This window comes from Haliotis rufescens, unplaced genomic scaffold (genome assembly GCF_023055435.1).
Source record: "Haliotis rufescens isolate VD_foot unplaced genomic scaffold, xgHalRufe1.0.p SCAF_19, whole genome shotgun sequence".
Lineage (NCBI taxonomy): Eukaryota > Metazoa > Mollusca > Gastropoda > Lepetellida > Haliotidae > Haliotis > Haliotis rufescens.
The window spans coordinates 18,107,558-18,395,915 of record NW_025963879.1 but is presented as its reverse complement, the minus strand read 5'-3'; the positions used below and the strand labels follow the sequence as shown (position 1 = coordinate 18,395,915).

The following is a 288,358-nucleotide window of genomic DNA, read 5'->3' as shown; positions in this document are numbered from 1 at the left end:
GAATAGAGAGTGAGCGTTTTGTTTGTTTGTTGTTTAAGGCCGCATACAGCAATATTCCAGAGAGAGAGAGAGGGAGAGAGAGAGGGAGGGAGAGAGAGAGAGAGAGAGAGAGAGAAACTATGCTGAATTTTTGTTCTTGATTTCCATACTGTGGGCCATCATGCAAATGGATTTAAATTATTTCGAAGCCAAATTAATTACTAAAATTGATTGTATCAATCTGGCAGATGATGTTTACATCAATTACACAAACATTATGTCGAAGTGGGACACTGGTCACTAATTTCAGACCCGTGAAGAAGGGTTAGAATTGGTCCTCAGCAACCCACATCGTAAGCGGTGACTAACGAGATCGGGTGGTCAGGCTCGCTGACATGACTGATGCATGTCTTCGCATCCTAATTGCACAACCAACCATTGGATTGTCTGGCCCATACTCGATTATTTCAAACCGTCATATATGTAGCTAGAATATTGCTGAGTGAGGCGTTAAACCACAAATAATCCAACCACTAAATCCAAAGCCAAGACGTTGAAGATGGGCGTCAGGCAATAGAGCATAGCAACCATCTTGAATGGCGAAAGAGATGGAAGAAGTGACGTCAATTCTGAAAGCTGTTTGGCGGTAAAAGGGCCAAGGGTATTTATTGTAATTGGATATATGACATATATTGAGACACAATACACTGTAAAATCGAGGACGGTGTAAACCATGTTATATTTCGGCAGGGATCTGATATAAACTTGGAATGCTCCCCGTTCTGCAGTAACTTCCGGTTGCCAGTCTTTGATGCATGGATATTCTGAAAAATGTTGCTTTACTTGCATATTCCGCAGCCCTGCTTATTCTGTAAAAGCAATGACGTGGTAAGTATAATTTGGTTCACATTTAAAGCAATTAGCATGTAAATAACAGCGACAAAACCCCTTCAATAATCATTAGGGCGGTCGGGTAGCCTAGTGGTTAAAGCGTTCGCTCGTCACGCCGCAGACCCGGGTTCGATTCCCAACATGGGTACAATGTGTGAAGCACATTCCTGGTGTCCCCCGCCTTGATGTTGCTGGAATATTGCCAAAAGCGGCGTAAAACCATACTCACTCACTCAATTATCATGACAAATCTCTGCTAAATTCAGAGTCCATTGTGAGATTCCAACAATATTATGAGTATCTGTTCATGAATCACTTGGGGCGGCCGGGTAGCCTAGTGGTTAAAGCGTTCGCTCGTCACGCCGAAGGCCCGGGTTTGATTCCCCACATGGGTACAATGTGTAAAGCCCATTTCTTGTGTCCCCCGTCGTGATATTCCTTGAGTATTGCTGAAAGTGGCGAAAACAGGCAACTCACCCACTTCTACTCACTGTAACTTCATCGGATGTACCTCCCGGCAAGATCCTAGACTGACAGGACAACCAAGTGGTGTCCCTCGTCGTGATGTTGCTGTAAGATTGCTAATAGCGGAGTAAACCTTTACTCACTCACTCAAGTATGAATCACTATGAAATAATGATGATACCACTACACCGTTACACAAGTTCAACACATGTCAAAATGTTTGATTTGGAGAGGATCTTTCTGAACCTTAACTGGCACTGTGGTAACGAAGAGACAGTCGCCGCCACGAGGCAAACCTGTGACTGAACGCATGAGCAACGACTGACTCAATCGGCCGAGTAACAGAAGGGGCCCGTGAAGATCCGGTGTAGAATAGGTCTACAGCAACCCATGCTTGCCGCAAAAGGCGACTGTGTTTGTCGTTAGAGGCGACTAACGGGATCGGGTGGTCAGGCTCGCTGACTTGGTTGATGCATGTTCATCGATCCAAATTGCGTGGATCGATGCTCATGATCTCAATCACTGGATTGTCTGGTCCAGACTCGATTACTTACAGACAGCCGTCATATAGCTGGAACATTGCTGAGTGCGGCGTTAAACAACAAAGGAATAAACAAAGTAACGGGCCAACTCAGACGCCTTTTACGATCAGCCCTGGTGTGACGAGGACATATTCTAGCCCGAGTACTCACGCCAAAGGGACAGCCCTGTAGTTAGATCGTACACTTGTCGCGTCCAAAACCCAGGTTTGATTCCCTCGATGGACACAATATATAGTGATGCAGTATCACTAAAAGCGATATTGACGTCATCAAGCACCACAACCGTTTTGGACGTGTTTTTTTTAACCGGACTTAAATGATGAAAAATGTATTGATCACTGGATGTGTTGAAAAAAGGATGAGGCTTGTAGAACAACACACACCCCCCCCCCCCCCCCCCCCTTAGATAATATTAGATGGCTAGTCTGTAAGAACCCAGGATGATGAAATACAATACAATTCAGCAATCAGATATGTGAAGTTTCTGAGGTTAAATACTCGGTTCATTCAAGTGTGTCGGTAACTCCACCAATTCAGACTTCGGCACCATTTCGTATCGGTACATGTTCCAACGTATCCAACATCACCAACTATCCATCAATCTTATATCCGCAAATCCTTTTTCAATTACAGCCTCGGCTATTCGATACGCTGAGATCAGCATGGTGTTGTATATCTTTTATAATTACCATCCCTATCGATGCGCAATCTCTATTTTTGATACATCTAAATCAGCATATTCAAGATCATGTTTCGCTAAACCATAACATGGAATTGAGATGCACATGATAGCGGGCGACCACAGCTATATGCAGTCACGTGACCGATCGGAAGGTGTCCCATGATTCCCGTCATTGTCGTCTGCTCCGCTCGAGCGACTCGTTTCATTACTGTACGAGGACAAGATGGCGATATGGGGGAAGATGATCTCGCCAGGAGATTAACACTAGGATAAGGGACAATAATACCCCACAATAAGCTAAATAATGGATTCAATCTGACTTTAGTATCTAGGACGGAGATTATTCTAGCGATAACATTCTATTCATTATAAAGCCTCGGCGAGGATGGTCCACGGATTTTATTTCATGGAAAATATGATATGAGGCGTCAAAGACAAGAGATGATATCAGTTTATCGGGAAGGTGAATAATGTTTTTTCCTGCCCCCATCGTAAAGTAATAAGTATTGCTACAATCTATGTAGTGTTCTCACGTCATCGGTGAATAAAATGAAAGTAGACATGCACGCCTCAAATTAAACTAATTTTGCGGAAACTTTTTCACTTTTTCGTCTGCAACGGATGCTGCGACCAGTTATAAACTGTTTTCTTTAAAAAATCCAGGGGTGGGGGTGGGGATGGGGATGGGAATGGGGATGGGGTGGGGGCTACGGCGCTGGTGTCACGTTTTTACTTTTCATAGGTTTATTCTAAGACAAAAAGCAGCTGTCAGAAAAAAAACTTCCTAGTGATAGTGCTTACACGATGTCTCACCGCCATATTGTGATAGTGCTTATACGATGTCTCACCGCCATATTGTGATAGTGCTTATACGATGTCTCACCGCCATATAGTGATGGTGCTTACACGATGTCTCACCGCCATATTGTTATGGTGCTTTCACGATGTCTCACCGCCATATTGTTATAGTGCTTAAACGATGTCTCATCGCCATATTGTGATAGTGCTTATACGATGTCTCACCGCCACATTGTGATAGTGCTTACACGATGTCTCATCGCCATATTGTGATAGTGCTTATACGATGTCTCACCGCCACATTGTGATAGTGCTTACACGATGTCTCATCGCCATATTGTGATAGTGCTTATACGATGTCTCACCGCCATATTGTGATAGTGCTTACACGATGTCTCATCGCCATATTGTGATAGTGCTTATACGATGTCTCACCGCCACATTGTGATAGTGCTTACACGATGTCTCATCGCCATATTGTGATAGTGCTTATACGATGTCTCATCGCCATATTGTGATAGTGCTTACACGATGTCTCACCGCCACATTGTGATACAGCTTACACGATGTCTCACCGCCATATTGTGATACAGCTTACACGATGTCTCATCGCCATATTGTGATAGTGCTTTCACGATGTCTCACCGCCACATTGTGATAGTGCTTATACGATGTCTCACCGCCACATTGTGATAGTGCTTTCACGATGTCTCATCGCCATATTGTGATGGTGCTTTCACGATGTCTCACCGCCATATTGTGATAGTGCTTACACGATGTCTCATCGCCATATTGTGACAGTGCTTATACGATGTCTCACCGCCATATTGTGATAGTGCTTACACGATGTCTCACCGCCACATTGTGATACAGCTTACACGATGTCTCATCGCCATATTGGGATGGTGCTTACACGATGTCTCACCGCCACATTGTGATAGTGCTTACACGATGTCTCATCGCCATATTGTGATGGTGCTTTCACGATGTCTCACCGCCATATTGTGATGGTGCTTTCACGATGTCTCACTGTCATATTGTTATGGTGCTTTCAATGATGTCTCACCGCCATATTGTGATGTTGCTTTCACGATGTCTCACTGTCATATTGTTATGGTGCTTTCAATGATGTCTCACCGCCATATTGTGATAGTGCTTATACGATGTCTCAACGCCATATTGTGATAGTGCTTATACGATGTCTCACCGCCATATTGTGATGGTGCTCAACCGATGTCCCGCCGCCATATTGTGATGGTGGTTACACGATACCCTACCGCCAAATTGTGATGATGCTTACATGATGTCCTATCGCGTTATTGTGATGGTGCTTACACGATGTCCTACCGACATTTTGTGATATACTGATAAGGTGATCTAGTGAGGATGTTTGTGGTGATTGTGTTTGTCAACACGACTCCACACCTAGATACTGCTGTGATTGTGTTTGTCAACACGAGGCCACACCTAGATACTGCTGTGATTGTGTTTGTCAACACGAGGCCACACCTAGATACTGCTGTGATTGTGTTTGTCAACACGACTCCACACCTAGATACTGCTGTGATTGTGTTTGTCAACACGACTCCACACCTAGATGCTGCTCTGATTGTGCTCGTCAACACGACGCTGCACCTAGATACTGCTGTGATTGTGCTCGTCAACACGACTCCACACCTAGATACTGCTGTGATTGTGTTTGTCAACACGAGGCCACACCTAGATACTGTTTTGATTGTGTTTGTCAACACGACGCTGCACCCAGATACTGCTGTGATTGTGTTTGTCAACACGAGGCCACACCTAGATACTGCTGTGATTGTCCTCGTCAACACGACGCTGCACCCAGATACTGCTGTGATTGTGCTCGTCAACACGAGGCCACACCTAGAAACTGCTGTGATTGTGCTCGTCAACACGAGGCCACACCTAGATACTGCTGTGATTGTGTTTGTCAACACGAGGCCACACCTAGATACTGTTGTGATTGTGTTTGTCAACACGACTCCACACCTTGATACTGCTGTGATTGTGTTTGTCAACACGAGGCCACACCTAGATACTGTTTTGATTGTGTTTGTCAACACGACGCTGCACCCAGATACTGCTGTGATTGTGTTTGTCAACACGAGGCCACACCTAGATACTGCTGTGATTGTGCTCGTCAACACGACTCCACACCTAGATACTGCTGTGATTGTGTTTGTCAACACGAGGCCACACCTAGATACTGTTTTGATTGTGTTTGTCAACACGACGCTGCACCCAGATACTGCTGTGATTGTGTTTGTCAACACGAGGCCACACCTAGATACTGCTGTGATTGTCCTCGTCAACACGACGCTGCACTCAGATACTGTTGTGATTGTGTTTGTCAACACGAGGCCACACCTAGATATTGCTGTGATTGTGCTTTTTGAGTCACACACCTCATTTATATACCATAGGCGTTTTTGAACGAAAACATGTGTATGTCTGTATACTTCATGGTATCTGATTTACACACAGAGTGTGCGTGAATACCACAATTAAGCTATTTAAAATGTTATGAACGTATTTTAGCAAGGATACAAGTATATACAATTGACCAAAGCTGGCACCAACTCTTCTATTGTGGAAGTGTGCTCTGCTAATATAAGTTATTTCTCGAGGTTAGACGATATACATAAAGGAACAATCTTAGAAATTGATCTTCTTTTAAATATCTGCAAATTCTTAGCCTATCACCTACATGAATTTTTATGAGCTGACTTTTGTTAATCTCTTTGTTAATGAAAGTATTTCTAAGTTTGACGAAAGGTCACCAAGAAGTAAAGAACTGAAGCAATTAGGAAAAGACGAATTGCCAAAGCAAGGAATATGCTACTGGTCCACGGAATTTGAAACATGCCCATGTGGGCAAATCTGAGGTGTTATTGCCATCACCAGCATCAGCAACACCACAATTAGAAACAAAATGATCATCGTCACTAACATAAGGGGAGGCTGGGTAGCCTAATGGTTAAAGCCCCGTCGTCTCCCCGAAAACCATCCTTTCCAACGCTGTCATGGTGTCCCGACGCCTTGACACAAGTGAACAATTGAAATTACGTTCCTCAGGGCAATCAAATGTCAATACGCCAAAAATCAATTTGGAAAAAAATAAAAATAAAATAAAAGACAACAAAAGAGAAAATTCTACATCACATTCTTGATAATCTGAAGGCAAAGTTAAAGGTTTGGACAGAAAGAAAAAGAAAGTGGGACAAGAATATTGTTTTCATAAAAAAACAACTAAAATCTAAAGAAATAATTTTAAAGGCAATTAAATGCAACCAATGGTAGTGATGAGAAAAGATCCACCATCGATTCCAGTGATATGTTTTGTAAACAGTTGTGCTCTATAGCCGGCAACTGTAACCTCGAGGAACCATGGGTAAAGGATTACCACGACAGCGTATATATAAAACAGGTCACCATCGATTTGTTTCATTACACTTGATTGTCTGACCAATGTAATAAAAAAGTCCAAATCTAATACGGCGCTAGGGCGTAATGGTTCGCTTGTGTCCAAACATCATTACTTCACTTTTAAATTCTCTTGTCGATACAGGGGATGTTCCGCCTTGGTTGTGCGAAGGTCGAACAATACATCTCCCAAAGGTGACTTGACTGATCCCCAATACTTCCACCCTATTACTTGTCTGAATAATACAAATTAAATACAATGCATCTTACAGATCTTGTGCCATCATGCTGCGATTCCAATGACATTATTTACATGGCGTAGAAAGTAGCCAGAAATGGATGTTGGTGTGATAAGAATCAATTGATAGTTCAAAAAATGATCCTTGAAGTTGAAGGGGTTAAAACTTACCACCGTAACCTTTCGGTGTGCTGGATAGACTACAGAAAAGCTTATGATTCTGTACCTCACAAATGGATTTTGAGGTCACTGGAATGTATTGACCTCCCCGAGCGACTACTTTTTAACTCAAGTCTTAAATGAATTGCTGGTCACCTCAACGTGAGATGTATTCGCAGGGGCAGGTGGTGACTTCGGAACCCATTTCAAAAGAGGAATATTTCAGGGCGATTCCTTTAGTCCTTTGCTTTTCTGTTTGTCACTTAATCCTTCAAGCTTTTTGTTTAGCAAAGAGGCAGACACCCCTTGCTTACCTCCTTTACATGGATGACCTTGAACTTATTGCCAACGGGAACTCCACTCTAAAAATATAGATTCTCCTTGTCGAGTCCTTTTCTAATGATATTGGCATGTCTTTTGGACTCGACAAATGCAACATTCATCATCTGAAACGTGGCAACGTAGAAGAAGGAGAATCAGTCAGTTTACTTGGGGGAGGAGTTATTGATCATCTTGTGGAAGGTCAGGCCTACACGTACTAAGGGATGCAGGTCGGGGACAAACGTCAGAATGCCCATATCAAAGACAAACTTAGGGCAGAATACAAATGTAGACTTAGGAAAATCAGGGAGTTCAGATCTCAACGCTCTCAATAAAGTCAAAGCCACAACTACTTATGCTGTACCCGTCCTTTCCTATGTTTTGGTGTTGTTGATTGGACGAAACAAGAAATTCAGTGTATTGACACCCTCACACCAAGAATCAATAAATCCCACCACCCTCGCTCTTCCCTCAATCGTTTATATTTACCAATTATAATAGGAGGGCGTGGTTTGATTAACGTGGAGGCTCTTTATGATAGTGTGTGAAGCCCATTTCTGGTGTCCCCCCGCCGTGATATTGCTGGAATATTGCTAAAAGCGTCGTAAAACCATACTCACTCACTCACTCACTCTTTATGATAGAATTGTATTGTGCACTTTTGCACACATTTATTTGTCTGATGTCCAGCCTCACGATGAAAACAAGGCATTCCACAGCTTCCTTAAACGAGCCAAGTATGTAGGACATACATGTAATATCAAAATTATGTAAATGTTGATTTTGTTAATGGTTCTGTACTGCTGGACGGCCAAGAGAAGTGCAATATTAAACCAGCCCTTTTCCAAGGAGAGGGACCCGTGAAGATTCCGGGGTAGAATAGGTCTTCAGCAACCCATGCTTTCCGTAAAAGGTGACTGTGCTTGTCGTAAAAGGCGACTAACGGGATTGGGTGTTCAGGCTCGCTGACTTGGTTGATGCATGTCATCGATCCCAATTGTGTGGATCGATGCTCATGATATCAATCCCTGGATTGTCTGGTCCAGATTCGATTATTTACAGACCGCTGTCATATTGCTGGAATATTGCTGAGTGCGGCGTTAAACAACAAACCAACCAACCAACCAACCAAGGAGAGGAAATCTGAACGACCACTGCATCGAGTTTATGTGCAGTGTCTTGAGAAGATCAGCAACCCTGCAGAGTCCTTCGTTTGGATGAAGTCGGCTGGCCTGAAAAGTGAAACAGAAGGTCCAACACATTATCAGTGGATGCCCAGCTTTGGCACAAACAGTATCTTAAGCGACATTATGGAGTGGCTCGATCATTTTATTACCGTCTTCGCAATGCTTGTGGTTTTGACTCAATGGTCCATCCATGGTACGACCCAGAATATGTAGAAAGGCTGCAGTATTTGGGAGTCTTCACATTCTCTGACATGTCCTGCGTGGGTTCGACTAGGCAGCGCTTGCCGGAAGAAGTCCCATTCGTTGTCTGGGCTGCGTGTAGAAGGGGCAAGGGCCCTGACTGCTCACCAAAGCCCTCTTTGGTGCATTTATAATTTTAAAAAATGTTATTAGGATGCCCTGACCAACCCCTTATCTTACTACTACTACTACTACTACTACTACTACTACTACTACTACTACTTATTATTATTAGTAGTATTAGTAGTAGTAGTAGTAGAAGTTTGTTTGTTGTTTTACGCCACACTCAACAATATTCCAGCTATATGACGGCGGTCTGTGAAATCATCGAGTCTTGACCAGACAATCCTGTGATTGACATCATGAGCATCGATCCACGCAATTGGGATACGATGACATGCATCAACCAATTCAGCGAGCCTGACCACCCGATCCTGTTATTCGCCTCTTTCGACAAGCATAGAGGCTTGGGTTACTGAAGACCTATTCTACCCGGATCGTCAAGGGTCAGTAGTAGTAGTAGTAGTAGTAGTAGTAGTAGTAGTAGTAGTAGTAGTGGTAGTAGTAGTAGTGGTGGTTGTGGTAGTGGCGGCGGCAGCAGCAGGAGCAGCAGTAGTAGTAGTAGTAGTTTTAGCGATGGTGGTAGTGGTAGCAGCAGTGGTAGTAGTAGAAGTGGTGGTTGTTGTCGTGGCGGCGGCAGCAGCAGAAGCAGCAGTAGTAGTAATAGTAGTAGAGGTAGTGAGTGAGTGAGTATGGTTTTACGCCGCTTTTAGCAATAATCCAGGAATATCACGGCGGGGGACACCAGAAAGTAGTAGTAGTAGTAGTAGTAGTAGTAGTAGTAGTAGTAGTAGTAGTAGTAGTAGTAGTAGTAGTAGTTGTTGTTGTTGTTGTTGTTGTTGTTGTTGTAGAAGTAGTTGTGTACTAAAGACATTATTTATGAAGAACATGACCACAGATTCCATGCAGACAGATGAAAGGCGTCCACCCAATAGCGCAGGTATTGTTATGAGAACAGAGAACACGCTTTACGCGCTTCCCTATTCCGATCCCAAAGACGGCAAGTGAGTTTCAACCCAGTGATCTATGGCCACAGGCATATCCGAACAGGACCACAACACGATATTTCATTCGTATCTTAAATGCCCCAAACGAACGATATTGAATAAGGACATATTTTCCACGCATCTAGAAAGCTGATTTTATTCCAGATCTATCTATAATTGACGAATTCCTCTTCTCAAGATATATGATAAAATGAGATATCACTTAAAATTTAAAAGCCAAAATAAGTTGAAATGTCAAGTTTCTGATCCAAGATTAAAGACACCACATAAAAACCGACGGTATGATATATTCACCCTGGTAACACATGCCATGGATCAGTTTGAGTTATATAGTGAAGTCAGATAAAACTCTGTGATAAGATTGTGACGTGAAAGCGCACGACGACAAACCATGACGAGGAAAATGCCGGTGTAAAATATTTATAAGATAGATAATACACACATAGCTTTACTAGATGAAAAGTTAAGATAAAGAAATTCAAGATTGTGAGATAGGGAAAGCATAAGTTAGACCTGTAATATGATAGCTGTCATTGAGCTGTAATATATTGAAAGAAGGGTTTGAAACTGTATGGGTTATGACCCTTATATAGAGAAATAGTTGGCGAATGACTTAGCATATATTATTTCCCAAGAGTGCATTCCATTATCAGAGAAACTTTGGCGATGGTGGAAATATCAGCTTGTTTGGCTCAAAGTCCTCTGACATCTAAATGCACCAGGTACAATTGGTCCCGTGATCATGTTTGAAGTGATACAGAAAGGTTCTTTGCTCAATTTCATGAACATCAGATCTTAGTTCTCACCACCGCTGAACAAATACCTGAGGACATCTCATTACTGTTCACGTCAGAACGACCTTTCATCCGAGAAATCAGAGTTTCCCTGAACTGATCGAGAAAGTGACATTCGGAATGTGTTTTCTAATCTTGCAACCTCGGAAAGGTTAACACGTGGTATTCCGAACGACAGTTACGGGCTGTACGACCGATTCCGAATGCTAGACACTTTCTATATTTCGCTTCAATGGGATATGTATTTGAGAAGAAAGATTTTTTCAGTGATATGGAACATGGGACTCAGTGTATCTTAATAAAACCGCTTGAACTTGGAGTTTATTTGCATTCTTATCAACTGATATACATTTTAGAAAGAATAATATAAAAAGCGACAAACCCCTTTCCATATTCATAAGAAATCTCCGCCAAAAGCAGAGTCGATTGTACGATTCCGACCATATCATGAGCATGTGTTTATGAATCACTAATAAATAGTGATGACACCAGGTGTTCGCAAAAAGGTGATGCCAACAGGAGGTACACGTCACAAAAACATGCAAAAGCAAAGTCAAATGTTCATCTGAAAAACACGGAAACATAATGGTATAAGTCAAAATAGGAAACAGCATCGCATGAGAAGCCGACCGCTTAAAAACTTAAAGCAACAATAACAACCACAGGTAAGGTATCACCATGGCTGGGATACGTAGAGTCTGAGTAGCTGAGGGGAACTCCAGACCTTGGTCTAGCTGTGCAATGCAAGGAAGATCCCAAGAGCTGGATACGACTTGTTATGAGCTGTAATTCAATAAAGTGATACCATGTTGATAATGATATGCCCTGATAATATCACAATTCTGTCACAATAATGACAAATATTTTATATTATGCATCAATGTGTTATTAATTTAAATATATAATAAACATATCCTCCAAATACCTCATATTTTGGTTCTCTGTCATGTGTGTAGGGATGTTCGACTGTCGACACAAGTGAACAGGTAACAATTACTAGTGCAATCAACCTTACCTAATCCTGGTAGAAGCTGTGTGACAATTGGACTATCTACCAATACAACAAGGACAGGCCATGGTTTTCTCAACGTCAACCATGAGACACCAACTTGAACACCGATCAGTCACACAATCTAACATTCTTTGTAAACGGTTTTCATCAGGAGCAACCAGAGCAATACCATCTGCATTTACTTACTTAGCGTCCACTAGTCAGTATGAATACCACATCTTAAATCATCCTTTATAGGAACAATAATATAAATTGCAAACAGCGACGGTGTCAAAACATATCCTTGACGAACACCTTGACGAATACCATTTCAGCCGGCATCAGAACTATATCTTTATAGCTATCATGGATACGAACACAAGGCCATACATACTCGTACATACCTTATTGAACGCTTTCATTAAGCCAAATACACAAATTAAAGTCTGAAAACTTTTCTATTATTTATGACAGAAAACAAATTAATAAATATATTAATGTAATATATATAGCATATACCATATATTGTGTACTACATCCTTTGTGTGTGTGTGTATTTGTGTGTGTGTGTGTGTATTTGTGTGTGTGTGAATTTGTGTGTGTGTGAATTTGTGTGTGTGTGTGTGTGTGTGTGTGTGTGTGTGTGTGTGTGTGTGTGTGTGTGTGTGTGTGTGTGTGTGTGTGTGTCTGTTTGTGAGTGAGATATTTGACTAAGACTATAGACTCTAAATTGTTCTTAGTTACTCCCACACGTACACATCCCCATGTGTGTCTGTGTCTGTGTGTGTGTGTTTGCGTGTTTTTGTTTCATACAATCATTCATATAACTGCGTTTAAAAGTCGTTGAAAACACCCATTGCATATGCAATGAACATTTAAGTGAAACATAATTTAAGCTGTGAATTTCATTTGCTTCCGGCACGGTTCTGCGCGAAGCTTTGAAAAAAGGTGCCACGCATGTAAGGCCGGAGACACGTGCTCCTTCAACGATGGAGGAATTCATTTAAAACTCTGAGAAAAGGTTGGGAATATTGATTTCTGACTCTATAACTGAGCGAGAGGGGAAGAGAGAGAGAGAGAGAGAGAGAGAGAGAGACAGAGAGAGAGAGAAAGAGAGAGAGGGGGAGAGAGAGAGAGCGAGTGAGAGAGAGACGGAGAGAGATTGGAGGGTGAAAGTAGAGTTAGAGGGAGGGGTGAGGGGGTGAGAGAATGTTCGGGAGAGAGGGAGAGAGAGAAAGAGAGAGGGGAGATATATTAAGAGATGTGAGAGACAGAGGGAGAGAGAGCGATAGATAAAGGGAGGGGGCAGAGAGGGATAGATATATTTAGAGATAGGGGAGGGAGAGGGGAAGAGAGCGAGAGGGGGAGGGAAAAGAGAGAGGGTGTGTGTTTTACAGCAATATAACATAACAGGTTGGTTACATATAAAAGTAACACCATCTATAAGGCTTATGAAACCCGGCAATATATTAATAGACATGGACTGTACCAGGTAGTTGAAAAACAGAACAAAAAGTGTAGATAGAGTGTAGGTTTTCACATATATAGCAGAATAACAATTAGTGTTTGAACCCATATTGAAATGTAGTCGCGGGGTGTAGTCTTCCTGTTCCTGAGTTTAGCAACATAACTGGATCTAGACTTGATATAGTCCTCATTTGCTTGGTCATAAGTTCAGTCCTGCTTGAGAAGGTGACCAGCAGTATCCAATACTTGAAGCGGATGTTTCCTTCCAAAATGGAGGTGTTCCTTGAGTCTCACGATGAACTGATCCTATTGATGTCCTCTTGGTCTGAGCCGAGATGTGGCGCAGTGATGCAGCTGCAGCCTCTTGGTCTGAGCCGAGATGTGGCGCAGTGATCCAGCTGCAGCCTCTTGGTCTGAGCCGAGATGTGGCGCAGTGATCCAGCTGCAGCCTCTTGGTCTGAGCCGAGTTGTGGCGCAGTGATCCAACTGCAGCCTCTTGGTCTGAGCCGAGATGTGGCGCAGTGATCCAACTGCAGCCTCTTGGTCTGAGCCGAGATGTGGCGCAGTGATCCAACTGCAGCCTCTTGGTCTGAGCCGAGATGTGGCGCAGTGATCCAACTGCAGCCTCTTGGTCTGAGCCGAGATGTGGCGCAGTGATCCAGCTGCAGCCTCTTGGTCTGAGCCGAGATGTGGCGCAGTGATCCAACTGCAGCCTCTTGGTCTGAGCCGAGTTGTGGCGCAGTGATCCAACTGCAGCCTCTTGGCTCTCTTCACTCTCAACACTCTTGATTTGCGCCAGGAACTCGTAAATGTATGGGTGTGCTTCAGCTATTAGATTTTCCGGAAGTGCATGAAAGCATTCAAGATGGTTGGTTTCTGGTTCAAGGTTGTAGGCAACTGTTGCCAAATCGCTTGTGTGTAGTGGGGGAATCACTCTGGTACAGTCAATGTTCGCCTGTGTGTGGTGGAGGAATCACTCTAGTACAGTCAATGTTCACCTGTGTGTAGTGGAGGAATCACTCTAGTACAGTCAATGTTCGCCTGTGTGTAGTGGAGGAATCACTCTAGTACAGTCAATGTTCACCTGTGTGTAGTGGAGGAATCACTCTAGTACAGTCAATGTTCACCTGTGTGTAGTGGAGGAATCACTCTAGTACAGTCAATGTTCACCTGTGTGTAGTGGAGGAATCACTCTAGTACAGTCAATGTTCGCCTGTGTGTAGTGGAGGAATCACTCTAGTACAGTCAATGTTCACCTGTGTGTAGTGGAGGAATCACTCTAGTACAGTCAATGTTCACCTGTGTGTAGTGGAGGAATCACTCTAGTACAGTCAATGTTCGCCTGTGTGTAGTGGAGGAATCACTCTAGTACAGTCAATGTTCGCCTGTGTGTAGTGGAGGAATCACTCTAGTACAGTCAATGTTCGCCTGTGTGTAGTGGAGGAATCACTCTGGTACAGTCAATGTTCGCCTGTGTGTGTACTGGAGGATTCACTCTGGTACAGTCAATGTTCGCCTGTGTGTGTACTGGAGGATTCACTCGGGTACCGTCAATGTTCGCCTGTGTGTAGTGGAAGAATCACTCTGGTACAGTCAATGTTTGCTATAGTGGAGGAATCACTTCGTTACCATTTACAGTCAATGTTCTAAATGGGGTTGTGACGCCATGTACCATTTCGCCTTTAGTTTCAGTGATGGAGAATTGGGATGTAGGTACCAAAACCGCCTGGCGTGTTGTTTGTCTTAGCGATAACGGTTGTTTGAACTGTGGATGCTACAAAAGTGAACAGTGTTTTACGCCATCTGAATAGTATTTCAGATACACTTCAGCGTGTGGTTTTAATTTAAGTGTATTAAATTTAATATATTGTTATTTGAATATTTACGAGAGCTTTAAATGACGATTACCAGTGATGATACCGAGGTCAATCTTGGATTCGAACCTATCATCAGCGGATCCTGACGAGTAAGGAACGCAACTTTTAACAGCTTAACTTTCCAGTGCACTACTGACTTGAATAATTCATATGATAAAAATGAACGTTAATGTTTTAAACTCGACGTACGTACTTTGCATATTAATCATTAGCCGTAATTGGTTTTAAACATACTTTTCACTCCACTCGTACAACCTGTACTGAGAAGAGTAGAGATAAATTAAGCTTTTAAAATATTAAATCGATTTCGCTTCAGCACCAGAAGTCTGGTAGCTTATTTTAAATCTGGAAGATATCATTTTATCAAATATAATTCGACAAATGTCGATAACTATACCAAATTCTTGTTTCACCATTTCAAGTGATAACTTATAGATAATTAAAACTGCATAATGTATCACTTTAAAAACAAACAGAACTCTTTAGATAAGATAATTTAAGGCTATTTCCACAACGCATTTAATGGTGTGAAGATCTGATCTTTATACACTGTACTTGTATATAATTACAAAGGTAGATGAGCCACTATAAGAGTGAGTGAGTGAGTGAGTTTGGTTTTACGCCGCTTTTAGCAATATCACGGCGGGGGACACCAGAAATGGGCTTCACATATTGTACCCATGTCGGGATTCGAACCCGGGTCTTCGGCGTGACGAGCGAACGCTTTAACCACTAGGCTACCCGACCGCCCCGCCACTATAAGAAGTATACACGATAAGATAACACAACGATAGCAATCGCTGCTCGGCTCCAGACCAATGAAATGAATCCATTTTTATATGTGTATGAATTACGAAACCGATATGATCAGCTCCAGAAACAGGATAACACTTTAATGAGTAGAAAGCGTGAAGCTTTGCATTATTATCTTTCCTGCCTAAACAATTATATTTTGGGAACAAACACAAACGTGAATAAAAAATATGTGCGCTGTCGTGAAACGAATATAGACGATTAAATCATAGGATATACCAGCAAAAGTGATATTAGCAAGTGTTAGAAATATTTGCAAAAAGTTAGGGCGTGTTTACATGTTTGTTTTACATGACTTTTCACTGATATCAAAAGCTTTTAATTCAGCAACGTAAAAGGCGACTATGCTTGTCGTAAGAGGCGACTAACTGGATCGGGTGGTCAGGCTCGCTGACTTGGTTGATGCATGTAATTGTATCCCAATTGAATGGGTCGATGCTCATGATGTCAATCACTGGATTGTCTAGTCCTGACTCGATTATTTACAGTCCGCCGTCATATAGCTGGAATATTTCTAAGTGCGGCGTTAAACAACAAAGAAAGAAACAAACAATCAATCAAACAAACAAAAGCTTTTAATGGAGTCATGGGATTATGTCAGTCCAACTAACATGTCCCCTTTGCGTATTGTTTTGGTAAAAAAACCAACGACATATTGTTGAGTGTGGCGTTAAACAACAAACAAACAAACTTCTACTAGTACTACTAATGATAGTAGTAGTAGTAGTAGTAGTAGTAGTAGTAGTAGTAGTAGTGGTAAATTATTGTTATTCACAGATTAAAATAGATAAATGCACCAAAGAGGACTTGGGTGAGCAGTCAGGGCCCTTGCCCCTTCTACAGGCAGCCCAGACAGCGAACGGGACTTCTTCCGGCAAGCGCTGCCCAGTCGAACCACCCAGAACATTTCAGAGAATGTGAAGACTCCCCAACACTGCAGTCTTCTGCATTACCCAGGGTGTCACAAGGGCTGTATTCCTGGCAGCAAACCCGGGTACTCTCCAAATGTCAGTCACCAGTTTGGGAGGTAACGACGTAACGACATATCATCAGATACATTCACACTATGTGTGAATTCCATTTGTTGTCATCCGGCAACAAATGTTTAATTTTCAAGATTGTCAGATTGATGTTAATCCTCATAATTGTTGACATAATCCCCTTCCTGACGGGGTAAGATATAACATTGCTTACATATACCTCTCAAAAGAAGTTAAAGAACAAGCGACCTTTTTCATATAACTATATATAATCTATCGAGTAGTATATATGATCGACGTCATATTCGTGTTCATCGCTTTCACGAGTGGTAAACCTCTAAGACCTGCATCACTTCTGGCTTTCCTCCAACAACATGTTGACAAGCTGATATTGATTGTTCAACCAAAAGCCGAGATAAACTCAACTCACTCACTTAGTAATATTTGATTGGCTGTAAATCTGCACTTTAATATACGACAGGGCTATAAGTGGATTTCGGTGTAAATGCATTAATAATTTGAAATTGTTGCACGGACAACATTCTCACGTTTTCATTTGACATCGGACCTTTTATATCGATCAATTTCACTAGTTTTCAAATTTAACTTCACTTTCATTTGGGCTATCGACCAACCAAATTTGGAAAAATCCTTCTTATTGCCCGGTGTCTTAATTATGTCTCCATACTAAGACGTTGAGTCCGCTGGACCTATTTGCCACAAAGCGTCATTCTTAGTCCGATTCGAATGAAATCGAAACAAATTACAGAAATAACAACAACAACAACAACGACGACGACGACGACGACGATAATAATAATAATAATAATAATAATAATAATAATAATAAGAAGAAGAAGAAGAAGAAGAAGCATGGTATGATTCCGACTATTTCATAAGCAAATGTTTATGAATCACTATAATGTATTAGGTATTCGCAAAAAGGTGAACGTATCCAGCCCTACCGTCACAAACACATGCAAAGGCATGTCAAGTGTTCATTTGAACAAACACAGGAACATAAACAAGTCAAAACAGGGAATTACATCGGACGTATGTTTTTGGTCACTGATGGGTCAAATTTGGAAGTGTCCTCCGCGTCTACCGTAAACTGATTTACCTTTCAAAACGGCTTTTGACAAAGTCACGAAAACTATACCACCACATAATTACAACTGCAAATAGATTATGAAATATATACATGCTGGAAGACATAAAAACAAACAGATCGCTGGAGATACGATCCAGTATATAGGAATCAATAGACACACAAGATAAAGGACAACTAGATTGTGCAGTGGAGATAATAGCAAGAGATAAGTTTGGCCGATAAGATTCGCTAAAGAGATATATGACAAGGGCCGGGGTTCTGGAGTTTAGATAAGACAGAAAGATAACCAAGATAACCCAGATAGATAACACGGCAGATGTAACAGCCAGGGCCGGGCGACACTTGTTTACACAAAGTAAAATCAAATATTCAAGGAAAAGTCACAAAATAGCACAATGTATCGCGTTCCCTTCCCAGCTTCCCGTGGGCGTTGCTATTGAGCGAGAGAGTTGTTGAATTGGCTTTGGTTGGTTGGTTGGTTTGTTGTTTAACGCCGCACTCAGCAATATTCCGGCTATATGACGGCAGTCTGTAAATAATCGAGTCTGGACCAGACAATCCAGTGATTAATATCATGAGCATCGATCCACGCAATTGGGATCGATGACATGCATCAACTAAGTCAGCGAGCCTGACCACCCGATCCCGTTAGTCGCCTTATACGACAAGCATAGTCGCCTTTTACGGCAAGCATGGGTTGCTGAAGACCTATTCTACCCCGGAATCTTCACGGGTCTGTTGAATTGGCTTCAATGCCTCTTTGAACAGTGTAAATCATGAAATTAATGCGTCACCAAATTAATGCGACTGTCGACCCCCTGGCCTAAACTGCATCATGGAATGTATGTGAGTAGCCCTGCCTTCAAAAACTAATCCCCCAAATATTTATAAAACGATAGGACTGTAGATTTAAGAATTCCATGATATAGATTTCAGGTATATCAGGGCGCGACGGCTTCATGTGGGAGGAAAGCCCAAAGTGATGCATGTTGTGGATGTTTTTGTTTAGCACTTTGTCGAAATCCAAGATCAAAATAATAATCATGATCTGGAATTCGAGTCCACAAGCATAGGATTATGGCATGCCTAAGGGAGGCAACTCTGCATAGCGAATTGCGGTGCCTTAGCCGAATGTCCCCTTGGTACCGAATACTACGTGCTGGGTGAAATAAATAAACAAACGGAAGATCAGCGGTGTATTCCATAAACCAGCGCCGCAACTCCCACAATAGTGTGTCTGGAAGGTGTTGCGGAAGTCATATGGAGCTAACAGAACAAATAATGTCTTTAACAGACAGTCTCCCAGTTGCGACGTGGCGGTGTCAAGGTGGCATACCTCGACCGCTGATTTGTGTACTCCTCAAGCTTTTTAAAAATATATATAATTTTGCCCGAGGTTAACAAAAAAAATAATTATTCGCTGGCCATGATGGATGTCCTGATGCTCCAGTTTCTGTAGATGGTTGACATGGCTCCAGTGTGTGTAGATGGTTGACATGGCTCCAGTGTGTGTAGCTGGTTGCAATGGCTCCAGTGTGTGTAGATGGTTGACATGGCTCCAGTGTGTGTAGATGGTTGACATGGCTCCAGTGTGTGTAGATGGTTGACATGGCTCCAGTGTGTGTAGATGGTTGACATGGCTCCAGTGTGTGTAGATGGTTGACATGGCTCCAGTGTGTGTAGCTGGCTGACATGGCTCCAGTGTGTGTAGATGGTTGACATGGCTCCAGTGTGTGTAGCTGGTTGCAATGGCTCCAGTGTGTGTAGATGGTTGACATGGCTCCAGTGTGTGTAGATGGCTGTCATGGCTCCAGTGTGTGTAGATGGTTGACATGGCTCCAGTGTGTGTAGATGGTTGACATGGCTCCAGTGTGTGTAGATGGTTGACATGGCTCCAGTGTGTGTAGATGGTTGACATGGCTCCAGTGTGTGTAGCTGGCTGTCATGGCTCCAGTGTGTGTAGCTGGCTGTCATGGCTCCAGTGTGTGTAGATGGCTGTCATGGCTCCAGTGTGTGTAGATGGTTGACATGGCTCCAGTGTGTGTAGATGGTTGACATGGCTCCAGTGTGTGTAGATGGTTGACATGGCTCCAGTGTGTGTAGATGGTTGACATGGCTCCAGTGTGTGTAGCTGGCTGTCATGGCTCCAGTGTGTGTAGCTGGCTGTCATGGCTCCAGTGTGTGTAGATGGTTGACATGGCTCCAGTGTGTGTAGATGGTTGACATGGCTCCAGTGTGTGTAGATTGTTGACATGGCTCCAGCGTGTGTAGATGGTTGACATGGCTCCAGTGTGTGTAGCTGGCTGTCATGGCTCCAGTGTGTGTAGATGGTTGACATGGCTCCAGTGTGTGTAGCTGGTTGACATGGCTCCAGTGTGTGTAGATTGTTGACATGGCTCCAGTGTGTGTAGCTGGCTGACATGGCTCCAGTGTGTGTAGATGGCTGTCATGGCTCCAGTGTGTGTAGATGGTTGACATGGCTCCAGTGTGTGTAGATGGTTGACATGGCTCCAGTGTGTGTAGCTGGCTGACATGGCTCCAGTGTGTGTAGCTGGTTGACATGGCTCCAGTGTGTGTAGCTGGCTGACATGGCTCCAGTGTGTGTAGCTGGTTGACATGGCTCCAGTGTGTGTAGATAGCTGTCATGGCTCCATTGTGTGTAGATGGTTGACATAGCTCCAGTGTGTGTAGATGGTTGACATGGCTCCAGTGTGTGTAGATGGTTGACATGGCTCCAGTGTGTGTAGCTGGCTGTAGCTACTTTGCATCAAAGTGTACACCACCTTTTGTGTATACCGTCGCCATGTTATGTAACTATATATTAAATGTTGGCACAACATATGCTTACAAAGAAACAAAACTTCTGTATACACATTGAAGTATACACATTTCTTTGTAAACAAAACACATCATGTGAGCCTTTACAATTATTTGCATAAATAAACATATAGAATTATGTCAGTATGAACTCTTCTTTGTAGACACGATCAGGTCTGTGAAAGCGTAAACACTTATGTGGGAAAATAAACATCCTCATGTAACTTTAGACTTTTCTCTGCGAGTGAGTGAGTGAGTGAGTGATATTTTACGCCGCTTTTAGCATTATTCCAGCAATATCACAGCGGGGGACACCAGAAATGGGCTTCACACATTGTACCCATGTCGGGAATCGAATCCGGGTCTTCGGCGTGACGAGCGAACGCTTTAACCACTTGGCTACCCGACCGCCCCTTTTCTCTGTGAACTAAAACCACCTGTGAAATTGAGGAAGGATAAAACACCTTTGTGCAAGCTTTAACGCGTCTCAATAAACAAAATGAATTGTTAGCATGAACTCTTTTGCATAAGCATAAACACTTCTGTTTAAGTATGAACATACAGTTATGTTAGTTAAGCACGTCTCTGAACGCATACAAGCCTCTCTATAGACGTTAACACATGCGAATAAACGCGATACATTCGGAAGTGTTCTCCTCTACCACAACTTCCTGAAAGCTCAACTAAGGCAATGAATGTTGTGACTTCTGGAAAGCAGCCCTCTTGTCATACCAACTTGTGGAGTGTTTCCTTTCACTTAAACGTCAAGTCTCGTTAATCCGACAATCGGCTTTATCCGACACTGTTGATTGGAACCGATTACATCAGTGCTGTTTAGACGCGTTAATCCGATAGCCTCGCACTCCGACTCCGACACACCTCATTTGCAACGATTTCCTGAAATCACTCATTAATCAGTCTCGTTAATCCGACACAGTGATCAGCGTACTCCATGGTCATCTGCCCGCGAGTACACAGCCCGTGTTTTGATGCGAAAAATGTCGGCGAGTAGCTACAGATTTCGACGGCTGCAGAGATAAACTTGCTTAACAATATACAATTACTGCTTTAAATAAACAAAACAGGATTAATCACATGTCAAGATTACCTCAAGTTCTCGCCATCGCTGAGGTCATCCCATTTCACGTCACGTCAGAACGACCTTTCGCGAACTTTGACCGACCAATGAAATTATTAAATGGAAGTCGACATTAGCCACTAAGAAAGCAGCTTTCTTAAGCATTGCGGCACTTGTTTCAAATTGGCGACTTCCATTCCAGACTATAAGTATTTTGAATCAGTCATACAGTCCGTAACAGCAGTTTTGTGTTAAACTTTAGAGGTTGCATGATTAGAAAAAATATTCCGCTAACAATGTAACATAACAATATGAATATTTCCTTTTTTATTAGTACGTGTTTGAATCGTTATCTACCGTGTAGTTGTCCCGACTTTCGACAACGTTGATGCTACCTAGTTTCGTTTATCCGACATACTCCTTAACCCGGCATAATCATATGCAACCAACATATACTCAACAACAAAAGTTCCTGTGACACCAATATTTTTGTGTATTTTTCAAACAAGTAAAGTTTAGTTTTCAATATTGTAGTACATGTATGGAATCAAGTCACAAAACGTAACTGCTACAGAAAAGCATTCATTCCATGCAAAAGTTGACTTTTAAGCAAGCCCCATGCATTTCACTACCCAAGAATGGGTATAGAAACTGCGTTAACGGGATTCCATATGCATTGTTTAACACCGTGCTGACAACAACCACTCAGAAAAACAACAAAATTACGCAATTATTCAACATTACGCAATGCCACGCCTGTCCGAAAATGAGCGTCTGCGAGCCATTGGTATGCTTGAAGCAGGATCGAGTCAACGTGATGTTGCAAGACAATTGAACGTCCACAGAAACATTATTTGGTGTTTATGGCAACGTTTACAACAGACGAATACAGTCCATTCTCGGAGTGGCAGGGAACGCGTAACCAATAATCGACAAGACAACTGGATTCGAACAACACAGTTACGAAATCGATTCCAGCCAGTAACAGTGGCTGCAAGAAGCTTCCCCGACCTTCGACGAATATCTTCACAAACCGTACGTCATATTGCTCGACTTGTTCAGGATTCTCTTCAACAAAACAACATGAATGTCATCCCCTGGCCGGCTCGCTCCCCTGATCTCTCACCAATCGAGCACATGTGGGATGAGATGGATCGACGCCTTCGACGTCAACCACGTGTTCCACAGACACTCCAGGAACTTCGAAACATGCTCCAGCAGATATGGACAGATATCCCACAGGACTTTGTGCGACGCCTGGTCCATTCCACGAGACGAGGATGTGTTGCTTGCATCGCAACCAGAGGTGGATACCACACACCACACGCTATTGATTTGTAAACTGACATTTGGCATGTTTATGTGTTGTTGTTTTTTTTAATTATTTTTTTTATGAAATCACGCATTTTCTGAAGTCAGAATGGCAAATTAAACCATTTGAACACTTACAGGAGTCTTTTATCTCTTGCAAACCGAAATGGTTTCAGATTTGGTAAAAAACTTAACTTTGCATTAAATCTTATTCAATGTCACAGGAACTTTTGTTGTTCAGTATATATACTTGTTTGAAAGCATAAACACCTTTGTGTGTCACTGTTAGTATAACCAGTTCACTGCAAGTATATATTCTTCTTTGTAAGCGTAAACACTTCTCTGTAAATATAAACATCTCACTGTAAGTATAAACACTTCATTGTCAGTATAAACACTTCTCTGTAAGTATAAACACTTTCCTGTAAGTATAAACACTTCTCTGTAAGTATAAACACTTTCCTGTAAGTGTAAACACTTCATTGTCAGTATAAACACTTCTCTGTAAGTATAAACACTTTCCTGTAAGTATAAACACTTCTCTGAAAGTATAAAAACTTATCTGTTAGTGTAAACACTTGTCTGTAAGTACAAACACTTCCCTGTAAGTGTAAACACTTCCCTGTAAGTATTAACACTTCCACGTAAGTGTAAACACTTCTCTGTAAGTCTAAACACGTCTCTGTAAGTATAAACACTTCCATGTAAGTGTAAACACTTCTCTGTAAGTCTGAACACGTCCCTGTAAGTATTAACACTTCCATGAAAGTGTAAACATTTCTCTGTAAGTGTAAACATTTAAAAAGAATTACCTGTACGTATACACATTTCACTGTAATCTGTTAGCATCAACATTCATCTGCAAGCTCTGTAAACATACACATTTCTCTGTAAACATACACATTTCTCTGTGAACAAAAACATTTCTCTGAAAACATATACATTAATCTGTAAACATACACATTTCTCTGAAAACATACACATTTCTCTGTAAGCATACACATTTCTCTGTGAACAAAAACATTTCTATATAAACATACACATTTCTCTGTGAACAAAAACATTTCTCTGAAAACATATACATTAATCTGTAAACAAACACATTTCTCTGAAAACATACACATTTCTCTGTAAAAATACACATTTCTCTGTAAACATACACATTTCTTTGTAAGCATACACATTTCTCTGTGAACAAAAACATTTCTCTGAAAACATTTTCATTAATCTGTAAACATACACATTAATCTGTAAACATACACATTAATCTGTAAACATACACATTTCTCTGAAAACATACACATTTCTCTGTAAACATAAACATTTCTCTGTAAACCTACACATTTCTCTGTAAGCATACACATTCTCTGCAAACATACACATTTCTCTGTGAACAAAAACATTTCTCTGTAAACCTACACATTTCTCTGTAAACATATACATTAATGTGTAAACATACACATTTCTCTGAAAACATAAACATTTCTCTGTAAGCACACACATTCTCTGCAAACATACAAATTTCTCTGTAAGCATACACATTCTCTGCAAACATACACATTTCTCTGTAAGCATACACATTCTCTGTAAACAAACACATTTCTCTGTAAGCATACACATTCTCTGTAAACCTACACATTTCTCTGCAAAAATACACATTTCTCTGCAAAAATACACATTTCTCTGTAAACCTACACATTTCTCTGTAAACATACACATTTCTCTGTAAGCATACACATTCTCTGCAAACATACACATTTCTCTGTAAGCATACTCATTCTCTGTAAACATACACATTTCTCTGTGAACATAAAAAATTCTCTGAAAAAATAAATATTTCTCTGTAAACATAAACATTTCTCTGAAAGCATACACATTCTCTGCAAACATACACATTTCTCTGTAAACATAAACATTTCTCTGTAAGCATACACAGTTTCTGCAAACATACACACTTCTCTGAAAAACATACACATTTCTCTGTAAACATATACATGTATCTGTTAACCTATACATGTATCTGTTAACGTACCCATTTCTTTGTACACACCAACGTTCATATCAGCATTACACTTCACTGTAAGCAGAAACATTTCTCTGTAAGCATGAACTCGTCTTTATTAGTATTACGTACACTGAAACGAACATCTGTAAGCCTGAACTTTCTTTTTGAAGAATTACACTTCAATGTAAGCACAATATTGTCTTTGTAAACACGAACTCTTCTTTTTAAGCATTACACTTCTGTATTCTGTATAAGCATATCACTCTTTTGTAAACATAAACACTTTGAAAGCATTACCACTTGTATAGACAGATAAACACTGCACTGTAAGTATTAACACTTCTCAAAGTGTCAAAGAATGCATAAACACTTCTGTACATCCGGGTACCTCTCAGAAACGCACAGGTCAAAGCTGCACGGCGAACAATGGCTCCATCACTTGGCATGCTGGCATGTGGCGACGCTGCGACTGGTATAAACCACAGATGGCCTATGACATGTCCTTCCCTGCAATCCAGAACCTTCACTACATCCGGGTCACATCGGGCTGCACGGGCGCATGTCTTGAGCTGTTAATGCTAGTCTTTACAACATGTCTGTCGCATCAACTGCCGTAAAATGTCAGACAATGTCGCGTTGGTATTGACTGAGATAATAGTTAAATCATTAAGTACTCGTTTCAACATTTCCACATAGACTTCACATTTATTGAATCACCATTGACGTTTGTTTGTTGTTTAGCGCCACACTCAGCAATATTCCAGCTATATGACGGCGTTCTGTAAATAATGGAGTCTGGACCAGATAATCCAGTGGTTGACATGAGCATCGATCCACGCAATTGGGATACGATGACATGTAAGTCGCCTCTTACGACAAGCATTGTTGCCTTTACGGTAAGTATATGTTGCTGAAGACCTGTTCTACCCTTTTACGTCACGGGTCACCACTGACGTTACCAAACCATTTCTGGTTTTGCATTATATCTCCAGTTGGGCAAGTGGGTAGCATAGTGGCCTAACACTTTGGTTCGTTTCCCCACATGGGTACAATGTTTAGTGTGTATTTATAATGTCTTCCGACGTGATATGGCTGGAATAAACCATACTTACAAACTTGGAAAATATTTAAATTAGATAGAATTTTAATATCAGTAGTACAGCGGAATCATTCATCATACTGCATAAGGGGGCACGGGTGGCCCAGTCGTCTAAGGCGCCGCGATTCGCTGTGCAGAGTTGCGTCCCTTGGGCACACCAGAAACCTATGATTGTGGGTTCGAGTCCCGGTTCACCCCGATTATGTTTCTAGGTTTGTCAGCACCATACCCGTGCTCGTGGGTTTCACCGAAGTGGTAAACGTCTGAAAACTGCACCACTTCGGGCTTTCCTTCCACATTAAGCTGACACGCCGCGATATAACTGGAATACTGTTAAAAGCGGCGTTAAACCCAACTCACTCACTCATTCTGCATTAAAACGGAAACGGTTAGCCCAGAGATCTCAGGATCCGGAATTCGTCGTATGTCCCGTAGACGCGCCAGGATCCGCCGATCGCGAGCTGGCAGTTTTCATCGAAATGGTAATCTACGACCTGTATCCCTTTGGCCTTTCATCTCAAGTAGACCGCCTCCGTGGTCTTGTGGTAGAGCGTCCGCCCGGAGAGCGGAAGGACCAGGGTTCGATCCCGGGCCGCGTCATACAAAAAGACGTCAAAAGATTGTACTTGTTGTTACCCTGTCTGGCGCTCGGCATTAAGGGGCTAAAACAAGGACTGGTCGGCTCGGAGTCAGTATACTGTGTCTGAGTGGGGTATTCATGTTAAACTGCGGCATGGTATCTCAGTGAGCTAGCACTATAAATCGGCATCAGTCCGGACTAGTACAAGCAGCCACACACACACATACACGTGCATGCACGTCGCTATATAAGTGCAATAATTTTGTACGCGACGTTAAACCCAATTTCACCTCACCTCACCTCATCTCAAGTATAACTGACACTCAATCACTCATTTCAGCGAGTTTTGATAGTTATATGGGTTGAGTGAGTGAGTTGGGTTTAACGCCGCTTTTAACAGTATTCCAGTTATATCGCGGCGTGTCAGCTTGATGTGGGAGGAAAGCCCGAAGGGATGCAGGTCTCAGACATTTACCACTTCGGTGAAACCCACGAGCACGGGTATTACATGGGTTGTCATCGAGCATTGAACCAGTGGTCGATAGTATGACCATCGATGTATGGCCTGTTTGATAACGTATAATCCTATATAGATGACGCCCCGTGAAGATCCCGGTTAGACTTGGTCTTCAGCTACCCACGCTTGTCGTAAGAGGCGACTAACGGGATCGGGTGGTCAAGCTCGTGACTTGAGTGGTACATGTCATTTAATCTCAGTTGCGTAAGTCGATGCTCATGATGTCAATCACTGGATTGTCTGGTCTAGATTAATATATTTACAGGCCGCCGTCATACAGCAGGAATATTGCTGATCATGGGACCCGTGAAGATTCCGGGGTAGAATAGGTCTTCAGCAACCCATGCTTGCCGTAAAAGGTGACTATGCTTGTCGTAAAAGGCCACTAACGGGATCGGGTGGTCAGGCTCGCTGACTTGGTTAATGCATGCCATCGTATCTCAATTGCGTGGGTCGATGCTCATGATATTAATCACTGGATTGTCTGGTCCAGACTCGATTATTTACAGACCGCCGCCATAAAGCTGGAATATTGCTGTGTGCGGCGTTAAACAACAAACAAACCAACCAATTGCTGATCATGGTGTCTCCAAGATATTTCTGGAACATTGCCATCATCTAACCTCAATCTCACTGGCCACGACAACACAGCATAATAAGTTGAATGTATGCCGTATCCATGTATCCATACCAATCAGCCATTGTGCTCATCCGATCCACATTTAGTCGTCTTGAGCACTTCCGAATGCGGCGGACACTCTCTACACGGGCACATCCAACGGAACGGACAAAAATATACACTTCGTCCCAACAAACTTCATCAACTGGAGTCCCTATGTCCACGGGCTTTTCGACTGTTTACGGTATCCCTTGCTATCGCTTGCATATCTGTTTCCCATTCAGTGCGGCTTTATTTCCCGATGGTGGGTGAAGGTCGTCTGGAGGACGCCGTCTGCTCCCACACAACACAATTTGGGAGGGATGCAGACTCCCATCTTATCAGACACACCTTATCCATAAATCTATCTCGGGCTTATCGCATACGCCGAGCCGATATCCTACGGATACCACGTGATTACCCGCGTGCGTCATATCTGATAAAGGTCTCCTATTTTCGTGGGGCTATCTGAATCGGCGCGCTTCGCAATACATCTCTGAATCTTATCGCTCTGTTATCAAGGCGAGGCCCAGGCGACTGCTTATCTTCGCCGCCCGAACTCTTGGCAAGGGAACTATTTAAACATTTGCTCATGCCATGTAACAATAACAGCTAGTCGCCAACATTCATACCAGCGGGTGTGGGATACACCTCTGTTAATTACCGTCCTGTAAAAGTGTTTATTGTCAAATCGGGCGGATTTATCTGGGTTTATTATTACTGATATAAAGAGGTTATACATTTTCGGATCATAGCGTGTGAGTGAGTGAGTGACTGGGTAAGTTGGGATTAACGCCTCTTTGAAATGTATATCAGGTTTCAGAGTGTCAGGTTAAACGTTGATACGGATGGAAGCCCGTGGTGATGCGGGTCTTTGACATTTCAACTTTCGTGAAACCTACTAGCACGGGTATGGTGCCAACAAATTCGAAAATATTATCAGGGCGGACCGGGATTCGAACCCACGACCATGGGCTCTTGCAACACCCAAGGGGCGCAACTCTGCACATCGGATTGCGGCTCCTCAGACGAATAGGCCACACGAGTCCAGCTTCGGATCACAAGAGATTCTTAAACAACGCGACGGCCTGAAATGTTAACCAATTAAGACTTTCCCTTCTATATGACTTTCAATTATCGATTGGTATATCTACTCTTTAACACGGGATGGAAGTGACTTGTCATTTGAGATATGAGTATAAAAGATGACAACGACTTGTGAAGACGCATTCATGATCAGAACAGGCAACGTACTGTCACGTGGTTGGCGGAGAAGCCCGAAGATAACCTTTCTGTAGTCATTGGGCACTGTTGAGCCGTCAAAAGTATAGTTGACTGAATGAGATAAGCATCACTACGCCCTCGTCCGGAACTTCTTGCCTTATCTCTACACCTTGTAGACGCGCTTCCGCGGATCGATATAGGTCTGTTAAGAATGTCAGAAAACTGTAGATATAATACAATCTTTTCACATTCCCGTGTTGGGATAATATTTAAATTTATTTATTGAATTAATAAACTCATATTGAATTAAATACCTGAAATGGGTTCTTAAAAGGAATTCATCTTATTCTGGAATGTGTTCCTGCGTACACAGGATAGACATCTACAGTCTTGTGTGTTGCTGTCATTATGTATTATGATAATCGGAATAACATATAATCATTTCTGTATGAAATGGGTCTGGCACATCCTTGCTTAATGCCCAAGACATACAGCGGAGTCTACTTCAATCATAAACGACTTACGATAACATCTTTACCCACGGAACATAACACCGAATAAGACACACACCTGTTTCGAAGATGCATACGGGCAATGCTTTACATGAATGAGACTGAAATATTTTATTTTATGCTACCCTTATCGATCGGCAAAACTGTTGGATCTAGGTTATCAGGCTTTTAATCGCTAAGGCCTCTACACTGTCAGTTCATGCTGATTGTATTTTTGTTGGACCATATCAGTTTCCATCTGTCTGCTTTTTATTAAAAAAGTCTTATCTCCGTTCGGCGAATGGCGGGCTCATATTTTTGATTGAAGATAGAAGCACGTCTCTTGTCGCGAACTTGCCTATCTCTCATCACAGCTGCACAAATAACATAGGCGATTGTCGGCCCTCATCGTAGGATCAGATACGGTGTAACTCCCTTGGCCGACCTTTTGTTTTGCGAAAACAGGGTAACTCCGGCAGTGCAGTCCGCCATTTCTATGACACGGCCGTTGATAACACAAGATGAATGGCGCGATCGGCACACGATAAGATAACATCAGTAGATAAGCCTGATAAGGCCCGCATACATAATTTGAGTCATCCCGCTACCGAGTCGACCCAGCATACAGATTATATCTCGGATAAATCCGCCTCGATTTGGAGTCCACTTCGCTGTAGCGAACAATGCGAGTGATTTCAGCTAGTGTTTTACATTGCTTGAAACTCGACGGAACTTCGCATCAACACTGACCTCTGAGAGGTCACGGCGCAGTCGAATAGACCGCAAATACGGGGTCACAGCGCATTGACCTGCCGTGCATGGAACTTTCATATACAACTCGGGAACGGTTACATTGTGTACGATGTCCCGGCGAAAACAATCAAATCCAAAGCCTTTGAAATGTAAGTATTTGGTTTATCAGTCATTTGGATTAGCGTGATGTGTGTTTACCGGATTTCAAACAACTACAGTAAAGCAGTGGACTGCTGTGACGGTTGTTGTATTGCTGTGTTGTGGACTTGCCTGAATTGAGCTAGCAGACGACACATCTGTAACGGTAAAGCTATCACACCACTGAGAACGTGTAGCCCTATTGACATATATACATAGGGTTATTCAAACATTTGTGATTCAAACAAGTTGATACAACTATATATTTTTTTCAAACGATTTTGACGGTTGCTGAAATTAATATTCAACGTTTGTGCCTTGCCAAAATGTGTTTCGTTGTCAGGCAATGAATGATGTCTCTTGTTCCTGAAATTGAACAGTTTATTTTTTATTGGTTATGTTTACATTTGTTTGGTTTCCCTCGTGCCTTCATCGTTGTAAGATAACGAAACTATCGGAAACCAAATTGGTTGGATTTGTTGTCATTCAGTCATTTACTATTGTTTGACGTATGTACACAACATCCAGGATTTATCTTCGTGTGGGTGTACCAAATATATGTATGGTTTTGATGTCACATTTTCAATATGGTTCAGTTGTACTAGCAAGTGGTTGAAAACATTTACAAATTAAGAGTAAGGTTACAAATTAACTGGTAAAATATCAACAACAAATTAAGTCACACACGGTCAAAGCTTCATCATGCTTGCAGATTTACTTTTGACGTCTGCCGCTTCCTCTCCCACGCCGAAAAGGGTGTCAAGCTTGTGACATTCTGAATGTAAGATCACGACTCGCATGAGTCGTAAATATCACACAGCTTACAGGCTTGTTCATTTAACTCAAGCTGTCGACATTTTTGCACAATATCCAAGCGATCGAGCGATTACGCAATGACTACCACATAATCCCACCAATCCCTTTTTAGATGTTAGAACTATCATGCTTTATCTTTTAATGGCTGGTCTTTGTGTATCGTTGAAGCGATAATGCTAAACGGAGCATGATATTCGTAAACAAATTAATACCTCAATTACGACGGGTTAACTTATGCCACTTTATATGCATCACACAGTTCATCTAGACTATATACAGTTTAGACGAACCACGACTGATTTTATTCAAAACGTTTTCTGTGAATAGCCACACGGAAAGTACGAAATATCCCCCACCCATCCTACATCGTCGCTTGATAGCTACTTAGCTGTCGTTAAACATAGCTATGGACGTATAACACATAGACGGGGACGAGTCCTTTGTATCACACAACCCAGTGGTGACATGGGACGATTGTCCCTTATCTCCCACCATCGTGGGGGCTCACTTATACACATCGTCTCACATGTTGGCCTATCAGCCCGTGATTGAGGAATCCTTCGTGATTTCCCTGTATCTATGACCAAGGGGTTTGATGACAGAATTCGCAGTCACACGCTTTATCACAAAACAAACAACCCTAACCCAGGCCGACATTGATATTCCCATACACCACTTAGTAAAAGTGACCGGCAGTAACCCTCGTCTGTGTATGGCCCCTCAAAACACGCATGTATCTCCAGCTAGCTCCAGCTAGCACTCGGTGTGAAGCAGACAAGACATCGAGCGTTGTGTGAGTGTTGTAAATCAATTTAACCTGATACTCTAACTAACGACACATCGAAAAACACGTACCCGGAAAAGAATAGCATTTTTTGACCATACACCTGGTTTCGACAAACACTCAAAACAAATGTGATTTCATAGTAATGCGATTTTAAGCTAAACTACATACACTAATAGCCTTGTACAGTTTCATATATGTAGTCATTTCTAAAATCACTTGTGCCTACATCACAAAATATATTCGGTCGTGATTGGTCGTTTAGTTGATATTTTTTACTTCCGTTTAATATGTCGGGTAGTTCGTTGTGTTTCAGTGAGAGACGCCCCAAAGTATTCTCGAAGTTGAATGTGTTGTCGAGTAAATATAACTTCCTAAAAAGAGTGACATATCACATTGCTGTAGACAATGAGTGGCAGACTGGATATGTTTTATGTTTCATAAACAGATAAGATAATGTTCTGGCATTGCAATTGAAAATTGTTCTACTTTTTGACCAATTAATTTGTAAATGTTTTATACATATATTGATATCGACGTCTTAAGTTGTTCAGTGGGGTTTCTGTAATAACTACACAGGTTTGTTTTTCCACAAACATTTAAAAATGAATTGAATTGAAAAATGGGAATAAGAAAGTATTAGCAAGGACACATTCACATGATAAATGTGCCTGCATTTTGATTTTTTTACATACATATGTAGCAGGCAACTCAATATAACCCTGTGGATATGAGTACTTTATATACAATGGCATACATTCGCTGAGGAATCCTGTAGTCGATGTCCATGGGGTACTTAAGTACTTATACAATGGTAGATATTCGATGAGGAATCAAATAGTCGGTGTTCATGGGATGCAGTATAACTGTGCGGATATAAGTACTTATATAGTGGTAGATATTCGATGAGGAATCCTTTGTCTTTGTTCATATGATGCAGTATAACTGTATGGATATTAGTACTTATGCAATGGTAGATATTCAATGAGGAATAATGTAGTCAGTGTTCATGGGATGCAGTATAACTGTGCGGATATAAGTACTTATATAATGGTAGATATTCGATGAGGAATCCTTTGTCTTTGTTCATATGATGCAGTATAACTATATGGATATTAGTACTTATGCAATGGTAGATATTCAATGAGGAATCCATGTAGTCAGTGTTCATGGGATGCAGTATAACTGTGTTGATATAAGTACTTATACAATGGAAGATATTCGATGAGGAATGAAATAGTCGGTGTCAATGGGATGCAGTATAACAGTGTAGATATAAGTACTTATATAATGGTAGATATTCAATGAGGAATCCATGTAGTCGGTGTCAATGGGATGCAGTATAACTGTGTGGATATAAATACCCTTACAATCCTAGACAGACATCCGTGGGATGCACTGATGTCGATTCTTATAGTTTATCATTTACAGTTTTTCACCATGATTATATTTGAAACATCTGGCAATAATTGTATATTGGTACTTGGCTATTGAGGGGGTGTCGATGGTATTCAGGACAACGTTTGTCTGAACATTTAAATCTAAAAGCCTCATTACCATGTAGCCATGACATGACAAGTATAAAACAACACAATTGCCATTACTTATTATATGCTAATGCCCACTGTTAATCCTCATTACGATTGTATTGTATATTTATTTGTATTGTCTCTTCTCATTAATTACTGTTGTTTGTATTTATGACTCAATTAACTGACCATGGCTATATACGCTTTGGTCCAGAGACGAAAAAGAGGCGTCACCCTTAGCCTTGCTAGGGTTAAGCTGTGTGCCCCTGGGCACCAACACCACTGTCACTGCTGACCTGGCATACGGTGCTTATTGTGTATATCACCTTGCATAAGGTAAACGTGTAAACATATGTCGCAAACCATCTAGTCGATGCTGTCACTTCATACCGATTGAGTGAGTTATTAACTATTGCTCAACGACACATCAGCAGTCTTGTAACTATTCGCGGCGAGAAAATGTCTTATCTGACCATATGTTTGTTTGTTGTTTAACGCCACACTCAGCAATATTCCAGCTATATGACGGCGGTCTGTAAATAATCGAGTCTGGACCAGACAATCCGGTGATAGACATCAGGAGCATCGATCTACGCGATTGGGATACGATGACGTGCATCAACCAAATCAGCGAGCCTGACCACCGGGTCCTATTGGTCGCCTCTTACGACAATGATACATGATAAAAGTGATGTCGACTGAGAACCGTACATGTCTCTTCCCCCCCCCCCCCCCCCCTGCATATAGGAATATGCGACTAATCATAATCACGGCCACAAGCGTTTCTAACGCACACGCCAACGCGTTGATGCTTGGATGCACAGGTGTCATATTGACGTCATCGTTGACGGTGATATGATGATGCAGGGCGGACGTACTGGTGTCCAAAATACGTCAAGGATGTGTTATTGTGTCACATCAAGTAACAGGATCTCTGGTTTGGAACAGATGCGCGGATATGCGATTTGCTTTTTTGATGAGCGCGCTAACGTGCTATACACTGCTGTCGGAAGGACATCACGAGGTGGCGCAGCGTTTCCACGTAATTCGCAGGTAGATGAAATATCGAGGTGTCGAGGTATATGCAGATGACGCTAGCGTCGACAAGAGAGTCGGGTTTCGATAGGAACACAAGTGTCGAAGATTGGTTTGCTGTATCTGCTCTGGTATCGATGATACAACATGGATGTCGAGGCAAATACCAATATCGATCAGAATGGCGCTTGACAATTAGTCTAAGAGTCCCGCCTTAATAGTTTTTGTTTATATGTGTAGTTGGTATCTCAAAATATACCAAAGTGACAGTCGCCAATGTTTTCCCAAAGTGAATAACAAGTAGATGTGAATGACAGTCGTATTAAATTTATTAAGTATCCATTTAAACTTACAAGTCGAAGGCGGATGTGTTACATCTAGTTGACTATACATTTCTCTACGCCCGATAGCGCCAAGAGGCATCCAAGTTGACAGAATGGCCACGAGGGAGACACGAGTCGCCATTCGACTTGTGCCGGAATGACACGAGTGGTCACGAATGTGGTGCCGAGTCTGTCATAATGACATATGTTTCTGTGTTGAAGGATGCATAGGTGCATTTTGCAAGGGGTTTCCAGTTCATACTGTACGAATGAGACTTGTATATCTTCCAATTCGTGTACACTTCAATCGATATAGCTGTTCGTCAAAAGAAAACAAAATATCGTTTTTGATATAGTTCATGTAGAATTACTACTTAGGCGTCAAGTAGTTATATGGAAACTATTTTAGGGACCCTATGTAACCCCTCTTTGCATTAATTGCATCTTAGGTGATTTATCTTTGTTAACTCTGAGACACGTCCTGCTGCGTGGAACACCCCGCTAGCATAATAAATAGCCCTAAGAGTGTTTGTTTAAAAAAATAATTAATGTTAATTATATATTAGATAGTTACAAGTGATGCTAATGATAAATACTTGTGCATACCAGTGGAGCTATAAGGGTGTGATAAGATCTATGGTATGTAGATCCCACGATAGCAATTTGAAGACACGACTCGTGATGGATGTTGGTAGTGGTAGGGCACAGGCATTGAATTCTACATGTAGATTTCGCTGATAAGACAACGGACAAATTTATACCTCATTATCTCTATACTTTGGCAGTATTTAATCACCTACGAGGAACATCTATTCAAATATGCATTTTCATATAAGGATGGGGATGCTTAGGTTTGCGAAGCACGTGCATGTTTCAGTATTTCAGTTACATTCTAACACTCGGACGGAAACTGAAATGATTGTTACTATTTTGAAGATGCTATGCGACTACGTCTATTGCTCTGACAGACCAGTTGGTCCCCAGTATCGCCTAGGGGCGAAAGAGTTACAATGGGTTGCAAGGGGAGGAAGAAAGAGTTACAATGTGTTGCAAGGAGAGAGAGCGAGAGAGAGAGAGAGAGAGAGAGAGAGAGAGAGAGAGAGAGAGAGAGTTATATTGTGTTGCAAAAGTAAACAGAAACAGTTAAAAGTTAAGAATTCCATTACGTTTTAAGGGTAGGCAGATAGAGTTATATTGTGTTAAGGAAGGGAGAACGGGTTACGTTGTGTTTTAAGGATAGGCAGAAAAGGTTACAATGTGTTGCAAGAGTAGGAAGGAAGAGTTACATTGTGTTGCAAAGGTAGGAAGAAAGAGTTACATTGTGTTGCAAAGGTAGGAATAAAGAGTTACATTGTGTTTTAAGGATAGGCTGAAAGAGTTACATTGTGTTTTAAGGGTAGGCAGAAAGAGGTACAATGTGTTGCAAGAGTAGGAAGAAAAAGTTATATTGCGTTGCAAAGGTAGGAAGAAAGAGTTACATTGTGTTTGCAAAGGTAGGAAGAAAGAGTTACATTGTGTTTTAAGGATAGGCAGAAAGAGTTACATTGCGTTGCAAAGGTAGGAATAAAGAGTGACATTGTGTTTTAAGGATAGGCAGAAAGAGTTACATTGCGTTGCAAAGTTAGGAAGAAAGAGTTACAATGTGTTGCAAGAGTTGGAAGAAAGAGTTACATTGTGTGTTAAGGGTCGGCTGAAAGAGTCGCAAGGGACAGGATAACAATACGATCCACAATCTTGTGTTACATATTGTTGAGCTACCTTACCCTCGATCTGACATTGTGGCGGTATCAGTTAACAGTGGAACAACGAGAGTTGTCCTAGTCGATGATACTGGTAAAATTAGTAACTATAAACAGTATCAACTTAGGCCAAATATGACATCTATTGTTAGGTGTACATTCATATCAAGTCTGAATTTTCATACATATTTCATCACACGTAAGAGATAACGATAAAATCTTTAGACTACACACATCACTCGTCAGATAAAACAATCTTGAAAGGTCTGAATATTACATCATTGTGATGATGGGATCGTGGCGTCTTGCCGCACAGCGTTTAAGTCTTTTGTAGAGTGACTTCCCTTGAACGCCTTTTTAAACATAAAGTATAACAGTAAGGACAAGTCCCGTTAGAATCGGTTTTCCGCAACCCGTGCTTGTCGTAAGAGACGACCAACCGCCCGGATCGGCTGGTCATGGTCGCTGATTTGGTTGATGCATGTCATCGTATCCCAAATGCGAAGGTCGATGCTCATGATGTCAATCACTGGATTTTCTGGTCCAGACTCGGTTATTTACAGACCGCCGTCATACAGCTGGAATATTGCTGGGTGCGGCGTTAAACAAAAAAGAAAACGTTAGGACAGCTTATTGTGGGAGAAAAGCCAAAAGTCTTGCAGATCCTAGACGTTTACCTCTTTGGCGTGTAAAATGCACCTAATCCTCCCCCAGCTATCTTAAATGATCAATCATGTTGTATCTCGAAAATCTGGTTTTCTCTTATGCATGTTGTTTCATTCCCCCACACAGTTACCACCTATTTAATGTAATATAGTTTCAAACTCATTTTCATTTTTAAAGAACGCATCCAGGTATGGAATTATTAATGAAAACCAATTTTGTAGGTAGTAATGTCCGGTAAGTAACAGGTGTACGTAGGATGCATAGCAGTAGTGCATCAGCTGGCGTGGTTAGTAACGGTATATATCATAGGCAGTAACTTTAGCCTTGTCATACTGAAAAACATATGCTAAGTATCTCCTATGCAATTCTACAATACTTTGGCAAGCCTAGATTTCTTCAGTTTCTAAAAATGAAGAGGGTGCTCCTTTCTAACATATACTAATCGAGGTGTCACACATCACCAGTATACTCGACAATTTGTCAAGAAACATTTCATGATACTTGGTTTACGACAAAAAGCCGCAAGACACGGCATCTTGGGATAAAATTTCCGCTTTTTGACAGATTCGGATCACTCCCCGGAAATGTTCTTAATTATGGTTAAGACAAGTCCGATCACCGGATTTCAATAGGAATAAAACGGTACAGTGAACACTGGGCTTAGCACTGCTTTGGGACTTTTTAATAAAAGCTCAGCCTAATATTACATTCATATGTAGATTTTAAATTTTTTATTGATCTGTAGATCACGTGACAGTTGCATCGGATATGTGAAAGGCAGGAAGAAAGTATTCCACTATCATTCGTGAAGAAAACGACAGTATTACATATATATGCATGACTAGTGAAACTGTGCGTGAACGCTGAAGATGCTATCTATCTCTATCATTAGGAAGAACAAAATACTCTATTTCAAACAAAGAAAATGGCGATCAGTTAGTTGTGAAGCCAAACTGTCGCTAATTGTGAATCAGTTCGGAAATCGATAAGATCAGCGTCGGTCGCCATGTTGTGTGTCTGCATCACAACTCTTTCAAACAAGTTTAGTACATAGGTTAGTCGTTGAAGACGACGATTTACCGACGCCCAAATACATTTAACTTAACGAGCCAATTGATAAAATTATTCATAAAGAGACAAATAAAATGTCTAAACAAACTTAACTTACTTCAGTACGGCAAGTGATGAAAGATATTGATTAAATAAAACGAATTTAATCGACTTATGTTTTATTTCCCTGTTTCTTATGGTAGTTTCGACTTATCGTTATCACAGGACAATGACACAATACATACAACGTTGATAATATATATATATATATATATATATATACAAAAATGAGGTAAATGTCCACTCGGTGTACATGTTATATATAATAAAATAATAGTTAGTCCATTATCTTCTTTATATCCGTTTCATACATAGTACTTTCGCTGTCTCATGACAGCTCTTCAGTGTAACTGACAATGACATATAATGACGTCATACTTATGATGACGTCATAAATTACAACTGTGACGTCATAATGTATTTACACACTCCAGCGACGACACCAAGTAATTTAACAATTGTAAATACATTATGACGTCACAGTTGTAATTTATGACGTCATCATAAGTATGACGTCATTATATGTCATTGTCAGTTACACTGAAGAGCTGTCATGAGACAGCGAAATAGTACTATGTATGAAACTGATATAAACAGGATAATGGACTAACGTGGACTTTATTATTTTATTATATATATATATATATATATATATATATATATATATATATATATATACAGTGATTGATATTATCAATGATTCTTCGGGGTACGACAAGCAATCAAACCAAGTCACCGATGCTGACCATCGATTCGCGATCGTTTTGTCGCCTCTTACGAGAGAAGGAAGGGGGTGGGGGTGAGGGTGGTGGTATATACTTTGTATAGGTTTTGGCATAACGATCGCTGGCGTGATAGCCGGTTCAGTTTCCTATGAAAAAGTTTAAAGCACATGCATTCTTATACTGTTACTCCTCTCTCAACCTAACATAATATGTGCTGTGCATGTCTTTGAAAATAGTTCAACGTCGGAGGCCAAGGTGATAAATGAAAGCAAATTTGGGCAAACAAATTTAAGTAATCGGCAAGTTCAAAATCGTTATTAAAACACATTCACTGCGTCCAGTAATCTTGTGTCCCCCGCCTCAATTGTGCTGGAATACTAGTATATATTTGTAAAAAGCGGCGTAAAAGCTTTCTCACTACGCTTGACGTTTTGGAAATGTCTCAACTCCAGTGGGCTTGAATGTTGGCAAGCTCAACATCGTTGGTTCTCAATTTGATGATCATCTCCATAACGGGTGACGTCTACCACTGATGTGCATTATTTCAAATCACTCGGGATTGTTCACTCTGGTTTTGTAGTATCACCCTTTCATGTGGCATTGGTATTTCCGCTCTGATCGTTGTCATCCGACTACCATCGTCAATGATATTCAGTAAAGCCTCGAGTCCACTTGGCTATAAAGTTTGGTTTTTGTAACAATTACAAATCACCCTATTGCGCACGATTCCAGATACTGATATAGCTTGAACGACCTCCTGGAATATCACTTTACCTGTATCAAGTTGGGTTAGTTTATATCGCTTGGAAATAGCTTGCGTTGGTAAGAAATACTCTTTTACAATCACTATTCGGCGATAACCAGTTCTCCGATCGTGCATTATTTTAGGTGTACCTAGGGGCACATCTACATACTTGAAAGGTTATCCGACCCCAAGGCATTGGCGATATCGGCTGAATCAAATGCAGATAAGCAACGCAGAGAGGGGCGAATTTGACACCCCGAATATGAAAGTTGAATCGATCTCTGATCTTTACATCTGAAATTTAATGTGCCTGTGGCATTCTTTGACTGTATTGATATGCTTGATAGTGCAACAGTCTGTTCCATAACTTTGTACGTGCGTTTGTAGATGGGGCCATTGAAACCCGCGTAGTCTTTTTAGAAATTGATTCTAATGAGAAAAGCGAACGCATAGAAATATTGAGGAATAATTTTGAATGGTGAGTTCAGTGAAAATACAGCATATGAATAGCCCACTGAGTTTGTTTAGAGTGTATGATGTGCTAATTAAACATTCACATTTAATTGAGGTGCATAATCCTTTTATAACCGTTCCGTTATTTATTTCCATTCGCATATGTTAGAGTGACGTATGTACCGGTAGTCATAACCCCGATATGCCACCCAGGCGTATATATCATAGCACAATCACTTACGTACAAGTGAACTTTACTTGACAGTAGATATTGGGGTAGAACCTTACCTTTATCAATGTAAAGTTTTTATGCTATATATCTCCTTGACTGACCGATTGCGTGGGGGGTGAGTCATTTATATAGAAGAGTAGGCGGGATGGTTGTTGTTCTTTGGGTACTGGACCAACAATGGTGAACACACGCGCATGAGGTTCGATTTAGTTGATATTTGGCAACAGTAATGATACGGGCCTTTTGCGAAGGTTGCAAATGTTTAATTGATTTAATTGAACATGTTGAACATAAATGCATGAGGTTCGAATAGATTCACAGTTGACAGCAATAAAGATATGGGTCTGTTTCAAATGGTTTAATTGAGCATGTTGAACATACATGTTCGAATAGATTCACCGTTGACAACAATAAAGATATAGGTCTGTTTCATATGGTTTAATTGAACATGTTGAGACATGAGGTTTGATTTGGTTCATATTTGGCAACAATAATTTGGGTCTTTAGAGAAGCTTTTTATGGTTTATTTGAACATGTTTAACATACATGTATGAAGTTCGATTTGGTTCATATTTGGCAACAATATTACAATAGATATGGAACATTCCATTTTGTTTAATCAAGTTCGTTTTTTTTCCTTTAGTTGTTGCGAGACAGCTGTTGTAGATAGATTGAATCGCGCGTGTTCTATTGAAGATAAGTGATTTACCTGTTAATATATTTGTATGCCTGTAGATTGGGCTTTCTATTCACTCTCATATTACCAAGTTATCACATAGAAACTTATCAGGAGGAAACTGATAAAAGCATATTTACTGGTAATATGTATAATTGTTTTCCAACATGTTGCTACACCGTTGTGGCGTTCCACACGTCGTAACGCCGCAGTAACACGCTGTATCTCTCCGTTCAGACAAGATCCGTTTTGTGAAACCCAAATAGAACAACACGCATCACCAGGTACTTTTGCTACCTATCCCCCAGGCGTGGCTATGAATATGTGTATCACATCACATAGTGTAGTAAAACTCTAATTTTCCTTGCTCGTATCTTATCGGTGATGAAACAGCATTCAACTAGGAAACAACATATATCTATACATTTAGGGGGCACTTCATGTGTAATGATAAGAGTATCAAAGATACTTTGTTTCAATATCGACACCTTCTGATTGAGTCTATATGAAGGGTTGTTGAAAGGCTGTGTTGGTATATAAAATATTTCGCGTACATTAATGCCTATTTTTAGAATAATTCGTGTAGTAGTATAGCTGAATTGTTGTGAATAATTATAAATACTGATATTAAATGGAAAAAGTAATTTTTTTGAGTATTATTGTTCAATATATGCTGTGTCGTCGATGCAGTTACTCACCAAATAACACCTTGATAATATTGAAATGTGTATTTCGAGTATATTGTCCGGATTTTGTATTCAGGTGGAAACAAAAAAGACATAATGAAAAAAATAGCAAAAAAAAAAATTTATAATTATTTCCCCCTCTGAAATACTTCCCCGTTTCTGTTTATACGTCGAGAACAATCAAATTTGGTGCTCGATTAGGACAATCAATAAACAGACCCCTGGTCAGAGGCGCATGCGCCCAGTCTTGAGGTAAATATAGTCTGATAACTCCCGCACGTGCAAACCACGTCAAAGTTAAGGGGGTGTCCTGTAGATGAAAGATAGCCTTGCGATAAATATCAGATGTATCCTGATCAAGGGAGCGACAATTCCCATTGACATACTCTGTATTACACCTGTAATCGGCCGTCACAGAGTAAGACAGGTGATACACCTGGTGACGTGGTACATCAGCGTCCGATCTGCATCCCCTGCCAGGATGGTGCCACAATGTATCATTGCCAACACGTGGCTCAGCCTAGTCATATTGTATATTTATTGTATTCCGTGTCCCCCCAGGGGACCAAACTCGGTGTTGTATAGCACGAGTCAAGCCACATATCACTGTTTATTTTAACAGAATCAACATATACATTGTAGTAGGGGGTGTAGAGGGTCGGGGTTGGTTTCGGCCGTGGGTGTGTAGGAGTAGGAATAGGTGTAGGTGTAGGTGTAGGTGTAGGTGTAGATGTAGGTGTTAGTGTAAGGTTGGGATGGGGTAAACTATATATTTATTGACGACTTCATATTGATAGATGCTTACTACACAATACTCAAACTACATTTACTTCGAGTTTTCACGTGGTTTTGTTGGAATACTTCCTTTCACACCCATACATTATGCATGGACACGCTGACACTACCGTCTCATTACAACCCGTGAACATCCAATTTAGAATAGGTCTTTATCAACCCCCGATTGCCATAACATCGACTATACTTTTCGTAAGAGGCGACTAACCTCAATTGCATGGATCGATGCTCATAATGTCAATCACTGGATTGTATGGTCCAGACTCGATTATTTCCAGACCGCCGTAATATTGCTGAGTGCGGCGTTAGACAACAAACAAACAAACAAACAAACAAACAAGCTGTCTCATTACTACAAAGGCTCCTGTGCCCAGGAAACGGATGAATGATTTTCAAACTATGTTGCGATATTGTTTGCTCGAGTGTGTAGAATCTCTGGTTATTTCTGCGTCAGTTATGCAGGTAATGTAAGGTGGGCAGTCAAAACAGACTATTGTTGTTGTGTTTGCTCTGTTTGTTATACCATGCCAATTACAAGTCAGTTTGGTGCAAGCTTCAAAGTCATCAAGCTTGATTAAAGTACACACACGATTCGCGTTAGAATCGATAGTTGTATTTGCTGTTGACCAGACAACACTGCAAGGTATGCCATGCATTGTGCTACTCTGTTGACAATATAGTGGGAATAACTACAATATGACATGCATTATGCTACAATATTGACAATAGAATGTATACGTTAGTAAAGGTATAGCATGCATATACTACACTTCGGGGAATATTCAAGATATGTCATTTATTATTGGGGAAAACATGTTCCCCTTTTACCCTCAACCTTTATTCTGCACGATACTCCAATAGGCAGTTCACTTTACCAGGTCACCCGTGTAGATTAGGGTTAAAAGTGGTCTTCAGCAACCCATGCTTGCCATAAATGGCGACATTGCTTGTCGTAAGAGGCGCCTAACGGGATCGGATGGTCAGGCTTGCTGACTTGGTTGATGCATGTCATCGTATCCCAATTGCGTGGATAGATACTCATGATATTAATCACTGGCTTGTCTGGACCAGACTCGATTATTTCCAGACCGCCGTCATACTATATTAACATATTATTATATGTCTGTATGGATTACAGTATAGGCACATATGGTACTAGGGCTATCGTAAGATAGATGTATAATATCACATTATATACCCACGGCCACAGATGATACAGTCAACAGGCACACAGCCAGCAGCCAGCCTGCCGTGAAATGTTTCAAGAAAATTTGAACCTTGTCATAAAAACACTAATCGGTCTGTAATCAAGGCAAATCAGGCCCATATTTGGATACCTCTCAAGGGAAGATGGGTCGATCGGGAGATTGGTGTATAGTGCATGTATAGAATAACGTGAACAGGATTACATTAAAGTTAAAAGTGACGTCAAGGCCAATTCTGTCATTTATCAAAATGACAGGGAGATTGTCTGTTGAGATAAATGTGGACTTGTTCCCCGTTCGCCCAGCTGCGACCAAGATCCGTGTTAGGTAGCCTCCAGTCCGCAGTGCCCAACACGTAGTCTCGCCTCGGGCATATAGGTATAACATGCAGACCCACATGCATAGGGGGGTGGGAGGAGGAGGTTGGGGGGTGGGGGTGCTGCGGGTTGCGCAATAGTTTGGATAGACACTGCTAACATCTTCAGATGTGATTGTCGACAGCAAATGTTTCAAACAGACAATCGGTAACTCTACCAACAGGTGTTACGGGGAGATTACGAAATGTATATTTATAGATTTAATTTGTAATTCGGAAATTTCTCTATCTGCGATTACGACTGTGAAATTCCAGCGTTTCTCGTTATCAGAGCTGTATCGGCAAAGACAGGCGTTTCCCTGCTGAACAGAGTCGGCAAATATAGTCACTCGGGTTTTTATCAGGGAAGTCAGATAGCATCGTGTTCTCAAGGCGCTTATCACCCACATCTCAGTTTAAATTCCTTCGTTTGCCAGGGAGGGGTGTATACCAGATCATTGAGTAATATATTTACATTCTGCCTAAAAAACACTTTTCTCCATATGGGCTGGGCATTTTAAGTTTAAATTTTACAGTGGCATTTCGAGATAAGTTAAACATAGAAAATATCAATTTTATTTTTGTAAGTTATATTTTGGTGAAAATCTGTGCATTTGTCCTACGTTGGCGGACAGCACTGAGCGATAAGGGCGATATCATGTATGTCCAAGGCAAGCCCTCCATGTCTTATCACCGTGGTACACGTTCCTCTACCTCGCCGGCTTCGATAGCATCATCTCGTATTTTCCATTTCTTTATGAAGGGGGACGATAAGCAAGCTAGGGGCTCCCACAATGATAGGTTTTGTTTGAATTAATCCATTAGAAACGATGGGGACAACGATAGCCGCGATAAAAGCGACGATAGGGCGAGGTTTTATCATTTTGTCGACACTGGGTGTAATTAGAGCAGCGAGACTGCAATCTGTGGAGCGCGATAATAATGGTTGATTGGGAGCGAAATATGATCAATACCAGGGGATGCTCAGACTATCCCCTGCACAACGCAGATAACTCAAGATAAATGATGAATTTCGTCAAAGTGTTTGGGCCGCGATTTCCTAGTTGGTCGCGATAACGCTATGACGAGATGCGAATTACGGCGAGCATTGTGAACCGCCTATCGCCCCATCGCTCTCTGTGCTGCCTGCCTCCTTCGCCTTATCATCGCACACCAAATGGGTTTCAAATGTAAATTTTGACAACATTCAATTATTGCGATAGCCGTTTTAATATTCTCTTCTCTCCGTAAGTCAGACAAAGTCGCTAAATTCCAAGTAATTTCCAGATTTTCTTCCGATACTCTGATCTGGAGAATCTATTATCACCCGTCTCGATTGGATCCGACTTCATCATGCGAGGTGTGACTTGGCGTGATTTAGGAGACTTAACGCTCCCATGCTCACGTAGCTTGTCGCCATATTAATTGCCAAACCATACTCCTTGAACACATTGACTAAACCAGGCATCCTTCATTCTTGATGTTAGCTCTAGATGGTTATAATTCGTTTTCTTTTCCATAAGAAGAATACTGCAGCATAGTCTGAATGAACGCTCGAATGGGAAGGTGGGTAAATTGAACACTGAGCTTCTATAGTTGTGTGCATCCATAGAGAGGAGAAACAAACAGTTTACCGTTTCATCAACCTTGTGACATCGCGTTACCGTTAACTAAATAACCACCATGACAGTTTATGCCTTGTGGTTTACTCATCCCTTAGAAACAGTATTTACATATGTTTGATTTAGAAACTGTTCTGTTATGTCTGAAATGAATAAATCGCAGCGATAACGCAAAGATAAGAAGTAAAAGGTTTATTCTGCTTCAAGTACGTGTTTATTTTACTTCCCAACTATATCATGTTTCTAAATCCATTGCATGCTACGCACAAAATGCCTCGAGATATGCAGTAAATGTTCTTGTACTATAAACGGTCCCGCCTATTCTTAATGCCTGCTCTACGGTATATTTATTCGGGAATACTGACCAGATATTCACCAGTTATGTCGACATGAGTATATATGTACCTTGTAGTGGGATATGTCGATGCATCTGTCAATCTCTGTCAGCTAGAAATAAATTGTAAGGTCAAAACAATGAACATTTGAAATATAGGGATCGTTTTTGTTTTGAACGAGAAGATGAGCGATTTATTTCATTCTTACAGATGCAATACCATGTGAAAATATGACAGTATAAAAAAACTATATTCGTTATTGAAGATCGAAGATACATTCTTAATTACTATACTGCCGGGTAAAAGAAAGTATAAAATGAAAATTGGATTTGACCAAAATATTACAAACGTTATCAAAACGTTACTAGGCTGAAATCAGTCGCCGAAACACGTTTCCAATGCATCATCATCGAATAACCATTTCTTGTTTGTTTCATTTTTAGCCACCATCAAACATGGGTGTATACTTTCTTTTTCCCGGCAGTTGTGATCAATAATGTTTTTATGCTACCTGTCACCTTTTGGTGAGATTTTCTATAAAGTTAGTCCGGAAATAAATTTCCACATTGGTATAAAAACAGAATATTTCCAGAATTCCAGGTATTGATTCTGACTGAAGCTGAATGCAACAGCCCAAATATTTTGTCACGGTCAATAATGACAAAGAGTACACCTAATGCATGCAAAGCACCGGTACTGAATGATGAACCGTTTCGTGAGACCTGAGCAGGCTTGGACGTGATTGGGAATAAAAGGGAAACTGTTCCATATCATGCGCTACCACAGTGTTATTGATAAGTGGCGTATGCGGATCCTTCCTCGGGTGACGGTGGGGTGCTTGTGGCGGAAACGTGATACTGATATATGCTGGTGTCACATCACGCTAGATCGTATATAATACATCGCAATTATGCAAATGGACGTTGGGGGTTGGGAAAGAGGATGTAAAGGCTGATATAACAAGTGACAGGTGACAGAAATCCAGCTCATTCATGAGTTGGATCAACTGATCAACTGTTTCTTTTATTGTATAATGTTACAATTTGTTAATTTCGATTGTGTTGTGTAGTATACAGTCTAACATTGGTGAATCCTCTGGATGCGTTTTATGTTGCACATCTCAACATGAGAACTCGAACAAAGGTCTCAGGTGATTTAACTTATTGAGTCAAGAATCGTTACCTGTGAAAACGATTTGGTCTGGTCCATAGTACTCTGAATCGACAATGATTGAGGATCATATGTTTATTTTTATTTAGGGGCAATGACCCCCGTCCCTTGGCAGTCTGGAGCATTGCTTTCAGTGAATGTTTATGATTTTATTTCCAGGTGTGATAGATGAGCAATGGAATGTAACAGTGGAAACGGGTGGTTCAGTGGGGAAAGGAAGAAAGAGTTGTGTCCCAATTATCCGAGGGTGTTTGTCTTGTTTGTTTGTTTGTTTGTTGTTTAACGCCGCACTCAGCAATATTCCAGCTATATGACTACGGTCTGTAAATAATGGAGTCTGGACCAGACAATCCAGTGATTGACATCATGAGCATCGATCCACGCGGATGCGATTACATGCATCAACCAAGACAGCGAGCCTGACCACCCGGTCCCGTTAGTCGCCTCTTGCGACAAGCATAGTCGCCTTTTACGGCAAGCATGGGTTGCTGAAGACCTATTCTACCCCTCCCAGGATGTAGGTTGTAGGTTCAAATGTGAGATAGTGATAGTTATCATATATGTCTACCCGTGTTCTTGAGATTATGAACCTTGGTTAATCAGCTGTGTACCCGTGTTCCGCAGATTGTGAACCTTAGTTAATCAGCTGCCTACCCGTGTTCTGGGGATTATGACCCTTGGTTAATCAGCTGTGTACCCGTGTTCCGCAGATTGTGAACCTTGGTTAATCAGCTGTGTACCCGTGTTCCGCAGATTATGACCCTTAGTTAATCAGCTGCCTGCCCGTGTTCTTGAGATTATGACCCTTAGTTAATCAGCTGTCTACCCGTGTTCTTGAGATGATGACCCTTAGTTAATCAGCTGTCTACCCGTGTTCTGGAGATTATGACCCTTAGTTAATCAGCTCCCTACCCGTGTTTTTGAGATTATGACCCTTAGTTAATCAGCTGTCTACCCGTGTTCTTGAGATAATGACTCTTAGTTAATCAGCTGTGTACCCGTGTTCCGCTGATTGTGAACCTTAGTTAATCAGCTGCCTATCCGTGTTCTGGAGATTATGACCCTTAGTTAATCAGCTGTCTACCCGTTTTCCGGAGATTATGACCCTTAGTTAATCAGCTGTCTACCCGTGTTCTTGAGATTATGACCCTTATTTAATCAGCTGCCTACCCGTGTTCTTGAGATTATGAACCTGAGGTAATCAGCTGCCTAGCAGTTTTCTTGATATTATGAACCTTGGTTAATCAACTGCCTAGCCGTGTTCTGGAGATTATGAACCTTGTGTCTATCAGTCATCTATCAAAGCACCCGGTACGCCTTGCATACCTCTGGCTACCGTCGTATAGTTGCAATGATGTTACAATTTCGTAACGCCATTATAACGTATATACCACTGGTACTTTACTAACATTGAGATCACTACAGATATTATGTTTACCGTAAACAAACGAAATATAGACAAAAGAGATATGACTGAGTAACCGATCGGAAAACCGTGTTCTATCAAATAAATTAGCATTACAAAGCCGTTTGTTATATGTATAGAGTTTTCGGGCAACACGGCAAGGACGATAACCATACAGAAAACAATTTTAAGATATTGTTGCGTGAAAATGCTATATAAATGCCGACAAACAAGGCTAATGTAGCGGTGAAAGTGGTTTCATATTTGTAGATGATATCAGGCTGGGACAGGTTTTCCAGAGCACCTGTTATTGCGGGAATGATCAGCTTCGCATTAGATTTCCTCCCTGAAGTGTTGCAACCACATTAACTGATGAAAGTTGATACTATGTGGAAATATTGCATTCAGATATCAACACAACGTCGATTGCTGAATTCAAACCCTGGATATATTCTTATTCATCAATGCACTCTGAAAGGACCGATCATTTGATATTCTGGATTCGGGGGGGATCTGGGATTTTATCGAAAAAAATGAAAATGAATTGTCCCAGAAAAAATCTTGAAATACATATTACGCTTCAGGCGTTGAAATTAAGAGACATTGTCTCCCACAATATTGTCAAAGGCTTTTAAATAAATATTTAGACTCATAGTTTTAATTTAAAAATATATTCATCAGTGCACTTTTTAGCATGTCCCTGTGCAGTTGAAGGGATTGTTGGACTTACATACAAAACACAGGTTCCTTGGAGGATATATATTTAGGGCAAATACCATTACGTGTGATGCTGTTTTATGAATGATTTTACATTAGCTGTACAATTTACAGTGGTATCATCAAGTATGACAAGAGACTGGATAACCACGCTATCACTTACAGTCATTTACATAAGGACGAATATTCAACACTGGATTAATACAAAGATGGACCAGGACTTGATGGGTCTAGCGGCACCCAGAATAATGTAAACATTGCAATTCCCCGACCCGACTATTTTTAGTTGGCGTCGCGCGACAAGGTAGCGGTGTGATAAGTCTCTTGATCGTATTCGGTCAATCCCATCCGACCAGTGTGGGAACGCTTGCTTTCCCTGACCCGCAATAATACAGGGCATGATAAAAATCTGGTTTATAGAGGGCTGTGTCCACTAAGTGGTCTCCAGGTTGACCTGACTTAACAGTGAGTGTGTACATGCAGATAAAGATAAGATAGCAGATGACCCACCACAGTGTATTGTATAATCATATATCCCCCAATCTTTACAACATGGAACAGTGATTGGTCCATTCAATGAGGCCAACTACTTTAATCTTCCTTATGACGTTAGACGTGAATTATTCTTTGATTTTTACATACATATGACTCTTCACAGCCTGATGACGAATCACAAAGTATTACAACCAATTATACTTCAAGAATAGCCTACCATTTATATATTCACAAAAACCACAAAGAGCAACGGAAAGTCTGGATCTGGTAGAAAACGACAATGCGTTCCATATAATGATGCATTAATGATACAAAAAATATATAAAAATGGTACGAAAATGCGAAATATGTTTTAGAGAAATATGTCCCTAGCACCCAGTGCGTGTCTCCCGAAGGATTCTTGGGCAAAGTATGTCCCTAGCATCCAGTGCGTGTCTCCCGAAGATATATTTGGGCAAAGTATGTCCCAAGCACCCAGTGCGTGTCTCCCGGAGGATTCTTGGGCAGAATATGTCCCTTGCACCCAGTGCGTGTCTCCCGGAGGATTCTTGGGCAAAGTATGTCCCTAGCTCCCAGTGCGTGTCTCTCGAAGGATTCTTGGGCAAAGTATGTCCCTAGCTCCCAGTGCGTGTCTCTCGAAGGATTCTTGGGCAAAGTATGTCCCTAGCACCCAGTGCGTGTCTCCCGGGGGATTCTTGGGCAAAGTATGTCCCTAGCACCCAGTGCGTGTCTCCCGGGGGATTCTTGGGCAAAGTATGTCCCTAGCTCCCAGTGCGTGTCTCTCGAAGGATTCTTGGGCTTGGGCAGAATATGTCCCTAGCACCCAGTGCGTGTCTCCCGGAGGATTCTTGGCCAAAGTATGTCCCTAGCACCCAGTGCGTGTCTCCCGGGGGATTCTTGGGCAAAGTATGTCCCTAGCACCCAGTGCGTGTCTCCCGGGGGATTCTTGGGCAAAGTATGTCCCTAGCTCCCAGTGCGTGTCTCTCGAAGGATTCTTGGGCTTGGGCAGAATATGTCCCTAGCACCCAGTGCGTGTCTCCCGGAGGATTCTTGGCCAAAGTATGTCCCTAGCACCCAGTGCGTGTCTTCCGGAGGATTCTTGGGCAGAATATGTCCCTTGTACCCTTTGCTTGTTTTCTGTGGGGATTCCGAAGGAAAATATGTGCTCTTCCGGAATTCCTGTCCACTCGTCAATATTCTAGATCCCCACTGTTGTCTTCCCGTTGAAATGAATCATTAGAAGAGGTCCCAGCCTAGTGCACGGTCAATATGGGCATACGGTGTGTATAATATGTGAAGAGGTTCGTGGTGTATGCATTTATGACGATGTCTGTTGTTTGTATAATCCAGACTGGCATTGCTAAATGGCCGCCGTTGTACACGTATAGACAAGACTGGTGTAAAACAACATGCGCTCACTCAAATACAATCTCGCTGGAATGATAGTATAAGATAGTATAACTGATTACAGAAGGTCCGGGTTCCTGAAAGGGATCTTAGCGTAGCGACAATCGTAAATCCCGTACTTCGCGTTAAATCACGATATCTTTGTGCAAAGAACTATTGCGTCTGTGTAAAACATGTTATGGGAACGTTTTAAAGATCTACAATTGACTGAAAGTGAAAAATAGTCCGTTCTCTTTAGGACAGATAGACTTCTTAGGATTCCTGCAACTTATACCCCGTTTAGACGGACTGAGTAGCGATAAGGCCTGATTCCCGTGTCTCCGGCAGCTAGTCCGTCAAGTGTTGAAGTTAGCTGCGGATGAACAACTTAACAATATGTGAGATAGTGGCTCGCGCCCGTTGGTTTATGTATTGTCTTTCAGTCGTATGAATAATTAAGTACTTTGGGCAGTATATCTGTCTACCTCTTGGCTGCCATTCGACATTTGAATTTTCCGGTAGGATTGACGACCAAGGGAGGACTATCGAGGATATCCTCACAACTTTCAGATAGCTCTGGATCTATGACTAGCAGATACAGAGTTGAGATCGTTAGCCGACAAGCTAACTTGATCTCGGAATGCCGAGGTGATATCGCGGGCTTATCTTTCAGCCTTTGTTTTAGCGGCAATTAGTACCACATGGAATGTGTCCCGACAATTATCTCCCCTTATCAGAGCTCTCTGTACAGCGTGTTTGGGAGGTACCCCTCTAGTGATAAACTACACGAGTAGGTCTCCAACAATCTTTGATTTCAAAGGTCTGATTACTCCGCCCTTGTTAAGATTTAAAGGTACTCTGCTCTCTATAAAATTACAGGCAGACGTTGGATGATAAGATTATGTACAACGCAGGCCAACACTGGCAGTGACATGGCAATCCATTCTGAACTGGCAGATTGAACCCTGTTATCTCGAGAATTTCCACGTTGTTCAGAGGAAAAACAATACGAGAAACCATTGTCGTCATTAAGGGTGTTTTTTATTTAATGGAGTCACGAGTGTCCCATTGTCTGGTGATGTCAGCAGGCAGGCCGATCAGCGTCACATTGTTCCCTCATATTTACTCAACTCGTGGGGATTGTGGGTTAGAATTGGTCCCTAGCAAACTATGCTGGTCGTAAGAGGCAACTTAATGGATTGGGTGGTCAGGCTCGGTGACATGGTTGATAGAGTGTCAACGTACCGCGACGTAATATCAATCACTGGATTGTCTGCTACAGGTCGCCTTCATATAGATGGAATATCGTTGAGTGCGGCCTCAGACAATAAACACACATATACACATATATATTTTCATTATTGACTTTCACCTGCACATAAAACACATTGTTAGTTTATGTAGGTGGTGCACACTCCAAAAATACGCATTGTTACAAATACCGGATCCTGTACGCAGGTATTTGTCTCCCACTTCCAAATTCGATTCATGAACAGGGCTGTGTTTCTCAAAGCGAACAAATCACTACGGTTGTCGTAACTCCTCAAGTTTAACGCTGAGACTGCTTCGTATATTAAATAAATATGTCTACTTCAATATCGAGATGCATGTGTGAGGTTTTACGCCGTTTTAGCACCATTCCAGCAATATGGGTGGGGGACAGAATTTTGGCTTCACACATTGTACCCATGTGGAGAACCGAATCCTGGTCTTCTCGGCTACCACTAGGCTACCCCACCGCGAATGAACGTTTGTAGACTGGGTTTTTTTGGTAGTGTGATTGTGCAGACGATGTTAGTTGATCATACAAAAGAAATCATTTCTGAACTTTACGTGAATAGTCATATGGATAATGGTTTGGAAATACCTTTAGCGCATCCCAGTCATGGCGAGTGATAAGGTCACACTCAACTGTGTATTACAAATGGCAGGCAATCTGGAAGAGGGGGCACTCACCGAATGACGTCGCATTGTGCCAGTGACCGGGCATGGTGAGGCTTCTGAAACAGAAATTGATTGCATTTATCTTCATTAGTGACGTCATTGCCGTAAGGGTATTCATAATCGGATCGTTGTCACAAGACATTAAAAACGAACAAAATGGAAACCAGCATTTTTTTGTGGAGATCTAGGATAATGGTCTGGTGTAAAGGTACCTCGATGGCACTAACGGGTTGTTGTAACTGATAACACTAATTGGTTTTAGTAAAGGTCCATTGATGACACTAACGTTTGTTTTAGAGGTACATTGATAACATTAACGGATTGTGGTAAAGGTCCATTGATGACACTAACGTTTGTTAAGGGTACATTGATCGCACTAACGGGTTGTTGTAACTGATAACACTAATTGGTTGTAGTAAAGGTCCATTGATGACACTAACGTTTGTTGAGGGTACATTGATCGCACTAACCGGTTGTTGTAAAGGTCCACTGTGGACACTAACGAGTTATTGTAAAGGTACATTGATGGTAACGGATTGTTGTAAAGGTATACTGTTGACACTAATGGTTTTTGTAAAGGCCCATTGATGACACTAACGGATTGTAGTCAAGGCACACTGTTGACACTAACGTTTTTTTAAAGGTACATTGATGACACTAACGGATTGAAGTAAAGGCCCACTAACGACACTAACGTGTTTTAAAGGTACATTGATGACACTAACGGATTGAAGTAAAGGCCCACTAACGTGTTTTAAAGGTACATTGATGGAACTAACGGGTTGTTGTAAAGATCCACTTACGACACTAACGTTTTTTTTAAAGGCACACTGTTGACACTAACGTGTTATTGAAAAGGTACATCCCAAGATCTTTACTTAGACATGTGTTAGCTATAATTACTAGCAGAAGAGCGCCACCTTCGCGTGGGATAATGCATAACCAGTCCATTATGGAAAGTGACGGGAGGGCAGAAATTATGAATTATCTCGAAGGTTAGGTTTATCCTTGCATGCATGATTATTGGTTTTGCAAGAAATATTGCTGAGTTATTAACAGTTCAGTTGGTAACACGAACGTGATTTTTCTAAGAAATCGTGTGTTGCTTTGTAAGCGTTCTGTTGACGTTAAGTTATCCATTCATCATAGTGAATATTTAACACGATTATGTCATGATACCTATCTTCTTTAACACGATATAACATACGAACAAATAAGACAATGTCTTCGCCAGACATACAAACATTCCGTAGTTATTAAATCCCAACATAGCATCACACAACTGTTTCCGACCTTCAACAACGGAAACAGTCGACAATTGCCGAAATATCACTTAATGGGTGACTATAAAGGAGTGTGTTCCGTTCAACGATTTAGCGAAATGCATGTGGGTTCAGAGGAAATGATCTTTGTCATTCTTGTAATATTTCTCCATTACGTTAAGCATTTACAATACGGTTGGATATTATTGCAGATTAGGTCTATCAATTAACGACGTGAACTGTTGATTTTTTAAAAAGCTCAACACTAATAGGCCACTGCTTTCTTAAAGAGCAGCAGTGCCTCGTTGACGTACAGACCCACTGCAGATTGGTCCGCTCTTAATGCATGGATCTTGCATGTAAGCTGATCTGTGTGTGACGAGTAACTGCATAATCCAAGATCGTGATTGACAGTAGAAGTGATCGAAAAGCGCATATTTTACATTCTTAGGAAACGATCAATTTGAAATATGCATGGTTAGTATTTATTGTCATAATTTTTACATTAATTTAACAAAACAGGTGCATATTTAGTTTCTTCCCAGTTTAAAAAAGAACGCTTGCTTTTGGGATCGGTTTAAAGGTACGTTTTCTGGAAAGCCTGGGTCTTATACCTAAATCTCAGATACAGTAAAACGCTTTAATCTCGTGTTAATTAAACACTATATACAAAAGTACACATGCCTAGCATTTCAGGAACATTTGTCATGATGGTAGTCAGTTTTGAAAACAGTGACATGGTAATATGGATATATTACTAAGGAAGCAAAACGTGATGAATTGCAAATACATTGTGTATGGTTTTATACATATACAATCGTGACTTGAGTGTTTTTGTTTCCAAAAATGTCTTAAACACGATTGAATATTAGAACGGGCATATACGTTCTGTTTAAAACATGTTATTGATAAAAACTATATGTGTGTCATGGGAATTAGACAATTGCTCACCATACAAATTTAAATAATATAAGGGCTATAGTCTCAATGACAGGGTAGGTGTATACAGCTGGTGATATACAGTCATAAATACAAGAAGGTATCAAGCTGGTCGCATGGGTATAACCGACATATTTGTACATGTATATCTATACTTGGGATATAAAACAAAAACAAAAACAAAATAAGGTTAACATTTACTTATGTTTAAAAACATATCTAAACTCTATTCAATAAGTTTATCACGTGTATCGATCGTCATTTTGTTCTAACAAATCCACGTGTTCAAATTAGATGTCTACGTCATCTATAATTCGGTTCGCGTAATTTGAAACTTTCCTCGAAGAGTCGAGCCAACAATTATCACGGGATAGATTTCTGTAGGCTGGAAAATTAGAATCCCATAGCAGATAGGAGTCATACTGATGAGTGCGTTGAAAATAAACCATTGCATATATTTAGAATTTACAGCTATACTGAAATAAATAATTTGACACTGTTTGGGAAACATCGTGATTGATACACAGTTACAAGGTAGATCTTATCTCTTGAGTCTAAAAGTGACTACATTTGAAAAGTGCATATATCGGTTTTTATGTACGATGTATGTTTGCATGATCAGAAGTTAAGTTGACTTTCATGACTGAAATAAAGAGAAATATCTGTATATAACTATTTTAGTTTGGAACGATATGGTGATACCTGGTTCTCCTTAAAAACTCTGCGACATTAAGGGGAGTACTGGAGCCAAAAGTTAGGATAGATGGGCAGGTATATGACAAAAAAAATGACAATACGTTACAGACTCTTGGATTCATCGCAGTATTGAATGTGGCGAGTTGGGAAACCGGCGGATGTGGGTGATTGTATCCCAGAAATAATCCCTCCATGTAAACAGAGAAATAATTTTGTTAAATATTCGATCCAAAATATGAATTCGTGTGTGTTTATTTGCACAATGGATACCACAAAAGCGTCCCTCCTTCCTTTTAGGTTGGGACAGTCTGCCTGGGACCAACCTCTCCGCCCCTCCCCGATCAGTTGATTTGGTAACAATGTTGGCCGCCGGCCGTTTCTCGTAATAAGGCAGTTATCTTTACATGTGGATGCTCGCGAAACGTTCCTGCTAATTCTTACTTATATGTTACTGCAAAACGATTCTGATCGTTGTTTTGTTGTAATGTCATGATGATGGATGGTCGACAGTGAGAAATATAATGTAATAGAAATATGTGTTGATGTTTGATTTGATATCCGACTTCAACGTGGCTAATCTACCAGATCTAGAAGCACGTGTTGTCATAGTGTGTCTATTTGCATAAATAGCCTCTAACGGTGTACAATAAGATCGATGTTGATAGCGACACGGTCCCTATTGAATCTAAACGAATCAAAGTTTGAAATATTCAAATGAGACGCTTCACGTGTATAGTGATGTCAATCAGGAGAGCTGTACACATGAGCGAGTTTTACGAGGTATTTCAGCAATCATCGTTCTGAGATGTGGCACAATATGCTGTGCTTCTAGGGGTCTGGTATCAACACCACGCTACATATGGTAGGTTTATTGCAGATAAAATTGTCAAACCTGATACGGTCCATTAATACTAGATGCTATGACAACCAGATCATATGTTGCAACAAAATGTACTGTTTTCATTTATGATGTTTGGAGATTTTTATCAACCGCTGGGGCTGCGTGGATGCCACGAACAGCGATAACTCGGTATTCAAGCTACATGCCAGTGGAGATTGGTTTGTCAGATATAGTACACATATTAATATAGGATGGACATTGTGACAAACTACTCCCTATTTTGACTAAATGTAGTTAAGTGGTTTTTTTGACGAGAGCAGCCGTATGCTAAAAAGCATGTTCCATGATGTGCATCAGTTTAGATTAAAAAATTCAAATATATGTAAAATGGAAAACAATAATGATATTTCAATATACCGAAGCAGTTTAGAATAATATCTGAAATTTACGAGGCTATCTTGACTGAAATAAGTTTCATTTATCGTGTATATGTTATAAATATTAGTTGTAAGTTGAACTTAATATTAGTAGAAAGTTGAACATACATCTTTGATGCTCATTACGCCACTGCATTACGTGAGGTTTGTTCGTGTGGAAATATTTCAGTGGGAGATGATACTTGCCAGTCATATGAACATTATAAAACTGCACAATGTATATTTCATGAAGATAAAATATGGTTTTTAATGTGCAACAGCATCGGTTATAAGTATTAAATATGTTTGGTACCGCCTTGACTTCTTCAAGCGCGAGTCTGTATTGTGAAAAGTCTGGTCCACTACGGTATATATCGTGGTATTGAAAAGGCTTCGACACAAGCGGGCGAGAAGAATGCCGTCACATACACTCCGGATTTGAGTACGTAACAAGCAATTTCCGAGGACTGATAGTTAAACAATATCGGCAATGTCAATATTGCATCCCAGATATAACGAACTAGTCATAAAGGTCTTGGAAACTATGATTGGGGTTAACTCTGGTAGATGTGATACCCGTGTCTTGGCCAGCGCTTGAGATTAATACTTATATTGGTCAAGTGGTCCAGTACTTGTAAACATGATGCACCAGGTATCTGAAACCTAGGACCAGGGTGCCGTTGTACAGAGCGATCTTAGCTCTAAGGTGATCGTAACTCCCATACCTTAACGTAGACGTACGACAGTCGTAGCGCTAGGGTTGTTTTGTACAACGGCACTCAGGGTCTCGTTTCAATAAGGATCTTTGCGCAAAGATGATCGTATTTCTCCTAACATAAGCTTACATCGCTTTGTGGAACGATACCCAGGGCATTTGTATTGTTCTGAAATATTGTGGAAGAAGTAATGTGTACTTATTTCATATCTAGAGCGGAAGGTTCGGGTTCGATGCCGGCCGCGTCATACCAAAAGACGTTAAAAGATTGTACTTGTTATTACCCTGCCTGGAGCTCGATATTAAGGCGTTAAAACAGGACTGATCGGCTCGGAGTCAGTATACTGTGTCTGAGTGGGGTATTCATGTTAAACTGCGGCTTGTATCTCAAGTGGGCTAGCACTATAAAATAGGCATTAGTCTGGACAAGCAAGCACACACACACACACACACACACACACACACACACACACACACACACACACACACACACCTCAGCTTATTTCACATCTATGTCACAGACCCATCCATGTACAATACAAATGCAACAAAATTCAGGTAGTTTAGTACATGACAATATTTACTAAGGTGTCAGGATGTTACATGGCTCATGGGCTTATTTCATAACAGTAGGAGATGGAAACACATAAATGTCTCATAAAAACTCTATATGTGTATGACAGTGGGATATTGGATTTATTCATGTTGGACTAGGGGAACATACAATACAGTCTAAGGTCATTATAACAACCGCATAGACCACTGAGGATCCGGGGTAGAATAAGTCTTCAGCAACCCATGCTTGCAGTAAAAGGCGACTATGCTTGAAGTAAGAGGCGAATAACGGGATCGGGTGGTCAGGGTAGCTGACTTGGTTGATGCATGTCATCGATCCCAATTGCGTGCTCATGATGTCAATCACTGGAATGTCTGGTCCAGACTCGATTATTTACTGACCGCCGTCATATAGCTGGAATATTTGTTGAGTGTGGCGTTAAACAACAAATAAACGTAAAAATAAAAACAAACTTTAGCGTTTAAAGGACAAATAACCCTAAAAACTGGCGTGAACACTTTGCACACCGACAGGGAGTTACACAGTAAGCACAGTATGCCTCCATTAAGGAAGAATATTATTGAAGTCAATTCTTAAATAAATCAAAATAGTTTTATTGAAGTTCGTCTACTTTAGTGTGCACAAAATGAAAGGAGTTGACAGTTTCTGGGTCATGTCGCTGGACATAATGACCTCACCCCAAAGTCTCCATGGTCTGGTGGTTCTGCTCAGTGTTGGCCTAGACGCTGCAATTAGTGTGCTGTGTGAAACTGGGACATTGTCTCCACATAATTATGGTAATCTTTGGTAATTATGGTAATCTTTTAGTGCTTGATTGGTTTAGATAATCAAACTTGGGTGAGCCCACAAGCATAATATGGAATTGGCTGATTCAAACCTGCTAGGATTGCAAAGGATGATCAAGAGCCATGTGCATCTTTATACACCTGTAGTCTCTTATATTTGCAGCTTTATGCTGATGTTGATCATTATGGTATGATTTTAGACATTCATAAATTCGTGGATGACAATGTAGCTTCTTTGAAATTTTGTATTTTGTGTTTAGAGGGCTGCTTTTCAGGGTGGTTACATGTGAAGCCCATTCTTGGTGTCCCTCTGGACATAATGATATTGCTATATTTATTTGTTTGTTTATTTGTTGTTTAACACCACAATATTCCAGCTGTATGACGGCGGTCTGGAAATAATCGAGTCTGAACCAGACAATCCAGTGATTGACATCATGAGCATCGATCCACGCAATTGGGATACGATGATATGCATCAACCAAGTCAGGGATCCCCTTATATTGCTTTAATATAGGTATCATATGATTGTACTCATTTAATCACTGTATGGCGTTTGAGGACCACTATTGACCTTTGTCCTTGTGAAGGAGGCAGGACTGAAAAAACAGCTTTCGGAAATTAAAATAAGGTTTTCTCTCTTAACGTTCTGTTTCCCACTGTTTGTTTGTTTGTTTGTTGCTTAAAGCTGCACTCAGCAATATTCCAGTTACATTGGATATGACGGCGGTCTGTGAATAATTAAGTCTGGACCAGACAATCCAGTGATTGACATCATGAGCATCAATCCACGCAATTGGGGTTAGTTGTGTCTTACGACAAGCATGGGTTGCTAATAATCTATTCTAACCCAGATCTTCTCAGGATCTGTGTCCCGCTGATACCTACCGGTATCAGTACAATATTTCAGTTATATCAGGCCTGGGTGATTTAATATGGGAGGAACCCCTCAGGACACAGGTAGAATGTGTCCCCAGCACCCCCATGCTAGTGTTGGATAGGGGGTCAGGCTGGTGCCTTGGTTGATGGCATGTCATACCTGGAGGGGATGGATCCTTGCTCATGATATCAATCACTGGATTGTCTGATCCATTATTTACAGGCTGACATCATATAGCTGGAATACTGATGAGTGCAGCCTTAACAACAATTATACAAATAATATTGGAGGGAAGGTCAAAGTGATTCAAGATGTAGAGGTTGATCAAAACAACATCATCAGCATGGTATGTAGTGCTGACAGACTGGGGAAGATCTGGAAATGAATCCAGCGGATCCTGGCATTATTAAGGGAGGTAACTCTACACTCAGAGTAACAATGCCTTAGACAACTGGACCACTAAGTCCTTTATCTATATGAAAAGATGTGTATTGTATTAATTCCCATCAGATAATGGTTACAATCATCTTTCAGTGTCAAGTGATGAGCCCTCTATCAAGGTTGAAGATGGAGGACAACCAGAAGGTAGGAGACCCAAAAACACTCTCAAACCTTACTGCTTCCCATCTATCTAGATTGAAATATCCTGGGACCCGTTTCACAAAGTGACCATGGCTCAAAAACATCCATGGTTGGTCTATGTCAGAGTACCGGACGGTCGTAGCACTTCAAATGTTTTGTGAAATGGGGCCATGAAGGGATTCTTGGCAGAATAGAATTCTGGGGCCCGATGGCTGGTTTCCTGTCTATGAATTACTGGCTTGATTATTTACAGGCAGTCATAATAATTGAGATAATATCATAGAATGCAAGAGTGGATCAAGCATTTTTGAAAGGGAGGGGTTCCAAATATGAAAATCCTCTCTCAGATAGTTAACTGCCGACAACATTTGTTTGAAAAAAGACAGGGGGGGGGCCTGAACCTCCCCTTTGGATCCGCCTTAGGCATAGCAAAACATTAACTCACACGTTAAAAGGGCTGATGTTGTATGAGTACTTGGGCTGCTTTTAGCCCAACAATGCATCAACGTCGTGAAAATTGTGTCTTTTGCAAATGCTATATTCATAAGACTCCTGAAGTGATATTGCTGGAATATTGCTAAAAGGGCCGTTGAACCATACCCACTCACTCACCATTAATAAGACTAACCACTCATATAGCATCATGGAAAGATTAACATGTTGATTTTCTTTGACCAATTTTAGCACCAACACCAGATGTGTACTTTTTATACACCCCAGGCAGCTGAGAATGAAAATGGGTAATTTTGTTAGTGTTTTGAGCATGCACAGAGTGTATGGAAGCTAGCACAATACAGTAAACTACGGTTATCATGAACTCAAAGGGACCAGTAATTTTAGTTCGTTATAACCGTATTGTTATAAGCATACATGCAGCATATATACAGCTAATGGCTGTGACAACAACAAAAAGTTTGTTATATCTGCCAGTTCTTTATAAGCGTGTTGGGTATGAATATAGTTTACAGTATATGTACATACATTATTACTATTTATTATTGTGTGTGGATATCCCAACAAAGGCCACGTTTCCACAGCAAATTTCACAAGATAATGAGATACACACAGACAATATTTATAGATAATGACCAAGGAGACAAGATATATTGGACAGTGCCTGAGTGTCACATAGTCACATTTCCTATCGGTTGCTAACAGCCAGTTAGATTCCTATCTACGTAATGTAGATAAGCTGTGGAATCCAAATACCACATCAAGGTTGTCAAAATGTCGTCATTACTATAATCAGAGTCTGCAGCCATTTTGAAAACCACAAGACTCCCTTCCCAACACAATCACACACACTTTTGGATGGGCGTCGTATCAACTTTTGAGACTGCAGGGATGCAGCGTTGCGGGAACCGTGTACTACCTGACTACAGCCTGGTTCTCTAGGTCGCGCCAGCGCAGCATACCCAGGGAACCGGGCTGCCCCGATTAGTGATAATATACAAGGACACCCACTAAAAATTCTAAAAATTCTACTAGCTCTTAGGATACGAGGCTAACATTTAGTCTATGAAATCTTATATTACACAATATCCTTCTTGACTCTAAAAAAAAAATGTTCTCTATGCTGATTTGTGGAATAGAGTTAGCTAGAGCTGGCTAGACTTGTTTTTGTATGCGTTTCTAGATTATTGTTTTTTTTCATAAAATATATATATTCCACAGTCATGGTGCAAGACTATTAGGATACCTTCACCATTAGATAAACTTTCTCAGGCTAGTGGGCTTGAGCCGAATTGCATCCCAGGAAAGTCAATCAACTAAACATGATTTTCCTTGGATATATCATCCAAGGCCCTGCATTGTCCGACCTATGAAATTTTAATTCTCTTAACTTGTTAAAACTAAAGGAATCAAGTACTAAAGGTAGAATGAGGATACTGCATTATATTATTTAACTAAATGTGTTTTTGGTTGCTATTTGTGTGAGTGCCAGATTAGTTTGGTACATCTTTTAACAGACTGCTTGGTGGAAGCAGATGGAACTGTTCCTGGTTGCTTTTGAAAATACAACAAAATTGAAAGTTGTTTACCAAAAAAATCAAATCAGTCCACCATGAGGCAAGATAATTGAAACTGTATGTGAATAATATTGGCTGTTAAAAGTTCAGGTTTGTTTGACATATAATATTCAAAACTCAACTCAATCAAGATCATGTTTATCAGTTTGGGGGCAGTCATTAGTCCTGCACCATGACTGTGGAATTTATATTTTTTAGGTATTTTCTAGTTTTACTAAATGCCTAGGCAAGTCAAGATCAAACTAACCATCTCTAGTTTGCTTGAATCCACATATGAAAACAGCAGAAGAGGACAGGCTCTTTCGAAGACATTTAAAAAATATATATTTTAAAGACACGTTTTCATTGACTAAGTGTTAGTCTAGGCGTTCATATGAACAGATTCTTACATTGAAAAGTAATTCAGAAATGATTCCAGTTGCTTTTTATACAGATTAATAAGTTTTTGTTTAGTTTTAAATGTATTAATAATAATAATAATAATAATAATAATTATAATTAAAAGAACATATTTGACAACAAGACATGATATGTTCCAATCATTGCAATGATAATCGAGCTTTTTATCATATATATTTTTTTTAATTTGAAAAAAATTCTCCAGCTCTTGACCATTAAAAGAAATATAATTAAAATATTTCAGAAATAGACCTTCACTTCATTAAACGGGTGTTTTAAAGTTTTATTTCCAAAAGTTGTGTTTCTTTCATGTTTGTACTGTTATTCAGCTGCCATCCAGTAGGGATGGAAACTTGGTGCCTATCACACATTGAGCAGCCTTTACTTCACTGCAACACTTTTATAAATATATTTCCTAATATGGAGAAGAAATGATTTTTTTAGTTTTTTACAGGTCAGATTTGTTTTATTCATATTCATAGTGGTAGTATTTGCTCTATGGTGTTTCGATTCATTGATTAAGCAAAATCTTTCACAAACTGTGAGAGATCTCAATCTGACTCTCCTTTTGAAAAGGCCCTTTTATGTATAATTCCAATTCAGCATATTGTCAAAGGTACATGGAGATACAAATGTATAAATGGTTTTGGTAGTGGCTGATGATATTTGGAATTGGTAATATCATTTACTCAAATTAAATATTCATTTAGTATGGTCAGTTCCAACACAACGTATGTGACACCATCGCTTACGTGTGAATGTGAGTCTATTACAATCCTTATAACTCTGATGTCTAGATCAGTTTTTTTACAGTGGATTTCAGTAGTGATATATGGATTATTTTTACTGAGCTCACTCCGAAGAAAATGGAGATTTTAATACAAGCATGTATGTCATACAGATTTTATGAAATGAGTGACCAAATACTTGTATTTTGTATTATTTCTTATTCCTTTTGAGCTCCCCTTTAGAAAAATGCACTCCTCATGACCACCCTCTTAGGAAACCACAATCGTCACATGACGTCAACAATCTTCAGCTAACACTTCGTTTCAGTTAACGTCATTCTGACCTTACATCTCAATAAGATTTGAATGATGTCATTCTGACCTTACGCAAAAATAAGTTTCAAATGATGTCAACAATGCTGTAGTAAATAATACACTGGCATGTGTGAAGCGGTAGTGGTTCCAGTGCACACGTACAATTTGTATAAACTTGGTTATTTCTAACCCTATGGGTAACAATTAAGTTTCTTAGAAACTAGAGTAACACCTTCTTGTGGAGCACTCATCAAGCATACGTATACCTGTTGAATTAAATTTTTCTGTCACAAATGCAGTATTTCGAGGCACACAGAAAAGTCCAACATATATTTTTGATCAGTATTTGGGTATTCTATTAACTAGTGAATTATCTAGTGTTGTTCCAATTTATCAATTTATTGATGATTGAGTGTTTTCAGTTTCAGTTTGATCATGAAAACTGTGACTGATTAATTTGTACCAATATTAATTTAGTGAGTGAGTGAGTTTGGTTTTACGCCACTTTTAGCAATATTCCAGCAACACAAAAAATGCAATAAATTTATTATTTTTCTATTTTCATTTATGATCAATCATTAATCAACAACTGATTGTTTTTTTCAAACCAATGATCAATCTTTAAAGTCCATCAGAAGAATTATCTAAGGAATACGGACCTGTCATTAGCATTACTTCAAATAAAATGTCAATGGTTGAGAATAACCAGTCTCAATCATCCACCCAAACTGATTCCCCTGGGCGTACAAGGCAAACTAGTGATGAAAATTATATGAAAGGATCACTACAAAACAGTGATGACACCAGGTGTTCGCACATCACAAAACAGTGATGACACCAGGTGTTTGCGCACTACAAAATCAGTGATGACACCAGCTGTTCGCACACCACAAATCAGTGATGACACCAGGTGTTTGCGCACTACAAAACAGTGATGACACCAGGTGTTCGCACATCACAAAATCAGTGATGACACCAGGTGTTCGCACATCACAAAACAGTGATGACACCAGGTGTTTGCGCACTACAAAATCAGTGATGACACCAGGTGTTCGCGCACTACAAATCAGTGATGACACCAGATGTTCGCGCACTACAAATCAGTGATGACACCAGGTGTTCGCGCACTACAAAATCAGTGATGACACCAGCTGTTCGCGCACTACAAATCAGTGATGACACCAGGTGTTCGTGCACTACAAATCAGTGATGACACCAGGTGTTCGCGCACTACAAATCAGTGATGACACCAGGTGTTTGTGCACTACAAATCAGTGATGACACCAGGTGTTCGCGCACTACAAAATCAGTGATGACACCAGCTGTTTGTGCACTACAAATCAGTGATGACACCAGGTGTTCGCGCACTACAAATCAGTGATGACACCAGGTGTTCGTGCACTACAAATCAGTGATGACACCAGGTGTTCGCACACTCCAAATCAGTGATGACACCAGGTGTTCTCGCACTACAAATCAGTGATGACACCAGGTGTTCTCGCACTACAAATCAGTGATGACACCAGGTGTTCGCTCACTACAAAATCAGTGATGACACCAGGTGTTCGCTCACTACAAATCAGTGGTGACACCAGGTGTTCACACACTACAAAATCAGTGATGACACCAGGTGTTCGCGAAAAAGGTCAGCATGTCCTGCTATACCGGTAGCACTGACAACTCACACAATTTGTTAAAAAAAGGGGCGGTCGGGTAGCCTAGTGGTTAAAGCGTTCGCTCGTCACGCCGAAGACCCGGGTTCGATTCCCGACATGGGCACAATATGTGAAGCCCATTTCTGGTGTCCCCCGCCGTGATATTGCTGGAATAGTGCTAAAAGCGGCGTAAAACCATACTCACTCACTCACTGTTAAAAAAAGGATTCAAATACTTCTCTGGAAGGAACAAAAAAGATGTCACCAATAAACGCCCTCTTCCACAAAGGTATTTATGGGCATCTTGGCAAGGCACCTTGGCTTCAGTTTATGCAATTCTCTTGCATATGTTGATGGCCAGCTTGTCTGATATAAACGACACATCAGATAACACTTTTTTATCGTGCCAGTTTCTTTTACTGTGCCTGTTTATTGTTATATATGCTCATTGCAGGACCCATATTGGAGACATGATTATTTAACTGATAAGTCATATATGTTTGTTCAATGTATTAAAGAATTCCTTTAGGGGATATTTGTGTTGGAGACAGCCCTAGCATCATTACATAGCCTCCAAGCCAACTCAAGTGTATATCTCCAGTAAGATCTGAAAAAGGTTTGAAGTGAATCAAGTGGTTCTCCCCCTTCCTTGGGGAATGCAAGATAGTCTGTAATGGGTGTGTGCTGCAAAAACCTACACAGGGAGCGCGATAAGCATGCTTTATGTCAAGTCCAGTGATTACAATCAGTCTGGCAGAGGGTTTATCTAGGGGAGATAACTCTGCAGCACTCCTCCACCCCTCTGGCCCAAGATAATACAAATGCCACAATCCATATAACTTTATATCGTTTGTTTCCAACGCTATTGTCCATTTCTGGCACTGACCATCTCAAATGTGGTAATTCCTTTACTGTGTGATTTGTCAAAAATACTTAAAGATTTTGCAGTTTGTAAACTGATAAATAGAAGATACATATTTTTATTACATTCTTGGTATAATTTTGAGTTATTTTTACTCCGCTGCACAAAGATTTTCTGATATAACATAAGGAAAGTTATCTCTTTCTCTACTAAGATCTAACCTTTTATTTCAGAATAGCAAGATAAAGGTGGAAAGATTACTCATCATGTTTATTGGTTGTGGTTATGAACTGATTAGCATAGGGTTGTCTGATCTAGTGCTTGACTCTACAGTATGGTTATCTTAAACAAGTTTTGAGGTCATCCTCTCAGATGTGTGGAGTAACGAGAGGTGATAAACATGCGTAATTGCCCTCAGTAATTAGACCAGATTGTTGTGATTAGCATTGTTAGGGAGGCAGGAACAGCTACAAGCACAAATCTTTCCCAGTGCTGTTAAATAATTTTCACATGAGAATTTTTACACCTACTTAGACAAACGTTTGAATTTACAAAACTGTTTCTATTCCCACAATGATTTAATTTGTTTAAAAAGTCATCGAAAGATGACATCAAATGAATCATAAATGTAAACGCTAACTTGTTCTTTTTATATCTGGCCAAATGTACTAATAACTGAAATGTCAGATGTGTATTGTGAGCAATTAAGGAAATTAATGTCTGTATTTCAATGCATACTCTTTGGGAGTTTTACAGCATTAATCTGAGTAGTGCGTGCCTGTGTTATTCCATGCTCTGCAGCTAGCTGACTTTCCCCCAAGCTATGCATGTAGCGTGGAAAATGAAAACCAGTCTGACAATCATATGATAAGGGCTGATAAGTGGAAGGGCTGGGCAGCCATGAACTGATAAGATAGCAGTGGCAGTGTTCTCCTTCCCTGCGCTAACTCCCTGGCGGGCTATACGACATAGGACAATAGGCCGTATACACTGATGAAGGTAAACTTTGTGTAGACATGGGGCAATAGGCTGTATGCACTGATGTAGGTAAACTTTGTGTAGGACATGGGACAGTAGGCCATATACACTGATGAAGGTAAACTTTGTGTAGACATGGGGCAATAGGCTGTATGCACTGATGTAGGTAAACTTTGTGTAGGACATGGGACAGTAGGCCATATACACTGATGAAGGTAAACTTTGTGTAGACATGGGGCAATAGGCTGTATGCACTGATGTAGGTAAACTTTGTGTAGACATGGGACAATAGGCTGTATGCACTGATGAAGGTAAACTTTGTGTTGAACATAGGACAATAGGCCGTATACACTGATGATGGTAAACTTTGTGTACAACTTTGGACAATAGGCCGTATACACTGATGATGGTAAACTTTGTGTACAACTTTGGACAATAGGCCGTATACACTGATGATGGTAAACTTTGTGTACAACTTTGGACAATAGGCCGTATACACTGATGAATGTAAACTTTGTGTAAGACATGGGACAAGAGGCCGTATACACTGATGTAGGTAAACTTTGTGTAAGACATGGGACAAGAGGCCGTAAACACCGATGTAGGTAAACTTTGTGTAAGACATAGGACTAGAGTAACTAAAGTGCGGGAACAAGTATATAGGGGTGGGGGAGAAGTATTAGGGAGTAACTAATATGGGGGATAAGTATGGGGGAGTTATAGAGGGAAAGACAAGTATGGAGGAGTAAGTAACGGTGAGACAAGTATGGGGGAGTAAGTAAGGGGGAGACAGGTTTGGGTGTTAACTAAGGGAGACAAGTATGAGGGAGTAACTGAGGGAAAGACAAGTATGAGGGAGTAAGTAAGGGAGAGACAGGTTGGGGTGTTAACTCCGGGAGACAAGTATGGGGGAGTAAGTATGGGTGAGACAGGTTGGGGTGTTAACTCCGGGAGACAAGTATGAGGGAGTAACTGAGGGAAAGACAAGTATGGGGGAGTAAGTATGGAGGAGTAAGTATGGGAGAGATAGGTTGGGGTGTTAACTCCGGGAGACAAGTATGAGGGAGTAACTGAGGGAAAGACAAGTATGGGGGAGTAAGTATGGAGGAGTAAGTATGGGAGAGATAGGTTGGGGTGTTAACTAAGGGAGACAAGTATGAGGGAGTAACTGAGGGAAAGACAAGTATGGGGGAGTAAGTATGGGGGAGTAAGTAAGGGAGAGACAGGTTGGGGTGTTAACTCCGGGAGACAAGTATGAGGGAGTAACTGAGGGAAAGACAAGTATGGGGGAGTAAGTATGGGGGAGTAAGTAAGGGAGAGACAGGTTGGGGTGTTAACTAAGGGAGACAAGTATGAGGGAGTAACTGAGGGAAAGACAAGTATGGGGGAGTAAGTATGGAGGAGTAAGTATGGGAGAGATAGGTTGGGGTGTTAACTAAGGGAGACAAGTATGAGGGAGTAACTGAGGGAAAGACAAGTATGGGGGAGTAAGTATGGGGGAGTAAGTAAGGGAGAGACAGGTTGGGGTGTTAACTAAGGGAGACAAGTATGAGGGAGTAACTAAAGTGGGAGATAACATGGAAAAGTAACGGGGGGGGGTACAAGTATTGGGGAGTAACTGAGGGGGAGACATGTATCGGGGAGTAAGTAAGGGGAGACAAGTATGGGGGAGTTTGTATTGGGAGACAAGTTTGGGGTGTTAACTAAGGGAGACAAGTATGGGGGACAAACTAAAGTGGGAGATAATTATGGGTGGAGTACCTCCTGTGAGGGGGGACAAGTATTGGGGAGTATATAAATGGCGGGGGACAAGTATAGGGGTGAAACTAAAGGGGGACAAGTAATGACGAGGACCGAAAGAGGGGGACACATGTTGGAGAGAAGGAAGTGGGAAGGGGGCAACACTAAACAATGAGTGTCGGGGAAACCTGATCACACCAGTAGATATAAGTAAACTTTCCATCAGACAGGGGCTGGGAGGCATTCATTAGGCTTTGAAGTTGTGTTAAAATCTCAGTGTTTCTGATAGAGATCTGAGCTTATCCACAAAGAAAAGATTGAGAATGGACTTTGAACCTGATCTGTCAGAGATTACCTTTATCATATTTATCTCGATAAAAATAAACACATCATGTGAATTCCTGGACTGAGTGGTAGGCAGAATGAAAGACGATAGGGAATATTTGAGGCAGAAAAATGCTGGCATTATGTAGAGGCAGGACAATGGACGTTATCACCCAGACATAACCGGATCCCAAATTTTCTTTTGATACCAGATGCGTATGTTTAGCACAGCTTCTCTCATATGGAATGTTATTCTGCACCTTGTTGTAACTGAAGGCATTTTTAAAGCTTTGAAGGAGGTAACATTTTAAAAAAAAGATTTTGTTTGTTCTACTCAAGTGCGTACTTTGATTTTGTGTTTAAAATTTCTAATTTCCTGTAATTACACGATGTTAATCTCAGATTAGAGAGCATGTGCTTACTTGGAGGAAGACAGTAAAATGCTGTAAGGCATTGAGGTGATGGAGTAAACTGTGTTAAATCCAGTACCTCAGAGTCGCTGCTGTTCAAGTTGCACATGTACATGATATTGATAACATGCTGATTTAGGAGGTTTTATTGTGATTTGATAACCCGATGGACCAATCAGAATCAAGTAATTTCCAAGTTTATGGTAGAATAATAATTTCATGTATCGTGAAGGATATGTATTTATCATGACATGTATTTATACTTTATTTTCTCAATATTTTTTTATAAGAGGTTATATAATGGTGTTTCACTATTTGTGTTAACGTGTTGAAATCCGTAGAAGTAACTTGGAAAATATTGGTTGAGTATACAGTAAAGTACGGTTATAACTAAGTTTAGTTTGTAATAACCGTAGTTCATTATACGCATATATACAGCATATATACAAATAACCGGGACTAAATAATAAGTTTGTTATATCAGTCAGTTCGTTATAAGCGTGTTCGTTATATACATAGTTTACTTTACTGGAACTGTTAGTAAAAGGACAGTACAATGTGATCTTTTATTTAATTGTTGCTTCATGCAAGCATTGACTTTCATTGATTAAAGAACCTGATACTGTTTGGCTAATAATGTGTGCTGAGCTTCCAGAGCAATTAAATTGTTCATGGCATCGCGTTAGGTGTAAGTGTTGGCTTAGGCGATGTCTCTTAATCTGACTGTTGTACAGTTGTTTACATATTCTAACATATATATTATAGTATCGTGATAATGCACAAGTAAGTGGACATTCGTAAGGAATAATGTGCGAGCCCGCGAAGAAGGCAAGTTTAATTGTTTGTAATGATGTCCAATATATCTGACTTTAAATACAGCATCAAAGTAACAAAAACTGTGTACTGAGATTTGAAATACAGTCTGAAATTAAAATAAATCAATAAATACATGAAAATAAATACAGCACAAATATACTGCTTTGAAATTTCATGCTGTACATTCATAATACATGAGAATGTTTAACTTTGTGCTCCGATATCTGCGCTGTATTTGAACTAGCCTGTATGTTGGTAGTGCATGTGCATTTGTGAGATTTGATCATTGTAGTAGGTCTGGGATGGGTAACTCGGATACCCAGGTCGGGTGGGTACTGAGTAGGACCCAGGTACCCACAGGACTACCCGGACCTGTGGTTAGTCAGGTGATATCGCATTTCTGACTATGCACCCATTCCTTCTGATTTTTCATATGGTTGAATAAAGATATAACTGAATTCAACTTCAGTGTATGAATGACCACATTGTTTAATATGTGTATCTATATATGTTTTGCCAGGGCTATGCTAAAAATGTTCCCAATCAGACATTTTGAGACATCTCCTGAGACCTACAGTAGGTACCCGGGTTTGGACTCTTAAATTTGGACTCTCCCCAGCCCTACATTGTAGCCAGTACCCTCATAATGCCCATGCTCAGAATTAATGCATGAGATAACAATTTGCATTGCAGAAAGAATGTCAGTAAACTGTCAATTTGTTACAGATATTCTAAAGTAGAAACAAAAGTGTTATCATAGCTGTTTTTGTAACAGAAAAAAATACGAATAATGCAGGATTACTAATTATCTGTCTCTATAGTCGTTTCAATTCATGTTGAGAGTCACTCATCATGGCTTGGAGAGGATAAATCAAGTTCTTATTTTTTGTCAGTTGTTATCTAAATGCCATTAATAAAATTTAACTGATTCGGCTTATTATCCGAAAACATGAACCTGCCACTTCCCGCCTTGTATTGAGATGGCATTCCATAACTTGAACAACTTTATAAAGCAAATATTGTGCAAGTGTGTATCTCAAGCAATCAGAGATTCCCTGAAAGAGATGAAATTCTCTCAGTTAACTTACACATACAACCAAGCCAGTCTCTGAAATCTATAGCTGAGCACACTTGCTTATTTATTTACTTAAAGAATTCTTTAAAAACTTCAAGTAAACAGTATCAAATTTTGTTGATAGCCTCAGATGATATGATCTCGAGTAACAGAGCAGAAATTATTTAACAGAATCTGATACAAGTAACTCCCAACATAATGTAAATAGGCAAGTTTATTATCAGGTTTGGGCAAGGCTTTGTCAAATGATCTGTGAGTATGATAACGGGTTTTCTTGTTGAGTTATGTGTGTAGTTTCACCTCTAGTAGATTAGAATTCCAATCAAAGCAATAAGCTGACTGGTAAAGTAGAGCAATGAATTCAAATATATTTGCTCATATTGAAGTTTTCATGCCAAAATATATTTGGTAAATTCAAAATGATAAGGATTAATTGATGAGTTTTTGTTTGTCACAGGAGAGTAAATGGTTTTAATAGTCCAGTGTAGGGTTATTCCATATGGGATTATTACATGGTATGGTATTAGCGTGTTTGTTTCCTTGTTTGATGATAATTGATGGAAGGCCCTGAACTGTTGAAGGATTTTATAGACTACTCAAAAAAGTTGAAGACCACTTGATTCTTTCATATTACTATAGTTAATCTGTCATGATGAGTAACTACATTAATATGAAGGAATTGGATGGTTCTTAATCTTTTTTATGCCATGGCAGACCTACTATAATAGGAAAGAATCAGATTGTCCTTAATCTTTTTTGAGTAGTATATGAAGTTCATCAAGTTTACAAACCAAATAACTCAAGTAACAAAAGACTTGAAAACAATACATTATTCAACAATAATTAAGTAAGCTTAAGTGTATGAGTTGACAGCTATTTCACTATCTGTAGGATCTACTCTCATACCATTTGAGATCTTTGAATTTCCAGTACTTAATTCTGCATAACTGGTCAGTAAGTCTACAGAACTCCTTTCATGTGTATCTGTATTTGTATGGAGCTGTCTTCATGAGCAGCAATTTCTAAATGAGAGTTCACCAATTAACTAATTAAATTCATCGGCAATTTACAATCACATGAAGAACCAAGTGATTTCTTGTTGAACCTGATGGCAAGCATTGTCGACAGTCTGTTTATGATTCTGAAATGCCTGACTGCACAGCTAATTCAATCATCCTGTATATTCTGAATCTGACCAATGTGAAAAAGGCTCCATTCACACTACATGATACATAAATGCTAAGATGGTTCTTAGAGCTCTAATCATTTTTATCCCCCCAGCATATAAAGCAAGCAGATGTAGTCATCATCTGGTCTATCTGTCGGTCCATCCGGCTGTGTGTCCATATTTCGTTTCCAGACATAACTTGGAGCATACATTTCATCCAGATTTGTTGCATACATTAACCAGGGGCTGAAGTAGTGCCTTTTGCTTTGAGGGAGGGGTAGGGGGAGGAGGGGGGATTTGTCATCTTGTGACTCTTGTAACATTTGCAACCAAAACAATATACATTGATTTCTTTGAAAGTTTACCAACTTAAAGACAACGGATCTATCTTTTTTTAAGATTGATCCATGAACATTGTTAAGAAATAAGTAATGACACCCAATTCAAATTTTGAATGCTGTAATATAATTTTCACTATCTCCCTGAAAATAAGATATCATAAAAGAGACATTTCGAGAAAATTCAATATTCTATTCTATGAATTTAACATAAATTGTTATATTTTAATCATATGTATAAAATATCAAAGCAAGATAAGTCTCCATGTTTCTAGAACATTAACTTGGCAAGCTATAAAAGCTTGATAATGAGGATACTAACTTATTCATGCAATGAAAATTTGTTTCTCCGTTTGTGTAATTGTTGAAACATTAATGAAGTCTATCAAACCCCACGTATCATAAACTTCCAAGCCTACTTTTCTATGGCCTGTAGCTGACGTTTGCCTGCCAGATAGGAGCTTTCTGCGATAGTGACTAACGGGTGAACCAATGCTTGAACCGAAGAATCCGTGCAATCAGCCCTCAGCAGGCGTATCTCTTCATCTTTGGACGACCATCATTTATATTCAATGATACACAAACTGACTTGCCTATTTCTTAACCTAACATATCAGATTATGCCGCAATTTTTTTATTTCTTCAAATGCCAACAGATTGTGATGTTTTTGAAAACTGTTTCAGTGCCCATCGCAACAATGCTTCCCTATTTCAGAAACAGTTTATCTAACTGATAAGTGCTGTCTTAAACTTTAAGAGAGTTTTATCAAATATGGAGGCAATTTAATTACCAGATAAATCTCTAGTATAACTCCTTATGTCTTAATCTCTCAGATTGGAGGGGAAATATCAGAGAGACATTTAAATCGAACTGAATGTATGCTTGGAGGGGATGCTATTTGGTGGCGAAGATAGGCATTCTTGAATATTCTGAGTTCGTTGATGATACCATAACATATAATTTCACAACGTATCTCTTGTCTGATAATATAATCAATTTGGTATTTCAACAAAAAAGAATCTAAGTTTATGATTCATGTTTTGAAGATGAAAGTTCTTTTTGCATCAAACGAAAACACTTTATTTCCCATGAACACTGATTACATTTTTAGATACGTAGAAAACGACAGACTTGCTTCTCATAACAAAAAATTGTTTTTTTCATTTGGATATTCCAGGTGTGTACTGAGCAAGTTTCCTGTTCAACCATGCAATGTACTAGATTATGATATGAGGTGTGTTACAAGTGATATGTGTAATCCTATCCTATAACTAATGACTTGTACAAAGCATTGTGTGTGATACATTATGTTAAAAGTTTGGTTTACAGTTCCACCAAAGTAATATTTCCATGAAAACCCATTATGGCCACAAAATTATTTTAGCTGGAATTTTTCAAGATAGCAATTTGAATTTTCAGCTTTGTCTCTTGTATTTCCGAGATATTATCTTGAATGTTCAACTATTTTGAATTTTCAACTAGGTATCTTGAATTTTGGACGATGCCACAATACCAGTCTGTTTCTTACTTTATGGACCAGCCTACACTAAATTTTTCAATACATGAATAAAAATGCTCTTTTAGATTGAAAATGTGATTATTTTAACATTTAATGTGTAAACCTTTAGTTGAAACATTTGTTTCAAGTGTTTTTTGAAGTAAATTAAAATCAAAACAATATTAATTTTGTGTCTGCCCCTTGACATATTAAACAAGGAAATTGGTAAAACCAGATGTTAAATTTGTCTTGACTACCGGTAATCAAGAAAAGATAAAATGTGCCCTAATAGTGAAATAATAAAACTGTAGGGATAGAGCTACCGTATATATATTTACCGTGTAAAGATAACCTTTTTGTATCTCCATACCAGTGATATGGTAAAGGGCAATTATATCAATATATCAAATTTTATGGAAACTTGAACGTGTCTTGTTCATATCCTCCCTAGGGCTGATAATGCTATAAGAAATCAAATTAAGTTTTTCAATGGTTTCTTCTTCTGTTTAAAGTCAATTTTATGTCATGGTTCACTCAAGCCAGATTTTCAAATGAGAATTTTTTGTCAGTTTCAGGAAATGGGGAAACAGCTGGCGAGGGGAGTCCTACAAGTAGTCACCACCAGGGGGAGAATCAAGGGGAAATCACCCAGCTATCTTCACGCTGCATCCAGTCGCCAACACCATCTGACTTAGACCCGAGTGACCGCCATACAGAGACACCTGGTGGGAAGGAAGATCAAAACAATATGTCAGACATGGAAAATGTGCAAGTAAAACAGGAAGTAAATACAGATTCATCAAGTCCGACAATGTTACAGGGCTTAGCAAATCAACTGCAGCTGCCAAAAGATGTTCTGTATTTGAAACGAGTTGAGATAACAATGCACGGAAACACGGCTGTGTGCTGGGTGGTCTGTTGTGCCATTCCACTCCAAGCTGGAAGCAGTTTGGGACCCTTTCAAGGGGAGGTAACCTCAGCCGATAAAGTCAGAGTTGGCGATTTGATACTACAGGTGAACATCATTCTACTAAATTCTATGCCATTTTCTTGCAGATGATTAAACTCATAATTATATCAAGTCTATGCTACAACAATATATGAACTATGAACCCTCTGAGGGGAATTTTGAATCTGAATTAAACGCTATAATATTTTGATGGAAAATCCATTGCTAGATATGTATAGTATTTTCAAAGGGAGGAGTCAATTTTCTAAGCACATCTTGATCATTCAGTCATAAAACTAGCAATTATTGAGCAATATGTGATGAGATATATTTTATTTCTCAGTTTTCTGGGAAAACGGAGCCGATACTTGTGAATGTGACCGCTCAGTCTGGGGCCTGGCTAGCCTTGCTGAGAACTGCCACCAACAACACTGTCAAAAACACTTGTGTACATCTTGAAGGTGAGGAAGCTGTTGTTTATCCCGGTACTGGGTCAAAGACAAAGGCTCAATGATTGGTACAAGTGACGATTCGAGTTAGAATAGGTCTTCAGTTAACCCATGCTTCTTGTAAGAAGCGACTAACAGTATCGGCTGGTCTGACTTGCATGTCTTCCAGCGCCAATTGCATAGATCTTTGCTCATGACGTCAATCACTGGATTGTCTGGTATAGACTTGATTATTTACAGACCACCGTCATTTAGCTGGAATATTGCTGAGTGAATATTGTGTTTTCTAAGATGCTTATCTAAATGATCCAAGGTGTCGAGAGTAGTTTACCCTGCAAATAAAGTGCACTTTTTTAGTTCAAGGCAAAACTACACTACACAGGGGGTAGAGCAAACTTTATTTCTTAAACAACTTTTCTTTTCTTTGTACAGAGTGAAATTTAACATAGCTGTCACTGTTCTTTCCTCAGGCGACCGAATATGGTGTGAGGTTGTCTCTGACTTGGAGGAAGGCTCAGAGCTGATTGGCTCATTCCTGTACCATGTAGAAAATGAATCTCCCCCTCCACATTCGGAGTCCCCAATACCAGCCCCTCCCCTGCCACCAGTACAGGAGGAAGAACCAGTCAAACCAGAACCGCCTCCAGCACCTGTGTCAAAAAGGTCAAGGTCACCGACAAATCATGGTGAGCACAATGTCAAAATTAGCCCTTGCATTTACCACTTAACTCTCAATACGCTCAATGCAAATGTATTTGCTCAAGACAAATACTGTCTATCTTTCAAGTTTTGTTATGATTATGTTTTTGCTCAGCAATATTTGATGCATAGGTGTAGCTTATGGTTGCTGGTGTGGGTGCAGGTGCAAGAGAGTGGGTGAGTCAGAGAGTAAGAGCCAAGTAGTGTTTGTACTTGTTCTTCATGTGTTTGCATCATATTGCTGCAATTTTGCTAAAATCAGTGTGAGACATCCACTAACATCTAGAACTCTGCTAATCTTGAAGGCATCAAGACCATGCATATTAACACGGTCTCATTGTGCTAACATTTGAGTATGCCTGGTTTATTTTTATTTTCAGCTGCCCTTATTTATGGTTGTCCATTCTGCAGTGTGAGATTCAGTAGTCCAAGGACGCTTCAAGGTCATCTAGCATACTACTGTTCAAAGAAGCCCCCAGACTTGGGTGAGAAAACTGCCAGGGAGGGAGAAGGCAGCAGTCAGAACGCTGACGATAATGACACAGACGAGGGTAAGAGATGGACCTGATCCTGACTTCTCCAAACCATTCCTGAAAAATTCCACTGAAAAATTTCCAAGAAATTTGACAGATTGCAGAAATGTGTTCCATTTCAAACAAATTTTTGTGTGTCTTTAAGGGGCATAACTATTAATAAAATAGCAAACTATCTATTGAACACTGAATATGACAAAATACCATCCAATAAAAACAAGACAAATTTTGAGGAATGCCATGGTAAATGAGGTAATTTTGGTTCATGAAAATTTACATGCTTTGGTCGTATCCTTCCTATTATTTTCTTTGATGTGTGGTAGAAAGAAATACAAAGTAAAAGTACTTACGACAAAACCTGCCAGACCTAAGTTTTATCAAAGATCCTATTTATTTCAGACTCTAAACCAGATGCTTCAGTGGCAATGGATGAAGACGAGAAATCAAAACTAAAAAGGCCTTTGGAGAGTGATGGTTCTTCCTATAAACAGGATCAAGATTCTCCACCAGCTAAAGTTTCCAAAATGGGTCAAACGTTCAAATGTCCCCACTGTTCATACACAGCAGACAAACTGTCAAGCCTTAACCGTCACCGCCGCATCCACAACCGACCTTCAGACGACACTGATGATGTTGGGAGTGTCCCGGTACCCCTAAGTGAGACCTACTGCAAAGACTGCAATATACAATTCTCATCTCTAAGCACTTTCAAAGGTCACAAGGAATTCTACTGCAACAAAAGAAATGGATCTGACCGATCGGAAACCCCAAAGAAAGAGTCGTGGGAAGACAAAATCGGAGCTGAAAGCACGTCATCTCATAGTTCTCCTACTTCACAACCATCGGAGCCACACAGGAATATTTTCCTCCCTTCTGGGCCAATCATGACACAGACTGTTATTTCTGCTGTGTCATCTGCTGCTGTAATGCCAGGGCAGACGGCAGTTATATTTGCTGCTCCTGTTATGGCAACCAGTGATATGGGTATCACCATGCCAACAGTGATTGTCCAACCGGTAATTGCTCCTCCTCCTGTGTGTTCTTCATCTGCTGCCTTGAAAGAACCTCCTCTGTCTCCAACAAAAGTACCAACTGAGGCACACCAGAAGTCAAAATCGGCTGCATTGTGTTCAGAAAAACCTCTGGACTTGAGCACAAAGAAAGACGACAGTCCTGAGAAAGAGAAATCTCCAAAGAAGATCTTAAACATGGCAAAAGACTCTCTCAAACTCATCACGAGTCAGGCTATTCTCAAAGAATTTCCCTCACTCATAGAGTGCAAGTCTCCACCTTTAACCTCCCCGAAATCTGTTACCTCCAACCACTCAAGATCACCTCACGAAAGTTCAAGGTCACCCCAGCTAGCTTCAAGATCTAAGTCACCACAGAACACGTCACCAAGTTTGTCATCTCGGTCAAGGTCACCGGAGCATATACGACACAGAACAAGTCCGTACCTACAGGGCCTAGCCCCCCACTTCCTGCCGATGTCTGTGGCAGGCGTGACAGCCCAGGCAGTTGCAGCACTGCAGCCTCCCACAGCTGTAGCGACCATCAGCAAATGTGGTGACTGTAACATAGTGTTTTACAAACACGAAAACTATCTCATCCACAGAGAACACTACTGTTCAGGGAAAAAGGCAAAATTTTCCTCTCCCCCAAAATCAGAGAGTTTGAGAAGCCCAAAGAGTAGTTCCGAGTCCGGTTCCCCAACACGCACGGAAATGTTGACTTCTAACACTGACCAACAGAAGGAAGCAGAGGCAGACATAGATTCATCTGAGGATATCTATTATCGCTTCTTTTGTGTCCCTTGCAAGATCAAGTTCAGCTCAGCAAGCACTCTGAAGGCTCACAAAGAGTTTTACTGCCCACATGGTAAGGATAGTGGTCACTCCATAGTCATTCAAGCTACTGAATCTAAGGAAGAATCTCCTACACCTAAAACACCAGTTACCCCAGAAATTGTGGACTTCCGATGTGATAGGTGCGAGAGTGTGTTCACGACATCGCGCCTCCTGAAGCTCCATCTGTGTAGTGGCGAGTCCACAACCATGCCGCTCTTTAGATGTCCACATTGTGACTACGTCACTCAGACTGATACCAGACTTTCAGACCATATGAAGGTACATGCGCCAACAAGGGCATTCAGGTGTACTGTATGTGGTTACCGTGGCAACACAGTTCGGGGGATGCGAATGCATGGAAAAAGTCATATTGACAATGGTGAAGAGTTCACCGACGATAGCATGATAGAGTATGAAGAACCAGCGCTGATGCCCATTCAGACAAATGGCCAGACCTCCCATGGCCCTGTGGACATGGAGGCTGAGCTGATTAGATTAAAGAATGAACCATACAAGAGACGCAGATCTCGTAAATCATTTGAAAAGACGGAATACATCCTCTCCCCTGGTTCACTCCAACAAACACAACACTGCCCGGTGTGTCGTGAGGCTTTCCCCAATCTGAAGTTCCTCAATGTCCATATGCGAATCCATGAGATGGCCCTGAAATACCAGCAGGACTTGCTCAAATGCCACAAGTGTTCATACTTGGCCAAGTCAAAAGAAGACCTTATATTTCACATGAAGGACATCCACACACCTCCACAGTCAAGCCCTAGTCCTACAAGCCTCAAGACATCTCCCACCCCCGAGCAAAGACCTCCAAGTCAGGAGAGGATAATACACATAAAACAGGAACCTATTGACCCTGGATTTGATGCTGCTTTTGAGAAAGATAAGGACAGAGAAAGGGATCTTTCCCCTTCCAGTCCAAATAAAGAGAATGTAAAGCGTGAAAACATTCAGGACAGATCCTACACCCCTAAGTCTGATGGTACGCAGAGTGTACGAGCATCTCCATTCTCTCGTGTGTCCCCCAACTCCCATCTCTCCCCGCTCAACCCTCCCGCATCACCCCCTATCAAATCTCAACCCAAATCGCCCATGGATGGAGCCTCCAACGGATCAGGGCACGATAGGCATTCTCCGGATATTTCCCGGAAGGACATGTCAAATGGCTCCGGACCACATTCCATTATGTTCCCTTCCGGGCCTGTGTTTCCATACTTCCTGATTCCACCCTCGAGTGTGGGAACATCAGTTGTCTCCCCTGAACCCACCTCACCAAAGACAGAAAAAGGTCCAAAGTATTGCAAGAATTGTGATATTAGTTTCACGTACCTGGCCACCTTCTTGGCCCACAAGAAGTATTACTGTACTGCAGCCAAGACAAGCGAGGAACTCAGTCCCTCTGCCAGTGCTTAGCTAGTCTACCAGGTTTGGTTACGAAAAGGAATGTGTAACTAATCTCTCAAGTGATTGGTTGAAATATTTGACTGTGTAACTAGTCATGCTGTGTGATTGGTCAAGCTTGAGCATGTCCCTACCTCTTTCACACCTAACAAATCAGAAAAGGAGGCATTGGTCAAGAAGCAAACATGAATTATTATATATATATTATTACTCAAACTTACCGTACATGGTATAATTAGCACTCTCCCCCACCCCATTTATTTATCACTGTTATTTATATCTTATCATTGCATACTTGCATACATTCTGATAAGAGTACCTTATATATTATTGAGTATAGCAATCCTGACCAAACACAATGATTCCAGTGAATCCTACCTTATGAACTGATGAGCTCTCAAGTCACCAGCTATGTCAAGGATGTCAAACTATGAAACATTGTACAATGAAACCCTGTCATTCTGGATCCTGTCAATCACTGTCAATTTGTCTGGATTAACAAATTTCTGGATTTTAGAATTGTGGTTACACTGTAATATTACATATAAGGTTTAATGAGGTTTCAGTGTATTATAAGAATGTCTCCCAATAAGTGCTCCTTTAGTTTCTGACATGGTTAGTCCAGGGTCCAGATTAACAAAGTGTCCCTGTATTGTAACACATTCTCCTTATAAGTGCTCCTTTAGTTTCTGACATGGTTAGTCAAGGGTCCAGATTAACGGGTGTAACTGTATTGTAAGAAATGCTCCCAATAAGTGCTTCTGACTTGCCCAGGGTGCTAATTACATCTGATATGGTTTATATTTGTGCTGTGTTTGCCTGTTATCCAGGGCCTTCTTGTTGTTACCCTGCTGTTGTATAACATGGTCTGATAGTGCTAATATACAGAACTTTTGTCGGTCTTTGATAGGTGTCTTTCTACTTGACCTATGCGCGTGCACACACACACACACACACACACACACACACACACACACACACACACACGCAATTCATATTGAATCTGCAATATGTATGTTACTTTTAGGTACTTACAGTTATGTGTGTATATGTAGTTGTTATTTCTTGATAACCTACTCTGTCAATTCCATGAATATGCATTGTAAATCGGTAATACATCCTAACTGCCATATCGCCTTGCAAATACTGTCAGGAACATTAACCTGGTAGCAATAACAAGACTTCTATTTCATATACATGTACCACATGGTTAATTCAGATCACAGACAGTGATACACTATAAGGTATTTGTTTGTATGTTTGGAAGAAAGATTTTGAAGTAGAACAAATTGAAATTAGTCTGAATGTGTCAGAACATTTGAAATATGACCAATAATTATTTTTCTTCTTCACATGTTGTAGGCCATAAATGCTGTTGGCTTCCTGACTGATATCACAGGAATCTGAAGTTCTGATTAAAATAAGGAAAAAAGGATCTTTTTACTATCAAACATTCCTCTCTCTATATATAAACATATACTGAATAAAAAAGGTTAGGGATCTTGAATATTTTGGGGAATATCTGTTTGTAGTTAAGACTGAGCACACAATTTTATTAAAGATAACCGCAAATATTCATGATCCCTAACTTTTTGGTTTAATATATTTATCTTCAAGTGGCAGTTAAAAAGCTGTAGTATCAATGACGATATCAAGCTGACTTGTGGATTTCAAATTTTGTATTCCTTCAATGGAACATGTCTACACAGATGATAGTACATTTACCAAGTTCATCACTTGATAAAGGTTCTAGCTAGCATTTGTACTGAAACTTCACATTATATAAAGAAGTGGAAATCTATTATATAAGTTAAGATATACCGTATTCGATGTAAGAAGCGCTCAGGGCGCTCTCAAAATAAGAAATAGGGGGCTCTTATTAGAATATTATTTTGGTTGAAAGATAGATTTCGTGGTTTATGCTGACAGAATGAAATGTTTATATATGACATATTTTTCATGAATTTAATTGCCCCTTATTAAGGGTGCATATAACAAACTCGTGTGTATTATACGCGAATAAATAAGTCTTGTGTACATTGATCAATCGGAAGGGGTGCTAATTGGGATTGTTCACTAGCCAATATATTAGCAAATATCGCCTTGGGCGCTTATTAGAGCGGGGCGCTTATTACGTCGAATACAGTATTTATGTAGAAAGAAGGAATGGGTAGTGAAGAGGCTTACAATTCTTTTATTTCAATTAAACTTGAGAATCCTGTTCTGCAATGATCTGTTCAGTACTATAATCTCAGCTTTGGAAATGTATAGATCTGACTACACCTTGAAATGTCCATACACTGCCACATTGAATATACACCTGTGTTTACACTGACAAGGAAACCCTGTAGATGTTATTGTCACCTTTATCAAAATATAGTCAATGGTTTCATTTCATTCAACAATTTTATATTTAATATGTTCAAAACAAAATCAGAAGATAGGTTTAGCTATTTTTTTCAATTCATTTGGTATATCATCTGGAGAAATTATGATTATTGATAAAAAATATTTGAAATTCTCTTTTTAGCCCAGAATGTTGACATGTAGCCATGCAGAATGTTAGGGTCGACATTTGATAGATATTATCATTATTATAGCGATAAACTACATAAAAACTAAATTTGAATATCTGAGATATATAAAAAATATATTGTTTTGTGATAGGGTATCTCGGTGTACAATACCACTACCGTATTTGCTGTATTTAGTGCCCTGCTCCCATATATGAAACCTGACCAATTCCTAGACCAAACTGTAAGTAATCTTTAAAAGTGCCCCTCCGTATTTTTGTGTGTATATTGCAGAAAGCTCGGAAGGGGTATTTTATTGTCTTGGAAGGCCACACATTGCTTTTTTGTTTTTGTTTCACGGGTCCGTCGCACTACTGAAAAGCAGCTGGATAAGAAATGAATTAAACATAAAAAGATTTATCATTATTATTATGTCTCCTGCTTGTAATTTAGACCCTCTTACACAATATAAAGTATTATATATAAATTCCATGTCTACACCATTCTCAGAAGCTAGCTGAAGTTTTAACTCTACTTCAGAATGACTTTCATATTTATAAATTAATAAATGATTGACACAGCTATTTATTTTTATTTCAACTGACCTTGTGTTGAAGAGCTGGAATAAATCCGAGAAACATGAAATTAAATAAGTGTGGCCTAACTATTATCAGAAAGTTTTAGTTTCACTGATGGTTGAACTAAGTTTATTCACTACTGCTCGATCTTTGAAAACTGCTTTAACTTTTTTTCAAGTGAACCCCTTTATCAATTTTCTAAGTGCCTAGGGCACTTAATCCGGTAAAATACGGTTTATGAAGTAATCATAAGAGTGAATCCTCAATTCTCCAATTTGCTGATTATTTACAGGCTGTCTCGGTGACAACATTTGATATGAGGATGTTGAAGGTAAACAGGCATCGCCTATAGCAAAATCAACACAGTGTAACGACACAGGGATGAGAAAACAAAGTTCTGCAAACATATGAAAAAGATAAAAGTCTAGTTACAGTGTTCAATATATTCACATCACTTCCATGATAAGCTACAAAATCATATCATAAAAATAATATTGACATAAAGTTTTTATTCAAATTCGAGATAAATAGTCTAAACAAATATACCATGGCTAAGAATGAGGTTTGAAATATCAGTACATTTGCAATAACCTTTTTGATGTGATACACTTCATGCATTTCAGTTTGTTGTATTGTAGTTGCGTATATTGACAATGTATAGCCTTGTCATAAAACTCCTTTATTTCAATATATTTCAGTGAATTCAAGTGTTGAAGATCTGCAATAGTTTAGGAACAGCAAATATTAGTGTTAATCAGTTGCTCTGACATCAACAATTACCTCCCTTTTAATGTTCAAAATTTGTACTGATTGTCTGACATCTACTCAGTATGGAAGAATTAAATGATTGCATATGTATCATGTATGAGTTTTCTAAAAATCATAATAATCCATCTTTGTAAATTATAACTTTTCAAATTGTAAATGTTTACCTTAAAATAGTATTACAGGTAGTATATGGCTATTTTTTCTAACGATTTGACAAACATATTAGCAGCTCTGTAGTGGTCTGTGTCTGTTGTAATGATCAAACTCATTATAGCTCCTAGTATTGATTACCCTATACCCAATGTTTCGGGTAAGCACACGAACACAAAACGATTGAATCAGTCATAGCCTCCTAAAAAACGCTGTACCGTGAATGTTTGCAATGCTTGTATTTTCAGGTACTTTGTTTACCAAAACCTGACTTCTTTAGGGACTGGGTGCCGTTGAACAAAGTGATCTTAGTGCTAAGGTGATCGTAACTCTTATACCTAAACATTGACTTACGATACTCTTTACTCTTACGGCACCTTGGTAATTTATTATAGAGGGTGGGGGGTCCTGAGATTGGCCTTAGGACTGTATCATATTTTGCTGCCCCCCTCCCCCTCCGAATGTTATACATATAACATTTTTCTTTTTCATCCCTGGTACAGCTGCCTCTGCCCAGGCTGCCCAGAGTGCTAATGTCACTGTCCTATCTTACTGTTGTGCCAAACATTGATGGGTGACTTCTATGTATACATGTTATCCACCAAGCTGCTGAGCTCCACCTTGTAAACCCTACTCTAGCCACATCAGAAGCAACTTCACGAAATCAATAAATGACTGCTGTAAGACTGTAAACATATCCGCATATATACCACAGGTAGATTAAACCAGACAATAGTCCATACTCACTCTGATGCCATCATGACCAGGATGTTTATAGGTTTTCCATGCAAACCATAGCAAAACGGTTACCATATTCGCCATCATAAGCACACTGCTCCAATAAGCACCCTTGACCAACTGCTAGATCAATCTGTAAGTAATATTTATAAGCGCCTAAATCCAAAGATTAAAATGACAGACCATATTTTGATGTGTATATTACAAATTCTTTTCATGAAAAAAATGCAGAAGGGGTTTAGATTGCCATGCAACTTTTATCAAAAATGTTTCAGTTTCATCGTTGTTTGCATTGAATTTGTACACTACCTCTCGATCTCAAAACAATTTTAACTTTAACTTAACTTTAAACAGTTTGGTTTTATGAGCCCCCATCCCTTGTCAGTTTTCTGGGCGATTATTATGGAGAATATGGTATTAAATGTGATTTGAAATCTACGACTGGGTAACTGGCAATTAAGAACATTCAGATTAATTCCACAATTATGTGCTATCAATACTGGTTGAAATACATCAATTTGTTAAGTTTGTATGAGGGCTACATATTTATGACCATGTTACTCATGGCTATATTACTGCTGACTGAACATTTAAGAAATCTGAGATTGTGGTTTCAAATTGGGGAAAAGGCAGAGCTTGATTGGAGTTGAATTTGTGGAGTCCAAGTGTCTATGTGTATGAAAGTGCTTTTGTATGTGTTTATATGTCTGTCTCTGGGTCCCTTAGTTCTTTCTGTGTACATTGTAAGTATAAGCCCAAGGCTGTACAATAGATTCCTAATTACCTCTTACAATAGTTATTATATCTTTGCAAATTATGAATCTGCACAACTTATGAAAATAAAAAAATCATGTTAATGATGTTATTTTGGTTATTCTATTTTACATGATGGCCAGGTGGACAGCGTGTTTGTTCAACATGAGCCAGGTTTGTTACTCTTGTGGCACTTGTCGAGGACATTCTGGTCTGTTTGATATGCAGAGTTGTGTCCCTTAGCCATTCCAGGATCCACTGGTCGCAGGTTTGAATCCCTCATTTGGCTCATTATGATCCTTATTCTTTTAGCACCTTAGGTTTATCATTTAATATCTGTGGAATGTCTTCCTCCCATAGCAGACATGCAGTTATTGATTTAAGTTTCCTTAAGTATCAAGTGATTGACATGAGCAATGGACAAGTGAAGATCTAGGTAGGCAATTGGTCTCCAGCAACCCATGCTTGCCGTAAAAGGCTACAATGCTTGTCGTAAGGGGCGACTAAAGGGATCGTGTGGTCAGACTCGCTGACTTGGTTGATGTATGTCATCGTTTCCTAATTGCGTAAATTGATGCTTATGATGTCAATCACTGGATTATCTGGTCCAGACTCAATTATTAACATATCGCCATCATACAGCTGGAATATTGCGGTACGGTGTTAAACAAAAAAAACAAAAACAAACAAACAAAGACATGAGCAATGATGATGTGCATCAAAGAAGTCAGCGAACCTGATCATCCTTTCCTGTTACTTGCAACAAGCATGGGATGCTGAAGACCAATTGTAACCTGGATCTTCATGGGGACTGAATTAATAGTAGCTGTTTATAGCTTCATGAATCCCATGCCTCTCACTCAATATGCAGGACAGTGTCTGTATGTAGTAGCTGTCCATGCTTCCATTGTGAGTGAGTGAAGAGAGCTAGTTAGGCGGTGCCACTTGTAGCAATACTCCAGCCATTACGCAGCCAAAGATTTTACTGTTGTGTTTAGTGTTCCGTTCTCAAGTGGATAGAGTGCCTGCCGGGAGAGTGGAAGGTTGGTGGATCAATCCCTGGCATTGTCATACCAAACTATGTTAAAAGATGGTACTCCTTACCCTGCCTGGGTTCCGGATTAAGAGGATAAAATAAGGACTGGTTGGCTCAGAGTCAGAACACTGTGTCTGAGTAGGGTATCCATGTTAATCTGCTGCTTGGCATCTCAGTGGACTTGCACTATAAAACGGATACTAGTCTGGGCTAGTATTAGCAGCCACAAACAAACACAACAGTACATGAACGTTGCTATATAAGAGCCTTAATCATTAATGTAGTAAACCCAATTTCACCTTACTTTATTAATCAATCAGTCAATAATCAATCAAGCTTTTAGTACAATGAGAAAATGTAACTTTTTATTACAATCAACTTGTTGACAAACTGCCAAATATATTTCAGAATGCTTGAACATTAACACAAAATTTCTAAAACAAACTTTAATTGCATGTAAAAAGACCCATCATGTCGTGTTCAGTGAAGCTTCCCATGGCGAAACTGCACAAATCGGTTTCATCCTACTGCAAAATGAGCGACATAGGCTAGTTTCATCAGTAAGAAGTGTGGTGAGTAAGACAAATAAAGATAGGCTAAGAAATAAGATAACCTCAAAATTGCCTCCAAAGCTGATAACAGGTAACAGGAAGTGCTCAACCATGTGCGATATCAGCTTCGGCTGATGAGAGATCCCAAAGGGAGACAATCAGCATCTGATAACACTATCTTATCTTCTGCTTGTGATTTGACTATCTTCTGATGTTAACCTTCCGCAGTTTCTTGTGCTTCATCTTGAACTTATCAAACAGATACAACCAGTTTCAAGTGTAACATTTGTCCTAACTTGTCTGACATATATGCCTTCATTAGCACATAAAATGTAAGGTTGAAAACAGCCTTAGCATTCTTAAAAGCTTCTCAAGTTGAGACATGTTCAATAAATGATTTAATGTATGTATCATGCACACAAACCTACTTACGAGTAATGTGTTCATTTTATTATTGCATATTACTGAGGTTATTAAAATGTTTCAATTCAACCCAGTCTTAAGTAAAGTCTAATAAATTGCCAATCCAGTTAAAGATTTGCCAGTCCATATTTTCTAACACTGGACCAGTCTGAAATAATTTATCAGCACTAGCCAGTCTGGCTAGCTAGATGAATTTTTACTGATGAGAACAACATGTACTGTGATCCATAGTATAAACCCCAGTCACTTAGAAAATTAACAAGGAGGGGTGCTTTTTGAAACCATGAGTTAAATTTGTTTTCAGAGATCGAGCAGCAGTGAAATAACTTTGCTCAAATGTCGATGACAATTCTACTCCCCTTGTACTCTGCTGTTTATTGTAGAAGAATTAGGAGATAAACATACTGTGTTACCTGTAGATTTAACCATGGACCCTAAATTTATTAAGTGTCCATGATTTAACCGCACTAAATTGAATTTGGAACCGAACCCGCAGAGGTTTCAAATGTTAAATTTAGCGCAGTTAAATCTACAGGTAACCTAGCTCTACATTGAAAACACAGTACGTTTATCTCCATTTTACCATGACTAAATAAAATGTGAACTCTTTGGTGTTAGCAACTTTACTGAGTGAAGCGGCATGGGTTGAGTCCAGTGTTTTGAGTTGGTCATCGATCTGAATTACGGAATGACCGAACAAAATACGGCGCTGTATATACTAAATCAGTTTGTTTACAACGTAATACTACACTCGAACATATGACAGGCATTGAAAGCATATAAGCACAGCAACTTGGTAAGCTAACATGAGGTGGGCATTCCTAAAGAAAACAAAGCAAGCTTTGCAAGGCTTTCGCTCTACATCGAACGTCACCATTATGACGTTATATCGCTCATTGTGACGCAAAAGATATGGCGTCACAGTCGCATATAGAAAAGCACCAAAATTCCAAGCTCTCTGTTGTTTCTAAAAAGTAAATACATTCCCTTTGTAGATTTCTAACGTGTTTTCTGCACGAAATGTATTGCCACACTTCCTTTGAATATTGCAGTAACTGCATCTGTTCATTTTGTAACCTGTAATTGTAGATATAATCATTTAAATATGCCTACTGACAATGACTAAAAATAGTACTATTCTATGTATATTAGCTTCCGCGGTGATGCGGCCGTCATACCAGCTGTTTCAATCAGAGGGGGTTTATTGTGATTTAATAGCCTCTGATTGACCAATCAGAATCGAATAAATTCCAAATTCATGGTAGAATCTGTAATATTAACAAGCAAATATGGACTGTCGGGCAGTTAATGGAAGACCCTGGGCTTCTGCAAATGATAATGCCCCGAAAAATAGTGTTACTCTTATAATACTCATAAGCAAATATGGACTGTCACCCAAATGTTCAATCTAAGTAGGGGGTGCTAATAAAGACCACTTACAAATTGGTCTAGCGGTTGGTCAGAGGGAGTTTATTGCGCAGGTCACTTTATACAGTGAATTCAGTACTCATTATAAAGTTCTTAACATTTTAAACACTGAGGCGACTATGCTTGTCGTAAGAGGCGACTGACGGGATCGGGTGATCAGGCTCGCTGTTGATGCATGTCATTGTGTCCCAATTGCGTGGATCGATGCTCATGATGTCAATATATATCTGTGTATTGTGTTTGTCTATATCTGTGTGTGTGTGTGTGTGTGTGTGTGTCTATGTCTGTGTGTGTGCTTGTGTGTGTGTGTGTGTGTCTACCGTATATCTGCGTATGTGTTTGTCTATATCTGTGAATGTGTGTGTGTTTGTCTATATCTGTGTGCATGTGTGTGGATCTGTTTGTACTTGTTGAACTGATATACCATGTACATGTATATCCCATTCAGACACAGTATACTGCCTCTGAGCTGACTGGTTTTGGTTTTAGCCCATATTCCCATGCGCCAGGCAAGGAAACAACAAATACCATATTCTCAGAAGGGGTATAAATAAGGAAATCATATCAATACGAAAATAGAAATCTTATCAAAACAAAAACACAAATTTTATCAATACTAAAATTCCCAATAGATATCTGTGCCCTACTCACACATGAGTCCCACAAAGTGACAGGTCAGAAAAAATTGAGATGACAGGAGGCAACCTCTTAAACACTTAAGCATCAACAAAAACATCTGTGGGAGGGACCAGGTAATAGCTGTGAAAAGGCTTGTATAAGCTATTATTTTGTCTTTATTGAAATAAGATGATTAAATATTTACTAGAAGTGAATTTGTATTTTCTTTTCATTTTATTGCATCTGTTAAAATTATCTACATTGTGTAGAGTGAATTAGTGAGTATGGTTTTACGCCGCTTTTAGCAATATTCCAGCAATATCACGGCGGGGGACACAAGAAATGGGCTTCACACATTGTACCCATGTCGGGAATCGAACCCGGGTCTTCGGCGTGACGAGCCAACGCTTTAACCACTAGGCTACCCGACCGCCCCACATTGTGTAGAAATATATCAGTGTCAGCAATTGATATGAAACTTGTAATTAAGTTTGTAAATTGCTAGTTGTATCAATAATTTGTACAATCTTAATAAAAATTATTCCATTATTTTTAGAATAGTATCCCACAATAATGTCCTTACCAAAAAATCACAAAATATCGCGATAATTAATTAATGAAGACAGCTACATGTGTGCTAATACTCATAAAATTAAAACAAGCCATTCTGATGATAAGAAATATTACTTACAGTAAAAAGAAAATTGCAAAGTGTGCTTCTCCATGTCCTGCTATATATTCCCTTGTCAACAGCAGGAAAATCTTGGGCGACATAGTTGGGTACTAAGACTTATTTTGCTCAAATTTAAAATGAACGTGCTCAATCCCACGTTGGGTGCCATTGTAGTGGCTATAAAATATCCGAGTCCTGTGACGGGATTCGAACCACGGACCTTCTGATCCAAGGTCAGACACCTTGTCCACATGACTACAAGGGTTCCATGTCTGAAAGGATGTCATCTGTGGCTGAAGGGATACAGCCCATTATAGTGAAACCATAACCTTAAGTTCTGAATGTATCTTCATCAGATGAGGTAAAACCAACACATTAAATACACAAAAACAATATTAAGGTATCTGTATCGAAATATAATATATTTTATTAGTTTTAAGATGAACAAAAGAATATGGTAAAATAAAGCCATCCCGTTTATACATAGGGAATTGTGGAAATCTACATGTACTGTATTTGACGTAATAAGCGCCCACGGCGATATTTGCTAATATATTGGCTAGTGAAAAATCCAAATTAGCACCCCTTCCGACTGATCAATGTACACAAGACTTATTTATTCGCGTATTATACGCACTCGTGTGTATTATGCACCCTTAATTATGGGCACGAAATTTTTATCTTTCAACTCTGTTTTTTTACCAAAATAATATTCTAATAAGAGCCCCCTATTTCTAATTTTGAGAGCGCCCTGGGCACTTATTACGTCAATTACAGTATATAACAAAGAGGCACTAATATTGTGCAACGTTGCAATACATGTACAGCATATATAACATAAAATAGACAAACTTTGAATAGATGTAACATTTATCTATCTCTGTCAGTCAGTTCTTGTGATGTTCAGGGGCGGTCGGGTAGCCTAGTGGTTAAAGCGTTCGCTCATCACGCCGAAGACCCGGGTTCGATTCCTGACATGGATACAATGTGTGAAGCCCATTTCTGGTGTCCCCCGCCGTGATATTGCTGGAATATTGCTAAAGGCGGCGTAAAACCATACTCACTCACTCACTCTTGTGATGTTCAGCTAATAAAAGTATCTGTTATCATATCATTTCAAAATACAAAAAATGATTTCAAAATCTGGTTGGTATTACACATCTGATTATCTTAGTGTTGCCATTTGACATGGCTACATTGCGAGGTTGGACAGATGAATATTCTATTTCACTATTTTCCTTGGTGAATATGGAGAAATTGAAATAAAAAAACTTGATGTTAAAAATGAATATTTCGAAAAAAACAAATCTGTTGATAATAAATCTACATCTAAAGTTCTGAATGACATTTTCAAACAAATCTTGCCCCTTATCAACCAAGAAGAAATGGCGTTGCAAAATCTCTAATCCATAGGTTTGATTGTCGTGATGCTCTTTCTATCGAATAGTATCGATTCATCTGTCCAAGATATTGCAAGTCTTATCCACCAAAAAACATTATCAACTGAACCTATCTCGTCAAGATTCAAGTACTTTCCCTGTATCAACTTGAAACAAAACCCATAAAAACCCACAGATAACCCACATGACCAACAATCTCCCCACTATCAGTTTACGAAATCATTTAGTGGAATACACTAAAAGAAATGTATGCCTGAAGATTGTGATCATGACAGCAGATTATGAAAAGAAATCTATAGTCCTCTAAAAAAGCACCTGGTCTTTCAACTTTTTATACCAGGGCAATGCCCGCTTATAAATCAGTGCCTGGAGTTTGATGGAAACCACGTGTATATTTCTTTCTGCTCATCTGCAAGAACTCCTGGCTTTTTTTTTACTTGGTTCTAAATGGATATAATAGGAATTTTATCTATATAATATATAATTCATATATTAATCCATGCATATAAAACTGAAATGAATTAATAAAAAATATCAGCTGAGCGAAAAATATATTTTTCAACAATACATTTCAGGATAAATATGGGTCAAAGGGAGATAGCTCAGGGCATGTCAATCTAGTTTGGGCGTTAAAGACTTTCTAGGCACAGGCATTCTCATGTGACTCAAGTTACCATATAACCTGTACTAATGATTTATTTATCAATGATTTATTTAATTAGAGCTTTTAGATTTCTAATAGCTCCTTGCGCTGTTCCCCATAAAATAAGGAATACCGTATTCGACGTAATAAGCGTCCCACTCTAATAAGCGCCCATGGCGATATTTGCTAATATATTGGCAAGTGAACAATCCCAATTAGCACCCCTTCCGATTAATCAGTGTACACAAGACTTGAATATATTCTTTAATAATATGCACCAATGTGTTATATGCACCCTTAATTATGGGCAAGTAAATTCTGGAAAATATATCTGTCGATTATAAACATTTAAGGCTGTCAGCATAAACCACGAAATTTTAAATCTTTCAACTCCGTTTTTTTCACCAAAATAATATTCTAATAAGAGCCCCCCATTTCTAATTTTGAGAGAGCCATGGGCGTTTATTATGTAGAATACGGTAAGTAGAAATGGCAAATTTTCTGTTTAGCGTCTCAAGGTCTTTTTTGTACTGATGCTCTCAATTGTGAAATCGTGTTCTTAGTCTTTACTACTGAAAAATAACCCACAAATGATCATGATCCTTCGCAAAAGCCTTTTATGGCCATTTGTTTTTTGTTTTTTCTTGCAATTTCAGATACTAACTTGAAATTTCAAGATCTTATTTTGAAATTTCAAGATGCTAACTTGAAATCTTAAGATGTATGTTGAAATTTCAAGATACATTAAGTTGAATAGTCAAGATAATGATCTTGAAATTTCAAGATAGTAAGTTGAAATTTCAAGATACTAAGTTGAAATTTCAAGATATTACCGGTTAGTATCTTGAAATTTCAAGTCAGTATCTTGAGATTACAAGAAAAAAATTTAAAAAACAAAATGATCTTAAAAGGCTTCTGTATGATCCCTAACTTTTTATGTTTAATATATAATGTAATCCTAAATTTGAGTCAGTACTCTATATTTACTACCCGGGTACCCATCCTCCTATTACCTGACCCTACCCGGGTACCTGCTGTAGGTCTCAAGAGATAGGTACAAATGTCTGATTGGGAATAGTTTGATTGTAGCCCCGGCAAAATGTATTAAGATACACATGTAAAACGATCTGGTCATGCATTCATGGAAGTTGACTGAAGTTTTATCCCTATCAGAAGGAATGCGTACATTAGTACTTATAGTGTAACCGATGAAGTTCTAGATAACGTTTGCCATTAAACAACATATCATGTAACTACTCATGGATCCAGGTAGTCCTGTGGGTATCCAGGTCCTACTCGGTACCCATCTGACCCAAGTACCCGAGTTACGCGTCCCAGCCGTACAGTACACAACACGAAGATTCCAGTACATGTACTCGCCACTTGTTTCAATCATCAAAGAATAGTGTCATTTGACAGGATGGCTTATTTTAGCAGCATTTTATTCCACCCTGACTTGAAGTGACTGTGGCGAACTGGTCCAGGGTACTGATAACAACACAACTGAGTCGGAATACAGTGGACAGTTGAGGATGACATAATGTTTAATAACCAGCAAACATTGGGAGGATAACATAGAAAAGAAAAAAGAGAAAAGGGAAGAGAAAAGAAGGGAAGGGGAAAGAAGGGAAGAGAAAAGAAGGGAAGAGAAAATAGGAGAAAAGAAGGGAAAAGAAAAGAGAAGAAAAGGGAAGAGAAAAGAAGGGAAGAGAAAATAGGAGAAAAGGGAAGAGAAAAGAGGAGAAAAGAAGGGAAGAGAAAAGAAAGGAAGGGAAAAGAAGGGAAGAGAAAAGAAAGGAAGGGAAAAGAAGGGAAGGGAAAAGAAAGGAAGGGAAAAGAAGGAAAGGGAAAAGAAGGGAAGAGAAAAGAGGAGAAAAGAAGGGAAGAAAAAGAGAAGAAAAGGGAAGAGAAAAGAGGAGAAAAGAAGGGAAGAGAAAAGAAAGGAAGAGAAAAGAAGGGAAGAAAAAGAGAAGAAAAGGGAAGAGAAAAGAGGAGAAAAGAAGGGAAGAGAAAAGAAAGGAAGGGAAAAGAAGGAAAGGGAAAAGAAGGGAAGAGAAAAGACGAGAAAAGAAGGAAAAAGAAAAGATGAGAAAAAAAGATGAGAAGAAAAGTAAATACAAACTGTTTTGAGCTTCGGCTACAGACATAAGCAGTAATTCTGTTTACAGGTGCACTGATCTACAGCAATTCACCGGGACCAGTTATTGCCTTTGCTAGCTCGCGACCTGTGCTGCGACAACCATAAGCAGATTTGTCGCTCTTATTGATAGTAAAAGGGCATATCTTCACATTGATCAACAAAATGAAATACAGTTTTGTCTTGGAAATACACACATGTAATAATGAAATGGAGGTATCTTTGGGGGTAGCATCGGTAAATGTGGCAAAGTTTTCATGAGTACCGGTAATTTGCTTGTAATTGGGCAGTTTTCGTTTACACTATTATGTCTTGTAGCACCTGAGCATTGCTCATTTTATCATATGTAGATGTTATAGTCAATGTGTAAAATGACGAAAATTTTCACTTTGGCAATTTATTCAATGCCTAAATATGAAGTTATCTTAAAATTGACTTAAGAATCTTTCCATTTTTTACATGTATTATGATAACAAATTCCAAACATATTGATGCTGGATTTCATCACCCAGTGACTGAAAATAATAGGATTAAACGAAAACATAAGTCAAAGTACATTTCTATATTTTTACGAAACTAATCCTGGGATAATTTGTCTATTGTGATGTTTTAAGCCTTTTTGAACGTCTTAATAACTTTTAGTCAATCTGTTAAATAATTGGACAGATTTTTCAGTCAATTCATAAACTGACTGAAATATTTAGGCATTTCATGAATTGCCTGTGTGAATCACATTTTACACACCGGCTGCATCACATACACACCCACAAACCAAAGGCTCGTGAAAACAATGACTTAGTGTTGTCCATCTCGTATCGAAGAACTGCCCAGTGAAAACGTAGAGGAACAAGGATGATTCTGTTTAATGCTTCTGCAAATGACTGGAAACAAAATGCAAAGATCGTAATTAAAACCGACCAAAGTTATATGTATAATATCAGGGAGTTACCTTGTTCAAGGAATGTATCCATGAATATCCTTATAGACGCTCAGTTGCGTTAGCAATCAAATCGACTCGTGCTAGTGAGCCCTAGCAGGCAGTGTTAGACAGACTTCATTTCACGCTATTTACAATGCAATAGCTCTTTGGTTTGTTTCAGATTTGCTAAGAGTGCATGCAAACACTCACCTTGCATCTTCTTACAGTTTCTAGAGACTGTTCTTTATCAATTTTATATTTTTAGCTGCAAAGATCATGCTATCACTAAATCATTTAATTTAATCAAGTTATTTCATTTTTCGTTACCATAGTTACAGTACTGAATGTAGCCAGGATTATGCAGTATGTTGCTATAGTTAAAGTGTAACCATGGTTACAAGCAGTAACCACTGGTTACAGCAGTACATTGCCATGGTTACTGCAGTGTTGACCAGGGAGCTGGCAGCATGAGACGGGTGTGCACTTCACCTGACACGCCTGAAACAGACAAATAACTTTGATTTTTACTTAATCCCTCAAATAAGTCAAAACTTATTCAAATATCTAAAAACTGCTGTACCCACTAAAACTACCGATCACAATGTCAGCCAACTTGTAATTACAACAAGCATGGGGAACTACACAACATTTGCTAAGGGCCACCACACCTAGCTTCCATTAAAGATGACTAGTTTGATCCTTAGCAAATATTGTGTAGTATATTAGTCACTGGCCACATAGACATTAGCTGGAAAAGTACCAACCAATACTAATAATTATACTAATATTACATGACGAATATTCCATCAGTTTCAGGTCTTTCATGCTGCAACAAGGAGACATTTCAGTTTCCACTGGCAGTCAGACAAGCAGCATGTTCAATGTATACTGACTGGGCAAAGGGAAACAACTCTCATCTCTGCTCATGCAAACCCAATTGTTAGTTATAGAATTGATTCTTAACCTTTTTCAATGCAATTATTTTCAAGTAAAGCAGGGCCTTTTATCACAGTCTACTACCAGAGTGTGTAAAAACGGACCTCGGTCTCTATTTTGTACTATTAATAATTAATTTAGTTATGTTATTACTTGGACGATTTAGTATATGTAAACTGAGAACCAAAAGAAACTTTACCACTTTAAAAATGAAAAATAAAATAAAAACCCAGGTTCAAATTAAATCAATGGAAAACACATTGTCCAAACACAACAGTGCTCCATGCAGAAAGTCATGGACCATGGCACATAGTTTTTATACAAAATGAGAAAAGGTGAAAAACTTGCTGCTTGGGCAGTTGAAACTACATGTGCAATAAGGGTATATAGTCTAATAGATAAATGATACGGATTAGGGCTGGGACGGGTCCAAATTTACTACCCACCACCCTATCACCCGACCCTACCCGGGTACCCGCTGTAGATATTTAGAGATAGGTACAAGCTGTCTGATTTGGAAGAGTTTGACCGTAGCCCTCGCAAAATGTATTTAGATACACGTGTAAAACAATCGGCTCATGCAAATGCTGTAGTTTAATGTATGAAGTTTTATCTTTATTCAAACATATAAAAGTCAGAAGGAATGGGTGCATTGTCAGAAAGAAATGGGAATATTAGTGACTTATAGTGTAACCATAGAGTTTTAGATAATTTTTGTCATTAAACAATATATATCATGTGACTAACCACGGGTCCGGGTAGTACTGTGGGTACCCAGGTCCTACTCATGACCCACCCGACCCGAGAACCCGAGTTACCCGTCCCAGCCCTAATAGGGATGGCATGTCAGACACTCACACTGATAAAGAGAGACCACAGAAATGCCACAACTGACACCTGAACATTGCGAGCGGGCCCTGGGTGTGATACAGGTAGGAGTCACCTAGCAACAATTGCCTTATGGCAGATGGTTAGATGACAGGAAGTTGCCAAACGACTCAGGGCTCAAGGAATTAGGGCTTCAGACCTTACAGAGGACAGCTATTGACAGCACAACAGCGCGTCAGAGACTGAGATGGGCCCGGACTGTGCATTATTTTGGCAGAGGGTCATCTTCACCGGTTCTGTCTCTTCAGAGCTGATGGAAGACCATGTATTTATCTCCGAAGGGGAGAAATAACGGTGACATGATGCGTTAAGGAGGTCATGCTGTATGTCGGAGGGGGTGTTATTGTATGGAGAGGATATTGTGGGCAGGAGAGAACACCATTGGTCATCGTTAATTAAAATTTGACAGGTCAGCGTTACATGGATGACATTCCTCATCCAATTGATCTACCATTTCTACAACAGCTTCCATGTGGTGTCCTTTATTACCATGACAACGCCAGACCCCATACAGCCCGAATAGGACAGAACTTCCTTGCAGCCAACAACGTCAACGTGTTGCCGTGGCCTGCATGCTCACTAGACATGTCCCCCATAACACACCTCTGGGATGTCATGGATCGTCATGTTCGACAGAGACTACATCCTCCGACCAACTGACAAGAACTGATCCAGGCCCTCAAAAAAAATGGAGACTTTTTCTGTGCACCAGAGATTTTTGCATGTTTTGTAATAGAGGGTGGTCATATATGCTATTAATGTGGCAGGTCATTAAATTTGAGTGATTTTATTGCCCTTTGTTCATTACGCTGAAAGCTTGTTTTTGCTATCCCACCTCAATTCAGTCAACTGCCATGCCAATATTGGAAGATGTATGACTGTCATTTTAAATGCTGATTTCGTTGAGATTTTGATCTTTTCATTACTTTTTACTTTTGCATCAATCTTTATGGTTTTTAAACAAGTGATTTAAAAGTATGGTAGAGGTGTTTTTGGCCATCAGTTTGTTACAAAATAAATGAGCTACATTACTAAATGTATAGGTAATATTTACAAAATAAAATAGTAATATTACTTAAAGGATAAATGATTATATTACTTATTAATTTAGTAATGTTACTTACTCACTTAATAATATGACAAATTAGGCTAAAAAATATAGTCTTGGTTCTCATTTTCATTTTTATTTCATTGTAAAAAATCAAAAAATCTTTACCTTGCCAGGGAAATGCTACAATATTTAAGAACAACATGATTTCGCGAAATTATTGTGACAAAACAATCAAGTTTGAACAATAAAAAAACCCCCAAAAAACACGCCTGCTAGCACAATATTTTCAAAAGCTGTTGCCTGAAAAACAATTCTTGTAATTTTTTAAGTCTTAAGTTTGTAAAATTCCTAAATAGCTACTAATCAGCTTCAGTACCCAGCCATTCTGTACAGTTTTACCTTCAAGACTCAAGTGACTAGCTTGGACTGCATCATCAATGGAAGTGTGATGTAGGAGTCGAAATTCTGAAATAATACAACATTCTAAATTGCAAATACTCCAACATCTGAATCCAATTGTATGATATTGTGTGTTCTTCTGCTTCCGTGGGAATAGAATACATGTATCAAGAAAACAAATATTTACTTTGATCCCAAGAAATGAATTTTTCCATGCCTGACTGTTCTATCCTTGCTATGTATAAGACTGTGGGACAAATAGACCTATACAATCTACTTTCTGAGCATAGACCTAGTATTCTAGAAACAGTTATGTCTGCAGTTGTACACTTGCCTTTATTGACCTGTCCAAACATTGTTTGGAAGGCAGCTAACAGTGTGGTCCCTAGTGACAGAGATCCTACCCTACTGCAATCAGGGACTGTCTGTAGCTCAAACACACCTGCCAAAAAAGTATACAATGTCAAGGTCACATCAAGAAATTTCCAGGTGTGTTCCAAATTGAAATATTGTCATGCATTTTTAGTCTTTAAAATATGATTCAGAATGCAGCTATGGTGGAAAAATGGAATGGAGAAAGATAAGACTAGGTAAATGGGTGTGTAAGCCAATTAATGATTTCTATTAATCAAAAATTGATTTTATGAAAACATTAAAAATGTTTTTGAAATGACTTCATTCAAAATGACTAAGACTGCGAACTACCCTGAGCTCTGTTTCAAATCAGATTTGTGGTCAATTATGAAAGGGAGCAAAATTTATATGCATTATTGACATAATCAGTGTCCCTTCTTATACACAATGAAAGCATCTGATTTCTGATTTGATCTCCACCCAGAGTAGTTTTAATACTGATTGATAACTTTAAGAAATAATGTAGTGACTACACACGCATGCACACAGACACAGACACACGAAAACACACACACATGAACACACACACACACACACACACACACACACACACACACACACAAGCAATTCATATTGAATCTGCAATATGTATGTTACTTTTAGGTACTTACGGTTATGTGTGTATATGTAGTCATGATAACCTTCTGTCAGTTCCATGAATATGCATTGTAAATTGGTAATACATCCTAACTGCCATATCACCTTGCAAATACTGTCAGGAACATTAACCTGGTAGCAATAACAACATTTGGGAATATATGTGTCCCATCATTGCCAACACTGATGTAGTTACCGCCTGGTGTGACGTTGCCGAGGTGGAGGTGTGTCCCCTGCTTGAGGGTGAGCAGGGAGTTCTCCTGCCGCGCCCACATTGGGCTTGCAGCTGCTATATAATTCTTCTGCCAGGATTCATCTCCGCCTAGTTCCTTCCGGACTCGAGCTCTGTCACTCAGACTTTCTGTAAACAAATCACAAAACGTTAGATTTCTCAGAATATCTAGCCCTTGTGGAGATCTTGGTTAGAATAGGTCCTTACCAACCCATGCTTGTCGTAAGAGGTGACTAACAGGTTTAGTTGGTCAGGCTTGATGACTTGGCTGATGCATGTCATCATATCCTAATTGTGTAGACTAAGCCCATGATGTCAACCACTTGATTGTCTGGTCCAGACTAAATTATTTACATACAGTAGAACATGGATATAACGAACTACGAGGGACCAGAGAAATCAGTTCGTTATATACGTTGTTCGTTATATATGTCTTTGCTCGGAAACATCCTGTCATCTTGGCTTAAACAAAACACAATACACATACACGTTTATACACGTTTCCTCCCGCATCTACCGGTGATTCAGTTAAAAAGTACCAAAAAAATCAACTTCAATTTTTTTTAATGCAATGGTCGGAAGAAATTGTATCTGAAGTTATTATTTTATCAAAATAATATATTCCAATATCACCGATATTGATGTAAACATTATTGAATAAAATTTGTTTGTTGTACAGACTAGATTAGTCCAATTACATGGACAGGTAAGATTAATATAAGGCAAGTTTAACAAGGTTGAATCGTCACCGCTGATTGTGTTGATTGGCCGTGATTGTGTTGCTTGCTGATTGTGTATAGTCAATTGTCAGTGACACTTGACACTGAATGTGATTTCTGAGTTTGCTATACACGTCACTAATTAGTGGTAGATGGGTTTGTCGGAAATCAGGTATCAGTTCGCTGTATCTGTTAGTTCGCTGTAGAGAGTTCGTTATGTACATAAATTTTATATGATAATATATAGGAGATAAATTGGGGATTTTTTAACAGTCTGTTGTATCCATTTGTTCGCTCTATCCGTGTGCGTTATATCCGTGTTCTAATGTATAGCGTTAAACAACAAACAAACAAATGTTATAATTATTACCAGAGTTGTGTACCTTTGGCACACCAGAATCCTATGATCATGATTTCGAAATCCAGCTTCGCCCTGATTAGGTTTCTAGGTTTGTCACCTCCATACCCATGCTTATAGGTTTCATCAAAGTGGTAAATGTCTAAGACCGGTATCATTTCGGGCTTTCCTCCCACATCAAGCTAAAACGCTGTAATATATAACAGAAATCCTCTTCAAAGCAGCACCAAAGCAAATGTAGCGGCCATAAAATTTCCAAGTCCCGTGATGGGATTCGAACCACGGACCTTCTGATCACAGGTCGGACGCCTTGTCCACATGACCAAAGAGGTTAACCCCGTCAGCAAGCTGACAAGGTAAGGATGTCATCTGTGGGATGACTCCACGCCCTGCTACATACTCCCCCGTCAACAGAAGGCACGTCCCGGGCCGCATAGTAGGGTACTGAGGCTTATTTTGCTCAAATTTAATATGAACGTGCTCAGCCCCACGTTGGGCGCCAATGTAGCGGCCATAAAATTTCCGAGTCCCGTGATGGGATTCGAACCACGGACCTTCTGATCACAGGTCGGACGCCTTGTCCACATGACCAAAGAGGTTAACCCCGTCAGCAAGCTGACAAGGTAAGGATGTCATCTGTGGGATGACTCCACGCCCTGCTACACAAACACACTCATTATTCCTCGATACTTACCATACTCCCAGATGTGTACTGCATCATTGATGCCTCCAAGTTCACTAAGCCAGAAGCCCAGCAGCGGGGACTTGGCAGTGCGGAGGTGCATCCATTTGGTGGAGAGCTCAATGAAGGACTTGATGTCTTTAGGATAGATGTTGTAGATCCTCAGCTCATACACTGGAGACCTCCGGACTTGTGTGCTGGAGTTCCTGGAAGCCTGTAACCATGTCAACAATGATGCTACGAACACATTCAAAATCTATTGACTTGTGTACTGGAGTTCCTGGCAGCCTGTAACCATGACAACAATGATGATACAAACACATTCAAGATCTATTGACTTGTGTGCTGGAGTTCCTGGCAGCCTGTAACCATGACAACAATGATGATACAAACACATTCAAGATCTATTGACTTGTGTGCTGGAGTTCCTGGCAGCCTGTAACCATGACAACAATAATGCTACAAACACAATCAAGATCTATTGACTTGTGTACTGGAGTTCCTGGCAGCCTGTAACCATGACAACAATAATGCTACGAACACATTCAAGATCTATTGACTTGTGTACTGGAGTACAAGATCTATTGCTTTGCATTTTGTGTTACAGCCTGTAGCCATGACAACAATGACACATAAACACATTCAGAATAATTTAAAGTTTTGTCTACAGATTAAAAGCTGAAAAACTGTCGAAACTGCATAAATGTGTAATTCACTACAAATTCCTGATGACTAGCACCATGGTTCTGCATGTTGAAGCCCATGGAATAAAGATTAGAGATTATACATGAGGCCTATAGTTGTTGTAGAGCACAAACTGGGATATACGTGTCGTCATAGCAACACATCATCAGAGATTACAGATGAGTAATATATAGAATAATCTACTCTCACCTCAGAATTACAGATAATCTGTCCCTCGTGAAATAGTATTCCCTTGCCATAGCTCAGAACGTAAAATGAATTCACTCAGGACAGCTAATCTGTAACTCCTTGCAGCCCTTAGGCCACACATTTTTTATTTTCGTTTCATTTTTCAAATAAAAGATTTATTTTTATTTAATCTCCCGATGTAATATAGTCCCCCTTATACAATATAAAATGTTATATATAAATTCCATGTCTACATCAATATCAGTGATTCAAGAAGCCAGCTGCAGTTTTAATTCCAAGGCAGAATGACTATTAATTATATAAATAAATAAATGATTGACATAGATATTTATTTATATTTCGACCGAGCTTGTGTGGAAAAACTGGAATAAATCTGTGAAACATAAAACCAAAAAAGTGTGGCCTTAGGTTTTTGTCAAATTCCACATCTCCAGTATAGTAGCATTGATGAAGGTATTGCAACCCAGGTGAGGTGAGGTGAGGTGAGGTGAGGTGAGGTGAGGTGAGGTGAGGTGAGGTGAGGGTGAGGGTGAAGGTGGGGTTTAACGTCGCGTCCAAGATTATTGCACTTATATAGCGACGTGCTTGCACGTGTATGTGTGTGTGGCTGCTTGTACTAGTTCGGACTGATGCCAGTTTATAGTGCTAGCACACTGAGATACCATGCCACAGTTTAACATGAATACCCCACTCAGACACAGTATACTGACTCCGAGCCGATCAGTCCTTGTTTAAGCACCTTAATGCCGAGCGCCAGACTGGGTAACAACAAGTACCATCTTTAAACGTCTTTAGGTATGACGCGGCTGGGGATCGAACCCCGGACCTTCCGCTCTCCGGGCGGACGCTCTGTCATTAGACCACGGAGGCGGTCCTAATGCAACCCAGACTGAATGAGTGAGTGAGTAGGTTTTCCATATGATGACCAGAACAAATGTGCCATGGTCAGCCAGCAATGAAACCTTATTTAATACAGACTGGTTCCAGTTGTATTTGCATTGCGTCACCTTCCAGACGTGGCAAGAAGTTTCTTGTTTCAATCCCATCTCATGAATCTATTTTTAGATAATAACCATATTAAGATTTCCCTTTTGTTAAAGTTACTGAAATGACAAATATCTTCCCACAGGAAAGATTATTCACGATATGCGCCATTTGGGGGGATTTTGTTTCCCCATTAAATAGAACTGAAATACATCATTACTGAAACTTCATTAGCCAGAGGGCAATTATGATATTGATAGAACTGAATTAGGCTATCGATTATAACTGAATTAATCATACTAATCATAACATTGAATGTAAATAGGTTTGCTTTTACAAGTGGTATCATGAATAATAAAACTTGTATTTTAAATCACTAAAAAATAAATGTGGAATTACTGCCGCTGTTACATGTGTCATCTTTGACATAATACGTGAAATACATTCCAAATACTTCCTGTTTATTAAATACCAAGGTTAACAATTATCAAAATCATAAATCATAAATTTGTACATGTTTTATGATTGTGGATTAATTATTTGGTTGACAAAATGCAAGCCTTTCATGTTGTTAATCTTGCTTAAAATGTTTCTCTGGCTGGAATAATTTCCTTAAGGTTCCTTGCAAACTGGTCATGAAGTTCTTTTGGAACGCTACCGACTAAGATATTTCTAATTCTGGTCTGGCTAGTACATATTGGGTATCGTTTTCCAATTGCAATTTTAGAACAAACAAATATATTGCTTATTAGGCCTACATACCGATATGATGAATAATCTGCAAACAGCTGGCTTATATGACATTAATTCTGATAATTAGCATGAAGGGTTTGAAATTCCTTGTGTTTCAGTGCCAATGGGATGGTTAAAGTTGCTATGATAGTAAGGCTGGGACGAGTCCAAATTTACTACCCAGGGACCCACCCCTCTATTACCCGACCCTACCCTACCTGCTGTAGGTCTCCATCTTCCCGAGGCAAGAGAGTTAACTGACTTTAAAAGTCCAGTTTCCACCCTTGCCGAACTAGGCTGGAATTACTGGGCTCGATCGTAGCGCCACCAGTGGCTATAACCAGTTATGTCCCTTCTAAGCCTCTCCTATGGACCAATCAGATTCCACCTCTCGTATCACTTGCGTTTGCTTCACACAAAATGGTGGCGCCAAGTCAGGACGATCTGATCGATAATCAAGATCTATATTGTGATAAAACGGGTCTTACATCGCAAAATGCATTAAATCACATGAGCACTTTGATTAAAAACATGAAAAGATTTGGAATAATATCTGTTGACAACAAGTTGACGGTGCACATGCTTTGCAAATACTGCAGTCGATCGAAATCTGCACGACAGTTTACGAACCGGATTTTGATTTTGGTGCGCGATTTTGATTGGACTATGCACAGACTCATTAGTCCAGCCAAAATGTAACTCCATAATACCAGCCTAGTTCGGCAAGGGGGGAAACTGGACTTTTATAGTCAGTTAACTCACTTGCCTCGGGAAGATGTAGGTCTCAAGAGATGGGTACAAGATGTCTGACTGGCAAGTCAGAAGGAATGCAAACATAAGTAGCTTGTAGTGTAACCATGGAGTTCTAGATAATTTTTGTCATTAAATAATATGTCACGTGACTAACCACTGGTCCGGGTATTCCTGTGGGTACCCGGGTCCTACTCAGGACCCATCCGCCCAGAGTACCCGAGTTAGCCGTCCCAGCCGTAAATGACACGGTTAAAATGAGATCCAGTGCTTGAAGGGCGGACTTAGAAATCACAGTTTCAGCAAAAATGTTTATTGCATGAAGCCTGTAATATATATACTTTTGCAAAATTATACTGGACACACTCAGTGAAAATGAACATATACTTAGAACATGCTTTTTGTGATAAACGGAGAGTATGATTCACAAAATAATCTGGGGAATCCGAAACGTAAATGGTATCTTCAGTGTCAGTAAGGGGTGGTGGGGTAGCCTAGTGGTTAAAGCGTTTGCTCGTCACGCCGAAGACCCGGGTTTGATTCCCAACATGGGTACAATGTGTGAAGCCCATTTCTGGTGTCCCCTGCTGTGATATTGCTGGAATATTGCTAAAAGCGGCGTAAAACCATATTCACTCACTCACTCAGTGTCAGTGACAGGGATTTGGCTTACTACTGTTAGCTCAATGAATGGGCATTCACTGAGTTTGAAGATGGAGGAAAAGTATTGTTCTTGTTGACACATGTAAATTCAAAAGAGCAGTTCTAAACATCCTCATATGTGCCCTTTGGCACACCTAAAATGAAAAAAAATCATTTTGTTCCTGAATTTCGTAAAATCATTTATAAGTTTAAATATTAAAGACATAAAGTTTAATTGTCTGATCATAACTAGGCAAAAATATACTCAAAATAGGTAAACTAATATGTTAATACAAGCAGGTTAGAGGTTCACCAGATACATCACAACAAATGTACCGTATATGACCGTAGATAAGCCGATCTCATAGATAAGCCAAGGATAATCCTCAACAGTGATTTGTCAAATTGTTCCATGCAGAAAAAAGTATCCGACAATACACAAAAGTGTGACCAGATAACCCTGGTTTTGGTTATCATTATTTTTAAGATTATACAGTAAAACTTGCAATTAAAATAAAACGATATCAGAATATATTATTCATAGTAAAATAGTAATTTAAGATACTATTTTTTCTGATCATTGCATCAACATCATTTTCTGTTATATTATTGGGTGTGTTTAACGTAATCACCGGTAGATTGGGAGAACACGTGTGTACAGCTGATTGCTATTTATGGCTTACTTTATGAGACAATATACACGGTAATATTGATCCCTGCATATAAAACAATACCTAGCATAACAAGAAATACAATCGAAATAGTAAATCATCATATCTAGTGATGTTTAAATGCAAATTTCTCATTTTTGCAAGGTTTGTTATAGTTTGTTCATTTACCTGAAGTGATACGATGTAATTTTTTTTACCAACAGAAAAAAAAGTTTCAAGAAAGTGTAACCCATACATAAGCCGACCCCTTCTACAGAATCTTTTTTCTGGGCCTCAAAATTCAGCTAATCTACGGTCATATAAGGAAGTTGAATGCACTTCAAACTGCATGAAAAACCCTTTACAAATTACATAAAATCTGCGACACCTGGTTAAAAAAAAAAATCCTTGTGTGCAACAGGTAGACTTGCACAATTATTAGTTTAAATCATAATTTCTAAATTATATAAATAATAAGAACAAGTGGTCCCTATAAGAGACTGGTGTAATGTCCACTTATCTAGACTTGCCTATTATAGTGATAGAATTACTGAGAAGTTTTGATTGATACGTGTTATAAGATATGAAGGTTTTAAAATTGGTAGATTAAATTAGCAACTGAGATTGTTAGTGGCAGTATCCTTGAAGGGGGTTAAGGTACTGTAAAATTATTGTCCCCCTGAGAGGGTACGTAAGTTCCACATCATTCAAGGCAAATTTAGTACTACCACGATTTTAATCGTAGTATATCTGTTAGTTTTAATTGATGGCTCAACTTGCATACAATCACCAGCGGCTGAAGGGATGGTGTAAATCCTGCTAGGGCTCATGCAGGTAGCAAAAGTACTGTAAGTCCCCATGGTCCCTAGTGTGGTGATCTACCTTCAGTGGTTGCGATCAATAGCCCATTTTTATCATGTATTGTGTATTGTTACATCTTTTTATTGTTCCATGCTAGTTTTATATTCACATCTGTGACATCCTAGTTTGTTTTACTGTTCTTCGTTGACAGGTTTATATATGGTAACAATGCAGTTTACCGGGCGCAGCCCGAGCTCTACCATCCGCTCAATTACCGCGCTATAGTGCCACCGCTGTCTCGTTATACCGTTACCGTGCCTCACGCTCTGGTGACTCTCGCTTCACGATCCAACACCCGTTTTCGGTCATAGGGAAACTTACACATCTTTACAATCAAACACCCGTTCTCGGTCTTAGGGAAACTTACACATCTTTAATTACGATCAAACACCCGTTCTAGGTCTTAGGGAAACTTACACAACTTTACGATCCAACACCCGTTTTTCGGTCTTAGGAAAACTTACACGTCTTTATGATCCAACACCCGTTTTCGGTCTTAGGGAAACTTACACGTCTTTTCGATCCAAAACCCCTTTTCGGTCATTAGGGTCAGCTGGCTTTGGGCAAGGGTTAGCCATAAATTCTTACCTTTCAAGCGTTAATCCAGTTAATCCCATTGGTCGGTCATGTTGACATAAACAATTGCGGGTGTGGTTTCAAGAAAAGATGAATGGGAGAGCGGGCAGTGACGTCACACGCATGCGCAATTCATTGTTTACTGAATTAAGCATGCATGTCAATGGGGATTCTAATGACCTGTTAAACGAGCACTGATTACATGTGATAGTGCCTGTGGTCCAGTGGTAGAGCGTAGGCTAATTAACGCATTAATTAGCAGAGCCGGTGAGCCGGCGAAGCGCGTTCGAGCCCCCACAGCGCTAATTGGATCTGAAAAAGTGCGCCCGGTAAAGTGCACTACTCCCTTATATACTGTCAAAATGTCTTTATTTATATATATAAATTGATCTCGTCACTATATGGCTGAAATATTGCCGATGTGACGATAAATCTTAACTCACTCACTCACTATACATATCCATTCAGTACAGCCTTGGAGCAAGGCTACGCCACAGGGTACCCATCAAGTTAAGTGTGCCCACAAGAAGAATGCTTTTGATCTTGACTGGTGCAAGTCATTATATCCCCATTGACTAGATCAATACTCAATGTGTCAGAATCGGGTGGTCGGGCTCGCTGACTTGGTTGATATATGTCATCATATCCCAATTGCGTGGATCGATGCCCATGATGTCAATCACTGGATTGTCTGGTCCAGACTTGATTATTTACAGACTACCGTCATACAGCTGGAATATTGCTGAGTGCGGCGATAAACAACAAACAAACATTTTGGAACCCATTGAATATCATTTCACCATAAGTCAGAAAATAAGCAGTTGTTGCCGGGGGACCGGTCATTTATGACCCGGGTGGAAGGGTCAAAGGGAATCAGAAGAGGGTCACCAAACTATGTCAAGTCTTTAGGGGAGGGTCATACAAAATAATACACATATTTGAGGAAGATCATGAAAAAAAATAGACAAGGACATTGAGAGGGTCATCCAAAAATATGAGCGAGTGAGTGAGTTGGCTTGAATCACTGGCTTCATATCATAAATAATTTTATTAAAAAAATATTATTCCAAATATGCCCTTCAGGCTCTTGGAACTTATAAACCATGCCATTATGATTCTAACCTGTGTCAGTTGCACTCTAATATTAAACCCTGACCACAGGAAGTCAGCTGTCAACATACGGTGAGGGTGTATGGGTTTATGGGTGAGGGAAGGAGTATGCAGGCACAGGTAGCACAATGTTCTGGGGCAGACCCAGGGCGAGGCCAAATAGCAAACTGATAACCTAGTTTAAAGTCCTGTCCCTGGGAGTTCTGTTTATGTCTCTGTTTCAAACTTACAGTTTTAATCAATTAAAAGAGAAGCTAAACAATTGTTTTCACCACAATACATTACTTTTCAAAACTTTCAGCATGATTTATTTTGGGGGTAAACCTGAGGACAATTATTTTTTATGAGGTTTACTTTGTCATATCATGACCTGGATTGGATTCCTGACATGGGTAGATTTGTGAAGCCCATTTTGGCTGGATGATTGTAATAAACCCATTCACATAAGTTTAAAAAATACATAGACTTGATGATAAAATATTACACATTAACACATAGTGTTCATTGTGATACATAATTTACATAAATAGTTTTACATAGTATTATATAGAGAATCTCACCCGAGTGTCTTTTGATATCAAATATATCAACACGAGTTGATAAAAATGGAAAAATTCCAAGGCTTGCCGAGGATTTTTGCCACTTTTATCATCTCGTGTTGATATATTTGATATCAAAAGACACAAGGGTGAGATTTTATTTATCATCCAACATCATTCTTCCAGCTTTTTCAATTTGTTGACAGTAATTAGCAGTGTCTTCAGTGTAAAAAAAGTACTGCTAACAGCTTCAGTAGCAGAGCAATTAGTGATGTCATTTGATTGTGACGTCATGGTAACCAGTGACGTCACAACTGTCTGCAAAGCATTGTGATGTAATTTCATTGCAGCGATATCTACAGTGTAGATATCGCTTGATCTCATCCAAGCCATATCTCCTGTGGGAGCCAGTTTTGGATGATAAATAAATGTAACTAACAAATTAAACACATATTTTATCACATAGGAATGAAAACCCTACATTGTTATCGCCTGGATATTTAGGAAATGTTATGCAAATATGACACTGATATGTCAGAATATTTGGAGAAAAGGAATTTTTGTTTTGTTTGAGAGACAGATGGTTAAAACCCCTGACAATTATAAAAAAAGAGACATCATATTTCACATTGACAATATCAACATGATCTAGGTGAGGTAATTAAATAAATGCAAAACCTTGTGAAAATAATCACATGAATGATTTATCCAGAGATTCTAGATTATTACTGAAATTTAAAATAATGACTTTCAGTTGGGGTTGATGTAATTTTAAAAAATTTCTGCATTGAAAGATGAGCTCCGAAAGAGCTTATTTATTGAACATGTTGAATGATATTAAACCCCAGCATATATTAAAAAAAACTATTTTGAGTGCACTTTCATTTAGCGACCTTTATAATTTTGAAACAGTAATAATTTTTTTTCATCTTTTGAAACACAATATATTTTAACATGAAACATGCAACAGAGCTAAAGTCTAGTTACGAATTAAAAGCTGTCATTTATCACAGGGCCACGGATAGCCATACTATACTTACTGATTACATTAAAATCAGTATAGAGTGGCCCTGTGTCATTTATTGTCAAAGATGCACTTACCAGCATAGGCTTGAAGACATTTCTACAAAACAATCTGCCTGACCATGTCATATTGTGCCACGTTCTGTTGACTTTATAAGTTCGGGTGAGTACATATCGAAATCATTATCTTTAACCTATTTACGAGTACTGACGGAAATTACCGAGCGGCAAGTGCTTGCCAACTCAATAATTCGTTTTTTTTTGTAACACCCCTTACCATTGGTAGATTTTGCCAACGTCTGTGTTTGTCCAATCAATGACACCGTTAGAATGAAGAATGGAATTTGCAATGGCGTTGATGTAAACAGTTACTACGGAGAGCAGTCGATAAACCAGTTTGCTCAGGACACAACCGTAAAAAGAAGCCTGTCCTTGTCATGTGAAAGTAAAACATTTTCCTCATTGTTTAACGACCCTTTATACCTACAACTGATCAAAGGTTCATATGCATTGATTGAATTACCGTGCAGAAATATTACAAATTAATCGTGTATTGCAGTCCCCCGGTTTTCGTGGACACCAACACAAATGTCATCAAAAGACAAAACCACCAAAAAGTGTTATTGTTCGGATGTGTGTGAAGAGAAACTGTTTCTCAAGCCATTCTAAGATTTAAAATAAGAAACACTTCGTTTGGAAGAGACAAATGACGGATTAGCACGTACACACGAATACACAATAGCAGGTCGCATCTTGAATTTCCGAGTGTCACTGTCATTACTAGCAGAGACCATATAATAGATCTAATAATCTATTATATGGCCTCTGGTACTAGGTTGTTTTAGAGCTGCCAGTTATGAAATATATCTTGATTATTATAACTAATGACTATAGTGACTGATCATATGTATCATTTGTTTACACGAGATAATGGTCACCAAATGCCGAGAGTAACGACCTGAGGATACTCAAAAATATTTTAAGATTTCAGAGACTTCCACACAGGTCCTACAATTTAACTTCAGCCTTACATATGGGGAACAACTTACTGGACATTTCTCTCTAAAAAAATTACGTCCAATTTACAAGTTGCGAGCACATCTACGAATCTCCAGAAATGACATGATAGAACAATGTTTTATCGTGAAATAAACCATGCTTTGTTCTTCAGTGTTTTTTAGTGATTTATCGCCTAGCTATCTTATATAACGCAATATGATGTGAATCATAAAAATTGCATGTATCCATAAAAAAATACTCCAGATTCTAAGTAAGTATTTTCCATATTCAATAATGGACATGATCAGGTTGTGTTATTGGTATCATTCAACCTGTCAGTTTTATTATATTTATTGTCATAGGTCATCCTCAAGCATTTAAGCAATAAAATTATTATGGCAAACAGGTACATATATAATTATGAACACATAAACAGTTAAGAAATTAATCTTTTCAGCATGATAAGTAAAAATGATATATATATTATGAATTATGTACTTTAGATAGATTTTCTGCCAATGTTAATAATATAGAATACTAAACGAGCTCCCGTATAATACCAATTTTATGAAACGAGTGAATAGTTGTGGTATCTTACGAGCGAAAGCGAGTTTCATAAAATTGGTTTTACACGGGAGCAAGTTTAGTATTTTATTTTTACTTGCATTTGTAACCTTTTTAGAATTACACTGTCATGTGTGAATAGGCTGACACCTACACGATCCAAAGCATAATATCCAATTGAATTTTACAGAATAATACTTCAAAAACGTCAAACGTTGAAACAAATTAATTTACTACCATACAACGGTCCACCTTTAGAATTCAGGTGTCCGTTCCACAAAGTTATCGTAGTACTAAGGTTATCGCAACTCACATACTTTCATTTAGACTTATGACTGTCGTTGCGCTACAGTACGATCTTCTTGTGGAATGGGGCTCTGAACTACAAAGTTTACAATCACGTCACAAAACCCGATGACGTAATTTGTGAATTTTGTTGCAAGATTCATCGGCGAAACAATGCCATGTGACGTCAGCCTAGCAACAAGGTTGCTGGGGTCATCGAGTGTGCATAAGCTCCTCTCAGTGATTTATCATCTCCACACGCAATGTTGTTGAATAAGCCAAGGGATGTTGAGAGCTTTCACAATTTGTTTGTGAAACTTGTTCTGACAGTATATAAGCACGCGTTTTGGTATTACACAATGTGCAATATAGCTGTATGTTTATTAAACGGGTGATCTCTTCATGGACAAGTAATAAAGCTAGTTATCTTCATCATCTTACATCATGCAACAGAATGATTCAAAACAAGTTAACACATATCAGCAATAATCATAAAATGGTTATAATCAAAATGGCATTAACTACTCCAGGTGCATGCTGCCGCTGTGACACCAGATGGCGCTCAGTGGGGGGCTGGAAGGGCAGGACCTGATTCGCAACCTGCGTCAGCTCATCTACAGCTTTGAGCCGTACATCCGCGAGGCTGTCTCCACGGACCAGATAGAGGAGAACTTGATACACTTGGAGGAGAGCGAGGAGAACTTCCACAAGTAGGATATAGAGAAACTCTTACCTTGTACCTCTCAATATCAAATAATATCAGAATGAGTTGAAAAAAAGTTAAAAATATATAGGCTTGCCGATAGTAATGTAGCGATACATTACATAATAACACCCATAAAGACTCAGCATTTATCACGAAACCATGGTAACCATGTTGCACTTTGTAAAAGGAGATGTATTCCATCATCAAAGAAAAATGAATGGCGCCAAACAAAAATATCTAATGTAAATTCACATTTAATTGGATGGGAGATTGTTTTCTAATGTGAATATTGTGAAGACGTCCAATCATACTGTACTCAGTCATGCAAATCTCAACAATATTCTGACAATCATGAAAGAGTTCAACCCTTAAGCAGCCATGAAAGAATGGGCCACCAGTTCCAAGGGTACATGTAATTTCTTCAATGTTTTCACTTTTTAAATGAACCGTTTCGGGCAGCTAGCAAATTAAAAAAGGGCAAGTGGTTTTGTTTTATTCACTTGTCTGAGGCCAGTGGATTTTCAGAAAGTATTTGAACCCCTGATGAGTTCTTTAATTATGATTACAGATATGAAATCATAAAGTTGCTGAAACGGAAAATTGACGAGCTTCTGGGACCTTTGATTGATGATGAAATTGAGCGGTTCTCTACAGTTGGACATATTGGGGCCAACGGACAGGAGACGGTGGTCAGTCGAATCACTGACCGCATCCTGCAGTCACAACAGTGAGTTGCCGTCGTGGATTACTGTGTCTTTTTCTTAGACTTGTCATCATCAATACTTCACAGGCTTGGTAGACACTATGAACATCTCCATCACCCATGAATACACATGGTGATTTAAGGTGTAGTAGTAACATGTGTCTATTTTTATTATTTGAGTCAACTAACGACTGGACCATTAAAAAATCATGGATGTCAAATATTTTGTGCATGAACTTTGTGAGAACCCTACCATTGCCTTTTATTTTTTTATTATCATTCTTATGATGATGATGATGATGATGATGATGGTAGACACTATGAACATCTCCATCACCCATGAATACACATGGTGATTTAAGGTGTAGTAGTAACATGTGTCTATTTTTATTATTTCAGTCAACTAACGACTAGACCATTAAAAAATCATGGATGTCAAATATTTTGTGCCTGAACTTTGTGAGAACCCTACCATTGCCTTTTATTTTTTTATTATCATTCTTATGATGATGATGATGATGATGATGATGATGATTGTGAGAACCCTACCATTGCCTTTTATTTTTTTATTATCATTCTTATGATGATGATGATGATGATGATGATGATGAAGATGATTGTGAGAACCCTACCATTGCCTTTTATTTTTTTATTATCATTCTTATGATGATGATGATGATGATGATTGTGAGAACCCTACCATTGCCTTTTATTTTTTTATTATCATTCTTATGATGATGATGATGATGATGACAATGTGTTTCTCCTTGTGTTCACAGATACCATGACTTCAACAAGAAACTGAAGCGTAATATGACTGGTGCTATTGACCAGCTGCAGCAGAACTTTGAACAGGAGTTCTCGGGTGGTCGTCATGGAGATGCTGGGTTTCAGACCCGCCGGGACAATGTTGTTACAGATGATGAGGAGGCAAGCAAACTGATGTTCCTTAACTTTTCTTCGTATGTTCAATTACAAATGCATGTGGACTGCTAAGTTGAAATAGGTTTCTGTGAATAATGATACTTCTAGAAGCATTGGTTTATGGAACCACGGACCCTAAGAGAACAGTGAGATAAACACAAATAAGTGAGTGAGTGAGTTGAGTTTAACGCCGCTTTTACCGGTATTCCAGTTATATCGCTGCGTTTCAGTTTAATGATGGAGGAAAGCCCGAAGTGATGCAGGTCTTAGACGTTTACCACTTCAGTGAAACCCACGAGCACGGGTATGGTGCTGACAAACCTAGAAACATAATCGGGGCTAACCAGGTTTCGAACCCACAATCATAGGTTTCTGGCATGCCCAAGGGACGCAACTCTGCACAGCGAATCGCGGCGCCTTAGACGACTGGGCCACCCTTGCCCCCTGAACACAAATGAAGTCTGAAGAGCAGTTGTATTTTGTTCTGCCAAAAGCATACTTACATGTTCATTACAAGAATAGTGTACGTACATTATGTTAACTGCAAATCAAGTCCGGGAAAACGGCACATATGACAACATATTCTGATAACTTGTAAAAAACAAAAATATGTCATTTTTAGTGTATTTTATTTCTTCTCAATATTTTTGGTTACAATAAAACTCAGTAATAAAAAACAAAAACAAGTCAGAACATAATCATTTTGAGCAATGTAAGGAGTGAATGAGGTAGGGTTGACGTCCCTTTGAACAGTATTGCAGTTATATCATGGCATGTCAGCTTAATGTGGCTGGAAAGCCCAAAGTGATGCAGGTGTCAGATGTTTACCTCTTGGCTGAAACCTACATGCATAGGTATGGTGCTCACATACCTAGAAATTAGATTGGGCTGAACCGGGATTCAAACCCACAATCATAGGTTTCTGGCATGTCTAAGGGATGCCACTCTGCACAGCGAATTGAGGTGCCTTAGACGACTGGGCTGTCTGGGCACCAGCAATACAGTGTGTAAAGAAATGATCAACATCTGCTTAAACAATTATTGAAAAACATGCATTTTTTTTTTGAACAATAACATAAAATATTGCGCATATTTTTGAACAACAGAAATTAATTCATTGTGTTTATCATGCAGGAAATATAGCAAGTCCTTTAATCAAGTTTTATGGATTGTTTATGCTTTGTGCCAAGTGATTGAGAATCAGATGTCAGGTTTCTAGCTAATTTTGTGGAAACTGAGTTGAAACTTTGCTTTTTTAATGCATGGTTTGTTTTCAGGGAAGTGTGATGATGTTTGACCATGATTACATGAAGCATGTGGCAGACAGTCTCGGCAAGAGCAAACCCACACAAGTAAGTCGCAGTCTTTTGGGTGAGTTTGTTGTTTTCAGACACAATATTCCAGCTGTATGATTGGGGTCCGTAAATACTCAAGTTTGGAACAGAAAATTCTAGATAAATTTGGTCCAGTACCAGATTGCACATGTTACATGAATTACTCTGAGAATTTGGTGAGGACAGATTCAACTGTACACTAATAGTGCCAAAACAGAAATTTCAATCCTGCTTATTGGGTAGAGGGGACAGAATGTATTATCTGTATTGCTGTGAGCATGCATCTGTGGGTGGATGCACCATAATCATTACAAATCATCATCATCATCATCATCATCATCATCACTCGTCGCTATATGGCTGAGATAATGCTGATGCGACGGTTAAATTTTAACTCACTCACATCATCATCATCATCATCATCATCATCATCATCACTATTATACATGAGCATGATGGTGTGTTGCAGACACGGCGGGATGCTCTTCAGAAGCTGAACCAGATCATGTCTGCCGACTCCGTCAACTCTGACCACTGGCTTCAGTTGAAGCGTAACCTACAGCAAGTCATGTCCGACCCTGATGAACAACTCTCGGTATGTATATACTGCACACGTTAGGGATGGCTTGTTTAGAATGCTGTGATATTGCCATTTTTTTTTACGGACAGGTTTTGAGAATGAAGATGTTGTTTGAAATATTCCAGTTACCGGTATATCTCTCCAGCCTGAAAATGGCGGAGTTTGGACAAGGTCAACCAGTGACTGGAAACATGAGCCACTTGTAGTAGCCATAGGTCAGGGAAATTAATCTGAACAGAGACAGTGTTCCCAGACATGTGAGAAACATTCATGATATGTGTGTTGACCTGTTTTTGCACATTGTTGTCTTGTTGTAGGCCCTGAGTGTGAAGTTCATAGCCAAAGCTTTCACAAGCACCACACATCAGACCAGAGAGATCTACATCTTGCTGAGTAAGTAGCATTTAGTAACCATGGTAACACACCAGTGCAGAGCTGTCAAGTTTGGAATGGGTGAGATCTAACATAGCTGGGGTCCAAGAGCCGACCTCCTCGAGTTTTCAGTGTGTTTAGTCTCCTTTCCATTCTGATAAAAACCAACCTGTGAAGATCCGGGGTAGAATAGGTCTTCAGCAACCTATGCTTGGCGTAAAAGGCAACTATGCTTGTTGTAAGACTCGACTAATGAGATCGGGGAGTCAGGCTCTCTGACTTGGTTGATGCATGTCATCGTATCCCATTTGTCTAGATCAATACTCATGATGTCATATGGCTGGAATATTGCTGAGTGTGGAGATAAACAACAAACAAATCTGATAAATACCCTGGACTCATTTTCACCATCATAGCTTTGTTTTGAGTTCTGTTCAAATGACACAACACTCGTTCATCATTAAAACAAATGATATCATTGAAGTACTGTTAGAAATACAAACAGACTGATATTCTGTCTCTAAATCATAGAGTTGATAGTCTTGAACATCAGTCTAGAAAAAAACTAATGGTATTAGGCGATATTTGCTAATATATTGGCTTGTGAACAATCCCAATTAGCACCCTTTCCGATTGATCTATGTTCACAAGACTTATTTATTTGTGTATAATACGTGTGTTATATGCATCCTTAATAATGGGAAATATAATTCTTGAAAAATATATCTGTCGTATATAAACATTTCAGGCTGTCAGCATAAACCACGAAATTTAGGATCTTTCAACTCCGTTTTTTTCTCACCAAAATAATATTCTTATAAGAGCCCCCTGTTTCTAATTTTGAGAGCGCCCAGGGAGCTTATTATGTCGAATACGGTATAAATGTTGATACTGCCTGTTGTTTGAACAGGAGAAACAGCAATAAGACAAAAAGGACAATCTGCAGGAATGAACTGGCTGAGACAAAATATGTAAATTAGATGATTGAAACAAGAAACCAAAAATTAAAGACATTGATTTGAATTTTTGTTGAACGTATGAGGCATAAATCCAGTTGCAAACATACTTTTATGGTAATAGTAATGCCTTATGTAAATTCATGTAACACATGGGGGCATGGGTGGCCCAGTCGTCTAAAGCGCCGCGATTTGCTGTGCAGAGTTGCGACCCTTGGACACGCCAAAATCTATGATTGTGGGTTCGAATCCTGGTTTGCTTCAATGGGCGATCTTTTTGTTCCAAAGGGCAATAACTCTCCTTTTGAAATGATATAAGCGACGGTCCAAACTGTCGCTTCCGGTCTGGTTCCCGGATCAATGCGCGCTGCGACAACTACTGACATGTAGAGACGGAGCCAAGCTAAAGAGTTATCCTGTTGCCCCTGCGTTCAAAAACGGTCGTTTACAACTGAATATTTTTAACTAGCACATATTTTGTAGTGATTATTAGTTTATAATATGAACATTTGTTGAGTCTTCAACTACAAGACGAATTGTAACTTTGGAATATAGCGGGAAAAACGTCATGACAAATGGTATATTGCCACGGTATTTTCTACGTCAGAAAACAGCGAGGCATTAGTCAGTCTGGGCTAACATATTACATCGATGAAATAATGCAAACTCATTTTATTTATCAGCCTTTGTGTTATTTCCCACAACAATTCAAACATTCAAATCTCAACAAATACTACCATGGACTTCAATGTAATAAAATTAGTGATACGCCAACATTTGCAGCACACAGACATCTTTGACAGGCCTTTACCAATGATCTAAATAGTAAGTATACATCCGTGCCTTTACAAATATTTTAAGAAGAAATAACGTTCACAATAATAAAACAACTGATTTTATATGTATCTTTTTATATCAAAACCAAAGTTGCATCTGAATAAATTTACATTATTTCTTTAGAAATAGGCCAAATGAACATCTACCATGCATCTATTGAGCACTCAGTTACTCATTTGCAATATACATACCAGTCATCATTCTTTGAAATAAGAGATTTACCCATATTATTCTGCCCCTTATAACATGTGTCCCACCATTAAGTGCTCTGAGTCATCACAGGTGTTAATTCATTGATCCATCATTTCTTACAGAATTCTGATACTCATGCTCTTAAAATAGTAGTTAATTACAGAGATGTGTCCCAACAAACAACAAATCATACTGACTACCCCACAAAATGTGTATGATGCATAAATAGATCTAAATCATAGTTTTATCTTCTTGGTTTAGTAACATTATATTTATTTTAATGTTGACAAATTATTTCCCATACAAACCCACACACTATCCTGCTGTATCTAAGTATCCTGATTTTCATTCAACAGTACTTCAAGACACCTGTAGTATAAAGTATATTTATATGAAAATATGAATATGAAAGTTTATCATCAAATCTTCTGATGGTTAAATAAATGCAAATTGAACCCCACAGTCATTCAATGTAGATAAATGGATTTATTTATGTTATTTGTTTTTGCATATAACAGATTATACTTACATATGTTACAGTCAGTGTCTATAATCAGGCCCAATATGTATATTGACTGAAAATTTCAGTCAATATGCATATTTACTGATTCACTCAGGTAAGGCATATTTTTTCTTAAACTTTCATTCATTTATTATTGCCTGAAAAATAGGACTGGATTTTAGACAGACTGGCTGAAATGAATAAGACTGCATTATTTAATCCTCCTCAATTTAATTTGGATCTATTTGGATCTTATCAAGATCAAAGTAACTTATGCAAGAAATTAAAAATGTTTTCACAATGAATTGATTGATTCTCCAAACCTGAAAGAATACCAGAGTCCCTTTTTAATGTTACATATTTATATATTCAGTTCAGAAACAGATGACAGCTAAAAGGTCATGCATGTGTAATCAAATACTAGTACACAAGCACAAATGTGCCATGATATTAAATAAAATAATAAGAGTCATAGTGCAATGCAGATATCTTTTGGTGTGAAGAGAAAAAAACCAAAACATTAATAATTTGTTTATGTTGGAATTTGAAACATCAGTTTAGAACAAGGAAACATAAAAAGCTTTAGAACAAGGAAACATAAAAAGCAAGGCCTAATGAAGTTACGAATCAGCTTTATCTGTGTCACAATCATATGATTATTGTCAATGCAAACTGGATGTAGACACTGCATTGTTAATACAATCAACATTATAGAGATTGGCAATAAGTATGAATATATTGTTTTATTTTATAAAAATTGTAGTTGGTACAAATACTCTTGAATATGTATTTTAACTAATATATAGGGTCCTCTGTGTCTGATTTTTTTTTCTACTTTGTAAAATTAAAAAAAGGCCAAAATAATATATATATTTCATTGATCATATTGAAATATAATCATGGTAGTATTTGGCAACAAACAGCTACCATTCATATACATAAAATCCTTGTATACAACATGCACCAATTAACCCATAATATCAAAACAGATTTCAGTGATTTCCATTTCTTTCATTTTGAACATTGTATCATGAAATCTAGTTGATGACGTAATTTTACAGTGCCTGTTACTCTTACAATATCTTGAGAACATTTCTCATTGCTCTCTGTTATATATCTGACAAATACTTACACTCGTACATGTGTTGCTGTCAATATTCACAACATTGAGGCTATGGGCAACGTCGCACGAGACCTTCATATTTCGCGTACCGCATCGCCTCACCGCTGTACATACTGAAATGCATGCATATGATGTAGCCTGCTCGGCGATGCTACAACATAGATATAGGAACGTATACTAAATCTACTTAATTTTCATATTCATACATCAAGGCCAGCACTTTCAGTACCGATTGCAAAACGTCAACAAAGCGACCTGGGATGAACGATCAGCTGATCTCACTGCATCGCTTTGAACGCATATCTAGTGGATAACTATACAATACAATCAGTCGTGGTCATCCCTGATGTATCATTAAATCAAGGAACATTTATTTCAGGACATGGCAATAGATAAATCATTGTTTAGGCGAAAAGATATGCTGTCCACACATAAGCGTGACTGTTGCCGACAGAGGTGAAGGTTATACTAGTTAACTGTCTATAGGCGTCATAGTAACATGTAGTGCTCGTATCACGCATACCACATGCGCCGTCAGTTTAAGGTTGGACCGTCCGGGTCAGCGCACCTAGCGGGTTAGTGAAGGGAAGATAAATTGAAAAAGATCGCCCATTATGTTTCTAGGTTTGTCAGCACCATACCCATGCTTGTGGGTTTCACCCAAGTAGTAAACGTCTGAGACCTGCATCACTTTGAGCTTTCCTCCCACATCAAGCTGACACGCCGTGATATAACTGGAATACTGTTAAAAGCGGCGTTAAACCCAACTCAGTCACTCACTCATGTAACACATAACTTGCACCAGGTGCATGTTAATTTGACATCAAAGCCAAGTTACACTAGACAAAATCAGGTGGCACTCTGGTCCCTAGACTAACATCAAGTCTCTGAAATGAACTACTTTACAGAAAAAAAAGTTGTTAAATTATAGTTATAAAATATAATAAAAAGGAGCCCAGAGACTCTCTTCATTTCCTGATACTGCAGAAATCTAGACTTGCCAAACATTATAGACTTGCATGGGCTGTATTGGATATATTTGTTTCAGGGTCTGTATGGCAGACTGCCTGGTCCCATAAATTTATATATCTGATCATGCTGATGACTGTCATGATTTTCAATACAGTTCGTACTTACTGACAAGTTACACATAACACAAGGACTAGTGACGTAGTATGGTACATTAAGCCTACTGGCATTTAGTTGTGTTCAAAGATCAATATTTTGGTGACAAGTAAGGGTCAGTCAGACACAAATTTGAAATATTTTGACATGCACTTTGTGTAGACATTAATATAAGGTTGTATTTTTCAGTAATAGGTTGCATTTGTGTCATGTTTTAAGTAGCTTAAAGGAGCTCTGATATCTGTCAAGAGTTTCAGAATGACCTGTACACGATGCACATCGCCTGGTGATGATGTCACAATACACTATAGTCTGTTTCATGTTCTGTGTCACTGTTTCAATGTAACTATCTCTCCTAAATGCTTGATGACAATAGGCCCAATAGTTTGTTTGTTTGTTTGTTTAATGCCACACTCAGCAATATTCCAGCTATATGATGGCAGTCTGTAAATAATCAAGTCTGGACCAGACAATCCAGTGATTGACATCATGAGCATTGATCCACGCAATTGAGATTGATGACATGCATCAACCAAGTCAGCGAGCTTGACCACCCGATCCTGTTAGTTGCCTCTTACAACAAGCATACCGTAGTTGATTTTTACAGCAAGCCTGGGTTGCTGAAGACCTATTCTACCCCAGATCTTGACATATCAATGCTATATGTTACAAGTCAGTGTTTTCTTTAAATAATAAACAAGGGCCACAAATCAATTTATTTCTATTTCTAAATTCAAATGTTAGATTTGTTTGGTTGTGGAATATCAAATACAATTGGGAACATCTGGTTTGAATGTAGATCTATGCAAACTTGGTTGGAGACTGGTTGTTGATTTCAAGGTCATGAGCAAGAAAATATGTGTGTCTCCATTCCAGGGGGCCATGAACTGGAAAGTCTGCACCTCAGGGTGTGGAAAATCAACTAGTTTCTCTTACATGAGATTACAAGACAAATAAAAAATCAGATTCAATTGCCTGTGGACAATCTCAACATTTAGAGCATCTTTTGTAAATTTTGATGAAATATTCAAAACAATTACTGAATATAACTTGAAAAAGTGTAAACATTGGGATTATGACCAATCCAACTGATTACTTCCCTGTTCTGATTTAGGACAGGCTCTCTGATTGGTTTATCAGAGAGCTGAACTTTTACAGTCAGTTAACTCTCTTGCTATTGGATGATACTCCACTACAAACAATGCCTTTAAGCATACCAGTGAGGACATCCTTGAGTACACTGCTACATTGCTATCTCACTCATCAGATAGCCAGATAACCAATCTCTACCCAGTACATTTTGTCCAGGGTAAAATGGGGATCAGGAGTCCAAAATGGCTGCCTGATATTGGTTAGGTTAAATACCATCTTCTACCAGTGCCTTTTCAATCCATGACTTTTCAGTTAACTTAAACATGCTACAAGTCTCACCAATATTCAGTAATCTACTGATATATAGTCACACCACAATTCAATAATTTAGTGATATGTAATCCTCAAATACAAAAACATCAGCAGTGTTCCTTCCAAATTAAGAATCAAAGTTAAAGGGTCCTTGTAAGCTGAACCTTAAAAATGAAAACCAAGAGATGAAACAGTCTCAGGACTGTCACTGTCATGGGATTAGTGGGATACATGTGCTAGCATTCTGGTTTATACCCACCATGTCGTTGGTTATGAGTTTACAGTGCCGTTTACTGTGCCGTTTACTGTGCTGTTTACTGTGCCGTTAACTCTGTCCACCAAGCAGTGGTGTAGCTACTGGCAGCCGACAGATGACTGGGACCGATAGTTTGACCTAGTTATGACTTAGCATATCCTATTGGGCATTAACTACCCATGCATGACCTTGGGGTTTAGTGTAACCTATACCACAGGCTACATGAACTGTGAACTGTGAACTCTTGACCTGATGCCTGTACTTTGATGATGCATTTTATCCTAGCTTGTTGTGAACATGATGAACGATCTTAAGGTAGCCAGCCTCAATTTTGTAATCATATAAGGTAAAGGTATAAAAGCATTGTAATTACATTTTTTTAGATTGCTGTTTGTAACCACAGAGTTAACATGTTCACTTTACATTTTTAGTAGGTTTTGTTTCTAAAAGTATCTCGCTATGCTATGGCTCATCTGTTTTTTTCATTTTAATAGCAAGATTCTAGCATTGCTCTCAACTAACGTCTAGTCGCTAAAATGAACATTTTTTGCAGAAAAAATACCCAGTAAATTATTTTAATAAAATATAATAAAAAGGAGCCAAGAGACTTTCTTCATTTTCCTGAAACTGCAGTATTCTAGACTTGCCAATTATTATAGACTTGCATGGGCTGTATTGGATATATTTGTTTCAGGGTCTGTATGACAGACTACCATTTCTCATGTTGTTAAAGTTATTTCTAATGAACATAGCTCATTATATTTAAGTAATTTCTAACAAGCATTGCTCACAACGTATTTAGGGCTTGAAATATTTATCTTGTCCCACTCTAAAGCCACAATTTGGCTCTAAGTCTCCAGCAAATGTCCCAAAAAAATTTCTCAGTTCATGATAATATTGTTATAAGCATGATAACTTATATCTTGGCTTCGTGAAGATGACTTGTATTTCACTGCAAACAGAACCATTAAAGAGAAAGTACCTTTTATAATTATGTTTACGTTATTGTATTGAATGCATTGTTAAAATACAATAAATTACTTTAAAATAATTGCAATTTTTAACAAAATATCTTTTCTCAGTTTTGCTCAAAGTTTGGAATGCTAGATAAATCCCTGAAAAAATGGTAATTACATTAAGTAATACGTTACCACTGTTATACCGAGGCTGTTGTCTCCCACAACTGCTGCTATAGCGAAATCTACCACAGAGATCTCAATTACCTCATGCAGCACGTGCGTAGCCACCTAGCTGCCATGTGACACCCTTCACTCTTGTCTCTTCGCTTGCTCTAGCAAGACATACAATAAACTGCTCAAGCGTTCCTGTTTCTCCGACCATTCGGTGATATTTATTACTGTTTATTGTCTCTAATAAACTGTGCTTTTAAGGGGCGTTTGCTGTAACTACGCTTGGAAATATTTTTCCCGCCAAAAGGAAATATTTTTCCCGCCCTTTTTTTCTATATACTTGCGGGGTGTCTCGTATGCACGTTGCGTCTTACGTTCCCCTGTTCTAGTATATCTTGGGGTTTTTACATCACTTATTCCTCTATATGTTATATGTGTATGTTCTATATTCTCCACCCCCTCTACCCCCGCAACCAGGAGCTGCGGGGTGTGCTGCAAGCGAGCGCTACCGGCTGTTTGTGCAGTCCGTTTCCACCCCTGTGGTGGCCGGCTCGTCCGGTCGGGGTCCCCTTGCCGGTACCACCACCACGGCTGCGGCGGATCCCTTGGCGGCCCGTGGGCTGTCCGGGGATTCCGTCGCTGCATTACTTGCATAACTTGTGGACTCCAAGCTGGCGGCCTTATCTCAGGATAGGCCGCTGGCTGTTCCGTCCCCGGCCACTTTAGTGGCCGCGGGGTCGGACGCAGGGTCCACCGGTACGGCGGCGGCTCCCGTGGTCACCGGTCCTTCCCCCTGAACCGTTGCTCCCGCTATCGGTTAAGGACCGCGTGGCCATGGTTTATGACCTCTTTGAGGACATGCCTCGGCTGGTACCGCGGGGAATCCACGACTGTGGGTTCCTCCGAGGTATACGATGATACGCATCAACCTTGCTGCGCGGTATCAAGCCTTCCTTGGAGAACGCCTTTGCGGCGGCCTCCGGTCGGGGTCTCCCGTTGCCTCCAACTTCGTGGAGAAAGGGTTTATTCCCGGTACATGACCTTGCCTTTCCCGAGGCTGGTCCTACCGCGGAGGCCCATGTTGAGCAGTTGGGTGTCCGTGCCCCACCGGCTGCTACAGTAACGCAAGCTACCTTGCACCAGCTGGACGCCCTCACTCGGCACTCCATGTCTCACGGAGACACTTACTTGGCTGCATCGGCCAGTCTGGTCGAAGGTTCTCCCACGGACCGTGACCAGCGCATTTACAACTGCCTGCTCAGTTTAAATGCTTCCCTGGAATAAGTTGCCGAGGACTCTCGGCACACACTTGCTCTTGTTGGGTCCCTGCATAGGCGCCTGGGTGCCGCTCCTAACCGGAGCGCGCCCCAGGCTGCTGCGGCCGGTAGGTCTAAGGGGTCGGGTTCTTCTTCCTCTGGGAAGTAGCCCCGCCCTGAGGGCTCTGGTATGGGCAATCAGCTGCCCTTTCGCGGGAAGACGGGGAACTGGGGGAAGCCCAAGTCATCTAAGGACGGCAAGGGCCCCTCCAGGTGACTCTCATTGGAGGGGTTCGTATGCCGACAGCGCCAACTTTGGTTGGCCCTTAGGCGAACCCGAGTCACTTGGCCCTGGACAGTTGCGCCTGCCGCAGCCTGTCAGGGCCCCCTCTCCTTCCCCAGTGGGAGCCAGACTCCAGACTTACTGGGAGAATTGGGAACAAGTGTTCGACGACCCGTGGGTGGTCAACACGATTCGGTACGGCTATCGGCTTGATCTCAAAGCGAATCGGCCGCTCACCGTTGCCCCGTTGGCAGGTTTCGATTCGGAAACCGATCTTCCCATCCTCGCCGATGCCATCGGCAGGTTGGTGGAGAAGGGGCAGTACGGGAGTTAGCTCTACCAGAAATAACACCGGGGTTTTACTCCAGGATATTTCTCGTTCCCAAGTAGGACAGTGCCGAACTCAGAATGATTCACACGTCCGCTCCCTGGCTGTTCACCTGGTTAACCACCCCCATAGTGTGGTTCCTCCACAGGAGGGGTGTCCGGTACTTCGCGTACCTGGACGACTCGCTAGTAGCAAATCGAATGACGGACACCCTGTCACGCCATCTCGTTTTCCCACGTCGGCTCTTGGAGCAATTCGGGTGGATTATCAATCTCCCCAAGAACTTGCTGTTCATCGGAGGTCGGTTCAATAGGTGTCCCATCGCCTCTTTGTCCCCCCAGACCGGTGGCACAAGATTCAGGCGATGATTGCCAAAGTCTTAGCGGTGCAACAGACTGTTCACATTTGGGAACAGCTGTTAGGGCTACTTGTATCAGCCCAGGACTGCACCGAACGGGGTCGTCTCCAACTCCGCCCGCTGCAACGGTTTTTAATCCAGTTGTTAGCAACGGAGGTGAACAGTGCGACCGTCGCCCTCCCGGATCGGCTCCGACCGCATCTGGAGTCGTGGACGGTCCCTTACAATGTCTTATCAGGAGTCTCTATGCGGCCCTATAGGGCCACGTTGAACCTGTATACAGACGCCTCTCTAGTGGGCTGGGGCGCCCATCTAGAGGGGGTGGTTAGCCCGGGGCTGTGGTGCGTAGACGAACTAGGTCTTCACATCAATTGTCTCGAGTTCAAGGCAGTGATCAACGCAGTCAATCACTGGAAGCATCGTCTTGTCGACGCCCGGCTCATGCTGGCGACCGACAACACGGCGGTAGTGTCCTATGTGAACAAACTGGGGGGAACCCACAGTCACTCGCTACTCAATCTCACGTTCGAGTTTTACGCTCTGGTGGACAGTGTCCCGTGCCAGATACGCGCCCGTCACATCCCAGGTGTGCGGAACGAACTGGCCGATGCTCTATCGGGGCCTTAGGATCCGAGCCCCACAGAGTGGATGCTGAGCCCAGTAGTGTTTCAGTGGCTGTGCGAACGTTTGGGTCGTCCGATGGTCGACCTGTTCGCAACGCGGTTCAACAATCAACTCCCGTTGTTTGTATCACCAGTCCTGGACCCGAGGGCCATCGATCACGATGCTCTCGCGTTAGACTGGACGGGCTTGGACGCTTATGCTTACCCGCCGACAGTGTTGATACAACACATTCTAAGCCCGCTCCGAGGAGTTCGCTGTCGAATGTTACTGATCGCGCCCATGTTGCCGAACAGATCGTGGTACCCCGACTTGCTGACCCAGGTCACGCAGTCGCCACTTCCACTGCCTGTGAGACCGGATCTCTTGATCCACCCTCACACCCGTCAGCTTCATCCAAACGCAGGGCAGTTCAATCTGCACGCGTGGATGTTGTCACCGGGCGTCTGAGGAGTATTTTTTTTTCTCGCCGGGCGTCTCGGGCATATGTTAGTATGCATGGTGATTCTACCCAGAAGGTGTATAATGCACGTTGGGTTATTTTCACGAAGTGGTGTTGTAAACATCACATTCATTCGCCAGAGGAGGTATCTGTGCAGGATATTGCTCGTTTCATGTCTCACTTGCGAGAGACCCGGAAACTCTCCGGGGGTTCCATTGCCAACTATATCTCGTCCGTTGCTACAGTACGGGACGTTGCTATCGGTACCAGTCTCTCCAAAGAGCCGGTGATACGGGGTATTATCAAGGGTTTCAAACAGCACGATCTTAAGAAGGGCCGCCTTCGGGCACCGGCCTGGGATCTTTCCCTAGTGTTGCAATCACTTACGGAAGCTCCGTATGAACCCTTGTATAGTGCTTCGTTCCGGCATGTGACTTTGAAAACAGCATTTCTCCTTTCCTTTGCCACGGCGGCACGTGTATCCGAAATTCATGCACTCGATGTCGCCAAGGTACGATTTGATAGGGGTGAAGAAGGAGCGGTCCGCCTGGGCCTGCTCATGGGCTTCGTCGCCAAGAATCAGAGAATCGGGCAAACGGAGAGAGAATTCACTGTAAGATCACTCAAAGAAATCTTACATCCTGCTGATACTGAGGACAGAGCGCTGTGTCCGGTTAGGGCCCTTAAGTATTATCTTAAGGCTTCGAATGAACGTAGACAAGGGCGTGACCGTCTGTTCATATCGTGTAACCCTAATCGCACAGTTGACATAACTCGCAACTCGATTGCGTTGTGGCTTCGTTCTGTCATCAATCTGGCGTACCGGTCTCGGGGGTTACAGGTAGCGGGGTCAAACCCGCACGAGATCAGGGCGCTAGCCGCAACATTTGCCCTACACTCGAATATCTCAGAATATTACGAGGTCGAACTAGGCTGGAAATCCCGAGTTACAGTTTGGCTGGATAAACGAGTCTATGCATAGTCCAATCAAAATCGTGTCACATACAAGACATCTGGTTTGTAAACACCATAGATTTCAATTTGCAAATTTCAGTTGACTACAGGATTTGAAAAGCATGTGTACTGTCAACTTGGCCTCAACAGATGTTTTCCAAATCTTGTCATGTTCTTAATCATGGTGCTCAAGTAAATTGATGCACTATGCTAGGTAAGACCCATTTTAGGACAGTTCAATCTGCACGCGTGGATGTTGTCACCGGGCGTCTGAGGAGTATTTTTTTTTCTCGCCGGGCGTCTCGGGCATATGTTAGTATGCATGGTGATTCTACCCAGAAGGTGTATAATGCACGTTGGGTTATTTTCACGAAGTGGTGTTGTAAACATCACATTCATTCGCCAGATAAGGTATCTGTGCAGGATATTGCTCGTTTCATGTCTCACTTGCGAGAGACCCGGAAACTCTCCGGGGGTTCCATTGCCAACTATATCTCGTCCGTTGCTACGGTACGGGACGTTGCTATCGGTACCAGTCTCTCCAAAGAGCCGGTGATACGGGGTATTATCAAGGGTTTCAAACAGCACGATCTTAAGAAGGGCCGCCTTCGGGCACCGGCCTGGGATCTTTCCCTAGTGTTGCAATCACTTACGGAAGCTCCGTATGAACCCTTGTATAGTGCTTCGTTCCGGCATGTGACTTTGAAAACAGCATTTCTCCTTTCCTTTGCCACGGCGGCACGTGTATCCGAAATTCATGCACTCGATGTCGCCAAGGTACGATTTGATAGGGGTGAAGAAGGAGCGGTCCGCCTGGGCCTGCTCATGGGCTTCGTCGCCAAGAATCAGAGAATCGGGCAAACGGAGAGAGAATTCACTGTAAGATCACTCAAAGAAATCTTACATCCTGCTGATACTGAGGACAGAGCGCTGTGTCCGGTTAGGGCCCTTAAGTATTATCTTAAGGCTTCGAATGAACGTAGACAAGGGCGTGACCGTCTGTTCATATCGTGTAACCCTAATCGCACAGTTGACATAACTCGCAACTCGATTGCGTTGTGGCTTCGTTCTGTCATCAATCTGGCGTACCGGTCTCGGGGGTTACAGGTAGCGGGGTCAAACCCGCACGAGATCAGGGCGCTAGCCGCAACATTTGCCCTACACTCGAATATCTCAGAATATTACGAGGTCGAACTAGGCTGGAAATCCCGAGTTACAGTTTGGCTGGATAAACGAGTCTATGCATAGTCCAATCAAAATCGTGTCACATACAAGACATCTGGTTTGTAAACACCATAGATTTCAATTTGCAAATTTCAGTTGACTACAGGATTTGAAAAGCATGTGTACTGTCAACTTGGCCTCAACAGATGTTTTCCAAATCTTGTCATGTTCTTAATCATGGTGCTCAAGTAAATTGATGCACTATGCTAGGTAAGACCCATTTTAGGACAGTTCAATCTGCACGCGTGGATGTTGTCACCGGGCGTCTGAGGAGTATTTTTTTTTCTCGCCGGGCGTCTCGGGCATATGTTAGTATGCATGGTGATTCTACCCAGAAGGTGTATAATGCACGTTGGGTTATTTTCACGAAGTGGTGTTGTAAACATCACATTCATTCGCCAGATAAGGTATCTGTGCAGGATATTGCTCGTTTCATGTCTCACTTGCGAGAGACCCGGAAACTCTCCGGGGGTTCCATTGCCAACTATATCTCGTCCGTTGCTACGGTACGGGACGTTGCTATCGGTACCAGTCTCTCCAAAGAGCCGGTGATACGGGGTATTATCAAGGGTTTCAAACAGCACGATCTTAAGAAGGGCCGCCTTCGGGCACCGGCCTGGGATCTTTCCCTAGTGTTGCAATCACTTACGGAAGCTCCGTATGAACGCTTGTATAGTGCTTCGTTCCGGCATGTGACTTTGAAAACAGCATTTCTCCTTTCCTTTGCCACGGCGGCACGTGTATCCGAAATTCATGCACTCGATGTCGCCAAGGTACGATTTGATAGGGGTGAAGAAGGAGCGGTCCGCCTGGGCCTGCTCATGGGCTTCGTCGCCAAGAATCAGAGAATCGGGCAAACGGAGAGAGAATTCACTGTAAGATCACTCAAAGAAATCTTACATCCTGCTGATACTGAGGACAGAGCGCTGTGTCCGGTTAGGGCCCTTAAGTATTATCTTAAGGCTTCGAATGAACGTAGACAAGGGCGTGACCGTCTGTTCATATCGTGTAACCCTAATCGCACGGTTGACATAACTCGCAACTCGATTGCATTGTGGCTTCGTTCTGTCATCAATCTGGCGTACCGGTCTCGGGGGTTACCGGTAGCGGGGTCAAACCCGCACGAGATTAGGGCGCTAGCCGCAACATTTGCCCTACACTCGAATATCTCAGAATATTACGAGGTTGTTACTGGCGTTCTGACTCGGTTTTTGCCAATCATTACCTCAAACAGGTCGCTGATGCCGTCGTGGAGAGTGTGCACTGTCTTGGCCCGCGAATCGGAGCGCAAGCGGGCACCTAAGGGGTGTGCCCTGTGCAATTCCGAACTCCTCAGGCGTCAGACCTTGCACGGTGGTCAATCTGGGTTGACTCCAATGTTCCCACTGCCGTGGGTACAGGAGTTGGGCTCCCGCAAACCAGCGCACTCACACCACAGGTGAGGGCGGCTTTTTGTGTGCTTTGTCCTTATTTGTATTTTGACAATTATGTATTTAATTGTCTGTCGTGTATCCCAACCTTGTGATGCATGCTTACAAATACTGGAATTAGGTCACGCGCCTAATGCATACTTTAAGTAGGCTTGCTCTGGGATATACAGTCTGAATGAAATTAATTTCCCTCTTTTCGACTGTTTAACCTGATCTAAGATTAAGCTCACGCGGATACAGTGGGGCCGTTTGGAGTCACCAATCGTTTTGGCAATGACGATTGAGCCTTACGGTATGCGCTTGACAGTGCTTTGGTATTCCTATAGGGTAACGCCTAGCTAGGTCCATGCGCATCGAGTGCTTCCGCCTTGGTGTTTACTTCCGCTGGTCGGAAGGAATGCTAGTAGTCAGGATTCGGGTTGTAGGTGCTCCCCACCACCTACTGTGGTAGTCAGCCTCGGTATAACAGTGGTAACGTATTACTTAATGTAATTTGTAGAATTTTCCTATTCGGAATATTCTATAAGTAATACGTTACCACTGGGCTGCTGCCCGCCCGTCCGTCCCCCGAGCACTTGCTCTCGCAAGAGACAAGAGTGAAGGGTGTCACATGGCAGCTAGGTGGCTACGCACGTGCTGCATGAGGTAATTGAGATCTCTGTGGTAGATTTCGCTATAGCAGCAGTTGTGGGAGACAACAGCCTCGGTATAACATTGGTAACGTATTACTTATAGAATATTCCGAATAGGAAAATTCTACAATTTTGTCGGTATGAAACATCAAATACCAACCCAATAGAATCCTGATTTGTTCACTGTCAGCAAGTCTTTGAACTATCATAACACAGTATTTCCTGGCAAGAATACAAAAATGCTCAACACCAACATCACTCACTGAAAAATAAAGGAAACTTCAAGAAACAATAGAAATCTGACGAAGCGAGCCAGCCATTTACGGACACCCTCAACATACCCAGTGTGTCCTCTACCGTGCCCACAGACAATCTTCACCTCCAAATGTTAGGGATGACCACAGGGGCTATTTTCACAATATCGATTGTATTGCAATAGTAGCCCACACTATTGCAAAAGTATTGTGATAGTTACTTCCTTGTTATGTTGTTGTTGTTGTTTGTTAGTCCTACCCCTTGTAAACATATGAGCATGACAATATAGGAACTCAGTATCCTTCTTGAGTATTCACCTGATGTCAAGGGGGAAGCATCTTCCTGAGCCAAGGGAGTTAACTGACTATCAAAGTCCAGTTTCCACCCATGCCGAACTAGGCTGGAAATCCAGAGTTACAGTTTGGCTGGATTAACGAGTCTATGCATAGTCCAATCAAAATCGTGTCACAAACTAGACATCTGATTTGTAAACACCATAGATTTCAATTTGCAAATTTCAGTTGACTACAGGATTTGAAAAGCATGTGTACTGTCAACTTGGCCTCAACAGATGTTTTCCAAATCTTGTCATGTTCTTAATCATGGTGCTCAAGTAAATTGATGCACTATGCTAGGTAAGACCCATTTTATGACAATATATTTCTTGATTATTGATCAGATCATCTAGACTGGTGGCGCAACATTTGAGCCTCGAAATTTAAGCCTAGTTCGGCAAGGGTGGAAACTTGACTTTTATAGTCAGTTAATGCCCTTGCCTCTAGAAGATGAGGCGCAAGAAGTAGCCATGACAGATGTAGTTTCAAACAATAGAAATGAGTAATGAGAAAAGGGTAGCCTTATAAAACCAACTTCGTTTTTTTTCTTACTCATTACTCATTTCTGTTATTTACAGACCACCATCATATAGCTGGTATATTGCTGAGTGTGGCCTTAAAACAAACAAACAAACAAACTATAAAACCAACTAATTGACTGATGGCATTGTTTTGTTACAGCGGAATACCTCCTGGAGCAATTCCAGTCCCCGAGCAGCTCCATCCCCCATGTCAAGGCGGGACTCGACTCTGTCCGCCCAGAGATCAGCAAACTCCTCAAGGCTGTAAGTCACGTTATTTGTGTGAATAGGTTTCCACCAACCTCTACTTGTATGGATTGGTGGTCAGGCTTTGTGTCCTGCTTGATTGAGTGTCGTCTTATCCTGATGATGTGGGTCATTGCTCATGATATCAGTCACTGGTTACAGACCTCTGTCATGTAGCTGGAATATTGCTGTTTGGGCATAAAACAACAACACAAAACAATGCATTAGTTGTTCATATAACATTGCGAGTGAGTGAGTTGGGATTGTGACAGTTTCAACAGTCAGTCTTTCAGTTATATTATGGCTTATTAGCCTGTGAGTCAATTCTGAAGTGACAAATGAAATGTGTCTATGAAAAACACACAAGCATGGGTTCAACAGCCAGATTATGTTTCTAGATTTGTCAGCATCGTGCTTGTGGGTTTCACCAAAGAGGTAACCATCTAAGACCTGCATCGCTTCACACATTTTACTGCCCCTGCTTAATATAATTGAAATACTAATCAAACCGGTGTTAGACCCAACTCCATACCCATGCTCGTAGGTTTCACCAAAGTGGTAAACGTCTAAGACCTGCATCACTTTAGGCTTTCCTCCTACATGAAGCTGACACGCCGTGATATTACTGGAATACTGTTAAAAGCGGTGTTGGACCAAACTCACTAATCTCTCATCATGATTATCAACAGAACATTTCACAATAATGAGTGGAAATAGAGGAGTCATATTCTTGTTCTTGACTTCTTTGAATACGGTTATTATACCCGTGAAGATCTGGTTTTGTATAAATCAATCACCGGATTGTCTGGTCCAGATTCAATTATTTACAGACCACCGTTGTATAGCTGGAATATTGCTGAGTGCAGCGTTAAACAACAAACAAAAAGCAAACACACAAGCACACAAACAAAACCTCTTTGAAAGATGGCAGCATTAATATTGTGTCAGAGTAGCTTCCCTTAGTTACCTTGACATTACCCCTACTATGTCATTATCTCCCCTAGTTACGCCTGATGAATGAGTTCCAGCAGGAAGCACCAAACTACTGGATACGATATCCTGATAGGTGAGTCTACTTCCTGTTGTGTGACCTAGATGGAATTCTGGGATAGAAAGGACCCATTATTTAAGGTTTCTGACAAGTTTTTCTGACTGACATAAGACACTCAAAAACACTATCGTAAAGGTGAGATTGGTCCAAATGTTGGTGTTAAAGTTTAACATTTAATGCCAGTGAAATATTATTTATTTTGTGACATTAAATAAGTCTGCTTATAATGAAAGTAAACTTATCATAATCGACAGCAGATGGACTCGTTCTGCGTCAAAGTAGTCATTTTATGTTGCTTTCTTAATGATAACTTTGCACCAGTGGTTGGTGCGAGCTGTTTTTGTACTGTTGTATAAGTGGAATAATGAATAAACCCCCACTCTGTCTGTTCAGGTATGTGGAGGAAATTGTCGAGAGCACCCTGAACCTCATATCTGTGCCCCAGTCAGGGCCCACTCAGAGACTCGCACCATTACATTTCATTGCTCTGATTGACCCCAAGGCCCAGTGGTTCATCAAATGGATGGTAAGATCTACTGTTTTTATTAGTTTATAGTGTTATGATCCAAGATTATTGCACTTATATAGCGACACAAATTCTTACGAACTGATTATCAAGCAAACTGAGTGTATCTGAATTCATTTGACTTGTGCTTCCATGTTTCCTGATTATGTAGACGGCATCTTGGCCCAGTGGTCTAAGTGCAACAGTATGTTGTGTAAAACTGAATCTCCTAGCCGTGCCCTACCCACTTTTCATGGGTTTGAATCCCAGATTCGCCTTGATTATGATCCTTGGTTTGTAAACCATGCACAGCCTGCTTTAACATAGACTTTCCTCACACAGCCTGCTGACGTGGCATGATAAATGTATAATTGAATAAGCCTAGCCCACTTTCTCACACCTAATTATGTCATGTTGTTCCAGCACGGCAACTACAGCAGGAAGGTGCTACTGCAGACTCTAGAGAAGTACAGACCAGTTGTAAGTATACCTCTTGGCCACCGTGGTTCGCCTGGTTTGAAATCAGTGAATCTCCCTGTGTAACAAGGATAGTGACTGTCTGTCGTCATATTGACACCTTGGTTGAATAGTTTCGACATCGAGATATATATCTCCTACGGTTGTGAAGTGAGGACAATGTACTGATGTTTGCTGTAACGTGTAATGATGTAAATGTGCCAGTTCTATCTCTGACTGTCTTTGTGTCATGTCATCTCTCTGACTGTCTGTGTGTCATGTCATCTCTCTGACTGTCTTCGTTTCATGTTCCCAGTGAATGTCTTTGTGTCATGGTCTCTCTGTGATAGTCAGTGTATCATGTTCTCTCTGTGACTGTCTTTGTGTCATGGTCTCTCTGGGACTGTCTGTGTGTCATGTCATCTCTCTGACTGTCTGTGTGTCATGTCATCTCTCTGACTGTCTGTGTGTCATGTCATCTCTCTGACTGTCTTCGTTTCATGTTCCCAGTGAATGTCTTTGTGTCATGGTCTCTCTGTGATAGTCAGTGTATCATGTTCTCTCTGTGACTGTCTTTGTGTCATGGTCTCTCTGGGACTGTCTGTGTGTCATGTCATCTCTCTGACTGTCTGTGTGTCATGTCATCTCTCTGACTGTCTTCGTTTCATGTTCCCAGTGACTGTCTTTGTGTCATGGTCTCTGTGACAGTCAGTGTATCATGTTCTCTCTGTGACTGTCTTTGTGTCATGGTCTCTCTGTGACAGTCAGTGTATCATGTTCTCTCTGTGACTGTCTTTGTGTCATGGTCTCTCTGGGACTGTCTGTGTGTCATGTCATCTCTCTGACTGTCTGTGTGTCATGTCATCTCTCTGACTGTCTTTGTTTCATGTTCCCAGTGAATGTCTTTGTTTCATGTTCCCAGTGAATGTCTTTGTTTCATGTTCCCAGTGAATGTCTTTGTTTCATGTTCCCAGTGAATGTCTTTGTGTCATGTTCTCTCTGTGACTGAGGGGCGGTCAGGTAGCCTAGTGGTTAAAGCATTTGCTCGTCAAGCCGAGGACCCGGGTTCGATTCCCGACATGGGTACAGTGTGTGAAGCCCATTTCTGGTGTCCCCCACCGTGATATTGCTGGAATATTGCTAAAAGCGACGTAAAACCATACTCACTCACTCACTCACTCACTCTGTGACTGTCTTTGTGTCATGTTCCAAGTGACTGTCTGTGTGTTATGTCATCTCTCTGACTGTCTTCGTTATATGTTCCCAGTGAATGTCTTTGTGTCATATTCTCTCTCTGACGGTCTGTGTTTCATGTTCTCTCTCTGACTGTCTGTGTGTCATATTCTCTCTCTGACGGTCTGTGTTTCATGTTCTATCTCTGACTGTCTTCGTTTCATGTTCCAAATGACTGTCTTTGTGTCATATTCTCTCTCTGACAGTCTGTGTGTCATGTTCTCTCTCTGACTGTCTTCGTTTCATGTTCTCCCTATCTCTCTCTCTCTCTCTCTCTCCCTCTCTCTCTCTCTCTCTCTCTCTCTCTCTCTCTCGCTCTCTCTCCTTCTCGATGTATTTGGTCAGACTCTCTCATGATGTTGTTATATCTTGCCCCATCCTTTCTCTTAGACTCTTGCCATCACATTCTCTTTTCACCCTCATGGTCCTGAATAGCTGACATACTGCCTGTGACAGCATTCACTCACTCTTGACTCTGTCTTATGTCCATACAGATGCTGTATCTGTTTCTCTTCTAGGTTGAGAACACAGTAAAGCACTGCCTGGAGTTCTCAGCTGCCCGCAAGTTCCCCCAGGACATGATGAGTGAGATGTCCGACTCTGTGTCCAAGTTGTCCCTCAGTACGTTGGTGATACGTTGGCTAGCTTTTGCATAGTGGGTGTGATGTGTTGGCTAGCTGTGGCATAGTGGGAGTGATGTGTTGGCTAGCTGTGGCATAGTGGGTGTGATGTGTTGGCTAGCTGTGGCATAGTGGGAGTGATGTGTTGGCTAGCTGTGGCATAGTGGGTGTGATACGTTGGCTAGCTGTGGCATAGTGGGAGTGATGTGTTGGCTAGCTGTGGCATAGTTGGTGTGATGTGTTGGCTAGCTGTGGCATAGTTGGTGTGATGTGTTGGCTAGCTGTGGCATAGTGGGTGTGATGTGTTGGCTAGCTGTGGCATAGTGGGATGTGATGTGTTGACTAGCTGTGGCAGAGTGGGTGTGATGTGTTGGCTAGCTGTGGCATAGTGGTGTATGATGTGTTGGCTAGCTGTGGCATAGTGGGGTGTGATGTGTTGGCTAGCTGTGGCAGAGTGGGTGTGATGTGTTGGCTAGCTGTGGCATAGTGGGGTGTGATGTGTTGGCTAGCTGTGGCATAGTGGGTGTGATGTGTTGGCTAGCTGGAGGCATAGTGATCACTGATGTGATACATTGGCTTGCCAGGTGTATAGTGGGATTTGATATGTTGGCTAGCTGTGGCATAGTGGGGTGTGATACATTGGCTAGCTAGGTGTATAGTGGGATGTGATATGTTGGCTAGCTGAAGGCATAGTGATGTGATACATTGGCTAGCTAGGTGTATAGTGGGATGTGATATGTTGGCTAGCTGTGGCAGAGTGGGGTGTGATGTGTTGGTCCCAACAAACAATAACAGTTGGGTGAACTGGGGATTTAGCACTACTGTATAAGCTCAACATATACTTTTCCATCACAGATATATCATCAAGTGACCAGCGAATGTTTTACACTGGACCAGAGTTGGATTACGCATACTTCATCCACTGTGTGTGTATCCTAGGGAAACTCCTGTGTTTCCAGAATGGGCGCAAGTTCTTCCCCCTCAAGCTTAAAGACGGTACATTCACTATAGGGATCATTGTCAGTACTATGAGTTGTAATTGTGAGGTAAGGAAATAAGGCATGCATAACTCACAGAGGTCAAGACCCATGAAGATCCGGGGTAGAATAGGTCTTCAGCAACCCATGCATGACGTAAAAGGCGACTATGCTTGTCGTAAGAGGTGACTAATGGGATCGGGTGGTCAGGCTCGCTGACTTGGTTGATGCATGTCATCGTATCGTAATTGCATGGATCGATAGTCATGATGTCAATCACTGGATTGTTTGGTCCAGACTCAAATATTTACAGACAGCCGTCATACAGCTGGAACAACAAACAAACAAACACAGAGGTGAAATGAGCTTGACTCGGTGCATCAACTTTTTGCAAACTCAACTGTTGCCAGATATTGAAGCAATTTGATATTGAGTCGATGGTTGCAAGGCTATGGCACGTTTCACTACAAATATTGCCGACGTAATCTGAGTGATCGTTTGTATGAGCACCTGACAGTTTGTCTCTCACTGAAATAGGTCCGTGTCTTAGTTTGTTGGTTAAAATTAGCAACAACACTGCAAATTGTTCGTATATATTCACGGTTAAAGAGAAATGTAGGTGTGTATTTGAATTCGTGAAGTATTGACGATGTGTTGAGATTTCCAAATAATGAAATGAAATAATGAAATCTCCACACATAGTCAATACTTTGATCACTGATATTTAGAACACTGCTCAAGTTTGGGATTGCTGACATTTAAGACACGGTGCTCCAGCTCTACCCCATATTCTTATTGCCTATCGAGCAAACATGCCCATCCAAGTATGTTACAATCTCACGTCTGTGATGATGATTCTGATTGTGTAATTTTGTCTCTCCATATTTTCAGAAAGTGTCACCATCAACCGACTACTGAAGGCTCTAGTTCTACTGATTGTTGACCCAGGCAGTTCCTCCTCCAACAAGTCCCCCAGTAGTGAGTCAACATGTTGCCTTGTATAGTAGGACTCTATATTATCGCAGTATTGGTAAATCTCGTAATCCACACCCCCTATCGACTGTTTACTAATGCAAATCTAAGCATGATATTTCATCACTTGATCGAATACAGGACTCGTTATGGTCGGTCAAGTGTAAACGTAAATTTTTTTATGATAGTTTTTGGAATGTTTTTGAAGTGGAATTACCCCTACCTCCATTCAAAATAGATTAGAAAAGAACCCATTTGTTTAGACAAAGTCCCTTGACCCAACCTATGTCGTATGCATACTGATTATGCATAATCCTAAACAGGAAGTGATGTAAACCACATTATTCACACCTATCACACCACAAAATGGCCATACCGCGATAATATAGAGTTGCCCGCCTTTTAGTCACTAATGACATATACTTTGTTTACTGAACTCGGTAAAGAAATTCAGTGTCAATAATTCCTAATTGATCTGTCATAAAAGTTGAACAAAAGAAACATTTTGCGTATAAAATATTTAATAGGTCTGTAAGCGTGCATGCACCATTATGATCCATTATAAATTAACTACTGCAATAATATAGCATTAGATCTGTTCTTGGTGCCTGAAGCATGCTGTGTGTTTAAGCAAAATGTTTATGGCAGGCCAGTGACTTGTACTTGCACACAGGTAAACTGAAGGATCACAGGAAAATGAAGATATGAACACGCTTATTGCACAGGATTCTCAAAATAAACACTGAGTTTCAGAAATGAGAAGGGTATTATTAATCGTAATGAAAAGTAACAAACCCTTAATATCTAGCTCGACCCGTGAAGATCCGGGGTAGAATAGGTCTTAAGCCACCCACGCTTGCCATAAAAGGTGACAATGCTTGTTGTAAGAGGCGACTAACGGGATTGGGTGGTCAGGCTCGCTGACTTGGTTGATGCACGTCTTTGTATTCCAGTTGTTTGATGTCAATCACATGATTGTCTGGTCCAGACTCGATTACTGTAAATCTTGAAATTAACATGAGCGTGAATTACATGCGAAAAATGCGAGTGGTCTTCGTTCACAGTAATGAAACTTCGCATTATTTCTCCCAAATGACTATGAACAATAAAACGGCCTCACTGCACACTCGTGTCAAAATAGGCATCACTGACCTCTCCAATCAGTGAACTGTTGTTGGTTCAATTATCTTATTGCCTTTTAACTTACTTCCTTAATGCCAGTCAACAGAATAAACATATAAACTGTGTGTTGTTTTTAGGAAAACACTGTTTATTGTTATTACGGAAGCCCTTTACTCAGTGCTAAATAAACGGTGCTATTTGTGTTAGATTTGATTAAGCTAAGGATCTGTATCATTCCACTGGGGATGGGGTGGGGGGAGTTGCATTGATATTGAGACACATTTTTGGCCAGGGGTCAGCAGTCGTATTAATTTGGAGACGCATTAATTTCAAGATTTACAGTGTTTACAGACCACTGTCATATAGCTTGAATATTGCTGAGTAATAAACAACAAACATAAAATAATATCTAGCTCAAGTTTGAAGATGGATCAAAGTGTTCTTCTTGTGGGTACACTTACATTCCAAAGGGCACGCGCAGACATCTTGGCTTGAAAAAAATCTTTTCTATCCCTGACAACTAAAGGCTTATTTGTGTTTATTCTTGATGTTTGACACATTGAAGGTGAGCTACAGCAGAAAGTGGTAGCAATGGCATTGTGAGTGAGGAGTATGGGAGTAGACTGTATGTTATTTAAGAGAAATAATGAACTGTTAATTTCCCTACGCCCAGATCAGTACGAACCTGCAACGTTTGTCACGATGGTGATGAAGGATCTGTGCAAGTCGGAGCAGGTGTGTCAGATTTGTCTGTGTAACGACGACATCACCGACTCTCTCCTCTCCCCTGTCTTCAAGTTCCTCGACAACAACCTGGTGAGTCAGTCACATGACAGGACAACAGCTTTTGAAGTCATGGTGACTGCAATACATGTCTGGGATTTATCTAGACATGCCCTTAGGCCTCAAGTCTGCAGCAAATATTGGTAATAATTCCCAAACTGGAATAAAAGATGTCCCAATTCAGGATATCATCAGTTTTAACAGAACAGTCTGTGACTGTCACTGGTCGGAAGTCCGTGTCTAGTAAAATTCTGTTCAGTCTAGTAAGCTAAGCTGACATCAGTCCATGTGATACACTAAACTTTACTGAAAATGATGAAGAGTTCGGCCAGGAGACAAATGATTTTGCCACAGACTTATATCATATGTTATGTCTTTGCAAATTTGACAAAAGTGTGACAATATTGCATATAATTCTACATGTAGTAATATATAAACCTTACAAAAAATCCCAATTTTGGACAAATATTATTTCCAAATTTGCATTACATGGGCACTTTGTTAAAAATCCTAGCTACATCCCTGCATGTGTTTTTTATATTGATTCTGATGATAAGGTGCAGTCCTATGTTGATGTATGTTATAATGAGCCTTGATATTGCTAAAAAAATATTGGAAGACTTTCCTGGTGACAAGTTGGCTTCCTCCTAATGATGTGTATGATGTATTACCCCCACTGGCATGGATACAGGTGAAATATTGTTCATCAGTTCTCACTGAACATTGTCATGTTTGCTTTATGCTGATGGGCTAGTTCACACGTTACAGTGATGGGATCTCATATTGTCACATATGATTGAGACCCGTGAAGATCCGGGGTAGAATAGGTCTTCAGCAACCCATGCTTGCCGTAAAGGGCGACTAATGGGATCGGTCCCAATTGCGTGGATCGATGCTCATGATGTCAATCACTGGACAGTCTGGTCCAGACTCGAATATTTACAGATCGACGTCATATAGCTGGAATATTGCTGAGTGCGGCGCAAAACAGCAAACAAACAAACAAACAAACAAACAAACAAACAAACAAACAAACAAACAAACATATGATTGAAGATTACTTCATCTATTGTACATGATGTCACAAACTGTTCTATGTTCGAACAATGGATTGAACTGATGTCTCCACCTGAGAAAAGTGGGGAACCCACATTGTAACATATTTTCATGGTAAAAATTGCAACTCATTATTGAGACCCATGAAGATCCTGGGTAGAATAGGTCTTCAGCAACCCATGCTTGCCATAAAAGGCGACTATGCGTGTTGTTAGAGGCGGTTGACGGGATCGGGTGGTCAGGCTCACTGACTTGGTTGATGCATGTCATGGTATTCCAATTGCATGGATCAATGCCCATGATGTCAATCACGGGATTGTCTGGTCCAGACTTGATCTTTTACAGACCGCCGTCATGGTTCTGGAATATTGCTGAGTGCGGTGTTAAACAACAAACAACAACAAGATTATTGATAATCTGCTCCTCTTGAACTAATGTTGAAAGCCTCTTGCCAAGCCTTGTGATAAATTCACTTGGCATAACTCCTTGTAGCGCATGGATTATTCGTCAATTAATTCCTGACAATTCCCCTTTTACTAACTGCCATGTTCCTCCCCAGGGCAACCATCCTCCCAGTGAGGGTACACTCCTACACGTGGCGGACATCTTGTCTATTCTCGCTTCCAACAGTAGGGGGCGCTGTCACCTCATGTATGGAGAAGGTCGCGATTTACAGAATCGCTCCAAGTAAGTCTTACTTGCCTAATGACACTTTCAGTTCTCAGAACTTTAATCCTGTTCAAGTCTTTGAATGGCATTTAGAAGTGATACACATAAGGAAGAGAATTTATGGATGTCAACTTCTTTATTATGATGAAACATAACGTTTTGGAGTATATGCTTACTCCATCATCAGGTGAATGAATGCTATGAGGCAGAAAGCATGTATATGTACCTGTAAGAATAACAAAAGTAATAAGACAACAAAAGGTGGAAACTAACAAGGAGGCCACCAAATAATTGCCGCTGATTGGTGATTAGTAAAAGACAATAAAAGACTTTTCAGTAATTAGTGCTGATGGTTATGGACAACTGAATTTTAATCCTGTTATGTACTTGCTTCTCGTGATATAACTGTTCAAAGCTGTGTTACTCCAAAGTCACTCACTCTTTGAGAGAAAGTCTTCAAATTCTCATTTGATGGCTCATTTTAAATTTACATAAATTATCCAAGTTGAAGGGACTGATAAAGATTTGTCACATGGTTTGAGTAGTGTTTCAGTCACATCAGGGCAGTCGGCTTAATGTGAGAGGAAAGCCCAAATGATGACAGTGGGCAATATGTATCATTTTGGTGACATTCACAAGCATCAAGCATTATTTGGGGGGATAGGGGACTCAAATATGCCACAACCAACAATCTGCAAGACCTAACTGCAAATAACAACCCACAACCTACAATCTGCAAGACCTAACTACAAATAACAACCCACAACCTACAATCCGCAAGACCTAACTGCGAATAACAACCCACAACCTACAATCTGCAAGACCTAACTACAAATAACAACCCACAACCTACAATCCGCAAGACCTAACTACAAATAACAACCCACAACCTACAATCCGCAAGACCTAACTGCAAATAACAACCCACAACCCACAACCCGCAAGACCTAACTGCAAATAACAACCCACAACCTACAATCCGCAAGACCTAACTACAAATAACAACCCACAACCCACAACCTACAATCCGCCAAACCTAACTACAAATAACAACCCACAACCCACAACCAACAACCAACAACCTACAATCCGCCAAACCTAACTACAAATAACAACCCATAACCCACAACCTACAATCTGCAAGACCTAACTACAAATAACAACCCACAACCTACAATCCGCAAGACCTAACTACAAATAACAACCCACAACCCACAACCTACAATCTGCAAGACCTAACTACAAATAACAACCCACAACCTACAATCCGCAAGACCTAACTACAAATAACAACCCACAACCCACAACCTACAATCCGCAAGACCTAACTACAAATAACAACCCACAACCTACAATCTGCAAGACCTAACTACAAATAACAACCCACAACCTACAATCCGCAAGACCTAACTACAAATAACAACCCACAACCCACAACCTACAATCCGCAAGACCTAACTACAAATAACAACCCACAACCTACAATCTGCAAGACCTAACTACAAATAACAACCCACAACCTACAATCCGCAAGACCTAACTACAAATAACAACTCACAACCTACAATCCGCAAGACCTAACTACAAATAACAACCCACAACCCACAAATTCCTGGCAACTTAGGTCAGTCATTCCCTGCAAGAGTGAGTGAGTGAGTTAGTTGGGTTTAACGCTGCTTTTAACAGTATTCCAGTTATATCGCGGCGTGTCAGCTTAATGTGGGAGGAAAGCCCGAAGTGATGCAGGTCTCAGACATTTACCACTTCGGTGAAACCCACAAGCACGGGTATGGTGCTGACAAACCTAGAAACATAATCAAGGCAAACCAGAATTTCGAACCCACAATCATAGGTTTCTGGCGTACCCAAGGGACGCAACTCTGCACAACAAATCGCGGCGCCTTATATGACTGGGCCATGCATGCCCCCTCCCTGCAAGAGACACTAGGCAACATGACTGTGAATGCATTACAAATATGAAAGGTGCCTACATTAGTCTAATTCATTATTTCATTTCAATCCTTATAATTAAGTTCGACAAAGAAAACATGTGTCACCACAATAGTTTAACCAACAACACTTGTATATATCAAAACAGACAAAAATGACGAGATTGATAAACATTCCAGGTGTATGAATACATACTGTGGCGTGACATGAATCAGGTGATTTTTTCATTTATGTATATAACTTGACACGCCCACAAATCAGTAGCCAATCAACAGAGAGAAGAATCAAAACAAAGTTCACAGGACCTGTCAATCAAGGCGAAAAGGACTGCAACAGTCAGACTGTAGCAAACCGGAACAAATATGTCCGTGAAAAAGTGGCTGTTTCAAATGACATGGTCAGTTACCGCCAGATTCGAACATTGGTTCCCCGAGAACGGGAAGACACAGTTGGAAAAATGTGGGTGAGAAATTAAACCCAAAGACATGAAATTTGTGGAACCAAGGCGAGTGAAAAACAAAGACAGGCGAGCACACGCCTCGTTTCATTCCGTCTCGTCCTTCGGCCTCATACAGTGGTTCAGAACACGAATATACATGAATGTCCATAAAAGGTACTGTGCATCACAATGCAGATAAGCAGAAGGAATATTCCCTCAAATATAATATTGGGATTCCTCGAAATTCCATAGTAATATAAGTAGTCGGTGGCGTGGCTAATATTTTTACATTCATTGGGAAATGAATGCAATAACACATGACTAATTCAGCAAATCAGAATGCAGGAGTCATAATAAACCCAATGAAAATTTGTTTATATCAGGCAGGGTTAGAAACTAACAGTTTTCATCCACTAGCCCTAATAATGATAACATACAGCAAAACCCCTAAAAAGGGTAAATTTCTACTAGTCCTTATGATACCTTTACCATTGGGCACTTTGGCAAGGACTATAGGACTCGTGCCAATTTCTAACGCTGTTATCAGTATTCAAAATGAATGGGATACTGGGGTCTTTCCTGGATCAGCCCCTGTGGAATTGCACTCTTGGAGCTCTAAATCTGTTTACATTACTGTTATGACAAGGACTTTCCTGCTTAGATTTTATCACTGCATAGCATATCTGTGTTTGTGTTTCCATAGGTCATCAGCAGCCCATGTTATTGCCGAGTTCACAAAGAAAGCCCTGATGTCCTCCCTGCCGTGTGGCGCAGGGTCTCAGCCCTCCTCTACTGTAGTGGGAGCCTACCTGTACATATGTAGACAGCTGTATAATACATGTCAGGGCCTGCTGGTGCTACAGCAGTACGACCTGCACAACACAGTGGCTACAGCGTGGAGAGAGGTGAGTGTATCGATACATAGTGTACTACAGCAGTACGACCTGCACAACACAGTGGCTACAGCGTGGAGAGAGGTGAGTGTATCCATAAATAGTGTACTACAGCAGTACGACCTGCACAACACAGTGGCTACAGCCTGGAGAGAGGTGAGTGTATCGATACATAGTGTACTACAGCAGTACGACCTGCACAACACAGTGGCTACAGCGTGGAGAGAGGTGAGTGTATCCATACATAGTGTACTACAGCAGTACGACCTGCACAACACAGTGGCTACAGCGTGGAGAGAGGTGAGTGTATCCATAAATAGTGTACTACAGCAGTACGACCTGCACAACACAGTGGCTACAGCGTGGAGAGAGGTGAGTGTATCCATACATAGTGTACTACAGCAGTACGACCTGCACAACACAGTGGCTACAGCGTGGAGAGAGGTGAGTGTATCCATACATAGTGTACTACAGCAGTACGACCTGCACAACACAGTGGCTACAGCGTGGAGAGAGGTGAGTGTATCCATAAATAGTGTACTACAGCAGTACGACCTGCACAACACAGTGGCTACAGCGTGGAGAGAGGTGAGTGTATCCATACATAGTGTACTACAGCAGTACGACCTGCACAACACAGTGGCTACAGCGTGGAGAGAGGTGAGTGTATCCATACATAGTGTACTACAGCAGTACGACCTGCACAACACAGTGGCTACAGCCTGGAGAGAGGTGAGTGTATCCATACATAGTGTACTACAGCAGTACGACCTGCACAACACAGTGGCTACAGCGTGGAGAGAGGTGAGTGTATCCATACATAGTGTACTACAGCAGTACGACCTGCACAACACAGTGGCTACAGCGTGGAGAGAGGTGAGTGTATCCATACATAGTGTACTACAGCAGTACGACCTGCACAACACAGTGGCTACAGCGTGGAGAGAGGTGAGTGTATCCATACATAGTGTACTACAGCAGTACGACCTGCACAACACAGTGGCTACAGCGTGGAGAGAGGTGAGTGTATCCATAAATAGTGTACTACAGCAGTACGACCTGCACAACACAGTGGCTACAGCGTGGAGAGAGGTGAGTGTACATAGTGTACTACATAAGAGGGAAATTCCATGATGTGAATCGAACCTGCAACTTTACCCACTTTTTCCCACTGAGCCACCGGACTAGGTGATGAAAGGGTGTTCAATCTTACATGTCATGACCTCAGTTATCTGAATGCTCCTTTTGTCTTTTTTCTCATCCGCTGTCTTTGAACATATTTTATACCGTGACAACTGTACACCATTACAACCAATGTTTTTTTTATTATTTCTGGTATTTCTTGCATTTAGACGGTTCATAAATTAGCATGAACACTCCTCGATTTCAGTTGAAAATGTAAAACCTCGAGGTCTGGAAAAGGCATAAGGCTTTCGCCTTACTCAAGGTTTTACATTCTCAAATTGAGGAATCGTGTTTTAGCTATAACTTCATACACATGTATACAGTATATATTACCAGGTAGGCTGAATCTTTAAGACCAAAGTCCAAGGCATACAGAGACATTTTACCCATTTGTGCATTGTCCTGATGCTTGCTACATTGCTTATACGGTGACAGTCCAGTGAGAACCTACCTGATTTAGAGTGGTCAAAGTACACCATAGCTCTTTTGTTAGAGGAGACTAAATAGGATTGGATGGACTGATCGGCTAGTTTTGCTGACAGTGTGTCTTCATACCCTAATGGGGGGCACGGGTGGCCCAGTCGTCTTGGCATGCCAGAAACCTATGATTATGGGTTTGAATCCCGGTTTGCCCCAATTATGTTTCTTGGTTTGTCAGCACCATACCTGTGCTCATGGGTTTCACCAAAGTGGTAAATGTCTGAGACCTGCATCACTTCGGGCTTTCCTCCCACATTAAGCTGACACGCCGTGATATAACTGGAAAACTGTTAAAAGTGGCGTTAAACCCAACTCACTCACTTACTCATACCCTAATGGTTTGGAAATGTTGCTCATGATATCAACCACTAGTTTGTCTGGCCCAGACTTTATTATTTACAGGTTGCTATGATATAGTTGAAATGCAGCATAAGACAACAAACAAACTAATGTCTTTACTGTCTCCCCACCCAGGCCTCCCAGGCATCTGACCGGGCTGCCACGCCCACTCCGTCCGACTCCAGCACTGATATCAACAAGTCTCACAAGGAAGTCAGTGTGTAAGTACATATTCCTGTGTTGGTTATCAGGCAGACCCCTGTGAAAAGCTTCTGGGTGTGCTGGGCTGGATTTGACCTGTGGCTGGTTTTAAACACCACTGTGCTTGAATACACAATGCTATTATGAAAGTGGTCAGATGTAACACGTTATACTTGGGATAACACTTCTTAGGTAAAGTAAAAATTCTAGTACTTTTGGGGGGTTGGGCTTGGTCTGGGACTCGAACCCATACTCTCAGAGAGAGGCACCTAATTGCCAGCACACAAAGTCAGCAATTTAACCCACTCAGCCACTGATGCTTCCACAAAAATGAAAGTCCGACAACTGGTAGTCTGTTGCCAATTTACACTTATCAGAAGGGTACAGTATGTGATCTAGACTACCAGGTGTCAGACTTTCATTTCTGTGGAAGCCTCGGGGGCTGAGTGGATAGATCGCTCACTTTATGTGCTGGTGATTTGGTGCCTCACTCTGGCAGTATGGGGTCGAATCCCAGATTGGACTCCACCCAAGATAAGTACTACAAGACCCGTGAAGGTCCGGGGTAGAATAGGTCTTCAGCAACCCTTGCTTGCCCTAAAAGGCAACTATGCTTGTCGTAAGAGGCGACTAACGGGATCGGGTGGTCAGGCCCGCTGACTTGGTTTATGCATGTCATCGATCCCAATTTCGTGGATAGATGTTCATAATGTCAATCACTGGATTGTCTGGTCCAGACTCGATAATTTACAGACCGCCGTCATATAGCTGGAATATTGCCGAGTGCGGCGTTAAACAACAAACAAAAAAACAAACGAAAGTACTAGAATTTGAACTTTACTAAAGAAGTGTTATCCCAAATATAACATGTGTTACACCACTATGCTTGGTTTTCCCTCTCTTGATATTCCGGTTTAGAATTGGTTCCTACGACCTCTGCATGTCATATGAGGTGAATTAATGGACTGGTTGGTCAGGCCCCATTACTTGATAGTGTGCATCATTGCTCATAATATCAATCACTGGATTTTCTGGTCCAGACTCGATTAATTAAAGGCCCCCATCTGATAGCTGTGATATTGCTGAGTGAGGTGTTAAGCAAACAAACAAATGTTTGATCACCACAACTACAAGCTCACTACTTATGACTACCGATGCACAGGTAAATACAGGCATAGGATTGAGCGTCATGGTCCCTGATTGTGGAAATCAAACAATGTCACAGCTTACTACCATGCTAAGGTGACTTTTTTAAATTTTTGATTTTTATGGAACCAACTTGACACGAAAGTTCAAAAAGACACCTATAAATAATCTAAAAAAACCATTACATTTTGAATGTAATTAACTTATCAATGCATAGCTTCTGGCCACAGCAAAGCAACTAAGAAAACAAACAAAAGTTATTCCATGAACTTGTGAAATTAGAAATAAATATTATGTACTACTCAAAAGAAATTAAAGAACACTGTAGTCTTTCATTCTGCTACAGTTATCTGTCATGGCATTTTGGCACTCAACAGACTGACTCAAACAGCTTTAAGATATAAAACAACAACATATATATGATGTTACACAAAATGTGTTTTTTACCTAGCCAAACTAATTTGTTGGTAAAGAATCTGGATACTGTAAAATCAATTAGATGTGACATGGGTTTTCATATAATTGTTACTAAATGTTTGCAGGCTGTTCTGGGAAGACACGCTGCGCGACAACCTGTTGAACTTCGCAAGCACCGCCAAAGGCATCCTGCTGCTCCAGCTTACCGGTGCCATCAACGAGTGTGTGTCCTACATGTACACCAGATATGAAAAGAAACTACAGGTAACAATATAAGTTGTTATACGTAGCTCCAATGTGTCACATACATGTATGTACTTGTAGCAAGATAACTCGGGGTACATGGGGTTTTATTGTCTCCGGATCGTGGCATAAAACCCCATTTACCCCGAGTGATCCTGCTACAACAAATTTATCTTCAGACATGTTTTAATGTGACATTGTAAAAGAATTAACACAAATTTAGAATTGATAGAAAACAGCTCTTCGATTGAGCTGAGGTTAACTTGTGCTATGTCATGTGACTTCCATTGACTTGGGAAAAGGGTGCGGCCTTTGGCTTTGAAGCGGGGTATGAAGGATTTACTGTCTCTCAGAAATCCATGTGCAGCCTGATTTGCTTGTGATGGGGTATAACAGACTTATTCCCCCACTGAGAAATTTATTACCCTCCCAGACGGGTTACCAATCAGATCTCATCATTCTGACATGGTGGCATGATAATAACCTTTGGCTATTTTACGTTTTAACTAAACACATTTTATTCACATAAGTGAAACAGATTCTTACAATTATGCCCTCTCCATAGACATAAACACTATACAATTACATGGTAAATAGACCTGTGAAGATTCGTGGTAGAATTGGTCTTCAGCAACCCATGCTTGCCGTAAAAGGTGACTGATTGTCGTAAGTAGGCGACCAACGGGATTGGGTGGTCAGGCTTGCTGACTTAGTTGACGCATGTCATCGCATCCCAATTGCGTGGATTGATGCTCATCATATCAATCCTGGATTGTCTGGTCCAGACTCGATTATATACAGACCGCCACCATATAGCTGGAATATTTCTGGGTGCAGCGTTAAACAACAAACAAACATGGTAAATATCTGATTTGCTCAAGAATCCGCACATACTTCATTCTCTCTGGGCAGCCCGAGATTGCTTGGATTCACCTGATGCAACCTTCTATGGAGGTCACCAGATCTACACACAGAGAGTCATCGTATCGGAGTAGATGCCGTGATTGTAATGAGATGGCATTAGTGTGCTTGCCTCGTATTGATGTCCCCTCGGTTGGATTCCAATACAGTCAACTCAATTATATAAACGTGGCTAGGGACACTATAACTATTGTATGATCTATCCTGCAGCAGATATTACTAGCCAAAAATGAAGAAGACGACTGTGCACTAAAACCAGTCATGAGCATCATACTTTGTACATGAACAAACTTTGATAATCGACTATATGGATTGGAGGGTCAGACTCAGTGACTCTATTGAATGTGTGTCACTGTTTCCTGACCTTTTGGGATGCTGCTCATAATATCAATCACTGGTTTGTCTGGTCAGACTCAGTTATTTAGAAGCCATTATCAAGAAATAAATATTGTTAAGTGTGAGAAGAAACAAATGAAACAAACATCACTGATACTCTCTAGTTGAGTATGACGTAATGTGCCAAGATGCTCCAAGTTAGGGGAGACAACTCCATCTGGAACACCCTCTGTATCTGTTGCAGGTCAGCAAGTGTGAGAAATTTGGATATGGAGTGATGGTGACTCAGATGGCTGCCACAGCACCAGGGATAGTGGCTCTACAAAACACTGGTCAGTTAAAAATAATAAAAAATACTAATTATGATGCCCTGATGGGTAAGCAGTCTTGTTTCTCAATCTTAGATGTCGTCAAGGCTCAATATACGAGGTGTGACTGGTCAGTTCCCAACCTCACATGATTATCTGGCCATCACCACATCCTGGATTCTCGGGATCTGGTGTTGCTGGCGTTGCTGACGTGACAGGTCTTCCAGGACGGGTTCGTCTTCAAGGCTCTACCTGCCTCTCTTGAACTCGGCTGCCCGACTGGTTAAGGTGGCATAGGGGCATCCTCTAGAGGAGGACTCCTATTGACATGGATGGCTTTTGGTGTTGCGCCCTTGTTCAGTGCACGTCCATGAAGTTGTTCCATTTTCCAAAGGTCACAGATCCTGCTTCTTTTACTGATTTGTCACGGCGAAACAAGTTGCTCAAGTTTTTGTGGATATACCTCTATGGCATCATGTAATGTCCACAACAACACACTGCATTAATAGCAATTCCTTCTATGTGAGGCCCAGAACGTATCAATCAACTCTCGTAAATGTACATTATTTTGTACAACTTTTGGGGGTTCATTAGTTTGGGAAAGAAATGCTTTGTTTTCCTATTGCTGGAGTGATGGGAGGGAGACAATAGCCAAAATGTTGAGATAAGGGGTTACTTCTTTTGTGTAGTATATATACATATGTTTTTGAAAAAATGACAGACAAGTAATTATGTTTGTCTATGTACAAAAAATACAAATAAAAGAAGATTTGGAAATAGAATCATGTGGTTACATGTCTTACTTGTAGGTTACATTAAGGCCCTGATGACAGAGCTGTGGTCATCCCTGGAGTGTGGACCTTCAGATGAACCAGTCTTCACCCCCAAGAGCTGGCCAGTGGATGCAATAGACCGGCTCTCACACAAGGTCAGTAGATGACATATGCCCATGGAGGTTCCAGGGAAGAATAGAGATCCCAGCAACGTATGCGTGTATTAGAAGAACTGAATGGATTGGGTGGTTGGGCTTGGTGACTAAAATGTTTTAATGGCTAGGGTGTCTCAGTCATGAAACCATTTGTTCTCACATGAGGTCATATCCAACATTATTAAGGCAGGTCGGCTGCCTCCCTCCCTCCCTCCCTCCCTCACTCACTCTTGAAGTGATAGGACAGTTGTAAACAGAACTTAATCTCATTAAAATCAGATCTTAGTTCTTGCTACCGCTAAACAAAGATCTGAGGACATCTCGTTACGGGTCACGTCAGCAGGACCTTTCATCCAACCAATCAGAGCGTTGTTTACCAGATCATGAAACTGACAGACGGAATGTATTTTCTAATCATGCAACTGCGAAATATTTAACAGAGGGTATTCCCAACGAGAGTTACAGGTTTTATGATTATATCCATACAATCCAAGCCATCTATAAGCCATTCCAGAATGTTCTTTTTATCAGTTTTGAAATTTTTAATCAAGAATACGTCAAAATATGTTTCGAAGCATATTCGTAAAGCTCGAGAAAGCTGCCTTCTGATTGGCTAATGTCGATTTCTATCAGTCATTTCATTGATCGGTCAAAGTTCGCGAAAAGGTCATTCTGACATAACCCGTAGTGGGATGTCCTCAGATCTTTGTTTAGCGGTAGTGAAAACTAAGATCTGATTTTATTGAGTTCCAGACACCCCCCTTTGAAAACCAAACCAAATGTAGTATGTTGTAGACAAACACCCTCCTCCACTGAGAAAGGAATTTGTTTTTGGAACCCTCTCTTTTTAAAATGCTGGTTCCGCTCTTGTCATCGTTGAGTCAGTTGCCAATAAACAAAGTCACATCACCCTAGGATATTGTTGTTGGCTTGTAGGCAAGCTAGCCGAGATGTATGATGATGACTGCATGATCAAGTACGTTATGTTTCACGGTCTCTGTATCTTGCAGCATCTGAGCCGACTTCTGAACATACTGTCAGGTTTCCCAGCCGTGTATGAGGTGCTCGCCGAGAAACCTCTGCCTGTGCGAGACAGCTACAGCTTTAGAACCATGCCGGACACAGTCGATGTAAGTTGTTTCAGAACTCCCATTGACCCACAGTAGTTATGTTGCTTAGATTGGTGGACCAACCACACTGGACCATAAACCTGCAGCAGTTGTAGTATCAGAATGATTACATGCCACACAAAGGAGTTCCTATGTGTTGGATCACCTCACTTGTATGCTACTTCACCTGTGGGGTACTTCACCTGTGGGGTACTTCACCTGTGTGTTACTTCACCTGTGGGGTACTTCACCTGTGTGGTACTTCACCTGTATGTTACTTCACCTGTATGGTACTTCACCTGTGGGGTACTTCACCTATGGGGTACTTCACCTGTATGGTACTTCACCTGTATGTTACTTTACCTGTGGGGTACTTCACCTGTGTGGTACTTCACCTGTGTGTTACTTTACCTGTGGGGTACTTCACCTGTGTGGTACTTCACCTGTATGTTACTTTACCTGTGGGGTACTTCACCTGTGGGGTACTTCACCTGTGTGTTACTTCACCTGTGGGGTACTTCACCTGTATGGTACTTCACCTGTGTGGTACTTCACCTGTGGGGTTCTTCACCTGTATGGTACTTCACTTGTGGGGTACTTCACCTGTATGGTACTTCACCTGTATGTTACTTCACCTGTGGGGAACTTCACCTGTGTGGTACTTCACCTGTGTGGTACTTCACCTGTATGGTACTTCACCTGTGGGGTACTTCACCTGTATGGAACTTCACCTGTGGGGTACTTCACCTGTGTGGTACTTCACCTGTGTGGTACTTCACCTGTATGTTACTTTACCTGTGTGGTACTTCAACTGTGGGGTACTTCACCTGTATGGTTCTTCACCTGTGTGGTACTTCACCTGTGGGGTTCTTCACCTGTGCGGTACTTCACCTGTGGGGTTCTTCACCTGTATGGTACTTCACTTGTGGGGTACTTCACCTGTGGGGTACTTCACCTGTGTGGTACTTCACCTGTATGTTACTTCACCTGTGGGGAACTTCACCTGTATGGTACTTCACCTGTGGGGTACTTCACCTGTATGGTACTTCACCTGTGGGGTACTTCACCTGTATGGTACTTCACCTGTATGGTACTTCACCTGTATGGTACTTCACCTGTATGGAACTTCACCTGTGGGGTACCTCACCTGTGTGGTACTTCACCTGTGGGGTACTTCACCTGTATGGTACTTCACCTGTGTGGTACTTCACCTGTGTGGTACTTCACCCATGTGGTACTTCACCTGTGTGTTACTTCACCTGTGTGGTACTTCACCTGTATGTTACTTCACCTGTGGGGTACTTCACCTGTGGGGTACTTCACCTGTGTGGTACTTCACCTGTATGGTACTTCACCTGTGTGGTACTTCACCTGTGCGGTACTTCACCTGTATGTTACTTCACCTGTATGGTACTTCACCTGTATGTTACTTCACCTGTGAGGTACTTCACCCCTGTGGTACTTTACCCCTGTGGTACTTCACCCCTGTGGTACTTCACCCCTGTGGTACTTCACCCGTGTGGTACTTCACCTGTGATACTTCACCCGTGTGGTACTTCACCTGTGTGGTACTTCACCCCTGTGGTACTTCACCCGTGTGGTACTTCACCTGTGTGGTGCTTCACCTGTGTGATACTTCACCTGTGTGGTACTTCACCCGTGTGGTACTTGACCTGTGTGTCGTTCACCTGTGGTACTTCACCTGTGGTACTTCACCTGTATGTTCCAGGCACTGATGGACCGGTTGGTGATGATAGACAGTCCAGCCAAGATCCACTCTCTCTTCAACTACGAGCAGTCTCATTCTTTTGGTCTCAGGTAGATATACAGCTTACCTGTCCAAAACCAGTAATCCCCTAGTCATGGGGATGTTTTCTCCTTGTTGATATTTTCATCCTGTGACAGTTAATTCATGTTGTAAAATGAAAATTAAGTGACTGAGTGTTTGACAAAACCAACCCTGTATGTTGAAACCACGGGGATTCTGTGATAAAATTGGTCGCCAGCAATACTCCCTTCACTCACTTCATTCATCCCTCTCCTCCATCTTGCTGCTGCTGCTGTTCAGGGTGCTGTGCGTGATGACGTCATGCCTGGACACGTATCTCCTGCTGCAGTCCCAGTACAAGTTCCAGGAGGTGTTGCTTCAGGCCCAGGCTGACAACGTCACGGAGGGCAGGTACACACTTCATGTAGCAGGACTGTGTCCGCCACGCACAAACAACAGATGCTGCGGTGTTTGTTAATATAAGGGTAACCCTATTTTTCAGGGCATTATCATTTGCAGAAGCCCAAGGTCTTCCATTAAGTGCCTGACGAAGGAGGGTCGTTGAAAAGACCGAGGGCTTCTGCAAATAATAATGCCCTGAAAAAGAGCGTTACCGTTATTATTGGTAAAATAGATGAAATTTGTTAGCAAATTAAAAGAAACAACAATATCGGTTTAGAAACATTTACTGCAGTCAACACGATTGTCACTGACCCACTTTTACAAATATGGATACGTCATAGAACAAAGCAGATGATGTTACTATTAAATGTGACGTCAATATCCCTACCCTATGATGTCACCTAACAACAGGCGTGATAGTGGCCCGTCGTCAAGCAATATGAGGGCATTGTCAAGTTAGAGTGGACCGCCGATTTCTTATAACATGCATGCAGTTTAATGATAATTCTATCAATTTTAGCTATAATGGCCAATCTTTCATCCCAGATAGTATGAACGTAAAACCACCCTGAAACAATCAGGTCTACACTATAAAACAATATACATGTATTATAAACACATATACACACATACAATGTTCTAATAAGATAACACACAGTATGTAGCATTGTTGTAAATGCACTGGCTAGAATGTTTTTTATACTAGTACTTTCAAGTAAACACATATACATGTACATTTCAAAAGAAGTTTTTGTCTTGATGTATGACCAAATGCATAGATTAATTACAAGCGATACATATAAATGATACATATTAACGATACATTAACGACATGTAAACCAGGTTTGTGGGCCTGGGTTGATATCACACCTGGGGACGATGCCGCGAGAGGTTTCTACACAGTAGATCAAACTTGTCTGCGGAGGAAATAATAATACATATACAGTAAAGTCTCCTTAAGCCGACACTCCTTAATCAGACAGTCAGCTTTATCCGACACTAATGATGGGAACAGATTAAATCAGTGCTATTTTGATCTATTAATCCTATAGTCTTGCACACCCACTCCAACACACGTAATTGGCAACAAATTACCAAAATCACTCGTTAATCAGTCTCATTAATCCGACACAGTGATCAACGTACTCTGTGGTCATCTGCCCGTGTTTTGATTTGAGAAGAGTCGGCTGGTAGCTGCATATTACAACGGCTGCAGAGATAAACTTACTTAACAATAAACATTTAATGCTTTAAATAAACAAATCAGGATTAATCACATGCTTAAATTACCTCAATCTCATTATAATCAGATACAAATTCTCGCTACCGCTCAGTGCATCCCATTACAGGTCACGTCAGACAACCTTTCACGAACTATGACCGACCAATGACATGACTGTGTATCTGTTGTTTAGTTGTCCGATTTTCGATCATGAACGCTGATACTACTTAATTTCGTTTATCTGACATACTCGTTAATCCGACGTAATCATATGCAGCCAACCATGTTGGATTAACCGGACCAGACTTTATACAGTACATGCAGATATGCCAGTAAGAACAAATATAGCACTAATACCTTCTATCATATGTACAAGTATACATGTAGCTGAGTATGATAGAGCAATACTATAAAATGCCTCATTCAGTTACCCTTACCTTCATTCATTCATTTATTCATTTATACTTACCTACATTCATTCATCAGACCACCTCCGTGGTCTAGAGCATCCGCCCGGAGCGCGGAAGGTCCGGGGTTCGATCCCCGGCCGCGTCATACCAAAAGACGTTAAAAGATGGTACTTGTTGTTACCCTGTCTGGCGCTCGGCATTAAGGGGCTAAAACAAGGACTGCTCGGCTCAGAGTCAGTATACTGTGTCTGAGTGGGGTATTCATGTTAAAACTGCGGCATGGTATCTCAGTGAGCTAGCACTATAAATCGGCATCAGTCCAGACTAGAACAAGCAGCCACACAAACACACACACGTGCATGCACGTTGCTATATAAGTGCAATAATCTTGGACGCGACGTTAAACCCAATTTCACCTCACCTCACCTTCATTCATCACATGCATGCCTTACCTCCTATGTCACAAATGAGGTTTACTATTATTACTAAAGTTACTAATAATACTTTTTACTTAATGCTTATACATGTTTTAATAAACTTTAGGATACTTATCTTGTTGTTTAACTCAATAATCACAAATCCACATTCTGTGTATTCGTGTCTAAACACACATATATCCAAATACAAACACTATCTACAATATTGCAAATACAACTAATTAATAAAATCAATCCAATAATAAAATACTAACCTTGGAATTTGATCCAAAGCCCCAAAGCGATCCTTGCGAATAACAAGTGAGAATATAGATAAATGTTTATCCTTTGAAAGGTATATGTGGAGTGACCACAGTCCTATGTGTCCAGTACACAGCATGGCTGAGTACCCAAAAGGGCTTGACAAAAGGGCTTGAGTAGGGAAAAGGGCTTGCCTATTGTGTTAGTGCACAGTGTGTGACATTCACAAACTAACCATGCAGTAAGCATGCTTAGAAAAAGGGCTGTGACTGATAGTGTAGAGTTTAAGGTAAGCTGAACAATAAACTAAGATGACTAAAACTACGTTTAATTGTGTACATGAATTATACTTAAAAGGTAAAATACAAGATATATTCAAAATCTGTAACTGCCACATTCACATACTGTATCATCCTCTATTGTCAAGGGTGTTTTATCTCCACTTCTTGATCCCTCCTGCTTGATTGAGGTACATAAACTACTTTTGATATTTAGAAGGCTGAGCATTTATGCACGTCATACTTAATGTAAGTGATATGCAAGACCCATTTGGTAAACAGTTATTGTGGGTTTCATTTGGGGGTGACCTCATGCTCTTCACTGCAGTTAGTACAAGTACCGTATTCGATGTAATAAGCGCTCAGGGGGCGCTTATTAGAATATTTTTTGGTGAAAAAAACAGAGTTAAAGGATAAATTTCGTGGTTTATGCTGACATTTATCCTGAAATGTTTATATACGACAGATATATTTTTCCTAGTATTTATTTGCCCATAATTAAGGGTGCATATAACACACCAGTGAGTATTATACGCGAAAAATAAGTTTTGTGTACATTGATCAATCGGAAGGGGTGCTAATTGGGATTGTTCACTAGCCAATATATTAGCAAATATCGCCGTGGGCACTTATTAGAGCGGGGCGCTTATTACCTCGAATCCGGTACGTTTATCATACATCAATGTCATAATGAGATCTGATTGGTGCACATGATCTTGATAAAATACTGTGTATCCCACCTTGGAGGATAATAAATTTCTCAGCATGGGAATAAATCTCTTATACCCCACCACGAGGATATACGAGAGGCAAGGTAAATCCCTTATACCCTGCTTCAAAGCATAAAGCTACACTCTTTTTCCGACTCAATGGAAGTCACGTGGCATAGCATAAGTTAACCTCAGCTCAATCGAACAAATGTTTTCTATCAATTTTGAATTTGTGTTCATTCTTTTACAATGTCACATTTTACAATGATAAATTCATTGTAGCAGGATCACTCGGGGTACATGGGGTTTTATGCGTCCCTTGTGAGGTTTTATGCCACGAGTCTCTGCCTCATGGTATAAAACCTAACACAGGATGCATAAAACCCCATGTACCCTGAGTGATGCTGCTACAACTTATAATGTAACATGTTGGGGCTTCGCGATGACCATGAAGAGTGACCCTTTTGTGTGTGTCTTCTCTCCCAGTGACCAGACAATAGTGGACGTGTTGTCTGTAGAGAGGAACTTCCTGCTGGTCAAGACACACCTGATTGGTGGACCCACGGAGAGGATGATCCCCCCTCGATCTCTGGAACAGGTGAGTTTTTTTTGGTTTCTTGTTTTACGCCGCACACAGCAATATTCCAGCTATATGACGGCGGTCTGTAAATAATCGAGTCTGGACCAGACAATCCAGTGTTTGATATCATGAGAATCGGTCCACGAACTTGGGATCGATGACATGCATCAACCAAGTCAGCAAGTCTGACCACCAGATCCCATTAGTTGCCTCTTATGACAAGCATAGTCGCCTTTTACGGCAAGCATGGGTTGCTGAAGACCAATTCTACCCCGGATCTTCACGGGTGAGGCGACTGTGTCCGTGGTCACCATGTTCCTTGATGTGCGATAAGTTGGAACAGGCCAATACAATCTCATTATAACCATATGCTTTACTCCAATACCATAGATCCCTGAGTAAAGAACGGGGGCACGGGTGGCCCATTCGTCTGAGGCACTGCGATTCGCTTTGCAGAGTTGCGTCCCTTGGGCAAGCCCAAAACCTATGATTGTGGGTTCGAATCCCAGTTCGTCACTAATATGTTCTAGGTTTGTCAGCACCATACCGTGCCCGTGGGTTTCAGCGAAGTGGTAAACATCTGAGACCTGCATCACTTCGGGCTTTCGTCCAACATTAAGCTGACACGCCGCGATATAACTGGAATACTGTTAAAAGCGGCGTTAAACCCAACTCACTCAATCACCCATGGCATAAAGATCTGACAACACCCCTGGGCACTGTTCCACAAAGCGATCTTAGCGCTACGACTATCGTAAGCCAGTGTTAAAATATGGGAGTTACTATCACCTTAGCGCTAAGATGGCTTTGTGGAATGGGGCCCAGAAGATTGTCTTATTCATATCATTCACTAAAGACTCTTCCAGTGACCAGACAATAGTGGACGTGTTTTAAACTGTTGACGACATATCCAGGTGAGCTACAGTGGCTCTATGTAACAAGGTTACAGTATCTGAAGCCTATTCTTGGTTCGGCCCTCATCATATTGTTGAATATTTGCGGATGCTTGATATGTGCTCCTGTTCTCGTCCAGACTCGGGATGGTGTGTACCCCTACCCCCTGTTCTCCGCCTACCCCCTCCCCAGGGAGTACTGCCCCAACCTGGCCGGCCGGTCAGCCATGAAGCAAGGTGAGTTCCTGGACATGTCACTGACCGCAATCATCACAATTATGTTCTCCACAAATGTAGATAGCGCCATAAGAAATTAGATGCTAAAATTTGTTAAAATAATCCTGGCAGTTGTATCTATTTTCTTTATTTTGATTCATGGAAGGTTTTCTTATGAAATAAATTCATTAGTAGTGGAACCATGGATTAAGAGTTATCTGCTCTTTGCTTACTGAAATTTTGAACAAAAGATTCTTTTCGTGCATGACGAAAAATGGAATTCAGAAACAAAGAAAGGTTTTGGGTTTCGACTTTTTATTCTCAACACAAGTAACTGTGGTCATGTATTTATCAAAAACTGAAAATTAATTTTTTAAAAACGAGGTTAAAACTGCAAGGGTTAACAGTCAGAATTATCTTCTAACAGTGTACCAAAGAAACCACTTGTCAAGCGAGTCCAGGGTGTCTTGATGCTTTTCAAATTCCGTGTGAGTGTCAAAGAAGTCACGCCACAAATTTCTTTCCCCTTCAAACTGTTGCAGTAAATCTCTAACGGGGAATGACCCCCCTGCTCCGATATTCACAATAACTGCTGTAAAGAACACAAACATTGCTATTCTGAATTAGATTTTTAAAACAATTAAGTTCAATAATGAAAGATCTTTTTAATACCAATGGGTTCATCTGCAGCCCTAACACCAGTACACTTTAAATATTTAAAGAAAACAAAAGTTGTTATTGTTAAATATTCACTATATATAAGAACATGACCACAGTTCCTTTTTGAGCTTGAGCATGTTTTGTTGATTTAGCAGTTAATTTCTTATGGCAAAGAATGTGAAGGATAGGTTAGAAATAGATGTACAAGTTTATTTTGTGAATGTTGTATTGCTACAGGTGCATGTTCGTGGTCATCTTCCCGAGGCAAGGGCGTTAACTGACTCTAAAGTCCAGTTTTCACCCTTGCCGATCTAGGAGGGAATTACCAGGCTCGATGGTAGCGATTCCATCACTCATTTGCTTCATTTGCTTCAGACAAAATGGCAGCGCCCAGTTAAGATGATCTGATCGATAATCAAGATCTGTATTGTGATAAATGGGTCTTTCCCCTCGAAGTGCATCAAATCACTTGAGCACCTTGTTAAAAACATGAAAAGATTTGCACATACCGTATTCGACGTAATGAGCGCCCCGCTCTAATAAGCACCCACGGCGATATTTGCTAATATATTGGCTAGTGAATAATCCCAATTAGCACTCCTTCCGATTGATCAATGTACACAAGACTTATTTATTCACGTATAATACACACTCGTGTGTTATATGCACCCTTAATTATGGGCAATTAAATTCTTGAAAAATATATCTGTTGTATATAAACATTTCAGGCTGTAAGCATAAACCACGAAATTTATCCTTTAACTCTGTTTTTTTTATCACCAAAATAATCTAATAAGAGCCCCCTATTTCTAATTTTGAGAGCGCCTTGGGTGCTTATTACGTCGAATACGGTACATTGCAAATCCTGCAGTCGACCAAAATCTGCACGTTGAAGCCCACGTTGTTCACCAACTGGATGTCTAGTTCGTAACACGATTTTGATTGGACTATGCATAGATTCGTTATCCAGCCAAAATGTAACTTCGGAATTCCAGCCTAGTTCGACAAGGGTGGAAACTGGACTTTTATAGACAGTTAACACCCTTGCCTCAGGAAGATGGTTCATGGTGTAACACGATCATAAGTTTTGTAGACGTAGGCTTATTGGTTCTGCAAGTTCTGTGAGTTTAGAAATACGGATGCTGCTAGTGTTCCTCACACATCGTCAGAGATGCTCAGTGTTTCTGGTGATACAGATAACCATAATGTTGGCAACCGTAATGGTAGATTAACCTTCCAGGGGTCATGTGAAAACAACTGCTTAACAGAGCTTCAGATTGATCAATATGTTTATGGGTCAAATTGCCCAGTCACTGTGACAAAGGTCGGTTGTTGGACACATAGTTTTCCATTAGACAGTTACAGTTCAATGATGTATCGATGTATCACAAAGTTACATGATACGATACACAATGTGCATGCACATGCATCAATTCATGTTTGAGGTCTCTCCATTTTCAAAAGTAATATTTTAAGTTTTGCAATAACCTAGCCTGATAACTACTCTAGCTAGCATTATCCTATCTATCGTAAAACAAAACTATGAATCTGAATTTATGAGTACAGTCAAACTGGTTGATAGCATGAACCTATTTAGCTATTATACAAGATGTACACGCAAATTAGGAATCGCTATAGATATATCATGCCACAGTATGTATTGATACATGAGATGCATTGTGAGGTCCCTAGTCCCCACTATACAGGGTAGAATCAGTTTCCCTGGCCCTCTCACAACCTGAAGCACTGGTGTCTGATTTCAATGACACTGTTTTGTGAACTACTGCTTTTGTTAAGAAAAAGTCATGGAATTAGGTATTTTTAATATTACAAATTTTAAATATTGAAATAACAACAATGAGAATATCAACAGATCAACATTGTCACACAACCCTTCCTACTCTTGGAGATAAAAAGTGATGAACGAATACTGAGCTGATGTCGTTCGCCCATTTTCAAATTGTAGATGGTAGAGTGCACCATCATGTCGTCTAGTGAAATGTCATTATTGTTCGATCATCAGTTATATGGTCATTCATAGTAAGGTATACACAAAATCTGACCATGTTTCACAGACATTTCCAAAGTACACTATAAATGTTTCAAAGACTACTACTTATTGTGAATCATATTTCGTATACATCTGCCGAGTATATCCTGAATCAAGTTTCATGGACATTGACTGAACATACCATGGATCTTAGACATCAGATGAACATACCATGAATCATGTGTCATAGACATCAGGTGAACATACCATGAATCATAGACATCAGGTGAACATACCATGAATCATAGACATCAGGTGAACATACCATGAATCATAGACATCAGGTGAACATACCACGAATCATAGACATCAGGTGAACATACCATGAATCATAGACATCAGGTGAACATACCATGAATCATAGACATCAGGTGAACATAGCATGGATCATAGACATCAGGTGAACATACCATGAATCATAGACATCAGGTGAACACACCATGAATCATAGACATCAGGTGAACATACCATGGATCATAGACATCAGGTGAACATACCATGAATCATAGACTTCAGGTGAACACACCATGAATCATAGACATCAGGTGAACATACCATGAATCATAGACATCAGGTGAACACACCATGAATGATAGACATCAGGTGAACACCATGAATGATATACATCAGGTGAACACACCATGAATCATAGACATTAGGTGAACACACCATGAATCATAGACATCAGCTGAGTACAAGTTCTGATGTTCAGATACCGTCTGTTATAGGTCATCATTGAGCTTGAAGAGACTTAGCTATCTGATGCTCTCGTTCTGGGTGCAGGTTTAGTGACACATGCTTACTACTCATAACTCCTTTGGTGGATTCCAGGACAGAATAGCCCCTCTGTTCCCAAATGCTTGTTGTTAAAGCTGACTAAATATTGTTGATGGTATATATTGATTGATGAGGCTATCTGGCACTTGTGTAATGCATAAGCTAAACGTTTCAGCCTTAGAGCCAACTGCTGAAGGCCGAGGTTTGTCTGGCATGATGAGTTGTGGAGATTGACCCTGATGAAGTGTTGATTGATGAAAACATTCCCCCAATCTCATTAAAATCAGACCTTTTACTTCAAGATGGTGCCTCTCTGCATGAAGGTCTGCAGATGCTTCTATACCTGAAGGCACATGAACCCACATGTCCTTTATGTGGTGGATGTACCAAACTTTACCTGATGTGACCTATGGAGGTCTTGTCAGATCCAATCACATCTTAGTTCTCGCTACCGCTGAACAAAGATCTGAGGAGATCCCATTAGGGGTCACGTCAGAACGAGCTTTTATCCAACCAATCAGAGCGTCACTTACCAGATCATGAAAGTGACAGTCGGAATGTGATTTCTAATCATGCAGCCTCGAAAACTTTAAAACGGGGTATTCTGAACAATAGTTGCGGGCTTAACGGCTGAATCTATACAATCTAGACCATATATTAGCCATTCGAGAATGTTCTTTTGTTCACGTTTCAAATTTGTAAGCGAGAATTTGTCAAAATATGTTTCGAAGCGTAGTCGCCAATTTGAAATTAGTGCCGTAAAGCATGAGAAAGCTGCCTTCTGATTGGCTAATGTGGACTTCTTGTCAGTAATTCGAATGGTCGGTCAGAGTTCGCGAAAGGTCGGTCTGATGTGGCCCGTAATGGAATGTCCTCAGATCTTTGTTTAACGACAGCGAGAAATAAGATCTAATTTCAATGAGATTGTGTCAGATCTTCACACACTGAGATATTGTACCTGAGTAAAAGTTCTGATTTGAATGACATTGACATCCCTAATCCCAACACTCCCCAAAGCCCACATCAACACGTTTAGCTGACTCAGCATTTTGCGCACACAGTTTGAGTGAGTGAGCTTTCAAACTTTAGAATTAAGTATCTTGCTAACAGATTGATCTGCCTGTTCGGTATTAGTGATTTTTGTATAATTTTAAAAGTTGAACAATATTTTGTTGTTTTTGCTTGCTGTTTTGTTGCACTCTGGCACTGCATGAGATGCACATTAATGCAGATCTGTCACTTTTTGTTGACATCACGTCATCATGTTCCACACGACACTGAAAATAGAGTTAATGAGTTGTTTCATGATTTGGAGGTCTAATAGATTCGTGCCATCTTTAATTTCGTCATAAAATCCCTTAATTTGATAATTAGGAAAATGTTGATTTGTATTTCCATAAGTATGAATATTCCAAATACCATAAATTCCTTGAATGTCTCTACCTTGACAAAACGATGGGCTATCCTTCTGTATGTATTGACTTTCTGGGACCTTCCGAAATAAATTTACACAGGTATTTTGGCTTTTGAACTTTGACACATATCTTTCCTTTAATTAACTCCGAAATGTAGTATTTGAAGATATGTTGTGTATCAAAATGGGTTAAGTATGATATATACTGATGGACAAAACTAAGGGAACACATAGTAACATTGCAGAATATTTGTTATTGTTGTGTTCATTAAAATGAATAGAATCTGGTTGCAGTGTCCATACTTGGTGTAAGAGCTATAAAAGGGGATTGGGTGGTTACAATGGCTGATTCTGTGTGACCAGATCCCCACCAGAATCGTTTGTTGCTATTGCCAACAACCCCAAGTCTACCTGGCCCAGACTCTATGTAAAACACTCATTATATGTTCCCTTACTTCTGTCCTTCAGTATATGCATTACTTACTAAACAAAGGAGAAAAATAATCAGCATGAATGTTAATAATGCTGGAATATTTGTGTGTATGTATGGTAAGCATGTGCCGCATGTCTACACAGACAATGAGCTCAGTAAGTTCCTCACGGGGAAGGGAGACAGGAAGATGGCGTGGGTGGAGAAAGGCCGCAACATCTTCGTCAAACTCCTCACCAACAAACCAGAACAAGCCAAGGGGAGCTGTGAGTATACACTGTACCAAACAATTGGCTCAAACTTAAAGGGAGACTGTATGGAAGATAGCTGGGATGGCATAGTGTTAAAGGGAGACTACTCAGAGTAATCAGTGATCATGGATAGACATAGCCACTGATCTGAATATATAGAGAGGCTGGTTGTTTTCTCTCCTAAACTGGTTAATTAACTTCAACCAGTAGTCTGTAATAAGCTGTGAGTGAGTGAGTTGGGTTTAATGCCGCTTTTAACAGTATTCCAGTTATATCGCGGGGTGTCAGCTAAATGTGGGAGGAAAGCCCGAAGTGATGCAGGTCTCAGATGTTTACCACTTCGGTAAAACCCACGAGCACGGGTATGGTGCTGACAAACCTAGAAACATAATCGGGGCGAACCAGGATTCAAACCCACAAGCATAAATTTCTGGTGCGCCCAAGGGACGCAACTCTGCACAGCAAATTGCGGCGCCTTAGACAACTGGGCGCCTGTGCCCCCTAATGAACTGTGGCCTTGTTGCATATAACCAATAGAGTCTATCCCTGTCAATTTTTAGAATCAATGTTCAAGCTAAAATGTTTACAGTTTACAGTATAATCAACAAAACCATTTCCATAAATTAATTATAAGAAATCTCTGCTTAAAGCAGAGTCCATTGTACGATTCTGACTGTATCATAAGCATGACTTTTCGTGTTTATCAAATACTGATTGTGTGATTTTGTCAATCCGAGCAGAATTTCCGACTCATGTACATAAAGATGCAGATCAGGAAGGAGAGGAGTACATCTGGTGCCCATGAGGATGCCTACTTGCCTTAACGTCCTGTCCCTGAATTGTTCACTGACGAGGAAGTCCATCATTTCACATTTTGTTTCCTCACTAAATTTGACTTTCTAAATTTGAACCTGTCAGTGTTTGTATGTGTGTTTCTTCCAGTGATGCAGCAGTTGCTGGAGCAACTTGTCAGCACTCTCAGCAACATCCCGGAGGAGGCCATCTTCCCTCTGCTGGACTTCTCACGTATGTACCCACCAGAGCAATATTGCTGCTACAGCACTGGGAAATACTGTATCTATAATAGGTGAGGTTAGGTGAAATGGGCTGTAACATCACTCTCAAGATTATTGCACTTATATAGAGATTTGCATGTTATCTATCCATGCTGCAGTTTACCAAGGCTACCCCACTCAGACACAGTATACCGACTTACAGCTGACCTGTCTTTATCAGACCAGACCAGTTTTATCAATTTAATGCCAATTCCAGGCAGGGTAACATCAAGTGCCATCATTTAACGTCTCTTGGCATGATGCGACCAGGGTTCGAACCCTGGACCTCCTGCTCTCTGGGTACTGAGGTGGTCCTGTATTTATATAAGGTTTTATTTAATCTTTGTTAAATAGCTCAACAACATGGATCATTGCTGAAAATATCAATCACTGATTTGTCATGTCCAGACTCTGTTATTTACAGACTGGGTCATATAGCTGGAATATTCTAAGCACTGTCATATTTAAATGCTCATGTTGTAATCATGTGACATTGGTTTTACGCCACTTTCAGCAACATTCCAGCAATATCACATCCGGGGACACACATAGGCTTCACACATTTTCCCCAATCGAACCCGGGGATTCGGTGTGACGAGCGAACGCTTTAACCACTAGGCAACCGCACCGCCCCTGTTATAATCAATATGAGGCGTATTTCACACAGGACTGTAAGAAGTGTTCATTAATGACTGTAACAGGTTTCTGTTCTTTTGAAACAGCTGATGACAGTGGGATGAAGAAGTTCACACTGTCTCCTCTACAACTGCTGGGAATTAAGACAGTTGTTAGGTAAGTATGTTCTGACCAGTCAACATTGCTATCAGTTTTTAGGTAAGCATGTTCTGACAGGCTAACATTGTTATCAGTTGTACGGTAAGTATGTTCCAACAGTTCAACATTGTTATCAGTTTTTAGGAAAGTATGTTCCAACAGTTCAACATTGTTATCAGTTTTTAGGTAAGTATGTTCCAACAGTTCAACATTGTTATCAGTTTTTAGGAAAGCATGTTCCAACAGTTCAACATTGTTATCAGTTTTTAGGAAAGTATTTTTGCCATAGAACTGGAATCACAGCATATCAAAGGCAGCATATTAAATCCTTCATTTCATATTTATTCCTGTGTCTTTGCTGCTGTAGGTCAACAACAAACTGATCACTCCATATGTGTATCTTCATGACTACTGTATTCGACATAATAAGCGCTCAGGGCGCTCTCAAAATTAGAAATAGGGGACTCTCATTAGAACATTGTTTTGGTGAAAAACAACAAAGTTGAAAGATCGTAAATTACGTGGTTTATGCTAACAGCCTGAAGTGTTTATATACAACAGATATATTTTTCCAGAATTTAATTGCCCATAATTAAGGATGCATATAACACACATATTTTACACAAATAAATAAGTGTTGTGTACATTGATCAATCGGAAAGGGTGCTAATTGGGATTGTTCACTAGCCAATATATTAGCAAATATCACGGTGGGCGCTTATTAGAACGAGGCACTTATTACGTCGAATACGGTATGCCTGTGTTGGATACAAAAGATGTGAGTATTGTTGCACAGATACGGGATGCACCTCAAGGCCATCAACACCTCTGCGGCTGCCACGGACGGCCTGACCCAGCTCCTCAAACAGACTGGTTACTTCCTGAAACAACAACAGAAGGTCTTCAGGTCCTCACTCCGTATCCTTGACAACCAAGGGAATGAGAGGGTATTGAGTACTGAATGTTATGTTCATTAGCTCACCATCAGTTCAATGAGATTTAGGCGTTATCTGTACACTGATGCATCTTCCATGTGGGGATTCATTGGAAGGATAGGTCCCAAGTATCCCAGATGTTTGTCCTGAGAACTGGCTAAAGAGGATAAGGTTTTCAGAATCTGTGTCCTGGCTGAGTGCATGTCATCATACTCTGATAGGGTGAGGGTGAGGGTGAGGTGAGGTGAGGTGAGGTGAGGTGAGGTGAGGTCCCTTAGTGCCGAGTGCCAGGCCCAGGAACAACAAGTAACCATTTTTTAATGTCTTTTCGTATGACGAGGCCAGGGGATCGAACTGCTTACCTTCCGCTCTCCGGGCAGACGCTGTATCCACTAGACCATGGAGAGAGTCCAGTAACATGAATAACTGTACATGGTTCCAGTCACTGTTCTCAGAGTTATTTAGACCACCTACGTGGTCTAGTTGTGGATCGTCCGCCCGGAGTACGGAAGGTCAGGGGTCGCATCATACCAAAAGACGTTGAAAGATGGCACTTTTTGTTACCCTGTTGGCACTCAGCATTAAGGGGCTAAAACAAGGACTGGTCGGTTTGGAGTATTCATGTTTAACTGCGGCATGGTATCTCAGTGGGCTAGCACTATAGATCGGCATTAGTCGGGACTAGTACAAGCAGCCATGTATGCATGCACGTATATATCAGTGCAGTAATCAATGATCTTGGATGTGACGTTGAACCCAATTTCACCTCACCTCACCTAACCTCAGAGTTATTTATTTACAAGCTGTCATGATGTAGCTGACTCTACCATTAAATAGAGAATCTCACCCTCGTGTCTTTTGATAATTCCGAGGCTTGCCGAGGATTTTGCCACTTTTATCAACGAGTGTTGATATATTTGATGTCAAAAGACACGAGGGTGCGATTTTATTTATCATCCAACATCATTCTTCCAACTTTTTCAATTTGTAGACAGTAATTAGCAGTGTCTAAGTGTAAAAAGTACTGCTAACAGCTTCAGTAGCAGAGCCATTAGTGATATCATTTGATTGTGACGTCATGGTAACCAGTGATGTCACAATGGTCTGCAAAGCATTGTGATGTAAGTTCATTGCAGCGATATCTACAGTGTAGATATCGCTTGATCTCATCCAAGCCATATCTCCTGTGGGAGCCAGTTTTGGATGATACACAACATTCACCCACTCCCTGTAAGATTCAGATCCATGCTAAGCCAGTATGATGCATCTGTATGTGGCAACAGGTTAGTGCCTTGACTAGACCCAGGCTACCTTCATGGCGGCTACCCTGGCTTTGACTGGTTTGCTGCGACGGTGTTCCTCATCTTCCACGGCAACATGGACCGAGCGTGGAAGTTCCTGTACAAGTTCTCCTCCCTGGGGGTGTCTGGCTATCTGTGGATGCCACGACTACATGCTTCTGTATGTACTACTTTCTAACAAATGCTTGTCAGTCTCTGTCATTTGTTAATGTTCCTCAACCTGTCTATATCTACGTAGGATTTCTGATATTATTTTTTATGGCATACTTCTAGCTTTTCATCTCGGAAATTGTTTTCTGTTTCAAACTAAGAGATATCAAAGCCTTGTTTAACATCAGTATTAACATTTATGGTAATAGACTATTAAGTCTGTGATAGGCATTTTGAAGTTGACATGAAACATGGATAACAATAGTCTGTCCTACAGACCCTGATACAAATATATATCAAATACAGCCCATGCAAGTCTATAATGTTTAGCAAGTCTAGATTACTGCAGTATCAGGCTGTCTTACAGACCTTGATACAAATATATATCAAATACAGCCCATGCAAGTCTATAATGTTTGGCAGAAAATGAAGAGTCACTGGGCTCCCTTTTATTATATTTTTATTAAGATAACTGAACAACTGTTTTTTACTGTACGATATGTTCATTTCAGAGACTAGATGTTAGTCTAGGATAACAACTTCAGTTTTATTTGTGACAATGTTTCAGGGTCACCCGGTGAAGTGGTAAAAAGTAGCTCTGAAACATTGCGAAAAATAATAAAGAAGTTTCATGTCTTCAGTAGAATGTTTGTCCACTGCCAATATAAATCCTTAAAAAAGTAGCTCTGAAACATTGCGAAAAATAATAAAGAAGTTTCATGTCTTCAGTAGAATGTTTGTCCACTGCCAATATAAATCCTTCATCCTTTATGTGGACAGGCAATTATATGCAATCAGTTATGAGGGGACTGGCAGTGTTAAGAGACTGAGTTGATGTTGGCAGGTGCACCTGCCGCCTCCACTGATGATGAGTGGCATCCACCCTGTCTTCTCCAGCACGGCACACAACATTGAGTTCATCCTGCAGACAGAGCTCCCTCTGGTGGCATCTGCTTTCAAGATGTCTGGATACACTCCTGCTCAGGTCAGGTTTTGTTTTTGGTTTTGTTTGTTGTTTAAGCCGCTCTCAGCAATATTCCAGTCTGGACCAGAAAATCCAGTGATTAATATCATGATCATCTATCCACGTAATTGGGATCGATGACATGCATCAACCAAGTCAGCGAGTCTGACCACCCGTTAGTCGCCTCACACGACAAGCATAGTCACCTTTTACGGCAAGAATGGGTTGCTGAAGACCTATTCTACCCCGGATCTTCACGGGTCGCACAGGTCAGGAAACAATGACCACATCCAGTCTTAAAACAATCATTTCATCTTGTGGGATACCGGTAAATTTTTCCATGTTGGAATATTTGTCTAAATGCCAATTTGGGATCAAGTCTGCATACACTTCTTAAGAAAATGAGGGGTGCTTTTTGTGACTACATAATTGTGTTTAGTACCAGTAATCATATAATTTTGTTTAAAAAATATAGAGCTACTTTTTGTGACTTTTTTGCACCTTGTGTTCAGTAAATATAATTTTGTTTAAAAATACATCAACCAGTGAGTTTGTCATAGTTTTGTTACATGTTTATGTTCAAAATACCTGAATACTGATAAAATTCCCCATTGTATAAATGTTTCACAAGCTTCTTCAAAAAGGTCCCCCCATATTCCCATACATGGACTCACGGGGGAATAACACTTTTTTCGTTAAGGAAGGTCCATGGTCATTTGTATTAATATAAATTGTATTTGTTTAACGTTAGGGATTATTTGTCCGGATGACAGTTGTGGGATAAAACTCACATGGTAATCATAGGATTGTGTTCACAATGCTATTATAAATCTATTATAACATTTGGTTCAACCTTTTAATCTTACCTTTCCCAAAAGGTGGCCCAGATGTCTTTGGTGCAGCAAATCACTATTTATAGTTGCATCCCTTAGTCGTGTCAGGATCTGCTGATTCAGTTTTGAATCTAAGATTTGTCACAATTACAGTACTTTGTTTGTCAGCACATGGCCCATGGGGAACCAAAGTGGTAAACGTCTAAGACAAGCTAAACTTTGTACTTTCCTCTCACATTTGAAGCCGACATAATGTTCTAAGAATGCTGAACTCAACTCATTTCTCGAAACGAGCATGTATTTAGAACTAGTTATTGTTGACTACAGATCTGTGTGCACTGGCTAAAGCAGTGTTTCTGGAACTTCCTTGACTGGGGCGACATCTGCCACTACGTGTGCACCTGCATCGTCCTTGGTGCCGACTATCAAGTGTACACATGCGTCGCCATCCTGCGCCATCTCCAGCGCGACATCCTGCAGCACATGCAGACGCAAGAACTCATCTTCTTCCTCAAGGTCAGTTCCACTAAAGGTCAAGGTTGAAATAATATAGTATAATGACAAGCATGATTTTTGTTGTTGTTCATGCTTGTCATTATACTATTATTAATAGGTAATGCATCTTCCCAAGGCAAGAGAGTTAACTGACTATAAAAGTCCAGTTTCCACCCTTGCCGAACTAGGCAAGTATATAAGACAAGTATCTGAGGTCACTTTGTTCCAAAATAAAACTTTAAATTTAATCTTTCAAGAAATAGGGGTGAAATAGCCCAGGGAGAAGTTTTCTGGGGTGAAATAGACCGAGGAGAAGTTCTCTTTGGGTGAAATAGACCGGTGAGAAAATTTCTGGGGTGAAATAGATCAGGGAGAAGTTTTCTGGGGTGAAAAAGACCGGGGAGAAGTATTCTGGGGTGAAATAGACCGAGGAGAAGTTCTCTTTGGGTGAAATAGACCGGTGAGAAAATTTCTGGGGTGAAATAGATCAGGGAGAAGTTTTCTGGGGTGAAATAGCCCGGGGAGAAGTATTCTAGGGTGAAATAGACCGAGGAGAAGTTCTCTTTGGGTGAAATAGACCGGTGAGAAAATTTCTGGGGTGAAATAGATCAGGGAGAAGTTTTCTGGGTTGAAAAAGACCGGGGAGAAGTATTCTGGGGTGAAATAGATCAGGGAGAAGTATTCTGTGGTGAAATAGACCAGTGAGAAGTATTCTGTGGTGAAATAGACCGGTGAGAAGTATTCGGGGGAATAGTTGCACCAGAATCATTTATTGCATTCGACTTGTTATGTCAGGAGTCGACTTGTTATGTCAGGAGTCGACTTGTTATGTCAGGAGTCGACTTGTTATGTCAGGAGTTGACTGTGTGTAGTTCACTGTGTCTGTTTTCCCCTGTGACTTCTATGTGATGGTCTGATGTTATCCAGGAGGAACCTATTACTGGGTTTCGGATGGCGGAGAACATCCGCTACATGCAGGAACTGGAGAAGAGGTTCCGCAAGATCGTCCAGCCGGACATGATGAACATCACCAAGCCATGAGGACCTGCTGAGGACAGTTGTTGGGACCTGAAGAGGACAGCGGGGACATTCATCAGTGGGACATGGTTCCTTTGCTAGGCCTGATGGTAGAGTGTCAGTGATGTGAGATCGTGCTGTTGACAGCAATGGACATTTGGTAGTCTTGAGTCTCGTCTCCTGCTGACGCTAACCAGGGATATTAATATTAACGATTTATACGTCTGTACTGTGCCAGTTTACATTGTAGCATCAGAGATGCACTTGTCCACTGTTTTCAGTCCAGGTCTACGCTGAAATATTTGTCGCCTGTAAGATGTTTGCAAGGCAGTAAAAAGTGATAGCTGCATTGAACTAAATAATCTTAGCGCTAAGATGATCATAACTCCATTCTTTAACATAGGTTTCTGTTGTTAGCTTGACTCCTCTGTCCATATACTGAGCACCTACCTTGACTGGTCCAATGTCTGTCAATATGCTGAGCACCTGGCTCGACTCCTCTGTCTGTCGATATACTGAGCACCTATCACGGCTTGTCCAATTTTGGTCAACATGCTGAGCACCTAGCTTGACTCCTCTGTCTGTCGATATACTGATCACCTATCGTGACTGGTCCAATGTCTGTCAATATGCTGAGCACCTAGCTTGACTCCTCTGTCGATATACTGAGCACCTATCACGGCTGGTCAGGCAGTCTTGTGTATGATAAGAATGTTTTCTCATTGTCATCTGCAATAGGGTTGTGACAGGTTTATTGCACAGGAGATACCATCATGATGTCCTGATGGACCAGAATGGACACTGTACAAATGTATGGTCTTTATTGTGTTAGGACGAGAAGAAATCTTTCATTTTTAGTCACATATACAATCATGAGATAGATCTTTGCATTTAGAATATTTTGTTGAGAAAATTGTTGTTGTGAGGCAGGTAAACTTAGACAGGTCGATTGTTTTAATTAATACTTTGATTGGATTATTTCAAGTAGATTGTTTTACGTAAATTATCAAGATCAAATTCTTGAAAAGGATATGAATATGATTAAATTCTTAGGAGGCATAGCAACTCTCTTCTCTAATTTTGAAAACCTCATCTGAAAGACAGATATTGTTCAATGTTATGAATATTCATGTTTTAATTCTAAAGTTGAGCTAAATGGTACATATAACGATGTCAGCCTTGGTCAGATCTGCACAGTCCACAGATACAAAGCCATCTGCAATCAAAGCTGCCTGGCTGTTGTTTTTCATAGATTCATAAATCATGTTAATCAGTGTTTTAAGAATGTTTAAGTCAATAATCATGATGAAAATCAAAATGAAAATATTCAGTTTCTGCGTCAGTGGATTCAGCAGTATGTATAGATAGATTAGCATGTATACAATGTATGTTTTGTTTAGAGACCGACCATTTAATACAGGGTGGTATGGTGTCAGAAAATTCAATCTATAACCCAAGTACATGTAATTCAAAAGAAGAGCCTTACACAGGTAGCAGGTGTGAGAGTGAGTGAGTGAGTGAGTGAGTGAATGAGTGAGTGGGAGTGAGTGAGTGGTTGGATGTCTTGGTGAGTGAGTCTGTACAACAAGTTGTCCCATCAGTGTCATAATGTTATTGATCTCTAGAATGTTTATTTTGGAGACATTTAACTTGGCATAATGCTTGATCTGTGATTTGATGTTATAACATCATCCGTCCAACATTCCATCATAGGGTATGTTTTCATATAATAAACATATTCTTTCATATTGAAGCCTGTGTTTTTCTTGCATAGCATCAGGGGCACGGGTGGCCCAGTCGTCTAAGGCACCGCTATTCACTGTGCAGTTGCGTCTATTGGGCACGCCAAAAACCTATGATTGTGGATTTGAATCCTGGTTCGCCCCGATTATGTTTCTAGGTTTGTCAGCACCATACTCCTGCTCGTGGGTTTCACCGAAGTGGTAAACGTCTGAGACCTGGGCTTTCCTCCCACATTAAGCTGACATGCCGCGATATAACTGGAATACTGTTAGTGCGGCATTAAACCCAACTCGCTCACTCTTGCATAGCCTCAAATTAACATACATTCGTTTTGTAAAACAAGGAATCCAGATTGTATGACTATAATTAATCTGCCATGGCCATGACAGATCAACAATAGTCATTAAAAAAATGGGTTTTCTTTAACTTCTTTTGAGCAGTATATATACACCAACCATCACTTAGAATGGCTTTCTAAACAAGTGTTCCTATATTTCAGCATTACAGTGTGTGCTGAAATCTGATTGGTTGAAATACCAAAATCTCTCAGACTTTTCACTATATACACATACTTTTCTTGGTAAGTATTTTTTAAGCATTTGATGCTGGAAGTCTGAAGAAAAAAATGTTTATCTCCGAATTTATGATCTCGCTCAGTAACAAGTGACTGTTAGTTGGAGTTGTTAGAAAGGACCGACACATTGTCAAAGATTCGCAGAGTTTATTTTTCAACACCAACAAATCACTTCACTTTTGACTTTTGCTCATTTAATACTGAAACTATTGTCATCATTCTTGAAGATCTTGTGACTGTATGGCAAAGGGAGTGACAGCCACAATATATAACATTGACTAAAATCTATTTAAATATAAATAAAAAGTACAATAACTGCTGTACAAGAGTCAACAATCAAATGAAAATCTTACAAGTGTACAATATTCATTTCAAAATTCTTAACCAAATTTCTGAAAATACTGTAAGGTCCAACATGAATATAAACTCTTCTTTGAGCATGCTCTGAACAAGTGCATGTAGGTAGTTAGTTAGGTCGTCTTTGAGGTTTTTGATAAAGCATTTTCATCAAAAGACCCCAAATATTCCTCCTCAGTTTCAAATACTGCGGTTCATGTGAAGAACAATTACAATTTTCAAATTCCACTCCCAGATAAAATGGGAACTGTTTCCTTGTGAAAGTTCATGACTACCCCCCCCCCAACACATTGTCAATTCTTCACAGGCTTGAACACATGCTTCTTGTGTGTTGGTCTGAGAATGTGTAGCTCTCCTGGATAAGAAACAATACTGTAATAAACAGCTGCTACTGGTGACCCAAATAACATGTAAAGGACTACGTCATTCAAACATCCATCTACATCACATCATGACATCAATACCATTAACAAAACATTCTAACTCTGAAACAGAAACAAGAAGAAAGAAAAATAAAATCGAAACAATCTGTGTATTATATCTCCATACTATTATGGTTCCCCTAGACTAATTCACTAGCTCATTTTGGATGTGCTGTCATCATCTTGCTTATCACTAAGTTCAGTTGTCACAGCTTTTTCTCGCCCATGAGCTTGAAAGCAACAACCAATCAAAACTCTTCTAAACCAGAGTTCGGAATAGAGGAATGAACAGTGAGATTTGATTGGATGGCTGGTATTAGTGCTCTTTCATTGAAACTTGAAGTAACTAACTGTCGTATCCAATGAGTCCAGGGTATTTATCATGATGGAATGGAGATATAATACCCTGGATAATCGAGGATGATCCCAGCTGAAGCTGAAGGATGCACCAAGCAGCATCTGACATGAAATATGCTGGTGCTTCATCAGACCACACTTTGTATATTTTTACGATTTACAGATTAGAGCAATGAGAGCCAAAACAACAATCCAAAAAGAACAGATAAAGAAATATATTATATTTTAACCAATCAAAAGGAATGTGTGCATTGTCAGAAAGAAATGTGAACATTAATTAGCGACTTGTAGTGTAACCACTGAGTTAATGTGAGTTTTTCTCATATCTATCAGAACAATGTATCGCGTGACTAACCACGGGTCCTACTGAGGACCCTCCCGACCTGAGTACCCGAGTTACCCGTCCCAGCCTTACTGGTAGTGTTAATTTTATCAAACTAATTTGAAAGACCCAGACAACTTTGTGCTGAATAAAATATAGAGATCTTGAGGTAGACACACATAATTTTATTACAACCTACCTAAACTACTTAACTACGTAAACACCCGTAAACCATAAAATATAAATGTCACCAACAGACGGACTAGTTCCCCTCACACCATCATGTTTAAAATTAGGCCATAAACATTTAAAACAGGGACAACTATTTCAAGCAGTTCAGTTGGTTGGTTGGTTTGTTGTTTAACGCCGCACTAAGCAATATTCCAGCTATAATACGGCGGTCTGCAAAAAAATCGAGGCTGGACCAGACAATCCAGTGATTGATATCATGAGCATCGGTCCACGCACTTGGGATCGATGACATGCATCAACCAAGTCAGCGAGTCTGACCCCCGATCCCGTTAGTTGCCTCTTACGGCAAGCATAGTTGCCTTTTACGGCAAGAATGGGTTGCTGAAGACCTATTCTTCCCCGGATCTTCACAGGTCCACTGTTCAGAAAAAGATAAATCATTACTAGGTCGCAAAATGACCAAAAAATTATTAAAATTATTTACTCAAGAGTAATTTTCATAAAAATGAATTTTAAAAATGGTTCAAATTTTTCAAAGTCATCGAAAGTAATGCATAAATGTACTGAGAGTAAATTTTCTCAAGTAATATGTTAAACTCAACAAATGAGAACAACATGTGTCAGTCCACCAAAGAGTTTGTTAATTTGGGAATGTCTAGAAATATGTACATCCTCCTCAAAGACCATGGTTCAACAAGGTACATGGCTTCTCTCTGGCCCACCAGAGGCCCTCTGGTCAATTTAAAGTTACAGAATCTTTTTGAAATTGTGATTGTGAAATTATTGGACAGTGTTCCCAACTGTCAGCTAGACTTTTTCGTTCTCTTAGATATAACTTGCCCAAGTGATGAAGTACATGTTTGCCCAAAAAAGTGAAACAAGATAATTTGTTTTCTTCAGGAGACAATTAAACAGATCTTAGACCAGAAATTATTTTTTCACCATCTGTTCTGTCTTTACCAATATTTGATAAAATACCAAGTCAATGACTTGCTCAAGTTTAAATATATGCAAAATAGTTCCCCAAAAGTTCTAGTATCAGCCTAACTGACACATTTTTTCATCTAAGAGCTGCATTCAAAACAAATACATAGTAATGATGAGAGTGAGTGAGTGAGTTTGGTTTTACGCCGCTTTTAGCAATATTCCAGCAATATCACGGCGGGGGGGCACCAGTAATGGGCTTCACACATTGTACCCATGTCGAGAATCGACCCGGGTCTTCGGCGTAACGAGTGAACGCTTTAACCACTAGACTACCCAACAATCCCCAGTAATGATTGGAAAGAAGAAATGTTCACAAACTTATATGTATACCTATGATAGTTTACATATAACAATTTAAAAATTATTTCTTCATTTCTTAAATTTGGCTGTTTTAGTGGGCTAAAACATCTCCTTAACGGAATGGGGTAAGGAACAGCACTGAGATTGCTTGAAACGATAACTGTGAAAACACTGTCACATCCCTCTATCTTTACACAGGGGCACAGGTGGCCCAGTCATCTAAGGCGCCGCGATTCCCTATGCAGAGTTGCGTCCCTTGGGCGCACCAGAAACTTATGATTGTGGGTTCGAATCCCGGTTCGCCCCCGATTATGTTTCTAGTTTTGTCAGAACCATACCCTGGCCCGTGGGTTTCACCGACGATGTTTAAGTCTGAGACCTGCATCACTTCGGGCTTTCCTCACACTTTAAGCTGATATGCTGTGATATAACTGGAATACTGTTAAAAGCGGCATTAAACCCAACTCACTCACTTATTATATGTTTGTTTGTTGTTTAATGCCGCAATATTTAAGTGGTCTGTAAATAAACGAGACTGGATCAGACAATCCAGTGATTCACATCATGAGCATCGATCAACACAATTGGGATACAATGAAATGCATCAACCAAGTCAGTGAGCCTGACCTCTCAACCCATGTTAATTGCCTCTTATGACATGCAGGGTTGCTGAAGACAGATTCCAGCAAGGATTTTCACAGGGTCCTTACAGATACATGTACACAGAGTTTGAAAACAGAAACATGCACCAAAGATATTTAACAACAATAACAAAATAAAATTATGAATAACCTGCGTAGCGAGAAAACATTTAATGACAATCAGCAATAATCCAGCATAATGGTGTCTGCGTAGGATGAATTATCTTCACAAGTAAGCACTATATTGAGGACTCCCATCTGTTTTTCTGCTTACCAAGGAGAAATATGTATGACCTTGAATGTAGTAGGAAGCAAAACCTATTAACCTTCTAGTGCCTTGTTGAATACTCCCAAGGGAGCTGAGAATAAATAATCGAGCGCACACTGACCGCAGTAATAATGTAAAGGGCCTGTCAGTAGATTATGGATGATACGTATACCCTGTGAAATGGTTAAAGATGTAGTTAATGTTTTGTCACTTGATGTATCAGGGGCACAGGCGTCCCAGTCATCTAAGTCACCATAATTTTCTGTGCAGATTTGCATCTCTTAGGCATTCCAAAAACTATGATCATGGGTTTGAATCCCAGTTCGCCCCATTCCAGGGGTAATTCTAGGGCGGGGCCTTGTGATATTGGCCCCTAAATTTGAAAAAGACCCACATTTTCAAATAAAATGGGGCATTTTAACATTGTGCTTTATGGGCAAGTGTGGGTGTACTTAGGGAATATATGAAATTTTCACATGACGGGGCCCATATCAGAAAAATCCTAGAGTGAACTCTGCTGATGTTTCCAGGTTTATCTGCACCACACCCTTGGTGGTGGGTGTCACCAAAGTGGTAAACATCTGCATCAAAAGCCTGCATCACTTTGGGCTTCCCTCCCATTTCAACAGGAAGTGATATAACTACTCAATCTCATTAAAATCAGATCTTAGTTCTCGCTACCGCTAAACAAAGATCTGAGGACATCCCATTACGGGTCACGTCAGACCGACCTTGCACAAGTGTGACAGACCAATGGAATGACCAATCAGAAGGCAGCTTTCTCATGCTTTACGGCACTATTTTCAAATTGGCGACAACACTTCGAAGCATATTGTGACAAATTCTCAATTAAAAATTTGAAACCTGAACAAAAGAACATTCTGGAATCGCTAATAGATGGTCTAGATTGTATGGATTCAATCGTTAAACCCGTAACTATCGTTCGGAATACCCCGTGTTAAAGTTTTCGAGGATGCATGATTAGAAATCACATTCCGACTGTCACTTTCATGATCTGGTAAGCAACGCTCTGATTGGTCGGATGAAAGATCGTTCTGACGTGACCTCAACTGGCATGTCCTCAGATCTTTGTTTAGCGGTAGCGAGAACTAAGCTCTGATTTTAATGAGATTGTATAACTACTTCTCAAAGAGGCGTTGTTGAATTAAACAATTTAACATTCTGGTCAGCTAGCATCAGTGAAAGGCTACAATCAGTAACTGTAACTTGAAATAGCAGGGTTATGACTAGGACCCTATGACTTTTATGCCTAATTTTCAACACAGTACAGCATAAATTATCATTCATCGTTAAAGAATCTAGTTATCTGACTGGCTGGTTGCCCTCTTGCAAAAACCCATATAAGTCATGTGGCTGGCCTGTGTAGAAATCACGACGTCCTATTGTCTTTTTTATTTAGTTTTTTTTTTTATGATGTCCTATCGTTGGATGTGACGTCACATGCTTCTGTGTCCCAAGATGGTTCCTATCTTCACACAAAAATACTTCTTTGTACCGATAAATTTGTTACATGTGTCACTAGATTTTACTCACTGAACTTTTCATGCACACGTCTTGACATTTGGTCTCAGTATGCAGAAGTCCATTCAGAGTGTAAAATCCTGTAGCTCACCACTAGTGACACATGTCACTCATACTTGTAACAACAAAACCTACTTTTTGCAGAACAGAGCTACTGGTGAAAGGTTTAGAGAAATGAATGGGTTCACTTTGTCTGCCTCTTGCGTTCATGTTGTGTTCAAGTTGCGTTCATTTTGTGTTCATGGCTTCTTGGATACACTGGCTGTCTGGTAGATTTGCTTCAGGTTTTGACGTCGTTCATTATGACAACCTGCAACATACAAGCATGCTGGTTAAAGTACATACCAGTAATAATAGTAATAACAACAACAATAATAACAACAACAACAACAGTAATAATAACAATAATTATAAAAAAATAAAAATAAATAATAATAAAAATAATAATAATCCATTATTATGGTGCTGTATTCCATGCATAAGCATGCTTTAAGCGCTCAGACATTATTACCCCACGCCAAGGAATCAGTGTGCACTCGACAATCATTCCCAGCTCCCAGGGAGTATACAACCCAAGCTGCCTGTTAGGTGCTAGAAGGTTTGCCATCTCATCCTACCAGGTACCCACTCACTGCTGGGGGGCGGTTGGGTAGCCTAGTGGTTAAAGCGTTCGCTCGTCACGCCGAAGACCCGGGTTCGATTCCCGACATGGGTACAATGTGTGAAGCCCATTTCTGGTGTCCCCCGCCGTGATATTGCTGGAATATTGTTGAAAGCGGCGTAAAATCAAACTCACTCACTCACTCACTCACTGCTGGGTGAACCAAGGCACATTTCGAACAAAGTCAACTGCCTGTGGAGACACCACATGTGTTACATGTGCTTCAGTGTGGGGCAGGACTGAAGCCTAGAAACTCTCAGGGGTCAAGCTGCCGAAATATGGTCACCCAGCCAAGGACTCTCAGCCACTGACACTGCTTAACTTCAATTGATTTGTGACCTGTGACCTGTGACCTGTGCACAGGACCACGTGCCACCTCATGCTGATAGTGGGAGAAAGGGTGACAGGGATAGACACACCCATTGAGCCGTATGTCCTCACATACGTTCTCGACCCGTGAAGATTCAGGGGTAGAATAGGTCTTCAGCAACCCATGCTTGCCGTAAAAGGTGACTATGCTTGTCGTAAGAGGCGACTAACGGCATCGGGTGGTCAGGCTCGCTGACTTGGTTGAAGCATGTCATCGATCCCAATTGTGTGGATCGATGCTCATGATGTCAATCAATGGAATGTCTGGTCCAGACTTGATTATTTACAGACCGCTGTCATATAGCTGGATATTGCTGAGTGCGGCGTTGAACTACAAACCAAAACCAAAAACATACATTCTGATACTGGCAAATGACAAATTCTACATGGCTGCCATGTCTGTTTTCTTTTAAAACTTGAAAAATGAGCAATTTTAAGAGACGCCATTATTAGAAGCTGCTGAAATTTGCTTGCAGAGTTGCATCCCTTAGGCATTCCATGATCCCATGATTGTGTGTAAGAATCTCGAATCTAATGATCTTTTGGTTTGTCAACATTCCTGTTCTTGTGGGTCGTAAACATCTAAAACCTGCATCACTTTTTCTCTTACTTTGAGTTTACAAGGCACGATATAACTGGAATAGCATCCACAGTGACGTTAAACCCAATTCATTCACTCACTCATCCATGCAAAGTTTTAGCAGGAATGCCAAGCCATAAGCTTACATGAACCTTTGGTAAGGTGAGCTACAACTTGTGTACTGGGGATACCCAGAATCCCCACAATGTACCTACCTAGGAAGGAGTTGATGGTAGTGCCCATGCTGTTGATGATGCTGTCAGAGTTGACGGAGTCATCGATGTATACGGGGCCGTCGTCCCAGATGAAGTCGAATCCTCCAATACGCTTCTCCTTCCCCGTCAGTCTGTACGGCAGACAAACAACTCAGCATTACTACAGCCTTTGAAAGTCACGCTAGTCCACTAACCTGAGACTATTAAATTGTGCTGAGGACGAATAAAAATCCATTGATCGTAGTCCTCATTGACTAGAAGCAATTGAAGGCTATAATTCTGAACCAGTTTCTCAATGCTTCAGTTTTGCTACAAATTGGAACCGAAAAGAAACCTGACAGAAAATGTAAACAAAGGAAACATTCTTGTCTTGTTCAAGCAGGACTGGCTACAAACTGTGCAAACAAGTGAAATAAAGTCTACACTAGTCCTCTAGACTAGTCTAAAGCTACCCCCAACCTACCGCGAATTTCTAAGTTGGACTATAGCTTCAAGCAACATTACCATCCATGTAACTGGGCTCAAAATCAACATAAGCTGTAGGTATACAATTCTAATTCTAAAGACATAGTTTTTTTCCAGGGAGCAACTTTAAAGATCATTTTTGCTGAGTAAAAATTAATATTAATTTCTAACCCTTATATACCAGACATGTAATACATCAGATAGGTGTCACATATTAGACCCGTGAAGATCCGTGATAGAATAGGTCTTCAGCAACTCGCGCTTGATGTAAAAGGAGACTACGCTTGTCGTAAGAGGCGACTAACGGGATTGAGTGGTCAGGCTCGCTGACTTGGTTGATACATGTCATCGTATCTCAATTGCGTGTATGGATGGTCATGATGTCAATCACTGGATTGTCTGGTCCAGACTCAGTTATTTACAGACCGCCGTCATATAGCTAGAATACTGCTGAGTGCGGCGTAAAACAACAAACAAACAAAACAAATCACATCTTGCATCATTTTGCAAGCATTCAGCATTCAGCAAATCCCCCAAATTAAGTCAGATAAAAAACGGCATGTATTTGGGTCATATTCTCCAAATGGTGTTTAAACACTCTTAAAAGACAAACAAACAAAAATATGAATTCATCATACATTGGTGATGATTTTATCTAAAAGTAGCTCAAACTCTGGTTCAACTAAAACAAATAGTTCGGGTGGCGCCAAAAGCAGGGATCTGTTACCGTTCTATGGCTGAGTTTTGTGAAAGAGATTGAACATCCGCATTCTTATGACGCCGACCTTCATGGAATATAATTATCCTTAACTGCTAATACATCTTTCTCATTATGCTATTGTTTAATATTATCTTTTTTTTCATCCTCACCGATTTTCCATATCAAGAACATTGATGACATCATTGAGCATTCCGAACTTGAGGTCATAGTCTTCCTTACTGCTGGCTGTGAGTGACGGTGACGCATTGATCTCCAGCAGCCAGCTGAAACAGTCGGAGCAACACGCCATTACAACATACACTCACTGGACTTACATAAGTTCACAATGCACACTTCTCCATACGCCTTCAGACCCGTGAAGATCCGGGGTAGAATTGGTCTTCAGCAACCCACCCTGCCATAAAAGCCGACTATGCTTGTCGGATTGGGTGGTCAGGATCGCTGACTTGGTTGATACATGTCATCGATCCCAATTGCGTGGACCAATGCTCATGATGTCAATCACTGGATTTTCTGGTCCAGACTCGATTATTTACAGACCGCCGTCATATAGCTGGAATATTGCTGAGTGCGGCGTTAAACAACAAACCAACCAACCATACACCTTCATGTCAAGAAAGAGAACCAAAACTAAATTTCAAAGCAGGATTTTATTTGCATTGCCGATTTACCATTTCACTTCAAGAATTGAAATAAATATTTTTTACGGTTATGGAGGTATTAACGTATAAACCAGTGTGCCCACTGTGTAAATCTGAGTGGTCACACTGAATTTTACGTTTATAAATTAAAAAATGCAAAACAATATTAAAGTCAATCCTTATTAAAGATTAGTCAACAATAATAACTTTACAGACAAAACGCAGTAGACAACGATACGAAATAAGTAACATCGTTCAGTGCAGTAATGCAAAACAAGCCCCGCCCGCTCTTTCATCATCCAATCAGGCAACAGTAGTCCACTAGAGGTGTGGCCTTTGTTTTAGGTTGAGCAAAAAAAATCAAGAGGAAACAGTGTGGATGCAATGGGATTCTCCAACATGCCATTGATGTGAATGGGGGCACAGATCAGCCAGTCATCTAAGGCACCGTACTTTGCTAAGCTGCAACCCTAGGCTTGTCAGCACCATATTCACGCTTGTGGGTTTCACCAAAGTGATAAACGTCTCAGACCTGCATTGCTCTGGGCTTTCCTCCCACAATAAGCAGAGACACCATGATATAACTGGAATACTGTTCTAAGTGAAGTTAAACCCAACTCACTTACTCACTCAAGACGTGAATGTAATCCCTCTTGGTGGGTGTGGCTTATTTCTTTATGCTCATTGGGAAATGATTGCAAAAGAATTGTCAACCAATCAGAATACAGGAATTAAAATGAACATAAAAAAAAGAAGATAATTATACAAAATTAAAATTGGCACTAATTTGTAATTTTGCTGTGTTAAACTATCTGTTTGTAAATTTAACGTCACACATTACCAAAGTAGATATTTCTATATTCCTCATATCGGCTGATTCTCGTATACCAAGGAGTGATGGGATGAATTTCAGTGTTAGATTTACAAGATCAGGTAAAGGAGTAAAGCCACTCACGGTTTCAGCTTGGCATCCAGTAGGATGTCATAGCCATACAGCTCGAAGCAGTGCTTGTCATTGATCATGATCTTCTGTGTGCTCTGCAGACTCAGAATAAACACCTCTTGCATCTGGTTCAGCATCTTCTCCACCTGGGAACAAGGAAGGAATAGAAGAATGTTCAGGAATCTTAACAGAATTGTTTGACAAAAGGGACTGGTAATTTATTACAGAGGTTGTTTTTTTTATGCACTAATGTACTGAAAATAATAAACCCCCTCATATGCTTGTTACATTTTCGGATGACCCTCCCCATGTCCTTGCACATTTTTTTCATGACCCACCCTGAAAAGACAACACACAATAGCACTTTATATTTTATTTTAAAATGTCCATTTTTATGCGTGAGGTGAAATGGGGTTTAACGTCGCGTCCAAGATTATTGCACTTATATAGCGATGTGCATGTACTAGTCTGGACTGATGCCGATTTATAGTGCTAGCTCACTGAGATACCATGCCGCAGTTTAACGTACATACCCCACTCAGACACAGTATACTGACTCCAAGCCAACCAGTCCTTGTTTTAGCCCCTTAATGCCGAGCGCCAGACAGGGTAACAACAAGTACCATCTTTTAACGTCTTTTGGTATGACAGGGCTGGGATCGAACCCCGGACCTTCCACTCTCCGGGCGGACGCCCTACCATTTGACCACGGAGGCGGTCTCAATTTTTTATGACCCTACCCAAATATGACTGTAGTTTTTTTATGACCCTCCCCTAGAGACAGTCATAATTTTTGGTGATCCTCCCCTGATTCCCTCTGGCCCACCCATCCCCATAACTAATGACCAGTCCCTGAGCCACATTATATATCATGTTTCATGACAGATTATGTTTTGTTAAAATCTAATTAAAATATGTGTTTTTCAAAAAGTCATCTGAATAAGTTGCTAAGCAAGTGTCACCAGTCTTGCAGACTAACATATTGTATGAATAAAAGAGTTTCAAGGTGGTGGATGAGAGTAATCTCCCTTTCGTACATTGATGGACAAGTTTTATGCAGCCAGAAAGATGTCAAACGGAAACGTTTTGTTTCATTATTGAGAGTTTTGTGATTTGTAAATATATTATTTATCAATTGGGAGGTGTTGTTGTTAAGATGCAGTGGACTTGTTATGAGAGAAGGGGTGAGGTGGTGACGTTCAATTCATGAGAGTAAAATCCCTAAACGTATGTCAGTTATTCTGCTACATTTCAAACACTGTAAAACATCCTTGACCCCAAAAATATTTAAATAGAGAAATTAAGAAAATAACATCAAATCTGGACAAGACAAACCAATAATTTATATCATGAGCATTGATCCATTGATTAGAGATTTTGTTGCGTGAGGACCATCTAGCCTTTTTATCAAAGTCTTGTTTTCATGCCACATTAAGCCCACTTTCTTGTGCTAAATACGATTGGACTATTGCACATATCAATAGTCCAGTCAGAGAACGTTTCACAAAATAAACATCCACGACTGAAAAGTGATATAATGTTGGAATATGTCTTTTAAACCCCCTATAAACTGCCTATGTTTTTCTGTCAGGGATGAAATCCTGAATGTTTTCTTTGTCTGATCGACTTGGTCATCATCTATGGTAGTCGCTATCTTTTGTGAAGGTGTACGAGATAACAGTGATCTGATTGGATATCACGTTTTCATTACAAGGGACACAACTTGTGGTCTATGAGTGGTGGCGCCAGGCTCGAGCCAAAAAAGTGACCTTGATGTGGCAAGGTCATCTTCCCGAGGCAAGAGAGTTCACTGACTATAAACTTCCAGTTTCCACCCTTGCCGAACTAGGCTGTTATTATGGATTTGGATTTTGGCTGGACAAACGAGTCTATGCATAGTCCAATCAAAATCGCGCAATGAAATCGAAATCTGGTTCGTAAACTGGCCTGCAGATTTCAGTCGACTGCAGGATTTGCAAAGCATGTGCACCGCCAACTGGTTGTCAACAGATATTTTCCAAATTTTTTCATGTTTTTAATCAAGGTGCTCACGTAATCTGATGCACTTGGCAAAATAATATCCATTTTATCACAATATAGCACTTGATTATCGACCATATCGTCTTGACTGGGCACGGCCATTTGGTTTGAAGCAAATGCAAGTGACATGAGGGGTGGAATCTGATTGGTCCATAGAAGAGGCATAGAAGGGACATAACTCATAATAACCACTGGTGGCGCTACAATTGAGCCCTGGAATTCCAGCCTAGTTCGACAAGGGTGGAAACTAGACTTTTTAAAGCTTTTTAACTCTCTTGCCTTGAGCAGATGTGGCAAAGGTGGAAACTGGACTTTTAAAGCTAGTCAACTCTCTTGCCTCGAGAAGATGTGGCAATGGTGGAAACTGGACTTTTAAAACAAGTTAACTCTCTTGACTTGGGAAGATGTGGCAAGGATGGAAACTGGACTTTTAAAGCTAGTTAACTCTCTTGACTTGGGAAGATGCGGCAAGGATGGAAACTGGACTTTTAAAGCTAGTTAACTCTCTTGCTCTGGAAAGATGTGGCAAGGGTGGAAACTAGGCCTTGATATTGGCTAGTGGACAAGCTTGCCTCGGGAGTGAGTGAGTGAGTGAGTATGGTTTTACGCCACTTTTAGCAATATTCCAGCAATATCATGGCGGGGGACACCAGAAATGGGCTTCACACATTGTACCCATGTTGAGAATCGAACCCGGGTCTTCGGCGTGACGAGCCAACACTTTAACCACTAGGCTACCCGACTGCCCCCTTGCCTCGGGAAGTTGGAGGAGGACATAAACTCACATCTTCCCGCTTGTGTCTTGCCGTCAGGTACTGTCGGAGTTGTTGTGTCGACCACTTGCATCCCTTCTCGGGGTCGTAGTCCGGGGCTGTCTTCTGGATGGCTACATTTGTCAGATGAACATCTTTATAACTCGTCAAGGAAAAACTGGAAGAAACTATCCAGGTATTTTGTTTTGGATAAGGTTTGATAATTATTTTTTAAAGATTCATCCTTTTCTAATTAGCCAGTATCTATTTATCAGCATCCTCTCCTTGCCATCTTAGTGCTGATAATATTTAATTAGAATACAGACTCATAACATGTATAAGTTCTGTGGCATAATAACCTCACATGCTCCTCTCCATTTAGCTAATGTGTCCTAAGCTGGGATAATCAGTGGTAGAAAGTAACAGTTTTAGTCCACTGGTCCTTATAATGATAACCTAAAGCAAAACCCATAGAAATGACAAATTTCTACTCGCCCTTATGATACCTTAACTATTGGGCAATTTGGCAAGGACTAAAGGACTAGTGCCAATTTCTAACACTGATAACCCTGTTCCACAGGGTCATAGCTATTGTAAATCTACAGAGAAGCTAATATATGTTGTAGAACAGTTCCTTGATACTATAACTTTGACATACGTTAGCTGATCAATACAACTGTTCTAAATAGAGTTGGATCATACAAATTGAAGTTTTGGTTGTTATAGGTTTGGCATTTTTGCTGATATGGAAGACTCTTGTATCTGGGAGGGGAGTTTTAGGCCTGACCATTGAGACAGATGTCATAGGAAGACTCAAGGATCTGAAAAGGAAGACTCTTGGATCTGGTATAGAAACTCTTGGGTACGAGAGGGTAGCCTCTCTGGTCTGGTGGAAAAGTCTTTTGGAACTGATTGGGAAGACTCTGGACTGATTAGGAAGACTCTGTTCTTGTGGGGATGCCTCTCTGGACTGATTGGGAAGACTCTCTGGTTTGATAGTGAAGACTCTCTGGTCTAGTGGGGAAATCTCTCTGGAGTGATTGGGAAGACTCTCTGGTCTAGTGGGGAAATCTCTCTGGTCTGATAGGAAAGACTCTCTGGTGACTGGGAAGACTCTCTGGTCCGGTTGGGAAGACTCTAGTCTGAGAGGGAAGACTCGCTGGTTTGATAGGGAAGACTCTCTGGTCTGATTGGAAAGACTCTCTGGTCTGGTGAGGAAGACTCTCTGGACTGATAAGGAAGACTCTGGACTGATAGGGAAGACTCTCTGGACTGATAGGGAAGACTCTCTGGACTGGTTGGAAAGACTCTCTGGTCTGGTGGGGTAGACTCTCTGGACTGGTTGGGAAGACTCTCTGGTCTGGTGGGGAAGACTCTCTGGACTGATAGGGAAGACTCTCTGGTCTGGTTGGGAAGACTCTCTGGTCTGGTGGGCAAGACTCTCTGGTCTGGTGGGCAAGACTCTCTGGACTGGTTGGGAAGACACCCTGGACATAGGAAAGATTCTCTGGACTGATAGGGAAGACTCTCTGGTTTGGTGGGGAAGACTCTCTGGTCTGGTGGGGATGACTCTCTGGTCTGGTTGGGAGGACTCTCTGGTTTGGTGGGCAAGACTCTCTGGACTGGTTGGGAAGACTCCCTGGACATAGGAAAGACTCTCTGGACTGATAGGGAAGACTCTCTGGTCTGGTGGGCAAGACTGTCTGGACTGTTTGGGAAGACTGTCTGGACTGTTTGGGAAGACTGTCTGGACTGATTGGGAAGACTCTCTGGTCTGGTGGGGATGACTCTCTGGACTGGTTGGGAAGACTCCCTGGACATAGGAAAGACTCTCTGGACTGATAGGGAAGACTCTCTGGTCTGGTGGGGAAGACTGTCTGGACTGATTGGGAAGACTCTCTGGTCTGGTGGGGAAGTGTCTTGGCTCTGGTAAGGAAGGCTCTCAGGTAATCATGGAGAAGACTGGTCTGTCAAGGAAGACTCTTCGACTTAGAGGAAAAGACGACTTAGGTTTCATAAGTAAGACTCCACACTGTAGGATACAATTGTTCTCGATAGACTCCAGAGAAAACCTTGTGTTTGAGAAGCGAGCAAAGCCGTCCCTGTACAGCCACACACGCAGCGGGTTGTACTGAAATAACATCACACATCCAGGTTATATAGTACCATGCCTTAGAAATCTGTACCAGTCTAGACATTCAGGGTTGGTATATATGGGTCCTCCTTTGACGGACAGTAAGAGTTTTTTGAATAAAACAAATCACAAAAGAAGTTATCAAAAAACATATTGCCGTTTTTTTCAGATAGTGTCTATATTAGAAAACCACACAACATTTCATTTGTGTTTTATGCAAGACAATTATATATTCCATTTTTACAGAGGTAATTATGCTTCACGCCTGGCAAACGTAAAGAAACAATGTTGGTGTTTTTGTCAATGAAAATATGTCAAACAAAACCATACTGAGGTGACTAGAACATACAGAGGTGACTAGAACATACACACATGTCTAACAAAACCATACTGAGGTGACTAGAACATACGCACGTCAAATAAAACCATACCGAGGTGACTAGAACATACACACGTCAAATAAAACCATACTGAGGTTACTAGAACAGACAGAGGTGACTAGAACATACACACGTCAAATAAAACCATACTGAGATGACTAGAACAAACTGAGGTGACTAGAACATACACACATCAAATAAAACCATACTGAGGTGACTAGAACATACAGAGGTGACTAGAACATACAGAGGTGACTAGAACATACACACGTCAAATAAAACCATACTGAGGTGACTAGAACATACTGAGGTGACTAGAACATACACATGTCAAATAAAACCATACCGAGGTGACTAGAACATACAAACGTCAAATAAAACCATACCGAGGTGACTAGAACATACACACGTCAAATAAAACCATACCGAGGTGACTAGAACATACTGAGGTGACTAGAACATACACACGTCAAATAAAACCATACCGAGGTGACTAGAACATACACACGTCAAATAAAACCATACTGAGGTGACTAGAACATACACACATCAAATAAAACCATACTGAGGTGACTAGAACATACAGAGGTGACTAGAACATACAGAGGTGACTAGAACATACACACATGTCAAAAGAACCATACTGAGGTGACTAGAACATACACACATCAAATAAAACCATACCGATGTGACTAGAACATACACACGTCAAATAAAACCATACTGAGGTGACTAGAACATACAGAGGTGACTAGAACATACTGAGGTGACTAGAACATACACACGTCAAATAAAACCATACTGAGGTGACTAGAACATACAGAGGTGACTAGAACATACAGAGGTGACTAGAACATCCCCCCATGTCAAAAGAACCATACTGAGGTGACTTGCACATACTGAGGTGACTAGAACATACACACATCAAATAAAACCATACCGATGTGACTAGAACATACACATTTCAAATAAAACCATACTGAGGTGACTAGAACATACTGAGGTGACTAGAACATACAGAGGTGACTAGAACATCCCCCCATGTCAAAAGAACCTTACTGAGGTGACTAGAACATACTGAGGTGACTAGAACATACACACGTAAAATAAAACCATACCGAGGTGACTAGAACATACACACATGTCAAAAGAACCATACTGAGGTGACTAGAACATACTGAGGTGACTAGAACATACACACGTCAAATAAAACCATACTGAGGTGACTAGAACATACAGAGGTGACTAGAACATACAGAGGTGACTAGAACATACACACATGTCAAAAGAACCATACTGAGGTGACTTGCACATACTGAGGTGACTAGAACATACACACATCAAATAAAACCATACCGATGTGACTAGAACATACACACGTCAAATAAAACCATACTGAGGTGACTAGAACATACTGAGGTGACTAGAACATACAGAGGTGACTAGAACATCCCCCCATGTCAAAAGAACCATACTGAGGTGACTAGAACATACTGAGGTGACTAGAACATACACACGTAAAATAAAACCATACCGAGGTGACTAGAACATACACACGTCAAATAAAACCATACTGAGGTGACTAGAACATACTGAGGTGACTAGAACATACAGAGGTGACTAGAACATACACACATGTCAAAAGAACCATACCGAGGTGACTAGAACATAGACACGGATGTCAAACTTGCGTCCCCCAATCAGGTATGGGTTCTCGATGTAGCGCTGCACAACGTACGTCTCGGGGCCTTCTTTGTTGGCGTCCGATATAGGCTGGTACTCTGTACCCTGAAGGAAGGTAACACAAAAAAAATCTGAAGATTATTCTGGAGTCAAGGTTGTCACTCTTTAGTTCAACTAGACTTGGTCAAAGCAAGCTTATGTCATTGGTCTTTGCCTGTCGTCCTTCCATCAGCACTGAACATAAAAAGTCTTTCTTCAAAACTACTGAACATATCAATACCATTTCCCATTTCATGTTCCACAATTTAAAAAAACAACATTCCAAAAGTAATATTTGTTGCTGTTGCTGTGTTAAAATACAGCTGAGCGAGGGATCACAACTCATTTGTGCTCTCTGGTTTTCATCATTTGCCTCTTATTAGAACAATACCGTAGGGGAGCTTCATAGCTATGTATTATTTTTGTTTGTCTATTTGTTATTTAACGCTGCACTCGGCAATATTCAAGATATATGACGGCGGTCTGTAAATAATCAAGTCTAGGCCAGACAATCCAGTGATTGACATCATGAGCATGGATCCACACATTAGGGATATGATGAAATGCATCAACCAAGTCAGCAAGCCTGACCACCCGATCCCATGAGTCACCTTTTACGGCAAGCATGGGTTGCTGAAGACCTATCTTCACCGGTAGATGATCGGTAACAACCGGTAGATGAACTATATTTGTTAATCAAAGATGACTTTAACAGAGTTTCGTCAGCTAGATTCCACAAACCTTTTTCCAGTCAGTGATGTCTTTGAGTCTCTTGAAGAGGAAGATGCCTTTCCCCTGGGACTTTGCAATTGGCTTCATGATCCAGATGGACCCGGGGTTGCGTCGGAACTCGTCCACAAAGATGTGGTACTCCGACTGGAATAGTAGCCCCGTTCCACAAAGTGATATTAGCGCTAAGTTGATCGTAACTCCCATTCTTTAACACTGACTTATGACAATCGTAGCGCTAAGATCGCTTTGTGGAACGGGGCCCTGATTATACATGTGAGTAAGTGGATAAATGTTCTTTTACACCTCAGTCAGCATTACTCAAGACATATGGCACACAATCGACTAGGTCAAGAAAACAGTGGTTGATAGCATGAGCAGCTATTAAATTCTCAAGGTATGATGACACATTATCAGCCAGGGCAATGTTTTACACAGTGATCGTAATATGACGACGATAATTGCCATATATTAACATTGTTTGTTTGTTGTTTAACGCCACACTCAGCAATATTCCAGCAATATGAGGGCAACAGGTAAATAAATGAATCTGGACCAGACAATCCATTGATTGATAGGGCTGGCAAAAAAAAATCAGTCATCAGAATTATCATTGATGGGAAGAAATATTAACGATTATCGATATGAGAATTGTGCCATAGATAATACCTTACATAAAACTATTGTGATGAAATAAAGTTTAGATTTACCAAAACAGACTTGTTATTGTCAATAATGTTAATTGCTGAAAATGGAAAGTAACTGTTTTTGTTATATTGATGGCTATATCCCCTAGGGCTGGAACGGGTAAATCGGGATCCCGAGGCCAGGTGGGTACTGAATAGGATCCGAGTACCCACAGGACTACCCGTACCCGTGGTAAGTCACACGATATTTTGTTTAATGACAAAAATTATCTAGAGCTCTATGGTCACTAATGTTCGCATTTCTTTCTGACAACGCACCCATTCCTTCTGACTTTTCATATGGTTGAACAAAGATGTAACTTCAGTCAACTTCAGTATATGCATGACCAGATTGTTTAATACATATCTACATATGTTTTGCCAGGGCTATAGCAAAACAAATTCCCAATCGGACATTTTGAGACATCACTTGAGACCTACAGCGGGTACCCGGGTAGGGTCGGGTAATAGGGGGATGGGTACCCGGGTAGTAAATTTGGAATCGCCCCAGCCCTAACATCCCCCCATTTATCAAAAAAGGGGGCTATAAAGAGGCCCAAATATGGCATTGACAAACCAAGGATCATAATATGGTTGAATCTGGGATTTGAAATGCTGTTGTTTGTTTGTTTGTTGTTTTACGCCGCACTCAGCAATATTCCAGCTATATGACGGCGGTCTGTAAATAATCGTGTCAGGACCAGACAATCCAGTGATTGATATCATGAGCATCGATCCACGCAATTGGGACCGATTACATGCATCAACCAAGTCAGCGAGCCTGACCACCCGATCCCGTTAGTTGCATCTTACGACACGCATAGTCAATCGCCTTTTATGGCAAGCATGGGTTGCTGAAGACTTATTCTACCCCGGATCTTCATGGGTCGAAATGATGTTGAGAGGATCCAGACATGTCTAAGGTAGATAACTGGACACATTGTGGAAAACACCAGGAGACTGGCATATTGATGAAACCTATCAATTTAGCATTAAGACCGGCTACTGATTGCTAGGATGGAGTGAGAGAGTATGCTTTACACTGAGTTTAGTGGGGACATGAGGAATGGTCTTCATATCTTGTACCCATTTGGAAAATCAAACGTGGATCTTTGGTGTGATGAGCCAATACGATCCAAGCAGTTCTCAAATGGAAAACATTTTACCCCCATGTTGTTTGTTTGTTTGTTTTGTTGTTTAACTCAGCAATATTCCAGCTATATGATGGCTGGGCCAGACATTTAAGTGATTGACATCATGAGCATCAATACACGCAATTGGGATATGATGACATGCATCAACCAAGTCAGTGAGCCTGACCACCTGTTTCCGTTAGTCGCCTCTTACGACAAGCACAGTTGCCTTTGTTAGTATACTGTCCAAATTTGACAGTGAAGCTTACGGATGTAGCCAATACTTACCGGTAGCTCATATGTTGTAGGGAAGAAATCACATCTTGCACAGATTAAAGAAAGTACTTCAAATATGATGATCATTGCTGATATACACTCAAAAGAAAATATAATTCTGATAAACATACATGTACCAGTTAGCTAACCTGAGTGGAGTGGAGTGGAGTGGAGTGGAGTGGAGTGGAGTGGAGTGGAGTGGAGTGGAGTGGAGTGGAGTGAACAAAGCTTAAAACTTTTAAAGAATGATCCTATATAGGTATTTTGTCACTAAACAACTTAAAAAATGATAAGTACCACCTTACATATTACTATAGTTAATCTGTCATGGCATGACAGATTACCTATATTATTTAGTAAAGAATTTGATGGTCCTTAACATTTTCTGAGTAGTATAGAATGTTCAACACTGGTAATGGTGAGTGATTGAATATTGTCTTCTGTCACAGTCAACTATATTCCAACTGCTACATAATGGCCTGTACATAGTCAAGTCTTTGACTGGGCAGACCAGTGGTCGATAGCATGAGCAGCATGTCTGCTGTCACAACATACTCTAGGGGCCTATTGTACCCCAGATTCCTGGTATGACTACTGGCTGCACATTGTGGCTGTGATGGTTGCATGTAACTCAAAGATACTTCTGTGCCTCCAGTTTCCCTGACTCTCTCTCCATATGTCTCCGCAGCCTCTTCAGGTTCTTCACCATCAGGTTCTTCCTCGTCAACTGCAATATCAGACATGTGTTCGTCCAGCTGCACATGCAGATTGATTCAAACAAGGTCAACATCTCAAGCTATTGATAAGGCTGTTTCATTTCTTAGTTTACAGATTTCGCTTCAGACGTTTCTGATTAAAACAAAATAAATTGAGAGATCTGATTATGTTGCCAAGTAAGCAGTGTTATTCAAGCTTGTCTCATCAGTCTTGAAGTTGCATTCTCAATTTTGTGAGTGGTGAAAAAGTTAGTTTGCATTTGACAGAAAAAATGAAATGTCTTTCTGATTTCTTTTATTTTTCATTATTTCAGAATCGGCAGATTCACTTAACCTATCGGAGGATTCTTTCCTTAGTGTTATGAACAATACACATTACATTTACCTTCAAACAGTCATTCAATCATTTTCATTAGCAAGGTCACACACATAACCGGGGGCACAGGTGGCCCAGTCGTCTAAGGCGCCAGGATTCGCTGTGCAGAGATGCATCCCTTGGGCACGCCAGAAACCTATGATTGTGGGTTCGAATCCAGGTTCACCCCGATTATGTTTTTAGGTTTGTCAGCACCATACCCGTGTTCGTGGCTTTTGCCGAAGTGGTAAACGTCTGAGACCTGCATCACTTCGGGCTTTCCTTCCACATTAAGCTGACACGCCGTGATATGACTGGAATACTGTTAAAAGTAGCGTTAAACCCAACTCACTCACTCACACACACATAACCATAATAACAATCAGACTTTGAAACAGAATAGTTTGCAACATATGTGTAGGTATACTGAAAAATGGATATTTTTATCAAAATGGAACTGTTGAACTATAAGCCATCTAGATCAGACAGGATAAGCTGTGAAATGATCAGTATGTGCATCTGAACATGTTAAGACAAAAAACACAATGAGATGATTCTATGGTTGAACACAACAAAATCTAAAATATTAAAATAAACAAATGGGGTCACTTCAAACTCCTTGCACAGCTTCAGACTGATATGGGACACAGGTCAATGTAAAAGATAATTTTAAATTTCTCACAAAACGGTTCCCTTGACCCCTTATTCTGCGACTTGGTCCATCAGTGTCCCAAGGAACTGTCACTTGACAACTGTTGACATCAATCCAATTCTCTAGGGTTGTATGTTTGTGTGTTTGTTTGTTTGTTGTTTAACGCTGCACTCAGCAATATTTCAGCTATATGACAGCGGTCTGTAAATAATCGAGTCTGGTCCAGACAATCAAGTGATTGATGTCATGAGCATCGATCCAAGCAATTGGGATACGATGACATGCAAACCAAGTCAGCGAATCTGACCACCCAATCCCGTTAGTCGCCTCTTACGACAAGCACAGTCACCTCTTACAGCAAGCATGGGTTGCTGAACACCTATTCTAACCCGGATCTTCATGGGAGTGTGTTAAAATGTAAAAGAGGTCTTTGAGATCTGCTCCTGTGGTATTTGGATCTAGGGAGAGCCCAAATCGCTTACTTTTAAATACCATTACCACTATGACAAGGATCCATTGATTTTCATATTTAATTTCAAACACGGTTAAAACGCTAAAAATGGCTGCTTCAATAATCATTTATGTCAACTGTAATTCTGAAGACATGACTATAATTTTTAATGTGAATTTTTACATGATAAACAGCTTTTTCATTGAATGAGTGAACGGTCTCATGACCAAGAAGCGGACGCTCATAAGCGTTTGACATTCATATGTTTTTAACGAGACGTAAGCAATAATGGAGTATTTTCACATTCCTGGGGAACTCCCTGGGAATACCCTAGTACGTCACAAACTCTGACATGCGTACAGTTTGGCCTCTATTCTAAGAAGGTTCATACTCCAATGAACCCACAAAAAATGAAAGTGAATTCTTAAATGAAGCATGCAAGTCAACACAGAAAGTCTGCAACAAATTGAGATACAATAAAAATCCTACTACCGTATTCGACGTAATAAGCGCCCATGGCGATATTTGCTTATATATTGACTAGTGAACAATCTCAATTAGCATCCCTTCCAATGTACACAAAACTTATATATTCGAGTATAATATGCACTCATGTGTTATACGCACCCTTAATTATGGGCAATTAAATCCTGGAAAAATATATCTGTCGTATATTAACATTTCAGGCTAAACCATTGAAATCTACGGTTTTTTCACCAAAATAATATTCTAATAAGATCCCCCTATTTCTAATTTTGAGAGCGCCCTGGGCGATTATTACGTCGAATACAGTAAAACAAAACATCACAACATGAACACTCGTTTCAAGGACTGACCTCATAGTGGTTTCGAAAGTGGTTAATTTTCATGTGTTCGTCAAGGTAGGCGTGGTCAAATGTCTCTCTCATCCACCACACGTCACACCAGTAGATGTCCCACTCCGCATCACTGCAGATATCACACGATATCACACACAGCACCGTGACAGCCTACTCCACCCAAAACACATCTCAGATACTGACACTTGTTGAGACGGCATCCATACACAGTCAGCATGGATTAAGGAACAATTCCAGTGTTTTGGAGTTTGATAAAAAAAGATAATTTCTTGAGTTTTGAGACACCCCCTTAAACTTAATAGTGAAAATATTGACATCCTCAAAGAGATTCTTCCACAAATAAAAACACATCAGAAGCTGTGGACAATACAGGCAAAAACACTTAAGACAGTTTTCAATCTTTTTCAAGATGTGGAAAAAAGTGATTCTGTCAGATTACAGCCCGGTTTACGACTCATCTGAAAACTTAAAGGAATTATATGATCTTTTATTCCCCCGTTATTTTTACAGGTAAAATTAGGCTTGGACCAGTAGTTCATGTGACTGCCAGTCTCTGTGGACCCGCAAATAAAGTACCTTATAAATCTTTGTTGTTGAAAAAAACATTGGTGATAGTCATAGAAGTATATTTTTCGATCGAAGTCAGCTTGTCTGTTACCATCAGAAAATTGTGACTGAACTTTGTGTGAATGACGTAAACATCCAACTAAGTTACTTCAGAGATGACGTCATTGCATTGAACATGATGTTATAAGAATTAATACCAGGTAATTTTCATTTGTTTTTTTATTTGTTGAAAGGGACAAGAATTAGAGTGAGTGAGTGAGTTGGGTTTAACACCGCTTTTAACAGTATTCCAGTTATATCACGGCGGGTCAGCTTGATGTGGGAGGAAAACCCAAAGTGATGCAGGTCTCAGATGTTTACTACTTCGGTGAAACCAACGAGCATGGATATGGTGCTGATAAACCTAGAAACATAATCTGCACAGCGAATCACGGCGCCTTAAACGACTGGGCCATCCGTGCCCATGACAAGAATTAGAGGGGACTGGTAATTTTTACAGTTTCAAAAACCAGCTGGAACACTGATTCCCCTTCAAACTTTTGAAATGCTCCCTCAACAAGAATAACGTTGTCATCAGGGTTTGGTCATACTGTTTTAGCAATACGGTTTGTGGATATCTTGCAGACAAGTTACTTTGGTAGGTTCATAAAAACAAATCTGTGTGTGTGAAAATTTGTATTTCATTATGCTTAACATTGCATGAGTCCTGCTGTGTAGACTATATCTAAATGGTAGTTCTGTTTAGAAACTTACCAATCACATTAATTGCATATCGTTCACTGAGATACCTATTTGCATGAAGATCTGACAACCTATTCATAGGTCACGTCAGGTAAACTTTCCAATCAGACAATCAGTGTCGAGTCTTCTTAGTTCTTGTTACAAGTGATCAAAAGATTAGCACTAGCATATCTGACTTAAATATCTAGAAAATGAACTTAAACAGTCAAGTCCAAATGTAAACAATAAAGGGCAGACATTATACTGTTGTGAATATTGTATACACCCTGTCGTTTCATCTAATAGGGAGTACCATCTATTATAAAGTATCATTTCTGTTCTGTATGTGGTTTCATTTCATAAATTTAAAATATCTGAATTGAGTGTTTTAAGAAATGAATCATTTCAGAGACATGACGTCTGATTAGCTCAAGAACCCACTCAGCCTTCATAAAGATTTGGCAGTTTGCCAGACACTAGGGCAACACTCAGTTTATGGATTTGACCAGTACTTTAAACTGACCTAGCATTTATTTATTCGCAAAAAATAAATGAATAAATAACATTGTGTTACACAAATGTGTATTATTTGAACCTTTCGAAGCTTAAACCATAATAGAAAAGCGATTGTGGCCTTGGCTATGTTTGTGATAAAGTTGTTTTCAAAATCTTCTGGAATTTCTCTGCAGTAACATTATACAATGTAAAAGAAATGAAAAAGGTTGCCTAAATAATGCCAACACAGAGACTGTTTCTCATCAATTGTCACCATTCTGATATTTTTTATACTTTTTTTATACTCATATTTGGTGAGTTAAAGTCCAAAAATTTTCAATTCAAAATGCGAATTCTTAGTTAAAAAAAATCTTTTAATCAACTCCCAAATCAGACAATATTGATCTCAAATCAACGCATCACAGAATATCTTGGAACAGTGTGTTTGCTCAATATTAGTCATATTTAACATCCCCCATACATTTTCAAATGTCTCAACAAATGTCAGTAGCTGGTATAATGGTGACACTACAACGTCTGCACACTACATGCACATGACACTAGCTGTAACATAGCTTAATAGATGCACAACAAAGGATGTGGTAGGATAAGTTCCTTTCAGTTCCAAAGGATAATTATATTAAAACATGACAGAACACTTTGAAATATTTGTGTGAAAATTATCAGATATGTTCAAATGGCTGACAACTAGCCTTCTTTTTCATTCTTGCACATGCAAATTTTGGACTTCGGACATGATAATATGAGTCATTTTCAAAATTTGTAAGATATTTCGTGTCTATGAATTTCAAAAAGCAAATATTTCTTTTCCTTGATATTGGTATATAAATAAAACAACAACATGTTTTAGAGTGAGTAAGTGAGTGAGTATGGTTTTTACGCTTTTAGCAATATTCCAGCAATATCAGGCAGGGGACACCAGAAATGGGCTTCACACATTGTACCCATGTCGGGAATCGAACCTGAGTCTTTGGCGTGAGGAGCGAACACATTAACCACTAGGCAACCCGACCGCCCACATGTTTTAAAGTTAAGGTAGAGAGTTTGCAACCTTAATGAATCCTAATATTGCTTTTGTAGACTTTTTAAAACAAAAAAAATGCAAATTACAAGTCACTACTGTTACATGTTGTAAAGTAAGGATTTTTAAAAAATTTAAAATTTAATTTTTTTTTAAATCTGTAAAGAATTGTTAACAGAAAAGTCAAAAGAAATCAAATTGAGGAAAATAAAAAAAAATGATGGTAAGCTTTGGTTTGTCAATTTACATCTATGACTCAAGTCTAAAAAATTGAATATCATGAAGTTTGGCCATCAGGCTTGTTACAAGCCAAAATGGGCACAATTTGACCCTACAAAGTCATTTTTGGGTGCTTAACTATAATTTATTGCTATTTTTTAAATGGTAGTATGTGCAGACGTATATAAGATACAATTTAAGATTAAAACAAATTTTTAGAAAAACATAATTAATAAGATACTAACATATAACATTTTTTTACAAATTTTGGATATGACTCATACACATGTACATAAGAATAGCTAACATGAGTGAAGAAGTCCATTATTTCAAACTTTAAGAGAAAATCTAATTATAAACAAGTTTGTTATCCTCATCTTTCTAAGAAAATCAACTTGGACAAATACTTGTTCATATTCAAATATTAAAAATATGCCTCCTGAAACCTCTAAATCAGCCTGTTAAACACAAGTTTGCCTTGTCTATACAATTAGTGTCTTAAAAATCAATAAAATGCAAATGTTGAAATGAAGAAAGTCTATTAAGAGATATATGGATGTTAACTTCTTGTTTATGAGGAACACAACGTTTCGGAGTATATGCTTACTCCTTCATCAGGTGAATTCTAATCACCTATCAGCGCCATTCATCTGTTCACTTCACTTGTCAGTTTCTACCCTTTGTTATTTTCCACCTTTGTTATCTTATTAATTTTGTTGTCCTTACATGTACATATATATATGTTCTCATGAAGGAGTAAGCATATACTCCTAAACGTTGTGTTCCTCATTATAAAGAAGTTGACATCCATATATTCTCTTCCTTATGTGTATAACTTCTAAATGCCTTTCAAAGACTTGAAGAAAGTCTAGTTTCTCATTCATATGAACACATTTGATAACTTTCTTTACGATTTCTTAAAGATGTTTGCTCATTTCTTAAAGTAAGAAAATCCTGAGGGCCTAAGGGGGCACTTATCATACCTTGTCCTTTGTAAGCTAACAAATCTGCATCTCCTTTTCACAGCATCATAAGTTCCTGTCACATATGGCTGAAACCATTTTTAATCTAGTGTAAACAATTTATTTATTATCTCAGAAAAAGGATATCAGTCAATCTTTGGCTCTACAATCTACATTCAATAATGCCTAGGAACTTGCAATTATTGCCAAATGTGTTATTTGCATACATATCTCACAATGGGTAGCAAAGAGAAATACACAAAACACCTGTTAATATTCTGTTAAAAAACATAATAATCATATAGAAAAAACAATTAATATTAAGACCAAAAGAAAAATAGCGTTGTCCATTAAACAAAATAATCAAATTTTATTACAATGTGCATGAAACCTGAAAATATTAATCAATTATTTATAATGTAGTCTTTAATCTAAGAACATACAGGTTTATACAGGGATTTATCTGGACCTGATCAGATGGAATTTAAAAATTCCCAATAACAAATATTGCAGTAATAACTTACCTGATGGCTTTGAAAAGGTAACATGTATTGCATTATAGCTAAAATGGATAGGATTATTATTATACCGCCCGCATGTTATCAGAAATGAGCGGACCACTGTAACTGGATAATGCCCCATATTGTTTAATGACGGGCCATTATCACGCCCGTTGTAAGGTGACATCATAGGGATAGGGAAAGGTGACGTCACGTTCAATAGTGACGTCATCTGGTTTGTTCTATGACGTTTCCATATTTGTAAAAGTGGGTCAGTGAAATTTGTGTTGATTGCACTAAATGTTTGAAAACCGATATTGTTGTTTATTTTTATTTGATAACAAATTCTATCCATTTTAGCTATAATAACGGTAGCACTATTTTTCAGGGCATTATCATTTGCAGAAGCCCTCGGTCTTTTCAACTGCCCTCCTTTGTCAGGCAGTTAATGGAAGACCTCGGGCTTCTGCAAATGATAATGCCCTGGAAAATAGTGTTACCCTTAAACTAACATCAGGGGCAATAGAGCAGAAAGGAAGAGGCTTTAATGATTTCTTTAAGATTATTGCATTGAATACAATGTTAAAATACATTGTCATGTCTGACTTTAAGAAAATATCAACTTAAAAAGAAATATCAATTTTAAACAAGAGAATGATTTCCCCCAATTTGCTGTCCATGGTACCTAGTTTGGAACTCCAGATAAATCCCTGTGATATGATTTAACCACCACCTTTCTAAAACAAAATGACCTATTTCTCCCAACTCCTGTAACCATGGTAACTAAGCATCAGTGATAGGAATAAACATGGAAGCCGACCCCACACTGGCACTACTATACAAGCAGGGAAGGAATTAGTGAATAAACCTCATAAAAGTTTCTGAAGTGTGAGACCCGGGAATTCTCCGGGAAGTAGAGACAGTCATAATGTTCTCTAGCCCATTCCTTGTCACACCACAGGAAGTCCCAGTCGCCATGGCTACTGCAACCATAGTTACCATACACACCTAAACATTCATCATCATCATGGTGATGGTAAATCACTAAAATCAGGTCAATTCATCACTTACAATCAATAATCACATTATTTGGTTAATTTTGTATTGTGATGGTCGAACAGATTGGATCATCCTCGATAACTTGATCATGCTGGACCAAAATTTGTGGACAGATTTGCCATCAAATTTAGAAAAGGTAATTACAGTTATACACAGGTTCACAAAGGCGTCAATAAAAGTTAAATCCTTTTTCTTGCAAAGCTCATAAACTTATTTCATAACATCGTATATACATCAAAGTCAATACTTTGAACATCAATATACATGGAGGTCAAAGTGAATGATATAATTTTAAAGTATGAGAAATGTTACCTTACTATCTGGGGACAATTAAAAATACATCAAGCTATCAATAATTAAGACAAGCTTGGTAATTTTAGTATAAATTGTATATTTATATACTCATCCTATCTCACACTTTGCATTTCTCTCTTCTTTTTTGATCCTATGTGGGAACGTGCTTGAATTTTTTTCCAGCTTCCATCCAAACCCCCCTGCATCTCCATGGTTACATCCAAAAGCTAGGTCAATTACGTGCCTCTCATGAAAGCCATGCCTGCTTGAACTGACCACATGTACACCTCTACCAAATCACTCTCTTTCGCAGAGCTTATAAGGCTAGAGTAAATGAGATGCGGGGATGTCGGGTGGGCCTATCACATGTGAGATAGGATAAGTATATAAATATACAATTTATACTAAAATTTCCAGTTTTTATTAAACTTATCCTATCTCACACTTTGCATTTTATCCCACGGTTGGATGGTCGGCCAAAGATACCCTAGCCTGTATAGACTACAACTGTGAGATATGCACGAGAAAGCTGGCTCTAGACAGGGTAATTTTCAATTTGTTTTAGAATTTTGAAAACAGTCTGGCGTCTAAAAGACATGAACTCATTAGCGGCAAAAAACACACGATCAACCAGTGTTCCCGATACGTTACTCAAACGAAACAGCATGAGCTGTAAACGCATAAGCGAAACGCAGATGACTTAAAATGGATCCTGGAAGGGCATCAATTCTTTAAAAAAAACACAGCAACTACCTCCCACGGACCATAGAGTGCGTTAGGTTTGGTAACTCTTTTTACGCTTCGTAAAGGTTATCAAACACTCGAGTGTATGAAGTGAACCAAAAGGAGAAGAGGAACGATCGACAATATTCCATAGAAATGGACCATCGAACCAAAACCTACATCACAGATACCTTATGCAGAGGTAAGCGGCATAAAGGGTCGGGACACTGATCTTTTTTTTCCTTTATTTTTATTTGATCGGCCACACTGAATGGTGACTTCGTAAATTAAGTCTAAAAAATCTCTACAGATGAGCTAATCCATCCTCCAAAAGGGACTCAATCTGAGAAAATCAAAACAATAAAAAAACATGTAACACCACGTAAATGTTCAATGTTTTATTCTGTATATACAGTTGTAACCCGCAAGGATTACGAAGTATAACAGTTTATGTTCTGCATGAACTGGGGCGAGACAGTGAACTTATTGAGCCCTTGTACGATTGTGACTGAAATGTATATGATCGGCTGCACCGATTGGTCACTTCGTAAATTATTGTGACATCAAAAGCATGAATTGCGCTAACCCATGCCACGGTGGCCAAAGCCAACAAAAAGACAGTCTTCAGCTTAACTGTCTCGAAGTCCTTCTCCGTCAGTGGTTTGTATTCGCCGGAAACCGGGTGTTGAAGAATAACGTTTAGATCCCATGAAGGAGACTGAAAACAAGCGGCTTGGTCGGCTAATTTGTACGAACGGATGAGCAGTTGTAGCTCTTTAACCGTGGAAACCTTCGCACCGGAAGTGGTGGCAATGACAGAGTTAATAGTCGCGAGGTAGGTTGCCAACGTGGATCCCCGAAGTTTCCGAGTCAAACGCAGGTGATGTAAACATTCGGGGATCTGTTGAGGCGAAGCGGAGGTAGGAGTGGAAATATCACAAGCGCAACAATAAGTCTCAAAAGCCTTTCACTTGTGGTCACAAAGGCGCCTGGTGGAAGAATGATGGGCAGAAGTGATGGCCCTCGCTTCCCGCTGGTAGTATCCTTTTGCGACAAAAGACTTCTGCAGATGCGCCAAACACAAAGATGGGGCGTTGTCAGGGAGGGGTGGAGCCACCAAGAGTGAGGTTGATGGAGGAGGTCGTTGTTGGGCAGAAGATGACGAAGGTAGGGAACCAATATCGTGTTGGCCTATAGGGCGCGACCAAAATCAGAGACAGGCGATTGGTAGCTGCTACCTTCTGCAGGACTCGGGGGAGGAGCCCTGTTGGGGGAAAGGCGTACGCACTGACACCTTCCCAGTAGAGGTGTACATGTGGTCAGTTCAAGCAGGCACGATTCAAGCACGTTCCCACATAGGATCGAAGAAGAAGGGAGAAATGCAAAGTATGAGATGGGATAAGTTAAAAAATTTAGTTTGTTTCAAAATGATGATGATGATGATGATGATGATGATGATGATTCAATCTACCGTGGGACAAACCACACGATGGGAAGAAATATTAAAGATAATCGATATCAAAATTGTGTCATCGATAATATCATACATAAACAATTGTGATGAAATAAAATTTAAAACTACCAGAACAGACTTGTTATTATCAATCAAGTAAATTGCCAAAGATGGAAAGCAACTGCTTTTGTTCTAACATAAATGTCCACAGAGTAATCCATGCATAAATGTGTCATAAGTGTGTTGTTTCTTTTGGATTTATTGCAAATTTGCTCAAAGTTAATTGACCGATAATTAGTTAAGGATTATCGATCTCTATGATCTGTATTGATAGCCAGCCCTAACCGGGGGACAAACTACTGATGCTCTATTGACCAGGTGGTTACAGCCCAGAGTAAAAAGAGTGAATGCTGCATTCAATTCTCGACCAGACAAGCCAGAGATTGATATTTAAGACAAATTATACTTGCAGTCACAGAACCTGACCATCTGATCATACAACAAACATAGAATGCTTGGCACCAATTCTAACCTCCACACGTCTGTTTCTGTATCGAACAACAAGTGAGTGAGTGAGTATGGTTTTACGCTGCTTATAGCAATATTCCTGCAATATCATGGCAGGGGACACCGGAAAATGGGCCTCACACATTGTACCCATGTCCAGAATCTAACCACTAGGCTACCCCACCCACCACCCCTATCGAACTACAAGGCAGCACCGTATGATACATCACATGATAATGTGAGTGAGTGAGTGAGTGAGTATGGTTTTATGCCGCTTTTAGCAATATTCCAGCAATATCGCAGCGAGGGGACACTGCAAAATGGGCTTCACACATTGTACCCATGTCAGGAATTGAACCACTAGGCAACCACTAGGCTACCACTAGGCTACCACTAGGCTACCCCACTGCCCCTATCGAACTACAAGGCAGCACTATATGATACATCACATGATAATGTGGGAGTGAGTGAGTATTGTTTTAAGCCGCTTTTCTCGGCGGGGGACACCAGAAATGGGCTTCACACACAGTACCCATGTCGGGAATCGAACCCGGGTCTTCGGCGTGACGAGCGAACGCTTTAACCACTAGACTACCCGCCCGCCCCTGATAATGTATGACAGCCCGTGTGATGTGAGCACTCACCCCGTAACCTCCTGCCAGCCCGGTCTCGCACGCAGGACATCTAGTATTGTGTTCTGCAGGGAACACTTGAACCGAATCACTCGGTCACTGCAAGACATGATTAAAAAAAAGGTTAAGTGAATGATGCCACAATGAACAATGCCACAATTATCAATATTTCACCTGTATCACAGCCGTTTGTAAATATTCATGCCTGGGCCAGGCAAACTAGTGGTTGACAGCATGAGCATCAATAAACACTGTTAGGTGTGATGACACCCATTCAAGCAGGTCATAGAATCAAACCACCCAATCCCCATTTCAGTGGGATCTAGCAAGAGGTACTAGAGAGCTATTCTGGTCTGGAATCTGCATTGGTAATTTAACAAGTATGAAATATGAATACACATATTGATAAATTGACATTCAAAAGAATGTTTGAATATTTGCTACTACCACCAAGATCTGATCAACATCAGATTTCTACAAACTTGGTAATTAACAAATTATAATAAATGTCATGTTGTTTTCACTCATCGAACACAACTCTGATCTAGAAATCTTAAAAGTATCATAACATTTGTTTGGTGGGAACTCACTCACCCTGTGCTGCGTCCTTTTAGATTTGCACGAGGCATTCCTGAAATAGGACCATCTATCAAATTAATTACAGAAAACATCAAACTGACATCAGCGCTTTGATTGGAATAAAAGCGGCAGTGATTGAATAGATGGCAAAGCAACATGTAATACCATCTACAACTGCCAAAGATGAATGTCAGTTAATAAACGTAAGACTGCCTCCATGGTCTAGTGGTAGAGCATCTGCCTAGAGAGCGGGAGGTCTGGGGTTCGATCACCGGACGCACCAAACCAAAAGATGTTAAAAGACAAATTTTACTAATAAACTATTAGATGTTTCTAATAAAGGTAAAAACTACAAAACAAACAGATGCCTGTAAAACAAATACAAAGTTGAAATAAAGGTCCAAAGTACGCAATTTAATAGTCAAATGCGTCATTTAAGACGTCATATGAAAAGAAAGAACAATGTATACTAAAGAACGTCAGTGAGCATGAAAGGACATTGACAATAAAGAACGCCAGATGGCGCTGCAATTTGTGAAACATTCTGAGTATAATCAGCTTGTTCCAATGTGTATATGATAACTGCATGCCGAGGTGCACAATGTATTACGTCATTTAATACTTTATTAGTAACATTTGACTATTTTTGCATATTTTGACCTTTATTTCAGCTTCGTATTTTTTTACCGGCATCTGTTTATTTGTATTTTGACCTTAATTAGTAACACTTAATTCTTTATTTGTAACATCTGACTATTAGAGCATACTTTTGTCCTTTATTTGAACTTTGTATTTTTTTACTGAATGGCCGCCCATACAAACAGGCCATGGAAAACACATATCTTATTGTGTTATTTCGCTGTGGCAAATATATTTTTAACTTTCGCATATTTGATCATAAGATAAGAGTAATGAATCAGCTACAATTAGTAATTTCAATCTACTGATATCAAGCTTAGCTGGAGACAGAAATGAATTTTTGCATGGTTGTGAATCTCAATACATGCTCTCACATGAGGATAAATAATGAAATGTGGATATCCATTGCCATGCCTGTTATAATACATGATGCTTTAAATTGATTTTGTGCAGAAATAAATTTGGGTCACGATTATTATTTTTGCTACACTGAAATATCATAGAAACCTATGGGTTTAAGGACATTTCACAGACACCTGGGACCTGTATTCTGGGGTCGATTTATCTGCTGCCCTCTTGGCCCTTGGCCAGTTGAAGTTACAAAGGGCTTGCTGAAACGTTAAGAAGATGGCCCGCCTGGCTAGCCAAAATTTCGCTCCTTCTCTGTGTATGTTAATATAATGTAATTTTATCATCTTGGTAGAATGACAACAGGCTGCCATTTTGAAATGTTGTGTGCAACAATATCTTTATTTGCTCTTAAATCATTACGGAATGAGGAAAATGAAAGCCAAGATTTAATCTCAGAATGCATAAAATAATTGTTTTAGGGGTGTGGAGTTCCAAAATTTTCAGAGCACTGCCAGGTGGCTATGTGACCTCAGGTTCTGCCACTTCGTGGCCCCACCATTTAGTTGTAGGCCAGTTAGTTTGGAGAAGGGCCAGTAACTTTAATAGCAAGCCCTGCTGGCTACAAACATATTTGTCGTTCTACCCAATGTGTATTGCATTGTCGTGTGTTTCTTAGTTTTTCGTTAATTTTGTAAGTCAGTGACACGGTCTATGTTAGGATCTACCGAGCTGACTCATCCCATGAAGGTTGTATGGCGATACAATAATAACAAACATCTAGCATGTATGTTTCTCGTCTTTTGCATCATGATCGTCTATACAACAGTAAATGGGAACGCTACAAGTTCAGGTGGGCCTAGCTAAGTCAATGCATAGGTTACAATATCATGTTTACAAATGTGAATCCAATCATAATGCTAAATTCTATGAAAAACGTACTTATTATTATATCAAATTTTCCATCAAGGCTGTTGATGTTTTTACGCAAAGCGGAATGACAGTCGTATGACTGAACAAGTGGTACACAACGGGCACCGACAACAGTTCACGATTTCGTTGTCAACAACGCCATTCTGGAGGTAGCGAAAAAAACTGAAGAGTTACCTTGGGGGAGGTAACTCTGACTGGTCGCCACATACAAGTCTCATATTCAGGAACACGGTACATTCTCAGAACAGTTAAAACGGGAAAGTTGATCTAGGATTCTGTTGGCATAGAAGACATAGTGAGTGTAACCTCGATTAAGAAGAGTATTTGAAGGCTAGGCGTGCAGCTTTTGTGTGAACCTGTGTGGCTTCTGCTACTTTGGATGTTGATCTTTTTCTTGCACTTTGCTGATGACAGTTCACTGAGAAATTTATGTTTTTTAGACCTAACAATCTAGCGGACTCAGAGGATGATATAGTCTCACGTTTGAAAATAAATTGTGTGGACATCATTCTAAAGTCACGAAGTGACTTGACCGAGGGCCAAGTTAATATGAAAGGTGTCTGAAAAAGGTGTGTCTGTGTCCCTCTCTGGATCCAAAGGTGTACCGTGATAACAAAAATTCTTCAAACGTCAGATCAAAACACCTTCAAAAAAGCAATATCTTCCAGAGAAACAAGTGAGTTTAGCAGTGTTTGATGTTTAATTTTATGGTACTGAGTTCTAAAGGTAGGCTATTTTTATCTACAGTGCTATATAAGTGCTATTACTGCACATACATAGCGATGTGCATGCACGTGTGCGTGCGTGCGTGGGCTTGTACTAGTCCTGACTGATGCCGATTTATAGTGCTAGCCCACTCCACCACTAGACCATGGAGGCGGTCAGATTTCTTCATCCAAAAATAGTGAGGGAGTGAGTGACTTGTATTCAGCCATATTTGAACCTACATGTCCGCCTGTAGTATATTACTATGTCAACAGGCAACCCAGTGACTAATTTAGGATACTAGAATAGCCATGTCACAGCCCAATCACCAGATTTCAATGTTAGGCAATGTTACAGGAAACTTGGTAGTGGGAACCTGTTCTGACCATGCGTGAATCTGGTTTAATGCCACTTTGAACAGACTTTCAGTTATCATGGTTCTATCACAGGGTGTTAGTTTGACGTGGGATGACAGGTCTTTGAAACCCATGAGAAAGCCACAGGTTGGTGCTGACAAGCCTAGAAGCATAACAAAGGCAAATCTGGGATTCGAAGCCAAGTTCATAGGTTTCTGGCATGTCTTAGTGATGCAACTCTGCACAGCAACTTGTCTAGCTTCTGATGACTGAACCACTTGTGCTCCCATTCCGACCCAGAACCCCCACAAGGCTTCAGGACAAACAACAAACACTAGTTGACTGGTTAACATGATCATTTATTGGTAACGGGGCTCCATGTATCACATGGGCTTCACTCAAAACTTTGATTGGATATTTTAAATGAAGCATCAATTCACATCACTGGGTGGCAAACAAAGCTATTCTATATCAACATCTAATTCACGTAATTCACACATGAGGTGGTAATGAAAATAGATTCTTAATGCTCATGAAAATATAGAATTTGCCCATGACATCTGCAGCACCACCAATTGAAACCCACCTCCCCTATTTCTCAAAATAGGATAACCTGCTTCAAAGGAAAGACAGTTCACTTAAACGTTTGTTGGGGGTGACAGGTAGTGCTGGTACAATATGGCGGGTGAAGCCAACAACAGCTAAATTATTGATAATTTGCAAAGGGTGCAACATCGATAAGAATGTATATCTTAAATGTCCATACATGAATTAGAATATGTACAAGACAAGTTGTATACATACACATATCCATACTATCAAATCATTCAACACTTATTTTAAAGTGAAATTCAATAACCAAAAGCAAAGATTCATATTTAGAAACTTCAGTGATGTGATTAAACATAATTAGGAATCGGCTCATAACACTCATTTAACACCTTATTCAAAATTCATGATTTTCAATGAGAATATGACTTGACTAACCTACAGTAAAACTATCCTTTATGTCATTTAAAAGGCAGTAGTGGGTCACGTTGGCTAAGTCTCAGTTTATTAATTATATTAAACTGCACCTGAGATCCCATGCAGGCTCATATGGCATGTGGTTGCACCAATCAAATCCTTCATTCCATAAAGGTTAGCCAATGATAACAAGGCTATCATAACACCATCATTGTCACAATGGAATTCATTGGGTGAACAAACTAGGTGTAGGTGGGTTATCTCCCTTATTACTACATCCCACAAAAGGCTGTAATACATCCATCTAAATCCAACCAACCTACAGCAAGGAGTGAATATTTGTTGTAACCAATGACAAAGGAGAACAACTAGTTCAAGTCGACAGCAATGACAATATTAAATACATTATATTACAATTTGTGCTGTGTCTATTTAACTTAGATGCTAGAATATTTTACAACAACTCTAGGGTTAAACGTTCACATCAAACATGCATAAATGACTTTCATCAAATAGTTAACAAATAGGTTCAGAACATAAGTCACACAATTTCCTTCATAATACAAGAGATAATTCAAAATGTACACTTCATATTCAAACTGGTACATCAACACATAACAAAGCAGAAACATAAGAATTTGATGTACCCAGGAACAACTGTGTCTATGTATTGGAAATTCCTGTAAGGCAGATGAAATGAAAACAATTGGTTCTCTGGAGGTGAGTGATTGGAGTTGTGTTTAATGCCTTTTTTAACAGTATTCCAGTTATATCATGGCATGTCAGCTTAATGAGGGAGGAAAGCCCAAAGTGATGCAGGTCCTAGACGTTTACCACTTCGGTGAAACCCAGGAGCATGGGTATGGTGCTGACAAACCTAGAAACATAATCGAGGCGAACCGGGGTTGGAACCCACAATCACAGGTTTCTGGCGTGTCCAAGAGACGCAACTCTGCACAGCGAATTGCGGTGCCTTAAGACGACTGGGCCACCCGTTCTCTGGAGGTGATTGTTTTAAAGACTTGGGGCAGATGGAACCCTTTGAAGTGAGAATAATGCAATATTAGTATAAATGCTGTGAAGACATAAAAGCACGCATATTTCTGGCATGCCTAAGAACCAAATTATTTGTTTTAGCCACACAGTCTTTTACCGAATTATCTTCAGAACATGACTTTCATTAAAGATATTTCCATGAATGATATGTGAAACCAAATAAATCTTCAACAATTCTCAACATAATTTTTATTATGAGAACAAAGCCTTGATTTCAAATTGCATTCTCACTAGGTTTTCACAAAATGTTTTAAGAACCTGAAAAAGTTTGTTTCTTCTTATTGACCGACCGAGAAAACTATGGGGATCAAATGTTTGCAAAAAAATGTCAATGATATATGGAAAACCTAATAACCATAAAATTTCTTTAAAAAATGACACAATACCATCAGCAAATATCAAACCATAAACACACACATAACGTATGCATCATATTTCTGCAAATATAACACATGAAATGAATATTAATAAATGATCTTCGTGACCTAAGTTGGCTTAAAAAAAAACACTATGTACAACACACTGGACTGATCACTAATCTGTCACATGACTGTGTCTACATCACATGACTTCTGAGTCACACACCTACATATATCTGCTGGATCCATGCATAACACCATGCTCTATAGTAACAGACAATACCATACAGTACCTTAGGGGGTGGGGCAAACGTTGGTACATCCTCTCACGCAAACATTGGCGATGTGTAGTTTTACTTCAGTGTGAGTGAGTATGCTTTAACACCACTTTTAGCAATAATCCACCAATATCACGGCAGGGGGACACCACAGATGGGCTTCCCACATTGTATCAATGTTGGGAATCGAACCCAGGCCTTTGCCGTGATGAGGGAACACTTGAACCACCTGGCCACCTCACCCCCCTTCACTTCAGAGATGTTTTTACATTAGCGACTTTCAGTAAGGAACAGGTTGGCGGTCAATATCCCCAAAAATGTAGAGGGGCAAACATCGGACACTGACCGTTACATTTGTATCTCCATTTGTATCTCCATTTGTAACAATCATTTTGTGATGTTCTGGAAAGGATAATGTAATAATTGTCAACATAAATTCTCTTTAGTTTGTTTCATTTTCTTAATACCATATTCGACGTAATAAGCGCCAATGACGCTCTCAAAATTAGAAATAAGGGGCTCTTATTAGAATATAATTTTGGTGAGAAAAAAACCCAAACAGTTGAAAGATTGTAAATTTCGTGGTTAATGCTGACAGCCTGAAATGATATTATCGTATTATACACGATAGATATATTATTCAAGAAATTAATTGCCCATTATTAAGGGTTCATATAACACACGTGTGCGTATCATACACGAATAAATAAGTCTTGTGTTCATTGATCAATCGGAAGGGGTGCTAATTGGGATTGTTCACAAGCCAATATATTAGCAAATATCGCCGTGGGCGCTTATTATGTTGAATACGGTACATTGTTTTTAGGTTCTTGAGTTTGTATACTACATTTGATCATAATATTTTCAGAAATAAGAAATATTCTATTCTGTCTGAGTTGGGTTTTACATTGCTTATAATATGCAGCAAGAGTAACAATATGTATCACTTTGAGCATGACTGTGTGGTGTGGAAATATAGCACAATATATATCGCCTTCTTATTATAAAAAAATAGGACAGGTCAAAGTCCATCATGATAGGGATATATCTAGGATTCTAAACTAAGTGCCTTTGCAAACTTGGAAAAAATATTATTTTGTTCAAAATTGAGATTTTTGAAGTTTTTACTTTCTAAAATTCTGAGTTTTTTAACACTGAACTATGTTATGTGCAATAACTTAAACATAAGCTCTCTGAGCAGGTCTAGTTAAATCCCTGCAGGATCGCCATAATGCTCAGTTATGTGCAATAACGTAAACATAAGCTCTCTGAGCAGGTCTAGTTAAATCCCTGCAGGATCGCCATAATGCTCAGTTATGTGGTATAACGTAAACATAAGCTTCTTGATCAGGTCTAGTTAAATCCCCGCAGGATCGCCATAATGCTCAGTTATGTGCAATAACGTAAACATAAGCTCTCTGAGCAGGTCTAGTTTAATCCCTGCAGGATCGCCTTTATGCTCAGCTATGTGTAATAACGTAAACATAAGCTCTCTGAGCAGGTCTCGTTAAATCCCTGGTAGCTAAACATATTGCAAGTGGCAAAAGAATGTTAGTGAAAAGAAAACCAAACGGCACACTCACTCACTCACATGCAGTTAGATACAGAGTGCTGGGAGTGTCCCAGAGGGTACACTAGCGTCACCTGAAGTCAGGTCATTGGGTAGGAGGTTTGTGGTGTTGTGACAACTCTCTGTACATGTATACATATTTCAGTAGTGACAGACATTCTACAGCAGCCATGACCAGGCATCTGTCCTCTTACCTCAGACACTGTAGAATCTTTCACTGAAGCTGTTAATACCAGTTACAAGAATTGACCATCTCACTGAAGTCTCAGGTGTTAATCCGAAAATACGCCTTTCCACACAAAGATCTGACAAATGCACCCTGGCAGGTGCATCACTTAAAAATTTCAAATTAGCCAATTAATTCTCGGTACAAGCAACCAAAAGATTCCGAGCTCATATTGGTATTATGTATCACCAAAAACACAAACATACATAGGCAGTTCTGAATGGAAAAAATAAGGGCATGCTATGATAATGAGGTGGATAATTCATACACCCTGTTGTTTCTGTGCACCATCTACACCCAAAAGGGACAAATAACGAAGGAATGTTTGTGTTCTGTGTAAGTTTTTTAAGATTGATATTTCAAAAATCGAAGTAATGAAATATAGCGGTATATTTTAGAAAGCCGACATCTTATTGACTCAAGAAATCACACATCATTCACTCGGAGTTCACCTGAAGGGTTTGTCAGATCTTCATGGCAACAGGCGTTTGGAGATAGCAAAAATTTACATTATTGAAGCACGTGAGGCTTGCTACTTTGACAATTACCTCTCAATTCTTAATTAAGTTTATAGCAACAATTTATTATTAACGTTAACCCAAGTACCCTAAATGTTATTCTGATTACTATAAAAAAGGTTATCTTAGAGATTCTACTTCTAGAATGAGTGAGTGAGTGAGTGGGTTGGGTTTAACGCTGCTTTTAACAGTATTCCAGTTATATCACGGCGTGTCAGCTAAATGTGGGAGGAAAGCCCGAAGTCAGGCAGGTAAACCCCCGAGCACGGGTATGGCGCTGACAAACCTAGAAACATAATCAGGGCGAACCGGAATTCGAACCCACAATCATAGGTTTCTGGCGTGTCCAAGGGACGCAACTCTGCACAGCGAATTGCGGTGCCTTAAGACGACTGGGCCACCCTTGCCCCCACTTCTAGAATGAAATAATGCACAAGAATAGTGATGTGGATGCGTCATCTCTCCTTGGCAACAAACCCCTATGTCCTCTTGAAATACTATGTATTACAATGATATAAATGAACATAATTGTCCAGACTGACAATAGACACATTTCATGATTGTAATTACAATGTATATTATGAAAGTATTATGTTGGTATCAGCTGCTCGATCACGTCCATGAAATGCAAAGACAATCTTCATTTTCCCCCATCATTATTGGCAATCAGTTCAAAGCATCTGTGCTTGCCGTTCTAATCTAAGCAGAAGAATCAGTTCACGGATATATGTTCATAGATTGTAAAAGTCTTCAACGGATTGCAAATGCTGAGAATGAGTTTCAGCAGCCCAAGCATTCTAGTACACAAGCTTAAGATTAGCATTTGAGTTCCATATTGAAATGCACACTCTGGAGTCCATAAGCACCTCAGGGACTAGCATTTTGTTATATCCATAACATGGCCTCCAATGTAAACAGTCTGTATCAGTTCATCATGCTGTAGAGATACGCATGTCCAAGTTGTCACACTTGAAATAGTTCAAAGTCTGTTCCTCATACACGGGGAAAACTTTCCATAATGCTAGATAGAAATAGAAAAATGTCTACACATGGTTGAGTCCGGTGTGATCTCACACAAAAGTCGAGTTGGGTGAGATATCATTCACCAATGCTGGGCAGATGAAGACACTCCCAAAAGAGCATGAATCAGATTCGGTTTTACAACGATAAAATCCTGTGGTAGACCTTGCTGAAACAAGTGTGATCCTCCATTGTCCAATGCCACACAAGAGACAAACGTCCAAACCGAATCTGAATGAAAGACGAATGTGTTTAAGAGAGGTCTGTGCGACGGTAGTAAAGCAGGTATGGCATTCTGGGTGCTGTATACTTGAGCACGCTGCCGACTTGGACTGCCTGTATACGTGCATCGTCGATGTGCACCCAGCTACTGATGCCGGGGTGGAACACGTCTGTTGTGTAGTGGCCGCCGGTGGAGTTTTTACCATGGTGAAATACAACTGCAATCAGACAGAGACATGACCATGAAAATGTACGTGAGTGAGTGAGTGAGAGAGAGAGAGTTGTTTGACGCAGCACTCAACAATATTCCAGTTATATAACCGCAGTCTTTAAATAATCATGTCTGGACCAGACAATCCTGTGATTGACATCATGCGCATTAATCTACACCTTGATCTTCACCATTGTTAACATGAGTGAGTGAGTGAGTCAGTTTTCTTTTATGCTGTTTTGAACAGTATTTCAGTTATACCACAGCTTGTCAGCTTGATGAGCGTGGAAAGCCCTAATTGATACAGGACGTTTATACCCTTCAGCATGGATTGGAGCTGACAAACCTAGAAACATTATCAGGGCAAAGGATATGAACCCATAGTTATTTCTCCATTTGGAGAGGCTGCAGTTTAAACGGTTCATCCCATAAATGTTTGATCTGATTGTGATCACACAAGTGATTGATATGATGAGCAATGATCAACACCATCAGGGTATAATGACATAACCGAGCCTAACCACCAGTGCCTATGTTGCCTCTAATGACAAGCGTAGGTTGCTGAAAACCTATTCAAACTCAAGATTCCTCAAGGAGGAAATTGATAAAAACAGGGAAATTTAAATATGCATGAAAAATCAATATAATAATAACAATAATGATAATGATAATAATGAAACAAACATGAAATACTCATATCCCCCACCAACATCACATGTCCGGTTGTGTACAAAGCAAGAATTATTGTATGTTTTTCAAGATCTGCTCCGGAAACGAGCACTTCCGCCATTTTTTGTTAAAGTCGTTGCTGTGGAAAATCGAAAAAATAAATTTGTCAAAAATCCCAAACTTTCAAGGCACCAGTCCAACACTAGACCTATCTTTGTGTCAAGTTTGGTTAAGATATCTCTCATGGTTTTTGAGTTCTGCTACGAAAATGAAATGTGATGGACGGACGTACGGATTCCTGGCGGGGGATAATCATATTACAATCATATTAAATAAGTACAAAAACAGATTATGACTCCGAGAATAGTATTTCAACTGACCAGCAAACAGCTTGTAGGACCGATGCGTATGTTGGATCTTAGCCTTGGCTGTTGATGACAGCAGATCTGTTGAAAGACAAAATGCATGAGTGAGTTATCCTCGACCCTGGACCCACTTGGCAACAAAGCTTCGTTTCAGAAGTGTTGCCACCATCTCCATCTGTCCTATCAACTAAGCACAAGATATATCTCGATCATGAATGGAATCTGACTTTAGGCAAAGATATGGCATCAAAGGGGTCCTGGTTAACAGAATGGAAACACAATACACTGGAAAACAAGGATGGAGTTGGATTGAACACGGCTTTGAATAAGATTACAGTATATCGACATTATAGTATAATGACATACAGGTATTGTCAGCTTGGGAAACCTATGGTCTGAGGGTCATAAGTGGAACTTTTCTTGGATTCAAACCCACATCTAGCTGAGGGATGCAACTCTACATAAAACGCTGTCAATGACCTTCAAGTGGATCAATCTGACTTTGTCTGGTTGTGGTTCAACTCCACATTGGGCAATATTCTATCTACATGACAGCAGCCTGGACCAATTTCAAACCTTGAATTGTGGTTTCCTCACCACCTCCTGGAACCTACCTTTAGTGATGTTGAGGTCAACGTCAAAGTCAATTTTCTTCAACAGTTTCTGGCTCCCCCCTGTCTTGTCGAAGACAAAACACTTAAGGTGGAGGATGAGGATGGGCGGCAGCTCTTCCAGGCTGATCTTCTTCACCACTTCCACCTGGGGACACAAACAGTCAGGCTGAACATACTGAACACTACCTCCACCTGGGGACACACACAGTCAGGCTGAACAAACTGAACACCACCTTTAATGCAAGTCACAGTCAGGCCGAGCAGACTGAACCCAACCTCCACCTGGGGACACAAACAGTCAGGCTGAACAAACTGAACACCACCTTTAATGCAAGTCACAGTCAGGCCGAGCAGACTGAACCCAAGCTCCACCTGGGGACACACACAGTCAGGCTGAACAAACAGAACACCACCTTTAATGCAAGTCACAGTCAGGCCGAGCAGACTGAACCCAACCTCCACCTGGGGACACAAACAGTCAGGCTGAACATACTGAACCCAACCTCCACCTGGGGACACACACAGTCAGGCTGAACAAACAGAACACCACCTTTAATGCAAGTCACAGTCAGGCTGAACATACTGAACCCAAGCTCCACCTGGGGACACAAACAGTCAGGCTGAACACACTGAACACCACCTTCAATGCAAGTCACAGTCAGGCCGAGCAGACTGAACCCAACCTCCACCTGGGGACACAAACAGTCAGGCTGAACAAACTGAACCCAACCTCCACCTGGGGACACAAACAGTCAGGCTGAACACACTGAACACCACCTTCAATGCAAGTCACAGTCAGGACGAGCAGACTGAACACGACCTCCACCTGGGGACACACACAGTCAGGCTGAACATACTGAACACCACCTTTAATGCAAGTCACAGTCAGGCTGGGTACACTGAACACGACCTCCACCTGGGGACACACACAGTCAGGCTGAACACACTGAACACCACCTTTAATGCAAGTCACAGTCAGGCTGGGTACACTGAACACGACCTCCACCTGGGGACACAAACAGTCAGGCTGAACACACTGAACACCACCTCCACCTGGGGACACACAGAGTCAGGCTGAACACACTGAACACTACCTCCACCTGGAGACACACACAGTCAGGCTGAACACACTGAACACCACCTCCACCTGGGGACACACAGAGTCAGGCTGAACACACTGAACACTACCTCCACCTGGGGACACACACAGTCAGGCTGAACACACTGAACACTACCTCCACCTGGAGACACAGTCAGGCTGAACACACTGAACACTACCTCCACCAGGAGACACAGTCAGGCTGAACACACTGAACACTACCTCCACCTGGAAACACACACACAGTCAGGCTGAACACACTGAACACCACCTCCACCTGGGGACATACACAGTCAGGCCGGGTACACTGAACACGACCTCCACCTGGGGACACAGTCAGCAAGGTGAAGAGGGAGAGATGGAGGGACAGACACATACCTCCTGATTAGTCTTTGAGCACTGGTATCCCTGTACTGCCTCCTTGGTGACCAGTCCCTCCAGGGCGTCTCTCACTGTCCAGATCTTCTCATCCTGGATGTCCAGCTTTAGGGTGAAAAATGGCTCCAGTGTGGCGGACTCTTTGGACGCAGCCTTGTACACAGCAGAGCGGATGTGTCCCGCAAATATGTCAGCAATTGGAGTCTTGGCAAAGGCAGCCTATAGAATAACAAAGAGTTCACAATGTCTCCATATACAAACCAGTGAGAATAATTCTAAATCCACAAAGAACATTCCCAAATCTACTTCCAATCAGTTATGACACATTCAGTATTAATGAACTGCATCACATTTGCCGGTTAACATTCAAGTCTGACCCAAGCTAACCAACAGTTGATGGCCTGATTGTTTCAACTGACCCAGTGTGTGTGTGAGAGGATGGGGGTGGCAGGGGACTAGGTTTCAACTGACCCAGTGTGTGTGAGAGAGGATGGGGGTGGCAGGGGACTAGGTTTCAACTGACCCAGTGTGTGTGTGAGAGAGGATGGGGGTGGCAGGGGACTAGGTTTCAACTGACCCAGTGTGTGTGTGTGAGAGGATGGGGGTGGCAGGGGACTAGGTTTCAACTGACCCTGTGTGTGTGAGAGGATGGGGGTGGCAGGGGACTAGGTTTCAACTGACCCAGTGTGTGTGTGAGAGAGGATGGGGGTGGCAGGGGACTAGGTTTCAACTGACCCAGTGTGTGTGTGTGAGAGGATGGGGGTGGCAGGGGACTAGGTTTCAACTGACCCAGTGTGTGTGTGAGAGGATGGGGGTGGCAGGGGACTAGGTTTCAACTGACCCAGTGTGTGTGTGAGAGGATGGGGGTGGCAGGGGACTAGGTTTCAACTGACCCAGTGTGTGTGAGAGGATGGGGGTGGCAGGGGACTAGGTTTCAACTGACCCAGTGTGTGTGAGAGGATGGGGGTGGCAGGGGACTAGGTTTCAACTGACCCAGTGTGTGTGAGAGGAAGGGGGTGGCAGGGGACTAGGTTTCAACTGACCCAGTGTGTGTGTGTGAGAGGATGGGGGTGGCAGGGGACTAGGTTTCAACTGACACAGTGTGTGTGTGAGAGGATGGGGGTGGCAGGGGACTAGGTTTCAACTGACCCAGTGTGTGTGTGTGAGAGGATGGGGGTGGCAGGGGACTAGGTTTCAACTGACCCAGTGTGTGTGTGTGAGAGGATGGGGGTGGCAGGGGACTAGGTTTCAACTGACCCAGTGTGTGTGTGTGAGAGGATGGGGGTGGCAGGGGACTAGGTTTCAACTGACCCAGTGTGTGTGAGAGAGGATGGGGGTGGCAGGGGACTAGGTTTCAACTGACCCAGTGTGTGTGTGAGAGGATGGGGGTGGCAGGGGACTAGGTTTCAACTGACCCAGTGTGTGTGTGAGAGGATGGGGGTGGCAGGGGACTAGGTTTCAACTGACCCAGTGTGTGTGTGAGAGGATGGGGGTGGCAGGGGACTAGGTTTCAACTGACCCTGTGTGTGTGAGAGGATGGGGGTGGCAGGGGACTAGGTTTCAACTGACCCAGTGTGTGTGTGTGTGAGAGGATGGGGGTGGCAGGGGACTAGGTTTCAACTGACCCAGTGTGTGTGAGAGGATGGGGGTGGCAGGGGACTAGGTTTCAACTGACCCAGTGTGTGTGTGAGAGGATGGGGGTGGCAGGGGACTAGGTTTCAACTGACCCAGTGTGTGTGTGAGAGGATGGGGGTGGCAGGGGACTAGGTTTCAACTGACCCAGTGTGTGTGTGAGAGGATGGGGGTGGCAGGGGACTAGGTTTCAACTGACCCAGTGTGTGTGTGAGAGGATGGGGGTGGCAGGGGACTAGGTTTCAACTGACCCAGTGTGTGTGAGAGGATGGGGGTGGCAGGGGACTAGGTTTCAACTGACCCAGTGTGTGTGAGAGGATGGGGGTGGCAGGGGACTAGGTTTCAACTGACCCAGTGTGTGTGAGAGGATGGGGGTGGCAGGGGACTAGGTTTCAACTGACCCAGTGTGTGTGTGAGAGGATGGGGGTGGCAGGGGACTAGGTTTCAACTGACCCAGTGTGTGTGTGAGAGGATGGGGGTGGCAGGGGACTAGGTTTCAACTGACCCAGTGTGTGTGAGAGGATGGGGGTGGCAGGGGACTAGGTTTCAACTGACCCAGTGTGTGTGTGAGAGGATGGGGGTGGCAGGGGACTAGGTTTCAACTGACCCAGTGTGTGTGTGTGAGAGGATGGGGGTGGCAGGGGACTAGGTTTCAACTGACCCAGTGTGTGTGTGAGAGGATGGGGGTGGCAGGGGACTAGGTTTCAACTGACCCAGTGTGTGTGTGAGAGGATGGGGGTGGCAGGGGGCTAGGTTTCAACTGACCCAGTGTGTGTGTGAGAGGATGGGGGTGGCAGGGGACTAGGTTTCAACTGACCCAGTGTGTGAGAGAGGATGGGGGTGGCAGGGGACTAGGTTTCAACTGACCCAGTGTGTGTGTGTGAGAGGATGGGGGTGGCAGGGGACTAGGTTTCAACTGACCCAGTGTGTGTGAGAGAGGATGGGGGTGGCAGGGGACTAGGTTTCAACTGACACAGTGTGTGTGTGAGAGGATGGGGGTGGCAGGGGACTAGGTTTCAACTGACCCAGTGTGTGTGTGAGAGGATGGGGGTGGCAGGGGACTAGGTTTCAACTGACCCAGTGTGTGTGAGAGAGGATGGGGTGGCAGGGGACTGTTCCAAGTGACCTGTGTGAGAGGATCTGGGTGGGAGGGGACTAGGTTTCAACTGACCCTGTGTGTGAAGATGGGGGTGATGGACACAATGTTTCAACTGACCCTGAGTGTGAGGATGGGGGTGGGAGGGGACTAGGTTTCAAATGACCCTGTGTGTGAAGATGAGGGTGAGGGAAACAATGTTTCAACTGACCCTGCGTGTGCGGATGCTCTTCTTCTTGGGCCCTACTTGTTGCCAGGAGTCCTCCTCGTCCTCACTTCCGTCCTCGTCATCCACGTAGCCGTTCTCCTGCACATCCTCTGGCTCCCGTTCTACAAACACACGTACAGCCTCCAGCAAACATATTCAACTCCAACATAACCTGGAATTACGTGAACTTCTTACTTGACTTATTCAGATCGAGATTTGTAAACATCTGGACCACACAAACTAGTGATTAATATTACAGCGACAATCCACGATGTTGGGGTATTATGACAAAGTAAACTGAGTCAACCGAGCCTTGAGCCATGGACAAATGTCAAAGGGAGGTAACTCACCACCTCCACTGGCCAGGTTGATGGTTGCAGACATTTCCTCATGTAGCCCGTCCAGGATACAGTTTAGAAACTCCTCTGCATCCTCTTGTTTGCCAAGCTGCAACACAGAAACATCAGAGTCTTTGGCCTTAGCACTAGGCAAGTCATATAAATGGGAGATAACTCTGACAGGTGACTTGGTGGAGAGTTCACCTGGCAGAGAGGGTGCAGCCTGGCTGAATCTCTGAAGCTACCCCAAGAATCCTGTTGCTTGTTTGTGGTTTAATGCCGCACTCAGCAATATTCCAGCTATATGATGGCAGTCTGTAAATAATCAAGTCTGAACCAGACTTAATGAGCATCCAGCCACGCAATTAAGATATGCATCAACCACATCAGCGAGCCTGACCACCCGATTGTTAGTCGCCTCTACGACAAGCATAGTCGCCTTTTACGGCAAGCATGGGTTACTGAAGACCTATTCTACCCCGGATCTTCACGGGTTCAAGAATCCTAATCAGGTTCAGGTAATGTAACTGACAGTGATGACTTACCTTGAATGATGGGTTTGCCTCGATAACCTGCAGCATCTGGTAGACATTGTTCGGCTCAAAAGGTGACCCTGGGATGAGCTCTGGAGCCTTCTTGCCCCCACGGGCTGAAAATATATTCCATATTATTAATAGGGCTGGTGATTTAGATCGATAATCGTAATTATCATCGATGGAAGAAGGTTGTGACGATTATCGATATGAATATAATGCTATCGATAATGACATGTATTTTTTCGACAAATAGAACGACGACGCCATTACGTGTTGTTAGTGGGTAATTACAAATGTAGTCACTGGCATCTAAATGCGGAGTCAGGATTTTAGAAAATATGTATATTTTCGAAATAGTATGAAGTATCATGATTAAAATAGGTTTCATAATACTTTATTTCTTAAAAAGAATTCTTCCCATTCTATTTCATAAAATTTCAAATTTTATGTCTATTTGGTAACTACGTATTCCAGTCTGTTTCGATTTTTTCAATGATCATAGTTTTCGTTTTTCCCGGTATTCTCAACTCACAGCCCACGTGGGGTTTGACATTTTTACGATATGGCAGCAAAAATTCCTAATTTCCCCGTTATAATCGCAGGATGTTTGTTTAATATCAGTCTGCCACCCAATCTATTACGTATCACACCTGTGAACCCAGAACAACCTACTACGTAGCACACACCTGTACCCACCTGACATTCACAATGGCGGAATATTTGATGATTTTTTTATCTGAATAGTTTTGTGAATACTGTACATAAATGACAAACGACTATATCAGGTGAAATTACATTTAATTTCTCAATTACCGTATTTTCTTGAGTACAGTGCGCACCCATGTATAATGCACACCTCCCTCTAGCGGGTTCAATATTTTGGAAAAAAAAATTTTGAATATTATGCGCAGAAAAAAATTCACCGTACCCTTTCAGCAAAGTCCGGCACACGAACGGGTGATGAGAAACTTCGTCAGTACAAATTTGAAATTTGAGATAAAAAATCACCAGACATGTTTATTTACCGTTAAATAGTATTTATTGTTCTGCTAGGCATTGTTTTATATCCAGGGATTAAGATTACCTTGTGTATTTTCTCGTAAACTAAGCCGGAAACAGCAATCAGCTGTACACACGTTTTCTTGGAATCGACCGGTGATTCGGTCAAGACACACCCAATGATATAACTTAATAGGATTTTTAATGCAAGGATCGGCAAAAATTGTATATGAAACTATTTTTTTTTAACAAGAATAATATATTCCATTATTTTCTTAATTATATGCAGCCTTTACTAAACATATTTAAAATAGATAATAACCCTAAGAGAAGCAGCTGATCGCTATTCCCGGGTATTATTTTTTACATGGACCCAGTCTGACCAGTCACCGTCAAGGCTCACGCGCACGTGATCGCGAGAATTTCATGTTGACATAGAATCGTCAAACAAAAACAAATATGACTTTTAACGAGTCAAAGTATGTCATTTATGATATATGTATCCATTCTCTGTCAACTAAAGTTCGTTTCAAGACGTCAATAGGGGTATTCTGACCGTGGTTGCTGTTAATAACGGTGAGTTGTGCGATCTTCCGATCGCTTCACACACGATTTCGCCGAAATTAATAAAAACAATATTAAAAGGAATACTCAAGGAAATACGGTATTCTCACTTTATACAAATAATAATTGTCTTTGACGACATGAATCGTAAACTCAGATTGTTCATCGCTAAAAATGCGATGTAACGTGCGTATTGTTGAAACACTGAGTCTCCGGAGAAGTGAATTGCCATTTTTCTGTAATGTCATTTTACCAAAATAGAATTCTTTGATATTTATCGATTATTGATCGATATGTGACTACCGATAATCGATCTGAGTAATCCATATCGATAACCAGCCCTAATTATTAATGGTGAGTGTTGCATGTTTATTGTTCAATGCCATACTTATTAACATTCCAGCTATACAACAGCGACCTGTAAGCCGTCAAATCTGGACCAGACAATCCAGAGATTGATATGAGTAATGATTAATGCAGTCGGGGTATGTTGCTACGCTATCAACCAAATCAGTGATCCTGAACACCTATCGCATGTATTCAGTATTACAAGTTTGTTTGTTGTTTAACACTGCACTCAGCAATATTCCAGCTATATGACGCCGGTCTGTAAATAATAGTTTGGACCAGACAATCCAGTGATTGACATCATGAGCATCGATCCACGCAATTAGGGTGCGATGACATGTGAGCCTGACCACCCGACCCTGTAAGTCGCCTTTCACGGCCAGCATGGGTTGCTGAAGACCTATTCTACCCTGGATCTTCACGGGTCAGTATTAAAAGAAGAACTCCTGATTCTTTCATATTACTGTAGTTAATACGTTATTTACTCTACCTTGTGGACGTGTCCAAGGAGAAAACTTCTTGGAAAATGCAATTCTGAAAAACAACAAATTTGTCAAGATTACAGATTATGTGTTACTGACAACAGATAAGTAAATGGACTAAATAATATTATTTAGAAAGCGAGAGAAAGAAGCTTATATTCCAATCTTACAACATATCAGTGTTATCACACAGTTTAAATTAATCACTGAGAGCATGAGCAATGACATGTCTTCAAAGGAAAAAAGGCACAATCAGCTATATTAATATAACCGTGGAGAGAGAGAGTAGAACATAAGGCCCATTTTAGGCCTACTTTCTGAATACTTCCTCAACCTAGTGAAACTGTTAAACACACCTATCTTCAAACTAAGAAAATCTCTTTCTACTTACAAGCTGTCTAGAATCGGAGTGGAGCTGGGACCTCTGATCAGGGGAGCGAACTCACACAGCTTCCTCATCAGCTGGAAGAAGGGAGGGCACGCCACAAGAGCTTGTAGTGTCTGGACAGGTTCAGGATGTCAACAAACAGCTAGTGATGTCTTCAGTATCAGGCACCGTCTTTAGCCTCTAGTCAAAACACCCAGTCTACAGTAACACTTTTAGCAGTAAGTCGTTACGATAAAACTAGAACTCTTGTTCAAAACAAAATCTACTACAAACTGAGGTAGACTCAAAGATTTGCTTCTGCACCAAAGGCATATTTCATTTAATTTTATTTAACTAGATTCAAAGCATTTAAATAATTGTATTGATCAACTGTTTTCTGAAACCCTGATCATCTGCCATCTTGTCAATAAGATAATAGACCAGTTATATAACATACTTCCTTATCATCATGATTATAGTGTGTGTATTTCTTGTTTGATTCCTTACTCAGCTATCTTGGAATGGTGGCTTGTAAATAATCAAGTCTGGACCAGGCAATCCAGTGATTGATATTACGAGCAATGATCCATGCCATCGGGGTACGATGACAAACGACCAACAAATCATCAAGTCTGATCGCCTGAACAAATAAGTCACCAGTGACAACCAGCATGGGTTGTGGGGAACCAATTCTAACCCGGAGTCCCCACATGGACACTTATTACAGACTATTGCCAAGGATACAGCATTTATATAGCACCAGTTTCCCCGGTTGATGAGGCCGCGTGGTTGCAGTGCCACAGAGATGTGGTTTATCTTCAGGGTTTTCAACATGCCTGCAACATAAACATTCATAACATCAGAACATACATTGTAGTGAGTTTTTAACAGTATTCCAGTTATATCACTGCGTGTAAGCTTAATGTGGAAGGAAAGCCCAAAGTGATGCAGGTCTCAGACATTTAGCACTTTGGTGAAACCCACAAGCATGGGTATGGTGCTGACAAACCTAGAAAAATAATCAGGGTGAACCAGGATTTGAACACATTTTGCTTGAAGGATACATCAGAGGAGCAGACATAGGGGCATCATTATTATAACTTAACAATCACATAAGATGAATCTGTAAAAAAAAGTCTTACTGAAATGTATTTTGTACAATGATTTCCTGATAAAAGATTAAGCAAGAATTGTGTTCAACTAACTGAATGGTCAAATTGGTAGCCATTGCTACAACATCTTCAGAATGGCTAGAAACTCCAACAAAGTCTTAGAAACGAATTTGTGTTTACACTAGTTCGCTAAAATGACAGAAACGTTAAGGTGTACAAATAAATGTAAAAAAAGCTTCATGACTTTTACTAGTCTCGGACTAGGAGACTGCGTTAACACTAACAAAGCCACTTGAAATTCTAGTAGCCATAAGATGAACAATGATAAACTTACATTAACAATGATTAAGTTAGAAGTTAGTGCCATTCCCCTCACAACAATTGTCACAAGGTGAGGAGTAGTTTACCTGCAGTCAGCCAAGTAGAATATTTGCAATGCCTCCTCTTTGGGCTTGGTCCTTCTAGTGTTTTGCTAAAATGGCAACGTTTTGTCCTTTTCCGAAGCCCTGGCATGGCGCAGGTTTACTGAGACAGGTACAACGTTCTAATGCTGACAGTGGTCGAGTCATGGTTTATATACCAACCTACCATGCTGGTTGTCTCCTCCCTAGTTACAAACACTGGGCACATACAGCTGACATAGCAGGGTGACATCGCCGTTCAAAAATACCATCCAGTAATATGGGATTTATTTTATCTCAAACTGGTTTGTATATGATCCTAAAGACACATTTCCTCCTACATATGCTGAGACTGCAAATTGTGACCTCATCGTTTCAAAATAACATCCAATGATAGGGGCTTATATAACAATTGGGATCTTTCTGGATTGAACATGATCACAAGGTTGTATAATTGTCCGTATTTCTGCTGACACTGCCCAGCTGTCAACTGTGACGTTAACTTTTTAAATAGCATCCAATGAGATCTGACTGAGGAAGAATGAGAGCATATTTTCTGATACATGATCACATGTGATTGCTGAACTTGCTATTTTCTTGCTGACAAGTCAACATGCCCAATAAGCGACCTCATCTTTCCGAAATAACATCATCTGACCTTGAACTTTTGTCCACATACAGCACACTGATTGGGCTAGAACTGATCATACGTCTCGTTCTTTGAGCTATAGATTGTGCTGAGGTAAGGAGTGACCTCACCTTTCCTAAATAACAACCAATCATCTTGAACTGATCACAATATACTCAACACTGATAGGATTATAAGTGATCATACATCTCATTCTTTGAGCTATAAACTGTGCTGAGGTAAAGATTGACCTCATCTTTCCCAACTAACACCTAATCACCTTGAAAGTACTTCACACAATTGGATAATATGGCTTATTCTTTGTGCTATACATTGTGCTGAGGTAAGAAGTGACCTCGTCTTTCCCAACCAACATCTAATCATCTTGACAATACTACACATTCAGTATTACGATAAATTCATTGACTATTTTGTATATCATATTTATTGTACTTTTAGTATTCACAAAGTGAATTGTAATCTGTGAAAGGTCTACCTTACATGCAAAGGTAATGGACACTTTCAAACTTCAAACACATTTGCTTATTCGTAAGTATTAATCATCTGCAATGTCTTGGCAGCCTATGTGTAAACTGGATATTATTGAGCATGATGTAGTTTCTTCACATTGATCAGAGTTTTCATGTAATATAATTACTTCCTGTTTTCTTTCTCATATAATCTTTTGTTTCATTTCTGTCCAATTTTGGTTTCTTAGCCTCTTAAAATTAGTAAAAAAATGGACAAGTTGAGAAACCAACTGTTGAATGGCTGTATGATTTCCCCGAATCATTTCATCCAATCAAAATGCTTTTCTTTACTACAGGGCACATTTACGAGGTATGAAACATTTTACAATCGAAAAATCAGACTAAAATGCACCATTAGACTTTACATACAGTGTAATACGTCTTTGCAATAATCAAACCTAGATATCAGAGTTAGCAGCTGAAGAGTCATTATGAGGTTAGAATTTCAACTAGCCAGGTGGGCTTGCAGTTTTCAAATACTATCATGACTATTAATGACACAGTCCAGCATAATTTCACTAGCCAAAGGCTGCCGGGCTTTCAGTTGATGACTGCAATATTCAGAAACTACAAATACTGTAGGCCTTAGAATAGGTCGCCACTTTTAGCAATATTCTGGCGATATCATGACGGGGAAGATGAGAAATGGGCTTCACACGTTGAACCCATGTGGGGAATCAAACCCAGGCCTTTAGCATGATGACTGAAGACAATAATCACTTGACTACCCCTCCACCCTAATCATCAATGAATCAAAAGCACTAATAACGGGAAGATGCAATCTTGTCTATCAAGCTAGTTAGTAAATTCAACAAATGTCACCGACTGAAAATGGAACTATACTAGAAAAATAATTTGGTTTACAAATATCAAATGATATTCACACACACACTCTCACACTCACACACACACACACACACACTGTTAGCCATCTGCTGACACTCCTGTGAATGTTCTCTTATGGGATTGTCAACAATATACCAGCTATATAATTTAAGACTGGACCTGACAAACCAGTGACTGAAATCATGAGCAACAATACATGCCATGAGTCTGATCAACTGATCCTAGTTAATCTGGGCCCAGTTCCATACAAGTGCGTATTAGAAGGGTAACGCTATTTTTCAGGGCATTATCATTTGCAGAAGCCCGAGGTTTTCTATTAACTGCCCGACGAAGGAGGGCAGTTGAAAAGACCGAGGGCTTCTGCAAATGATAATGCCCTGAAAATGAGCGTTACCGTTATTATAGCTAAAATGGATGGAATTTGTTATCAAATAAAAAGAAACAACAACATCGGTTTTGAAACACTTACTGCAATCAACACGAATCTCACTGACCACATTTTACAAATATGGAAACGTCATAGAACAAATCAGATGACGTCACTATAATACGTGACGTCATTTTCTCTACCCTATGACGTCACCTAACAACGGGCTTGATAATGGCCCGTCGTCAAGCAATATGAGGGCATTATCAAGTTACAGTGGCCCGCTCATTTCTGATAACGTGCGGGCGGTTTAATGATAATTCTATCCATTTTAGCTATAATATACATTAATGAATAAAAAATGTCTTTTGTACATTGATCAATCGGAAGGGTGCTAAATGGGATTGTTCACTCGCCAATATATTCAAATATCGCTGTGGAAGCTTATAAGAGCTGGGCGCTTATTACGTCGAATACAGTATTTTCTTACCTCCCAACTGTGCAGCAGCAGAATCCTCTCCAACAGGTACTGGCTGTTTTGTGGTTTCCTCCACCTTTGTCTCTGGAGCTTGAGTTGGCTGTGGGCTCGGTTCTCGTTTGGTATCATCCACATATGTCACGATGGCCGAACTTCCTTTAAACAGTCCGGCCCAGGACTTGGGCTTCGGTGGAGAGGTGGGCTGTGGCACTGGGATGGAGTCCTGCTTTACTGGAAGGTTGGGGTCATTCGGAACACTGGCATCAGGAGAAGCGTTGGCGTTATTATCCTTGGCTACACTACTGCTAACTGAAACATTTTCAACTTGCTGTCCTAAGGTGTTGACAATGCTAGAAGTCCTGTCAGGAGGGCCACTGTTTTTACTGGACTGAGGGCTAAGAGTCTGTTCTGGGACTGGACCATGTTCAGTTTGAATATGTTGAATCAGCTCGGTCGATGTCGACACTGGGACCTCGGACCCGGGATCACTGTACACAAAGTCAAACTCGGCTGGGGCACTCGATGCTGCTTCCCTCTTGGCTTGCGGAACATTTGGGGGGCTCACTTGAACAAGTTCATACACTTGGGAGCTGACAACAGGACCATTGCACAGCACAGTTCCAGGAGGGGAGGTGACTATGTGAGCTCCTTCATTCTGAGTATAGATTGTCTCCATTGGCACTGGAACAGGCTGAGTGTGGTATGGCGGCCCCAGGGCAATTCCGTTGACGATGGGGGCCACGGGGTAGGGGGCGACCACAGCTGGGACTGTGGGGACAGGGAACATGCCAGGGTACTGTGGAACAAAGATGGGGGTACCGGGGATAGTTGGGACTGCATCCACAGGGATGAAGCCAGACTGAATGTCAGCATCTACAACACAAGACAAGATCATGCCAGTGTATAAAATTACCCAAAATGTCAATCTGAAAACCGGACTGGCAACATTGCAAAGTTACCACACCAGAACAAATGTTGTCAGTCGAGAATTTTCTAGACTAATCAACAAAAGAAACAAAAGGGTAAACATAAGAATAGTACTGTTTAATATTAGTTCTAAAAATAACAATAAACTGGTGGATTGTCAACTTTGTAACTTTAACCCCCGATCATCAGGGCCCCGTTCCACAAAGTGATCGTAGCGCTAAGATGATCTTAACTCCCATTCTTTAGCATAGACTTACGACAGTCGTAGCTCTACGATCGCTTTGTAGAACGGGGCCGATATGTGCAACTTTTCATAATAGACTGTCTTGGACTGTTGGGCAGGCAGGTATTTTAAACACTGATCATGCACTGGTTTACCGTTACATCAGCCCAACTAGGGGACTTCTAGGTCTGAACAAAGTGAGGGAGAGTAGTTCTACACACTGTTGTCAGCATTTTTCCGGCAATATTACGGTGGGGGACCCCAGAAATGGAAATCACACATTACTTATGTGGGGAATCAAATTGGGCCTCAAGTTAGGCGTAAAGAAATATATATAGGACCAAAAGAAAACAGCTACCAACCATTTTTCAAATCGTTTTGTTTTGATTTTCAGGGATTTACCTGGGTCTATCTATCTTCAAGTCCACAGGAATAGAAATTACCAAAATAGAAATGTAAGCGACAGTTTTGATTAATTCAAATATTCAAATAGCGATACACAGAACTATAAATGTAAATGATTAGTGTCCATTTTCAATGAAAAGGCATATAGTTTCGCATTTGGTAAAATCCCAATCTCATTAAAATCAGATTAAAATCAAGAAATCGACATTGGCCAATCAGAAGGCAGCTTTCTCGAGCTTTACGACACTAGTTTCCAACTGGCGACTATGCTTCGAAACATATTTTGATGTATTCTCGACTAAAAATTTTAAAACTGATAAGAACATTCTGGAATTTCTTATAGATGGTCTAGATTGTATGGATATAATCATAAAACGTGTAACTGTCGTTCGGAATACCCCGTGTTAAATATATCGTGGTTGTATGATTAGAAAACACATTCCGACTGTCACTTTCATGATCTGGTAAGCGACGCACTGATTGGTTTGATGAAAGGTCGTTCTGACGTGACCCGTAATGGGATGTCCTCAGATCTTTGTTTAGCGATAGCGAGAACTAAGATCTGATTTTAATGAGATTGGTAAAATCCTGAACTTTGCATTGGTGCTCCAGTAGCAAAACGTTCCTTACCTTCAGGGTAGTTTGGGTCAGGACCATTCCATGGAAACTGGAGAAAAACGGTAACATGTCAACAACTGAGTACACAGGACAAACTGTCAATGTCAAAATTAACATGAATTGTTTGATAGGCATTTCTTAGAAGTTGACGGATGACAAAGTAGACACAATTTATGGATAACAACTTCTTTAATTTACTATAGTCAGGCATGAGAATGGACATTTTCCTTTTCAGCTGTAACTTCTTTGCAATGGAGCATGGTCCAACATTTGAGGGTGTTTATGGGGGAAGCCCATATTTCTAGTCATTAAAATTTGCGGAAACTTGCTGATCTGCGGAAGATTCTCATGCCTGTATAGTAACAATGTTACAGTATTTATCAATTATTACAGAGTTCATTCAGTATTGAAGGCCTCGTGGTCAAGAGTACAATTTCTTTCATATAACATGAGTACGAGAGTTGCATGTGGATGTATTACGTAATTTCTAAATATAAAAGTATATATTTATAAATAAAGCTATCTTTAATCCAGATTAATACTTCTGCTTAATGGTAAACTGGCAAATTTCTCTTTAGATAAAGAGCAAAATCTCTTATAACATTAACATTTTTGGGGGACATCAGGGAGGCAAATTTCTGTCTTGATGGACAATGATGAAAATAACGAGGAATTAAACTATCTCTGCTTTTCTTGAATATGGGCAAACTAGTGCAAAATGATATTCATCTTCTATTTCTAATAAATCACAATTATCACAGAACATTAATTCAGGTTGTATAAACTGTCTGCTGAAGCACTGTTTTTGTACTTTTAAACCATGTGCTAAACATCGAAATTTCGCCAAAACTCTCACAAGATCCTTATCAAAGCATGAGGTTAAATAGAGTTCAGTTTCCAATAGTGATTAATATGACGCATAATGGTACAAGAACACAGAATTGTTAATCTTCTGACTCCAGTACTGACGATTCATGAGGGCAATTTCATGTCTTATGGACCTTAGGGAGGTCATGTGACTCTTTCTTATCCATGAAAATACACATATAATTTTTAAATTTAATAAAGATTCTTATAGTTATACCACTGTCAAGTAAGAAGTTAACAAATTATCAATGAATCTACATCCTTAATGTACAGTATGTGTATTTTCATACAATGTATATGGTCATGTGTACCTCTAAGACTACTGGGCTTTAATTTGACCAAAACAAAGTTATCACATCTCTTTTGCAAAAAAAAAAGCCTGCCTTCACTACTGACCTCTACCCTCTTGGCTCCATCTGCACCATGGAGAATCTTGTAGACTCTCTCAAACGTAGCATCATCAAGGCCACTGAAATCTCCAAAGCTTACACTCTGAAAAAACAATGAAAAGCATAAATTGTTTTAACTCTAATTTAGTGAGTGAGTTGGGTTTAACCCAGCTTTTACTTGGATCAAAGAAGAAAGAACAAATGCATAGTGTGAGATTGGATAAGTTACTTTGTCTTGTCGTCTGCTTTAAACTGTGTTGACAACTCTGAAACAGAATAAAAATATAACCTATGTGTTGTTTTTTAGGAAAACACTGCCCTCGAGTAAAGTACCAAACTAAACTGTTGTCAAAATCATAACAATTGACGACAACCACTACGATTGACGAATATCGGCCATCAGACCTCATGACCTTCAGCAGACCGGAAACTGATGTCACCTTGTTTCCATGGTACTCACCATAACAGTTTGTGCAGCAAATATACCGAGGCCTCTCACTGACAAAAATTGGTTAAGTTCTTGTGCAATGATTCAAATTAAAGTTTTCCAGGTAAGACGAAGTGTACAGATAACTATGATGAATCAACATGAATTAAACCACATATTTACAGGAATTGTCAGGTCTGTTGTAAGTTGTTTATTCTTCTGGTCAGAATGGTAAGCCGTGACATGGACAATAAAATCTGTCATGGCGGCGCAGAACTGTGACATTACAGCCGTATTTAGGATGGACCCAGTGACCCTTCAAACATACACTCTCCCCATCTTGTGAACACAAGGGATACACAGTTTCTAAGCTCTCGTGGCTTTAGTGACATTGAGAACACTTCATTTGAATTTCACTGTCACCTCCATTTCCCATCATCGTCACTCACAAGCAGTGTATCACGATATGGCTGAAATATTACCAATGTGACGTAAAGCATTAACTCACTCACTCACAAGCAGTGTGTGAAGGTCAGAAGGTCAATGCTGAGTGAGTGAGTGAGTGAGTGAGTTAGGTTTTACGCTGCTTTTAGCAATATTCCAGCAATATCACGGCGGGGGACACCAGAAATGGGCTTCACACATTGTACCCATGTCGGGATTCGAAACCGGGTCTTCGGCGTGACAAGCGAACGCATTAACCACTAGGCTACCCGACCGCCCCAATGCTGAGTGAGGAGGATCTAATCTGGATGCTGTGGTTACTTTACTTGCTTTTTTTCCTGCTGTATTTTTGTTCTTTCAACCACTTGCCTTTGATTTCAAAGTTGTTTTGATGGGGGCTCTCTTCTGTTTCTTTGGCTGTTCTGTTGTTTGTTTGTTGTTTAAAGTTGCACTGAGCAATATTCCAGCTGTATGACGAAGGTCTGTAAATAATCGAGTCTGGACCAGACAATCCAGTGACTGACATGAGCATCGATCCATGCAATTGGGATGCAATGACATGCATCAACCAAGTCAGCGAGCCTGACCACCCAATCCCGTTAGTTGCCTCTTACAACAAGCACAGTCGCCTTTAACAGCAAGCATGGGTTGCTGAGGACCTATTCTACCACAGATCTTCACGGGTCTGGCCGTTTTGTAACCTCCAGATAGTCAGACACACCTGCAGAAATGTCAGATTCAGCAACAGACTTGCCACCTCACTACGATCCTATGTACAGATATTCTCTCTGAAGGTTTCTTCTTCTGGATGACTGGTAGTTTAGCAGTGAGAAAGTTACCATATGTCTGATGTTTGCTGAGGTCTGTAGTGAAAGCAGGAGGCCTGATATCACTGGTTTCGGCTGCTGTCAGTTCTTCCTGGCCTTGTGTAGATTTGTCATTATCTCCAGTATCAGAAGACTTGGCATATCGGGAAGGATAGAGATAACTCATATCTATTGCCGACGGGTCAAACTGGAATATTCAACACTTTAGAAAGAGCTTCTTCAGTTGTTAGATGAAAGTGCAAAAGTGTGAGCCTTACATGCAAGAGGTTGTGTTGTATCGGTTTACAACCCCGCCATTAGGTCTCTGCCACTTGCAAACTCCCCTGGAAAATCTTGGAGAAAGGACCAAAACAGCCAATGTCCATAGGCTGTAGTACGTGGGAAGTGTGTGGTAGAAGAGCGAACAAGATTATGCCATGTGAATTCGCCCGTGCAATCAAGTTTGGGGATATGTGTGACATGTGACATTCATAAAGAAGCAAAATCTTCCAATCATGTCTGCCTTTTTCTCAGGAAATGCAGTTTCCAAAAACATCAACAAATTTCGGAATTTTGCCTAGTCCTCCTTGAAACAGATACCAGGGTACTGTACTGTCAGTGCCAGGGATTCAGCCATCAAGTAATTTCTCATGTATGTGAGCACCTTTAAATATGAAAGAAGGGGAATCTGAATCCCCAAGGTGTTACTGATCCAATCAATGTCATGGTTGAGGAATTCTCAGAACAAATGTCAATTGAGTGAGTGAGTGAGTTTGATTTTACGCCACTTTTAGCAATATTCCGGCAATATCATGGCTGGGGACACCATTAATGGGCTTCACACATTGTACCCATGTCGGGAATCGAACCCGGGTCTTTGGCGTGAAGAGCGGACGCTTTAACCACTAGGCTACCCAACCGCCCCTAAATTTCAATTGGAGTGGACTGTGAAGAGTCAACTACATACAGTGGAGACGGAGACAGTGGGATACCTTCTCGTCAATGTTGTATATAGATTCTGGTCTTGATTTCAGTTCATACTCTGAAAGGATTTCGTCAAGTTCTATTAAGTAATTTGCGATCTTGTCTTCAAGATCTGACAGTTGTTTTGGCTCTGTGACCTTCAAATCTGGCCAATGTCCAAGAAATCTGTAAAACCAACGCATGGACAGTGATTTATCTTTAAATTTCTTGTTCCAACTTATGAAAGTCTGTGACAGGGCTGAAAACTTCTGATCGTTTGTATCTGTAAACGATTGAGGCCATGATGGAAATATGATCAGAAAGCTGACTTTCCTCAAACTGATTCAAAAGAGGGGCGGGGCCTGACTTGGTGGTTGGAATGTTGATTTTAGTGGTAACCCAATCTTTCAGAGTCTCTTCAGGCACAGAATACATTTGTACAGCCTTGTAGACAGAAATTCGAAATTGTCAACTACCTCACTGAATGCTTTATTGATGGCATCAAACATGTACATTGCGTGGAAAGCTTATGTCAAACATTCCATTCAAGAGAAATTCCGCCAGCAGACTACGATAGGAGAGACATGTTCCTTACTCATATCTTTGAATATATCGATGCTTAAAACTCTAACAAAAGTGCTTTAGAAGACAGAAGACATTAATTGTGTTGTCTTCTTAAGTTTTAAGGTAAATGTACATTGATATCCGTAATTCTATGCATTTTGTGCCGCTATTTCTTAGATGTATTGCGAGAAATACTGTGATAAAAAGACAACAAGATTTCATGTTATTTCACGACACCATGTTAAGGGAGGATATTGGTTTAAGGAAGTACTCTACTCTACTGGATTAAGGTACGGTTGGATGGGGAGAAGTTGTATCAATTTAGAGTTGCATTTTGGCTTGGGGCCAGTAGTCGCATTAATTTGGAGACACATTAATTTCAAGATTTACAGTATTTGTTTGGTAGTCCATAGAGTACTTGAGGTTTGTTGCAAAGGCAAGATTCCGTAAATCTTTATATTCAAACATTAAGTTTATGACAAGGCTAAAAAACAATTTGTGCCTAAACTTTGCACAGTGGGAAGTAATACAGGTCATACACATTATATAATTAACCTCTCTGTGGTAACCCACTCGACAATGTCAGGAGACCAATGTACATATCACTGGGAATCCATCCTAGGACCAGTGGATCCTGGCACAAGTACTCCCCATAACTGTACCTGGACGACTGGTACACCCATATCAAGGATCAATGAATGGGTGAGAAGTGGCAGCAATCATGACAATATTGCATTAATAACAGGCAATTTATCATGCATGTTTCTGTACACATACAAGCCTTGATCGATAATGAATGATTGAACTGATCAACAACAGATTATTTTAGCAGGTTCGATATGGTCTGCAAAATGATTGTTTGTTTATAAGAGCATAGACAGTAATATGAATGGCAGCCTGTATATTGACAGACATATTTTCAACAATGTCCTACACTGTTATGGTACAATAACATGAAATCAACAAGGCACTCAATCCACTTGACTGTTTTTCCTCTCCTATGCACCAATTCTAATTAGTGTGAGGTATGTTAGATTGAAACTATTTGTATCAGCGAACTGCATTTTGGGTACAGTATCACTCATGAGAGAGATGATAACTGTTCTTTACATGTATCATAACAAATTGTTAGTGGTTGGGTTAACACTCAACACAAGTGTTTTTTATTGTAATTTGTATGTTCATGTTCAAGAAGATAAAATTCTATTGTATGTAAATTTATTTGAGGCTGTAGCTTATGCAACACCTTAGTTGAAATATTAAGTGGTTCTCCAATGACTGCCAGGCATCCATTACTTGCCAGATTTGGAACCTTGTTAAAAAAATATCTGACGAAGCACTTATTATAGGAAATATGGTAGTTGCCTCCAATGACAAGCAAAGGTGTGCTGGGGGCCTAATCTAATCCATGTCCAAACTGCTAAATGACTATTATATTGTCATAGTTTGGAGTTGCTGATTGGGTTATCAATATTTCAATGCTACGAAAAGAAAGCAAGGATACTTGTTTTTATGAATCAAGCTACTTTCAATCTAAGCCTAACTTCTCTGGAAAAAATCAAAAGGAAGTATTTACTTTGACTGATTGACTGATACCAGATGTGTACATAACCAAAATATTGTGAAAGATTTTCGAAAACATAACATTTACCCCCAGATAAAGGCCTTAGAGGTCATGAATATACCCCGAAATAATAATCTGGGCCACAAACATGTATATATATGGATATACACCATTTCTCAAGGTATGATTGCACCATCTTTAGAAATAATACAATTTACCTGCTTACTTGGTAGACTTTATTTTCAAATGTTTCAAAAGATATGCGGAACAGAAGTAATTTCCATGGATATGAGCATTGTTAAGTGCAAATATGTTAAGCATGAGCGTAAACATGCTTTCTTTCCTGTGTGAATTGGCCTAAGGTCAGGGGCACTGCCTTGCAGTCCAGACAGACCGACCCAAACTGGGTTCGCAATGACCGTGCCGGTGGCTTCTCACTTCGAAATACGTTGAGAACAATGTCGTGGAGACACGTAATCAGATACCTAATAGATCTTTCGTACTGACGGTGTTCGAATTGAATTGATTACCTGATCTGATAACTCCATCTTGTTGAAAACATTTGCTCAATCATCCTATCAACTCATGCTTCGTCGCCATATTGGGGTCCTGTCACGCATGCGTCGGGGAGATAACTCTAGTTTACTGTTCGTTCAACAAGCGCCATTAAAATATGTATTCAATTCCAATGATGAAAAGAATGTTATCTTATTGCACCAACTGACGTACCAACCAATTAATTTCAGAAGCAATGTGTAGATCTAATCATATAATTTATGAATACACTGTCAAAATGTTGAATATTGAAGTTATTTTCGATGTGTTCAACGTTATTTTTGTGAAGGTCTCTGATGCAATAATTCTAAAACCATTAACAACAAACATAATCGTATATTGCAATACCGCTAGAGACGGCACTGTCGGTATCACCCATTCGTCAGATACCTTAAAATACCAAATACCACGGTTGAGTTCTCCCACTATCCAATGCTATCCAATATGGTAAAATGGATTAGTCCCGATTCTTATGTTTTCATGAAAAGAATTTTCACTTCTGTGTTTCCACACTATCAATAAGATATATAAATTATAGAAACACGGTTTTTTTCATGTTGATGCTGCTTCCCATTTGTTATGTCATTAGTTCAAGGTTCAATTTGCTTTAAAGTAATATATATTAAAGTAATCTATCAGTGTTCGAAATACCTGCCTGCCCGACCGTCCGAGACGGGTTGATTTCAACTCGGGCTGCCAGATTTTCAAATCCCCCTGCCCGACGGTCGGGTTATATTTCATATGTGACAATATTCTAAATATTTCCCGATGATAATCATTAATTCACATGTAAAGATGAATGATAAAATGTAACCAAAAAGAAACCCCGTTAGCTTATTCTGAAAAACATATGATTATAGTGGGCAGGCAGGTTTTGGTCAGGGCTGGCAAGTATTTCGGCTAGCCAGTCCTGTGGTCTGGCTGAAATTATTGGGAGTTTCATACCCTGAATATATACGAGGGATGGTCAAAAAGTTCATAGAACAAGGTGTAAGTGGAGTTTCATGTTTTTAATTTTCAATATAATCTCACTGCACGTATATATATTTAAAAAGCAATACACTTTAGAAATTTGTACATTATAAAATTTGTGACGTATTCACCCTGGTCTGCGCTTTGGTATTGATTATATTCAAGGTATCTCTTTAATAGATTAATTCTCACCAATTAAGATGTATGTGGTAATGATTTCTAATTTTCTTTACGTTAAATATAAATTGATATCATGCAAACTTGTATGTATGTTTTATAGACGTTAAAATAATAATTATGTCAAAACAAATACATTTATAAACTTAATTCATGATGAAAGCATGTGACAATATTGCTACTTTTGGAAATCAACCAATCTTCCTTTTGCTGTAGAGGTGATGTTGAAAGTGTACCTCTCTGCGTGTTAGTTAACTTTCTGTATAACAGCAATGTTTATGACCAATTCAGATATCTCTGACAAAAAATGCACAATTTAGTAAAACCAACGCCGCGGTATTCCATATATTGAATACTCAGCAATATTCCAGCTATGTTTTTTTGTAAATAATCGATTCTGAACCAGACAATCCAGTGATTGACATGACGAGCATCGATCTACGCAATGTGTGATGCGATGACATGCATCAACCAATTCAGCAAGCCTGACCACCCAATCCCGTCATTGTCGCCTTTTACGACATGCATAGTCGCCTTTTACGGCAAGCATGGGTTGCTAATTAGCTTTGTTCGGTCGAATGAGAACACATTGGTGTAACTCAATATTTTTATTTAGATAAAGCTTTTGTTGAAAATTAAATTATTTATATCGAACAATGTGTAATAATAGTCTCCCTTAGATGTCGATATCAATTATGGCCCACAGCATTTCACCTACACTCTTCAAAAAAGGAAACGCACAGGTAGCTTTTTAGTAAATTTATTGTACCTATTAAAGTCGATATATTTAATTTCATATCATAGATAAAATATGAAATTTTGGATCTCGATAGTCACATGTTGCCGTTGTACAAAGGCATTGAAAACTGTTCATTGTCATGTCACATTAGGCCACAAGGTTGCGCAGAACTCACTATCTCGTGTGACCGCCCCGGGCAGCAATCACGGCTCTGCCTCTCCTCGGCACTGACTGGATAAGTGTACGAATTCTGTCCTGCGGAATTCTGCGCCATTCTGCTTGTAACGCGTTGGCCAGTTGTGGGAGTGTCTGCGGCGTGTTCTGACGTTATCTGCCACAAAACCACATCTCCAGTTTCTCAAATTCCAAGGCTGTAAGGTATGGCACCAACGCAACGTCGCTGTTGATGGATCTGTTGCAAAACAGGGACGATAACTGGTCTTCTGGGTCGGATTCCAGCCTCCCGAAGATGGTTCCTGACAGTCTGGTCCGATATTCTCCTCAAACTAGAGATGCATCCTGCAGTCTCCGTAGCTGTGGCATTGCGATGACGTAGGTGGAACAGTCGAATGTGGTGAACCTGTGCAGGGGTGGTAACTCTCTGCAGTGGAAATGACCTGCGTGTATCGGTCCCAAAGACCGCAAATGGTGGACCTTGAAGTGGTGTGCAACGGAAGACTGCGATTCCCCTCTTTGGATACGTCCTTGGGCGAAGGTCCAATCGGAAGGCTGGGTCTCGACATTTTCGAACTTGAACAATGTTGTCAATTGAATGACAAATTATTGGCTTATGCTTGCCTTTTTATAGCCACTGTCACGAGTTACGAATGCCATAACTTGCACGTGCATTTTGCTTTACTGTTTTTCCTCCATGACAATTCTGAAGAAGTGTGAAAACAATGCCGTTTAAGACATTGCAAATCGACAATGGCTGCGAAATGACGTGCATTTTGCTTTACTGTTTTTCCTCCATGACAATTTTGAAGAATTGCAAAAACAATGCCGTTTAAGGCATTGCAAATCGACAATGGCTGCGAAATGACGCACCGTTTGTCGAATATCAGGCCACCAACATTTTCCAATAACATATATCTAATTTATATACCGGATTTTTTGTGTAGTCAGGTTCAATGAACTACATACTACCTGTGCGTTTCTTTTTTTGAAGAGTGTATGTTGGTTATACGTGCGCCTGGGTATTTGCCATCAGTCGTAGTCTTACATGTCGTTCTGTGTTATCAGATTTTATTGGGGTTCAATTTAAAGCAATTCGAAACATTTCAAATTAAAGAACGGAAATGAACTTTGTTTGTTTCCTCGTTTAAAACGATGCGGTAAGTGGAGCACCGAAACGTGTTTTGAGTCGTGTGTAAACTTGAACAATGGAGAATTACCCTTTGAGTATTTCACAGTGTTTTTTTTTGCATGGGTCCGTAAATTAGCTAGGACGTTTCGTGCAAATAATTTATGCATCATTTAAATAATCTCTACGATATAAAAACCGCTTCTGTGGTCTAGTTGATGCAGCGTCTGCCCAGAGATAGGAAGGTCGGCAGTTCAATTCCCGGCCGCTTCATGCAAAAAAAGGTTAAAAGATGGTACTTGTTGTTACCCTCCATGACACTCAGCATTAAGAAGATGATGATAAACGAGGACTGGTCGTTTCGGAGTCAGTGTCTGATTTAGGTATCCAGGCTCCATAATCTCAGTGAGCTAGCACTATACCACCGGCATTAGTCTTGACAAGTATAAACAGCAACCACTCGCATGCACGTCGCTATATAAGTGCAATAATCCTGAACGCGACATTAAACCCCATTCCACCTCACCTCTACGCTATAACTGTTGAGTGAGTGAGTTGGGTTTAACGCCGCTTTTAACACTTTTCCAGTTATATCGCGGCGTATCAGCTTAATGTGGGAGGAAAGCCCGAAGTGATGCAGACGTTTACCACTTTGGTGAAACCCACGAGCACGGGTATGGTGCTGACAAACCAAGAAACATAATCGGGGCGAACCGGAATTCGGACTCTCAATCATAGGTTTCTGGCGTGCCCAAGGGAATCGCGGCTCCTTGGACGAGTGGGACACCCGTGCCCCCTAAATGGGATTTGAAGCCCGAAAATATTTCACGCATTTCATTGCGTTTGAATACTTCTTCTAAGTATCTGTTTTTTCACTCAATATTCTTATTACGTTTTATAGGACCGCCTCGTGGTCTAATGGTAGAGCGTCCGCCCGGAGAGCGGAAGGTCCGGGGTTCGATCCCCAGCCGCCTCATACCAAAAGACGTTAAAAGATGGTACTTGTTGTTACCCTGTCTGGCTAGGACTGGTCGGCTCGGAGTCAGTATACTGTGTCTGAGTGGGGTATTCATGTTAAACTGCGGCATGGTATCTCAGTGTGCTAGCACTATAAATCGGCATCAGTCCGGACTAGTACAAGCAGCCACACACACACACATACACGTGCATGCACGTCGCTATATAAGTGCAATAATCTTGGATGCGACGTTAAACCCCATTTCACCTCACCTATTACGTTTTATAAATATTTTTCTGAACAAACGGGCATTTTAACGTTTGAAACCTGCTTACACGGTCAGTTCAAAATGAAATTTCCTGGCAGTAATTCTCAATATACGTGTAAACCTGTTACCTTATATGATTCACCTGAAATAAGCTTATTGTGCGGCGCGTTGTCACCCTTTCTGACCCTAGTGAACTCGTACCTCTGAAGGTCTATGAAGGTTTGTCCCATGGCCGCCATATTGAAATAATGAATGTTGACCTTATTCGAAATTTGAAAAGCAGAAAATATTTGGTATGCGGAATAATGTACGTTTCTGTCGATCTTTCGTTACTACATCACTACAGCTTGGTTTTCAGAGCAATAACTGCAGAGAATGTTACTCCAATGTTAATCAATCCATGCTTGCCGTAAAAGGCGACTATGTTTGTCGATAGAGGCGACTAACGGGATCGGGTGGTCAGGCTCACTGACTTGGTTGAAGTGTGTCATCGTATCCCAGTTGCGTGGATCGATGCTCATCATATCAAACACTGGATTGACTGATCCAGATTCGATTATTTACAGAACGCCATCATTAGCAGTTAAACAAACAAACACACACGAAAATATTAATTCAGATGAACTATAGAGCATTGTTGTTCAATTGTTTTGTCGAGAGTGAAGACACAATAAAGACATTCAAATATATTCATGTTTTATATTCAAAATAAACACCAGCACTGCGGAAACACACAAGCATGGAGCGCACATTTGCAATCAGTCCAAATAAACGTTGCCAGTAGGTCCTGCTTTTAATCTATCTTTCCATTTTAGGAGAGTCAAGAGAAGATGTCCTGTACACTTGGCTCATCCTTGATGTTCTGGAACGACACGGTGGAGAAGTCTGTTTCAAGAGTTCCATAACTCGCGGTGGACATCTGACTCGTTTCCGACATAAAGCTGATGGTGGAACAGTCGGACGGAGGGGCTGGGGGAGCGAGCGTGGGGAGCTGGAGATCTCCAGCGTACAGCGGGATGCCCTCACTTGTCTTCGGGGTAGTAGCAGACACCGGTTCGTACTTAATGGGAACGTAGGTCGAATCCGACAGGCTATTTGAACAACCGGTTGTCGTCTGCTGGCTGGTGAAGTAAAACGAGTCCGGTACAGTCGTCAGGTCAGCTAGGTAGTGCATAAATGGATCTGCGCTGTCGGGAGCTGTGTCGGGAGACGGGCTTTCGGGGACACGAATGGGGAAGTGTTCAACTACTGCAGACGTTGAGACCAATTCGTCAATCAATGTCGCGTAGCTGAATAGATGGTGCGGGGTGGCTGGGACGCTTGTTCTCTCGTCTTCAAACGGCGTCCCGTATCGAGGTGAAGGACACAGGTTCCTGAGGTTGTCCGCCGCCGATGTGATGTCTGAGGACGTCGTGGTGTGGTAGAGGAGGGATGCAAATGGCGGGTAGTGGCTCAGCGGAACACGGACCCCTTCTGGTGTCTGTTCCCTCAGGAATCGCGTGTATTGGGCCTCCGTGTAGGTCAGACTAGGCGACGGTGCGTGTAGAGCAGCACCGGGATCTCGCGTTGTCTCGTCTCGTGTATCTACCGAATCTGCTGTCGTCTGCTTTCTAGAACGTGCTCGGAATACTTTCTTTGGAGGGGAGCGCGGAGGGGGAAGAATGATGTCAGGGATGTTAAGCTGTTTCGTGACGGTAGTTGCCCACATACCCTCCATTTCGTAAGGCACACGAGATCTCTTTAAAGAGTCAGCAGGCACAAGCGATAGGTCAACTGTCCAGAAACAACCATTGGAACTCTTCTTCTTGGTCTGTGCTCGACTGGACTTGATGAAGCAGGGATTGTGAGAGAGGTTGTGTCGGACTGAGTCCTTCCATCCCTTGTATTGGCCCTGGAAGAAGGGGAACATCGTCTGAAGCGCGTCCTGGATCCCCACTAGAGTCAGTCGCTTGTCCGTGGTGGATTGGATGGCTGCTACCATCATGCCGAGGTAAGTGTACGGGGGCTTGCCGTAACGCTGGTACTTGACGTGACGACGTTTGAAGGCAGGTATGGCCGCACCGGGACGCTTCGAGGCCAGAACGTCGTCGTCCGTTGTCTCTTCACGGCGTCGCTTGGTTGACTGACACGTTCGATCACTGGGGATGTCCATTCTGGAAAAAGACAAACATACACTCTCAATTATTAATGCTTAAATTGCTGTTGTTATGACGAAGTTGGCGAGAATACTTCTAATATATATTATTTTATATATTAGTCGTACTCATAAACGACCGACACATTCTAAGTATTTTTCTTAAATACAGAGATATTTAAACTCACTTCAGGCCATGTTCCATTGCCATATATAAGAGTGTCCAATCCCAGTGAGTGAATGTTGTTTTACACCAGATTGAGTGAAATCCCTACAAGGCACCCTCACCGCCCCGAATCAAACTTTCAAACTTGGAATATGATTGTTTTTATTCTTTCTTAATGCGGAAACAATGTCATCAGTATTTGACTGCCATGAAGTACGTCTTGATTATTGTAATACTATACTATATAATATAATATACAGGGGTCTACATGGAATGATTTGATTTATTCAGAACTAAGGTGATATCCTTTAAAATCTCTTATTATAACATTTGGATACTGATAATTGTATACAAGACAAGACATTGTATGAAAGGCATCCGGCCTATATACAAACACTTACAATGTATACATACTTTCAACATATGTGCATTCTAGGAGACATTTGTATTTACTAGTTCTTGACGAATATTGGGTGCTTGAAGGAGAAATTGAGCTAGGCTGTAGATTACATCAAATGATTGATTAGACATAAGTGATAGAAGGGATGTGGTACATTGCTGTTTAAGGTATTTAGCGGGTATAAAACGTTTTTGGTAAAACTCACAGATAAAAGGTACATGAAATTCGTCCTCAACACCCATATCACATAATGGACACAAACGCATAGATTTTAACGTATTTTGTCTTCTTCCGGTATTTACTCTAATATCACTCAGTCCCATACGAAAACGCGTGAATGTTGAACGAAGATTTAAATTACAAAGAACACTTAAATATTTTTTCAGGCTCCAGTAAGGAGGTCAGATCTCAGATATCAACGACAGCAAAATGTACTTTATTTGAATACTTTTATGTATTTAATTCCACTTCTTTTAAGAAAATATTAAGATAAATTCAGGCTATCTTCACGTTATGTTAGAAAAAATAAAATAAAGGTTTAAATATCAATGAAGCAAAATGTAGAATTTTTTCAATGTTCAAGATGAGTTTAATTTTATATTGAAATATACATTATTTTTCTAAAACAGTAAGGTAATTACGCAATGTATCGCAAGTAAGTTCAGATGTCAGGTAATCAAGCAAGTATGTGTATTGGAACTTGTAACATGGGCCTCTTTATTTAATACTATATGCATGCCCTTCACAATATTGTATTTTTAAAAATATTTTTTATATACTATGTTTTAAAGCTTATGGTAAATTAAGAACTGATAGACATCGTGTATATAGGTTTACATACGGGTGCAACTGACATTTATGACATAGGGCAAACATGACATTGAAAGGATGCTCTTACCTTGTATGCTGTTCAGGCTGTGGTATCGAAAAGGTTCGCGATCTCAAAAATACAATGCTTGTCTCTAGCAGACTGGTGGACTGATGTCGCGAAAGTTCCACATGGACCGTTATAAGCGATGTAGGTGTGAAATTGTGAATGGGCGATTCTATTACAATACCACAGGGGTAGTAATCGGGTCTTTTGAATTATTGTCGATTTTGAACGGGGCATTTTACAGTAAATGACTTAGCCAAGAATAAATGTGTGAACGATTTAAATAACGTAACGTGTAACCACATAATTTGATATTAGGATGCAGTATAATAATAAAGTTAAAAATTTATTTCTATTCAAACCCCCCTTTTTCCAAAATGGACTCACCATCGTGCTGCAGACTTCATTCGGATGAGCCAATTGTCCTCCGTCCAGACAGTGGGTAATAAGTAGTATTGTCGATGATAGTGATAGTAATAGGAAATGATTTCGAAATGCGGAAATTCGGATTTGAGTAAGGAAGAGCAAATGCTAATATTAGAATCTATTCAACACTTTATATTAAAAACTGGCAGATTTTCAGTTTAATGATTGTTTAAAATAAACTGCAAATAGATTCATTATATATTCACATCTAGCTTGGCACGACAATTTATTTGTTACATCTAACCTTCATTGATGTATTCATTGTAATATGTCCTATGTGTAATGGAGCGGTATTAACATAAGCGCTTCGCTTGTTTACCAATCCATTTTCATACTTTTGTGAAAATAAATATGTTTAAACCAAGATTTTCAATGTGCAAGTTTAATGTGTCGCGTCTAATGCCACTGTCAGAGAGTGTAAATCCTGTAAGAAATCGGTTAGCTGGAGATTAAACACGTGCCCTTTAAATACTTAATAAGAATGTTTTGAAGCTTGTTATTATTTTTAATGGTTTGATAAGCATTACTTGAAGCTGGCGGATAAGTAGACACAATTTATGGATAACAACTTAATACTGTGAAAAGCGACGTTTCGGTATAGATCCTTATACCATTGTCAAGCAAGATCGAAACGAGGCTTTTTACAGTATTAAAGAAGTTGTTATCCATAAATTGTGTCTAACTTGTTAGTATTTTCCGCGCTTGTGAAACTTATATTATAAAACAAGAATGACTTCTTTATTTTTCTGTAATTTATTATTCCAGATCCCCGATGGTTAATTCTGACTCGATCGCTGATAGACAAAGGCGACGCCAAGTTTATTTGTTAGCGCTGACAGTAGTTTCTACCTGATATTTTATTTACATATTTATTCGTAAGTGACAGCAGCGGATACCGTATTTATGCGTTGGCTCTCTTCTGCTCATTATTCATCAAGTTGTTTATTAATTTTTATAATTGAGTGCAAAAATATGTGATTGGGGGTAAGAATTTTGAACGATCTGAGGAGAGTCAAACACTTGAAGGTATTTGTTTGATAGTCTATGTGGTGCATTTTAATTTTTAGAGTATTGTAATTGTATAAGTAGAAATATGAGCATTTTATGTAATTTTAAGACTGAAGGTTGCTACCATCTAAACTGATTTCAAACTCAGGTTGACCCTTTGTGAAAATAACAGCAAGGTTAAGAATAAAACTATTCCTGAAAAAGTACCAAAACTTATTGAAGTATTAGACTAGTTCCCCCTACCCGGTGCCAATATACATTACCGGTAGTGAAGGCAGCCGTTTCGTCTGGGATGGGGCAAGTGATTGCCCAAGCTGACGCCTGGTCCGTCTTGTGACGTAACGCGCCTACAGCGAGGCGCTAACAGTTCGGCAGGCGATAAGGGGCACCTGCAGTAGGAAGGGGGGTAATACCCTAACGGTAAACACAACACACGTTACTGGCGGTATGCTTCCTGACTTTGATCTGTCGGTAGCGCAGGAAGAAGGGGTAGGGGAGGGAAGCGCGTGTAGACTGTTGAAACATGATTGGTTCCGTTTCTATGCAGTAAAATATTTGACTTACGCCTCAAATTCAGTATGGTTTGGTAATGTGAATTTTGTTGCTTAAACTCCAGAAAAAAGAAACGCCCCAAACTTTCATATAAAGATTACGGAAGCCTTTATTTTGAATTTCATCATTAAACAACAACAACAACAACACCCCCCCCCCAAAAAAACAACAACAACAAACAAACAACAAAAAACAAAACACACACACGAAAAAACACACAAAAAAACAAAGCAAATGTATGAAATGTAAGAAAAAATACATGGACCTTTGACAATGCGTGTCTTAATCACTCCTATATAGCTGGAATATTGCTGAATGCGGCGTAAAACAACCAACCAACCAACTTAATCACTCCTAAGAATAATTACAATACCAATGGATTTCACACTTGGACAATATATATCCTGTATATATTTTCTGGCGAAACGCATTTGGGTTTTTTTATTTACAAAGCGAAATCGATTATTTGTTACTGTGGACATCATACCGAAGATGTGTGTACAAAGTACCAAATGAAATGTACTTGTACAAATGTACAAATGAAATGTATTTCTACCAAGATGGTTACTCTCTACAAACAGTGCAATGCTGAAATTCGTATTTGAGTAAGGAAGGTCATATTAAAAACTGGCAGATTTTCACATAAGTAAATGAATTGATTAATATAAACTGCAAATATATTTATTATATATACACATCTAGCTTTACATGTATAATTCATTCGTTACATTTAACCTTCACTGATGTATTAATTGTATCATGTATCATGTGAAATGGAGCTGTATTAACATAGGCGATTCTCTTGTTTACAAATCCATTTTCATATTTTTGTGGTGGCGGGCGGGTAGCCAGCCTAGTAGGTAAAGCGTTCGCTCGTCACGGCGAAGACCCAGGTTCGATTCCCGACATGGGTACAATGTGTGTCCCCTGCCGTGATATTGCTGGAATACTCCTAAAAGCGGCGTAAAGCCATAGTCACTCAAAACAAATCGATTACTGGATAATTTGATAATTGACTGCTCTGTCAATCTTCCTTTGCTTCTTGGCATCATTTTCGCTGTGCAGAGTTGCGTCCCTTGGGCACGCCAGAAACCTATGATAGTGGGTTCGAGTGCTGGTTCGCCCCGATTATGTTTCTAGGTTTGTCAGCACCGTAACCGTGCTCGTGGGTTTCACCGAAGTGGTAAACGTCTGAGACCTGCATCAGTTCGGGCTTTCCTCCCACATTAAGCTGACACGCCGTGATATAACTGGAATACTGTTAAAAGCGGCGTAAAACCCAACTCACTCACTCACTCTATGACAGAGTACTTGTCATCATCCGGAGGGACATACACACTTTAGTAAGGTATCTTAGAATCGTGGTATCTTAGACATATCAAAATAAGGTCAGTGACATATGTATATATTACCAACATATGCGCGAGTATGTCAAAAGGAAGAGTGGTGTTTAACTTTTTCACAGGTGTAAACATTAAAGTATACTACTCAATATTACCATTAGAACTCAAGATACCACAAACACTAATACACACTGACATAAAAGTGCATAGTTAACTTACATATAATTATGTTTGTCTTGTATTTATGAGCGTGCGTCTAAAGAATACACATCCATCCATCCCTCCACCCATCTAGTCGTTTAATAGTTTCACATTTATAATGTTTCAAAAGATAAAATCGCATCCGTGTCGGGTGATATAAGCGTCAGATAGTCATTATTTTACTAAAACGTTACATTCTTTTTTTTTTTAAAAACACACAAACAAAACAACCCCGTTTTCCTTTTTATGTTATGAAAAAACCCGCATTTACGTGAAAATGAAGTTTGATTGTACACATAGTTAATTCTAAGTACAACTTCCTTTTTCGATAATGGATGTGTTTTGAAAACTGTTTGAAATTTGTTTATTTGGCTTAGAGAGCGCCAATAACCCGACGTCACTGATTGGTGTATAAACACGATCAGTGTTTCATGAGGATGAGGATCCGTCTCAAGTCACGTGATCTACCCCTCTCACGTCAACCCCTCGGCCCTCGCATTGACCGTTTCCTTGATTGGGTCATTCAATTTTCTAATTTCTGCTATGAAGACTAGTCCACTTGAAAAAGATATGGGTAGAGGGATCCGCAAATATGAATTCATAACTTTATTTTGTACACATAACGTATTTTAGTAAGCTAACATCCGTATAGGAACACGTCATCTGTTTTCCTTAATTGTTAAAACAGTTTGTCTTTATGTTACTGATTATAGAACTTCTGGATAGGATATATTGTACCCCTTTTTATTTTCATAGACTCGCCCCCCGTTGTCTCACCTAGATAGAATATATACGGTGTTGGTATTTTTCGACATGTAGCAAGTTTCCTTCATTGCAATAGTAAGGACCGCTTCATCTGTCAAACTACAAGGTAAGTCGAACAATACTGAACTTGCTTATTGCGCATTACCTACTTTCTCTGTTTCCCCGTCGAGCAATATTTCAGCAGCTCCAGCCTTTGGTGTCTACAAACTATATGTCTGCCATTCCCTATTTTGACATGTACCATGTGGACTGTTGACTTATCGGTATTTAGAAGTTGGAGTACTAGGTAAGGATAAGATATGGACAACTTCTTAATTAGAATTATAATGTCATTGTTGTGCGACAATCAGTTCTTACCCTCCACAACAAGGCTTTGTCAGCGTCACAAAACAACATGGTAACAATGAGGATATTTTACTCGGACATGAAATATTACAAAAGTGGTATTCGCATGATTGCGTATTTAATGAAAAATAATTGTAAAAATCGGAAACCAAAATGATGGACTACAGGCTAATCTGTTGTGGTATACTGATTGATATGGTGTATGTAATATCGCCTTTGATGCCCGTACCAAATACATTATGAAATAACTATTTCTTGTTTGTTTCATATATAGCCACTGTTAAACATGTGTATATACTTTCTGTGGCAAGCAGTTTAGTCGGAATCGATTTTTAACAATTAATAGATAACGGATTGTGGAAAGCGTTTCAAACTGTTCAGCACATCACTGACATCTTTAACCTACTGATATTTCCTTGGAATATCGGGCCGTGGGGTAGCCTAGTGGTTTAAGCGTTCGCTCGTCACGCCGAAGACCCAGGTTCGATTCCCCACATGGATACAATGTGTTTAGCCCATTTATGGTGTCCCTGGTCGTGATACTGCTGGAATATTGCTAAAAGCGGCGTGAAGCCATACCCCCTCACTCACTCCTTATTATGTCGTCAAGCTATTGTCCCCATCCGTGATATTGTTGGAATATTGTCCCAAAGCGGCGTTTAACTATACTCGCCGCGCCCACTTTTCGCATTTGCCGTGGAGGCGACCCAGTACAAAAATATTCAGAAAATGCCCATTTTGAACATGTGTATATCGCGCTTCTAATAATATGATTAAAAAATCATAATGATTTTATTCAAAATATTGTATATTGAGATGTCATCAATATATCATGGCACATCTGTAGAGAGTGGCAATTGGGTGAACAGTATTTCAGATAATAATTATGTCATCATAATGGTATAGTGAAGTGGGTGAGTTGGGTTTTAGGCCCTTCCAATATTCCATCCATATCGCGGAAAGGGACTCCAGAAATGGGATTCATATCGTTTCACATGCGGGAATCGTACCCCGGTTTTCAGTGGCGGACCAGTCATGCTTCTAGATTAGTCACACCATATCCGTGCTCTCCTTGGGGCGGCGGGGTAGCCTAGCGGTTAAAGCGTTCGCTCGCCACGCCGAAGACTCGTGTTCGAATCGCCACATGGATCCAACTGTTCAAAGCGACATCACTTAATGTTGAAGACCCTCCTCCCCAAGTAGAAATACAATGTCGACATCTTCCAATATCTAACTGAGGGCAAAATAAAGTACCGAGTTGTATTCATCTATGCAACTGAAATTTGAAAGAACTGTTATTTAACCATCACTCATTCCTGCGACGGTTGTAAAAAGCAGTGACTATGAGTAACTATGTGCAAAAATAGATTGGTTCAATGATGACTAGGATAAAAAAGACATGAATTTGGAACCAGATGACCGTGTTTGAAATATAAATTTGTGCCGAAAATAAATATATTTATCATATAATGGGTAGGTTTCTCGGCAGGATAAAGCCAACGGATAAAAACGATATCCGTTGGGGTCATATGCGGATAGAGATGCAAATATCAAAGGTCAAGTAGGGACTACTTTCACTGTTTATAAACAAACATGGCGTCGCACTCGTCATTCGGCGATCGAGTCAGAATTAACCATCGGGAATCTGGATAAACTACAGGGATAATTGCTATCATTATCAAAAGAACAGTCTAATATACTGAAAATCTGTGTCTAACTGTGACGCAGCTAAGGCATTTTATAAGTTTTGGCAACTTTGGAGAAGCGGGATCAGTAGCCATATCTGTGCTTGTAGACCTCTGCGGCTTGAAACCTTCTCCACAAATTAAAATAGTTGGATTTGACGGAAATATGTTTGAATTGTTACCTTGTTTCGTTTTGTCGCTGTGTGTACATCTGAGTACATTTCTTATCGTTATGACAGGACAGACCGACTGTCAACAACGTCTGACCGTGGCCGTGACGTCTCATAGACTAGGATTAGAGTAGCTTCCCTTTGACAAAGGGCAGTTACTCTAGCGGACAGACCGATGGATTGCCGCAAAAGGCAATTAAAAACAATTGTTGTTTTGAGTATATGTTGCTTCGCCGCTGTATAAGAAACAGATTTCAGTTGGAACTATATTGGCTACTGTCACTGTCCGACTGACACACCACTTACCCTGTGACGTAATAAATATTAATGCGCGCATTCCAGGAAAACTCGCAATGTTTCGGTAATGTTTGTGAGAGAGGGAAAGCGATTTTGAAGCACAGAATTAAAGAATGACATTATATGATAAAGAGGTTATCACGCTTGTGTGTTTGGGGATGGTAAATATCCTGTATTAGGAATAAACACTATGTATTTAGCTCGCCAAGGCTCGCTAAATACAATGTTTATTCCTAATGCAGGATATTTACCATCCCCAAACACACTCGCGTGATAACCTCTATTTATTTTCAAAGATCAGATGTCGAAGATACCCTTCAGCAGTTGTGCATTGTGCGAAATTTTCTTTTCTTTTAAAAATGAAATATATTTCAAAAGATTATACCTAAGTATTCTACACAGACTAAGCGCTAGGTCAGTTAATCTTTCGATATGATATCGCTAACTTGATATTTTAAATATTATAACTTAACTTCACTTATCTTTTGCACATCAGCCTCATGAGTGTACTTATCTTGACAACATGACAGCATTAGGTATTACCAAATCTTTTTCAAATACCAAGTTAATATTTTCTATTTATGATGGTGCGTTGTGCAATGCCATTTCATAATTATGCATGAAGAATTAATTTTACATGTGAAAATTGTTGTTTACAGAGTTGGTCAAGATGGACAGAACGGACGCCCCAGAGCCCCTGCGGTCAGTTGATATGCACCCAGGTTAGTTTGGGCGTGTAATGCTGTCATTCATATTGTCAGTCTGGGACCAGTTATTACTCAAACGTACGCGTTTCATAAGGATAGAACCATCTTAACTGGGTGTGGAGGTGTCTTATCAATCAATAAATATCAAAATAAAGTAAGCTTCCAATATGGTTAAAGTGATTCTTCATTGGTCGGTCAAAACCATTTCATACTCGATCGATAACGAAAAAGACATGTCAGTCCTAAACATTAGCGGACCAGACAATCTCTCTATTATCTTACATGACCAAACAATTCATGCAGTATAAAATCCAAAACATTCTTGCCTGCTAAATGTTTAACTACTACCACTTTCGCACTTTCTATCATTTTCTCCAGCCATCCCACACAATGCCTACAAACCACAAGTTCTCAAGCGCCCCCTGGAAGAAGCTGATGATGAACAGGATGTGAAGCGACCCCGTGCGGCAGAAACTGTACGACGTCATCCGAAGTACAAACGCCATGGTAAACCTCCCTACACCTACGTCGGTATGATGGTGGTGGCAATCCACACCTCCAGCACCAAGAGACTCACCCTGGGCGGAATCCGGGACACCCTGGCTACCATGTTCCCCTTCTTTCAAGGCGAATATCTGGGATGGCGTGACTCGATCAGACACAATCTGTCCAGTAACCAGTGCTTCACCCGCATCCAGAGGGGCGTCAATAAAAACATCAAGGGCTGCTTTTGGGCAGTTGACCTTTCCCTTGTTCCCCCAACAGCATTTCTGAGAGCGACCATCAAGGACCCCGTGCAGAGGAAACAGTGGGCCCCAACTCTGACTTTGCAGCTTGGCATCCCTGACATCGATCTGACAGCAGAGCTGGCAGAGATCAAGACCGAGAAGCATGAGGTCATCCAGCACGAAACATCAGAGAAGGAGAAGAGATCTGTGACTCACACAACTACTTTCAGCATCGACAGCATCTTGAGCAAAGACACCAAACCCGATCTGATCAGTGAGCCACCAGATAAAAAGTTCGACCATCCTTACAGTTTCCTTGGCCACCAGACCAGCATCACCTACTTGCAGGGCAAGTTTCCCCGGCCAGCATCTACCTTCTCACCATACGCCGCCGTGTTATACCAGACTGTCAACTCCGATCAGGGTTCAGATGCGGCATCCTTCCTCCGACCAGATCCCCGGTATTCTGAGTGTCATGCGTTCTCCACCCTGACAACTGCTTCTGACTTTCGCAAGTTTCCGGACTCGACCGGACGAGGTCAAGCGTCTTCAAGCCATCCCGAACAGAGAAGTTACACGACGACAGAACCTGACCACGTACAGCCAACAGAACACGGTTTGGATAAACTTCAGATGACGACTCCACAAGACTACCACAAACCTTCACCAACGAGCTACCACGCTCTCCCCGCAAACTACAACCAGACATCTTCATCCATGAATTACAACCAGTCACTTCCATCCATGAGCTTCCACCCTCAATCGACGAGCTACAACCCTGAATCCACGAGCTACCACCCTCAATCCACGAGCTACCGCCCTCAATCCACGAGCTACCACCCTCAATCCACGAGCTACCACCCTCAATCCACGAGCTACCACCCTCAATCCACGAGCTACCATCCGTCTCCATCGCCAGGTCACAAGTCATCTTCGCAATCGACTGACTACCTGCCTCCACCAGCGAGCTACCAACAGGCTTTTTCATCCATTGACCATAACCAGGGACCTTTCAGTTACCATCGAAACCAACCCACAAGCTACCACGAGAAACCCCCACCCGTGAGCTTCGACCAGCCTTCATCCGTGAGGCATCACCAGGCCCCCTCATCTACAAGTCACCAAGACCCACCACCATCTTCCTTGCCCTACCACCGTTGGGACACGGAGTACCCAGACCCTCCATCCCCAGCAAGGGGAAGCAGTGACTCCCAATGCAACTTCTCCATCCTCCGCCCCAATATGTACATCCCAGCTCACATCTCTGACTCGAGTGATTCCTACCCCACGGACCCACCCAGATCCTCCGCCCTCCCTCCCATACCTACCCCCACCTGGGCGACCTACCTCTGCAACACCAACAGCAACTACACATCATCGCCTCATTCGTTGAAGACGGCTTTCGATGATATAGCGATGTTTTCTGACGCCAGCAGTGAAGTTTCCGTCCGCAATAACATTCCTTTGTACGCCTTCGTGGACGACTCCCGGAGTTTGTCCGACTCCATCGTCCCGGAGTCTGTCGCCAGTGAACAGACGAATCCAGCGTTCAGTCCGTACAACCCCGAAGTCGTCAACCACTTCCAACACTTCCTTTCTGGACCCCCGCTGAATCACGATCGTACTGACGTGTAATGTTGACCTTCTGTTGTGTGCTATCCTCAGTGCTGTTATCGGAGTTCTTGTATCGCTGTGATACGACCTTCTACAAGGCTCATATACAATGTATATGAATATGTAATAATCATGTAGTATCATGGATATGTAGTAAAACATAATAACCATGCAATGTCTCGTTGTTGTTTTGACCACCTCCGTGGATAGTGGATAGAGCTTGCGCGGTTCAACCCCCATATCGTGTCTTACCAAAGGACGTTAAAAGATGTTTTTGCTCCGTCTGTAGTCTCCCAGACCCTTACAATACATTTAAAAATATATATTCAACTAAAATGATTTGACAAGTCGGGATTACCGAAGCTCTGAATTAAAACATTGGCCTGTGCTCCATTTGGACACATTTTGTATATTTTTAAATAACGTTATTTTGGTGACTAAATGTTAGTCTACCCTTTAACAGTATTCCAGTTATATAACGGCGTGTCAGCTTAATGTGGGAGGAAAGCCCGAAGTGATGTAGGTCTCAGACGTTTACCACTTCGGTTAAACCAACGAGCATGGGTATGGTGCTAAAATAGAAACATAATCGGGGCGAACCGGGATCGAACTTAGGTTTCTGGTATGCCCAAGGGACGCAACTATGCACAGCGAATCGCTGCGTCTTAGACGACTGGGGCCCCCCATGCCCCCGGGGATTAAGGGGAATGGTCGGAAGTCAGTATCTGAATAAGGTATCCATATAAACTGCGCCATGCTACCTACATATCACTATGTAGGTAGCATGTGTAATTCATACGGAAAACCCGTGAAGATCCGGGGTAGAATTGGTCTTCAGCAACCCATGCTTGCCGTAAAAGGTAACTATGCTTGTCGCAAGAGGCGACAAACGGGATCGGGTGGCCAGGCTCGCTGACTAGGTTGATGTATGTCATCGATCCCAATTGCGTGTATTGTTTATGTTGTCAATCATTGGATTATCTGGTCCAGAGTTTACAGACCGCCGTCATATAGCTGGAATATTGCTGAGTGCGGCGTTAAACAACAAGCATCACATCATACTGAAGAGTTATCTGTCCACATCTCTTGCTGTTGGCCGGACAGCTTATACATGACTTCCGGGAGGGTACTAGTACTACGGGTATAGCGGAGGCGCAGCTTACATTCTAAGCTGGACAGCCGGACTCGCTCATACAGTGTGGATAGAACGTACCATGCACACTGTTGGGGTCTGATGGCACATCATTGCAACCATCCCCTGTAGGTAGAAAACCATTGGACACTTTTTTGAAACGCTGTGAATAAATTGTTATAAAATAGACAGTTAAAATTGAAACAATATTTCTATCGACGCGCATTTAAAGCGGACTTAAAATATCACAACTGCCGCCATTCACAGAAGGGTACATCGTCACAATAGAACAATGCAGTTCAAACTTTAACGGAACATTATTTATTTCCTAAAATGATAATGATATTGCACAAACAGTTAACAGTGATCATGTACATTTAACGAGGGTCATACTGTAGATATGATGGACATATACGTTATGAAATCAAAGGCAAACAAGATTATATTTTGAAAAATGACAATCTATACGAGATGAAACAAATTTAGAACAAGACTAGAGTCATCTTCCCGAGGCAAGAGAGTTAACTGACTATAAAAGTCCAGTTTCCACCCTTGCCGAACTAGGCTGGAATTTCTGGGCTCGACAGTAGCGCCACCAGGGGATATTATGAATTATGTCCCTCATATGCCTTTCCTATGGACCAATCAGATTCCACCTCTCGTATCACTTATGGCGGCGCCCAGTCAAGACGATCTGATCGATAATCAATTGTGATGAAACGGGTCTTACACCGCGAAGTGCATCAAATCACGTGAGCACCTTGATTAAAGACATGAACAGTTTTGGAAAATAACTGTTGGCAACGAATTGGCGGTGTACATGCTTTGTAAATCCTGCAATCGACCGAAATATTCATGATAGTTTACGAACCGGATTTCGATTTCGTTGCGTGATTGTGATTGGACTAAGCATAGACACGTTAGTCCAGCCAAAATGTAACTCCATAATACCAGCCTAGTTCGACAAGGGTGGAAACTGGACTTTCATAGTCACTTGCCTCGGGAAGATGGACCAGAGTAAGCGATTACGGTAGTAAAACGTTTGTTTGTTGTTTAACGCCGCCCTCAGCAAATTTACAGCTATAAATAGACGGCGGTCTGTAAATAATCGAGTCTGGACCAGACAATCCAGCGATTCACATCATGAACTCATGAACTTCCATCTACGCAACTGGGGTACCATGACATGCATGAACCAAGTCAGCTAGCCTGATTCCACGATCCCGTTAACCGACTCTTACGACAAGCACAGCCGCCGCCTACGACAAGCACAGCCGCCTTTACGACAAGCGTGGGTTGCTGAAACAAAATCCGAATCCGGATCTTCACGGATAGGTGATAAGTGAGTAGATGCTATCATCACGACAGTGGCAGTCAGCCAGTTGTCAGACACCTTAAAAACAACAATGTTTCTGATTGAGTGCACAGCAATGTTACCTCAGATGAATAATGGAATCATTCATAGGCCTTCCTATACATAACAAAGAAGTCTGTTGTATTAAATATTCTTTATATTTTATAGGTCTCATCTAGTCTCAATAGATAATGTTAATATCATCCATAGCACTACAAAATGTACATAAAATAGACAGTTAAAATGGAAACAATATTTCTATCGACGCGCATTTAAAGCGGACTTAAAATATCACAACTGCCGCCATTCACAGAAGGGTACCTCGTCACAATAGAACAATGCAGTTCAAACTTTAACGGAACATTATTTATTTCCTAAAAATGATAATGATATTGCACAAACAGTTAACAGTGATCATGTACATTTAACGAGGGTCATACTGTAGTTATGATGGACATATACGTTATGAAATCAAAGGCAAACAAGATTATATTTTGAAAAATGACAATCTATACGAGATGAAACAAATTTAGAACAAGACTAGAGTCATCTTCCCGAGGCAAGAGAGTTAACTGACTGTAAAAGTCCAGTTTCCACCCTTGCTGAACTAGGCTGGAATTTCTGGGCTCGACCGTAGCGCCACCAGGGGATATTACGAATTATGTCCCTCATATGCCTTTCCTATGGACCAATCAGATTCCACCTCTCGTATCACTTATGGCGGCGCCCAGTCAAGACGATCTGATCGATAATCAATTGTGATGAAACGGGTCTTACATCGCGAAGTGCATCAAATCACGTGAGCACCTTGATTAAAGACATGAACAGTTTTGGAAAATAACTGTTGGCAAGGAAATGGCGGTGTACATGCTTTGTAAGTCCTGCAATCGACCGAAATATGCATGATAGTTTACGAACCGGATTTCGATTTCGTTGCGTGATTGTGATTGGACTAAGCATAGACTCGTTAGTCCAGCCAAAATGTAACTCCATAACACCAGCCTAGTTCGACAAGGGTGGAAACTGGACTTTCATAGTAACTTGCCTCGGGAAGATGGACCAGAGTAAGCGATTAGTAAAACGTTTGTTTGTTTTTTAACGCCGCCCTCAGCAATTTTACGGCGATAAATAGACGGCGGTCTGTAAATAATCGAGTCTGGACCAGACCACCCAGCGACTCACATCATGAGCTTCCATCTACGCAATTGGGGTATTATGACATGCATCAACCAAGTCAGCTAGCCTGATTCCACGATCCCGTTTACCGACTCTTACGACAAGCATAGCCGCCGCCTACGACAAGCATAGCCGCCGCCTACGACAAGCGTGGGTTGCTGAAACAAAATCCGAATCCGGATCTTCACGGATAGGTGATAAGTGAGTAGATGCTATCATCACGACAGTGGCAGCCAGCCAGTTGTCAGACACCTTAAAAACAACAATATTTCTGATTGAGTGCACAGCAATGCTACCTCAGATGAATAATGGAATCATTCATAGGCCTTCCTATACATAACAAAGAAGTCTGTTGTGTTAAATATTCTTTATATTTTATAGGTCTCATCTAATCTCATTAGATAATGTTAATATCATCCATAGCAATACAAAATGTACATAAAATAAATTTTAAATAATCTTTATATTTAATAAATGTCCATCTCATTAGACAAACCATATTAAAATCATCCACAGCATTACAATATGTATTGTAACCAACACTGTTGATACGATTCTTGGATCCATCAGTGTTTACATTGTAGGGCCAGTTGTCCCAGGTAGTTAGAGTTTTAGCGACAGCTACTGATCGTAAAATTTTAGTTGGGTTGGGTTTTCATTTTTAGGGGCTTCTGATGTTAAAGCAGTGTCAACATTGGACACCATAACAAATGTAATATTTGGGATAACCCCTTCTTGGTAAAGTACAGATTCTCGTACTTTTGGGGGGTTGAGTCCCGTCCGGGATTCGATCCCACACTTGTCAGAGTGAGGCACCTAATCGCCAGCACACAAAGCCAGCGATCTAACCCACTCAGCCACCGAGGTTTCCACTAAAATGAAAGTCCGACAACTGGTAGTCGAGATCACGTACTTTGAGTACCCCTCTGACAAGTGAACACCATAATAGGTGATTCTTACAAATTGACCTAACTGGCTTGTTTTTGTAATAAAAGGATTAAATGTTTTGTAATCAAGGATGTTATTAGAATAAGAAAAGTGCATTTGGTGCAGCAATCTAGTGAAAAAACATGATAAGGATAGGTGTTCATTTACAAGTTAAACAAAAACTAAGGGCAGGTTCTCAGTATGCAAAAGCTGTCAGGAAGATCTAACCAATTTCATATGGGATTACCATACTGTAACATGCACTGAACAAACACATCTGTAATCCTATTAATCCTAGAGATAAGACTAATTACTCCGCTGAGTAGGACTGTTCCATTGTTGCTAGGCATTGCACTTATTAACCTTCTACTCCACTGTCTAACAACTGGCTGTCAAACAAATGACTGTCCCACAAATGGGAGATAACTCGTGCAACTGTTTCAACACGGCACCATACAGCTGTGTTTTTTTTTTATACACGACACTGTGCAACTGTTATCAGATAACACTGTAACTGTTATCAACACGACACAGTGCAACTGTTATCAACACGACACTGTGCAACTGTTTTCAACACGACACTGTGCAACTGTCGGTGCACGGGTGGCCCAGTCGTCTAAGGCGCGACGATTCGCTGTGCCGAGTTGCAGCCCTTGGGCACGCCAGAAACCTATGATTGTGGGTTCGAATCCCGGTTCACCCCGATTATGTTTCTAGGTTTGTCAGCACCATACCAGTGCTCTTAGGTTTCACCGAAGTGGTAAACGTCTGAGACCTGCATCACTTGGGGCTTTCCTCCCACATTAAGCTGACACGCCGTGATATAACTGGAATGCTGTTAAAAGCGCCGTTAAACCCAACTCACTCACTCACTCTTAACCTAGGAGTGTTGGAACACCTCCAGACATATACTAGTATCACATGGTCATAAAGTTACCATGAACACAAATAAATATGTTGCATCATCTCCAGTAGATGGAAGAACGTTATCATTTTATCAGCAATAAATCATATATACATAATTGCTGTCATCGACTTTCACGAAAACACAACTAATAAATAAAGATAAATGTCAATGTAAAAGGGATCACTTGTGTACACAGTGAGTATTTTTAAAAGGTTTCCCATCTTTAATACCTTTGATATGCAATCCTAGAATGGACATTTTCGCGTTTTCGCCTTGCGTAAACAAGCAAATTGTGTCAAAATTAAGCAAAGCGCGACGTCGCGACAACGCGCGTTTTGAATAATATTTTTATTGTTTTTCACCAAATGAAGCAACGCGAGAATGTAACACTTGGTCCAAATGTTGGACTGTCGCTTGTTTCTTTTTAAACCCAAACTATTATTTAAAGCTCCAAAACGCGAGAATATTCTAAATTTTGACACTTTTTGCGACAATGTCCCTTCCAGGGTCCCGTACTAGGATGGCCATTCCACACAGGTGTTACGTGTCCCTCCCACTGGCGTTGACATTGACGTCTTCCGGAGCATAAGAACACCCGACGTTAACTACAATGACAAACGAAGTTGAAATTATTTCTTTCACACGATCTCCAGGAGTTCTGTACTTGTTATGTGTTGTGCGGGGTGGGAGTGTGTGTGTGTGTGTGTGTGTGTGTGTGTGTGTGTGTGTGTGTGTGTGTGTGTGGTGGGGTTTGATTCGATTCTGACACTATCTCCCGCCATGATTATGTTGGGATATTGCCAATGATTGCTTGTTTTTGAATGTGCGATGATCGAGTCTGGGCCGCGACCAAACTCAGTCATGTCATCCTTTTTAACCACCCGATCCTCATTTGCCTGTCCTTTCGAAAAGCAAGGCATAATGAGACTCATTCCATGCCGAATACCAGGTCACAGCACAGGAGTCCGTATCTAAAAATAGACACCCTCATGTGTCTATTTTTAGATACGGACTCCTGTGGTCACAGGGACACTGGGGCACGGGTGGCGTTAAACCCAACTCACTCACTCATTCACAGGGATACTAGATCAAGAATACCTACTCCGAGCTTCAGAGCATGTAATTCGTTAACTCCGACGAGAGGAGCTAAAACTTCCTTTAGTTTCAGAACATCCATCTTCCAAAAGCAAGGGAGTTAACTGACTTCAAAAGTCCAGTTTCCACCCTTGCCGAATTTGACTGGAATTTCTGGGCACGATTGTAGCGCCACCTGTGAATATTGCGTGTTATGTCCCTTCTATCCCCCCCCCCCCCCCCACACACACACACACCCCCACACACACCCACACACCCCCACCTCCACCCCCTACTACTAACCAATCAGATTCCATCTATCATGACATTTGAATTTGCTTCAAACAATATGGCGGCGCCCAGTCAAGACGATCTGGTCGATAGTCAAGATCTATATTGTAATAAAACTGGTCTTACCTCGCGAAGTGAATCAAATCATTTGAGCACCTAGATTAAAACCATGAAAAGATTTGGAAAATATCTGTTGACGCCAAGCTGACGGTACACATGCTTTGCAAATACTGCAGTCGATCGAAATCTGCACGTTGATTTGCATGTTGTTCACCAACCGGATGTCTAGTTCGTTACGCGATTTTGATTGGACTATGCATAGACTCGTTAGTCCAGCCAAAATGTAACTCATGAAATCCAGCCTAGTTCGGCAAGGGTGGAAACTGGACTTTTATAGTCAGTTAACTCTCTTGCCTCGGGAAGATGCAGAAAATCCAGCCTTTCCAGTTAACGATTTCTTTTTGTTGTTGTAAAACCTACAATTATTATTTCAAAGGATTTTCGGAAACAAACTGCCACCACCGCGGTACTCCACCTTCTGTTTCTATCTACCCAGTCTCCTTGCGATACACTACCGTTAAAGATGCCTACCATAATCCTTCGACCTCTTCTTCACCTCTGACCTGTTCTCCACGTCCCTCCCAGTGTTGCAAGACACATCCTTCGCGCCTGCGCAGTAGAGTGCTTTATCAAAACACTTTTAAAACAATCTTTGCTATACATACATTCTCTTGTTCCTTGTTCTTAAACACAGGGAAATAATACAGATTGAATTATTTTCTTGCTAAACATAAAAATATTGCATATATATGTTGTCATTTTCTCTCAAATGTATGACGTCATATACTTGTACTTTCCTACTCACCGTCGATCTGACTGTTAGTAGTAGCAAAGTCGCAATGGCCAAATGGGTGACCTGCCGTCTCCTCAACCTCCACGCCGAGGTCACATGACATGCCATACAGGAAGTTGTCAACCATTACTGTCAACAATACAAAATGCTTCAAATGGGTGGGTGAGATCCGCTCAACGCCGCTTTGAGCAACGTGATCACTTTAGTGGTTTGTTTGTTTGTTGTTTAACGCCGCACTCAGCAATATTCCAGCTATATGACGGCGGTCTGTAAATAATCGAGTCTGGACCAGACAATCCAATGATTGACAACATGAGCATCGATCCACGCAATTGGGATCTATGGCATACATTAACCAAGTCAGCGAGCCTGACCACCCGATCCCGTTAGTCGCCTCTTACGACAAGCATAGTTGCCTTTAACGGCATTATTGACTAAAACAAGAACATCTACAACTCAGTCTCTTTTGCAAAATGTTAGCGTCGGTGGTAGAATCATAATTCCCCATTTGTGAAGTACATGTAATTAATTATTTTTTAAAATAATTAATATTACTACCATTGTCAACTGTAGAGTGTGCATTCGTATTGTATTGTCATCTCCAAAGGGAGAGTACAGAACAAGCTGCCTACACTGTGTGATTATGATCAAATAGCTGTTGGGAGTCATCACTATTACATAATGAAGCTGTGTTATGATCAAACAGCTGTGGGGAGTCATCACTATTACATAATGAAGTTGTGTTATGATCAAATAGCTGTGGGAGAGTCATCACTATTACATAATGAAGCTGTGTTATGATCAAACAGCTGTGGGGAGTCATCACTATTACATAATGAAGCTGTGTTATGATCAAATAGCTGTGGGAGAGTCATCACTATTACATAATGAAGCTGTGTTATGATCAAACAGCTGTGGGGAGTCATCACTATTACACAATGAAGCTGTGTTATGATCAAACAGCTGTGGGGAGTCATCACTCTTACATAATGAAGCTGTGTTATGATCAAATAACTGTGGGGAGTCATCACTATTACATAATGAAGCTGTGTTATGATCAAATAACTGTGGGGAGTCATCACTATTACATAATGAAGCTGTGTTATGTTCAACTAGATGTGAAGAATCATCACTCTTACATAATGAAGCTGTGTTATGATCAAACAGCTGTGGGGAGTCATCACTATTACATAATGAAGCTGTGTTATGATCAAATAACTGTGGGGAGTCATCACTATTACATAATGAAGCTGTGTTATGATCAACTAGATGTGAAGAATCATCACTCTTACATAATGAAGCTGTGTTATGATCAAACAGCTGTGGGTAGAACATCACTATTACATAATGAAGCTGTGTTATGATCAAATAGCTGTGGGGAGTCATCACTATTACATAATGAAACTGTGTTATTTTCAAATAGCTGTGGGGAGACACCCGTGTGACCCATGAAGCTGTCAAAGTCTGGGCCAGACATGCCAGTAGTTGACAGCAAGATTTACGACCCATGCTGTCGGAGTACGATGAAACACATAGAAAAGTCACGTATGGTTCCTTATCTTGATAGATCCTGGGTAAAATTGAATTTCAGTACCCCTGTTTGTAAGAGGAGAGCAACGAGTTCGGGCGGTCATGCTCGCTGATTAACTTGATGCATGTCACCGTATCCTAGTTGGGTAGATAGACGTTCATGATGTCAATCACTGGCTTGACTGGCCCAGACGCGAGTAAATACAGACCGCGGTCATATAGCTGGAATATTGCGTAGTGCGGAGTTAAACAACAAACAAACAGACAAAACAACAAACAAACAATCAATCAAACTTATCCTGATACTATTCATACTCATTCCATCCAGCCCTTTCCCTTGCTGAACACTACCATTGCAAAGTCACGACCTACCACAATCATCCTTGTTCTTCTTGCTTCCTGATTGGTTCTCTGTGCGACCGGATATATCCTCCGCTGAGTCTGCGCAGTAGAGTGTATTATGAAAATACAACTTTCGACATACATACTCTTGTTACGTGTTCTTAAACACAGAGAAACTATACCGTTAACATTGTTTTCTGACAAAGCAATAAAGATATCTGTACATGTGTTATCAATTTCTCTCAAATGTATGACGCCATAGGATTCACAACTAACCGTTTATCTGACTGTATGTGGCAGCAACGTCATAATGGTCATTTGGGTGACCTGCGGTCTCCTCAGTCTGCACGTGGAGGTCACCTGACGCGTCATACAGGAAGTTGTCCTCCATCACTGTCACAACAATGCAAAATGTCATACTACAGGTCAAAGTTCTGGGATGGAGTGAGTGAGTGAGTATGATTTTACGCCGCTTTTAGCAATATTCGAGCAATATCACGGCGGGGGACACCAGAAATGGGCTTCACACATTGTACCCATGTCGGGAATCGAACCAGGGTTTTCGTCGTGACGACTTGGCTACCTGACCGCCCCTCTGGGATGGAAATATTGACTTAAGTTAGAACGGGTAGAATTCAACCTCTTAAAAAACCCATAGGATCAGTCATGAGTGGTCGAGATTTTATTCCAAATTGGTAATATTTTCAGTCCAGGGATCGGTAAACCAAGTTGGTTAGACCAGACGATCCAGTGATTGATATCATGAGCATCGATCCACGTAAATGGGATCGATGACATGCATCAACCAAGTCAGCGAGACTGACCACTCGATCTCGCTAGTCGCCTCTTACGACAAGCTTAGTCGCCTTTTACGGCAAGCATGGGTTGCTGAAGACCTATTCTACCCCGGATCTTCACGGGTCGGTAAACCAAGTACGCATTCTTACAATAGTAAGTGATTAGACGTAACGAGGTGCTTGAAAATTTGCCTTAACATAGCCATTTGATCATCCTGTCGGGTATCCTCAATCACTGGTGAGTGAAGAGAACAAAAGTCACACGTCTGAGGAGACACACCATGTTTTATAATCTGTGATTCAGCGTGTGGTAGAACCACATTCCGAGGAGACAAGATCATCGAACGCAATCACCATCCAGCTACTCTCCACCGCCAGCGTTATTCATCCGCATCTGATTTGTGACCAATGCTTTATGCACATGACCACGTGGCACCAAGGCATCTCTTCTACCCAGTCAGGTTGGCTGGGGTAGCCTAGTGTCTAAACGTTGGCTGGTCACACTGGGTTCGATTTCACACATGGTCAGGCGGGCACGGGTGGCCCAGTCGTCTAAGGCGCCGCAATACGCCGTGCAAAATTTGAGCCTACGAGGGTGGAGTGCTCAGAGCCAAGGCTCAAAACACTCTGGAGAGATCTCACCGATGGATAAAATCACTCTAGACTGATTTGAGTAGGGGATTGAGTTAAACTTCCTGCACCGGATAAGTCGTCTAAGGCGCAGCGATTCGCTGTGCAGAGTTGCGTCCCTTGGACACGCCAGAAACATATGATTGTGGGTTCGAATCCCGGTTCTAGGTTTGTCAGCACCATACCCGGGCTCGAGGGTTTCACCGAAGTGGTAAACGTCTGAGACCTACATCACTTCGGGCTTTCCTCCCACATTAAGCTGACACGCTGCGATATAACTGTAAAAGTGTCAAAAGAGGCGTTAGACCCAACTCACTCACTCACTCCGACATTTTCATACAGAACTGCAGTGTACATGCCATCAGGACTTCAAAGAACTGTAAGACTACTTATTTAATTGTCCACTCTTTACAAACTGGCCAAAAAAACCCAATAAGTTGACAATGGGGCATTTTTCCATCACAATATAAACATCCTTGCTTCAAAAGTACTTTGTTACTGAAATACGTGTACGTGGTTTGAAGACATGTTAAGCTTGAACAGATAGCTGGAACGCAACTTGCTTCGCGGAGAAAACAAAAGTATGACAATTTCCCTCGAATTATTTCACCAATATCAAGAGTCACGTTTAGCTCTCCGCATACAACAGTGAGGAAAAATCGCACCGTAGTTCATAGTCTATATTCCCCTGCGCTACAGTACGCGTTTCTATATTTGATGGAATTTTGTCAACTTGCTGTCTCATAAGGAAGTTCACATCCGTTATTTGAAGTTTTGGGCAAGGTCCAATAGTGTTTATTCACAATACTGAAAGACCGTAGGTCTATAGTACACAGTAATGGATGGTTTAGTTTTGGTTTGGTTTGTTGTTTAACGCCGCACTCAGCAATATTCCAGCTATATGACGGCGGTCTGTAAATAATCGAGTCTGGACCAGACAATCCAGTGATTGACAACATGAGCATCGATCCACGCAATTGGGATCGATGACATGCATCAACCAAGTCACCGAGCCTGACCACCCGATCCCGTTAATCGCCTCTTACGACAAGCATAGTCACCTTTTACGGCAAGCATGGGTTGCTGAAGACCTATTCTACCCCGGATCTTCACGGGCCCAGTAATGGATGTATATACAATTATTATTGGGTAACATATTTGGGAAGTCTAAGGCACAAACATACAATATGTACATTGTTAGTTTCTTCGTCACTACTCTAATGGTACTTGACGTTAACGAAACACATTTCTGGAAACTAGGTTAACGGTTGTAATATTTATCAATGAAATGTTTTCTCAGTTCAGCATACAACGGACATGTAAGTAAGAAATGATATTTATTTTCTACAATATTTAAATCACAAAACTCACAAATTCTTTGTTCTCTTAATATCCCTTTAAATCTTCCCGTCTCGTTAAAGAGTTCGCGTGAGCAACATCTGATTCTTGCAAGTGCTATTTGAAATGTTTAAGTGTAACATTAAATATTGCTTTCTTCAGAAACTATTTTTAAAGAGTGAATAACTTGATAGTTTATCAGATAGATGATAGAGAACATTGCAAATTATACTCACCCACTTATGCTCACTTACTTATACTCACTTACTTATACTCACCCACTCATACTCACTCACTTATACTCATCCACTTATGCTCACTTACTTATACTCACTCACTCATACTCACTCACTTATACTCATCCACTTATGCTCACTTACTTATACTCACTCACTTATACTCACCCACTCATACTCACTCACTTATACTCATCCACTTATGCTCACTTACTTATACTCACTCACTCATACTCACTCACTTATACTCATCCACTTATGCTCACTTACTTATACTCACTCACTTATACTTACCCACTCATACTCACTCACTTATACTCATCCACTTATGCTCACTTACTTATACTCACTCACTCATACTCACTCACTTATACTCATCCACTTATGCTCACTTACTTATACTCACTCACTCATACTCACTCACTTATACTCATCCACTTATGCTCACTTACTTATTCTCACTCACTTATACTAACCTCCTCATACTCACTCACTTATACTCATCCACTTATGCTCACTTACTTATACTCACTCACTCATACTCACTCACTTATACTCATCCACTTATGCTCACTTACTCATACTCACTCACTCATACTCACTCACTTATGCTCGCTCGCTTATACTCACTCACTTATACTCACTCACGTATGCTCACTCACTTATACTCACTCACTTATACTCACTCACTCATACTCACTCACTTATACTCACTCACTTACACTCACTGATACTCACTCCCTTATACTCACTCACCTATACTCACTCACTTATGGTCACTCGCTTATACTCACTCACTTATGCTCACTTACTTATACTCACTCACTTATACTAACTCAAATATACTCACTCACTTATGCTCACTCACCTATACTCACTTATCCTCACTCACTTATACTCACTCAATTACATTCACCCACTTATACTCACTCACTTATACTCACTTACTTATACTCACTCACTTATGCTCACTCACTTATACTCACTCCAGATGCTCACTCACTTATACTCACTCACTTATGCTCACTCGCTTATACTCACTCACTTATACTCACCCACTTATACTCACTCACTTATACTCACCCACTTATACTCACTCACTTATGCTCACTCACTTATACTCACTCACATATATTCACTCGCTTATATTCACTCAATTATACTCACTCACTTATACTCACCCACTTATGCTTATTCACTTGTGCTCACCCACTTATACTCACTCACTTATGCTCACTCACTTATGCTCACTCGCTTATACTCACTCACTTATACTAACTCAAATATACTCACTCACTTATGCTCACTCACCTATACTCACTTATCCTCACTCACTTATACTCACTCAATTACATTCACCCACTTATACTCACTCACTTATACTCACTTACTTATACTCACTATTTTATGCTCACTCACTTATACTCACTCCAGATGCTCACTCACTTATACTCACTCACTTATGCTCACTCGCTTATACTCACTCACTTATACTCACTCACTATACTCACTCACTTATACTCACCCACTTATACTCACTCACTTATGCTCACTCACTTATACTCACTCACATATATTCACTCGCTTATATTCACTCAATTATACTCACTCACTTATACTCACCCACTTATGCTCATTCACTTGTGCTCACTCACTTATACTCACTCACTTATACTCACCGACTTCGCTGTGTTCACTGAGGACTCTGAAAATGGGGTGTTAATCAAGATCACTGCACGCCATTCATTCTATGGGACGTTCATAACTAATCAATCAACCCTCGTATCTTGACAAGGGGCTGACACGTGCTACCGTATAACCGCTTTTGGCTTGTGGTCACGACTTCTGCAGAACTGTGGGAAGCGCCGCGATTCGCTGTGCAGAGTTGCGTCCCTTGGCCACGCCGGAAACCTATAATTGTGGGTTCGAATCCCGGTTCACCCCGATTATGTTTCTAGGTTTGTCAGCACCATACCCGTGCTCGTGGGTTTCACCGAAGTGGTAAACGTCTGAGACCCGCATCACTTCGGGCTTTCCTCCCACATTAAGCTGACACGCCGCGATATAACTGGAATACTGTTAAAAGCGGCGTTAAACCCAACTCACTCACTCACTATAGAACCTTGCTCATGCATATATATGTAATTTGAAGGTTAATTATGGCATGCTCTTCCAGAATATAAATACAAAGATTCTGACCAGCAATTATATCATCTATTTCAGCGTCATACCAACCTTTCATCACAAAGAGGTCCTGGAACCAAACAAGAAACGAAATTGAAGTACTGTGTGGTCAAAAAGCTGTGACGATACATCCTTGTTACATAATGAAGGTGTGTCATGATCAAATAGCTGTTGGGGGAAACCAATATTACATAATGAGGTTTGTCATGATCAAATAGCTGTTTGGGGACACCAATATTACGTAATGAGGTGTGTGTTAATCAAATAGCTGTTAGGGGACACCAAGATTACATGATGAGGTGTGTTATGATCATATAGCTGTTGGGGGACACCAATATTACATGATGAGGTGTGTCATGATCAAATAGCTGTTGGGGAACACCAACATTACGTAATGAGGTGTGTTATGATCAAATAGCTGTTGGGGGACACCAATATTACATAATGAGGTGTGTCATGATCAAATAGCTGTTGGGGGACACCAACATTACGTTATGAGGTGTGTTATGATCAAATAGCTGTTGGGGGACACCAATATTACGTAATGAGGTGTGTCATGATCAAATAGCTGTTGGGGGACACCAATATTACATAATGAGGTGCGTTATGATCAAATAGCTGTTGGGGGATACCAGTATTACATAATGAGGTGTGTTATGATCAAATAGCTGTTGGGGGATACCAGTATTACATAATGAGGTTTGTCATGATCAAATAGCTGTTGGGGGACACCAACATTACGTAATGAGGTGTGTTATGAACAAATAGCTGTTGGGGGACACCAATATTACTTAATGAGGTGTGTCATGATCAAATAGCTGTTGGGGGACACCAATATTACATGATGAGGTGTGTCATGATCAAATAGCTGTTGGGGAACACCAACATTACGTAATGAGGTGTGTTATGATCAAATAGCTGTTGGGGGACACCAATATTACATAATGAGGTGTGTCATGATCAAATAGCTGTTGGGGGACACCAACATTACGTAATGAGGTGTATTATGATCAAATAGCTGTTTGGAGACACCAATATTACATAATGAGGTGTGTTATGAACAAATAGCTGTTGGGGAACACCAATATTACGTAATGAGGTGTGTTATGATCAAATAGCTGTTGGGGAACACCAATATTACATAATGAGGTGCGTTATGATCAAATAGCTGTTGGGGGATACCAGTATTACATAATGAGGTTTGTCATGATCAAATAGCTGTTGGGGGATACCAATATTACCTAATGAGGTGTGTTATGATCAAATAGCTGTTGGGAGGCACCAATATTACATAATGAGGTGTATTATGATCAAATAGCTTATGGTTGACACCAATATTACACAATGAGGTGTGTTATGATCAAATAGCGTATGGTTGACACCAATATTACACAATGAGGTGTGTTATGATCAAATAGCTTATGGTTGACACCAATATTACACAATGAGGTGTGTTATGATCAAATAGCTGTGAATAGAGCCCCATGTTAGATAATGTAGGTGCACTGAACCTGCAGTGTTCCAGATAAGCGTTGTATATGTGGTTTCAAGTGCGGACTTGCAATCTTATTAATATTTCGGCTTTATCACGGCCGCCTGTAAATAACTGAGACGCGGGTAGGTAAACCAGTGGTGGATGTTATAAGCAACGCCCCAAGAAGTTTGGGAACGAAGGCAAGCAAGCAACTAAATGGCCGAGATGACCAACCGATCCACTGTAATCGCTATTTACAACAAGTAATAGCTAGCGTGCAGGGATGTATTCTAACCCGAATCCGAACCCAGGGGCTCAGACGGACATGCTGACACCCAAACAAAATCACAATGTGTCATAACATTGCGACACACGAATTTAGTCGTCTCTTTTACGAGACCTAAACATAAGAGCATCTTGTCACCTTTTCCATGTTTCTTTTTTCTTTTAACGACGACGACGACGGCGATGACGGTGATGACGATGGCTGCAGCAGCGACTGCTGCCCCCGAGCCGGCGATCAGTATCTGCTTGTGGCTGTAGTCTGAAATAAGTGTTATTTCATTTACTGAAACTGTCGCTTTACAAAATAAAATTATAGTTGTGAGTGAGAGAGTTGGTCCGGAGTAGGCCTGGGATTGTCTATCTCGACTATACATTTATACAGCTAAAGATGCAAAAGCATATATTTCTTTTATTGAAACTAAGAGCCGAAATATGTATTTTAAGAAAACACCTTGCAACAATGTAATTTTAGTGGCATACAACCTCTTCTTTTGGATAAGATACAGTAAACTACGGTTATAACGAACTCGAGGGGACCACTTATTTTAGTTCGTAATAACTGTAGTTCGTTATAAGCATACATACAGCATATATACAACAAATGGTTGGGATACAAAATAAGTTCGTTATATCCGCCAGTTCGTTATAAGCGTGTTCGTTATAAACGTAGTTTACTGTAAATCTCTCCCTTGACACGCATGTGCACTATTAACAGTTACCTTGAAGCTCATCCTCCTGGTGTGTAGTGACGTTTAAGAACGTGTAATTGCTCATACCATGTATGTTTTGTGCATGGAGACGAACTTCATACATTGTAGACGGTGCAAGTCCAATAATGTCAACATGGAGATCGTCATTGTTATCTACATCACGCGTTGTCCACTGACCCCTGTCGGGCCTGAGCTGGAGGATGAAGGTTTGTCTGGCGCCACCATTGAACGCTTTATCCCAGCTGACGGTTATGGAGCGAGAATCTACCCTCGTTGCTTGCAGATGTGTCGGGGTGTCCGGATGAGCTGGTTAAATATTAACAATTAACAAAAATTAACATGGCAATTGAGAATGACTTTATGTTGTTTTAGCACTATTTACTACATCCCCATGGGTATACAAAGAATGGGCTTCATATATTGTACCCATGTTAAGAATCGAAATCAGACCGCCAATGTGATGCGCAAACACCAAAGACACTAAGCCACCCGATAACCTCGGCCAAACAAATAATATGAGAGTCAGTGACGGACCAGACCACTTTAAAGAGGGGGGGGGGGGGGGAATTTTTGTATTGAGATTGACTATTTTTTAAGCTACAGCTGCAAAGCGAGATTTTTCAATTATGACCATGTACCTAAATATATTTTGGCAAAAACGTCTTGCAACACTGTTTTTTTGCGGCACACAATTTCATTTTTTCACAAGCCTGAAAAACAGGAATTCAATAAAATCCCAGGCCCCTTGAATAGCAAATGGTCGGCCTTTCGGAAGCAGACACACTAGTCTCGCTGGATGAAATTCCTCAGATTCCAGTGTCACCGATAATAATCTAATATACTTTGCACAATTAAATACCAAGAGGAATTACTTACTTGGCTTAATCAGAGATATCGTAAATGTGCTATCTCCTTCAGAGTTAGTTACTGTAACGTTGTATGTTCTGTAATCCTTGTCATCGACGTTGGCGATGTTTAACGTCCCTGTCGCTACAGGGTCATTCCAAGTGATGTTTGTGTTTTTCGTGAGTGGCGCACCAACTTTGAACTTTCTCCAACTGAAGGTAGGCTTCGGGTAAGCTAGCACAGTCACACTGAGAGTGACAGGTTCGCCCAAGGCTGAAGCCACCTTCAGGTGTGTTGAGGAACCATGCAGTCTTGGTTTACCTTTAACAAATAGAGATATTTAACAGTTAGATTTCTGTTTCTGATGGGGCCTTAAACCAGTTATTCTCCACATGCTTCAAATGGGTGGGTGAGATCCGCTTAACGCCGCTTTGAGCAATTTGATCACTTTAATGGTTGGTTGGTTTGTTGTTTAACGCCGCACTCAGCAATATTCCAGCTATATGACAGCGGTCTGTAAATAATCGAGTCTGGACCAGACGACCCAATGATGAATATCCTGAGCATCGATCAACGAAATTGGGTTCGATGACATGCATCAACCATGTCAGCGAACCTGACCACCCGATCCCGTTAGTCGCCTCTTACGACAAGCATAGTCGCCTTTTACGGCAAGCATGGGTTGCTGAAGTCCTATTCTACCCCCGGATCTTCACGGGTCGATCACTTTAGTGGAACTGATCATGATGGACATGGTGCTAACATCATATGTATGATGTGATCACTGTTCTGTGAGAACACCACTATAGCTTATCACATCATGCAATCAATGGTCTGCAGAGCTACAGATAGGCAGATAGGCAGCGTATTTGAGGAAAATACCCCCCAAACTTTCAAAACCTAATTACTTGCGTGCGTACAGAAACGAATGCATTAAATGTAAAACACAAATGCCCAAAAAACCCAGCACGCGTAAATACCAAATGTAGATGTTTTAGCATGCGTACAAAGGAGCTTATTTCCGAAACGCAAAAACGAGATAGTTTTACTTTCCGAGGGAAGCCTATATATTTAGAACAGTTATCATGGTTATATACATCTAAAACATCATTCTCCCCCCCCCCCCCCCCCCCCCCCCCCCCCCCCCACCAAAAAAAACCTCCCTGTTGTTTTAGCGAGGCGACATTAATGGCCTCTGAGAAATGCATTCTTGCCAATAGATAGATAGATAGATAGATAGATAGATAGATAGATAGATAGATAGATAGATAGATAGATGAATATTAAATAAATAAATAAATAAATAAATAGATAAAGTGACAAACATTTGACCAGCAATGAAGCATATTTGGGTGGGGCGGTTCCGATTTCATTCCCAGCAGAACAATTGTACGGTCCTCTCTGTCGGCACCCTATATCATCCAGCCTGACCTCCAACGTGTTGCTGTTGTTGTTGTCTCCCTTGCTCACCGGGCCTGAGGCTGTGTTACGTATTTGAATGTCCGAGGCAGGCTCACTGCTGACGTTGCACTGTAACGTGACGTTGTCGTGTTCTTTCACTGTGATGTTGCTGTCGTCTTGGCCGACACCGAAGAAAATAATTTCTGGACTGTCTACAACGTGAAACAAAACATATTATAATCGTTTGTTTGTCAGCACAATATCCTTGTGGCGATATATAATCACGACTTTCATTCTTTCTTGCTCGCCTATCACATCCTGTTGGCAGGCCCTGGTATAACTGAAATACTTTGAAAACGGAGTTGAAACGGACTCACTCACACACTCGGCAAGCTCCGACGTTCATACAGTTTGGCCCTCACTCTATGAAGGTTCATACTCCAATGAACTCACACAAAGTGAAGGCCAATTCTTAATTGAATCTCGTCAACCCCAGTTGCCAGAAACGTGGTAATTTTGGTGGAATCCGTTCACTCAAATCGGACGCGCGTTCTATTACATAAGGGAGTGAATAACCACCCCACAGGTGTCGATCTGGAACGAGCCACTGTTCGAAATTACAATTAAAATATTTTAAAATAAAACGTCCGAGGTTTATTTTAATCTTCGTCACTGGTGTGTTCCGAATGCATTATAAACCTCTAGAAACCTTACTAATTTTATTTGAATTTATTTATTTTGTTTGAATGTTGAAATCAATTTGAAATATTAAATGCAATGATATGGTACAATGAAGACTGTTGCAGCGTTGTTAGGGTGAAAAAACCCCAAGAAAATATAATACTGAACTCCAAATTATTATATACAATCATAAGTCAGGGAATAATACTGAAACAAAGATAAAACGCCAAGATGTTATAGAGCGAAATCAACATATTCTGCTGTAATCGTTATATACTAAATAAATAAAGTTGGGGATCATGAATATTTTGGGGGTATTTTTTGTAGGGAAAATTGGCATACAATAACCTAAAACATATTTCACCAAATTTTCATCATCCGTAACTAATTTTGTTCAGTATATGTAAATTGGAGTTGTAACCTCTAGCATGCAAACAGGACACCATGCACGCACAGCAAGCACGGTTGCATACAATCGCAGTTGACTCACATTTTACTTTCAGTGATACAATCGGTCTTGTCATATCCGCGACTTGGCAGTGCCACTGGCCTGCGTCCTCACGAGAAACTTGCCGTATAGTGAGGATGAAGATGTTGGCGTCAGCGGCCGTGCAACTGTAGTTTGTGTTGTTCGACGTTGATGTGCTTGAATTTAGGTGGAGAGAACAGGCTGTGGACGTCCCATGTCCATTTGTCCGTTTGAAGTATGCCAACCCCTCGTGCATTGTATCGCCCGTGACTTGGCATGTCATATTGAAGTGTTCACCAAGATTAGCCGATTCATAAACCGTTTCCAAAGAAGTATCGGTTGCTTGAAAACAGAAGAAAAATAGCCTATGACAGATTTTGTTCTTGTTCAATAAAAATAGTTGTTATCTGGTAATAGTTGTTTAAAAATTAAGTAAAGAGAAGTATGGTGTACATGTTCACGGCAAATAGATGCACATGAATCGTTACTCGCCTGACATCGTTACTCGCCTGACATCGTTACTCACCTGACATCGTTACTCTCCTGACATCGTTACTCACCTGACATCGTTACTCGCCTAACATCGCTACTCACCTGACATCGTTACTCTCCTGACATCGTTACTCGCCTGACATCGTTACTCGCCTGACATCGCTACTCACCTGACATCGTTACTCGCCTGACATCGTTACTCACCTGACATCGTTACTCACCTGACATCGTTACTCGCCTGACATCGCTACTCACCTGACATCGTTACTCTCCTGACATCGTTACTCTCCTGACATCGTTACTCTCCTGACATCGTTACTCGCCTGACATCGCTACTCACCTGACATCGTTACTCTCCTGACATGGTTACTCTCCTGACATCGTTACTCGCCTGACATCGTTACTCACCTGACATCGTTACTCACCTGACATCGTTACTCTCCTGACATGGTTACTCTCCTGACATCGTTACTCGCCTAACATCGTTACTCGCCTAACATCGTTACTCTCCTGACATGGTTACTCTCCTGACATCGTTACTCGCCTAACATCGCTACTCACCTGACATCGTTACTCTCCTGACATGGTTACTCTCCTGACATCGTTACTCGCCTGACATCGCAACTCACCTGACATCGCTACTCACCTGACATCGTTACTCACCTGACATGGTTACTCTCCTGACATGGTTACTCTCCTGACATGGTTACTCTCCTGACATCGTTACTCGCCTGACATCGTTACTCACCTGACATCGTTACTCACCTGACATCGTTACTCACCTGACATCGTTACTCACCTGACATGGTTACTCGCCTAACATCGTTACTCTCCTGACATCGTTATGCTCATCGCTGCTTGAATCACATCCTTACCTTCCTCATATCGTTACTCGCCTAACATCGTTACTCTCATGACCTCGTTATTCTCCTCGCTGCTTGAATCACATCCTTATCTTCCTCATGTCGTTACTCGCCTAACATCGTTACTCTCATGACCTCGTTATTCTCCTCGCTGCTTGAATCACATCCTTAATACCTTCCTCATATCGTTACTCGCCTAACATCGTTACTCTCATGACCTCGTTATTCTCCTCGCTGCTTGAATCACATCCTTAATACCTTCCTCATATCGTTCGAGCCTAACATCGTTACTCTCATGACCACGTTATGCTCCTCACTGCTTGAATCACATCCTTAAAACCTTCCTCATATCGTTACTCGCCTAACATCGTTACTCTCATGACATCGTTATGCTCCTCACTGCTTGAATCACATCCTTAATACCTTCCTCATATCGTTACTCGCCTAACATCGTTACTCTCATGACCACGTTATGCTCCTCACTGCTTGAATCACATCCTTAAAACCTTCCTCATATCGTTACTCTCCTGACATCGTTACTCTCATGACCACGTTATGCTCCTCACTGCTTGAATCACATCCTTAAAACCTTCCTCATATCGTTACTCGCCTAACATCGTTACTCTCATGACCACGTTATGCTCCTCACTGCTTGAATCACATCCTTAAAACCTTCCTCATATCGTTACTCTCCTGACATCGTTACTCTCATGACCACGTTATGCTCCTCACTGCTTGAATCACATCCTTAAAACCTTCCTCATATCGTTACTCGCCTAACATCGTTACTCTCATGACATCGTTATGCTCCTCACTGCTTGAATCACATCCTTACCTTCATATCGTTACTCTCCTGACATCGTTACTCACCATACATCGTTATTCTCCTCGCTTCTTGAATCACATCCTTACCTTCATATCGTTACTCTCCTGACATCGTTACTCTCATGACCACGTTATGCTCCTCACTGCTTGAATCACATCCTTACCTTCATATCGTTACTCTCCTGACATCGTTACTCTCATGACCTCGTTATTCTCCTCGCTGCTTGAATCACATCCTTAATACCTTCCTCATATCGTTACTCGCCTAACATCGTTACTCTCATGACCTCGTTATTCTCCTCGCTGCTTGAATCACATCCTTAATACCTTCCTCATATCGTTACTCGCCTAACATCGTAACTCTTCCCACAACCCGTCTCACACCGTCACCTACCATAATCGCAACTCTTCTCACATTGTTACTCCTTAGCATGCGATCGGTTCCAGCAAAGTCAAGCAAAACCGCAAAAGCCTAACATCAGGGGAATCGTGTAGCCCAGTTGTTCAAGCGTTCGCTCGTCACACACGGTTCGATTCCCCATGGGCACGATGCGTGAAGCCTATTATTGGTGTATTCCGTCGTGTTGTGGTTGGAAGACTGATAAAAGTAGCACAAGTTCTTTCAAAAGACCACTCGTCAAGAGTAGAAACTTCACTTACAATAGGACCCGTGAAGATCCGATGTAGAATAGGTCTTCAGCAGCCCATGCTTGCCGTCAAAAGCGACGATACTTGTCATAAGAGGCGACTAACGGGATCGGGTGGTTAGGCTCGCTGACTTGATTAATGCATGTCATCGCATCCCAATTGCGTGGATCGATGCTCATGATGCGAATCACTGGATTGTCTAGTCCAGACTCGATTATTTACAGACCGACGTCATATAGCTAGAATATTGCGTTAAACAACAAACAAACAAACAAACAAACAAACTTACAATATACACCGCATACAACAGCCATGAAGAAACTCCAGTACACCCCAAGCTCTATCTTCATGTTACCAGTTGACTGCTGCGGATAAATGAAATAACAGCTTGTTAGTTACTGGCGTATAGCGCGACTCTATTTCGGCGAAATAACCGGATATGAGTGCGGAGATACTCTACTGCAGGCTTGTATTTGTTCAGGCATTCCTATCTGTTTCCTGACATTATATTATCGGATGTGTGACGCGATTTGTATCGGCGCCCGACATCGTTGCCTTCCTGCTACAGGGACCTGTCATTTCATCTTTTGTCGTAACTCTCCTGACATCATTACTCTTCCCACTGCTCGTGTTTCCCATCGTTACTGTCCTCATGTCGTAACTCTCCTGACATCATTGCCTTCCTGGTACAGGGACCTGTCATTTCATCTTTTGTAGGTTTCATTTTTGGGTTATCTTTTCAACGCACACCAAGCATATCAGCAGAGACGTCATTACATCATTTATATCACCATGCTCTTTTCAGTTTGTCCGAAAATCGGACATTGTCTTGTCGCGATATTTCTGAAGGTCAGATTATCATGCAATGAAATGTCCCCGATGATGAATGGATAAACATGCAAGATTTATTGTGATGTATTTCTGAGTTCATAATTTACCAGTTGGTTTCTATAGTAACACTTGTTGCGTTCGCCGACAATGAGTCTCCTCCTTTTGTGTAACAGAGTTGCGTCCCTTAAACATGCCAGGATCCGCTGATAATGGTTTGAATCCTAGATTCACCTATGTTATGCTCCCTGGTTGTTATCCGTTTCTTTTTTAAATTTACAGTTGTAACGTCTGTGAGAGGCCGCATTTTGGACTTTACCCCGGCAACAAGCTGACACACCCTATTCAAAGCAGTGTTTCTTACCGGATGACATGGCCACATTCAGAGTCTTGTTTTACGTTGTAGAAACTGACACCGACTTCCTAGTAGGTGAGGTGAGGTGAAATTGGGTTTAACGTCGCGTCCAAGATTATTGCATGCACGTGTATGTGTGTGTGTGGCTGCTTGTACTAGTCCGGACTGATGCCGATTTATAGTGCTAGCTCACTGAGATACCATGCCGCAGTTTAACATGAATACCCCACTCAGACACAGTATACTGACTCCGAGCCGACCAGTCCTTGTTTTAGCCCCTTAATGCCGAGCGCCAGACAGGGTAACAACAAGTACAATCTTTTAACGTCTTTTTGTATGACGCGGCCCGGGATCGAACCCCGGACCTTCCGCTCTCCGGGCGGACGCTCTACCACAAGACCACGGAGGCGGTCTCTTCCTAGTAGAGTCATGCATGACATATTGCATAACAATTAATGACGAGTGGTTGACCTTGATGAACTTTTATGGTGCAAGGAAACAAACATAAGCCCCACTGGTTTTGTGATCGTTGTTTGAAATGCTTCTATCAGAGTCTCTCGTTCAGACTGAATTGTTTCATTCAGATATTGTATAACTCTTCAGAAGTGACAGATGCTCTTCAGGACGTCTTATGACAATTTCGTGAGATGGGACTAACGGGATCGGGTGGTCAGGCTCGCTGACTTGGTTGATGCATGTCATCGTATCCCAATAACGTGGATCGATGTCAATCACTGGATTGTCTGGTCCAGACTCGATTATTTACAGGCCTCCGTCAAACAGCTGGAATATTGCTGAGTGCGGCGTTAAACAACAAACAAACAAATAGCTTGACTGGAAATGTCACACGAACAATATCTTATATAAGTAAATATGAGAGTGTCGCAGGCTTCCTTATTTAAGACGTATATCTTATTAATTTTAAAATTATGCAACTTACTCTTCTTTGATAAAAGCACACCCAGGAAGTTAATACCCGTGAACGTTTTCACTAGAACTCTTATGTTCATTTTCATGTTCAACACGCCCACCGTGTACAATATCATTTAACGTTTCCAAAATATGGAGGGGCGGTCGGGCAGCCTAGTGGTTAAAGCGTTCGCTCGTCACGCCGAAGACCCGGGTTCGATTCCCGACATGGGTACAATGTGTGAAGCCCATTTCTGGTGTCCTCCGCCGTGATATTGCTGGAATACTGCTAAAAGCGGCGTAAAACCATACTCACTCACTCACTCACTCCAAAATATAGGCACTAGATTGCTGATAAAGACCAAATATGAATTGTTTCCATCGGGGCTTTTCGAAGGCGTAGTGATAAAATCGGTCATACTAATAACCTTTTTTGGTTCTTAATTTCGGGTCAAAGTATGAGTGGTGTGTTATGAATGGTCCCAGTTCCTTAGATCGATGCTCATGATGTCAATCACACGATTGTCTGATCCAGACACGATTATTTACAGACCACTGTCATATACATGTTGCTGGAACATGGCGACGTTAAACAACAAACAAACAAAACAAGAGGTTGTGTTTTTAGACACTATGACAACCTGTAGCACTGAAGTAAGTGCTTACAGACACTGTAAAACATGTACCACTGAAGTAAGTGCTTACAGACACTGTAAAACATGTACCACTGAAGTAAGTGCTTACAGACACTGTAAAACATGTACCACTGAAGTAAGTGCTTACAGACACTGTAAAACATGTACCAATGAAGTACGTGCTTACAGACACTGTAAAACATGTACCAATGAAGTAAGTGCTTACAGACACTGTAAAACATGTACCACTGAAGTAAGTGCTTACAGGCACTGTAAAACATGTACCACTGAAGTAAGTGCTTACAGACACTGTAAAACATGTACCACTGAAGTAAGTGTTTACAGACACTGTAAAACATGTACCACTGAAGTAAGTGCTTAGAGACACTGTAAAACATGTACCACTGAAGTAAGTGCTTACAGGCACTGTAAAACATGTACCACTGAAGTAAGTGCTTACAGACACTGTAAAACATGTACCACTGAAGTAAGTGTTTACAGACACTGTAAAACATGTACCACTGAAATAAGTGCTTAGAGACACTGTAAAACATGTACCACTGAAGTAAGTGCTTACAGACACTGTAAAACATGTACCACTGAAGTAAGTGCTTACAGACACTGTAAAACATGTACCACTGAAGTAAGTGCTTACAGACACTGTAAAACATGTACCACTGAAGTAAGTGCTTACAGGCACTGTAAAACATATACCACTGAAGTAAGTGCTTACAGACACTGTAAAACATGTACCACTGAAGCAAGTGCTTACAGACACTGTAAAACATGTACCACAGAAGTAAGTGCCTACAGACACTGTTAAACCTGTACCACTGAAGTAAGTGCTTACAGACACTGTAAAACATGAACCACTGAAGTAAGTGCTTATAGACACTGTAAAACATGTACCAATGAAGTAAGTGCTTACAGACACTGTAAAACATGTACAACTGAAGTAAGTGCTTACAGACACTGTAAAACATGAACCACTGAAGTAAGTGCTTACAGACACTGTAAAACATGTTCCACTGAAGTAAGTGCTTACAGACACTGTAAAACATGAACCACTGAAGTAAGTGCTTATAGACACTGTAAAACATGTACCACTGAAGTAAGTGCTTACAGACACTGTAAAACATGAACCACTGAAGTAAGTGCATACAGGCACTGTAAAACATGTACCAATGAAGTAAGTGCTTACAGACACTGTAAAACATGTACAACTGATGCAAGTGCTTACAGACACTGTAAAACATGAACCACTGAAGTAAGTGCTTACAGACATTGTAAAACATGTTCCACTGAAGTAAGTGCTTACAGACACTGTAAAACATGTACCACTGAAGTAAGTGCTTACAGAAACTGTAAAATATGAACCACTGAAGTAAGTGCTTACAGACACTGTAAAACATGAACCACTGAAGTTAGTGCTTACAGACACTGTAAAACATGTTCCACTGAAGTAAGTGCTTACAGACACTGTAAAACATGTACCACAAATGTAAGTGCTTACAGACACTGTAAAACAGGTACCACTGAAGTAAGTGCTTACAGACACTGTAAAACATGCACCACTGAAGTAAGTGCTTAGAGACACAATGACAACATATACCACTGAAGTAAGTGCTTACAGGGCACTGTAAAACATGTATCACTGAAGTAAGTGCATACAGACACTATGACAACAATACCACTGAAGTAAGTGCTAACAGACACTGTAAAACATATACCACTGAAGTAAGTGCATACAGACACTATGACAACAATACC

At 40.7% G+C, this 288,358-nt stretch overlaps 9 protein-coding genes across 17 annotated transcripts; 4 read left to right on the top strand and 5 right to left on the bottom strand.

Annotated features, from left to right (window-relative positions):
• The first annotated feature begins 30,244 nt into the window (after window positions 1–30,244).
• LOC124137536 (zinc finger protein ush-like) lies at window positions 30,245–83,522 on the top strand. Of its 2 annotated transcripts, XM_046503876.2 has the most exons (7): window positions 30,245–30,731; window positions 61,314–61,364; window positions 76,268–76,713; window positions 76,991–77,108; window positions 77,567–77,782; window positions 78,176–78,346; window positions 78,728–83,522. In XM_046503876.2, the coding sequence occupies exons 1-7, from the start codon at window positions 30,692–30,694 to the stop codon at window positions 81,598–81,600; spliced, it is 3,915 nt and encodes a 1,304-aa protein (XP_046359832.1). In that variant the 5' UTR covers window positions 30,245–30,691; the 3' UTR covers window positions 81,601–83,522. The 2 variants fall into 2 exon arrangements, with proteins under 2 accessions (XP_046359832.1, XP_046359833.1); XM_046503877.2 differs by lacking the exons at window positions 30,245–30,731; window positions 61,314–61,364 and adding an exon at window positions 68,061–68,349.
• Window positions 83,523–95,119: 11,597 nt separating this feature from the next.
• LOC125381710 (vicilin-like seed storage protein At2g18540) lies at window positions 95,120–95,949 on the top strand. The gene is made up of 2 exons (XM_048399157.1): window positions 95,120–95,205; window positions 95,439–95,949. The coding sequence occupies exons 1-2, from the start codon at window positions 95,120–95,122 to the stop codon at window positions 95,947–95,949; spliced, it is 597 nt and encodes a 198-aa protein (XP_048255114.1).
• A 1,247-nt stretch (window positions 95,950–97,196) lies between these two features.
• LOC124137537 (protein NipSnap homolog 3A-like) lies at window positions 97,197–124,928 on the bottom strand. 2 transcript variants are annotated; one of them, XM_048398962.1, is made up of 6 exons: window positions 124,819–124,928; window positions 103,205–103,406; window positions 101,398–101,562; window positions 100,525–100,632; window positions 100,191–100,256; window positions 97,197–97,414 (listed from the first exon to the last, which is right to left on the bottom strand). In XM_048398962.1, the coding sequence occupies exons 1-6, from the start codon at window positions 124,819–124,821 to the stop codon at window positions 97,353–97,355; spliced, it is 606 nt and encodes a 201-aa protein (XP_048254919.1). In that variant the 5' UTR covers window positions 124,822–124,928; the 3' UTR covers window positions 97,197–97,352. The 2 variants fall into 2 exon arrangements, with proteins under 2 accessions (XP_048254919.1, XP_046359834.2); XM_046503878.2 differs by lacking the exon at window positions 124,819–124,928 and adding an exon at window positions 112,032–112,164.
• Window positions 112,292–177,184, top strand: LOC124137538 (protein broad-minded-like). Of its 2 annotated transcripts, XM_048398960.1 has the most exons (35): window positions 112,292–112,398; window positions 114,332–114,511; window positions 115,076–115,234; window positions 115,990–116,140; window positions 117,412–117,486; window positions 117,938–118,063; window positions 118,366–118,441; window positions 134,745–134,848; window positions 135,835–135,896; window positions 136,275–136,407; window positions 136,810–136,866; window positions 138,594–138,696; window positions 139,551–139,691; window positions 140,564–140,650; window positions 142,440–142,582; window positions 144,165–144,292; window positions 147,367–147,568; window positions 149,696–149,781; window positions 151,450–151,588; window positions 153,069–153,156; window positions 153,942–154,060; window positions 155,071–155,190; window positions 156,899–156,987; window positions 157,238–157,348; window positions 161,123–161,234; window positions 162,250–162,346; window positions 165,988–166,014; window positions 167,803–167,922; window positions 168,850–168,933; window positions 169,685–169,754; window positions 170,533–170,654; window positions 171,978–172,132; window positions 172,967–173,107; window positions 174,247–174,435; window positions 175,342–177,184. In XM_048398960.1, the coding sequence occupies exons 2-35, from the start codon at window positions 114,357–114,359 to the stop codon at window positions 175,453–175,455; spliced, it is 3,885 nt and encodes a 1,294-aa protein (XP_048254917.1). In that variant the 5' UTR covers window positions 112,292–112,398; window positions 114,332–114,356; the 3' UTR covers window positions 175,456–177,184. The 2 variants fall into 2 exon arrangements, with proteins under 2 accessions (XP_048254917.1, XP_048254918.1); XM_048398961.1 differs by lacking the exon at window positions 165,988–166,014.
• A 5,799-nt stretch (window positions 177,185–182,983) lies between these two features.
• LOC124137539 (probable tubulin polyglutamylase TTLL9) lies at window positions 182,984–212,410 on the bottom strand. Of its 3 annotated transcripts, XM_048398957.1 has the most exons (15): window positions 212,278–212,410; window positions 210,364–210,400; window positions 209,782–209,868; window positions 205,970–206,084; window positions 200,594–200,705; window positions 198,225–198,310; window positions 197,596–197,629; window positions 195,501–195,635; window positions 194,691–194,825; window positions 192,567–192,654; window positions 190,557–190,678; window positions 187,744–187,877; window positions 186,297–186,410; window positions 184,962–185,092; window positions 182,984–183,446 (listed from the first exon to the last, which is right to left on the bottom strand). In XM_048398957.1, the coding sequence occupies exons 3-15, from the start codon at window positions 209,819–209,821 to the stop codon at window positions 183,376–183,378; spliced, it is 1,317 nt and encodes a 438-aa protein (XP_048254914.1). In that variant the 5' UTR covers window positions 209,822–209,868; window positions 210,364–210,400; window positions 212,278–212,410; the 3' UTR covers window positions 182,984–183,375. The 3 variants fall into 3 exon arrangements, with proteins under 3 accessions (XP_048254914.1, XP_048254915.1, XP_048254916.1); XM_048398958.1 differs by lacking the exon at window positions 200,594–200,705; XM_048398959.1 differs by lacking the exon at window positions 205,970–206,084.
• A 6,179-nt stretch (window positions 212,411–218,589) lies between these two features.
• Window positions 218,590–242,621, bottom strand: LOC124137540 (ubiquitin carboxyl-terminal hydrolase 10-like). Its single transcript, XM_046503882.2, has 14 exons — window positions 242,540–242,621; window positions 237,249–237,344; window positions 235,998–236,034; window positions 233,825–234,685; window positions 230,195–230,286; window positions 229,475–229,584; window positions 229,092–229,135; window positions 226,700–226,803; window positions 226,167–226,263; window positions 225,820–225,938; window positions 222,881–223,099; window positions 221,404–221,548; window positions 220,805–220,870; window positions 218,590–219,762 (listed from the first exon to the last, which is right to left on the bottom strand). Exons 1-14 carry the CDS (start codon window positions 242,555–242,557, stop codon window positions 219,575–219,577), a joined length of 2,196 nt encoding a protein of 731 aa, XP_046359838.1. The 5' UTR covers window positions 242,558–242,621; the 3' UTR covers window positions 218,590–219,574.
• Window positions 242,622–247,801: 5,180 nt separating this feature from the next.
• Window positions 247,802–249,133, bottom strand: LOC125381709 (forkhead activin signal transducer 3-like). Its single transcript, XM_048399156.1, has one exon. It carries the CDS (start codon window positions 249,131–249,133, stop codon window positions 247,802–247,804), a length of 1,332 nt encoding a protein of 443 aa, XP_048255113.1.
• On the top strand, window positions 248,855–260,682 carry LOC125381662. Its single transcript, XM_048398956.1, has 3 exons — window positions 248,855–248,971; window positions 258,007–258,069; window positions 258,433–260,682. Exons 2-3 carry the CDS (start codon window positions 258,018–258,020, stop codon window positions 260,415–260,417), a joined length of 2,037 nt encoding a protein of 678 aa, XP_048254913.1. The 5' UTR covers window positions 248,855–248,971; window positions 258,007–258,017; the 3' UTR covers window positions 260,418–260,682.
• A 3,249-nt stretch (window positions 260,683–263,931) lies between these two features.
• LOC124137542 (synaptogenesis protein syg-2-like) lies at window positions 263,932–284,527 on the bottom strand. Of its 4 annotated transcripts, none has more exons than XM_046503884.2 (13): window positions 284,151–284,527; window positions 281,055–281,375; window positions 279,808–280,095; window positions 278,513–278,803; window positions 277,646–277,942; window positions 277,066–277,185; window positions 275,219–275,237; window positions 274,663–274,688; window positions 270,259–270,375; window positions 270,013–270,081; window positions 268,123–268,239; window positions 267,849–267,926; window positions 263,932–264,310 (listed from the first exon to the last, which is right to left on the bottom strand). In XM_046503884.2, exons 1-13 carry the CDS (start codon window positions 284,209–284,211, stop codon window positions 264,303–264,305), a joined length of 1,812 nt encoding a protein of 603 aa, XP_046359840.2. In that variant the 5' UTR covers window positions 284,212–284,527; the 3' UTR covers window positions 263,932–264,302. The 4 variants fall into 4 exon arrangements, with proteins under 4 accessions (XP_046359840.2, XP_046359842.2, XP_046359839.2 ...); XM_046503883.2 differs by lacking the exon at window positions 263,932–264,310 and adding an exon at window positions 265,751–266,497; XM_046503885.2 differs by lacking the exons at window positions 263,932–264,310; window positions 267,849–267,926 and adding an exon at window positions 265,751–266,497.
• Between the last annotated feature and the right edge of the window lie 3,831 nt (window positions 284,528–288,358).

Bases quoted from the DNA above. Each gene is read 5' to 3' on its own strand.
- LOC124137536 (XM_046503876.2), top strand. From the start codon at position 30,692: ATGTCCCGGCGAAAACAATCAAATCCAAAGCCTTTGAAAT. The intron at 61,365-76,267 runs GTAGGAGACCCA...ATTTTTTGTCAG, and splicing joins AGATGGAGGACAACCAGAAG to TTTCAGGAAATGGGGAAACA. The intron at 77,783-78,175 runs GTGAGCACAATG...TTTTATTTTCAG, and splicing joins AAGGTCACCGACAAATCATG to CTGCCCTTATTTATGGTTGT.
- LOC125381710 (XM_048399157.1), top strand. From the start codon at position 95,120: ATGGATCCAGGTAGTCCTGTGGGTATCCAGGTCCTACTCGGTACCCAT. The intron at 95,206-95,438 runs GTACACAACACG...AGGATAACATAG, and splicing joins TTACGCGTCCCAGCCGTACA to AAAAGAAAAAAGAGAAAAGG.
- LOC124137537 (XM_046503878.2), bottom strand. From the start codon at position 112,082: ATGACATGGTCAGGCAGATTGTTTTGTAGAAATGTCTTCAAGCCTATG. The intron at 103,407-112,031 runs GTAAGTGCATCT...ACATGGTTACAG, and splicing joins ATGTCTTCAAGCCTATGCTG to GCTTCCAGGAACTCCAGCAC. The intron at 100,257-100,524 runs GCAAGTGTACAA...GTATTATTTCAG, and splicing joins GTTTGGACAGGTCAATAAAG to AATTTCGACTCCTACATCAC.
- LOC124137538 (XM_048398960.1), top strand. From the start codon at position 114,357: ATGGCGCTCAGTGGGGGGCTGGAAGGGCAGGACCTGATTCGCAACCTG. The intron at 117,487-117,937 runs GTAAGTCGCAGT...GGTGTGTTGCAG, and splicing joins GCAAGAGCAAACCCACACAA to ACACGGCGGGATGCTCTTCA. The intron at 167,923-168,849 runs GTGAGTATACAC...TGTTTCTTCCAG, and splicing joins AGAACAAGCCAAGGGGAGCT to TGATGCAGCAGTTGCTGGAG.
- LOC124137539 (XM_048398957.1), bottom strand. From the start codon at position 209,821: ATGTCCTGCGTGCGAGACCGGGCTGGCAGGAGGTTACGGG. The intron at 200,706-205,969 runs GTTTATTCACTA...TGATATCTGCAG, and splicing joins ACTTCAGAAACTTTTATGAG to TGATGCGGAGTGGGACATCT. The intron at 190,679-192,566 runs GTATCCTACAGT...CGAGTTATAAAG, and splicing joins GGAGTCTATCGAGAACAATT to ATGTTCATCTGACAAATGTA.
- LOC124137540 (XM_046503882.2), bottom strand. The intron at 226,804-229,091 runs GTAGAGTAAATA...ATATATTTTCAG, and splicing joins TCCTTGGACACGTCCACAAG to CCCGTGGGGGCAAGAAGGCT. The intron at 219,763-220,804 runs GTCAGTTGAAAT...GTCTGATTGCAG, and splicing joins GTCCTACAAGCTGTTTGCTG to TTGTATTTCACCATGGTAAA.
- LOC125381709 (XM_048399156.1), bottom strand. From the start codon at position 249,133: ATGGACATCCCCAGTGATCGAACGTGTCAGTCAACCAAGCGACGCCGT.
- LOC125381662 (XM_048398956.1), top strand. From the start codon at position 258,018: ATGGACAGAACGGACGCCCCAGAGCCCCTGCGGTCAGTTGATATGCAC. The intron at 258,070-258,432 runs GTTAGTTTGGGC...CATTTTCTCCAG, and splicing joins GTCAGTTGATATGCACCCAG to CCATCCCACACAATGCCTAC.
- LOC124137542 (XM_046503883.2), bottom strand. From the start codon at position 284,211: ATGAAGATAGAGCTTGGGGTGTACTGGAGTTTCTTCATGGCTGTTGTA. The intron at 277,186-277,645 runs GTAACTGTTAAT...CACTTATTTCAG, and splicing joins CCAGGAGGATGAGCTTCAAG to ACTACAGCCACAAGCAGATA. The intron at 267,927-268,122 runs GTGAGTAGGAAA...TCTACTGCGCAG, and splicing joins TACTAACAGTCAGATCGACG to GCGCGAAGGATGTGTCTTGC.